This window comes from Chroicocephalus ridibundus, chromosome 5 (assembly GCF_963924245.1).
Source record: "Chroicocephalus ridibundus chromosome 5, bChrRid1.1, whole genome shotgun sequence".
In the NCBI taxonomy this organism is placed as follows: domain Eukaryota; kingdom Metazoa; phylum Chordata; class Aves; order Charadriiformes; family Laridae; genus Chroicocephalus; species Chroicocephalus ridibundus.
In genome coordinates this window covers 10,261,806-10,539,287 of record NC_086288.1, presented here as the reverse complement: position 1 = coordinate 10,539,287, position 277,482 = coordinate 10,261,806, and the positions used below count along the sequence as shown (strand labels likewise).

At 39.7% G+C, this 277,482-nt stretch overlaps 2 protein-coding genes across 2 annotated transcripts; one reads left to right on the top strand and one right to left on the bottom strand.

The window, feature by feature from the left end:
* The first annotated feature begins 16,072 nt into the window (after window positions 1–16,072).
* On the top strand, window positions 16,073–17,794 carry POU4F2 (POU class 4 homeobox 2). The gene is made up of 2 exons (XM_063336385.1): window positions 16,073–16,390; window positions 16,853–17,794. Exons 1-2 carry the CDS (start codon window positions 16,073–16,075, stop codon window positions 17,792–17,794), a joined length of 1,260 nt encoding a protein of 419 aa, XP_063192455.1.
* Window positions 17,795–34,830: 17,036 nt separating this feature from the next.
* On the bottom strand, window positions 34,831–170,804 carry TTC29 (tetratricopeptide repeat domain 29). The gene is made up of 12 exons (XM_063337074.1): window positions 170,701–170,804; window positions 167,739–167,835; window positions 163,862–163,945; window positions 149,349–149,572; window positions 137,085–137,270; window positions 117,997–118,209; window positions 113,243–113,328; window positions 97,748–97,839; window positions 90,441–90,564; window positions 87,431–87,662; window positions 39,129–39,202; window positions 34,831–38,752 (listed from the first exon to the last, which is right to left on the bottom strand). The coding sequence occupies exons 1-11, from the start codon at window positions 170,708–170,710 to the stop codon at window positions 39,165–39,167; spliced, it is 1,386 nt and encodes a 461-aa protein (XP_063193144.1). The 5' UTR covers window positions 170,711–170,804; the 3' UTR covers window positions 34,831–38,752; window positions 39,129–39,164.
* Between the last annotated feature and the right edge of the window lie 106,678 nt (window positions 170,805–277,482).

Sequence of the window (277,482 nt, the reverse complement as noted above, 5' to 3'; positions counted from 1 at the left end):
GCTGGTGAGGGGTCTGGAGAATAAATCTCATGAGGAGCAGCTGAGAGAGCTGGGGTTGTTCAGACTGCAGAAAAGGAGGTTGAGGGGAGAACTCATCGCTCTCTACAACTACCTGAAAGGAGGTTGTAACCAGGTAGGGGTCAGTCTCTTCTCCCAAGTAACAGGTGATAGGACAAGAGGAAATGGCCTCAAGTTGTGCCAGGGGAGGTTTAGACTGGATATTAGGAAAAAATTTTTAACTGAAAGGGTTATGAAGCATTGGAACAGGCTGCCCAGGGAAGTGGTTGAGTTACCATCCCTGGAAGTATTTAAAAGACAGGTAGACATAGTGCTTAGAGATTCTGTTTAGTGATGTGTTTTGTCAGAGTATGGTTGATGGTTGGACTCAATCTGAAAAGTCCCTTCCAACCTAGGCGATTCTATGATTCTAAATGGACAGATATTTCAGAGCCAGGAAGCCAGTGTCCAGAGTCATCTGTGTGCAGCCACTGCTGCTTAGATGACATCATTTACTGGTGGGAAAGGAGCAGGTCTCCAGCAATGCAACCTCGCCTTGCAATTGCTCTCAAAGGGAGGAAGAAAAGAGGGGAAGAAAAAAACCAACCAAACAAAAGAGTAGGAGCCTTACCATTTCATTACACAGTGAACATATGGTCACCAACAACCATCCTAAGCTTGAGTTCAATAAATATTCACTTTGTCCTACAGTATCCTGGTGCATCATTGTTTTTAAAAACAAAAGCCATGTCCTAGAGGCTGCACATACACATATTTACGCAGACACATTCAGAAAGCCAAATTTCAGCCCAGTATCCTTACTGAGTTTATGGATAAATATCTTAATTCAAGTAAATAGAATCTAGCATTAGTAAACTTATCACTAACCTGCTAAAAAATTCAGAAGGACAACAAAAATCAAAAGAGGTGCGACCATGTCATTGGCACTGGTTGCTGAAAGTAGTTATTCATTTAATGACAAAAGTAAGTATTCCCATTTTCTCAGATCAGTGTATAATTTGGGGGGCTGTCTATCTTGGGATACCTATTTTTACCCGTAACGGAGGAACATAAAAATTCTAATCAGTTTTCAAATCTCAGGAGTCAAAAGAGAATTTGCATTTCTGCATAAAGAAGGACCCGATACAGAAGAATAAAATGGGAACGATTTGGATTAGATGAACTTAGGCAGGATGCTGCTGTGGTCAGTTCCTCAACAGGATTTAGCACGGTTGGTAAGACCTACCTTCTTTACACCCTTCCTCTGGAATGATGCCAGCTGTAATTATACATTATAATGAGCAAGAATCTTGAATTCACAGTAGAGCTGTGAACTTGTTTCTCCTCACCTTCAGTAATGTATTTCTGCCCTCCTTCTTCATCTTTCCTGTGTTGTTTTGTAGTTTATGTCAAGCAAGTCTCATTCTTCTCATTACAGACAAAAATCTCTGCTCGTTGAAGTGCTGAGAGAGCTAATTCTTGTTGTTCTCACTTGTTACAGAAAACCTCCTGCCAAAGGAACCGTTTGGCTTAAAATATTGTAAACAACCTCTCCTCCTTTACCCGCCACCACGGCTTGCTTTTAAGAAGTCTGTTTTCATAAACAGTACGTCTTGTCTGTTCAAAACAACATAACTGGGAGTTGCCATATCAAATACATTTATGGAAGATAGCAATAAAGAAATTCCTTGACAGACTAATGATGACCTCCCGCAAGCCAGGCACTTAAAAGGCTCGCTTTCCTGCTTAGCAGATTAAAAAGTAAGAGCTGAGTGGCACAGTTTCCACTCACTTGTCAAGTGCAATACCTGCCCTATGGGCCACTGTGAAAATAAAAATCAGACACACCATAGAGATGGCTACCGAATAAGCCAGTCTGGCTCTGTGGGACATGACATAGCCCGGTTAGCGTCAGCTTCCGGTGGCCACCAGGAGAGACTGAGGTTAGACAAGAAAATACAGACGTTCTTTTTCCATTGCTTATCTTGCTGAAGCCTGTGGATTTCTCTAGCATTTCTTCCAGTTTAAAACCGGGGTGGAAAGAACCCGCTTTGTTAAGGAGGAGGGGCTGGCTTTGCATCTATCTGGGTATTTTGTCTGGTGCTTAAGCATTAGTCTCTTCCACACCGCTTCCCATTGGAATAGCAAAGGCAAGTTTAGATACAGAAATGTAAAGACGAAAGACTAGTACACTCTTAGCAAGAGTGGAAATTAAAATCTAAACAGTAAGAAAGGCTAATTTGGATAGCGCTTCGCAGAAGAGTAACACGCCGATGGGTGCAGAATTGCAGCTGGGACTTTGCCACCAAGTTCACTGGTTTTATGACAAACTGCCTGCGAGTCCTGCAGAGTTGTTTGGGTGGGCAAACACTGTCCTGATCGCACTGGTGCCTCTGGCAGGAGGGAGCAGCCGTACACGGACTGCCCGGCCGGAGTCATGAGCAGTGCCCGCAGGCACCCATCGGGCCGGTTTTGCCTCCTGGTATTTCTTTAGGAGCTCACGTGCTGCCAAGGGAAACCCAAGAAGATTAGGGGTGATGCTATCGCCTTCCACGTATCAGCTGTAACTTCTCATTTCACCGTATATTATATTCTGTCGAGATGCCATTGCATTTCACATCACATAACATGCAAATAGAGAACACCGTTCTTTAATAACGCAGCATACTCCTTTAAAATTATTTGACAAGCGTAATGAACAAATACAACTTAAAGCTAGCTAAGTACTAGCCTCTTAAAATACAAATGCACACAAGCATGAGCTTTATTAAAAAATATAACTGTAATCATTATTTAAACAGGTCTATGTAATTCCTAATATAAGTAGAAGGGGAGGAAAATGCCTCATGCCCATGACTTCGAAATTCACTGGCCTGTGGTCTTGCACTAAGATTACCATCACTCAGCCCAAAGATGGAAAGTGGAAGCAAAGTGAAGTTCACCCTTTGAATCTGATGTATTCTTGCAGACTTCAAAGCTGGGCAGAAAGCCTTGGTAGAAAAAGGTGAAGAGTGAAATCTTGATTCTGTTCAGATTAATAGAGAAAGCGCTCGTGAAGTCCTGACCTCGCTTGAAGTCCCATTAGCATTTCTGAAAGCAGCAGAGACCGATGCATTTCTGATAAAATAAACTCTGCATTTGAGCACATAGGTTTCTCATAGGGGTCCCACACTCACCGGCCGACACTGGGTTATATTGAAGGCAAAATTAATTCTTATTTGGCCAAAACTCATGCTGGCACTTACTGAGCTCCTCCTCCTGCAGGTGAGAATGAGCAAAGCCATCTACAACAGGTGGAGTTGGGGCTTTTCCCTAGGGACCAGGATTAGTGCTTGAAAATGGGAGAGAAGAAGTAGCCTTGCCCTAAAAAACAACCCATTTTACATAAACAGGAAAAAAAACACCCCAAACCAACTAGAATGATGCTAAGCTTGGTACCTAAGACAATTGTGACGCCATTAGCTTCCCAATACGTATATTTGGTTTGGAGGATTTGTGCTTGTTGTTTATTAGTAAGAACAAAGTTTTTATCACTTTTGAGTGAGACACATGGGTGTATCCTAGAGGGTATTTTTGTTGGTTTGTGTTTTTTCCCCCACTGGGGTGTTTTGAGAAGTTCACACCTTTGTTTTCTATTTTCCCTACATTTCCCTCCACCTTCTGAAGTTGCATGGGCTACTATTTATTCATCATTTTGCTTTATTAAGATGCAGTTCAGGTTTTCACCTGTGTTGCATGTTTTGCAACCGTGAAATATGGATCTAAGATTCAAAAGACACAAGAGTGTAAAGAACCTTTCAGACACTTTCTGCTTTCTGAAGAAATGGCAGCAGATAGAAGAGCAGTTCAGCAACACAGAGCTGTTACCTGTGACCTAAAATACCTTCTAATATACCGAATTGTTTCAGATTTCAACATTGTTACGCTGGCATAAATATAGAGCTCTTTCTACATTTTCATCATGTTCTGATAAAAATCCCAGGTCTGACAGCGTATCTTGACGAAAGAGTCCACATTAAATATGTTGCTAATTATTTATACACCTCTTCAAAGGCTCAGTGCTTCTACTTGTACTTCTCGCTACTCTTACCTACCCAGGCCCTAAAGCTGTTTTTCAATCACTGAACTGAAACCCCTTAGAGTAACAAGTTTATAATAGAGGTTCATAAACCTGGCAGTGATTAACAGCACGGGTTAATCAAATGAGTGTAGAACAGGCTTTTCCCCCCTTTTCTTTAAAGGAAACTGGCCCCAAGTGTTTTTCCCTTATTGCTACGTGGAAATAAATTTGCAATTAACTTTTACTTATTGGTGTCGTAGCAGCCTCTGAAGACCCCCGCCAGAAGGGAGCACCGTTGTGCTTTTCAGCACGTAAATGCACACCAGAAGACAAGCAGCCGCTCCGAAGAGCCAACAGCAGCCCTGCACCGTCCCGCGGCCGAGCCTCGGTGGTGCCCAGGGACCAGGCGCGGGCAGAGCCCGGCTCTGCCAGCACCCGCCCCCACCTGAAAAAGAGCGGGCAGCCTCATCCCACTTACTAAGCAAGCTGCTTGATGATTTACAATAATTAAGAGGAATTATCCTCCACCGACATCGGTTGGTCAGCTTCATGAGAACAAAACTGATGATGGAGTCCACCTACTGCCAAACCCACAATGTTTAATTTACTCCAAGACCAGGAGGACATCATTCATTGTCCAGCACACTCTACACAGGGGATTAGTATCCCATTTCAGCTGTTTGCAATCAAACTCTCCATGAACATGAAGTAATGACAGGAAAGGGGGTTCCGTGGCTGTTATGGCCACTGGGCCTACGCAGTCTGAACTTCCCAAAACTTGGAGCCAGCAAGAAGCTTCAAACAGAAAACAGCTTTCAGAGTCTGCTCTCTAAACCCTGAATACATTGCTTGTCACTCGCGAGCCACAGCCTTTTTGTTTAGAGTTCTCTGGAGCACAATCTTGAAATTAAAATCTTGATTTAATTTGATTCTCATGGGGAGAAAAAAGGAAGTTCCTGGATTGAGTTAGCTAAGTGCAGGGCTGAAGAGTAACTTTTTGAATAAGTACTGAAATGCATGATATTTGCTTCACCTCATTGAGTCAGTGCTTTGTTTTCTTGTGTGAATTGCTTCTGGAAATTACAAACCCAACCCCCCCCAATCACTGTAGCTAACAGACTGAGCCCCAACACCCAGCACCTTCCCTCGGGGCTCTCCCTTGCGGTTACGAACCCCCTGTGCTCGCTCAGGACTTCCTCTGTTATCAGCTGAGTTTATGATTAATAAAACCATCAAGTTAACCCAGAGTGAACTCATCCTCCTGCTTGACAGCTCACCTTCCTCGCCAGGTCCTGGCGACACTCACAGGCATCACGCACCCCTCGCCCTTGCCTGTATTCACGGCCCAGTGAGGACATCTCCTTTCTCCCCTGTCATCATACTGGTGCTGAGCACTGGAACATCCAAGTGCCGCTGTAGGGGGTACATTAAGCAGTGCACATAATGACTACTGTGGCTTTACTGTGCTCCTTTACCCTCATCCCAACCACTCAGTATGTATTTTTTTTTCCTCCTGCCTAGATTTTTTTTTTTTTTTTTAACTAAACAACTGCTATAACCTGAGATCTTTATATTCTCATGTGTGCCTGTATGGTATTTAAGGTCCAATTACACTAGTAACAAATTAGGGAAGTGCTAACATACAGAGGAATTTCTGCCTGCATAGCATTAAGAGGGATGATGATCTCAAAAGGTAATTGTGTGTATGCACTAAGCAACTAAGTTTTTATAATCTCTGGTTTGTCCATTATTTAACTAAAAAATTTTAAAAAAAATAAATAAAACCCCACACAATTACAAAACCACCAAAAAAAAAAAAACCAAACCAAGATTGCAAATTTTACTTGGCAGTTTTTCAGTTTTAGTGGTACTAGTATAGCCTAAGTGTCTCCTCTGGATTCAGAGGAAACTCGCATTTGATGGCAGGACATTTGCCGTAACGAAGAACGCACCAGCATTCACAGCCCAGCTTTCGTTTGCCATTTTCATGGCTTTTGCTTTGCAGATGCCTGTAGCACCTTAAGTGCACGAAGTCCCTGAGTTAGGAGAAAACCAGCCACTGTTCATACAGATACAGAGGTCTGTTGTTTTCCACCACTTTATGTGTAACAGCTTGATTTGCGTGAAAAAAAAAGAGTTACCATGATTACAAGGAAATAAACAGATATGGCAATACCACACAGAATCAAATAGTGAATGCAGCCTGTCTTAAAACCAGCTGTAACGTTGGACTGCCTCTTTAAAATAGGCAGTCTTGCCAAACAGCAGTACAGGAGGCGGCGTATCTCAGCTCTCAGAAGAAAGCTACCCAGCTATTCCCAGGTCTGGTTTAATTTTGTAAAAGCTTTGAAACATTCGGAGCATTCACACAAGTATTAATTCAGCAAAGATGCTTCCAATTCACTCGGTTATTTCTGGAATAAATAAAAGCAAAATCTAGCCATGTACATTTGCTGAATGAGTGTTTCTTCCCTCCCTCTTTGTCCAACTTGACTGCTTTGTGCACAGATAGTTGTCTTGACAAGGTCAGGGAGTTGACACAGCAGCTCCGACCGCTGCCCAATGCAGTGTCACCACCTCTCACGCCACTCTATCACACACCATTATGTGTAAAATCATTATCAAAATGTTACTGAAAGAGATATCATGTAGGTAGAAGAGTAAGTCTTCTATCCCCTCAAAGATTATCCATTTTTATTGTGCCACATTATAAATTCAATTTTTCATCATGTATCTTACACATAGAAAATGAATGCACCAGCCCTCTAAAAATAAGATCCCTCACTAAAACCCTCTATGGAAGCTACCGGTCCAGAGCACACATTTACAGTTCTATCATAAATCTTTGCTAAAAATGAGATTTATAAAGGCTGTGCTGACACAGCTTATCTACAAGACTGTGGAAACGACAGCCGTGTGTAGAGAGCTCACCCCTGCTAAAACACGACCACATGAATATTGAATGTCAAGCCCCACATAAGTCGCCCGGCTTTTGCGACGGGCCCCAAAACAGCAGGATTGCAAGCCAGCCCTGCCTCCTTCCCCTCGCCAGCCCGCGCTCACCCAGCCCACAGGGCACAGGCTCCCGCTCACAGCTGGAGCACCATTTTGAATCAAATAAAACAGAACCCTTTTCATCACCTTCTTCCCCTCACTTGCCTGCAAGAAGATGTTCCTCCTACCCACCTGGTTTGGTTTGTGGGTTTTCCCCCCCGCCCTACATTTTAGTATCTAAAGCAGCTGGGCCTTGCTAACTGATGAACTTAAGTTGCTTTGGCTTCCAAGCATGTAACCCCTATGTGTCAGGTTCTTCAGCTTTTTCTGGCCCTTCGGTTCATTTTTAAGTATTCTTAGCAATTGATGAGTACAGATTGAACCATCCTCTTTTTAGATTGACGCATTTCCTGCCTTTGGGGCATTTATTTTTTTTTTAATAAAATAACATGCCCATTATTACACACAAAACACAATATAGCACGCTGCAGCATACTATGACATGCCACGAGATGTCATACTGGGGACACAGAAGGACACTGGTGTAACAGGGAGACAAAGTAAGAATTCAACCATGTTTCATTCCAAGACGTACCTCTTAAAAGATCCTCGCCGTGGGTGGGTTGCAGAGCTCCGCTGGGAATCACAAACCCTGCTTTTGGCTCCGGTTGAGAGGAGAGAGGAATTTTCCTGATTCCCTGGAAACCGGCAGCAGGGAGACACCTGCCCCGGGACACCCCTGTCCTGCCTCCCGGGGTCATCCCTCCCGGAGCAACTTTCGGTGGCTCCGGAGGGTCTGACCCCAGCTTTACCTACGGAAAGACGGACAAGCTCCGTCTGCCGCCAGCCCCCGCCGCCCTAAAGCGTCAACCGGGGCCGCTGGGGACGGAGGAAGAGGGTGGAGGATGCTGGACCTGAGCCCATCTCCCCGGCGTCAGAGCTGCCCCAGCCGGGGAAAAAAAAAGAAAAGAAAAAAAAAAAAAAAAAAAAAGAGAGAGAGGTGAACATCCCCTCACAGCCCTTAGTTTCCTCTGATGTCCCCCCGGGGTGCCCCGGCTCTATTCATACGGGCGGGGGGGGCAGTAATTCAGCCCCCCGCCCGCGGACAGGCGGCCGGCAGGGCGCTCCCCGCCCCATCCCGCCGCCCCGAGCGCCGTCCCGCAGCTGGCAGCACTTAAAGCAGACGAGCTTTAACGCCCGTAAAAGCTTTGTCAGATCCAACCCCCTCCTTCGAAAATACCCACGAGCATTATTAAAAACGATAGCAAGCTCAAAAAAAAAAATTAAAAAAAAAAATAATTCCCCCAATAAAAACAACAACAAAACCACACAAAATTCCGCCCCCCCCCCACACACACACCATTTGGCCTGCTTCGGGCTACGGTGTACAGCCGGAACATTTCCAGAGGCAGGTGAGCGTGCTGGGAGCCCAAGTCTCTGGGAACGACAGGGATACTGGGACCTGTTAGAAAACGTTGCCTCAATTTCACTGGTGGGCAGCAACAAATTCCCTTACTCCAAGGAATTGTGCTGGCCTAAACAAGAAGAATAAACCGCATTTTACTCAAATAAGTTCACTATGTCAGGGTACCTCCCAGGCAACATAACTGCAAAGGGGTTAACAAGTAAAAATATAATTTGTTGCTACATTTACTATATCCGCATAGCAACAAACACACATGCAGACATATGCGGCTTGATGATGATATTTGAAAGTGTTAAAGTTGAGTTGTCCCAGGTCTCCGCCATGGAAACAAACCGTAAAGCAGTTAAGCACAAGTTTAATTCACCCCAATTCGGCAAAATATTTCAAGTGGGCTGTGTGGGTGAGAGTTCTTCTGAGTAAATGCCTCTACAGAAGTTTGTGTTACAGGCTATAAGTTGAGTTGTGTGCCTTTTAGACTCTGTATTGGGTTGGTTATATATGTCAGTCGATTACTAATCTCCTGCACTTTTTTTTTTTCTGGGTAGCATTTCTTCTGCATTTTTTCTTTATCTTCATAGTCCCCTTTTCTGATCTGTCCTTTTTTCCATATGCATATTTGCAGTTCTTAACACAGAACTATTTCATCAGGTTTGATGTGACGGGCAAAACTCCCATTGATCGACTTGATTGCCTTTGGTAAGAGTTTTCACTGGAATTCGATTGCCGTTTCAGGACTGCGAGAGATACGTGATAACATAGTCCTAACAGGCTGCTTCCAATAGGAAATGTTGATGTGAGCTGCAGAGGCATTTCACAATTTGATTTCATTATATTAACAGCCTTCAGAACGTACAATATTTCATTTATAAAAAGGGATAGGAGAACACAGGCAGATACCTGCCCATGCTCTGCGTGTGAGGGGAAGGGCTTTGATGTGTGCCCAGAGGTTGTAGGAAAGGTGGAATGCATTCCTACTGAATTTTAACCAAAAAAAAAAAAAAAAAAAAAAAAGAGGGGAAAAAAAAACCCACTTGAGGATTTGTGATTAGCTTTGAATAAAACGTAGACAGGCGTCTATGTCCACATACAAGGTGGACATATATATACACCTTCTCTTTGGAGAATTAAAGCCTGGTTTTCAAGGAGGATGAGCCTGTAGACTAGGTCTGAGCTCAGCCTGCCTGGTTCTGCAGGGACGGATCCTTCAGCACATATCTAATACTTCTGGGCAGATGCTGGTCCTAGTGGGCCTTCCTCACCAGCCAGGGCCGAGTCCCGTCACGCTCTGATTGCGTGGACACTGAATCAAAGAGAGAAAACAGAATAATTCACAGACTTTTTCCCCTACCCATTCACAAAGCAGGGTGAGTCCGTGCAAGACCTCACCAAAACTATGGAGGCTGTGGAAAGCACAGAACACACCACGGCGCACACCAAATACCACAGCGGCACATTATACACCTCTCACGTGGGGCCACAAGACTCTGTCTACCTAAATAAGTATTTTAGCACCAAGGGTCCAAGGGCCGACCCAGTGACACAAGTGTTAAACCATTTGTAAAATTGCGTCTATCCATTGGTGACAGCCTTCTCAGAAACATGAGGTTTTCATCACCTTATCATCTGTCATAGTTTTTGGGGACATATAAAGAGATCAGCCAACACCTCACATGGTGGAAGGGGGAGAAAAGGAACTCAGATTTACCTTGAAAAGACTGCAGAAGAAGATGGGGGACACTGAAAATTTGGAAAGGCTAAGAGCTCTGAGCTGAGAACGTGCCCGTGTTGACGAGCAAATGGAAAAATCAAAGTGTTTTCCCTGAGTTAGTGCGAGTCCCGAAAGAGAGCTGACATGCAAGCACTGTCTTTTGTCACACCAAGTGCCTGCCACCAGCCTCCGGGCACCGGGCTGGGCTCTGCCGCAGCGACGTGCTGAACACACGCGTTCTCATCGCTCCGTTTAAATGGCGTACGGACGTAGCGAGGAATTTTGCACTTAATTAGGGGATGTGTTCGGAATATGATTTGTGATAATACAGCTATAACAAGGGAAATTAATGAAAATAATTAATGGAGGATAATCTAAGATACCAGGGTTTTGTCTAAATCAACAAGAAGAGTCCCAAGGACAACCACAGTGTGATTTATAGGATTATTTTTTTTAATGATCCATGAGATCTTAATGTTTTCAGTGCAAGAAGCGGTTGGGGAAGTGGTTAGGAAGGGATCACACCTGTGAGGCTATTTGTAAGATAGGCTCCTGTGAGAGTTAAATCTGAATTTCATATCTGCTTTGTATTGTCCGATATTTCTTTTCCTGCAGAAGCCACTTTATGTCTGTGAATTTTGCTCTTTACAATTTTATCTTTACCTGTAAGGAAAAGCAGTGAAGTTTGCCTCATATCCAGCTGCTTTGATTTTACAGTGTTTGGACAGACGGTGTATCTCAGAAAAAAAAAACCCAAATGAACAGAAACACAGGCAAAATCACGGCCTTGCAGGATGCTCAAGACCCTTGAGCTATGAAGCATACAATGGAAACCTGAATTAAAATGGATGCATTAAAAATAACTTTTGTACAGCGCCATGGCGAGCCAAGCAGATGATGTATGGTACTTAAATCAGCTGTCGTTACATAGCACGGCACAGCATAGGACAGGAAAGTCACCGATGCCACTGTTGTCAACCAAGGCTATGGATGGAAAAGGCCCTTCCTGAGTCCTCCAAGGCTGGCAGACCTTCGTGAGAGCCCAAGGTGGCGTGAGGGAGTCCTTGGTCTCCCCTGCCAGAGTGGGCCCACCTCAAACAGCAGCTCCAGCGAGAAGGAGGGATTGAGATCTGTGCCCTACGCCTGCCAAAAAGCCCTGTACAAAGGCAGGACCTGCCCTCCTCTGGCCAGCTTTCACCCTCCCTCCTGGAAAAGTACTTTTTGGATGATGCCCTGGGTACCGTGCGGAACGTGCGACGTACAGGAGCAGAGGAGAGGTGGCACGAGCCGGACGGCTCCTGCTTAGCAGTCTGCTCACATCTTTCTCCCACCAAGAATATTCAGCTTTCTTTGTCTAAAATGTTGAGTGGTTATGAATAGTAAGGATAGACTATCTGTAATTATTTTTAAATTATTAATGGTTTTGTTAGATCCCTTCACTTTTACATTAGGTTTCTGTTAATGTAAGTTAAATCAAAATGTACTTCAGTTTCCAGGCAGCTCCCAAATGTATTTTTCATTCTTTCATAACATTACTTCAACTTCTCGATGAGGTGTCTATGATAAAGTTTGCTCCCGAGCCGGCAGACTCCCAGTCCTAATGAATTCAGCGAAAGGCTTGCCGAGTGGGCTCTCATCAGCCAGGCTAGATGGCAAACGAGGAGGCCATCGCTGCATTGCCAGTTAATATACTACCCCCAGCTAGCAGGTGTCATACCCTATTCATAAGAAAGGACTGCGGAGGCCACGGGGGTATCATCAAAGACAAGGGGAGAGTTTATCAGAATAACCGAGTTACTTTATTGGCACTTTCCATTACGCTTAGGAGACTCGGGTTGTTACGCCAGACACTCCTGATCAGAAAATATCTGCCGAGCGCCTCGCCCAGGGCTCAGCCCTGGCAGGCGGGGAGCAGGGGGTACCGCACGCCGCCCTGCCCGCATCCCTGCCCCAGGAGATGCTCTCAGACCGAGGGAGGGGGCGCTCAGCGCCGGGACACCCCGAGGCAGAAACGCGGTCTTCTCCGGAGACACCCCCCCCGCCTCCTCCCCTCGCCCCTCGGCCAGGCGGGGTCCGGGGGGTGCGGGGCTCCCGGGGGTCCGCCGGGACGAACCGGCCGCCGCTCGCCCGCCGGTTGCCCCGCGCCCGCCGAGGGGAGCGGCGTTGGGGAGAGGAGCGTGCGGAGCTAAACGCGGCGCGTTCAACACAAACGGCACGAAAAATGCCGGGATAAATTATGCAGAGGGATTTCTGGATTTCTTTTCAAGTAATTAAGTTTCGATTTCTTGCATTTATTTTAGTGCCAGGAAGCACGAGGCGCCACGGACGGCAAAAGTCTTCATTGATCGTTCCGGGCTCTAAGTTTGACTTCGTGACTTGACTCGGCTGGCGGCGGCGGCAGGCCAGGGGCCGGGGGGTTCCGGCGGAGCCGTCCCGCCCCGAAGGGTGCATCCAACACCCCCCCCCCCGCCCGCCCGGTGCCTGCCCAACACCACGCACCGGCCCCGAAACCAGGTCTGGGGGGAGCAGGAGCCGGTGCAGGCAGTGATGCCGGGGGGGCCGGGGGCTAGCGAGGGTGCTGGGGGTACGGAGGCACGGCCGGGGGGGGGTGGTGCGGAGTTGCCCCGACGGGGCGTCCCGGCCCGGGGGCTGCCCCGGCCACACGGGTTGCGGATGTCCGGACCCGCGGTGCCCCCGCGGCGGCGGGGCCAGGTCGCCCCCCGCTCCCGGAGCCCCGCAGGAGCGGCGCGGGGACCGGGGGGCGGTGTGGGGGGCACCGGGGCCGCCCCTAGGGCAGAGCCGGGTCCGGCGTTGTCCTGCGCTCAAAACAAAGGTAGAGTTTGCTCAAAGTGTAGCCCGCATCTTAATGGATTAAAAATTCATAGGGCGCATTAGGTTCGGTAAAATATGAATGCGCGGCTTTAAATTTTAATCGTAAATCAGAACGCGGATACATGAGAGGCGACAGTGATTTCTCCCCAGATGTCTGCGTGGGTCAGGGTGTGGGCGTGGGCGTGGGTAAGCGGGGATGGCGGGGGGGGGCGGCGGGGGGCTTTCCTTTTATTTAGGCGGCCCGCTGGTGCGCAGAGCCGGCTGCAGGGCCCGCGGCCCCGCAGGGCCGGCGAGCTGCCGGGGGGGCGGGCAGCGGGGGGCTCCGCGCCTGCTGCGGCTCCCCGCGGCGTCCCTCACGACATCGGGCGGGGGGGTAACGTGAGCTGGGCTCCATAAGAAGAAAAAAAAAAAAAAAAAAAAAAGGCAAACAAAAAAAATAACCCGCAAAAAAAAAGGAGGGGGGGAAGGGAATGTCATCGTGCGCCGGGCGGCGGTGCCGCGGGCAGGAGCTGCCGGCAGCGGGGTCCAGCAGCAGCGCGGAGCGGCAGCGCGGACAGCCCCCGGCGGGGGCGGCCTCCGCGGGGACCCCCGGGGCCAGCCCCGGGCCCGGCACCGAGGAAAGTTTGCCCAGGTGCTCCGCACCCCCCGCACCCCCGCGGCGGCCGTTCGGAGCGGCGATGAGCGCTCAGCGTTTTGGAGATCGGTTGTCAGTTGCTATTAAAATCAAGATTAATTCATATTAACGATATGCATTCTCAATTCTCCCGTGTGACAGCATACATTAGAACAACTATTGCGAGTAATTAAACTCAGTGCGGGAGGGGTTAAATGTATAGCGTGGAGAGGTGTTTTGTTTTTTTTTTTTTTTTCTCCTCGCCCTTCTCTCCGCCAAAGTTCAGCCGGGGAGGCGGGCGGGCAAAGCCCCTTCCACGGCTCGGCGGACGCGGCAGGCTGCCTCTGCCCTCGGACTTCCCAGCGCCAACGAGGTATTTTCCTCTTTTTTTTTTTTTTTAATTTTTTTTTTTTTTTTCCAGAAAGTGGGAGATTTCCCTCACTCGCCCGCACACCTCCCGGCACGCCCGCGCTGTTGAAGCGCGGAGGGCGGCGGTGGCGGCGGCTGTCGGGGAGGCGGGAGCGGCCGGGAGCGCTGCGGGGAGCCCGGAGGAGGGAGGCGGAGGGACCGACATCCGCCTCCCGGCCCGCCGCTGCCTCCCCGACACGGGCGGGCCGCGCCACGCGTGGGCTCTGCCCGGGGCTTACCGCAAACACGCAAAAAAATATAAAAAAATATTATCGATGGCTTTTTCTTGGGCGTTGGAGATGCTCGGTGCTTTAGACTAATTAGACAAGCCAAAAGCCTTTTGAAGATTAAGCAAATTGGACAACCCTTGTTAATTAGAACATAATTTAAAGTTTGAAATTATATCACTCACGAAGTAGCCTAATTAGTATGACGATATGTTAATAGCCTACTGAGACACGAAGCGCGGAGGTTTGGCATGAACTCCTTAAAGGCTTGCAAGAAAATCCTCTTTCCTATGTTGTCATTAATAAAAGATTTCTATAGACTTCAGCCTTTCAACGGTGACATACAATTTATAGTACACACAATGCATTAGCCCATAGTGCTGCTCAATTTTTTTACTATTATGAAAACTAATAAATTCGTCAAGCTGAATTAAGCATACAAATCAGATGAGGCATAACAGATTACATATTGAAGCGCTGTGTCTCCCGAGCCTAAATGAAATTTCAATCTAATAATTCCTTCCTGGCCCGGCCATAATTTGTTTAGAGATGTTGTTCTACTTCTTTCCAAGCGCTATTCGCACCATAATTAAATGATACTCAAGCTTTTAACTTTGATTTATTTCATTTCTCCGAGCTGGCGACAGTGAGAGCTGATACAATGTAATTTTTTTTTTTATTTCCCTTAAAATTACCAAGTCTGCTGTTTAGGTGAGAAATTAAACACCTAAGCATTTATTTTAACCTTCCTGCTGCAAAGTGAAATTCATGGAAATAAACCCGGCCACCTTCAGAAAAACTGACTTTCCCCGATTTCTTTTCTCTCTCTTTTTTTTTTTTTTTTCCCTTTTCTTCTTTTTCGAAGAGAGAGGCAGGTGGAAGTTGGCGGGACAGCGGTGCGCTTTTGCAGGAGGATCCCTCCGGCTCCCCGCCGACGGGGGACAGACCCGGAGGGGGGGGGGGACGGACAGACCCCGGCCTCCGCTCCCTGCAATGCCCTGCGCGGCCCCCCCGCCGGAGCTGCGAGCGGTGCCAGGGCAGCGCCCGGGACACTCTGGCTGTGGGCTCGTTGTAAGCCCGGACGGGACTTCTCTCTTCTTTCCTTTATTTTATTTAATTTTTTTAAATTTTTTTTTTTTTTTAATGGAGAGTAGATTTGGGGCCGCGGGGGGTCGCTTCCCCCCACCTTTTTTTATTATTATTTTTTGGCTCTTTTTGGCTTTTTCCCTCCCCTTTCCGAGAGGCGGCGGGGCGCGGCGGTGAGAGTGGGAGCACGCGTGGGCGTGGGCGCGGGGGCGGCGGGGGGCGGGCAGGGAGCGGCGGAGGAGGGGGGCCGGGGCCGAGGAGGCAGGCGCGGAGGGCCCTTCCCGAGGAGTTGGGCTGTAGTGACAGGCGAGAGGGGAGGGGAGGGAGGGGAGAGAGTAAAACCCACCGGCGCGGCGGCGGGGAGGGCACTTCGCGAGAGGCGAGGGCCGGCGCCGGAGCGGAGGCGGCGGCGGCGGACGGCGGCGAGCGCCCGGGCGGGCGGGCGGGAGGCAGCCCAGCCCGCGCATCCCCGGCTCGCCGGAGCCGCCTCTCCCGGCCGCGTCCTCCCCGGCGGGGCTCGGGCAGCCGGCTGGGGGGCGAGTGGGATTTTTTTTTTTTTTTTTTAAATTTTTTCAAATTTTTTTTTTTTTTAAATTTTTTATTTTTCGGGGGGTGGGGGCGCGGGGGTGGGGGGCCGGGGCTCCTGTGGCTTTTCCGGGGGGTCCGGGCCCCCGGCCCCGCGCCTCTGCCCTCCTCCGGCGGCGCGGCGGCGGCGAGCACCATGATGATGTCCCTGAGCAGCAAGCAGCCCTTCGGCCTCCCCCACGGCGGCGGCGGCGGCGGCCTCCACGAAACCAAGTACTCGGCCCTGCACACCGCCTCGCCCTGCCCCTCCGCCGCCGCCCCCGCCGCCAGCTCCCCCAGCAGCACCGGCACCGGCGGCTCCGCCGGACGCGGCTCCGGCTCCGGCCCCGGCTCCGGCTCCGGCTCCGGTCCCGGCAGCGGCGGCTCCGGCTCCGGCTCGGGCTCCGGCCCCGGCGGCGGCGGCGGCGGCGGCGGCGCGGAGGCGATGCGGCGGGCCTGCCTGCCCGCCCCTCCGGTAGGTGCCCGCCGCCCGCCGCCCCGCTTTAAGGGGAGCCCCTCGGCGGCCCCCCGGATCCGCCTGATGATTTTTTCATGGCCGCGCAGCAAATCACCCGGCGCCGCCGGGCGCTCGCCCAACTTATGCATGCGGCGGCTCTTGCCGCCCGTATTAATTTTTATGACCTGGGATGCTGCGTGCGGCTGGTGCGTGTGTCCGTCCGTCCCTCCGTCCGTCCGCCCGCCCGCCCGCCGCCGGCTGCCTCTGTGCGAGCGGCTGCGCGCCGCGCCCGCTCCCTCGCCCCGCTCGCTCCCTCTTCTCCTCTTCCCCCCCCCTCCCCGATCCCCCCCCCCTCTCCTCCTCCTCCTTCTCCAGGATTTCTCTTTTAACATGCTGGGAAGGTTTTAGTGGCACGGCGGAGTGCGCGGGGAGGCGAATTCCCTGCTGAGCGTTATGTGTGCCTTCTATTTGCAATTGCAGAGCAATATATTCGGCGGTCTGGACGAGAGCCTGCTGGCCCGCGCCGAAGCCCTGGCAGCGGTGGACATCGTCTCCCCGAGCAAGAGCCACCACCACCACCCGCCGCACCACAGCCCCTTCAAGCCGGACGCCACCTACCACACCATGAACACCATCCCCTGCACCTCGGCCGCCTCCTCCTCCTCGGTGCCCATCTCCCACCCGTCCGCCCTGTCGGGCACCCACCACCACCACCACCATCACCACCACCACCACCACCAGCCCCACCAGGCGCTGGAGGGGGAACTCTTGGAGCACCTGACGCCGGGGCTGGCGCTGGGGGCCATGGCCGCCCCCGACGGCGCCGTGGTCTCCACGCCGGGCCACGCTCCCCACATGGCCGGCATGAACGCCATGCACCCGGCGGCGCTGGGCATGGCCCACGCCCACGGGCTACCGGCCCACATGGGCTGCATGAGCGACGTGGACGCCGACCCCCGCGACTTGGAGGCCTTCGCCGAGCGCTTCAAGCAGCGCCGCATCAAGCTGGGGGTGACCCAGGCCGACGTGGGCTCGGCGCTGGCCAACCTGAAGATCCCCGGGGTGGGCTCCCTCAGCCAGAGCACCATCTGCCGCTTCGAGTCCCTCACCCTCTCCCACAACAACATGATCGCCCTCAAGCCCATCCTGCAGGCCTGGCTGGAGGAGGCCGAGAAGTCCCACCGCGAGAAGCTGGCCAAGCCCGAGCTCTTCAGCGGCGCGGAGAAGAAGCGCAAGCGGACCTCCATCGCCGCCCCCGAGAAGCGCTCGCTGGAGGCCTACTTCGCCCTCCAGCCCCGGCCCTCCTCCGAGAAGATCGCCGCCATCGCCGAGAAGCTGGACCTCAAGAAGAACGTGGTCCGCGTCTGGTTCTGCAACCAGCGCCAGAAGCAGAAGCGCATGAAGTACTCGGCCGGCATCTGAGCCGGCGGCGGCGGAGAGAACCCACGGCATCACCATCGTTAAAAAAAAAAAAAAAAAAAAAAAAAAATTAAATAAACGACGACAACAATTAAAAAAAAAAAAAGCGGAAAGGGAGAAAAAAAAACCCAAACAAACAAAAAAACCCCACTCCCACCGCCCCCAGCCCGCCCCACCGCCCGCCCCGCGCCCAACTTTCGGGGGAAACTTCCCCGCGGAGCCGCCCGGACCCGCCCCGGCAAGTACCGCTGGTTTTTATTCTTAACAGACCTGGCCCGGGTGCAAGCTGCCTCGCCGTGGCACCCAGCGCCGCCGCCGTGGCATGGGGTTGTTGTGGTTTTTGGTTTTTTTGTTTTTTTTTCTCGGGACCCAAACTTGAATCTAGAGTTGAGGCTCTGCGCCGCGAGAGACGTCTCAAAAGTATTTTGATTTAAATAATAATAATAATAATAATGATTTAAAAAAAAAAAAAAAACAGATGGCAGGCTTTTCTGCATTTACACTGCGTATTATAAATATATAAATATATATATATTTTTACTGTGGTTATTATCCTTTTCCTTCTCTGAAGTTATAACGCTTAGGGAAAGAGCTGATCCTGCTGTGTTCACTGGTCTTCAAAAGCTATTATTAGATTACTGCCAAACAACCCCTTGTAAATTATTAATTTATCTCTCTAGCAACTTCATTTTGTGCTCATTCTAATTAATTACACCTCTTTAATCTAAGTCTTGATAAAAGTGAAAAAAAAAAAAGGATAGTGAGAATCAAATATTTTGTGTTGGTAGGATTTATGAACGTGAGCTTTTCTCTTCTTCTTCTTCTGAACGTCCCTTTTGGCCATCTGTAAATTGTCACCTGAACCTAAGGTATTTCTCTGGCGAGTATTCTTATTCGTACGGCGTCGGCACCCTATAGTAGTTGTCCTACATTATTTGTGTAGCCTGATTCACTGTCCGAGGAATTTGTTTACGGCGTTACATATTTAATGGGGATTCCCATATTGTCCCCACCACACGCTGCTCCCGAAGCGAGAAAGGACGTGGCCGCGTAGGTGACAGCGTGGGGCGAGGGGGGGGGGGGGGGGGGGGGGAGATGGTTGTTGTTGGTGGGGGGTGTTGTCGCTTCGGGTTTCTTGCCAGCACAATATCCGTCTTTCTCGATTTCAAAGCTGTATCGCGACGGTGTTCGGACCGGCTCGGTTATCTATCTATCTATCTATCTATCTATCTATCTATCTATCTATCTATCCGATTGCTTATTTATTTATTTATTTATTTGGTCGGTCGGTTATTTATTACCTTTAATTGCGATACTTTTCCACGGAGGGAAGTCCCTTTTGGAGGTCTGTTTGTAGAAAAGCCAAATTCCAATTTTGTAGGAAAGGGAGCGAGCGAGCGAGCGAGGCTGCACTGCTTGTAAATTCACTAATGGTTTCGTACATTTCTTTTTTCTTTTTTTTTTTTTTTTTTTTTTTTGTTGGGAACAACAACAATAAAAGGAGGGTACTCGGTTGGGTACCTGTACCTGTATGGATTGTAAATATTTCATTGGCGTTGACGCACATATAGATATATTCTTACAGATTCCGCTGTATCGCTGTTCTATCCGAGACTGTTTGAAGTCTTTAAGTTCTGTACATCACTCGATTTCGTTGGTTGTTTTCTTTTTTTTTTTTTGTTGGCTTTTAATTTTGGGTTTGGGGTGGTTTTTTTTCTGGTTTTGGTTAATAGGAGGTTTACTTATTCTAGTAATGTACTAAGTTATTTTTAAATGTTGTTAAACCGTCTTTCATTAAAAAAAAAAAAAAGGAAAAAAAAAAAAAGGATTTTAACGTTTTATTGGCGAAGCGCGTTTACTGCTTCTTGGTATTTTTTTCCACGCCGGTTTTGCACCCCCTTTGCCCGCCCGCAGCGGCGGCTCCGAGCGGAGGGGGGGGGGGGTCCCGGCTGCGGGGATCCCCCCGCAGCCGGGACCCCCCCCCCTCCGCTCGGAGCCGCCGCTGCGGACGGCAGTACCGCGGACACCACACGCGCAAAAAAATACCCCCCCCCCCAAAAAAAAAAAAAAACAACCCAAAACAAAACAAAAAAAGGGAAGAAAAAAGTAATATCCCCGCTCACAAAAGCCGGGGAAACCCGACGGCGGCGGGCGGGGAGGTTGGGGGGGGGGGGGGGGGAGGGAAGGAGATCATACACGAACCGCTATTAAATATTCATATTTCCGCCAAGCCACCAGCTTCAGCTGCATCTTCAAAGCCGCCCGGGCGCTCCGAGGGTGCTCCGCGGGCGCGGAGGGGCGCGGAACCAGCGCCTCCTTTACCCCCCCCCGGCCCTGCCGCGCTTGTTGCTGCCGTTTGCCGTCAATTGCTGCCGCCGCGGTACTGTACGGTTCCGCGGGCGCGCAGGGGCTTCCGCGGGCGCGCAGGTCGGCTTCCCGTCTCCTTCCTTCAGCCGCCGCCGGGGCTGCAGGCGCAGGGATGGCTTTTTGGGAAGAGGTGGCGCTGTCCTTGCGCGGAACCTGCGCGCCCCGACGACCGGGCAACCGACGGGGCTCCCTCCCCTCCTCCCCCGACCACCGAGACCTCCCCCCGAGGGGAAATGCCTCCTTGTCGTCCCCCCTACCCCCTCCGTCTAGCGGAGACACCCCCCCCACCACCACCACCCCCCCCCAAAACCGTCAGCAGGCGCAGGCGGCGAAGAACCCCCGAACTGCCGCTTCGCCCTCTTAAATGAGCCATTCACTTAAAGGCTATTACGGGCGAATTAATAAATTACACAGCGAATTATTAAATCCAGATAATTACAAGGAATAAGTAAGTAATCATTAGTTATCTCAGCTAATTACTGTGGGTCAGAGCGAGCGAGAATGTGAAATCCTCCTCGGGAATTGAAATTAACTTTGCACAGTGAGTCTCTCTGCTTGACATCCCCAGTCTGTAGGCACATGGCAGCTCCCCTGTGAGCTCGGCTCTCTATTTAACTTGGAGAGAATGGAAATAAAATTAAGTGGCGATGTGATAATAGGAAGCTGCTTAGAAAGCAAACGCGGCGGGTTTTATTTTTCACCTTTTACCGCCTGCAGATAGGCTGCTCTCCAGCCTCCCAAATTAAAAATCCGGGGCAATTAGTCGGCTTCTCCCCGTCCCTGCCTGTCCCGCACATGCAGATTAACAAACGAAAAGGCACGAAAGAGCTGGGGGGGGGGGGGGGGGCAGAGGCTCCTGGGCTCCGGGGGACGCGGGGCGGGCACTGGCCACCCCTCTGCTGCCGCTCGCCACCGCCGCCCGGGCCGGCAAGGGCTGAGCCACCGGCGCGCTTTGTTTTGGGAGACAATAAGCTGCCGAGCCCTAATGAGGGTCCCTGTCTCTTCCGTTGATCTTTCGCCAGATCTCTCCGAGAGCTAATGTGTGTGTGTGTCCGTCCGCCCCCCCCCGCTGCCAAACACCCATCTCTAACACCACTTCCCGGCTTTCCTTCACGTGCATCTTTTGCAAACAGCGGATCTATAGGTGGAGATGTATAGATGGAGATGTACAGATGGAGATGTATAGGTGGAGACGCTCACGCTGCCCTCGCCGGGCTCTGCCCGCATTAAACAACAACAACAACAACCACCACCACCACCAACTGCTGTGCGCGCACGGCGAGGAAAAAGATCTAGGCTGCTTTGCCTTTATCAATTGCAATTAGGTGGACAGTCTTCCCCCTCTTCCCTTGCTCCAGTCTGGGATGATAATTAAAATTTAATGAAGCCTGGGAGTAGCAGAGCTCTGTCTGGGGACTGTGGAATAGAATATTTTAACTGTACATTTACACCAAGTGTCTGGCTTCAAAGACGTGACTGCTTTTAATCTCGAATTAGAAAACCACAGACCTGAAATTAAATATTAGCCACCCTCGGCTCCCCTTCCTTCCCGCCACACTGTCACGCCTGTGTTTGCCTGCCTGCCCCACGACACGCACACACCCACGTCTCGGGTCTCCAATTACACTCGCGTTAATAATAGATGGCTTTGAGAGGGTGCGGATTTTTCCCTTTCCACACACCCACCCCCCCCCATTTTTTTTTTTTTTTTAAATAGGGTTAATGCAATATTAATTGCTCGTAGCTGCTATAAGAACGCGCCGCGTTTTTCCAGGAACAAATCGATGGATCGGGGCAGCGAGCGCGGAGGAGGAGGCGCAGCCCCGGGGCCGCCCGGGTGAGTACGGCCCCTCCGCGCAACTCCCGCGCCCCGCCGGGGCCCGGCCCGCGCGTCGCTGCACGGGGAAAGATGGGGGGGGAATCGCCGTTTATTTCTCCCCAGATCCCCTCCCGGCGGGGGGGCTGATGGTCCAGGGCGGGAGGGGGGAAGCCCGGCCCCCCACCGGCGGGTCCCCCCTTATGGCGGCGGGGGCAGACCCCAGCAGCCGGTTGGTTTGTGGTCCCGGCGCGGTAACCGGGGGGGGTGGGGGGTGGTGGGGGTGAGGGTAGGGGGAAGTCACACAACACTCTCCTCCCTCCCCTCTTTATTGCTGTTGTTGTTTTGGCAGGTGAGACCCCCGGGGCCCTCCCGGAGGGGGGATCCCGGAGCCCGGGAGGGGGACCTGCCCCGCGGCTGCGGCTCGGCGCGCCCCGCAAAGGTAAATACCGGTTTTTGGAGGGAGGAGGAGAGGACACCCCGCAAGTCAGCGGGGCGGGGAGGGACAAAAAAATAATGCCAAGCCACCAGCCAAAAAATCCCCAAGAAAACTCCGCGGGTTCCCACAGGCAGCCGGGACCCTCTTCCCGCGGCGGGGGGGGTTGCTGACCTGCCCACAGGGATCCTCCGGGCCAGAGGCGCCCCGCAGCCGCGGTGCGGGGGCGGCTCACGCCTTCCCTCTCCCGGGGCCGGGCCCTCAGCTGGCACTTGGTGCCAAAAAAAAAAAAATCAAAAGCAAGAAAAAAAAAAAAAATCAAACCAAAAAACCCCAAACCGAAAACCTGCTCCCAAACTCAACACAACCCCCAAACCAAAACAACGGAGGAAGGAAAAAGGCGCTCGCAGGAGCGCCGGGCGGCAGCTGGGACAGCCCCGGGAGCGTCTGGGGGTGTGTGTGGTGTGGGGGGTGTGTGTGTGTGTGTAGGACTCGGCTTCGCAGCTGGGCCCCCGCCTCAGCCCTGCCCCAGCCTTTCCGCGTCCGCGGAGCCCGCGGGGCGCAGCGCTGCCCAGCCGGGGCGGGCTGGGCCGCCCCCTCCCCTCCGCAACCAGCCCTGGAGCGGGACGAGCCTCCGGCCTCCTCCTCCCCCCCCCCCCCCCGCACACCCGCTTGGGCGCCGGTGCCTCTGTACGCGGGCCCGAGGAGGGGGGCAGAAGCAGCCGGGGCGCTCCGCGCAGCCCCGCGGTGTTTCCGCGGCGGGCGGGGCCGGGAGCTGCGCGCCCCGTCCGGCTGCGGCAGCGCTCAGCAGCGCGGCGGGGCTGGGCTCGCCTCGCCTCCCCGTTTATACAGAACAGGATCATTTACATAAAGTCCTTAAGGCAAATAACTGTTGGGGCTCTAATTTATATCTGATCGAAAATTAGCCGTCATTATGCGCTCCATTAGCAGCGTCTTTAATGTGCTTCTAAGCACCATTTGTCAAGCGGCTTGTTAATATCCTTCAAGTCTTTAAAGTTGAGAGCTCATTAAAGAGTGCGCTCTGTTATTGATGTAATTTAGATGAGTTTGGAAGAGCAAGTGCGCGGCGGACAACCTGGAGGAGCGGGGAGAGGCTGGGGCTCCCCCCGGGGCTGTGGCAGCGGCACCCCGCCGCCACGGCCCCTCACCGTGGCGCCGGGCCCTGGCCGGGGGCGGCCCGGGGCTCGCCTCCCTGCTCGGGCTGGGGCGCGGGGGATCCCCCGGCAGCGGGGAGGGGGGGGGGAAGGGGGGGAACCTCTTTTGGCTGGGGCGGAGTAAACCCGCTGTAATGATGTGCAGCCGCGATTCCGGCGTCTCTTCCCCCGCTCCATCGGAAGAGCATAAAGGCCAATAAATTACCTCCGCTGCTTATCTGAAAATCCATCTATTCTGTCGTTGGTTTTTTTTGTTTTTTTTTTTTTTTTTTCCCCCCTCCGCTGGCGCAGATCGCGTTGGTGAAACCCGATGAAGCCGCCCCATGAGGGCGGGCTGCCGGGGACCCTCCGCCGAATCCCCCCCCCCGGAGCTCTCCCGGTCCTGCGCGCCGGAGGGTCCCGGCTGCCTCCGGAGCCCTCCTTTCTCCTCCTCCTCCTCCCCCCATCCCTGCCCGAAATCCTGCTGAAAACCGGGCGGGGAGGGGGAAGTCGCGGCTGAGCTGTGCGTGCGTGCCCCCCCCCCCTCCCCCGGGCGGTGCGGAGCGCGGCGGGGTCTTTGCGGGGAGGGTCCTCCCCTGCGCCGCCGTCCCCGGGCTTCCCCCGGGCGAAAGCAATAAAGCGGGTAATTAGACTGCTAAAGACGGATGTAAATAACGGGGAGGAGGCGGCGGTGACAGCCAGGCGGCGGGGCCGGCGCCCCCCCCCCCCCCCGCGGGAAAGGACACGCAGCCCCGCAGCGCCCGCCCCGAGGCCCCGGCGAGGGACGCCCGCTGCCCCCGCGGCGCTCGGGCTGCGGTGGGGAGGGCGCCGGCAATTCCCCCCTGCAGGAGGGGACTCTCACCAGGCATCGGAAAGGCCCCTCTGCCCCCGGAACCCCCCAGAGGTTCAGGGGCCAGGGCAGAGGGGGCTGCGGGGTGGTGGTGGGGGGGTACAGGTATCAGCAGCCTTTCAAACCCCACTGCAGCCCGGCACAGACACCCCCACAGGGGCTCTGACCGGCTTCCACACACAGGCCGGTGTCAAAGGCATATTTACCTCCTCGCACGGTCCCAGGGACACGCTGACACCCGTGGGAAGGTTTATCTCCTCTCCAGCCAAGAGCACCATGTGTAAGTGGCCACACGGCTGCATCCAGCCCTCCCCACCTCTTGGGCAACGAGGCCGGGGGGGGCCCTCCATCTGTGCAGGATGGGGTGCATGCAGCCCTGGCCCCCACACGAGAGACGGATGGTACTGAAGAGCTGGACGTGTCGGATTGCAGGGTCATCGCCAGCAATGTGAGCCCCTCCTAGAGCCACCGCCGCTACACTGGTCCCAGATGCTCCCTGGGCAGAGGAAAATACCTTCAGGACGACGAGCAAAAGCATCACCCCGGGTAGGCAAAAACACGAGACACAAAGAGCCACCAGAAGGCCTGAGGGTGACGCATTCAATTGTACTTGCAGAGGTGTTCATAGTTATTGCCACCAGGAACATACAGGAGATGTAGCACAGAGGCTCGTGGCTAGCGTATGTTTTCCTTGTCCGTTTACATGTGGCATTTTGGGGATCGAGTCCTCTCAGGGTGTGTGCGGGCGCACACACGTGGCCTGCTGGGTTTGAGAAGGGCTCATTGCATGGTGGAAAGCCCTTTCTTACCGATCCGCTCACTTGAAACCCTTGTGGCTTCTCCCTTGCGGGTGGCACCACATTATTTTGCAGGGAAAGCTGTGGAAGGGTGGGATAAACTTAACATGGAGAACATACATTTTTTTTGTGGGGGACATTTTACAGGGAGATAGCTTTGTCTGTATTTAACAAAGCCATTAAAAACATTGTGTCAGACGTAGCTGGGCAGGTCAGTCCATGCCAGGCTGGGAGGGAAAGCCATGGAAAAGTCTCGAGTTACAACGACGACAACATTTTATGGTAGCAGCAGTTGCAGCTTTTAAGCAAGTGAAGAGCAGTTCAGTTTCTTGCCCTATTTTGCGGGCAGAAGTGGTGGGTGTGCAGCAGCGAATGAGCCGCGTACAGGTCCCGTGCCACCCATGTAATGGCTGCGACTCTTGTGGGGGGGCTTCTGGCAGCAAGATGCGTGGCAGTGCCCACCGGGCAGCAACACGAAGCCAAAGAAGAATGTGACGAGGTGGGCTTGAGCAAACCTTAGCGTAATAAAAGCCTCCATCCCACAGGTGTACACACACACACTTAAACACAACAGATGCTATGCAAAAAAAGCAGGTGATGTCACATTTTGAAATCGTTCTTACATCCTGAGTTGTAAAATTTCTTTCTTGCTTGCTCTTCATTTTGGAAATTTTAAGAATACATTCTTAAAATGCAGCATCTTTAAAAATGGCTGTGGATGGACACGCCTGGTGCCTTGATACATGACCCTCCCAAGTTTCTTGTACTTAAATACCTTACACGAAGATGCCCACAAACCTTTCCTACTGGCCCTTCCTCACAGGGCATCGTCACGTTTCAGCTTCCACCGACAGGCAGACACGAGGTGGATGGCAGCAGCGGGCAGGGGGTGGTGGTGGGGTGATGTGTCCAGTCCCCGTCTCTCTGCCCAGGTTCATCCCTTGGCTGCTCAGGAAAACTGGGGAAACACCTCCCACGGCCGGAGTGGGGTCGCGTTCAGAGAGGGGTGATGGCTGACGCAGCCCAGGCTGTGCGATTGCTGCCCGCCCCGCTGAGGCCACTGTTAGAACCCAGCGCTGGGGTTTGTGGCAACACCGGCGCTACAAGAAGAGTATCATCGTCCTCCCAGTACAGCTGAGGAGGTGAGATCCTGGGAGGCCATCTAGTGCAGCCCCCCCAGAGCCCAGGCTAGCATCGCGGTCAGCACCTCCTGGCTGTGCCTGCACCAGGAGACGAAGCAGGATGGGGCCACCAGCCTGGCCACAGACGGCTCTGGCTCTGCCGTGCTGCCCGGAGCCGATAAACACCCTCCTGGGCAATCCTTGCCCGTGGGCTGGGGACAGTATCTGCTCCAAACAGGCAGTTCGGTTGTGCCCAGGCAGTTTTGGCGAGGGAGGGGAAGAGAGGAGGGGAATGAGCAGTCAGGCAGCGCCGCTTGGCCCCAGGGCTGGAGGACGGTTCCCAGCTGGTTCTGCAGACTGGCAGGGATGCAGCCACCAGAGACCACCCATCACTTACCCAAAGCTTTTTCTCTTCCATAAAGCCTCTTCCCCGCTGGGGAGGTCGGGCTGTGTTTGGCTTGGATGTGAAAACCAGCGGGTCTCCCCTCAACCTGCTGAGCCGCTTTGTCCCCCGGAATTAGCCAGCGTTACTTTTAACTCATTGAATAGTCTGGACTAGAGCCAGCCAGCCGATGGGCTTTTGCCCAGACGTGGGTTTGCGAGTCAATGGCACCAGGACTCAGTGAGGTCTGGACCTTGCCAAAGATTTTATAGCTTGTGGACCAGCCCCTGGCGCAGCCCTGTGTGCCCTGCGGCCCCCACACGCACGTCCATGAGCGGAGACGGGGCAAGCAGGGTCTGGAGCCCAGTGGCCGCTCTCTTGGGCAGCCCATGAGGATGGTGTACCAGGCAGCCCCGGGAAGATGGGGAGAGGGTTTTGCTTTTTTAGACAGCTGTTAAAATGTTTTCATTTAATCAGCCACGGTACGTACGCCTCAGTTAAACAGCTGGCATCCGAGCTGATACGCAGGGAGGTGTAATTTTGATTCCTACCTTTCTGTTTCAAAGCTGTCTCGTTTTGAGCACTTTGATCCAAAGACTAAACTTATCGTGGCATATTTATGTATATGACATTTTCATTCGCTCCCTTATTTATTTATTTTTGCAAAACACATCACTGACAAGTGCCGAGGCAGCAGTGCTCGGGGAAGGAAAACACGCGGTCCGAACTCCAACGCTTGCGTGTGCTGCGATAGTCCCGTTCCATACGCCTCGCAGGCTCAAATTGCAAGAGCAGTGGCAGTGCATGGAAGAGAGCACGCAGAAAAGGGAAAACCACGCTGGGGGTGAGTGACAGTGTATTTAACACTGTGCCCCAATGGGCTGGCTGGGTTTGGGGGGTTATTTTTTGGTGATTTTTTTTCTTTTTTTTTCCTAGAGTTTTACAGTTTTTTCTGTGTCTTTATGGCAATTCAGGTATTTAGTGTACTGATCCCCACAGCATCCCCAGGAGGCAGGGACGTGCTGCTACCCCACCTGGCAGCAGAGGAAAACAGAGAAGTTTGGGATGGATGAGGAGCTGCACAAGTCCTAGGAGAGCGCTCAGACCAGGGGACCGACCCAGCCCCATCTGACAGCACCTCCACAAACCTGAACCAGTAGCGTCCTTGAATATCTTCCTCCCAGGACGCTGGGAGTACGATATGCCCAACAAAACACCCATTCACCTCGAAATACAGGAAGAAGTGTTTTTTTTTTTCCCCAGCAGCAGCACAGCGGTCGTTTTTAAAGCTCAGCCTCAGGGGTACCACAGCAGAGTGGCAGTGGAACGGTGAAATTCGACTTCCCTCGGATTCGGGTCTTTTGGTGGGATTCTCTGGTGTCAAATAAGGCACAAACTCGGACTGACGCTTTTCCCGAGCCTGAAGCATTAATAAAACCTCTTGCCTGGGGCAGGCTTTCTGCTACACGTGTGATTTTCTGCCTTTTCCCTTGTGTGGGACACACGTGGGGTCTGTCCCCTCTGTCAGCTGCTTCACCGCACAAAACCTGTGGGGATATAGTCACAGTTAAGCCCTTTCTCTACCTGTTCCATTGGTTTGAAGTGGGTGAAGGGTTTTAAAGCCAGTCTGAGGCCGGGGGAGGCGCAGACAGAGGTACAGACAGGGACAGCCATGCGGCGCGTGGTCCCCCAGGCCCTCCCGAGGCAGCCAGGCTCCCATCTGTGACTGAGCCACCTGAAGAAGAGACGCTGCTTGGGCAAACGTGTCGGCGCCCGGGGTACCTCCTGTCCCCCAGACCACTCCTGTTGCAACAGCTCTCGCCCTCCCGGCGCCTGGATGCAGCTCTGCAGCCTGAGACCGGCTTTAATTAAGTGGGTCCTCCTCCACACAGGCACCCGCCAACACCAACAGCCCCGTTATCCACGTGGAAACGGACACTTCATGTCTGTAGTGACATTTTAAACATCTTCACCAATAGTTTTAGAAGGTCTTGGACTTCACGCTAGGAGGGATCTGAGTGATGTTAAGATTTAACTGAGAAAACTCAAAAGGTTAAATTGAAAACAAAGTTACTCCTTAAAAAGCGACAGGGGCATTGCCAGGGCTATTCAGTTCTCACCTTTAGAAAAGGCCCTTTAATTCATACGACTCCAAACCCCGAATCCCTGGGAAGGAAGCGCTGATGCCAGCCCTCCCTTCACTCCTCCAGATCCCCTCTTCCCTCCTTCGCCCTTCCAAGTATGCCTGTGGCTGTCTGTGAGCAAGTTTTCTGGCCCAGAGGAAGCCGGCAGCTGACCTGGCTGCCGGTGCCGGGCGGCTCCGTTACCTTTTGTGCCGGGTCTCACCCAGTGAGATCTCGACTGGGTGCATGTTTCAGGCATGACAATCTTTAAGCTGTCCTTGGTCAAGTAAAGAATAACCAGAAGCTGTTTACCACGTAATGGTAGCCTGTACATACGTCTGAATGAGGAAAAACACCTGCAAGTACCAGAAAAAGGATTAATATAACAATTGATGTGGTTAATTTTCAGCCCAGGCTTTCTAGGATGCTGCTCTACTTTTCCTCTCATTTCGAAATTACAAGCCTGTCCTTGATCCGGGAAAGCGCTGTGCGCCAGGTTAAGGCCAAATACGATGGACCAACATCCCAGAACATGTGTAGTTCTTTATTTTGAGGTATCTGCAGGCGTTTTTGCCTGGCATTTCATCACACCTCAATCTTCCTTCGACTGAGGCAGAATCACTCTCACACACTGTAAAACGACGCGGCTGCCTCACACTCTAGGCAGTAAGCTGTAACTAAAAAGCGCACAGGCAGCCGCGTCTTTTTTTGTGTCAAATAACTCTACAAAGCCAGCTGTATAACAGTGTCACACGCATCAGTCATCGTACTGCCCCGCTGACACCCCCAGGTTAGAAGTCCTCTGCTTTTCTGAAGCTGAAAATACAAAACTGACAGAAGAATATCAATTGCAATTACAAATCTAAACTAAATATGCAGTATTACGGCCTTTTCGATATTACATTTCTGTGGCAAGTTTTTTCCATCGTGCACCGTTCAGTCGTGTTGGGACAACTTGTTAAATAATATAGAGGCACTTCATCCCGGAACAACATTTGGGGTGATTTGCAGTTCAGTCTTTTAGCAGCACACCTGCAAATGGCTATAAATAACGCTAACCCCTATTCAGGAGACACCAGGCTGCTTCCAGGCCGAGAGAATTAAGGGGGAGACAGTCGCGGATGATACTGGGTACAAGCACGACCAGTTCACAACTGATGGGGTTGCTCTGATATGGAGGTCCGTGAGCACGTCCCACAGCCAGGCCTGAAGATGAGGGTTGGAGTTTGCGAAGGGCAGAGTTTGGCAGGCATTTAGCAGCCAAAATCTCTGGTGTACAGAGATCAGTGATACTCTAGGCTTAAGTACCTTCGTTTTTCTTGAGGGCGTAACGTAACTTCTACAAACCAGCTGTTTGCAGCGAAGCTTAATTAGAAACAGCTCATCATCTTTTACCTCTCACCTGTATCAAGTCTTCATTCGGCAGGCATACCTGGTTAACAACGAAGGAAGGCTACAAAGCAAAGGAGACAGACCAAAATCCCAGGCTATAGCAACACAGAGCAAATCCTGCTCTCAAAGGTTACCGACACCTGAAAACTGGGGAAAACAGTTGTGAAGTCAGGAATAAACACAGACAAACAGAATTCATCCATTTTTCAAAGGCGCAAAGCCCATGAGTTGACTCACTTTTAGGCAGCACGGAACAGTTTCACTTGTCCTAGCAATGTAACCAGCCACACAATCCTCTTGGAGACGTGACTTGCCTTTGCTTAGCGAGCGGTTTCAGAGAATCAGAGAGAAGAGATGGCGATTCCTTATAAAGAAGGAACTGCACGTGCCAACTTTTTGGCAGGTGATGTGCGGGGTGGGTGAACGAGCTTCTGCAGAACCCGATGTTAATCAAGATTGTGAAGACAGAGGGGAAACTTTAAATGAAGGGAAAGAAGGAAACAGATGAGTACAAGGAAAAGTGGGGAAGAAAGTGCAAATGGGAAAGGAATATAGCGGGCTCAAAATCTCAGTTTTATGGTCATTTGTATTTGGGTCTCGACCCAAAGCCTTTCTGCTGGGGAGTGAGATTCTGATCTAGTTCTGATGTGAATGTCCATCTGACCCCATCAACAGATTTTTTTTTAACACTGTAATGCTGCATGTGGAAAAAGGTGAGAAAAGAGGATCAAGCTCCTAACCAAGGAACCCGTCATGGTAAACCAGACGAAATCATGGAAAGTACTTTCCCCCAAATGGGTGGTCATTGTGCAGCGATGCAAAAGAACAGCTAAAGATGACAGGACCACTTTAAACTATGACATAAACTTTTTCAGCTCATAGAACCATTATGAACGCTCGTATTTCAAAGGTGTTGAAGATGATTTGCGGGTAGAAATTCAAAAGGCCTGAGCACAACCATTAGGAAGCAAAGATGTGAAGACACATAATTCAGGGCTATCAGCTTGCAATATGCGGGGAGGCTTTGAAGCCTTTGCTTCAGAAGTCAAGTGACGGCCTGAGAATTGCAGCTTCCATTGCAGGAAAGCTGTTGCAGGGCAGAACTTCAGCATACACCGTGAACAAAATTCAAAAGCTCAGAAACCAGAGGAAAAAGCAAAAGGACTTCAGCAAGTCTTCACTGAACCCAGGTCCCAGGAGGCCTTCTTGACCTACACAATGATTTGAGACAACGCACATGATGACCGTATTTAAAGCAGGCTATGGACATGCGCTGACCTCACAGAAGATGAGAGGAAACCCGAACTATTACATGAAACTTTTTGCCCATTCACGTGGCTCCGTGGAGCCGCTGTAGCACTACAAAAGGCAGAGGAAAGCTTTGCTGTGCTGCGGAGGATGAATTCAGGCAGAGGACAATGTCACGCAGCACAGCCTTGCAGCCGGAGTAGGCCTTCTCCTCTGCAGGGCAGTAGCTGTTACTCACCAGATGTGGCCACCTCCAGGCAGCTGCGTGCTGGGCCAAATGCTCCAAACTGCACATGGGATTTGGCTGAACCAAATTGGCTCTATTTTAGAGGTGTGAAAGCCTCTTCCTGGCTCACTTAGTCGGTACCACGACAGGCTCATCATGTGCAGCCCAGGAGTCTGGCCTTGGTTTCCCAAGCTCTTTCAGCTGATGGAGACCACTCTGTATTTCCAGCATCTTTTTCCTTTGAAAAAATAGTTAACTCCACTCTCACTCACAGTCCTGAAGATATTTCACTCGTGTCTGATATTAAGAAATGTACAACAGGGACTGCAGAAATGAATCACACCATCTGATGGTGAGATTAAACCCAGCAGCTTTCAAGGGAAACTGCTTTGTCTCACCGATGGAAATAGCGCAGCTCCCTACAGTGGCGTGTGGGATCTGGGAGAAACAGAGGGGGTGACTAAGGCAAGAACGCTTTTTGCAAATATATTAGTGTATTTTTTTTATTCTTTTACTTTGCTCACCTTCACAGCTTGCTTTTTATTTACTTTGCAGAAACGACCAAGTTTTCTGGCACAGATGGTCTCAGAAAGCAATTTTCCAGGCAGGTTCCACTATTCTGCAATTTTCTAATCAGGAAGAAGGAGAGGAAAAAACCTAGAACATGACTTATACGAGTGACCCCAACCGGCAACCCTGATTGAATGCGGCCCGCTCCGAGGCGGTTTGGCGTGTGTGCATGCACACGGCCTGTGCCAGCACGCCCCCTCCCCGACTACTGTGCCAAGCCCAGCACGCACAAGTTACCTCAAAGCTGGCTCTTAGTCCTAACATCTTACCGTCTAACTGGCTCCTACTGCACCTAAAACATTCACACTGATCCTGGACATCTTTCCTGCCCCTGCCAGAGTCACCTTTGCTGGCCCACAAGTTTGTGTTTCAGGAGATTGAGCTGGCTTGGTCCAGGCTGGTTTCACACAAGGGTTATCGGCTCTGGCTAACGAGAACTTCCCCTGCAGGCACATCAGTAAGACTGGTTCGTGGTGTCCCTCCTTAATTATACAAAGTACGCAGTGCCAACATGGATTGTATTGCTTTTGTAGAGCCCCGAGCCCCGGTGCCGTGGTAGGTACACAGCCACTTGGCTGACCTACAGCCAGCACTTGAAAAATACCAACGTTTGCACATAAGGGAGCTGCTGATTGCTGTTAGAGCCTCCGTACAACCAGCACAGGAGCAGCTACGTTTTACAAGCCTGTGTGGGTGCCCACTCACCACTGGCTCTGTGGATGTGATCTGCTCTGCTGCTGCTGGCAAGGCCAGATGCATCCCTCCCCAGCCGAACGGGGTACGCTTGCGCTGGGTTTCAGCAGGGCAGGAAGAACTCAAAGTGCCATAAATCCTCGTCCCTTTCTGCTTAACTGTCCCCATCTTGAGCAGTTTAGCCATTTCTGCCCAACGCACGGCAAAATGTGAATGCATCGGTGATGTTGCTCTCCCAGAACAGAGGTTTGCAGAGGCGAAGTAAAAGCAAAGGCTCTAATTCATCAAAATATTCTAATATCACAGAGCTCCTCTGAGAGTATCAGGGCTCAGCAGATGTGAAAGCTCATTGCAATTCAGAATGTAAAAGTTAAAGGGGCAGCTGAGAGAGAGTGGGGCCTGGAGACAGAAGTTAGGTAATCCTGAACTTCCCTTATCATAAATAAATTTTGTTTTAATCTGTACTGTGAGCCTGGCATGAGTGCAGTCTGCCCAGAAAGCAGACTGCAATGCCAGGGAAACTGATTTCCTGCAACTCACGTGGAAAGGGAGAATGTCTAATTTTCTCAGCCAACTGATGCTGAGGAGCCGGGAGGCAGACAAAAGTTATGAAAGAAAACAGGAGGAAATAACAGTGACCACCATGCTTAAGGGAGAGCTCTTTGAGGTGTTTTTAGAGGCACCGCTGTGGTTAAGTCCAGATTCAAGCCACTTGAATTACAAATGGTGAACGTGCGTCGGGATGGGGCAATGTCTTCTGAAACTGTCCAGGAAGACCAGGGAGCGATGTTGCCAGGCGCAGAATAACTTGGTGTAGGAGGCAGCAATCTTTCAAAGGTGATATACCTCTGTGTATGGATATGTATTGCCCAAATCAGGTGCCAGTTACGAAAGCTGGTGCTGAAGGAAGCTGCCTCCCAGAGACAAGGCTTACCTCTCATCAGTCTCTCTGGGGCGGGAGATCTTGGTCCCAGCTGGGTTCAGAGCTGAGTGGGGGCCAGGAGCTATTGCTGCTCCCAGATGCTCCTCCTAGGACGCTCAAGTTCCCAGCCCCTGGGTCTTCCATGTGCTACTGAAAATCTGCTCTCCACCGTTTTTCTGTCTACTCACTGCAGGTGGCCAAGCTGCAGAACTGAGCTGGAGAACGGGTAGCTGCTGGGACAGCTTCAGACTTTTCCTCCCCCTCTCCGTGATCCTACAAAGAGCTGAACAATTCTTCTGGGGCTGCAGACCCTCGGCTCCCAGAGACTTCAGGTAGGGCCAAGCACTTCAGATCTCACCCCGGTGAGCTGTGCTTGAAAGCCGCTCTTGCTGCAAAGTTGTCTGTCTGCCTTTCACGTGGTAATGAAACAAACAGGTAACTTCATCGTTAACCTCGGTGAAACAAACCTATTCATTCCGCAGGGACCAGGACAGGGGATTTTAGTTGCTAAATTGCTTTCTCACCCATTGAGATGGATTCCTCCAAGCCATCCTTGCAGCAAGCGGGTATGAATCTGGGACTGGCTTTGTCTCCTGCACAGACGAGCTAAGATTAAACGGCAGGCTTTCAATTAAAGGCACACTCACACCTTTTTATCTCTCTCTTCCTCTGCTAAATGGGCTTGAGAGCTCACTTGACCAACAGCCCTTCTGGACTTCTACTCTGTAGTTTTAAAAACCGAAACATTAAATGTTTAGAAAGAGAAGTTTATCTCCTAAGGTTAAACTGGCAGTGTGCTTTGCCATCATAGCTGCTGGGCTCCTTCACGCGCAGCGTCACTCTTCAGTGATATGTCTGTGTCAAAAGAAGACTCACACATGGAAATATTCATTAACATGTTTATTTGTTTATCTTCAAAGACAGCACATACATTCTATCTACTTGTAAGCATAAGTGTGTCAAATATAGAGATACTATGAAGTTACGCTGTCAAACAAGACACAGTTTTGAAAAAATAAAAATTAGTCCTCATTCTCTTCTTTTTAGTACCTGTCTTCAGAAATACCTGACTGAATCTCAGGACAAAGCCTTGATGTACACCACTTCCGAAGGCTGATGAGTTCTCACCTCGTGTAATAGCTGAATCTCACATAACTACTTCAGACTTTAACCCATTTCTAGCATTTTTACATGCATATTATTGTTTCTTCCAGTTATGTTCTATTTTTTCCTAGCAGGAAACTAAAGTGTGGCTTTAGTAATACCTATCATCAATCTTATTTATTCCATCTATTTCTAGGTAATTATATATAGTGTATTTCTTTGTCTATATTCGGATGGCCTATTTAGAGATGAATGGATTCCTTCCACAATGGCAATGACCTTTCTGTGACTCAAACATTAATTTTCTAAATGGCTTCACAGGTGAAATACCTTATATATCATCATAATTAACAAGATATACCCTATTAACAGTCAGAAAACATGCTTTTCATAATTATAAACAGAATCCTTTCTGAGGTACAACCTCCCCCTATGAATTGCTAGTCAATACCATCCACAGTGAAACCTACTAAAATCCTATTCAAAAAGCAGTCTTAATTGCCAGTCTCGCATACCTTCGGCACCCACAAGACGCAGGTTTTAGAGACATCAGTATTACACTTCAGAACTATTCAGGGTTTCATCCGCTATAATATGTCTGACAAGTCTTAGTTTTGAAACGGATACCTGGTGTTATATGCTAAATTGATTTACCTGCTTTCCTAACTTCATTAAAGTCAACTACGCCTATAATTTCTCAGAGCACAGAAAAACCTGTAACTGCAGTTCATACTCTCTCATGAGTCCTCCTTTCTGACTGAAAAGTCTTAAGGGTCAGGGTATTAGAGGCTTTCTGGAAAAACTTGGAGGAAGGATTGCAATGATAATGAGCCAGGCAGAGGGCAGAATAATTCTGTTCCATATGACGAGCTCCTTAAAGAAATGAGAGCATCTCTCATGTAAAGAGACAAAGGACAAAAGCTCCATTATAGCAATTTGAGCTCTGATCTCAGCAGATCTTATGAGCAGGATGATGTCCGACAAGGGATCACCACAGAAAAGTGGTGTTGGAGGAGGCATGGGTAACTCAGCAAGTGGCGATTTTTCTTCTAAAGAAATACCGAGTTGATAGTGCAGCCAAGTTCAGTGAGCACTGTGCTTTCAGCTGGATCACGCGAGGCGTTACACCGAGGCCTGCCCACGACCCACGGAGCTCTGACTGCTCCAACAGCCAAGAGGTGTATTCCAGGATCCCGTCCAAAGTATAACGTATGGAACAACATTCTGCCTAACCTCCTTCCCCTGTTAATTTGAAGGGCAAAGCGGAGCCTTCCTTTTCCTGCTGAAAAAGTCTGCGAGGAGCAGAACACCGCCTGCATTCTGCCAGACAGAGAGCTACCCATCAGACAAATCATTACTGGGATGGGAGGCAGGTACATTTAGCTCAATACACATGATTTTCTCCCAAAGCTTCCTGACTCTGAAGAACACAACTTGCATTTACATTACTACAGGATGATAAAAGTCCCCTTATTTTTATTAAAAGCTTTATGACTAAAAAGTATCGTTAAAAAGTATGGGAGAGCTAATGCTCTAGAGGATTAATTTGTGACCATCTTTTCACAAGCATACAAAAGTTATCGCTTGTTACTAAGTGCAGATTGTCAAAAAGTAGTGATGATCATGGATGCTATTTAATGTAACTGCATGATAGCTTCTGGAACACATACACAGAATGTTCAGCTGCTGCAGAAAGGTATGTGAGGTTCAAAACCCTTAAGAATTTAGAAACTTGCCCTGGAAAAATTGGTATTTTTCTTTTCTACAAAGTCTGCTTGGTTTATGTTATTTTAGATCTATTTTTTTACTATGAAGGATAAATTCAAATACACCATTTCTTTAAACCACACTCTGATAAAAGAAATTCCAAATATCTAAAAATAACAACTTCTTACAAGCAGTCATGCTATACTTATCAAGATTAGAAGAGTTTGCAGATTAATGTGATTTTCAGATATTATTTGCAAAATTGTGCTGGTTTTATAATGTAAAATATAAGGGGTAAACTGGATACTGTTATTGTTTATATTTAATTCACGTTCCTGTTTCTCTTCCTGGTTTTCATAAAATGTTCACCTCCTTTTTAACACTTAATAAAGAGATTTGTATGCTTATGTATGTGCATAATTGCACGTAGGAACATTCCTATGCAACTTTTCAGCCTTGTAAAAACATTCTAAATGAACATTGTTGTAATAAGTTTGGTGTTTAGACAATGAAGACCTCTAAGTAAAAGAATAAAATTACTGAGGTATTTGTATTTACATTGCGTGTACACAGCATCTTGATCAAAAATGGTCTAATAAGAGCTAGTTAATGATACATTTTTACTATACCTTAACAGGGAAAAATCCTATTGTCACATGTCAACCAGTTACTGAAATTGCAGTCCTGAAGAAAACCAGTGAATTGAGTTATTACTATGGCAAAAGCTATTGCTTGCTCAAAGACTGTCATAAAAACTGATTACAGGTCTAATGGACCTTGCTTCAAACTCTGAATCTGGAAACCTCCGTTTAAAGAAAAGAATGGTCGACTATTGGTATTCATAAAGCTTTGTTTATGTATTTTGAAAGAACAGGTTTTCTAATACATAAAATTAAGAAAGATTGCATCAGTTTTCCTAAATAAAATTCAAAGGCTCCAAATCTTGCTTTTACGTATATTTTGCAAAGTGATAAGCACCGTCTTCTGTCCTCTATCTCTTCTTCGGGCCAACACTGATGGTAGCTGGAAAATGCCCTCTTGAGGACTGTGAAGATCACAGGAGTCAGACTGTTGTGGGTAACGTGGGGAACCCACTGTCAAGAACTTAATCAGCTCAAAATGGGAGACAATTGTCCACACACACTCCAAAATCAGTGCTTCAGACTATTTATCGAAAAGAATCTAGGCAGAATTTTAGTTTACCTGATTGTGTGAATGAACAGAGCTTTTGCTAAAAGGGGGAATTTTGGGTTCAATTTTGAAAGTGTGACATACGGGTATTCTACCAAATACACTTTCATTGTTAAATATAGTTGTTTCAGCTGTGCCTGTAAGATTGATGTTGCTCTTGAGACAGTCAATGGCATTTCAAATGCTTTGATTGTACAGGCTTTCAGCAGTTTCATGAGTGCGCTCAACCAGATTTTAGACAAACTCAGTTGTGTTTTGGGTCCAACTTGTGTTATAGAGTAGATCAAAATTGCACCACAGTGTGCCACCCAGGCTGGATCTTTTCGATTCAAGTTACAGTTGAACCGCAACTGTTAAGCACAGAGGCTAAAAATCACTGATAGCCCTATAAATAAGGCATTGAGCTTGTAGTTTATTTTTTCTGAGAGGGACAATAATCTGGGATATAAAGAAAACTCTCTAGACACAGTTAGAACCTGATCTTACAAGGTATCAAGCATCTTGGATTCCCATTCAGTAGGCGCAGAGGATGTTTAGTATCTCAACAGGAGGATCTTGACACTTGGGAAGACAATAAGCATTAGGGGCACAAAGTGCAAACTTTCTATTCTATATTACTATTTTTCTTTTGTATTTATTTCAATGACACCAGCTATTTTTGATGAAAACGCGTAATACATATTGAAGCCACACTTCAGTCATAAAAGAACTTAGAGCTCGCAGATATTCATACTGCAACACTGTGCTCCCATTTAAATGACAAAATTCCTACCCAAATTCCTACTTTGTTGCATGACTCTTCAAGGATCTTCCTGTACTCATTATACATCTATCAGCTTCTCTGTAAGTAAGCAGGCATTCTCTATAATGAAAAAGAGGAAATAAAAATTAGCAAATGTTGTGAGTTTATATATACGCTTTGATATCTACATGTTCTATATTTGGGTTCAGCATCTGGTTAATAGATTTGTTTCTGTCTCAAAGGCTTATTTCTGTCAAGTAAAAGCAATTACACGATCAAAGGCAATTAAATCCTAAAACTGGGAAAACAAGTAAAAAATCTGAAGGAAGTGTGATTCGTTCATTTATGAGCAGGAAAGATATTGATATTTGAACAAAGCAGAACAGAGATGATGTGCAATTGCCTGTCAAAATCAGGTTAAATTTTGATACCAATGACATTTTGCAAAAATCAGCATATTGGTATAAAGACTATGGATTAAGAGCAAATACTGTACCAGGAAGGATCTAGAACTGGTGTCTTTGGAAGAGGCTCACAGGGGCTTTGAAGCACTTGTTTCTTTATCAAGTTCTGTTATTAAAAAAAAAAAAAAAAGGTGCCTTAGTCTTTAGACTTACAACATTCTTCATAGTAAAAAAGCCTAGAAGGTTTATTAGAAAAACACATAATAACAACAAAAAGTCACAGGAGAAGGCAATCTAAGACAACACAGAGGAGAGCCACTTAAGACATAATCGTAGAAATACAGAACTGACAGCGATTTCTGTTCTTATTTCTTGTACTCCTACGCAACAGTTCTCAAACAGGCCGGTTTTGCAGGATAGGTCCAGGTGGGACCAGCTGGGGAGTCTACAAGGAAGATGCATTTGGGAGAAGATGATGTCAAAGACAGCACTGAAAGATGGCAGGCAGCAAGAAGACTATCCAGGGGAAGACGTGAGCAGTGCAGAAAGCAAGAGCAGGGTGAGGAGGTTGGATAAGTAAGGATGCCACCTCTCAGTGAGGTCGCCCTAATGGGATGTGATCAAAGGAGCAGGTGCCTGGGAGGCAATGGCTTAACTCTGAGGCTTTTGGCAGCCGCAGACCTCTCTTGCTCCCGTGATCTGTGATGCTCAGCCTTGGTCTTTCATTGCTCCATTTTCACACCAAATTCCCACCTCCTAGCTGTACTTTCTGCTCTGTTCCCAGTGACTCTCCAGCATCATACCTCCATCTGCCTAGTTACAACCACACCATCCCTGGGGGATTCTTTCCTATTTTGGGAACTACTGATCTGGTTCGCCTCCTTAAATGAAGAAAGTGCGCATCCCTGACATCTCTGTCAAATCTATTCTCAAAGGCTTTGGATGAAGGCCGTTTCACAACATCCCTAATCTCTCTGTTCCAGTGCTTCATGATCTTACAGATCAGCTTCTTCCCTAATACTTAAGATAAATATTTATTGCAAATTAAGATGTTTTTTCTTGTTCTACCTTTGGTGGTGTTCTGGTTTCAGCTGGGATAGAGTTAATTTTCTTTCTAGTGGTTGCTGTGTTTTCAGATTTGGTAAGAAAGGAATGTCAATAATGCATATTGTTTTAGTTGCTAGGTGATGTTTATACTATTCAAGGACTTTTTTCAGCTTCCCACATAAGCGGAGAAGGAGCACAGACAGAACAATAGAATGGCCAATGGAATATTCTGTACCTTAGACACTATGCTCGGTATATAAATGGGGGTTGGCAGTAGTGTGGGAATCCGCGATCACTGCTCCAGATGAGCTGGGCAACCAATTCACCAGGTGATGAGATGGACTTGTATTGTATTACTTTATCTTGTATTTTTTTTTTTACTATTATTATTGTTGTTGTTATTTTCCTTCTTCTGATGTTGTTCTATGAAACAGTCTTTATCTCAACCCACAAGATTTTTTCCCTTTCCTTTCCTCTCCTTTTATTACTCTTCTCCCCACCCTTCTGAAGGGGAAAGGGGAGAACTGCGCAATTGGCTGCATGGTCCTAGCTGCCGGCTGGGGTTAAACCACCACAGGTAGACACAAAAAGCAAAGGAGACTATTTTCCTTCCTCTAATCTTCTCTGAGATAAAGCAAATGCAATCTCTAATATTTGAAAGGAGCTCATGTCTTCTGACCTCTGTATAATCCTTGGCTGGATCCTCCTCAATTTGTCACTACTTCTTTGCACTGTGATGCCCAAAACTGGACTCTGTGTCTTTCAGTCACTGTAATACCAATGGTGCTTATATGGTGTCCTAATTTAATTGATGTCCAAAATAAATACATTAATCCAGTTCTGGTGGAGATGAAAAATAATGTTCAAAGCAGTGTCTCTGCTAGTGAAATGTTTGGAACAGATGCAAACCACCGGACCATTCAAGACTCAATAAAATTTATGTTTTGTCGTATCATAGGCTTTTATTAAGTATAGTTACTAATTAGGACTTCATCCATAGTTGTGTGCAAGTAAGAATAGGGTAAGTAAATCTATGAAGAATATCTGAGAATTAGGCTAAGTTATCGTATGAAGTCTCATTTTGTACGAGGGCAACATGCACGTTAGTGCTTTGCTCTGTATGTAACAATATAGTTGTTTCAGGTAACATTTTCTGAAACTGGGGATAAAGTACATCAATGGAAATTCCTTTACTAGCAGACCATGTCTAAACAAAAAAATCTAATTAAACCTAATTGAATACAAGGGGCTCTGCCCACGGCTGCACAGTCTATAACTTCTCCGTTTGCCTTAGGAACTCAAACACCGTGAAGCAGCCAAGCGCCTCATGCAATTCAGAAGTGCTAACAAGGGGTCTGAACTATGTTGCTCCACGCCAGCTTTACACCCATGTAGCATTATTACTCCCTCCAGTGGAAGTTTATTGTTGAAAAAGTGATGCAAGACAGCTGGGGTGACTCAAGCCCAAAATGTGACTAGGTATGTATAGTAACATATGTATTTGCAAGCAAATAAACATAAAAGTGTGTCTCTGACAGCAATGTATCTTACAGACACTGACATATACGAAAAGTGGTGGGGATGTGTACGTGACAGATGGGGAATTATAGCTTAAATGGCTTTTCTCATGCACCTTTTGGCCTTTTGCCTTCACACACGGACACCAAGCTATTATTGTCTGATTAACAGTTCTATCCTCCCAGCAAATATGAAGCATATCAAGAATAACTGATGGAATACTGAGCCATAAATGTTTTCCTGGCATTTGTTTGGCCTGTGCTATTTGGGAACAATAAAAACATCTCATATTCATAATGATAATACATATACACCAATGCTTGATCACACCATCAAGCATTCTCCTTCTATGTTATTGTGTTGCACAAAATGCAGAGATAAACATTAATATGTATTAATAGTATGTAAATATAATTAATCATAATAGGATGTTCCTGACATATTATCACTGCTGTTGATAAAATATAATTAAAATTGTCTGGTCCAGTTTTCAGTGCAGCTAGAATTGACATCTCTGTTCTTGCTGTTTACATGTGTCTTTCTAAAGATCGTTACACTTGTAAAAATCTCGTTATTTCACTATGTTCCTGGGAGAAAGCTAAGCAGAGCTGCTAGTCCTCTACACAATATAATCAGTGAAAAGTCGTACAAAAGAATGAAAGTCACACCTACAAATACTGAAGCTAAAATGATCACTAATTCCAGAGAGAACATGAATTTTAGGCACCATTCTCTCCAAAGATTATAAAGAAAATGAAACAGGCAACACCTGTGTTCCTGAGCTTGCATGCCCATAAGACGAGAAAGCATTCAAATCCAAGTTTTGCATTGTTCAGAGACCGTTGGACTTTATTAAACAAGAGCTCTGCTGAAAAGCTCCATGAACCGATGAAGAATCATAAGAGGACTATTGGTTTGGGGAGCTGAAACTGCTTTGAAAAAATAAAAGAAAGGCAATATTTTCAGGAGACAACAAACGTAGGAATGAGAGTAGCATGCAGAAGGTGACCCTGAAACCATTTTTCACTGTCTCTTCCAATAAAAGAACGAAGTAGGATGTATTGAAAGTAGCAGGTGGTAGGCCTAGAGACAAAGGGAGGGGTTCTTTGTGCATTGACAACTCATCCTTGGAACTCCCAGCTGCAGGATGCTGAGGATGCCCTAATTTTCTGCAGGCTCAAGAAATGCCAAGGCAAACAAATAGAAGAAATGTCTGTACCCTCTCCTACTCTTCCACTACAGCTAACTTGCTCAAGTGGCATAAAATCCCATACTACAACACCTCAAACAAAAGACAGCAACAGTGCTCTTACGTTTTTACATGCATTTAGGTACATTTATGCAAACAAGACCATATTTGCAACTGCTGTCAATGTGAGTGAACTCGTACTATATTGTACATACAAAAGCAGCAATATAGAGCAATGCAGTGTTTTCGTTACCTCTCTTTTCCTTTAATACAATGAATTCCATGCATTCAGGCTCACTGTTAGCAAATACCGTACTTTTGTCACAAAAGGGAGAGAGAAAGCAAGACTATCTCACCGTATTCTTTATACCCTCCCCATGATTTGGCAGGATTGTATCAAGTTGGCGTAATGCAGCTGATGAGATATTACCCGTTATTGTAATTTAAAAATTGCATTTTTAAAGGTCATGCAGCTGTTTTCAGTTATATAATCTGCAGAATGATGTAACGGAGTAGGAATAAAGATAAAGCAGCAAATAATATGACTGCCAACAACAGGCACGTCCCACACTTGAAGATCTTCCTCCTTCTTTTCTCTCTTGATAAATGAAAATTGATGCAATGCTTTTTTAAAAGCAGATTGGGCCTACACGTTTAGCCATGTATCCTGACTAGGTCCACTTGGAATGGAGGCAGTTGTACTTGGAAGTTTTATGAATATAAAGATTAATGAATTTGTACAATTTGGGCATGCAAAGCATTTTTATCAGGCATATTCCATTTAGAATAAGCAGTAAACCATATATAAGGGTTGTGTCAAAGTTTACTGAATAGGGCCCTTGGTAGCTAATGTAACATTTCTCCAACAAATCAAAGGTATTGTTCTATGCTCACATGAATATACAGTAGCCATTACCTTAAATTTAAAACTCACTGTGAGCAGCAAACACACTGTGGGGATATGAAGGCCATATTGTATCAGTGGAGTCTGCAGAGATTTTCTTCATATGGCTTTGCCTGGTTGAAATATATGTTGCAGTTGAAAGCTAAAGGGATTATTTTTGAATAGTCATCACAAAGGTTGATTATATTCGTATATCATTTAGCTGGACCCTGCAGGCTATTATTCCATTAGCTGTGCTGGCCCTGCACTGTCAAAAAGTTGATCATATAATGTAAAAAGGTTACATGCTCTGTTAAGGTATGTGAAGTAACTTGAAACAGTAATCTTTTAAGAGCACTACAGCTTTGTACTTGAAGGTAGATTGCATTTAAAATAAATACCCGCAGAATGGAATAAATACAATAAATCTACCTCTGTTTCCTATTTTTCCTACTTTGAATAGGCAGTATATAATTTGAGTAAGTTAATTGTACCAGGTAAGATATTGGCTACGGAGTATTTTTTCAACCTGAAATCCAAAGAACTATACCTCAAAATAGCTGCGTCTTTATGTGAAATGCTTACTGAAATTATGTTTCTGGTGAAAAAGATTTGCTGATTATGTTTCCCTTGCACATACAAACACACACACATTTTCTTTCAGTGCTTAATAAAATGGATCTTCAGACGGTTCCATTATGTGGATGCCTTAATATTATTTTATGCTAAAACATGGACAGCGCATTAGATTGAAAGCATCTTACTGTTCCACAAGGCAGAGTAATCATGGACTATCCCTAGATAGCAAATGCTCCCATTGGGGAAACAATGCCAACAACACAGGCTAATGAATCACAGCGGTTATTAATCATGGGCATTTGTAAGAGCCACATATAATAGAGATGAACTCTCAAGATTAGAAAGGTTAGAAGGTGGGACCGAGAAAAGGACAGGAGATCATACGATGCATTTTAGAATAAGTTAACGGGCGAGTATTTGCGTCAGTGCAATTGTGTCCATGCTTCCTTCAGTCTTTCTAAGCAGGCAGAGAGAGAGAAACAATTTAGTCAGCTCGGTTCACTTAGCTTTCAGATCCTTGTAGAACAATTTGGCAAAAATAAATAAATAAATGCACACATACAAGACCCTTAGGGCTTATGGCCTAGTTAGAAATGAGACAGGGCTTCTTTTATTAGACAAAGTTGTTTAATTTAGGTTGTAAAAGAGAGAGTTGGTTCTCTTTTCAGTATACCATATATATTATTCAGGGCAATGAATGAGTCTTTATGAGTACAAATGGGAGCCTTTAATGAAGCAAGCATTTGAGCAGGTAGGTTTCTCTGAATAAAGGCTTCACAGATGGGTAAGTTTATGAATGAGAAGCAGAATTTATTTTATATGCTTTTAAAGAGCCTACTCAGACTATGGCACAATAAGGAAAGTGCAAGGTTTTTCTGGTTTGGATGAGAAAACCTAAGGAGAATACGAATTTTTCCCTGCCTAATAACTTCCGTTGTTTGCTTATTCATATTCAACAGTCCTCAGACAAGTTAATCTTCCTCTCTCACATAGTTTGGGCATGTGCCAGACATTTGCACAACAATGGAAATCTCTCTTGATCTTACAGTTTTCAGTTCTGTTCACTGTGAAAATTATACACTAGTCTGTGACAATGTAGTACAGCAGCACCTTCTGCAAAAACCATTTGTTGAGTATCAATTTTAAATAACGGCTCTGTCGGGTCAGATTGGTGACTGTAGGTAGAAAAAAGGGATTTTCTCAAGGCCAAAATATGACACCGTGTCTTTTGTGTATCTGGAAGTTGAGAGATACATCTCAAATACACAAAAAAATCAGCTTTGAAAAACAGTCATCAAGAAGATCACTTCAAACATGAAGAAACCTAAACAAAAGAGCAGCCAGTTTTTAGTTTATAGTTTTACCTTTACCGTCAACTAATTTTACATGAAATCCAAGCTATTAGTTTAAAGTTTCGATACAGCATCTCATCTCTGGCTCTACTCCAATCCAAGGTAGGGAGAAATTAAGGAAACAACATTTCAGACTCAGGATCTTGAAACTTTCTCAGTCAAAGGCAAAGTTGTCCAGCAACACGAAGCAGGCTGAGCATCTGCTCAGCTGGTTAATCAAGGTTTCCACAGTGCAAAGAATTCCCAGAAGTCCCAGAGAAGGATTTCTTTTCCTTCACCCCCCACCCAGATGCAGAATAAAGATCACAACTGGAACCTACTTGCTCTCTCCTAAGGACAGGACAAGCCCCAGCGGAACCTCCCGAGAAAGCAAAGTTCTTACTGCTCGCTCTTGTGGTAGAAGCCAAACTCACCCTTGGCTGCCCTGAGGAGCTGGTGAGGAGAGAACATAGAAGCAGTGTAAAAACACTTCCACTACCTCTATCTCTGCTGAGAACCATGAGCCACCACTAAAGATTGAGCCCAAAAGCTACTTAGAAATCCTTATAAAAGAAAATCCTTATATTGCTCACAGAACTGGTATTTTACAGTCCTGGAGAACTTTTGACAGCATTTTTAAAGATATTACTACAGGCTTTTGCAAAAATATCTATATCTTAATGATATATGCACAGAAATTTTTAACACACACCTTTAGAGTTATGTATGAAATCCAATCTCATTGCAAAGGGCAAAGAAGCAGTAAGTGGACTGATGTTTCAGACAGCATAATGATCACAACAGAAGCCGCACATTTGTTCCCATTTTGTGTGCAGAATTATCATCACCATATTAATTTTAAAGCAAAGCAAGATATATCAGGTGCTCAGTGAATAATTACAGTACAGTAGATGTGAAAACACAGATTTCAGGCACAGCAATGATTCTAAGGCCAATTCATACTCAAATTAGTACACTGAAAAATTCTTGCTCTCTTCCCCAAAATCACTACAGTCTTTGTCCTGTAAAAATTTTTAATACTCTGCTTGAGAGCCTACTTTATGCACTTACTATGCAACCTTGTTGCATGGCTACACATAAAACCTCACACCTTATCCTTTACTCATATAGACATACTGCGTTAAGTCTGTTAAGCACTTGTTATAAAGGCCCCGTTAAAAACTGCAAGACAGGATAGCAGGACAGTTCCTAACTGCATTTTGCAAACACCATCTTCTACCTATTGAACAAAATACGTCACTGAACAGAGGAGCTCAGTATTTAAATCACTGATAGTGTGTGATATTTATTTCTGAATATGCAGCTTGATGTGTCTTCAAAGGATCTGGCTGTCAGAGAGTGTTTAGCACCCCTTTCTCTGAAATTCAGGCCCCTCAAAAGGGTCCCAAAGGGAGGGAAAGCTGGAAAGCTCAGATTACTTAAACACTGCCTCTTGCTTAATTATATGCCATTAGCATACAGAGTTTCAAATACAGTATCTGACTGCTCTGATTAGAAGTATCTCTGATTTTAGTTCTTTTTGCTTTTATCTCTGTATTTTGATATGAGTGCTCTATGTAATTTTGTTGAGTTTCTTGTTCTGCAGATCTCATTCTTCATGTTCTGGTTTGGCTCTGCTGTTTGCTGGCCTCTAAAGGCTTACCTACTCTCCTATAATTATATCTAAGAGTACTTCTTCATGGTCGAGACTTCTTTATTTCAGCATCTCCAGTGACTACTCTGCCTGGTGGCTCACAAACTGTTTATCATCTGAGGCCTCTATAAAGTAGGGTTTTTTGCCTGGGAAACTGCCTTCCAAGAGCTTAACCAAAGGTATCTTCTGGGTACAGAAACTGAAGCCAGTGAAGCAGAGAAAATCCAGCAATGCATCTGCTACAAAAAACAGGATGCCAGGGAGATTTTTTTTTTTTCTCCTTATCTGACTTTAGTTTTACATCTTCTAATGCATCTTAGGCATGAGTGCACCCTCTTTGGCTAAGGAGATGTAGGGGAAGCATCTGGAAGATTATGTTCTTTAAAAAGAAGATACAGAATCCCTTATGGAAGTATCAGTTTCCTTGTGACTGAGGTTTTCTGGGGAGAATATCATTCTCTGTAGCAGTTAAAGTCCTCCTCTAAGATCGATGCAAAGTGCTCCAACTTCTCTCTTAAAAACCAAACCAAACCAAACCAACAAAACAGCTGCTGAAAATTAAGGTCCAGGTTTATGCAGGGTCCTTGCATTCACAGGTGGTGACATGGATATAATGCTATGTGAGATACCTCTCCCATTGACGCTTTGGAGAAACTTCTTCGTCTTAACTTTCCTAGCTGATTTTACCAAGAGTGGAATCAGACCTACTTCTCTTCACCAGGCATTGGGAACAACACTTTTCTTGGTCAATGCAACACTGAGTGTTGGGTTTCTCCCTCTTAGTTTTTGGATTTATGGACACGTTCTTTCAGACGACATGGGACAACTTGAAAGGGCCACTACTTCTATTCTTCCATCTTTACAGATAAGTAGAGAACTCCAGCTTTCAGGCCAGTCATCCGCTTCTTTTGATGAGAAATAGACTCACATGAAAAAAAGATTACACTGAAAAATGGAAATGGATTTTCTGTTTTATTAGCAGTCAGCATAAGACTTGTGAGCTACTGTAGAAAGTTACAGAACTACAGAGATTTTTAAGAACATACTAGTAGAAGCTAGAATTTAAAAATAAATGCTCTGGCTAGTCTGGGCCCAATCCTCAAGCTGCAACCAATGCAGCTTCACTGAAGTCAGCACGGTTATGTCAGCTTTGCCAAATTGCTTCAAAACAGGTCTTTTTAGAAAGAAATTGATTTAAGTGATTTTAAATTCACTTTGAATTATGCCACACCAATAACATTGTTTTGCTCTAGGAACAGCAGAGCTTAGAAACACACACTAGGCAAACAAACGTCTTCATAAAGTAAAAGATGTTACCCTGCCACTCCACTCCTCGACTGCAGTGACAAGGCTGAGATGAGAACCACCACCAGATACTCTCAGTGTAGCAGGGACTTAATGAGGCTGAAGGGAGGCATGGAATTCTAGGCCTGAGGGAAGGAGACCAGCGACAGGTGATCTGGTTTCTTTTGAACCTTTCCCCCGACCACAACGTAAGGGGAGAAAAGGGAACAAGGTTATTTCTGTGTTGCTGCCATAGGTTAGACTGTTAAGGGAAGGTTTGACTCTCGGTCCTGTCCCTCACAGAGGCGTCAGTGGAATGGAGGCAGGTACCATTTCAGTTACAGCTGCTGCCAGTTTGAAATGCCTTCCTAAGACGTGGTAAGTCATGTGGAGTCACCAGCTGAGAAACAAGGAAAGATTTTTTCCCCAGGGGACAAGTTTGAGAGGGATTCTGGCAGATATATTTTTTTTTTTTTCTTTTAAACTGTTCTCACAGTCCAGGAATCCTGTCTTGAAAATAACATAGGTTTGAAAACATCAGTTTCCCCAAATTCACAAAGTCAATGTGAAACTTCAGATGATTTCAGCTATCTGAATCTGCTACAGACCCGGGGACCCCTTGACTGTGCCATCATCCCCTAGATGGGAGGAAGTGAGAATCTCTTAGGAAGCTGGATAAATTCCAAGCATTAGGTAGAAGACTCTGTGTAACAGTAATTTGATAATTTAACACCAGACTGTACTCAGAAGAATGTTTAGTGCTTTGACAGGAAAGGAGGTCTTCCTGATAAAAACAATAAATGTGCGACTTTCCCCTTAAAATCCGTGCTCAAATCTGTACGTTCTGATCAAATCATGTTCTAAGCTCATCACAAAGCTCACAAGGTATAATAGACAAAATTTCCTGATATAAATCAGAATAAGACACCCCTGCTTGAAGGTCTAAGAGTCTTCAAGCAAAGCCTCTTCCAACAGAAGAAATATTTCACAGGCACAAATCTTGAAGTTTATTCTTCTTCCAACGGGAGAGCCCTAGTCTGATCCTGGTGTGCAAATTCATTTATCAGGCATAAAATAGAAACTGTACTTTGGCTTCTTCTGGGTTCTGTTTAGATTGTACCTATTACATTACAAACCAACTAAGCAGAATATTTGTGATATGTAAGAATAAAAAAGCCGACCTTTCGCAGAGGCTTTATTTGAGCTGAGCATTCGTTTGTGGTGAACATGACAGACTGTGCTAGAGCAGTGCCAGGCCAGTGCACTCAGTAATGGGAACAACCGCATCCTTTACGCGCGTCTTCAGCGATCACATAAACTCAGCGTGCACAACGGGAGCATGGCGGGCCACATGCAAGCCTGTCAGGCAGATGGCAGCGGGCTAACAGTCTTGGAAAGGTTTACTTGCCTGACTGCAAATCTCTCTGGCGAACTGCTTGCTGTGGCTCTATTTAATTCTTAATCTTTGCTTCTCTGTTTAATTCCTAGCTGCTTTAGAGACCTGTTGTAACACAGCAGTTAAAAAAATATTCACATGTACTGTGGGGCCTCCCCAAAGAGCACTAACTTGACACGTAGGCCATGACAGCTGGGCTTGGACTACTAAGAAATCTAATCCAGGGTTTCCATCATCTCAGTTGTTGCCTTTCTTTCATTAGAGTTTGACTCAGCCCCTAATGGATTCAGCTTTATAAAATCAGAAAAAGAGGAAAAGAAAGCAATTTATTCATGTTTCACTAGAGCTCACAGAAGACACGAAATTTCTCTAAAAATGCAAATTATTTTGTGCCACACAAGTGAGACTGGGCAGCTAAAGCTCTTAGAGGAAGGCTCTTTCCCAGGGCTAATGTTTTTATACCCAGTGATTGAATAAATCGATCCCTTTATTATCACATCTCTCTTACTCTCCTTTTTCTTCAGAAGAATGTAACCAAAGGTACCAAAGCACCCTTTTTAACTCTAAGAAAATTGATTATGCGTGTTAATTTTGTTTTTAATCCCAGACATATCAAAATAAACACCACAGACATGTGTAGCAGAAATCAATATCTCTTAAGCATCAAGTTGGTAAAAACAAGGATTTAGTAAGAATCCAAGATGTAAAAGACTAATGTACAAACTAAGCCCTTATTTATGTAATGTGCCTTTATACAAGCTCAATATAAACCTGAAAGAAACTATTTCAGAAGAGCAGAAATGGTTTACTTGCACTGCATCAAAAATGACCCCATAAGACCTCCTTTACTGAGATAGCCCAGATATTTAATGTGAACATATGTTTTTAAAGGATTTCTTGTCTCATGTCCAGTCATTCTTGTTAATTCATGGGACAGCATACTGCAGATGTGCTCTTTTTTACGTTACATAAAGCAAAAATTACATTTAACAAGTGTAAGGTTGGTCATAAAAAATAAATAAAAATAGACTCTTAAAAGCTGGGAAATCACAAAGTGAAGCTATCAGTCATTCTTATTGAGAAGGGTGAGGACAATGTGAAATAAAACTTGCACGTCTATGAACAGACGTTCCTAAAATGCCAGCACTCGGCTGTTATTTCACATTCTCTATAGGTTGCTTTTATCGGCCCAATATTTCTTCCTTTAGGGTAAGCTGCAATGCACATTTTCACTAGATGCCCTTCCTAGTCACTGACTTCAATTTTAATAGTAATTAAACTAAATATTTGCACTTATTTGCGCGTTTTTGTACTTGAAGGATAGAAAACAAAGTCAGTGTTAGTTTTTGTCTGTTCTACTTCTGGCTAAGAACTTTAAATACAGGTTTATTTTAACAGTAGTATTCTTCATTAATGGCATTGTTTAATATGCAAATAAAATAACTTTCACAATGATTAGTTTTCTAATACTAATCCAAATCTAAATACCAATTTGTGCACCTTATCGATATGTACACTAATCATAATTATTGGTATTTAATTCTGTATGATTTTACTGCTTCCTGAGTGCAGATGAGATAAGCAATACCTCTTCAAAAAAGGAATAGTCTTGCCTGCTTTTTACTAACACTAAAGATGTTCATCCTGCATACATCATTTGTAGCCAAGTACTATTCTCCTCAAAACCTCTCATAAATTGGCATTAAATGGCATATTCAAAGACTTACTACAAGGAATTTCTAATTAGAAGTTGCTCTTAGAGATTTGATCCAGTATAAATTCAAGCCAAGACATGGAATCAAAATGGCTTGTGAGGCAGCGAGGTCCTTTTATCAACACACAGGAGACAGACAGAAAAGTTGTTCCTTTGGACCACTCATCACCATTTGCCACTACCAAAAATTGCTGTCTCACCTCAACAGGATGGATGGAGTCCACACCACAGTAAGTCCACAATAAGTCAACAGAGAGACTTTAGCACAGTTTGAATCTTTCCCAAAAGTGGGCACTTCTGGAGTAACCCAATCCCAGCACGAGCCCTCTTACTTGGAAAGTTCCCCAGGCTTAAGTCTAAGTTTAGTTCTTTGTAACACCTGGGTACAGCCATGAAAGCGAAAGAGCAGATTAGACAGTACCAGATGCCTGCAGCACGCGAGTAACTTGCACAGACCAAGAGACTTTGATTTGAAGCACAACTGAATGTCTCTTTTTGATGTGTTATTTATGTTATTGATAATGTTACCTGATTCAGACCAGAACAACTACATCCGTGGAGGCGCATCTGCGCATTAGCTAAATCCTTTCTGAATTTTGGTCACTCCTTCCTACTATTCATTATTCCAGACAGCTAAGTGAAATTCAGGAAGGGGAATCATTCTGTGGTCTTCTAGAACATTGTTAGTTTAGAGATCGCTAAATAAATTCACCTATATTAAAAGTATAGACTTCTCAAGTACACATCTTTTTGATATATTTACATTCACATTATTGTTTGTTATGGCAAAAAAGCTTCACAATTAATAATTATATGAAAAGGCAAGTTTAATATGAAATTGGTTTTCCTATTTTATAGGAAAAACATGTCACAGGGAGCAATATTTACAACCCAGTTCCCTGGGAGCTTTAAGTAATGCTGTAACAAAACAAAGTGTTTTATTATAACTTATTCTGAAGTTTAATTACACGCACATACACACAAAGGATTTACAAATAAATAAAGACTACAGCTACTGGCATTTTAAAAGTAGTTTTAGCAGAGAAGCTTGAATAATGAAATGTGAGAGATTTATTTTGAAGAGTTCTAAATCTGTTTATGGACAACTATATGCTAAGGAAATACCTATTCACTGAAAGCAAGGGTAAACAAGCAACTTAGCATGAGCTGTATCACTGCGCCAAATTAGTGGTTCTGGACTGAACCCCGACTTCGTAAAACTTCACAAGTCTCTTCATTAACCACTGGGGGGATTGGTACTAAGTAATTTTAATAATTTGATCATTAATGGCAACTGAAATCCAGTGATTCTAATTAAACATTTTTTATACAGCTAGATATTTTCTGTAGAATGTTAGGTCAAGATTTTTAGCTCGCACTCAAGTCACCAAGGGAATTCAAAATCTTAAAACTATATTTGTATTCCATCTCTCCCCTGCTACACTAAGATTATGGTTGAACCTCACTTCTAAAGATGTTATATATAAAACAAAACCAAAACAATGGAAAAACAGGAGAAAACAAATTAAAAACACACTGACTAGATCCTCAGTAGTCTTAAAATAGACCATAAAAACCCTTGAATATCTTGAACAGATGGGACCTATGAAGGGAATTATAAACAACTCTTCCAAAACTGAATCCCTGAATCAGGCATCAAGGAGTGCCTGAGAATCTCGATTTTTCAGTTTTTCAGTTTACAAGCTTGAATCAATACCCTCTGAATTTTTAGGATCATAGTCCCACCATACCATTCACATAATATAATCTTGTTCATTGAAGTATTAAGTCCTACCTTAAGAGAAGTCCCTAATGCCTTATTTTTAGGGTTTCTTCAAAACTTCACTACTTTTAGCTCCTGACCTAAACCTACCAATAAGCAAGTTAATAAAAAAATACTCTGTTCTTGTGTCAACATTATCCTTTAATTTAAAAGGTATTCTAACTTGGTCTTTATTCATCTCAACTCTGCTGACTATGGTGGGATTTGGAACATGCGCTAAGTATTTAATTGTATGCAGAACTTATACCAGCAAGCTGAAAAAGATATCTGTCTGGATTTTTTCTTTTTAGTATTGCATTATGATGTTACTTAACTAACTTGAAAGCAAAGAGGCCTTACATTTGCAGACAAGGCCTTAATACAAAAAGGTTATATAATATCAATCTCAGGTTACATTTTTACCTACATGCTTTTATGCATTGTTCTTTTAAATGTAGGTCTTGACTATGTCAAGAAAGTAAATAGAAAAACCCAGCAAGCTTAGGACACCGTAAAGTAGAAAGATAAAAAGTTAAGCTGCTGAAAAAAGACATGATTTTTTGGGCATTTTTTGTTCTTTGGATTTTTTCCGAACATTTAAACAAATCATGGCATCTTAATTCAAGCATACATCATGCACTTGTGAGAAAATGTAATTAGGCAAAAATGTAATATGGCAGCTTTAAGGTAATTTTCAAAAGCTCACGCAACATACCACAGAGCACATGCCACATCTTCTGAAATTTTCAAGTTAGCAAGCCTAGAACCTTTCAGGATTCCTTTAAAAACAGATCACGAGGACAAAAAACCAAACCAAACCAAAACAACCCCCCAAAAAAGGAAAAGAGTAAAGGATCACTAACTGAATTTTTCATTTCTTTCAAATCCCTGCCCTCCTCTTGTTGGGTGACCAGGCAAAACTCTTGGAAGATACAAATCTTTCCTTCTTTGTGTGCTGATGCTTTCTATTGTTTCACTACATTTATATATTCCTAATTCCTTCTCTCTCTTCTCTCCCAAAGACTTCTAGGATAGGTTCACTGAACTATTCCCTCCATTTGTTTCTGCAAAGAGGTTCAAATTTTTCCTCCATTGACTGATGAATAACTAATGCAGTGGTATTTGCCTAGGTTGGCAGACAACTGAAAGCAACATCCCTGGAGGAGTAAGCTGTTTCTTCCACTCCCAATTCGGTTAGGATATTATCTATAAATCCAAATAACGACACTTTGCTATCAAGCCAAACTTCATCTCTGATTATCTAACTAGTGCTGTGAGAAAAGAACTAGGAGTGAAGACTGAATTCCCTGCGAGAAAAGAAATGCAGGGAAAAGATGGAAGAAAGCCTTGAAGATAGCAAAAATGTGAAAAGAAGGATGAAGGAAGAAAGAGAGGAAATGGTCATGAACAGTACAGCATTTTTTTTCATATAACTAATGAATAGGACAATACAGTGAAAAAAGAGTAAATCACTAAACGTTTAGTTACCACATGGGGTTGTATTCTGCCACTGGTTACTGTGGAAGCTTCCCCTGAACTTTTCAACATGGAAGAAGGAAGGTACGGATGTCTCTAACATATAGCTCTTAATTAAAAGCAGAATCAGGGCCTCTGTAGTTTGACGTGCCTGTCAGAAATTCCCTTGCAGAGCACGGGAGAACACAGCTGTTTTGCAATCACTCTGCATTCTGCTTATTTGCCACTGACACAGAAACTGCTCCCTGGTAAAACCCAAGAACAACAACTTGACACCCTCATGGCACCTACAAATAGCTGATGACTACCTGTTTTTAAACTGAACTCTGTTTTTAATGTTTCAAATTGCCAAGATATTGGAGACAATTTTATGAAATAGAAAAGCTGAAAGATTTCAGAGTATAAGCATAAAAATACAACTTATTCCACTGCTTTATTTTACGAGGACCGCACAAAGATAATAGAACACGGATTGCAGGTACCGCATCTCCACAGACTGCATTGTTTTCCTATTTCTATTTGTGTCCTTACAATAAAATAGTGGGGGAAAAGCATAATTGCATGCTTCTTTTCAATTTTTTTCCAGACACCCCTCCCCCCCCCCCAAAAAAAAGAAAAAAGTTAAAAGAGAACTCAAGGAATAAAAGATAACAGCAGAAAGGCACATCTCTTGGGATGGTGGTCACTAAGGAAGACCTCCAGCAGAGATCTATATCAGCATCTTTATTTTCTAGGTAAGAGTGACAGGAACAGTCCCTAATCGAAACAAAATTGGAGGAGGATTAGAACAAACTAGAGAGAAATGAATCAGGCAAGAAAGTGGTATTTGCTCAAGAGGTTTAATGGTTATTGCTATTTAAGCAATAGGTATTGCTTAAATAAGCCTCAATATGAGAATAATATGAAGTGCTAAACAGGACATTTATTAAGAAGACGACTGTTCCATGGGAGGTGAGACCAGTAAAAATCTGACTTCCATACTAGGCAAATTAGCTACAACTCTAATAAAGGATGTAACGACAGATAAGTGAACTAAAATGTTATAATGAGGAAATCAAGATAGCTTTCATAGAAGTCTCGTGAGATTATTGTTCTTTTGAGGAATGCATGAGGATCTGGATGAAAATTACCTGGTTGATTAGATTCACAGAATGCTTCTGGATTAATAACTAGTTAAAGGTAGGAAATAAAGGTAAGAATAGATGGATTGATTTTCACTATGAAGACAGATCAGTAGTGAATTCAACAGGGATCTAAGGCAGAGTTTGCACAGTTAAACATTTAAAAAAGAAAAGAACACAAAATGTTAGTGAACAGCAAAGCGACAGAATCTACTGATACAAAATTACACAAGATAATCAAAAGCAAAACTGTAAAGAACTTCAAAAAAATTTTGTGACTGGGCAATAAAGCATCAGATAAAATTCAGTGCTGATAAATGCAAATTAAGGCACATGTGGAAAACAGTCTTTTATGCATAGGGAGATTGCAAGCTTCAGCCTGATAGAAAGATGACTGATGGTCAGATATAAAGAGATATATGTATTTTCATGAGCACCATGAAGAAAAGGAGTGAGAAATGATAACTCACTGTTTCTCATGGAGCAAAAGTTGAGGGGCGACAACTGAAATTGCAAAACAACAGGTTAAGGACAGATTCAAGAAAGCCATTTTTTATCTGTGAAATTCAATGAGGTGTCTTGGCTGCCAGAGTCATGCAACAGTTAGAAATACACCGGACAAGTTCATGGACAAGTACAGGAAAACCTATTAAATATAGTGGGATCTACATTCAACTTCTTTTTCAGAGAGTCCCTAACTTGCAGGCTGCTGAAGATGTGGAGACAATACCAGACAGAAGTATTGCTTCCAAATGTTCTATTCTTCTATTTTTTCCTAAGCTATTAGCCACTGCTAGACAGATACCAGACAAGACAGACCGTAGATCTGGCTTACTACAGTCATTTTTTTCAATATATCATGTTACTATTAGAAAAGCATGATGTCTAATTGTGGAGATTAGAGAAGGTTTAACATAAAAAAAAGTATACATAGGGACTCTTACAATTGTTCACGGTGTGAAATCATAGTTACCTTACCTCTGCTAAACACTATGCCAGGGTTTTCATCACTCTCTAAATTTCATATTATTGGCCACTAAACTTCATTCAATTAAACTTGACATTTTCTGAGCATTAACACCTATTTGGCTTCCATTCAAAAGCACTGACAAATGATAGTTTATGACTGCTGATCTTGCCAATATATCAAATAACTAGTTTTACTTGCAAAAATAACAGGAATTCTACCTGTCATGCTGATGTAAAGGCGTCCTGTTTCCATGTTTTCCTACAGTTTTTATCAATAATAGACCTTAAGAGCATTGTCATAGAAAGACTGGACATTAAACTATTATCTCGACACTTTATCAAGAGCTAGATCCCTTGCTCTATAAGCTGAAATTGGGAGCACATTGCTAGTTACTAAAATTCCCAACCCAAGCACTGATATTTAAAGTCACAAGCACCATTTCCTAGAGCGACTGGAGTTTACAGGCTAGTCTTCGGCTTGCAGATCATCTGCAGCAGCCCTGTGGGAGGATGGTTTTTATAAATAAAATATTTGTGAACAGCAGTAGTCACAGCATTATTACAAAGTCCAAAAAAAGATATCAAAGGGCACTGTTGCATGTGTTGAGCAACAAGTCTGCATTTTTTTTCCCCTGAACAGTTGTATACTTCTATACCATGCCCAGAAAAAAAGAATTTTTAAGGTAGTTTAAAATAACAGTGCAGGACACATTTTTTACAAAACTAGTGACATTACTTTTGTGTACACATGGAATTAATTTTACCTACTGAATTGGTTATGGTTGTTACCATTTTTACATATTTTACATTTGACTGAGGATACATTCTGAAATCATTGCTTACGCCCTAACTCTCTTTTTTCAGTGGAAGAGTGAAAGGCTAGGGCAAAGGTTGAAAAAACCTTTCAAAAATGAGGAAAAGTTGCCCTACAACTTGGCAAACTCCTGTGCTGTCCAGTCCTTCACACACACACACAGGCTCTTGCTCAGGCTCCCTCATTCCTGGTAGAGTGATCGAAAGCAAGAGTGGCGATAGGTAAAGAAGTCCCCAGGAAAATGAATAAAGCTCTAGCCTCTATCGTCTTTTAACAGAGTCTCTGTCAATAGCTGGAAAGTTGACAATGTGCACCTATCTTCACGCTTTTGATCATTATATCTCTATTGTCCTCTTCTGGGAGGAAGCGTCGTTCTATGAGGCCATAGGAAATAATCCACCGAATAGTGTTTTTAATTGAAATGTTATGAAGACTGCACAGTAGTTTGCAATACGTCTTGAGGCTTGACAATGCTACACTGTTCAAATAACTCGGGAACCACCTTGACTGCCCATTTATGTGGGATAAGCACGATTCCTAAGTGTTTACCACGGCAGTGGGGAGGACTTAGGTAGGTACAGGCTTCAGGTTTTCTCTGTTAAGCAAAACGATAAGGACTTCAGGATTTGGGTTATAACACGGCAATGAAAACCCCTTCTTCCTATGCTATTCTTTCCAGTATTGAACAGGCTTAATTTATAGAAACTTGTGTTTGAATGGAAATGCTAAATAATTCTTGGATAATACGTTCATAATACATTTATCATTTACATTGAAAAAAATGTGATAGACTATAAACCTGCATAAATGTATGAAAACAAGTTCATCAAAATACATCACCCAGCACAAAGTATGTGCCAGCAACGAGTCTGCCAGTCACAGAGGCAGTAATGCAATGCGATATGCAATCTTAGCTCTTTGTAAACAGAGCATTACACTGAGTTGATTAATGTGAAGAGCATGGACGATCCAAGAGCACACATTGGGCTTAAATATTACTACCAGACCTGCACATCATTCAGTAAAACCTGGCAGGATTTTTAGTCCTTTAAAAGTCCCTTAGTCCTTTAGTCCCTTACCGTTACTGCATCACAGTCCAGACTTCCAGAGAGGTTATCAATACATATGCAAATATCTGTATTGATCTTGCTGTTTCCTCCCACACAATGTCCTTAGCTTCAATCAAAGACTGTAAAATATAGCTGAGCCTCAATTTTGCATGATCACCAAGCTTAAGTCTCATGGGTGGCAGTAATCTATGACAAAATTTTACGGCAATCTCTGGGATTTTTAGGGTATCGCACCACGCAAATAGAAATTATTTCAAACCAATAGATTTGCATGCAGATTTGGGTCAGATTTGTCAAAGAATCTCTGGATCTCATGAAGTTCTCAGTACCAGTATTTCAAAAAATTCTAATTTTCTTCTGCTGTACTAATGTAAAATTACTCAGTTTGGTTTCTAACAGTTATTGCCCACAACTGAGCATGACAGCATCAGTCACAAAAGACTGGACATTAATGTCTTAAAATGATGTAATTTTTATTTTGTTTATTCATAGTGAATGCCTACCACAAGCTCACAAAAAAGAATTGCCTCCTGTTCTTGTGATTAATGTGTATGCTGGTAAGGCAATCCTTGTGGCTTCAATGATGCGTTTTTGTAAAACATTATCAGAAGGCTATGTCCAGCCTTCTAGTAATCACAATATCTTTAGAACAAACCTATTCAAGCAAGCTTCCAATGCAGATTTTGTTTCCTGCATCTATTTTACTGTTGAAATAGGAACTATGCAGAACATTCCTGGATTATACTATCTGAGTTGAGGGTCAAAGCTGCCTTGTATTCCTTTGGGTAGGATGTGGAGTCGAAGAAGGCTTCAGCTGAGCATCATCCCTAAGCAGTTTGGTGGTTTTTTGTGGTGTTTTTCTTTTTTTTTTTTTTTTTTAAACAGACTTGTGCCTGTTGTTCCCCTTTCGCTTACTCCATCTTTGGTGTAGTATAGTATACATAATTTAAATAACCAGGGAATCTCTCTGGGCTCAAAACCACCTGCTGGCTTATATTAGCTAATTAATGGTGATTTATCCAAGTTACTAATTTGAGTGGAGCTGATTGCCTTTAGGAATTTTGAGAACGTTGTAAGAATTTTGATTATAATTATGCTTATTTGATGGGCAGTCTACTTAAAATACTTAAAAAAAAAATTTGCCTGCCAGCTGATTTTTAGCTGTGCCAAATGAATGACTTTGTGCTGTTTTCTACTTCAGATCATATATTCAGGTAGTTTGTTTACTCTGCTACTCAATTTCATCTTTGTCTGGCTCCCTATCATTTTCTCTTTAATATTAGGGTTTATTTGCCTAGCTTTGAAACAGTGACTGCTTGAAAAATAGTACTGATCTTGAACCTGCAGAGCTTAATCATTTTCACAAAAACTAATATAGCAGATTCATTTCAGCCAAACTTCTCTGTCATGCTGACCTGATTCCCAGGGCCTGAAAGTGTGAATTTAATGGTGGTACAATGTCTGAGGTAAGAATATAATAGAAACCTCTCAGCAGTATATCTATTGGATCAGTGTAATTTCTTTTTTCTCTACTGGTCTCAACGTCTCTTAAGGCAATCTAGTCTGCAGACAGCAAAGGAGGCTAGCCCTCTCTTTTACCGTGATCCCAATGCTACTTATACTAAACAAAGAATCAACTCCCTAGATAAGGTATACATTAGACATCTGTTAAATACATAATCCTAGAGGAAAATTTACTCTATTAAAGAAATTATTCTTTTGCTGTGAATTTAAGGGGATACTATGAGGTCTATCCTGTAGACCAGAAAATAAAGTTATTACTATTTGGCTGTGTCATTATTGCCTTTTAACTTTGGGTGTGAGGAATTTTTTCTCTTAATAATTTTCAGGTACTAAAAATGACAATTAGGTACTACATTCTCTAGAAAGTAACGAGAATGTGGTGGCAGATATGTTGGCTTCCAATACACATAGATGAAAATTTAACAGAACTGAAATAATTCACCAAACTGAAGAAACTGTTTCCAATGTAACTCATACATGACAATTCCACTCTTGCTTGATCTACTATTATGCAAACACTCACATTGTGCAAATTCCTTCTACAGAAACTTGTATGATAAAGGAAACTTAGGATATGACCCAGCATAAGCATGCTCTCACCATTCTTCTTTATTCAAAGCTTTCTGACAAAACCTTGTCTACTACTGATGAGATGGGGGAAGTTGTAGACAAGCTTCCTCAAAGTTTCAGTTAATTTTATATGAGAAAGTACATAAAAGCTATGATTTGTAGAAAGTGTCTTTAAAACCGGAGTACTACATTTAGGCATGTAATGCCACATCATTGACTGAAATCCAAGAAGCGCAAGATGATAAAAAAATGGTCCTGGAATAATACTTTTGATCAGAATCAACTGATCACTTCTCTAACCTACTCTTTCAAAACCTCCAAAAATACACAGATTGCATTCTGTCCCTAGGCTTCTTATAAATAAAGTGTATATTTCCATTGGGAGTTATGGGTAATCAACATCTCAAACTGCTTTAAATATTTAGGTATGGCTTTCACTGCCTAATTATAAATAGCCAATATTAAAGAGATCTGACCTTAGCTTTCAGTAAGCTCTTTTCTTGAATAATGAAAGATTAAAAGAAGAATTAATGCATAACTGTGCTTTCTGTGATTATTTGAGAAATAAGGAAAAAAAGCATATCAGAGAGGAAAAGTGTGTTTTCAACATTTAGAAAGCAAATTGGTAATAAAAAGGGAAATAAATTGCTATCTCATACTGCACGACCCTCAGTGCCTTATTCTCTCCAGATATTACCGCCCATGTGTTTTTCTGATAGTCCGAGTCCTTCCTGTGGTGTCAAATGTTGCTTAGGATGAAAATCAGACTCCATCATTTCTGTCCAAGTTAGGCTGCTCTTATTGTTAGGCTTTTCCTCTCTGAATAGTGTTCAGTGAAATAAAAAAGAGACATACGGACTAATTTTTTTTACTGTTCATTCATTAAAAATTATCTTATTGTTAAGTAAAAAGGGACAGAGGTGTTACAGTTCACTTCAGCAGCTGAACTTGTTCAGCTACAGCACAGTAAAAGCTACAGAGCTTTTGTTGTCTTCTACAGCAGAATAACTAACACTACTGTTAGTTTTTTCACTACAAAACCCACATCTTTTTTGGCAGAGAAGACAAAGCCAACTCTCCCTCCAGTTTCTCTACAATCTTTGATCTCTTAATTCCCCTTTCTCCTTACCCTTGATGTTCTGGTCTCTCTGATCTCTGTTCATCACTACCATATATGTCCGTATAATCTCCCACTCGTAATATCTTTAGGACAACCAGAACCTCATCCTTCATTTCTGGCAGACATGCATTTCTTTGGAAATAAAAAGCTAGGCAACCTTGCAGTCTCATTTTAGACCAGTTCGTCAATGACATTCAGCAGGACTTTTTGATTAAAACTGCTCAAATTCAGTAAGCAGGTCAGTGAATCATGCCTATGAACACCAGCTTGGTAACATTTTATAGTAATGAAATATATGCAAAAGAAAATACAAGGGACTCTTTGTCACATCATGTCATATTTGAAGTATTCTCTGATTTAGCTCACTCGATTGCTGGTCATGAACATGTGAGTTTTGCTCAATATGTCGATAACATATTGCTCAGTTTTAATTTTTGAGTAACTTTTGATGTGTGTACTCACAATGTGTCAAAAAAAAAAAGCAGCCTGTTCTTTCAGTAACTAATTGATGAAGAGCATAATAAGCTAAACTTGAAAAAACATGAGATATATCAAGTGCTTGTCATCACCAAATACTAGAGCAAGAAATGAAGGTATAAGTTGTATACAATAGCCTCGAAATCTGCTGCACTCCACATTCTGAAAAGCAATTTATTGCAACATATACGGCATCGTGGTATCTAGAAAAGGCATACTTATTAATAGTGGCTATTATTTTTTTCCTCCTCTCAATTCCTCTCCCACAAAAATGAATATGCTGACTAATCAAATGAAATAGTATTTAGCTGAAGAACCACTGTTGAATGGAAAGAAATGATCTTCATATCTCTAACTCCTTCACAACTAGTAAAAACAAATAGAGCTCAAATTCAAATCTCTGAGCAAGGGATGAGCCAAACTGCCCATCTGTAGAATGTATTTTATTTAGGCTGTATTCACATTTAAAACATCTAGGACTGTTTGGTATTTTGAGCACCCTATATTCTTCAAAAATTAGCTATGCAGCTTTGGACTTACTAATCGTTATTTTTAAAAATACTTTCTTGTGAGAAAATATGCTTTAACTCATGGGTACTGTCTTGTGCAATGTACTTATTAAAAACAGCACATCCCTGTAGCCCAGAGGGCTGACAGCTTCCTCCAAAGCTGTACTGCTGCTCTAAGCTAACCTCCAGGGGCTACTCCAGAGTGATGCAGCCTTCATCCCCTCCCACAGAGTCTGAAGATATCATACCTACAACAGTCTCAACCTCAGCTATCCTGAGAAATGCTATTCCTAAGGTGGCTACTGAACTTCACTTCAGGTAGAGAGGCAGTTTGGCTGAGCAAGAGAAAGAAAAAAAATAAAAATAAAAATCACCTATCGTTTTCAAAAAATTTCAAACAATTTTATGAAAGAATAAGAGCACAGATTCAGTGCAACCGAGGGCTTTTTTCCTCCTGCTCAGACACAGGTAACATTTGTTTCCATTATATCACTCATCTGTGACTTTTTATCTCACATGATGAAAATATAACAAAGAAATAAAACTGCCAAACTCCCAAGCCTTATGACTGAGACAGGGAATGCTTGCAGACAGCGCTGAAGAACAAAAAAGCACTGAACAAATTCAGTTCAAAAAGACTGATCATATCCTGAGGTACAGCTAGGGCTTTTTTGTTGTTGTCTGTTAAAAGTGGCATAAAATCTTTAGAGATTTTTTTCTCCAAAGATGATATTTCTCTAGTTTACTAGATACACTGTTTTACTTTGCATGAACACCCTCTTTGACATTAAGTTCAGCCTTCGGGCAAGCATCGCTTATGTCTGTTTCCAAAAATCCTCATATTTGATCGTCACATTTATTAAGTCAGGCTCTGAAACAACTTCCATCATTCTATAGCCCTTTTCTCTTTCTCTTTTTCCTCCAAAAGGTAAGCAATAAAATAGTTTAAACGCTTGCAGGAAATTATAGATACAGTTTAACCATCAAGTATTGTACTCAATTCGTTTTTCAAATAGTTGTCCGAATTTCAAATCTATGAATATTTGTAATTTCTAGAGGTCAAAAGACGTGGATGAATGCTCAAATATTTAATATTTTACAACATACACCGCCCTGACCCAATTTTTTATTTTCTTAGTTTACCTTCAAAAGCTTTAATTTCTTGGGTTATAGGTCCCTTAATATTGAGTAGATGGAGAAGACACTACAGACCGAGTAGAACTTCCTTTGAATTCATCTTACTTGTTAGTTACCTATGCCTAAAGTTGAATTAACATGGAAGCATTTTTAAATTGAAAAATATATGTTAATGAAAATCATACTATAGCAGAAGACTTGGCAGCAAGACAAAAAAATCTTGTGAGTGCATATAGAATGTTGAATGAGAAAATATATCTCTTGGTTTATATCAGCCAATGGAAACAAGCATTTCAGTTACGGCACGTGGTCATCTTCGGATGCTAATTACCAGAGGTTCTAGGACTCAAAAATGCATATACCAGAACATTTTACCTTGAAGTAGCTTTAAAATAGTAATTATATAGTGCATTATTTGGAAAACATATGAAGGCAAGATTGACTTGCCCTTGGAGAAGCAGGGAATTTTCATAAAACGGAGTAAGAACAAGAAAGTAGGAAATAACCTCCACCCCAAATTCTTACTTGCAAGCTACTCTTGATCCTAACACTACTACTTGTAAGCTGCTCTCAATACCTTTGAAACAAGATCTGTGCAGCACTCTCCAGAATGATCTGGACTGGAGCCTCTTCCTGACATATGTCTCAACTATACAGGGACACCCTATTTGAGTTTTCATAAATAACTCCTACGCAAAGGTTAGGAGCTTCAGTATTCCTCACAATACTAGGACTGAGCACAACAGTGTCTTAGAAAGCCTTCAGTAATTGCACCTCTCTTTCTCATATGGTGGAAGTTTTTCAGCATTTGCAGAAAAAAACATGTTCAGCAACGTATGCACACATACACACAAATACCTATAGCTCCTGTTTTGTTTACAGTCAAATCATTCATGTGAAAAAACCCTGAGGAATTTACTGAATCACTGCCAGACACTCTAGCCTCCCATCCTTTCTAGCCAAAGATGCCCATGTTAGCCCTTAGGTTCTACGCAGAAAGGATGTTGAAGGCACTGTGTGCTGCTGCTCCCTTAAGACAGGCTTGTCAGTTTTGGGGCATGCAGCCCCAGGAATAGCAAAAGGGGAGGCCGCAAACTTAGAATATATATGTTCTCTTCACTTGAATATTTGCATTTCAAAATGTCTGTACCTGAGGATAAAACCCAAACAAAACCAACAAAAAACTCATACTGTGTTGGCACATGAAAGTGCCATTAATAGCAACTTAATATGAGGTCATGTACGTGGCTTAAGCCCCAAGAGATGATGCTTTGGAAAGAAACACTGAGACAAAAGCTGAAAATGCAAAAGATTGCATTTACTACTTGAAGTCCTGGCAGCCCAGAGCCTGATAATGGGAAGAGATTAAATGGTCCGGGGCTGGAAAGTGGAGCAGGGACACATGGTAATGCCTGTTCAAGCAGGATGAAAAGGCTGGTTTGCTATTCTAGGCAGAGAGAGAAGAAGCAGGCAGTGGAAAGAGTATAGTCTGCAGCTGTGAACTTTGCTCCCAAGAGGCAAAAGTGGATTTAACTCTCAGACTCCGTAGCCTGCCCTTACGTTACACCTGAATATGAAGGCTTTCCTCAATAGGCAAAACTGAATATTGCTGCCCTAAGAATCTATGGGCTGACAAAATTAAAGATTTTGGTAGCCTTGAAATGGTTTCTGAGGAGGAGGAGAGCAGGGATAAGAGAAGAAAGAACTGGAGAGCTTCCAGGGAGGAAAGGATGAGGGGACGAATTGGCATAGGCAAGGAATCTCTCTCTCTTACTATCCTTAAGTCAAGAAGTATCTTGGAAAGCTATTTTATAAAAAATATCAATGTCTTAAAGCTGATTTCACAGATGAGCAAACTGAGGCACAAAGAAATTAAATGATTTACCCAACCTCTCTTAGCACATGAGTGTTTATTTTAAAATAAAATGCAAGTTTAATTATTCCCAGAAAATAATTTCTTTTTCTCTCTGCTAGGCCACAAGATCCTGTCACCAGCATTTCACAGCCTTATGTCCAGAATTACAGCGTGTTGAGAATGCTGCTGTCTGTATTCTCTGACATGAATGAAAAAATAGGTATAAAAATCACCCTCATCATAATGGCAACTCATAAACCATTGAAATGTGTCTACAATGGACATCACACAGTCTGCCTCTCAAATTCTTGTAAAGTTTTTCTCAGTGGCTAATCATAAGCATCCTTCTAGCATTTGCATTTTTCCGGCCCACTACTTTTAGTTCAGCCTATCACGGGCAAAGAGAAAAGATCATTATTTATTTTCTCCCCCTCTTCAAACTCTATGTATCTCAATTCTGTTATTGAATCTTCCCTGGGTCTCTTCTGGAGACACAGAAACTCAAAATCTACTATTAAATGAATCTTTTCCTTTGGTCATGATTTTTACTTCCTTTTCAACCTTTCTGAACTGCTATGATGCTAAGTTAAGACCTTATCAGTGTTGAATAGAGCAGAAGGATTACTTCACGAGTCATCATTTTTTAATACCCTAGTAAGATGTTTGCAGTTTTTACAACAGCTTAACACTGTTGATGCAGGTTCAGCTTGTGATTTACTGCAAATCTAGATTTTTTTTTTCCCCCCCTCTCTACAAAACTGGTACTTGCTCCCGTTTTGTAACTATGCACTTGATTATTCTTGATTATACATACTCACACATACACACACACACATGCTGAGAATGTTACAACATGTGTTTCTCAGTCTGTCAAGATCCTTTTGAATTGCAATACCATGAACAACAATACTTATGTTCCTTCCCTAGTTTGTGTTATCTACAAATGTAATAAGCATATTCCAGTCTCCAGATAAGGAATGAAAATACAGGACAGTACAGATTCAGAACCCTGTAGAAGCACATGCTAACCAGCCTTCCATTTCTAACAACAGCCACTGATAGCTTTTAATAGTCAGGGCTTTTTACAATCATTATTCACCCAGCTGATAGTAGATTCATGTATTCCATGCTTCCTTACTTTCTTATAATACTATGTCAAAAGCTTCCGACGGACTGTATCATACATATTCTCCTTATTTTAACTTCTTTACCTGGAAGTCCTGTTGCCCTGTTAATTATTTTGGCTTGACACAATTAGTTTTGGCAAATTCATTTTGTCTGTCACACATTTCCATGTTTTCTCCTAGGTATCTATTAAACATCTGATTGTATGTTCTGGTATTTTTCCAAGACAGGCTCTTAAGTTGATCTATCTGAAACTCTTTTACGGCTTCTCCTCTTTCCCTTTCTAAAAACAGGCATCAAGTTTGTCTTTTTCCACTACTCTGGAACCTGACTTGACCTCCATGAGTTTTCAAAAACGGCTAATGACCTCAAGATTGTTCCAGCCAGTTTTTTTAAGTGTTGTAGGACAAAGTTTCTGAGGCCAACTTGATTTGAAGATCTAACTCCTCTAAGTACTCTCTAGCCTACTTTCTCCTGCTCTAGCCTTGGATCTTCCTTTTTTGTGGCAGATATAAACTCTGTTTGCCACATGATCCCAGCTGACCTTTTCAGTGAAGATTAAAGCAAAAAAAGCATTAAAGCCTCCCCTAGGTCATCTATTAAGAGTTTCTCCCTTCTGTTGCATAGCAGACTAATACTCCCCTTGATCTTCCTCTGGCTAATAACATACTAATAGTTCGTTATCCTTGCTGTCCCTTACTAACTGTATCTCTACCACAGTTACTCTTATTTTATACTTTATCAGAACATGAATCTTTTCTCCTCTGCTATATGTTCTACTTTCTCCATCAGACTTCATTCTGTGTGATTAAAAAAATCAAACGCTGGTATATTGGTACATGAAAGGAGATGTTCTTTTTGTCTGCACCAACATATGCACTTCTGCCTGAAAAATGTCGTGGTGTTATGAATTTTTCAATATTAGCAGGAAGAGAGGTGCTATATAAACAATGCTTTAACCATTTATTGATTGGTGCCTTAACAACATCTGACTCGGCTAAAATCACAACTAGATGACTGGAAACTCATTGTTTAAACTCGATGTTGCACTGTTGCTGATATTGAGACTTGAGTTTAGGGATAAAAATTAGTGCTGACAAACACATTCATTGGAAAGAAAATAACATCAAAATTAAACACATCTCAGCACTGGACTTTTGGCATGTTTCTCAGAGCAGCTATTGAGAGGTGAGTATAACAAAAACAGTTCCCCCAGTGCCTGGCAAGAGTGAGGGCACCATCTGGGTTCTGTGGTCTCAGAAAGTGTAAGGAGAAGGGGAGGGAAAACTCAGAAAGGGGGGTGAGAGGGAAATGTTATGAAGGGAGATGACTGCCATGGCAAGTGAGAATAAGAGAGAGGGAGAGGACAAATATTTTGCTACCTTCGGGGCCTGAAAGAGCTCCTGCTATCTCTGTCCTTCAAATGTGAAATTTATTACTTAAATCCCAGAAATTATTTTTTTTTCTTCTCCAAAATATGTCTGAAAGAAAACAATAAGAGGAATGAAGCAAAAAGAAAAGCTTAGCCTTTTAAAGCATTAAATCTTTCAGTTGGACTATTTCTGGAATAAGGGTCCAATCCTGACCCTTATGACAGTGAAACTATTCACATGGGCAGGGATCACTCACATGAGTAAGAATCATGGATGTATTTACTAATACACTTACGCCAAAAAAAAAATGGGATCAATTTTTCTGCATGTTGCGTGGATGCAATATGAAACAATGAAGAAAAGGGTTCAAAAGTGATCTTATTACTGTTTATCTCAAGTTGGAAAGAAAACAAATTAATAATTTGCAAACCAACAAGAATTCAACCTTGAAATGCCTCTGGTCATCAATTGTTCCAAGAAAGGAAAAACAAAATGCGAAAGAAAACCGAGGATTACATTTTAAAAATCAAGAAAAGAACAGCTTCTATACAGAAGAAATGTTTGCTTTATACTCTGCACAGATGCTGTACAAGCAAAATTCTCAGTATATTAATATAAACTGTCTGAAAAAATTCGACCCGATTTCATAAGACCAGCAAAAACAAAACAAAGGGAAGCATGACGTTTATGGGCTTTTTTCTCTAGCACAACCATGCAAGCTGAGCTGTGAAACTGTGATGGAAATATTAGAGCTGTTGTGCCTGAAAAAACGCAGTGATCATTTCATTCTTCCTGTCTTTTAATGCTCCAGGGTTTTGGAGACGAATAGGAGCAATAAGTTCACTTTGCAGAATTAATGCTGTAATTCTTTATCATAAGAGCGGAGCATTACCTCAATCTGATTTTTCTACAAAATGGTTCAAAGTCTATTTTTAATGATGGCCCTAATTTGTTAACACCTTTTAAATTATTAATCCCCTTTATATTCAAGTAGTTATTGCATGTCATAACAATGTATCTATGCAGGGAAATTTAATAGTATTTTCTGCATGTCAAGAAAAGGCTTGTTCTGCAAAATGCTATTAAAACTGATAATGAGCTAAATATTTGCCATAGCAAACACTGAAATTACTATATCAATCAACTTTGGGTTCTCTTATTCAATAAACAAAATTTAACCTATTAACTTTGCCTAATTTTAGGCAGGAAAATGCTTGTTTTCAGGCATATCTTGCCCTTGACTTCATATCTTTATCATCTGATAACTACATTTTCCTGGCCAATTAAGCCATTGTTTTGAATCACATGTAGTAATATAAGCCTTTTATTCTGTCTTGAATGCAACTATATTACTAGATCCTGAATGCGGTTTTCTGTGAGCAAATTCAGACTACATTTAAAAGCACACATATATCACAGGAAAATGATAAGCTATCTTCCTGAAGACACCTTTCACATTAAAGAAAAAAAGAAAAGGATTTATAAGGAAGTCAAAGGGTAAAACAAAAGCTTATATTGCAAATCTCTTAACTCTTTAGATTTCAGTATCTCCACAGATTTTTCTATGTGGCAGGATGTTTGTGTTAATATTTTAAGAAAATAACTCCAAAAATACAAAATCTGCTTGCAAACATCACCACTGACAGGCACACGAAGGAAAGCGTCCTCTTTCATGAGCATCTAAAGCATAAATCTGAATGCTGATTGAATACCTAACATCCAATTCAGGGGAAAAAAGGGGCAGGTTCCACCTCTGAAGAGTATACATAAGCTGAAATGGTATATTGCATAAGATAAGAGCCTTGCCTCAACAGTCTCCGCTGGTGTGTGATGTTGCTGTTCATGCATAAGCGGCTATATTCGCCCGCTCGCTTGCTTTTGTCACAGCAAATTGTTGTGTGATCAAGAGGGATCAAAGCGCACCCTCTAGAGGCTAAACGCAACTCCTGGCAGGATTGCAAGCCACCCACTCACCTCGGCCCCCTACCCCAGGCCTGCATTTGGCCCTAGATCACCCCTTGCAAACAAAACGACCCTAGACGGTCACAGGAAGGGTATTACAAATATCAGTTTTGCACTGGTGTCTTGATGGAGTGTTCTTTTGCAAGTGCATCCTGCAGAGCATTGCTGTCCAAGATAGTAGGGCTGCACAAAAAAAATGAAGAATAAGATTTTCTTACCCCTGCCTGCAGTAAAGGCCATGTCTTGCTCATGCTGGACTCCACCGTGGAGCCCAAAATAACTTCAAAGGAAAACGTATCCTACACTTGTGTATCATAGGGGAAGCAAAGTGGAGTCGAAAGGCATGCTCCCCCAGTTTCGAGGAAAAGAGGTGTATATATGCTAGTTCGATAACCCATGGTTCTCACTCAAAGACAATTTCTTAATATAAAATATTTCCAATGAAACGATGCAGAGCCACTCCTGAATGGAAATTACCAGTGCTGTAATTGTTGTTTAGGTAAGACAAGGCTATTTGTAAAGGCTCACGCTCGTGGACTTTGTTCCTCAGCTTACAATTAAATTATTTCTTCTTTTCTCATATTTCACATCCTGCTATACCTCACTGCTGCTAAATAAAGCACCTGTGTGAAAGAATACCAATTTCATTTAATTAGAACAAGATACAAGAACAGTATTGAGCTATTTTTTCCAACTAAATTACATGAAGAGTTGACCTAGAAGTACCAAAATTCCCCTCAGAACAAGACTGTCATGTGTTACATCTCTTACACTTTGCTCTCCAAGACAGTACTCTGTTAATTAAGAAACAATTTTCTATTAAATATCTTATTTTTCACAATGATTAATAAAAATGGTGATTTTCAAAAGGATACTATGGATTGGTCATAAATACATGTAATGTCTTAAACTGTTTCATAGTTTTCTCTGATTATCAAGACAGATCCAGTTTTCAGGTACAAGTTTGCAATCATTCTCACATAAAACTGCACTTGATGTAATCGAGGCTGAGTTTGTACCAGGAATTTGTGCGTAAAAACAGTTAAATGATAACAGCAATTATCCCCTCAGTGAGCTTAATAAAGCCAGGAAATTCTGAATTACCTTAAGGTTATATTTAATAGAATCTCAAATTTACAGAAAGATTGCTGTTGAAGGTTCAGAAACATTCTCGGTTTCCTTGTAGTGACATGCAATACGTAAAAAATTACCATTAGTGGCTGTATTTCACTTAAAACTGATTTTAAAAACATGCTTTGCAGTTTCAAGTATTTCTGCTTACGATACCGCTAATCTGACAGGAAAATGGGGAAAAAAGAGTGACTTTGCAACAGGGGTGGGTTGCTCACTTCTATCTCACAGAGAGGTACCAGTACAGAGAGGTACACCGTGCAGAGACACCCACCAGCAGCCAGCTAAACCCAACCCTTCGAGGCAGCTCCTGAGACCGAGCCCCTGTGGCTTAATCTGAGATTGTTCTAAGGGCCATTTTTTTATTATTTGCTAATACTGATTTGTTAATCTTACTTTTAGCATATACAACATTGGCTACAATCTCAAACTAGAGAAATAAAATTGTGTATAGCAAAGCAAACATGAAAGAACCTGGTAAGTCTCAGGTAGGTATGAAAAACAGGAAGATTACCACCTAGGCAATTGCCAAACACACACATACGCACACATATATATACACACACACACACATATATTATTTTGCGCAGCCTGGAGGTACAGCCTGGAGAACTGCACCAAAATCAGCCAATGGAGACAACTTTGGAATAAGGAAAGAACTATAAAGAATCAGGATTAATCCAGAAACCAAACTGAATTTATTGGGGGGGGGAAGGAATGACTAATCAATTTTTAAATGAAAACTGTCATTAACAATGTTGAATAAAAAATAAAGTGTCAGCTAACTCTTGCAGCAACCAAACATATATTAACTGCTGACACCTCAGAATCACAATTAAAACAACACTGATGGAAGGAAACTTTTTTCATCTGTTTCCAGAAACCCGCAGAGCACAATCCTTCAGTCTTCTAAGTAATGATTACTTCAGAAGCTCTTAAGCCCTTGTTTTTTCCATGGAGACTGAGATTCTTGGGCTCATAGGAAACCTCAGTCTAGTCTAAATAAAATGCAACAGCCTTCTTAATATCTAGACCACAAAGTTCTGCGTACACAGAAATTACAAGGTCAGGAAAAAACCATTTTCCCCTTAACTAAACGTGACTAAACAGTTGTTGGGCATTAGCAGGTCCCACATATGCAACCTTAGAGACAAATATTGGAAAATGTTTACTACTCTAGAGGTACTGAAGACTCAATGATTATGAGGACTTGAACACAAAGCTGAAGTTTATGGAAATCAATAATGCACAACATATCTCATTTTAAGTCTGACAACAGGCGATGTTCATAGACAATTTTCTTTTTTCTTTCTATTAGGAACACCCATCTCTCAAACATCCCCAAACACAGTGGCATCTCACAATATAAAAACCAAACCAATATGTGTCTCTGCAGTGCTTGGTGTACACATAAGTAGGGGAAAGAAACACCCTTTTTCTTTAGAGAGGCTCCATCTATCAATCTGGGGGATTCACGGCATTCACAGCAGAATGAGATGACCGAAATTGGTAAAAGAAAATCAAACACACCTCTGTTTCACCTGGAGTGAAAGAACGTATGGAAGACCAACTAACTGCCTGGCCATAACTGCTTCCACAGGATACTCTTTCTGTTCAACTATGATGAAGCCATTTTCCTGAAGCAGTGTCTCCTTGAGCAGAATGCTTGCTGGATGGAATTTGAGTGGGTTTTATTGATCATTTGATTTATTTGAAGACGGATGCTTTTTGTACTCTCTTCCCTTAGTTATAACTTCTGCAGAACACAAATATAGCCTCAGACTTTTTTTCACGAATGAGTCCTATGCAAACAATAGCCTTACCAGCTTCTAGCTTAGGCAGAAGCTTCTCTGTAAGAAGCTCTTACTAACAGAGGCTAAATCTTAGTTATGACAGAAAGAGGAGTGATATTTAGAAAAGAACTTGACTTGAGAATCTGGAGCTAGGGAACTATTGCAGGTAAGACTATTAGAAGGGGCCACGAGATCAGAAAAAAAAAAGTGTTAATTAAGTTGCCATGGGAGGAAAAAAAAAGAATTGATGAAAAGGGAATAAAAGCATTAGATAAGGACTCAACAGATGAGCCATTTGGCTTGTAAGTATTTGGATTTCTCTTTACAGAAGACTGGCAAAACAGGACTCAGTACAGCTTTATGAGAATCTAGAGTTGTGAAGGCACACAGCAGTACTGTGATTTTATTTATTTGAGGATATGAATTCAATTGCTGAACTCTGAACCTGGAGAAAAATCAGAGTGTGGTTTTTGATGTATCAAAACATGCAGTCTAGAGTGGATAAAGAGACTGTTCATATCTCACATCTGGGTTTCTAGAAGAAACATCCTTAATCATAAATAAGGAGTTCAGTTGCATCTCTAGTAAGAGTTGAAGTATGAGTGGATTAACTCAGTAAGATGAATTCAGAAATCTAGCTGCCTTCCTGCTTTAGAAACTTATGTAAGGAGAAGAGTCCTGAATTATGTAAGAGACTTTGAATAACAAAGCTTCCCAGCACTTAGAGAGACCATTTAAGATTAAATAGCAAGTCTTCCCTCTGCATTGGTCTATTTATTGCTGGGGAAGCCCTTGTTCTTCCTGCCCTTTGGGAGTGGATACCAATCTACTGTGCTCAGTTGAGTGATATGGACTAGTCCTACTGGACAATATAACCGGAAAATAACTATTAAGGAGACAGGATCCTTGCATCTTCTTTCTATCTCCTTCCATCAGTCATGCTCATAAGGAGGAACTACATTCCAACACATCTAAGTAATACTTCGACTAAGTAATCTTTATAATCATTCTTTTAAAAAATCACTATAAAATTTTCTGCGAAATGCCAGCATGTGTCAGATAATTCCTTTCTCCATAGTTACTGCAAAGATGGAAGGAATGAATTTGAAGTCTTCATTGAGTAGAACAGATATAGAGTTTGAATTACAGACAACTTCAGACATAAAGGAAAAGATTCCTGGTTTTTTCATTTTTCTGCATCATTTTACCCTTTAGAACAGATTGTCCATGAACGTTGTGGATGGTCCATTGCCAGATATTTTTTAAGACGAGGCAACACAAACTTCTCTTAGAAATTACATAAATACAGTTGCTCCTACATTGTGGCTGGAGGAGACCACTTCTTAAAGTCCCTTCCGTAACTATTTTTCTAGGATCCTATGTTTATTGTCCTGGCTCATTAAATTCCAGTTCTGGAAAAGACTAGAGATGATGCTGCCAAGGTGATTTGGGTATCTTCAAATTAACCCCACAGGCTTTGGCACTGAGAAACAGAAAGACTGCCAACTGCTCTCCACATTTTCCCTAGCCTGCTTCTGATCCTTCTAACTGGCATCTAGTCAAAGTAAGACTGAACTTGTACACCTCTGTGTTTAAATGAATCGAAGTCCCATAGTTTACAGAAACAAATGTTAGAACCAGATTGTTTTAAAAGGCAGATTGTACCTATGTGAAATCTGAATGTAGCTTTGTTTGTCCTATCCAAGTATCTCTAAGTAATTAAAACCGCTGTCCCACTGCCTTATCATATTCAACTCCTATGTCCTGGGTACCTGCATCTTCACAGGTGGTGAAGGTTCCAGCTTTCTCCATCAGAAGATGATTCTTTCCTCTTTACAGACTGTACTGAGGACAAATCTTTTTTTAAGGCTGTCAATAACACATATCTAAAGAAACCCAGGGAGCATACATAAAAATGGTGGCTGAAAAGTGCTTTACAATATTGAGAAACAAATGAATTGAGTGAAAATTAATGCTAATTATACTAATAAGCTTAAAATATTATACTACAACTGGAAAGAGGCAACAAAGTAGCAGTTTGTTGTTATTTGGCTTACAATTTCAAAAGATGCTAAACGTTTGCTACTGTGTCAGCCTTATTGACTATACTCAGCTTTAACTGTTCTTACTCAGATAGAGATAAGCTGCTAAAACGTGAGTGCCCCAAGTAGTAGCTACCTTATTGCACATCCATAATGCCAAACTCAAGGGTTCAAGGCTCAGCTTGGCAAGTTAACAACACATTATACAATTATGTACGTAAGAAGTAGTTTAGCAAACAGCATCTGAAGAAATGCCATACTGCAAATGCCACAATATTATTATGCCACATATTATAATGACAATGAATAGCACACATGATGGTAGTCTCTTGCTGCAAATATCAGATGTCACAGTACACAATTTATCTGCATTGAAAAGATGGTTTCAGACTTGCACTGTAAGGAATCTAAGTTCCTGAATTGATACTCAATTCTCTTTGGAATTGAAAGGGATGGAGAGATGTCATGTGTTGCATTGGAATCTCCTTCCAGCACCTCCAGAAGACTTACACTGATGTCTTCCTCAGTCTAACCAAAGAGGGAGAGTAACAGTGTCCTGCTGTTTTGATTCTGTGGTGACAAAACCGGCGTGAAGAAGGAATTATACTGTGGTCTGCACAGTATCACTTTATGCTGCAGATTGTGCATAGTATTACCAACTCCAGATGGCTCGGGGAACAGGGGATTTAATTTGAAAAAAATGTTGCAAGAATCTAAACGTAGAACTTAAATGTAAGATCCTAATGATAGAAATGTAAGATCCTGGATTCGTTGCACAACGTACTATTGTGGACCAAACTGTACATTTTAAGGTAACCCCTAAAAATCATAGTAGGACTTAAAATGAAATTAAAAAATAGCTCCAGTATATGTAGCCTACAAAACAGAAAAAAAAAAAAAACCAAACCCAACCCACCAAAACCCAAGCAGCTGTAAATGCTCTTAAAAGGTTAGGGATACCTCAAAACATTCCAGAAAACAGGGAAGCCTGTGAGATGTATTGGTATAGAGATGTACTGTTACATGTACATAATGATGTGTATATATATACACTCTGTAGGTATAACCAAGGATCAGAGTTCAAAATGCCCTGGAAAATCTGAACATCTAGGTGTAAAAACCCTAGATCTCTTACTCAAATGGAAAAAAACACTCTGAAAATAAACACTTATTGTCTCTTCAATCAAAGGTTAAAATGGTTGATTGCTGACTTCGTCCATTTGCCAATTGCTGACAGCTGTCAATATAGGGATTTGATTTCTTTATCCAAGCATCACAAACACTGCATTAGTATCTTCAGAGAAAGATCTCGACTGCGAGCTGCAGTTTCACTGCCCCAACTCAATTACTGCATTCTTGAACTGCAATGTATTCATTTGTGGGCAGTGGGGCAGCCAGTGGGAGGGTATTGATTGGAGTATAATGTCATGTGTAGCAGCGAGAGTAAGATGAAAAGTGTTTTCTGCTTAATGGGTTGGTATTAAGTAGGTGGGAATGGCTTCTAATTAGCCAACAATTGCTGTGTTTCTCAGTTTCCCTCCTCTCCCTCCTCCTGTCGGTCACCAGCTGCCAATCTCTCTCTCCTTTCCCTTTTTGTGTGGAGTTCATTGCTCACTGCAGTGAAAGCCTTTGTTTAAAAAAGAGGGCTCCCAGGGTCTCATCTGCCAGGGTACAGCTTGCTGCCTGCGATGAGTAGCAACTGTCAGTTTATTTTATCTCAACCTTTTCATCATTCTGCTGAAACTGGTCGAGTGAAACCACCTGAGAGACCTGAGGATTCAGTACCTACAAGTCATTAGCCAGGACTGCTCAAGTCTCTCCCCACACAGCAAGTCAACTGAACACTGCTTAAAAAATAGTCCACTTTAACCCCGTATTTTCCTATTAAGGAAAAATATTAAGGAAGAGTATTAGAACTCTTCCTGCATCTTCCAGATTTTAGTTCTGTGGATCATTCCTTAAACATACTACAACTATGATTAGTGAGTAATATATTTTCCAGTGCTTCTCAACACCAATGCTGAAGCAACATGCTTTAGAAATACAAAATATAATATACTAAAATCTGTTTAGTTGAACACCTTTAATCGGAACCTCCCTTTTACCTAGGTTATGTTCCTCAGAATGAATACCAAACCTAGCAATTCCCCCCATTATTTGAACCTCTGCTTACCTAGAAGTTTTTGGTAACGCATCTCAGATAAAAGCGACAAATTCTGCTCAGTTACACTTGTGCAACCCCCCTCAAATCAACAAGATTTTATGAGCATAACAAAAAGCAGTATTCGGTCCATAATTTTTAGCACATTTGCAACATTTTCCTCTTTGCCATACAGTTTCTCTCTGTGTGTACATATACTCCACATGCACATCCACTTTCCAAGCAGCTAATATAATTGCAGTACAATCATTAAAAAGTATCCAAGTATGTGAGAAAAAGAAATGTTTTGAACTAAAACCAAATTAAATTTATCTAAATCAAATTTCAAAGTCATTAGCCTGAACAATCTTTTCCTGGCAATCACAGCTAACTTGTTGCTGTAATTACTAACAGTTCTAACACAGCAACTGAAATATTGCTTTCCCCTACATAAACTGTGAGCCATTTCAAGATATGTAAGAGATGACAAGAACAGAAACCCAGTTATCCTCTAATATATCAGTTGATATCAGTGAATGCTTAAAATCATCAATGTTTCACCTCAATTCTCTTCTTACTGTAGCATAAGTGTGCATACTTGTATGAATATCAACAAAATAAAACAAAATATAATTTGATTTAATATTATTCTCAAAACTGAGCTAGAGGTACCAGTGAGGATAAAGTCACTCTCAGGGAATAACACATCTCAAGACGTCGTTCAACAGATTGAAAGGTTCTGGAGTCAAAGGACAGGGCTCCACAGCACCCTGAAGTGACATTGTCCATCAGGAGAACACAAGTGTAAGGTAAACAGAGGGCTGCAAGTGCTGCACCCAGGATAAGAAATCAATGGATATGCCAGAACTATCAACACCACGTAGCATGCATCCCTCTCCCCTCCTTCTTCCTACCAACTATAACATTCCGATTTTCCTTGACACCAGCTACAGGGGCATGATCTGGAGTTCTAATGCCTCAAATTCCTTGGGTCCACAAGATGAGCTGAGCAAGACTACTATGTGCCATACTCATCCTCCATGTTACAGGTTCAATTTTATATCAGCAGTGAGTTGAATGCACAGTACTATCGCTTGGATGACCAGCTGCGATGCATAAACACAATCACTCTGTAATTGTCTGTAAATATCGGACAATATGAAATACACATTCACAAAAAAGACATGGTTTGAGTATTGGCTTTCACAGACGTTATGATTAGCATATGAATAAGCATAAGGTTTAGATATGAGAGGTACTGGGCACTTGCAGTTCCCATTTCAAAAACCACTGCAGAAGACTAATTCCCCACAGGAACTGACACCAGCTACGTTGTGTTTGACTAACATCCATTGCAGCTACATCTCAGAAATTAAAAAATATGCCAGATTTTTTAGGAAAAGGAATTGAATTAAAACACTGTAGCAACCGTGGAAAAAATATGAAAACAACTTTGACTCAGAACAATTTCAAATTAGCCTCCCCTGATCAATTACTCTATCTGATACTTATTAATGTCAGTATTATAGGATAGTAGCTGCACGTTCAATATGATGTACTCATATGACACACTACAAAAATACTGTATAATTACTTGGCTCTGTGGCAAGACTTGTACGAGCCTTTAAATGGGAATATTCTGTATTGCAGATAATATTGAATGCTTAACTGAGTAAGTAGAAACAAGTGGATGAGCCTGGGGGCATGGTCATCTACTTAAGCACGTTTGGATCTTCAAGCTAATTAATCACCTAGTTGTATACTTAAACTTAGTCAATCCATTCACATAGGTGATTAAGATCTCTTTAAAGGCTATTTTGATACTTCACAATTTTCTATTAACCAACTTACCAAGATACTCAATATGAAGTACAATTCTTTCCCGTGCATTCTCTGATCACAACATAATAAAACCATAGAGCATGAAGAACAGTGCCAAAATGGTAAGTATGAAAAAACTGAAACACCGCTCTTAAAAAACTCCCATTGATTCTACTACAAGCACGAACTATATACCTGATAAGGTATAGATTGAGATGCTAGCTACTGGGTATAGAGGTAACTGACTTACGCTCCTTGAACATTGACAGAAACATACATAAATTTGGGGGTTGGAATGAAGGTGTGGGGCCAAAAAGGGAGAGAGAATAATAAAGTGAAGAACAAGAGAGAAAACAAAAGAGAAGTAGACAGGGAAGGATGAGGAAAAAAACCAAAAGAACTGTTTCAGAAACTGTTCAAAAAAATCACAAATATTCCTGATGATTACAGAAAAGAATAAAAAGAGAAGTGGATTTTTGGACAAAAGAAATATGTTTTCATAAATACATTAATTGTGGAAGTATGACACTTCACTTTTTAAAACAGATGGACTCATTCTAAATAGTAAATAATTTAAATCTTGGCTACCTTCAGACCACAGCGTATTAATAAAAATAGCAATTTGTTACTTAAACATAAGAGGAACATAAAAAGACATGTCTAGGCAGGGGAAGGCATCTCAGAAAAAACACCCCTCAAAGATGCAGAAAAGAAAGCTGTCTTGGGAGACCAAGGAGAAGGAAGGTGTTTGATACATTGACTGTGACTCCTGAGATGACCTAAGGGTTCTGTTACAGAAAGTATGCACTGAATACAGTTTCTTTGTCTTGGCTTTGATTTTCCATGTCCAAGGATTGTTGGGGAGCTTTTGGTAAGGAAGGGTTTGCAGCAGAGAACTGTTTTCATGTTGGCCTGAGGTCAATCTCTCTCAGTTGGCATGTTTGCAGACAGCACCAATAAGGGGTTCTTTATGAAGCCTAAATGACAACAACCTTCTCAATATTAAACAAAAACATAAAAGTCTGCTCTTTGGTTCTTTCTGAAGATCAATTTTCTCTTTTGAGAACAAGAGTATAAAACCACCTGAGACATCTCTGCTCATGTATGCAGCAAAGGAAAGGGGCCGATGATGGGCACACGTGGAGAAGCCCTAGGGCCACTTCAAAGCATGCCAACTGGTTATTCCTTCTTTGGCCTTGCAACCATCAGGGGACTGCCAGAGCACAGCAGGAGCCAGCTGTTCTGCTTTATGACTCTTCTCCTTGACGCTGCATTTCTTATGCTCTGGACTGCAGGCAAACCTAAAACTTCTAGGTGCCTCCAAATCAAGGATTTCTCCAGAAGTTACCTAATGTGGTTGGGCAAAGCTTCAATTTCTTTTGCACCATTCAAGTATCCTGTAGAATCAGAGCAAGACTGAGCATTTGCCCTGAGAATTTTCACTTTTTAAACTGGTGAGGAACTCCACTGTTTGTAGAAGTACTGACAGTGCCTCGCACAAAGCTACACTAGTTCAGTGCATAAAGCTACACTAAAGGGTCTGACAATATACTGCAGTTTGAGCACCACTTCCAACATTTTTTTTCCACAAGAAAGAACATTTCACCTTATTTAGGGAACCATTTTCTGCTGATCTAGAGAGCTTGTCTGAGAAAACACAGCTGGATGCCAACAATGTTTAGCACAGGATGTGTCTAAAGCAAATGCATAGGGAGATTTAGATGTTTCCATTGAAAGCATCAGATGGAGGAAAAATCTAGATGAGATCCAAATTCTCCTCTGGTTAAGATGCAGATGAAAAGAACACTCACAATCACATTAGACAGGATGATAGTGAACTTTTTGAAGTTATAACACCACTTAGACATACAAGAACTGCCAACCTTTGGCAAAGACCATGAAGAAACCTCTAACACAGTATTCCATGGTTAAACATTAAAATATTGCGTGCAGCCTCCTCTCAAACCTGCTGCTGCCAACCCCCAGACTTGGCCTACATCTGATCCTGTCTAGCAATTCCCAATTATTTAAGGTAGTATTTAAGAAGAAATCACAGGAAAAAAAAAAACAAAACTGGATAGTGCATTTGTACAAAGTGTAAGAGCACTGAATACCAGCACTCCCCTGACATGTTTTTTTCAGACAAACTTCAGCCATCAGCAATAAACAGGACAAGCTACTGCACTCATGGCAAAACTGTCATAGATGTTTAAACGGTGTTTTCAGACTCTTCATCGAGAATGTAGTGCGCCTGGCCAATGATCACAGTGTGCCGAAAACCTTCCCTGTCACCCTCAGTTCTTCTCTTCACACTTGATTCTTTCTGTAGTCCAAGCAATAATCACTCTCACTTTCTACAAATATCAGAGTATATCACTAAGCAGACTTAAAAAATAAACACCAATTAATAATAAGATAATAATAATAATAAACATGAGAACCACATAAGCCAATTTTCTGAAACACACCTGTTCCATCTCATCAACATCTATATGTAAGTATGCTGTTTTTCAACATTTACTTAAGGTATTTTGCATTAATATCAAAGGTACAACAGGACAAAATAATGACTGAGATTTTTTAAAATTAAAAGCGAGATAAGGTAAAATTCAGCAACTGATGAATGCTAGGTGATATGAATAAGAAGAGCCAGTACAAGTTTAGAAAATTTTAAGGAAAAAGAAATAATGACAGAACCGCCTTTACCTTCATTTTTTTGCTAATAGTTTTCCTATATCTATATATTTTGGCATTTCTAACCACTGTATTTTTCCAGAAGTGAGCAAATTATTCTATTTGATAAACCCCACAAAAATGCAGAGAAGCCATCCTGTGAATTTCAGCAGGATGCATGAACCATTTGAGCTACTTTTGAAACATGGTTATTAAGACGTGAGCCTTTGTGCCTCTGGCACAGGGACAGCCTCGGAGTCTGTACTTGGTCACACGCTTCCTTTCCATGATTTAAAATCACGGTTCTTATTTAACAGCGGGAACAAGTGTATAATTCCCTTATTTCATGTTCAGTTGTATTTCCTAAGAAAACAACAAAATCTGCCTCTAAAATCCTTTCTGTTTCTCATTATTTTTGGTCATATTACCAATGTATTCAAACACTCGCTTTGTATAAGTCACTATTGACATAAATCATAAGCATATAGAGCTTGAAGCAGAGCCCGTTACAGATCCTATCTCCAGACTCTGGCACAGTGAACAGACCCTTGAGAGTGAGGAGGGGTCCAGCAGGTCATTGGGAGGCACAGGCGTTCTCTCTACCTCCCAAAATGAGGGTTTGAATCATTCCCATCTTCTTCACAGCAGTACTTGGGAAGAAAATCTGTTTGGCCTGTTCAAATTCTTTCTAGCTACTTTGTCAGTGACAGCATTTATATTTTAATTATCTTTACTCAACAAGTTAGTTACAAAACCCACTAATATACTATCAAGAAGAAACCTGTTAAAAGAAAATACTAAGACTGTATGCTAATTTCAGTCACCATGCAAGCATACAAGCCTTCTGTACATGCTAACTGCAGAATAGAACTTCTTAAATAATAAATGAGCCAAACAATCTGAAAGACACACCAACAGAGGCAGCGCATGCACGTGCACAACTCCAGTAGTCCCACATCAGTATCACGATATGCCCAAATCTATAACAGAGTTTTAGATATGAAATATACAGTGAAAAGAACCTGCTGACAGAAGCCTCTACCTTTCCACTGACATCATATAGGAACTATTTTAAGGATGTACAGCTGTGTAAGGTACAAAGACTGACTATTTTTGTAGTTTTGATTAGTGCACCCTACCTTTTCTTTCTCTTAAACGTTCTCAGATCAAAAAATCTGCTACCACTGATGAATGCTTACTAGGCAAATACAAAGTATAATTTATAATGCACATTCCTGATGAAGATTGGTTTTGATTTGCTAAAGCGCAGTCAAGCATTTTGGGTACAGTGCCATAGCATAACAGTTTTATTAGCATGCATTTGAGGTAACTGACGTAATTTATTAATGAGGGAAAGACAAGATTTGTAATGTTAGAATTTTTCCTGGAATTAGTGTAGTTCAGAAAGACGCGACAGTAAAAAAAGCAGTTTATCACATTATGAAGCAGACCGTTCTACTGTTGGACAGTATTACCAAAATGGCCCATAAATTACATGGCTGTGGTGAGTTACAGTAGAGAAATGTTAACAGAATTTTTTTAGTGTAATCTTTGATCTCATATCTCACTTCTGACTTTACCATTCTTTAGGGATAATCCTTCTATTAGCGAATGACAAAGTCCCACACAAGCTCAATCTAAAATGCACCTGGTAAAATCTCTATTCTTCAACACATTAACAATTTTGTGCTAGCAACACCCTTTACAGGAAAATGACTACGAAACATCTTAAAGAGCTTTTAAAAATGTGAATCGGTAGGTTGACAATTTAACTTTTTACACAACAAAAAAGGACACATTCACATTATGGAATGCACCATTTCATACATCTGCGCAAGGGAGCTGGATAAAGAATACTGAAGGACTACATATTTGGGAGTAAGAACAGAAGCTCATTGGATTGTATTTTCCAAGCTATAGTTTTAGCTGGTGCATGCATTTTAAATCACATTGAAGACTGCTTTGGTGTGGAATGCGAGAAATAGTCCTGATCATGCTGAAGTTGATGGTACAAGATAATTCCATTGATCCTAAGTCTTCACAATTGATGATACGGGTAAGACAACCGCTTATGCTGCATTTGTAACTATTATAAAAAAACACAACAAAACAAACACAGAAAACCTAGAGTAAAATGTGTCAATTTTGCAAACTTCTCCAAAGTCGAGAAATGCAAATCTAAATTGTGGTCAAAAGCACATAAAATTTCTCAAGAAAACAATCAAAGACTTTTTAGTATGAAGAAGACAATACATTTTAAGTCTACTCTTTAAGTGCTTAAATGATTTCAAGCATCCAAGGCCTCTTGCTGAGGCATAGCCTTGCCAGATGCAATGACCTGGACTGGGAGTTGCCAGGCTCACAGAAAACCACAATTTCTGGTCAGCATTTCATGTAATCAATATCTGAAATATGATCCAAAATTTTCCTGCCTTCAGCACCTTCAATTATTATTCTCCCTTCTAGAAGGTGGCAAGTCAGGAGTCTATTTATTGGAAGACCCGTGAAATATTTTCTCATCGGTCAATGTTAGTCATACTGTGGGTTCCTTTTTAGGCTTGAACGTGGAGTCGACAAGCCTGTTTGCCTACTGATTCTGCTGATAATTATTTTTTTATACGTTTAACTAAACATAAAAAGATCAATAAAAACATATTTGTTCTTGCAGTGGCATCTCACATTGGCATAAATAACTCTCTTGTAAGTGAAGTCAGGTAACTGAGTCAAATACAGCAGATAGAAATACATTTTCCTTTGCATTTACAAACACTGTTTTCTGACAATCCTATCCCTTTTGTCCATGACAACTTTGGTCAAAACATCCATTTTATTAATAAATGTTGAGGTAAATTGAGTAATTAATGGTTCTTCCTGCCAGGTTATTGAAATGATTGATTTAGAAAATAAGACTTGGTTGAAAGACATAAGGTGTACGGCAGTACTTGAATTTAAATGTCATTGTTCCTCCACCAGCCTAAGAATACAGAAACTACTCTTTTTTTTTTTTGTCACAAAAATTATTCAGTCAGAACGATTAGAAATAAAAACTTACTACCTTCCTTCTTCCTTTCATTAAATTCCCCTGAAGATTAAGAACTACCATTGTATCTTGTCTTTAGCTGTTTTATCCTCAAAAAGGCTGAGAAAAATCTAGTAGATTATCGATGTTGAGGTCTTTGAAAGAGCTAGAAATACTGTTCTATTATCACAGCAGGAATTTCCAAAGTGATGAGTCCATCATAGGATGCACAGACATTCTGCTGGAAGGTAGGATAAAGGCTGCACCTGAAACTCAAAGCCAGTGAATCCCAATACTGAATTGGTGCCAGGTCACATTTTGCCAGACAAAGATATTAAAAATGTAATGCCAGTACTAACGAGCGATTTGGCACACAAAACATGAAGAATGTTACAGATTGTGCTGACAGTGTGACACTATGTTTTCCTGGATGTAATCTGGGTATCATGAGAGTAAGCTTGGAGCACTAATGAGAAGAATGATATTGAACTGGAAGAGCTGCTAAATATGCAGTAGCCACAGGGTTCCTGGAGTTAACTGGAACTAAAATGAAAACTCTAACACTGAAAGCAACAGAGGGTAAACTAGGCAGAAATACTGAAGGAAGAGAATCTCAGCAGGCAGAACTTGTTTCTGGTACCATGCTTGCCAGGACATAAAGGGCTTTTCTAATCATACTCTTTTTATCCCTGAAGTCCTGTTAAAGAGGAGCATGAAGCTCAAGCTTAAAGGGGCACATACCATTTCAGGATATGTTTTGCAACTGGCTGAAGAAAGCAATGTATAAAAGCTGAACAGAAAACCTCTTTAGGTGCAAGAAGTGAAATACATGTTGAAGATACAAAGATCATCCTGTCTCTTTGGGGCTCCTCTTTTTTTTGCTGTTGCCATTGTTTATTTTTGTTGGCCTCCTATTTAATCAGCTGCAACTAATGATCCTCACATGAAATGCATATAAAAATACTTGACGTTGGATTTTTCTTTGACCATCTCTGTTGGAATTCTTGGCATCTGCACTACAGGTCTAGCAACTTACTATCCCTTGCAGGAGATATACACACCCAATTAACTCTGCCAGCCTAAAAAATCTGTTTGGGAGTATGCTGGATATTCAGTTACTGAGGCAAAAACCATAAATATATATATATAGTAATTGAAAAAGAAATGTGTTATCGTCGAGAAAGAATTGCCCTGTTACCATCACTGTAACTCTAAACAGCGCTATCTAATTTGTTATCACATCAGCATGCCAATGAATACCCTCCTTCCACAACTCTCAGTTGCTTCCGGTGTTGCCTCCGGTATCCTGGCTCCTCTTAAACCTTTAACATCTTCAATTACCAGGCTGTTAACCGCTTATTTCATATATAAAATTCACAACTGAAGTTATACGTAACTGTTCCAATTCTATGAAAGGAAAAGATACACAAGAAAACAGCAGACAAGCAGTTCTTTGTCCTTGAGAGTATGATAACCAAGGGAATTTGGGCACAGTAACTCTGAAGTTCCATATTATGACTTCGCCCCAGCTGCCATTTATTTCCACTCTACTCCAGATTCACACTCTCCACAGGAACGCAGAGAAGAAAGTTTTAAGGTGGAGAAGACTTATCCCTCTTCCTTCCCCAGTACAATTCAGTTTAATACTATCAATACTTGGAGATAATGCATAATTCAGTTTGTCTTGTATTAACATATAGTACAGAGGAAAAAAGTAAGGAAAATTTAACCCATGAAGAAAGAGGTCTACTCCACACAAAGTCCTCCTCTACTCTTTATCTGAGACAAGGAAACACAAAGAAGAAATCAGAGTTGCTTTTTTTTTTTCCTTCCCCTCCCATGTCAAGTATAAGGATGCCAAAAATAAAAAAGCATGTTCTTCTGAATTCAGAACTGTCCGCTATGTCAAGCAGAAATTAATTCTTACTTATAGTAACAGGGAATTTATTTTTGGATGCACTCGAAACACTGTCTGCAAATGAAGATTATTGTTATTTTTTTCATTGAAGATTAAAATAATGATATTTAACTAAACTAATACATCACTGTTTGCCTGTAACTACTATGTTTGTATAAAATAGCGCTGAAAAAAGTAACTTACCATCCTTAGCAACTACAACTATTTGTTTCCCCCTGCTATATTGTATTTAAACCTATTTAATTCAGCCTTTAAAATAAGCACACAAAGGAGTAAATTTAACCTCCACTCAGTAGGAGGATTAAACGCAGGAAATAATTCAATAAAACTCTACAAGAAAAATGACTTAACCGTTGAGGACAATACAGCACTAATGTGTTTCATAACCAATGTCTTACCGACTGTAAGAGGGTCAGTGCACATGTCACTTCTGTTCTCCTTCCATGCCAGCAGGTACTTGAGGCTGACGGGATCTTCTGCTTCTATATGGCTGTTAAATGCCACCATCAGTTTATGAGCCTTCGCAATGCCACAATAAGTCTTTGTTTCATCCACTAGGGGCAAATTATTTAAAGTTTTTGCAGCCTCAGAAGCCTGACTGAAATATTCAAATGCTTCATTATACTTCCCCTTGTAAAGAAGAGAAAAAAAAAGAAAAGAATTCTAAAAACTACTTGTAGTCACCTGTATTTTACCTTGACATTAGAGCCTGCTCCTCTGGCACCTCAGTGATGTCGCAGCTGAGAGGCCAGCCCACAAAATGACTCATGCCGTGCTACTAAGCAAATCACTCTCCCTTGCCGTTTCCTAATCTCTAAAATCCAGATAACACTGCTTATACCTTTCTCAGGAACCAAATTGGTTTTTGGTTGTCTGCGTAGTATTTTGAACATACAAATCTAAGTATACCAATGCTAAGTATTGATACTGTTTCTGGCCAGGCCATTTAGAAATTATCACTATAATTTCATTAAGTTTAACACATCTGTGGGAGGAAAGGTCCTAATTTACTATTGTGACACTAAATTTTAGAAAAGAAATCTTAAAAATGGAAAACAGAGGATAATGAAATGATGGACCTAAAGCTCAGAAAAGAGCAGAAATTTAAACCTACAGATTAGTGCGGGAAGAGGGGTATACCAAAAACCAGGGATATTCCTAATCACAAAAAGAGAAACAGTAGGAGAAATATAAGCCAACTGTCGCAAATAGAAAACTCACATAATTTATCTCTTTATCCTGCAGAATACAGAAATCCAACGGTCATGAATCCAGTAAAAAGGAGTATAAATTACAGCAGATAATACATTAAGAGGAATTAAAAAAAAAGTATAACAAAACCTATTTTTTATGTGAGATATATAAAGAAAAGTCCTCAACTACTTCTTTGCCATGAAGCTACTTTGAGTTGCCATCAGAGTCAAAAGAAGAGTTGCAGGAGCAAATCACTTTGGGAAGCACAGTTAAAGTTATATCCCTGGTTTACTAAAGGTCCCCAAGGACAGATCTGTATATAAATAGAGATATCTTTAATTCCTTGAGAAGGACAGTACTACTGCAAATTGTATCACCAGGGGAAGTACACAGTTGAATAAAAATACCCTAATAATGACTTAGAGAATACCAGCAATGACAGCTGACACCAAGCAGGCAGTGATCCAAGAGAGGAAATGTTTATTTGGAGTCAGTTTTGGTAAACATTGCCGACCTTGCAGAAAAAATGGTGTAGAAAATAGGGAATTGTAAAACTTTAAGAGATTTTTAAAAATATATTTAAATTATATATTTTATGTAAGTTAATAAGATTAAGTGACTGCATTTCTTCCCTTTTACACCACTACCCCCGTTCAAGGCAGCAAATTCCAAAATGAGAAAGAGAATTCAGAAAATAACCAAAAAGAGGTTAATTCTTAAAATATCACTTCTCATAGAATTATTATCAATGGTGGCAGAAACAGTTAAATAGAATTTAGTTAATTATTTTTCATATTTGGAGTAGAATAATTAAGCACAGCATCACATCACCGTACTCTCTTCTAAGTTTCAGATCCGTTTTAAAGTACTTCAGCAAGTTCTTAGAGACTTTAAAACTTAGTTTTCAATGGGAAATTCAGCATTTATGCTAAGAACATATGTAAATAGAAGGCTCGCAGGCTAATTTAGAGATTACAGAGTAAGAAACTTTTCTACTGCTTATGAAACAAAAAATGGGCCACAAACTTTGGTAGTGGGAGTGCTCTGTAAGAGGAATCAAGAAAAAAAACGGGGCGGGGGAATTTGGGGTATTGTAAGTGAAAAGAGGCAAGCATCCTAATTCAATACTTTACACACAGAAAAGAAATTCTGACAAAAAAAACAGGCAACGGAAGCTAGAAATGGTGATTTAGAAAGGATATTTCTATTTTTTTGTTCATAGTGAAGTGTTTCCTAATTTCCACATTGTCCAGTCTGCAGAGTGAATTCTTTTTATTACTTTTTATATCTAAATAGTTTCATGTAGCATTTCATCTCTAAAATAGGTGTTAAAGGGCTCAGCACGAATCTTTTACTTCTCTTGTAATGTTTTTAACCGTTTTGATTTCAAAACCCAATTTTTTTCAAAAAACAGGTTTTGCAGTGCAAGTGCTGCATCTCTAGATGGGGTAAGGGACCGAGCAAGCACAGAAACCACTACCCAGACAGGCAGCCAACAGAACTGCTGCCTTTGCTGGGTCCACCCCAGAGGCACAATTCAGAGACTGGCACATGGGTCAGAAAGACGTACCTCAAAAGACCTCAGAAACTACGATAAGGGGTGCTTCTTAATTACCTCTAGCTTAATATTGTCTGTCACTGCCTATCTTGGTTTAAACAGGCCGAATCAAAGCCATCAGGCTGGATGGAGGAATATAGAAGAGAAAGCCCTTCCACTACCAACACAGACCTTTGCCAAACTACTTGCTGCTAGCACCCATTTCATAAATTGAGCTGAGAGAACATGGAGAAGAAATCAAGCTAAGATTAAAAACTGCTTATTAATATGTAATGTAGCATATATTCATTTTAAAAAAGCACAAATTTCAATGTATAGTACAATAAAATTTCATTTGTGTTAACTGATGAATTTTTATGGGCACATGCAGCCCCAATAGTGATTTGGATGCGGATTTTTCACAACACAAAGTTTCTCATGATCTGAATTCAGAGTTTTTATTCACCCATTCTAGTACAAAATCCTGTGTGTTAAACACGGTGTGAAATTTTTAACTTTCCCCAAAACTTAAAGCTCATTTTAATTAGTCACACAGTATCTTCTCCTTTGGTAACTCTTATAAGATACAATACCTGAATCAAATTCATATGCAAACCCAGATTTTTACCAAGAATCAAATGCAATTGTTTGACATCATTACTACAACCAGTACTTACTCTTTCATTGTAAATATTCCCAAGTAATACACATGCATCCACCAGGCTTTGGCTTAGATGAGCGTTCTCAGCAGCCTTCATAAACTCTTCCAAGTACTCAATAGTTTCAGCCACCTTTTCCTGACTGAAGCAAAGGACAGGGACAAAATTAAATATTTACTGAGATGGCTTCACCAAATGCTGGAGATCTATCCCCCTGTTCTGAACTAACTTTACTTTGTTGTGACTCATCCATAACTGCACTTTATTTCCAAGATGGTTGTCTAGGCACTACCTGTGCTGAGACCAATGAGACTAGACACAGAACCTCTGAGAGCAGAACTGTATCCTTTGAGTGAAATAAAACAAAATTCTTCTTCAGGACATTTGTGCCATATTTTAAGGCCAAGAATGAAAACGCAGGTGATGATTTTACTGGGGTTTTGGAGTTTCCATTATTTTTTTTTCTGCTGAGCAGCTGACAACATTTTTAGTATAGCCAGACTTCACATCCTGACAAAATAGGGAAAAGCCATAAGAAAGCTAGTTTTCCAGCAAGAGTTTTTGTGCTCCTCTCTTTCAGAGCTACCATTTCTTGCTCCAGAACCCTGGTGGTGCAGCAGCGGCTCCACAATGTCCCTGTCTCTTAGTTCTGGGGATGACAGCCTTTCCCTGAGTGTAATGCTGCACTTTGACTGGGCAGATCAAAGGTTGCTGGAGTCACACAGGCAAACCTATAAAATGTGGATTGCAGGTGTCACCCCCAAATCCCAGTGTGATCAGAGCAACCTGAGGTCACAGCTGCATCTAAGTTGAAAATTGGCTAGCATACTTTGACAATAACATTTGCAGATTTCCTTTTTTTAATAAAGCCAGTCATATTAACAATATAAGATCTCTGCAGCATGATTACAAGATATAAGATAGACATCTGGGTTTGCTTGTGGGTAAGGCACTGCGCTCTTTTTCCCTTTAAGGCTGAAGTGTTACTGCAGCTGACCTCAATATTAGCCATGAACTTGAGTCACTAATGTAGGAGTGTTGCATGCTAAATGTCAAGCTGCCAAGCAAGACAGAAAACCCAGTCTTAATTAAGAAACTCACAGAAATAGAAGTTCCTGCAAGTGATGAAGAATTTTGATTTATTTTCTCACCAATTTAAAACACCTTCAAGTTATATTCCTGCAGCAAATGTCTGACTGGCATTTCTTTACGTTATGGTTTTTATTATAAACTATTAGGCATATGTGCTTTTAAAACCTGTCAGAAGTCTGCAATTCCCTGTCTTACGATATCAGAGTAATTATAACAGGGTGGCGCCTGCCACAGAACAGGAAACATAGCAAAGCATGGCTGCAAAATTTACAATATTGTAGCGATTATCTGTACGTGACTGAGATGAGCTAGACTGCTACAAAAGGATGCTAAAACACTGCAAACTAACATGCTCGAAATACGCTCCTGTAAAGCTTAGTTGTCAATGAGCAGAGTTGGATTTACCAAAGTTTCCTAATTTCCGTATTTTAATATCATGAGAATATTAAATATACTGTACTGTAAACATTTGCCAAATGTCAGAAGGCTTCTAAATTTTAGAAATAGAAACACATTTTTTTAAATCTATTTTTTTTTCCTAAGAAGAGAAAATCAAATGTTTCCCCACAGAAATACAGCATATGATTTATATAAGTTAAAGGACAAGGTTAAAGTGTTAGACAAATATTAATTCCAGTTTTTCTAGTTTTCTATATGCAGTGCACAGGTGCAACTTGAAGAGCATATTATATGGTATAATCATTAAATCCATTCAACCAGACCTTTGAGAGTTAAAAACATATATTCTGAGGAAAAGGACTCCTCGGTCCAAGGAATGAGAATGAAACAGTGCAGAATATTTGTGTATCAAGGTGATTCCAGTTTCCAATTGGGAAAACAGGACTGTTAACACCCACATCCCCTGACAACTGTCCAATTATGTATATCACACTTGGCCTACTGTTTGCAGTAGAAGTAATCAATAAAGGATGTGGTTGAGTGAACATAGATTTTGGTTGAACCAATGCATGAAAACTTAATCATTTACTCAGAGTGGAGAAATCAAATAGAGCAGAGATGAAACAGCCACTAAGGGGTTTGTTGATTGTGCCACCAAGTTTGTGGGCTAGAGGCTAAAAGTAATAAAGCAAATGGAATCAGTGACAGGAGAAAATGTAAAAAGGCTTTCTTAATTTCATGAATTAATAGAAATGTTTTGATGTATTTTTGGCCATTTTTTATATTTCACATAAAAAACTATGCCCCACGTATAGAAAATGTGAAAATTGCTAGGGCATATAACCTCTTTCAAGCAAACAGAAATCAATTTGATACATATCAGAAAGATATTTCTCACTGTTAGAACTTCACTTATACCAACTAGCAATTGGTTGGTATAGCTTAACAGTTTTTCAAAGGAAGTACCTTTAAAAGCACTAGAGCTTGAGATATTTAAAGTGTTAGAAGGATTACTGAAACACTTTATCCTGCACAAGACCTGATAACATGATAAACAGGGCTTTCCTACTCAAAGGGCTAATATTTTATAGTTCCTTCAAAAATCTACATGTTATTTTATACAGCCATATACTTTCTATCTCCTTAGACATCACCTTCCTAAATGTATAAAATGTAATTTCCTAAAGATATAGTCATTCATGATCCCACAGAACAGTTACGATGACTTCAGCAGAAGAGATTACATATCTACAGCAACTCATTTTCCAGTTTCATGCTAAAATGCCCTATGAGGTTTTTACCCCTATTAGACTTTTATGAAAATATGCACCTTTTATAGGATTGCTCATGTGATTGAATTGGATGTATAAATCATGTGTCCACAAGAAGTCATTACCATGGTGGACACTGGCAGAATAAGTCAAGAACATGATGCTATTATGTCAGGTTTTTCCCTGGAAAATGACATGCCTAAATGCACATGATAGAGAATTTCGGTTTCCCATGGTTTGTGGAAACATCTACAGCAAAGATTTCATGAAAAATTCCAAAGCCATAGACAAGTTCAAAGTGATTCAGGAGGACTCAGTCACTTTCTCCAACCTGTCACAAGGCAATCAGTGCAAATTCTCACAGACATTATGGTTATAATGCATTATTTTAGGGAAACAGTCATATTTTCTTTGTAAAGACATTATCCATTAAATTCAAAATGACTTGCACAAATCTAGCCTAGATAGGTAAAAATACAAGTAAAGAAAAAGTGATCAAGCGGAGTATGGAGATTCTGTCACCAACAGTAATTACTCATGCATTTATACAATATTTTCTGAACAGGCTTGCCAAAAATGTGCTTGTTTGCTATACATCAGAAAAGTAAATATCCAAAAGTTTGGATATTTACTGAGCGCCTTGCTCAGAGCAACTAGAGGAGGCCTGTGCCCAGGGGAGTTCTGAGTGACTTTTGAAGGACGGAGACTCCCCAGTCTGTTCCAGCATTCACCGTCACAGTAGGTTTTTTTCCTTCTTCTTGTGTTTAAATGGAATCTCACGTATTTTACTTTGTGCCCATTGCCTCTTGTCCTGTCACTGAACATCACTGAGAAGAGCCTGGCTCATCTTCTTTACTGCTGCCTAAGAGGTACCAGTAAGATCCCCCCTGAGCCTTCTCTTCTGTGGTCTGAACAGTCCCAGCTCCCTCAGCCTCTCCTCCCAGGACAGATGCTCCCAGTCCCTTAGTCGTCTCTGCAGCCCTTCGCTCCACTATGTCCCTCTCTCTCTTGTACTGGGGAGCCCAGAATGGGACACAGCACCCCTGGGGTGACCTCACCAGTGCTGAGCAGAGGCGATGGATCACCTCCCTTGACCTGCTCACGATGCTCTGCCTAATGCAGCCCAGGATCCCATTGGTCACCTTTGCCATGAGTGTGCCTCGCTGTCTCGTGGGCAACTTGTTGTCCACCAGGAAACCCGGGTCCTTCTCTGCCAAGCTCCTTTCCATCCAGTCAGCCCACAGCCTGGGCTGGTGCCTGGGGTTATCCGTCCCCACGTGCAGGACTTTGTGCTTCCCTTTCCTGAGCTTCATGAGGCTGCCATTGGCCCATTTCTCCAGCCTGCCGAGGTCCCTCTGCCTGGCAGTACAACCACCTACCTGGTATATCACCCATTCCTACCCAGTTTTGCATTGCCTGTGAACACGCTGAGGGTGAGCTTGGTCACACCGTCCAGGTCATTAATGAAGATGTTAATCAGCATTGGTGCCAGTATTGATCCCTGAGCACACCATTAGTGACCGGTCTCCCACTGGACTTCCTACTGCTGCTTACAACCCTCTGAAGGCTGGCAGCTCAGCTAGTTTTCAGTCTACCTCACTGTCTATTTTTCTAAGCCATACTTTATCAGCTTGTGTATGAAGATATTACGGGAGACGGTGTTAGAAGCCTCACTAAAATTGAGAGAAGCAACATCCACTGCTTTCCCTTCATCCACCATCATCTTTCTGCAGAAAGCTATTGAGTTGGTAAAACACAATTTCCCTGTCTTAAATCCAGTCTCCCTCTTGGCCTTAACATGTTTGGAAATTGTTTCTAGGATTATTCGCTCCACCACCTCAGGGACAGAGGCAAGGTTGACCAGCCTGAAGACCTTCTGTCTTCTTTTGAAGACAGAAGTGACATCTGCAGCCTTCCAGTTCTCAGGAGCCTCCCTTAGTTACCACAACTTTTCAAAGATAATCAAAAGCAGCCTCGCTGCAACACTTCAAATATTGCTTATGCTATATTCTCATGTCAGAGATACTGTACAGTCTACTCAGCTATTTTTGCTGCTTCTGATATAGTAAAAGTAATAATGCAAATTATCAATTTCTATTTAAAACAATGAATAAATGGGTTTTATGGAATGGTGGCTCCCCATCTGTGAGACCTCCTTGCAAAATTGCCCCATGAAGACAATGGATGAAAACTTCTCAAGTTCGAGCATTCAGGAAGAAGTAAGGGCCACGTACACAGATAGATTTATACATCTTAGCTGAGACTTTTTTAAGGTTTTAGAACATAAATCCAGAACTGTGATCCTTTCACTTTTTGGTCAACAGAATGTTGAAATTGTTCTGATTCAACTCTAGTTGCCATTACTGAAACCCAGTGGGACAAATTCCACGACTGGAGTGTGGCTATTGATGGCTACAGGCTGTTCAGAAAGGACAAGGAAGGAGTGGTGGAGGGGTTGCCTCTACATCAAAAAATGGACTGACTGTGAAGAGCTGTCTCTGAAGAACAGCCATGCGCAGGTTGAAAGCGTATGAGTAAGAATTAGAGACTGAGGCAAGAAAGGGAACCTTGTGGTTGATGTCTACCACAGGCTGCCTGATCAAGGGAAGCCTACTGACAAAGCCTTCTCGCTCCAGCTGTAGGAGGCATCGCACTCGCAGACTCTCAACCACCCTGACATCTGCTGGAAAAGTAGTATGGTGAGCTGTAGGCAATCCAGGAGACTCCTGGAATGCACTGAGGATAAATTCCTAAGCCAGGTAATAGACAGCCCTACCTGAGGTGACAAAATACTAGTCCTGATGGTCACCACCGCAAGTGAGCTAACCAGTGACATCAAGATTGGAGGCAGCCTGGGCTGCAGTGATCATGCACTGGTGGAGTTTGCAGTCCTGAGGGATATAAGTCAGGCAAAGGGTAAACTTAGGACCCTGAATTTTAAGAAAGCAAACTTCCAGTTGTTCAAGGAGTTAGTCAATAGGACCCTCTGGGAAACCACCCTCAGGGACAAGGGAGCAGAACAGAGCTGGCAGATCATTAAGGACTCTTTCCATAGAGCACAAGATCTCTTGATCCCCAGGTGTAAGAAATCAGGAAAGAAAGTCAAGAGACTGGCATGGCTGAGTCGAAACCTGCTGGTCAAACTAAAGGGGAAGACAGAAATGCACAGGCAGTGGAAGAAGCTAGAGAATGCTCTTAGAAGGTGTGGAGTACAGATTTGACGCCAAAGAAAATCACTAGCCACTCCTTGTTTAGCTCTGCTTTTAAGAAAAGAATTTGCACTGGCATGGTCTTTCAGAAGAAGGGTTTAGAAACCTGATTTCAGAAGGATCTCCAAATCTGTAATTTCTGAGTAAATAAACATATGTGCTCTCATTCCAGAATGCCTAAATCACAGAGAGAAGACATTTATTTACATGGTTTTCTAGGAACGTCCTCTTGGCTATCTTAGGCCACCCTGTACCCAGACTGCTGCTTTTTGTGCATACAAGGAACCCATGAACGCTACTGAGAGCTCAGACACCTTTGCACTCATTGCGAAGTCACTCACTGCAACAGCTGGTGTCCCAGCAATTAAATCTTTCTCAGTTAAGAAGTCTTAAGACAGTTTTGAAAATGGGACCCGGTATTCTAAGCCTGTTCTGAGGCTTTTTGAACATCTTATCCCATGCACTTATTTAGGATACTCAGAATATGAATAGCCATGAATTATGTATCAGAAAGCTGAAGAGAACTGTGATTGTGTCTGGTCCCTAAATGCTCAGAAAGGCCAGGAGGCAAGGCATCTAACTCAAACAGGAGAATTTGCTCCACACACTGAAATAAACCTGGTAACAAGTTCTCCTCCACAAACAATTTGCTAACCTGTATCATGCAACTTGTGCACTGAAGTTCCCAAATGTAGGATGAATCAAGGATAAGCTACAGCCTTCACTTTAACACCTTCTGTTCCAACTTCATATGATAATTGCATTAGAGTACTTTATGTCAAAATTATTTCTGTTAGAAGTTGACATAGTTTCAAACTAATTCACCCTGAAGATTTTAATGCCAGATGCTGAAACAAAACCATTGAAGACAAGCAATTTATCTGCAAGAAATTTTTATCTATATATGCCCAAACAAGAAATAGCTCCACAGAAGAAGTGAGTGCAATAAATGTAAAATTAGAGTTCAGAAAAGATTACCCTGAGACACCTAGTGAAGCTTGCAACATTCTTCAAGACATTCCGTCTTTTTTAACCTGGAAAATACACCACTCTTCTATTTTCCAGTAAGGTCCCTCCCAAACTTGTGGGAAAAAAAATAAATTAAAAAAGCCCCCAAAATGTGGGGAAAAAAGGACATACTATAGTTTACAGGTAAAGAAAAGCTTGGATCATACACTTTAAAAAATGTGTACCAGTTTAAAATAACTTTCAATGAAAGGGTCACTTACTGCAAGAAGGGCACTACTTAAAATTTAAGCAGTCAGTAATGGGAAGCGACAGACCTCTAACAATTTAAGTCTTTCACAGTTGAATGAATCTGCACTGACAGCCAGACAAGGATGTGCTAACCTACCTTACCAGGATCTTGGCTATAGCTGCATATGCTCTGCCTAGGCCAGCAGAATCACAAAGTGCTGTGAAGGTTTTCACAGAGGTGTTCAAAATCTGTGAAACAGGAAAATAAAATGCAATAAACACAATGCTAAGAACCTTTTTTTTGCAGTCTCTGTGTCCATATTAAACACAAAATTGAAGTTTTCCCACCACTGCAGTTCTTCTTTAATTAGCTGTAACGGGACTAGGATTTTGATCATTACTTATAGTTGTTTGAAACTACTCAATGATTGCAAATTCAAAAGCTACAACTTGCATTTAAATACCTATATTTTGACACTTTGCAAAAACCAAAGAGATATTACCCGATTCGCAATATAAATTTCCTTATCCATAATTTAAAAGATTTTAAGAGGCTGTGCTTTTATGATTTTCAGTTAATCAATACCTTAAGATGGTATCCTTTGCATTCATAGTGTTTTAGAATGATATGCTGAAATAAAACTTAACACCATTTTTCTTTCTTTAAACCGTCACTATGACAACTTTTCTTAGTACAATTCAGATGTTCAAAAAGTGAATAAATTATAGGTTATACATTTGAACTATGTTGGCTTAAAATACTGTAGATAATGTTGTTATTTTTTTGACTAATTATTCACGCACACAAGCAATTTTTTAACATTCATTTGGAATGTATTATCGTGTCCCTTGCCGGAACCGAAGGCTTACAGCTGCTGCATAAAAAAATATGATCTTTATTCAATTTAACACCGACTTCACCTGTATTGCATAATTTCTCTTTTCATCCATTTTTTTTTCCAATGGTGATGACAGGAGAGTGCATATAAAATTAAATCATATTCTTTTCTCCCTCCTTTTTGTTGCTTGACCCAACCTATTACACACATGAGAAAACAGGAAATCTCCAAAGACTATCTATGGAAATCCTTTTTGCACATTTCCAAGAAAGGAGTAGTGAATGTCATTTACCAGCTCTGAAGGGGGATGGGAGATGCCCAGGAACACACAGCAGTATCCTGCATGCCCCAAGATGCCTATTTATAGTGAGGTAAGAGATAAGGCATTTTCTATTAAGACTGCATCCCCTATCATGGGCAAAGTGCAGTGTTCAAAAGAAGACAACCTGTGTGTGCTAACGCTATGGATGTCACCATTTCTGTCACTGTTTCCACTACTCAGATTTTCTAGTTCTTAAAAGATGTTTACTACTTGCAGGAGTATCCCTGGACAAGGCTCTTATTTTTTAGTTATGTAAACTCTGTGTGAAAAAAAAGTAGCATTTATCAGTGTGCACTGCACTATTTATCATCCTTCAAGTACTTTCTTATCAGTTATGTTCTCATATACATCAGCATTACGTCCTACACTTGAAGGTCATCATCAATTGAGTTATCGGTGCATAAGATATGACAAAAAGAGAGTGCAGGCACCTCAGTTAGGAACTTGTCACATCAGTTCAGAACTCGCCCTAAACTGAATGTGTACTCAAAGTTGTCAAGGCCTGCAGTGCGTCCTTCTAATAATCCAGGCTGGTAACACAAACATACACAAGTGTCCGAGAAACAGTTCTTGGTTTCGCATTTAACTCAGAGGACCTACAGCATTTGTTGTAATAATCATGCCCACACCTGAAAACCTGCCATAAGAATGTCAGAAGGTTTGCAAAATTTTATGTGCTGGACTGAAAATCACTGCTACTTTAAACTGGCCTCTACAATATTAAACTAGGACACAGGGCCTCTAGTGGTTACCATCTAGCACAGAAAGGTTACTCAGGCACCTAAGGCTTAGGCTGATGTACTTTTTTCCCATCAAAGATATCACAAAGCCTAAAAAGTATAGATAAAACCAAGGAAAAACCATAGCCAGAGTAGCTAAAGTGAAAAGTTGGTTTGCTGCATCTCTGTAACAGCTGCTAGAAAGAAGTAAGTAAGTAAATACATAAAGCCACTCATTCATATTGATGAAAAGTGCTCATTTTGGGCCCAGGTTACTACTACTCTACACAAATCAGATGTTGCATTCTAAATAATGATAATTAAATCATCTATGTGAAAAGAAGGAAATCTTTATGAATTACAATAGATAATATATTCTTTATGTCTGTATTTCAAATAATTCCTCCAGCTTCAGATGCTATGTAGGGACACAGAAAGGGCCACATTCTTGCTGGAAAGGAGCTGTGTAGTGCCCCTGTATGACATCTTGGTAGTTTTCTTCGTTTTATAGAAATGCATATAAAACCATGTAACATTGTGTAAAGAGCTATTGAACGGGACTACATAAATACATAAAACCCATGCTGGTAATGTACATTAAAAAGAGTGGGTTTGGGTATTACGTGAATCTGGCTGAATTTGCTTCTCAAAACTCAGAAGAAGTTTTCAGAGATTTGGGGTTACTGAAGGGGCAAAAGTGGTTTGGTTTGGTCTTGGTTTGGGTTTTGTTTGTGTTTTTGTTTTGTTTGTTGTAGGGTTTTTTTTGTTGCTTTTTAATTTGCTGTGTACAAAGAGTTCTGTGGAAGGAAGCTGTGGCAATAGATTGATCCTGATCATGCTAGCTCCATTATAAAATCTCCATACTATTTCAAAGAGTTTGATACTCCTAGCAACTACCGGAAAAAGTCATTGTGCATGCAGTTGAACAGACTAGAAAAATGTACAGTTCCTTCTACCTCTAAAAAGAAAATGTAAGGTAAGTTTAAAAAAAAATAAAAATTATAAAATCAGCACTGGTTCTGGTCACGAGTTTGTTTTTGGCTCTAGGCAACCAAGCACACTGACTGTCTCAAACTTCCTACTTCTGTGGGTCCACAGTGGAAATACTGGTTAAAAAAAACGCAAAACAAACAAAAAACCAAAACCAAATAAAATGAAAATCAAAGTGTAATACAGAAATGAACAGTGAGTTTCAATAGGAAGGTGGCAGGGTGAAGACTTCAACTTCGTCTTCCACATTACAGATAACTGTCCCACATACCATCCACTATTATTTTTTTTGGGGGGGTGGGGGAGAAAAAAGAAAGTAGTTTTTATGGCTCCAAAATAGATATAAAAAAAAATAAATCAGGAAACATTGTACAATTTCCCTTGTTCTCTTACTTAGCACTAAAAGCTTCATGCAGGTGCGTCTGTAAGGAGGATAGCTACTGTGGGAGCATCTAAGTAAATTCTCTTCCTGGGTCTTTGTAAGTCTATTGTGGCTACAATTAGTTACAGTGTAAAAATAAAGTAAAGCAACAAGCTCTGCTTAAATCCTCAAACTAGAGACTATTTGTGGTATAGCTCTTGCACTAATTCTCTAGACAGTGGTGAATTTCACGTTTACCTCCTTTGCCAAGAAAAACATTAGTCAGAATTCAGGCCCAGATTTACTTCTCCATTATCTCGTCATTACGCCAGTGGGACCCTCCTGGGGTTATTCCGTTAATATAAAACGGATACACCAGCTCCGCCCCGAAGACTCCCCCTCCCCAAAATCCCACCCTTTATTTTTTATTGTTGTCATACCTGTACTTTTATACGTACATAAAAACAAGCACACACCTCATTGGCATACGCTGAGGACTCAGACAAAAGGACACAGGCTGCGCTAAACATTGATACATCTGGGGATAATGGACAAAAGAGTAAAAATCGAAGGTATGAATTTATGTTGAATAAAGAATGTCTATCCAACTCAACACGAGATTAATGCTACTACCAGCAGTTCATTATTTTGGTAAAATACATTACTCTGACAAAAACATGATGGGATGATATTGATTTATAATACTGTAACTTTAAAAAACACAAAAACATAGTTCTGCTCTCAGCTTTGCACTTGATATTGTTGTCAAACTTTATTGGAAACGCATTTATTTTGATTTTGGAAAATCTAGCTGTGTTTAGCCATTTCACAGCTGGTGAGCAGTAAAGATGCTTCTGCCTCATTTACAGATCTTGAACATGAATCAGACAATCAACTGGAACATTAGTCAAAGAGATCACTAGCTAATGATTTCTGACAGGCGCTGCAGTAACAGGCTAAGGCCCAGCCTGGATAGCAGCATCTGACAATATTTTTCTGGAGCCAACAATAGGTGTTAGTAGACAGACAATGCAATCGAGTGAGACTACTGGCCTCATACCACTTATACCTCTTAAATACGTTCAGAAAAAACACATAGCTCTGACAGTCACTAAATAATCACTTCCACGTTATTCCAGCAAAAATAAAAGACAATAGAACTGTATGCATAGGCATTTTGCAGTTCAGTGAACTCTCTCCCATAGCTCCCCAAGAAATGCATGTTTGAAAATGCCAAAAAAGTACAGCCTTTATTATCATAATTTGAGTGGTTACACGTCTGTGTAACCTGAGTAAAGTCAAAGGAAAGTTTCACAATACAAACCCAGATGTATTCTTATTTTGGCCAAAACACAGCGCGGGAGAGGTTGGACAGCAATAAGAAAATTGTATTGTTCGTGTAATGTATCGATTACAATAAGCAGAGCTCATTGATCCCAGGAAAATAATAAACCAATATCAACTGAATGGCAGGCCGTGCCTTGCTAAATGCTAAATATATTCAGGCATAGCGAGCACGCCGGGTAAAAGCAGTACAGCTTTCTGTCTGCACGCTCACAATTAAGGGATACTGAAAACTGTGTGCCATGCTGAGGAAAGAGGGAGTGGTCCCCGATTTGCCAGACATGTTAGTTCTCCCTCTCTTCCCACAGCTGAAATTCACCAACTCAAATTCTGTAAATGTGAATGCTAACTCCTTGCCCTTAGCCACATCCAATTACACTGGACTGCACTGTTTGGATAAATAAATGGGAAAGAATTAAACCAGAAATGTACCAACTTTGTCACTGTTCCCACAGAGACAGAATTTGTCTGGAATTGGCTGGTCTAGTCTGTTCCAGCACTGCTATTCCAGGGACTTTAATGTGGATATTTGGACAATGCATAGCATAAGCATGCACCTTGGAGCAAGGGAATCAGGGACAGAGGGATGTGGAGGGATTCCTCCAGAATCCAGCCAGAAGTCTGGCCAAGTCAAACATCAAAGCAGAGCACCCTTGTTCAAGACCTTCCACAGGCTCTTGGTAGGAAGTGGCTATCACTAAGGCATTGCTTGGTTGATACTGTCCCTGAGGGGTAACCGCTCCATCCAGTCCACACTCTTCCCCCCCCGTTATACTTGGAAATCAAGTGCAATATTTACCTTGGTGCTCTATAAACTTGCGTGGCAATACATGCTTTGGGACACCTGTGTCTGCATCTGTTTGAAGGATTAGAGAAGACAAACATTTCTCTCATTCCTTAACAGCCTATCAAGATAAGACTTAGGGTTCTTTGCCTGTATCAAGTCTTGCATGCTTTGCGTAATATATAGAGCACATAGTTTTGCTTTGATTCTGAATGAATACATAAATAGAAGTAACTAATTGAAGAAGTTCCTTTCCCCAGAGTAATTTCAAACTCTGTTGGCTCCACAAAGTCAGGAGTTACCCTGTATGCTTCATTTTGCTGCACAGGAAACTTAAAAGAGATGAAATGTACAGGTGGTTGAATAAAGATAAACAAGAGTTTATCTTTATTCAATCACATGTATATTTCACCCTTATTTCTTCTGTATTAGCTTCTCTATTACTTTTCTTAATCCTGGCCTTCTGGGCCACTAACAATTATATTAATTCTGATTCCCTACACCTACAACTTTGTAGGAAAGCAGTCACCAATTTATTATTTACTATACCTCATAGAGGGTTTTATTAAAATAAATAATTATTTAAAAAAAAAAAATCAGCCAGGTCCTACAAGGAAAAAAACCTATGCAAACATCAAACCCAGGAATACTACTTTGTTACTATTGTACAATTTGAAACCTTTACTGCAAGAGACATTACTCTAGTAAAGGTTGTTGTAATCTTTATTTGGTACGGGAATGTAATGTTTTCCAAACCAGCCATTGTTGACATATTTCTTCAAAATAAAGCATGGCTTAACAGTCTGGAGTGAAGAAGCTTCATCTGTTACCCTTTAACAGCAATATAAGAGGAAAAAACAGTTTATGTATCCTTTCCATCCTGACAGATGTGACAATAGCTGGAAACACTGTGCCTGCCAAGAGCTTTTATCAAGTATGTTATAACAACTAGTAATAAGTGTAAATAATAAATGGCTACGATCTTATGGGAAACGGTGGCAATACTAAACAATTTTTGGTGCTTGCTGATGGGAGTCTGCTAGTCTTGGAATTCCCTGGCTTCCCAGTAGAGTTTTGGCCTGACAATAAACAACAGTTTAATACTTTATCTAATCCCAGCCAGGAGGTAAGTTCAACAGCAAGCTTTTGCAGATGTTCACATCCAATAATCTATCCATAATTGATGAAACAGGGAGGTCAGATGTAATGGTTGCTACTATTCCAGCAACAAATAAATGGTTATTGACAAAACAAGGCAGTGTGGCGCTGAGTGCCGAGCAGTGACAAGCATGAAACAGTGCTGAGACAGAAGTAGTGATGTGAATACAGCCCTTCATCTTGAGAATTCCTCAATGTGATGTGTGGCACGAGGGCCACTCTGACACATAAGCAGATGGAGGTGACTTGTAAAGGAAAAATGAGATTCCGCAAGTACATAAAAGACAAAGGCAGAGGCGGAGAAAGAAACAAGGAGAAAGGGGTGGACGAGACTGGAAATTTGGGTAAGTGCAATAATGTGAATTGTTCAGAAATGTTTTTGTATCGCAGCACTGTGATCCAGATGTCTGGACTGCTTTTATCACACTGTTGTGTCTACATGAATGTACCTGGCTGTCAGATTGCTGTAGCCTCCTAAGACATTAATATCATACTATATGCATGTGCATGCTTAAATGCCCACTACTTCTTAGACAAAGCACCTATAAATATTCTGCTTCATGCTTATTAATATCTTTAGTCCACTCATGAACAGATATTTTTAATTGCATGAAGTTTTCCTAGCTAAAAGCAAACAAACCAACCCTTCAGTTTGCATAACACGATGGAAAAAACTGCAGAGATAAACTAGGAAGGTATACAAAAAATTTAAGTCAGTTAAAAAAAAAATATTTTTCTGCATAACTATATGGAAGTTAAGGACAAGTTCTCATTTGGCTGAAAACCTCATATTCTTTAAGTTTTAACCTGTGTAAGAAATGCAGTAAAAGGATTAATAGACTGTTTTTATTGACTGAATAAAACTTGAGTCATTTACATGCAAATAGACACTTGAAATCTTTTGCATCCATTTCAGTGCTAAAAGATAGTATTTTTACAATGTTTACTGTGTAATATTCTAATATGAAAAACAGCAGAATGAAATGGTGGCCATTATTGCTATATGTAGTCATAAAAAGATTTCTGTCTGAAATACTTTAAATATTAATATTACTAAAATCACTTAAAGCACCAAGGAATGTTAAATCGATTTATTTAGAAGTACAATTTATTTCACACTTTGCTACCAATTCTTTTGATCAGCTCTGAAATAATACATAAGCTGAAAGCAAAACAGCAAAACAAATTGCTTCTAGCAACGAAGCAGCAAGCTCTAGGTTTTAAACTGGCACGCTTCAGTGTTTTAACTTCTCAGGTTATTTATCTATCAAAGGATAAATTTTAAATTCCTTAAGACCTGATGCCTGAATCAAGACCTCTTATTCTCCAGTCTAGCCATTGATGGTTCTGATCTAGCAAAGCTGTTAGGCATTTGCTTACACCTGAATATATGAGTGGTTCCCTTGAAGTCAATGGGAATAACAGAATTGAAATTTAAACACATATTTAATAAGTAAATTGCTGCAGCTTGAACTACATCAATTTGAGAAAACAATCTAATTTTAAAAGCCTTACTTTATAGAAAATTTTTTAAAGCCTGTTCATTCGAACTAAACTATACAAAGAAAAACAAAACCTCCCAGATTATGAATGTATTTGCATTTAAGTACTGAAATTCCTGAGTTTGTATAGTGTGGGTACAAATGTTTAATTTCTCAAAACACATAAGTCTGACTTCCGTAACAGAATCTAACAGAATTAGAAAATTTCTTGTACAGTTTTTCAGCCATTTGCTACAGCCCTGGGTATAATATGTGCAGTTTCACTGTTGGACATACTACTGACTTCTTCAGATCTCTCATGCTGTTGTTTTTCAGATAATATAAGCTACGAGCTAAGACATGCTGTAACTATCTCTTTCCCTCAATTATATACAGCATTTAGGTTCCAAGGTTTAGCGCATCTAAGCTAGAAATCCAATATAGTCTAAAGTCCATGAAGTAAATAACCTCTATAACATACAGTTGTACTGCTCTGTCTTTTTTGTTCCTAGCCTGTGGGAATGAAATGAGTGGAAACTTCTATATCAGCAGTTGTTTTTGTTTTGTTTTTTAAAAAGTATATTTTATTAGCTGCTTTAAAAAAAAATTTCAATACAGTAAGTAGAAATCATCTGCCTAAATCACATCTTTTAACTGACAGAAGACAGTTATTAGTGTTTTAGAAACCTCAGTCAGGGCAAGTGGACTAATTGTAACCTTATATCCCATGAAACAGACACTGTATAGCCGTGGTCACCACCTGGCTCTTACCTTGCCTGGGAAAGCACGAGGAAGAGCCATCTCCACTGGCCATACCTAGCAGAGAATATGCAGAGAACAGCAGAGATTGTTCCATCCCATCAGCTATATCAAAAAGGTAGGACCAGAACAAAGGCTCCATGATTGCCAACTGCACTGCCCTCCATGCCTTGGTGAAAAATAGATGCAAGGATATTTTTACTTCCTTGCAGAGCAGTTTAAGGAGGTTTTTATGGCTTTGTCCTCAATGTTTCAACATATTAGAGCTAAGTAAGACTCCAGTAAGGGACAATTTGTTTCTTTTGAGTTCAAATATAACAGCTAGCAACAATTTCATGGAAATGATTCAGAGTCATACAAAGAATTCTCTTGATCTTAGGTTATCTATTATTATTATTAATGCAGAAGCATGTAAATATTCTTATTAATGTTGCACTAAAGCCCCCTCCAGTTCTTTTGCAAACTCATACAGAGACTCTGTGTGTGTGTGTGCGCACGCACAAGTGCATGTGCGTATAAGGTAATAATAAAACTTGTCATTTTGTAATAGATACCCTGAGTCAAAATCTTAACAAAAAATAGAGTCTGAAGCTTGGGAAACCACGTTTGGTATGTTAAACGGCATGCCTTCTAAATTCAGGGTGTTTTATATATATATTTTAAGTAAGGCTACATAAACCTTATAAATATATATAAACCCATCAACTTTCATACTGTTTGGAAATTAAAAACAAACACTTAAAAAACCCAACATCCTCCACTCATAGCCCTCAAAATTGGGGTTTAAAACTTTTTGTCACCAACTCGTATTCATATTCCTGAGAACACCAGTACTCAGATACTCCTAAAATTCTGAAAAGGTGGTATAGATTTATCTAATGGAACATGCAGTCAAATCTGCAGCTTGCTGCAGTTGTCTTGCTCTTTTGGGATGTATGAATGATTAAATTTAAAATTGTAATGGATGAGATGAAAGTCCACCCATTTATGTGTTTTGGTAGGAAGTCTTATGGACCATGAGACTCCTGAAGAGTAAGGGTGATATCGACAAGTTAATAGTGCATTTATTTTCATTGTTGCTATGGGAAAACATGGAAATCTCATGAGCTGATTTGCTTGTCATCAAGTAATAGATTTTTTTATGTATTTAATATTTATTTGTTTCTCATCCTCTGTAATTTTTGCATAACTTGACTACTGTAATTCTGCAGCAGCACTGCATTTAAGAGTGTTTTCTTACAAAGGGTATTCTTGTGGTATGTTTATATTGACAAAAATCCAGCTTACTGAGAGGAGTTATTCTGATGCCATTAACCAAGCAAAATGCAATTGGAACGACAGTCTCAAAAAGGAAAAGGATACCATGTTCCACAGGCAATTGTAGTGGACACTGTATCACCAAGGTGCAAAGCTATGTAGTACACAGAGAAGTACTGAAGGAAAATAGCATCATTACATGTCAGGACTACTCAGAACATTTTCCCTGTTTTTTTTTTTCAGGTTTTCAAGAAACTGGCTAAGATAAGAAAATTATTACCTAAATTAAAACAACAGAAGAAATCCTTCCTTCACTAGGAGACTGTTAACTTTCATATCCAAACAAAAAGTTAGATCTTTCTTTCCCTTTAAGAATTAAGTGCTAAATTTAAAACAAAAAAAAAATTGAATGATCAGAAATTCACCTTTTCCCTGAAATTTCAGGTCTTCTTTAAGATTCTCAATACAAGTAATTTCTAATCTCTTAGTTCCATCAGTATTTGAGTCAGTATATTTTATCAGGGCAAAGTTCGCTACCAGTACTAATTGTTCTCACATAATTTTGTTTGAACTGCCTTCACCAATGCCTAGCTGCAGTGGGACCTTTCAGAAACATGAAATTTAATCAGTTTCAGAATTGGCTTACTAATTCTACACCTCCAAGAACACCACCTTTGTACGTGATCTATTGTCAGTGGTCAATCCAGTGTCAGTGATCAATCAGAAGTGCCTACCTTCAAAGATGACTCAGAGTTTGCCTGGGTTTTTATTCCTCAGGTATGAAAAACACAAAATTACTTTGTGAGTACAGTTTTAAGAACAATTTAAAAATTGCTTCAATAAAAGTAAAGCCTCTAGGAATGATGAGACCTTTTCTTAACCTAGTATGCTAAAATGTTTTTTTTCTAGCATGTGACGCCATTTGCTAATCTGAAAATGTTACACGTCATTACTAATGGCTAAATATCACATATAGATCAATAAAGGTCAATCTGAGAGATTTAAAAGAAGGGAGTTTGAAATAATTTCCATTGAATAGTATCTTTTGATGTGTTTTGCGAGTGTCCATTTAAGTGTTTCTTTTTGTAGTAACAGTAAAGAAAGCTTAAACCTAAACTCAGCGGTCTACTCAGACACTGTTGGCAGAAGAGTCCCTTGAAGTTCAGCCTTCTAGAAAAGCACTAGAATCGTAAGCAAATCTCAAAGGAATGATGCTCATTCTTCTCAACTACCTTTCACAATGTTTGGGAGAAAAGAGGATAACATTCAGTCTACCTTTTGGAGTTCTGTTACTTGCTAAGATCCTCCTTGATTCACCAAATTCATAGATATGTATGGGCATCATCTATATATTTAAATATAACAGATATAATTAGATAAAATACACTGTGCATGCTAACTTCAGAATATCTGCATCCCAGATATATTTACTTATATTCCCTCTAGCTGCATAAGTTGAGACAAAATTTTCAGTTGTTTTGACATGGACTTTTTCAGAAATTAACTTTATGCTCGTAAATCACCTTTAATTACTTTAATAGGGTCATTTCGAATGTGATGATGTCTTTCTAAGTTCATAAATTTTCTTGATAATTTTATGCCTGTGGCTTGTATATCGTAATTCTGACAATTCATGCACACAGCATTATCCCATAAATTACCACATTTATTTTGGCATGGTCTCAGTACTCATGAACACTGCCTCTATTATTTAAATATGTAACATATCTGAAACACAGGCTTCAATGTCCAAAATAAAGGAACACTTAGGAAAAAACTAATGCTCAGACAAGGGATGAGGACTGTAATTCTCATGATGATTTAGGATGCAATTCTAATTAAAAGAGGAAAAAACCCTTGATGCCCAATGCTTTGAAGCATTCTTGAAAGCCCAGTTTAAAAAAATTCCCACATCAAGCATTAGATTACAATACCTTATGCAAGATTTCTAACGACACAGAAGTGTTTCACTTAACACTTAGCTTGTTATGCAAGTCTGAAGAAAAATAAACAGTAACTTTTACTTTAAAATTAGCCTAGAGGGAGAACCCTCCCTGACAAAATCTATAATGTTTAAGATAAAATCTATATAATGTGAACTACTAATATTTTGAGTCATATTTTGTGGAAAAGCCATTAGACTTGATTACAAACCAGATGATATGAAAAATATTATGAACATACCACACTGCTATTGAACGCAATTAGTTGTCGGGCTTTTAAAGTGGCACACACTTATGTTTTTACATCTGAGCAGGTCCACTGAAATCAATCATATATATCAAATAAAATTAAATCAAATCAATTTATACAGATTATACACCAAATCAAATTATGTTAGATTATACACCAAGTGCCTAGCAAATAAAAAACCTTCTCCAACAAAACTAGCCCATTTGATACAAAGTGACTGCATATTTTTGATATAATAGGCTGCAGCTTAATCATTTCAACCTTTAATTACTGCATCAGATAATGAATATTTTGAACATATGCTTCTCCACTCTGCTAGAAGACATGAATGAAAGAGAAACAAGTTTATATGCATGCTCCTGTGCGTGCGTGTTGGGGGAGGGAGCAGTGCGCCGAATGGCAAAAGGAACCAAGTGGCAACAATTGGAGGAAATGGTATCCGTAACAGCTGCTCCTTTCAGATTCCCCTAGAAGGAGACTGCCTGAGGTGGACCACGGCACAAAAGGATAAAGAAGATGAAAACTGATGCAAAGCAGGAAAATAACTGCTGAGACCCCTGAGTCTAAACCCGAATAGTCCCAAGCTGTGTGGCAAGACCTCTTTAGCATGCTACAGAAGCTGGTGATGAACTACATATTACCATGAGGCAAACTGGCTCCTAGCAGTATTGTCTGCATGTTATGTGTAATGATAACCAGTAGTCCCCCAGGAACAGGATGCAATGATTTCATCTCCGTAAGCATCTGAGCTCCCCTTGGATACAGAGACCATTAAACTGAGAACAGAAGGGTAAATTTTAGGCAATGATTTCTAATTGGAGAGTGAAGACAACTTGTGCTCAACAGTACTGTCAACCACTGGTATTTTACTGCTGTCTGTATTGATCACTGTTACGGACAAAAGGAACTAAAATTTTACCCCTTTTTCTCAGTCCCATAACACACACTATTTTCTGAACGGAAGTACTTCATGAGATTCTTCTGTCATATTATTGGAAATGCCATTATATTAAGAAATACCACTATATTATATTACAATATATTATTATTTACACAGAAAAGTATTGGTATTTTCATTACTGTTAAAACAACATTCTATACTATTAACATTTTATTTTATTTTGTACTACTGAGATTTTCTTTCCCTTTTAACAAAAATGCACATTGCTTTCCTTACCTGTCAGGTGTTTTTGTAAGACTAAAAACAATAGGCAAACTTATTACATATATGTTTTAAATTAATAGTGGTACATTACAAAATTCAAGGTTTCAGAATCTTCCTTAAAAAATAATTCTGCACATGACGAAAGAAATGGAACTTCCAAATGATTGCTGTAACTTTTTGGCAGGAGCCATGGGGGAGCAATGAAGGGAAAGGAGCAGCTATAAAATGTAAGCAAAATGGATCCTGAGGAAACAATGCCAGGACATCAATATTTTTGAGACTTTCACGGGTAGTTTGAGCCTTCGTATATCATGGAGACTGCGCAGTCTTGTTCATTAATTAATTTCTCCTGTGATGGAGAGATCAAATATGCATGCAGGGTTCTTTATTTAGCACATTTGCTTATCTTGCTGCACTTCATCATTCACGCAGCTTATTGTGACTCTCAGAAACTTAACGGAAAAGTTGATCAGGTAAGATCAGGTAAGAATCTTCTCATTGCTGTTGCAACTATTAGATATAATTTTATAAAATTATATAATTATAACATATTATTATATTTATATATTATTTATATAATATAGAATATGTTTATAATTTTATAACATTGTATCTAGCTTTTAAATTTTGAAACATTCTCACATTCAGCTACAGACTTTGCAATTGATGTGAGAACAGGCTCCCACTTCCCAGCATTCAGTTGATTTATACAGAAGATAGGCCTATCAGCATTGAGGAATTATAAATAAAGATGGTCAATAACTTTTGGAAAAACTGTATGACAAATTACTAAAAGCATATAAGAGGATATTTCAAGACAGAAATCTCGAACTGTTCCTACACTGCAGAAACCAAGCAAGCAATATTGAAACCCATGCTGAATTCACTCTGTGACTTCTATTGGTCTATTTCTGAAAAAAATAAACTACCACAACAAATAACCACAAAGAACGACTGCTATAAAATATGTTCATTAATAAAATACTGAGCCACCCTGCAGTTAAAGGAACAAACAGAAATAGTAATTATCCAGCTGATTAATTGCAATAATCATGAACAAAATATTCAAATAAATTAATTTTCTGGGCAACATTTTTAAGAGGATAATGGAGGACTGTGACTTCTTTGATGACTGCCACAGACAAGTCAAGTTGGTGCTTATCATTCCCCTCACACTATGATGAGCTCGCTCTCTACCATAGAATCGCCTAGGTTGGAAGGGACCTTACAGGTCATCTAGTTGAACCATCAACCTAACTGACAAAAACCATCACTAAACCATATCTCTAAGCACCATGTCTACCCATCTTTTAAATACCTCCAGGGATGGTGCCTCAAACACTTCCCCGGGCAGCCTGTTCCAATGCTTAATAACCCTTTCAGTGTAAAATTTTTTCCTAATATCCAGTCTAAACTTCCCCTGGCATAACTTGAGGTCCTTTCCTCTTGTCCTGTCGCCTGTTACTTGGAAGACAGACCCCCATCTACCTACAACCTCCTTTCAGGTAGTTGTAGAGAGCAATAAGGTCTCTCCTCAGCCTCCTTTTCTGCAGGCTAAACACCCCCAAGCTTCCTCAGCCGCTCCTCGTAAGTCTTGTTCTCCAGACCCCTCACCAGCTTTGTTGCCCTTCTCTGGACCTGCACCAGCACCTCAATGTCTTTTTTGTAGTGATGATGAACTAGAGGAACCCTCCTCCCAGACTAGAATTCCACATGTATAATTCTCATTGTCTTAGAATGATTATGTATAGGAGGCTCAAGGGAAACACAAGAAGAGGAGCTTGAACTCAAGTATCAACAGAAGGGATTACATCAGCACTACAGCTTTTCATACAAAAAGCAATTAATGTTTCTTCCAAATTCCTGATATTCTGAAAAGCTCAACATGTGCATTGATATATTTTTAATTGCTGCTCAGAAATACGCTGTATCAAACTAGTTTGCAAAACTAGTGTTTTATACAAAAATCTAACTAAATAAAAACTGTTTTATATATGTATGAATACAGGAAAACGAAAGCTAGTCACATATAACCTGAATATTATGATATAGTATTATTTCTACAGATCCAAGCATGGAAACCTGGACTCCATCAGTTCTGGAATTTACTGGAACCATAATTGCTTAAATGGATCCTTGTCTACAGGATCAGATACAGTTATAAAAGGTCCATGAGCCAAGTCTCTCCATGTCTTATCCACTCTCCAAAATGCCTAAGAAGATGCCAAGGAGGCAGACAAAGGCATCTGGAAAGCTAAAGCAACTTTAAAATAAACTTACTGATAACGCTGTCTGTTGTTCTCCAGCAAAATTATACGCTAAACTTAAGCAATACGCAGCTTCTCCTTCCATCTTCATATCACCTCCTAAAGAAAGGATTAAAGTTACAGTTACCAGTGTAATCTGAACAAAATTACATTAGTATAGATGGCTCTTGCAGGTTCTTAAATAACATGGAGATGTTTAAATACCGTAGTAAGTTTTTGCTTCTCCTTACCCTTGCCACTTATCTCTTTCTGAAAATATATACTGGTGATTAAAAATAGAGGCCATGGATCAAAAAGTTCAACAAGAAAGTTCAAAATGTCAGAGAAATTATCTTCCAGTAAGTAATGCAGCACAATCAATTTAACATGCTGTAATGGTCTCTGTCATTAATTGTTTAATAATACTCTCTCTATATATTCATATAATAAAAGTAGCTACAAATATATAACACACCCTAACATATAAATGTATAATATGTTGACCCATACACTTCACTAATATGAATCTTAGTGAAACACCAAGAGAGAATTACCAGTAGACCAGGATCATATTCCTTATTCTCATGGCGATCTTGCAAGCTACTGTAGGCTAGAATAGCTAAAAAAATAGGGATAACTTACACTTGCAAGCAGTAGTCACAGAAAATTCTTCATAGGTGGTTGCTAACACTTTTCCATACCAGGTTTTATTTCACTAATGCTGACCTAACAGACACTGCTTGCTGGTCGTTTTATATTGCTCCCTCAATGGAAAATCATCCATTCGATACTGAACTTTATATAAATTAATTATATAAGTGCTTACTGTATCACGCTATATTAAAAAATTTCCCTCCAGAACATCAGTATTCATAAAAATAAATAAATTGTAGATTAAATTATATTAAAAATAGCCCCAAATCCACTCTTTCTGTTGCTCAGTATCTATCTGCTCAAACACAATAAAGACTGGAAAAATCAACCTGACCCATAACTGCATATCAAGATATTTTGTAACATGCATAAATAAATATAGTTGCAATGAAAAGTGAGATTATCTAAGTACATTTGTCAGGCTAATAAATTCTTTACCTCCAAAAACACAGTAGGCTACATCTAGTTCTGGAACTCGCTGAATGTTGTAATTGCTGAGGCCATAGCAATGCTCTATCTATAGTACTTAATACGTTACACAAAGTTATGAAAAGCCTGTAATTCGAAAACCTGCCGGTCTTTTCCAGTATTCAATATCCCTTAAAAGGCTTAATGAAGCAAAAGGATACAGAAATACAGTTTCACAGAGGAATAATAAGCAAAAAGTTGCTAGGGATATAAAAAACTTCCTTCCTCACTTAAGAACAGTCTGAGAGTCTGAAGTGGGTAGTACCTAATCCTAATCCATAAAAGACATAAACATAGATGATGGTCCAGAAGGACAGAATGGCTATTACAGAAGGCAGCCAGAGCCAGTATGGGTTTAACCAAGTTGTTAAATATGGGCGTCATAAACAGAGGTTATGGTTTTGGAATGAGAACTGGAAAACTCATCTGAAACAAACTTTTATAGCTTAAATTTAAAGAACAATGCCAAAGTGCATAGTGATATTTACTATATGCCTCAGGAAGCTATGGAAAGCAATTGATTTGAAGTAAGGGCACTGGAACATCTGCTTGGTCAAAGTAAGTTTTGGAAAGGCATCATATCCATTTTGACAGTCTTCATTCCCAGCAGTTTTCACTAGCAACAGGAAGAAGTTGATGAGAAATTTCACCAGCAGTCCTTCCAGGTACTACAGTAAAGATCAGCAGCAGCAGTTTTACTGTACCTGTGACTTAAGCTATTACAGGCAACAGCTGCACAAAAAGCTAAAAGTTTGCATTTGATCAACAGATGCAGCTGGAAAAGACAGAAAAGTTTTTGGGTTTGGGTAAATGTGTCCTCCTTGAGCTGATTAATTGTATTGGCGTTCTCAACATTTGGGTACATACACCCAAGAGAAAAGATCTAAACAGGCAACTCATAAGACAGATCTACTAATGTGAATTGCAGATAAAAACAAAATAGGTTACTTAGTGGTTTAGTTAAAAGAAAAAATTAGCCAAAGACAATCATATGCCCTTAAAAATGAAACATTTATAATGGAAAGAACTGAATTCTTGCCCCCAAAGTCCTGTTTGGTTTATTCCCCAAAAATTTCCACATAAAAGCATTTAGGTTTCAAATGGTGCTTTAAATTATTCTTCATGAGATAAGGCAAGCTGAGAGATTTTGGTTCTCCACAATACAGTAAAAAACCTGAAATGGAAACAATTTACTGGCACTTTTAAAAACAATAATCAGCAAAGTTCACATGGGCTTAGATGCCTGCGATCTTGTTCATTTTTTCCAAGAGTATCTGCTGATCCAATAAAGATACTTCTTTTTAGGAACTTGACTTAGCTTCACTGAATACATTTTATACTCTTCTATAGATTGCTGTATTATACTATCTACCTGTATAGTCATATATTTATATGTGGCAAAACTTATTTTAAAATTTGGAAAATATTTTCTTTTTTTTGCCATTTTTGATAGCTTAATTCTATTGATCCCAAGTACTACTCAAAAACTAGCTAATAGATTCATGTTAGGCATACATTATTGAATTTAAAAACCTAATGTATCTGGTGATAAATATTGAATTAATATTACATATTAATTGTATGTGTAATTCATATGCAAAATATGCCCCTTAAGGAATACTAAGAAAGGCTCTTGAATTGCTGTGCATGTTAAACGATGATTATTTGAGACCTTCTATCCTACTTCTGAGAAGCACGCCAATAATCACCTAGGAAAAGTCAGTCTGTAGAAGTGGATATTTAACAGCATCATTTGAGAAAAAAGCATTATTAAGATTTCTGAAAAATTAGTATTTTTTCATAAGGTATATTTGTCTCTTTTCTGTTCCCTCTTGTGTAAGAAATGCTACAGAGCATAGTATTTCTAGCTGATCAACATCTCACATTATATATAACATTCAAACGCTATTCTAATATCCCCCAATTTTAAACCTATCTGCACATAGACAAAGCTTCATACAGTTGTTATCTAGAACAAGAAGGAAATCAAGAGTAGACAGCATAGATTTATGACAGGGAAATCATTCTTCACGAACCTGATAGCTTTCTGTGATAAGATGACTGGCTTGGTGGATGAAGGGAAAGCAGTGGATGTTGCTTCTCTCAATTTTAGTGAGGCTTCTAACACCGTCTCCCATAACATCTTTATTCACAGTGAGGTAGACTGAAAACTAGCTGAGCTGCCAGCCTTCAAAGGGTTGTAAGCAGCAGTAGGAAGTCCAGTGGGAGACCGGTCACTAATGGTGTGCTCAGGGATCAATACTGGCACCAATGCTGATTAACATCTTCATTAATGACCTGGACGGTGTGACCAAGCTCACCCTCAGCGTGTTTGCAGGCAATGCAAAGCTGGGTAGGAATGGGTGATATACCAGGTAGGTGGTTGTGCTGCCAGGCAGAGGGACCTCGGCAGGCTGGAGAAATGGGCCAATGGCAGCCTCATGAAGCTCAGGAAAGGGAAGCACAAAGTCCTGCACGTGGGGACGGATAACCCCAGGCACCAGCCCAGGCTGTGGGCTGACTGGATGGAAAGGAGCTTGGCAGAGAAGGACCCGGGTTTCCTGGTGGACAACAAGTTGCCCACGAGACAGCGAGGCACACTCATGGCAAAGCTGACCAATGGGATCCTGGGCTGCATTAGGCGGAGCATCGTGAGCAGGCCAAGGGAGGTGATCCATCGCCTCTGCTCAGCACTGGTGAGGTCACCCCAGGGGTGCTGTGTCCCATTCTGGGCTCCCCAGTACAAGAGAGATAGAGGGACATAGTGGAGCGAGTCCAGCAAAGGGCTGCAGAGACGACTAAGGGACTGGGAGCATCTGTCCTGGGAGGAGAGGCTGAGGGAGCTGGGACTGTTCAGACCACAGAAGAGAAGGCTCAGGGGGGATTTCATCAATGTGCACAAACTTCTGATGGGAGGGTGTAAAGAAGATGAGCCGGGCTCTTCTCAGTGATGCTCAGTGACAGGACAAGAGGCAATGAGCACAACTTGAAATTCCATCTGAACTCAACAAAATATTTCTTTATTGCGAGGGTGTTTGAGTAGTGGAAAACATCTTCCAGAATGGTTATGGAGTCTCCACTAGTGGAGACACTAAAAACTTGACTGGATGTAGTTCTAGGCAGCCTGCTCCAGCTGACTCTGATGAGCTCCAGAGGTCCCTCTTCTTACCTCAGTTATACTGCGATTCTGTAATTTTTCACTTTAGGTTTCAAAGTATAACAGAAGATACATACATACAGAAGAAGTTTTGTTTGCTTATGATAGAAAACTGGTTTTTGCAAGTACTAAATGACTGTGTAGAGTGAAAAGGTAGTGATACAGCAAATAATGTCACTGAAAAATTGCAAATCAGCAGTGACTCGCCAATCAAAATCAGTGAGCTGAGCTTCCATCAGTAACCTCACTTTATGATTATGGGAATAATAGTATGAAACACTGAACCCGCAAGCTTGGGTTTTTTGGAGATAAAGCTTTCAGGAATCTAAAAGATTCTTTGTTGTCAGCAAGAAGGCATTTCTGCCTTAGTGAGATCTGGAAGTGTATTGATAGCATTTGTCTTTGAATTTCATAAGAAATAATTACCCAGTCAAACACTTGACAATTTCTACTTTACTCTTGGGAAAATCATCAAATAAAGAAATGTGAAAGTGTTATTTTCCACCTACCTTCTTTTGCCATTTTTAAAGCTTTTATTAGCGTTTTGATGGCTTGTTGGTGTTCTTTATTTTCTAGCATTTTGTCTGCTAGTAACGTATAAATTCTCCAGAGATGCTCACATGCCAGTGAATTGTAAGTACGGCCTGTATCATCCTTCCATGTCAAACCCACCGTTAGCTGATAAAATGCTTCATAATGCTCAGCAGCTTTCATGACATGACCTGAAAAACATCATTCATAATTACAATCAGTGTAATCAACAATATTTTTAAAGTTCTTAGTCTATAATAGTTTTCTCATTAGAAAGTAAGTTGCAGCCAATCATTTCACAGATTTTTCAAGAATCTTCAATATATAACTTAGAGATCACTAGAAAATGCTACCAAATCTCACAGCTATCAGTAATACTGTAATTTGAACTTGCATTTTAAATTAGCTTTCCTTTGTAGATTCACAATGTTGTGAAGTGTGATACCAAGGATGCAAAGTCAGATTTTTCTAGAAAGTACACCTATTATAGATTCATTAACATAGCCTTTGTAGACCTTATAGCAGCCTTCCAGTACCTAAAGGGGGCCTGCAGGAGAGATGGAGAGGGACTCTTTATCAGGGAGTGTAATGATAGGACACGGGGTAACAGCCTCAAACTGAAAGAAGGGAGATTTAGATGACATCAGGAAGAAATTCTTTACTGTGAGAGTGGTGAGGCACTGGAACAGGTTGCCCAGAGAAGCTGTGGATGTCCCATCCCTGGAGGTGTTCAAGGCCAGGCTGGATGGGGCTTTGAGCAGCCTGGTCTAGTGGGAGGTGTCCCTGCCCAGGGCAGGGGGGTTGGAACCAGATGATCTTTAAGGTCCCTTCCAACTCTAACCATTCTGTCATTCTGTGTGATTCTGTGATCTCATATTTCAAAATCACATCTATGAATAAGGAATCAATTTGAACTGTTCCTCAAGTTTCTTTTTCCATAATAAAAAGCTGTGCTGAAAGATTCCAAATGTGGAGAATAGAGGTAAAAAATTTGGGGTGGCAGTGGTGGGGGAATGGGAATATCTTTATTCAAATAAGTGATGAACAAAAAATTATTATGCAAAGTTTATTATTATTTATTATTACAACTATTCAACATATATCAACAACTATTACTAGGCCAATTCTGGCGAGTTTATGTAGTAAATTTACTGGAAAAGCATTAACTACCAATAGATTAATTATTGAGCCTGAAGTAATACACTTTAAGGTTTTCAAATATAAGTTACTCAAACATCTTTAAGGCAAAGGAAAGTTTGAAGATAAAGTTCAATTCATTTTAACATGGAAGTAGATCCTCTCTCCTCTCTACCTTCAGCTAGGGTTATCTCAGTGTATACACGCAATCCAGAAGATTTCTATGCATTCTGGACAAAACAGAAAAGCTTTTCCTTATACATAATAGGCACAGAAAAACTAGTGGGAAGCAGGTACCAAAAAAAAAAAAAGTGCATTCTGGTCACAGTACCTTGTTTCAGAAAGAATATTCTATAACAGGGAGAACTGGGAATGTGACTCTTCCTTCATAAGTAAGCGTGCGTGTGTGTAATAAACCATAAACTAAGTTTGTTTAGATGTATTTGCAGTTTAACACCTCTTCTGAAACATGATTTATACGGAACAATTACTGTTTTGCAGATCGTTTTTGTGGTACTGCATTCAAATTATGAAAAGAACCAGGAAGGAGAAAAGGTGTTTCCCAAATGCAGGAAAGGAGGGAGAGAAGCTGAGAGAAGGACCTTTAAACGTTCTGAGAGAAAACAAGGCTAGTTCCCCAGGCCTCCAGCCAACCTAGAGGCAGCAGAACAGCTATGAAGAGCTTATTAACTTAATTTAGATTTGTCTTTTGCATACTTTATCCTTGTATAACCATGCTTTCAACTTTGCAATATAAAACTAACTCTAATCTTTATTAGAATTAAATGTTTTCATATTAAGCTTCACTGATGGTTAAAATGATTTCAACTAAACTTGGCAAGCACAAGAAACCTCTCTTTCAAAAACGCAACTAATTAAATGAGTTTCACAGACAAAGCATTTTAAGGCTCTACAACCTAGGATTCATGTAAGAGTCCCAGCGGACACAACACAAAGTGCTGAAGAGTGAAGTGTCAGGTGAAAGAGAAGACAACAAGCTTTATGCAGCTCCTCTCTAGCTAGGGACAGGTATCGGAGAGATGGCCCACAGCACTGGAAAAAAAAATAATCTTACTGTCAGAGTAGCTACCAGATCCCGTAAACAGACAGGAAAAGATCTATATGTACTTTCCAAAATATTACATACTTGACATCAGGCTGAACAAACAGCAGTGCAAAGTGAAATTATCATGACCAGTACAAGCTGTTTAATCTTTCACTGACAGTACATATATCAGGAAATAGAGATATAGACTTGCTAAACCCAGATGAAAACTTCCATCCATTCTAGAGGCCTCCAATTTGAACTTGGGTTTCTGCCTACCCAGTCCAGCTAACTTCTTAGGGAAAGTTCAACTCAGAAGTCAACAGAATTCCAGTTATCCAGGTTGCTAACTGCAGATTTAAGATATTAACTGAAGAAGCTGGTGTTGGCTTTGACACGAATGATGGAAAGTTGAGTTGAAATGTAATGTTAGTTGCCAGATCTCGCATTTTATCCAATTGGATGCTCATAAACACATACAAACTCCTCCTTGGAATTCTCCTCAAAGTTTATTAATCAACTGATTATCCTTCTGAAAGGGTATTGCCATACATTTAAATGATCTACTTTCACCACATGTGTAACAGAGTTTGATTCATGTGTAACTCAAAAACTTCTAGTGAGAATGGGAAGCAGCAAACAAAAGAACGGTATCACCTGGGTATGTAATCTGAGGCTGAACACATTATCTGAGTTTCTCCCAAGACTCTGTAACAATCTCTTAACGGGACACATCATTTAGGTAAATAATACATGTAACCTTCAGAACTAAACAATTGTTGAGATTGTTAGAACTATCAGGTATGGTAATTCTTACCCATGCTTCCTCACTTGCAGTATCCCCTGGAGAAAGTTTCTGTCAGACTAGAAATTGAACTCATATATTCCATGTACCCCATAGTTCTTAAGAGTTGACCTAACCATAAGAGCTGTGACCTGACATCCTTTTTGCCAGATCTCAGTGAAACCTCTTTAGAAACAATCCATCTACATCAAGCTTCAAAATACAACAGCAACAATCTTTTTCGTAGTATTCAAATGGAACTAAATTAGACTTCACTGAACTACCAAGAAAGAATATGAAGTAAGAAGTAATACAATCTGCTCACAGAAATATCAAAAAGAAGATGCCAAGGAAAAATAAATAAAATACCTGCTGGTTTCCTAAAGGAGGGAGAGATGTAATCCCTGACCTGGAAGCCCTTACATGGCTGGGAATTTGCCTATTGAAGACTTTCAAGTAATGCTGGCTATTTGAAGACCTCTCAAATTCATGGAAGGTAAAAGTGTTTTAGACTTTGAAATTCATTTTTCCATCAAAATAATCTGAAATCCCTTGTTCTCATTAGCAAATGACATATCAGCCTATTTCTTTAATCCATAATGTTTATGTGAACCTCAAACGTTGTAGAAAAATAATGTTTCCAGGGGTGGCAAGTTTATTCACTGTCATGAGTCAGTTCAGTTGGAATTGATCTGGTCAGTGCATTCCAATTTTTAAACATTGAACTACTGCAACTGTTAGGCACAGGTATTGGTAGATGCTGTCTGAAAATCTTGAAAAGCATTAAGAGAAAGTTATAAACTAATTACAGAACATTTCTGAGTAAGCATATTTTTATCTCACCTAAGCAGCGACAAGGCAGAGTTTTAAATTAGTTTTATCATCAACTGAAAGATAAGAAGGAAAAAAAAAAAGAGAAAAAGAAAGCAAAATGAGAGGAAAAACAATGAGTAGCAAAATCACTTAGAATAGTTTGTAGAAACGCATCTTTTATATCTCTAGCAATTCAAAGAGAAAATCCAGAAGGTGTTTCTAGGAAATCTATACTTGAAAAATCTATTTGCAAAATGTTACACAAAGCTGTATAGCTATTTTCAGTTGGCAACATTAACAGCAATTGCATATTTCTTTCCCGCTGCCATGCAGAAATTAGCCCAGTGTATACTAAGTGGAGTTTGAGAATCTCTGATATCTCTTCCCTGTTTATAAAGGAATCAAAAAACAGAAACGTAACTATTACGACATATAAACAACCACTACTAAAACATTATAGCTTAATGAAGCCCAGGGCATAACAAAAGAAACCTTATCAGCAAGAGTTTAATCTTAAATATGGGAGGCAAACATTACCCCAATATAATTTTAGGAGCAAAGAATCAGTTTTAAACAATTATATAAGACACTGCTCTGCCCCTAACAGTATCAAATATTAGAAATTACTCTTATTTTCATGGGAACTACATACATACGCACAAAGATTTGTGCTACAGCTTTCACTGAGTTGCTTAAAGTCAAAAAAATAAATCTATTCATTCAAGCAAAAGAATTCAATGTAATTTTGTAAATACTGAAAAGAAACGTTCTTACATTGTCTAAAACTTCCTTTATAATTCCCTTTCCTAAGACCCACTCCGAAAGTATACATTTGTTATATCAAAATAGATATCAAACCAAAAGGGGTATATATGGAGACTACTATTTTGCCCTTTTTTTTTTTTTTTAAGTAGAAAGATTGACTAGATATTAACACAAATGGGTTTAAATGTGAAGCTGCCATAAAAGCAGGCACATAAATGTAATTCTCCCAGCCGCTATTTTGATGCACATTTTTGATTCCATGAATATTTTATGAAATGGCCCAAACTAAAGCCATATAACATTCCTGCATTACTGATGCTTGCGCCCGTAAGCTACAAACATTAGAGGCATGATTGAGTGCATTAAAATGAACTCATTCAGCAGTGCATTGATTACTTGAAGGAGACAAAAAAAAAAAAAGAAGTTACTCCCACTTAAGAAAACAGCACACAAATCTGAAGTTTTCAATACTGAAATTAAGGATAGCAAATTTGAATAATGTGGTATTTAACAAATAAAGGCAGTGCAAAACTATCTAGAATTCTCTATATACAGACATGACATTAATTAGGTGAGATGTTAATTAGGTCCACAGATTGCTTCCAGTAGTATACAGGTAATTTAAAATGTCACAATCTGCAAAATGCAGTGACTGACCTGTTCTAGCTCCATGCCTCAGCAATACTGAGAGCACCTAATGATTTCCTTTTCTATCAGCTCATACATTTACCAATGAAAACAACGCCACAGAAACAATTGCACCAACCAAAAAGTGACAGGTCTGTTAGGTATATTACTTCAGCAGTACTAGTATAAGCAGAAAGCACATTTAATTCTAAATTGTAAACGGTTATTGAGGACTTTAGAAAATATTCCACTTTAGCTTAAAACAACAACCTAAAGGAACAGTAAAGCTTTATGTATATTACAGTATATTTTAATTTAGAACTAGGATATCTTTTGTTATTTCACTGTGCAACATGAACACAAAAATCTCTTGAAGCAAGTGTTAATGGTAGCAAAAAAAAGAAAATTGTTAATACTATTTTAAAAGATATAGGCTTACATTTCAGTTTAACTGCTTGAACTATTTGTATTATTTTTAGCTTCCTATATGTTCAATTATGATAATCATGGTAGAACTATTCACGCTGAAATAGTTAAGAATCTGTCACAGTTTCCAATGTGTGTCACTATCTACAGAGGTTGTTATAAGTCTTTAACAGAGATGTGTTGGGAGGTGGAACAAAAAGCTCACAAGAATCACAAAACAAGGTTCTCATTCAGCAAATATTTGAACCACCCTGGACTCCTGAGGTAAAATGAATTGTACAGAATCACATCACTGTGACTGATCTCAGATGCAAGAACCTGAGTTTACGTGCCGTCTGCAAAAGCAAGACAAATATTGTGGAAGAGATTTAAGATAAAACCATAACTCTACAAGATTCCTCTAAACCACAACCAATCATCAGACAACAATCAAGACAAGTATTTTTAAGTTAAAGGATAAAGAAATTACTTTCACTCACTCTACAAGAGCTGACGACATTTTTCATAAAGACTCCACCAGGAGTTTTAGCAAAATGACATAAAAAGTTCACAAGAATATTGTAATGAACATGCCGGCTCATCATAGGGTATTCTGACAATTTCCCGATTTGACAATACACCAGTAGATCTCTCCCTAGAGCCTAAGCTGCTCGAGGTCAACCGAAAGCATGCCTCAGAGGTAGAAGGCTTCCGGACATAAAGGAGAAAGATGGAGATAAAAAGGAAAGTTGAGCATCACACAACCTGAGATATGGCATTGGTGGACTGAAATTGCAGTGCAAAAAGATGGCATTTTACATTCCCTTGTCTAGGTCAAGAACTGCTAGGCTAATCCTTGGTATTGCAGTTTAGAGAATGATATATTATTTCTGCTGACATTAGTTAATCAAGTATCTGTTCTTCAAAAAGAAAGACATAACCGTAGGAATCCAGTAAGCATTAGATCATACGTAGTCTTGTCCTCCGAGGACCTAAATTACTTGCCTTAAAGCTCAAATACTCAAAATATACTTATACAAACCTAGAGGGCAGTGCATGTTTTAGTACCCACAGTTGGACCGTTCACAGTCTGTTACAGAGCATCATTAACACATTATGATAATAAAAACGCTCTAGAAGATGCTGCTTAATGGGTTCTTTGAAAGACACCTCACAAGCTAGGGATAATACTAGTTTCTCTGGTTGCTTGCCTGTCTGCTCTCTAATCCCTTCCCCTGCAGCTGCCAACACTTCTGAACAGCAAAGGAGGAAGGGTTTCTCATAGGCAGCTGAAGTGACAGCTGCTTTGGGGATAGCTTACTGTGGCCCAGCAAGAGGGAAAAAACCCTGTAATTAACTGAAGAGCACATTACCAGAAGAGGATCTACTTTGAAAAAAACTTCTTGTTCTTACAAGAAAGCACCAAGAATAAGTACAGGAGGAACAGGCACTGTTGTAGAGGAGACTGGAACAAATATCTTCCTCTTGCCTTTCTTCCAGCTGCTGCAGCAGCCCCTGTACCCTGAAAATTCTGGGTTAGCTCCACGCCTTCTTAACTTGCTTCTGCATAAGATCTCTCAGATTTTCTCTAAGGGACACACACCTACTCTAAATCGATTGCAACTACTCAGAGTAGCTCTACAAAGAGCATCTGGTGTCACTTAAACATGATTTTCCCAAAACTATATGCACGCAGACCTCACATATACTTTACAAAGAGTGGTACAAAACACAATGTATGGACATATAATTAATTAAACAGTGATTTCCTACTAAGTGTAACCCATAATTCTGAAACTTACAAACTTACCTGTAATTACTGTCTTGCTACCTGAACTACATTGTATCACCAATTTTTCCCTTTGCTTTATGCTTAACTGTGGAAAAAAGTGTTCATATTTCAGGCCTTTTCACAGTAGTTTAGGTCTGAGGTAGAATCTAGAATTTCTGAAGGCTCTGCAATACTGTAATTGTACAAACTGGTTTAGCACCCTTTGGCCCACATGCAAAATAGAATAAAAAAAATGTACTTTTCCTAGATCAGCGTCCAACTTCACAGAAAAAGCCTGACAACTGAACAGGTCCCATAAGAAAATGGCACTAACTTGTCTGTCCTACATTCATATTCAAATGAACTAACACAGAAAATTTTGGCTTAAAATTAAAATTCCATTATCTTTCTAGGTTAACATATTTTATGAAAGCAACCCTTGTCAGATGCCTTCTTCTGATTTGTTTGATTATATATAAACCAATACTTTTTGATACACGTCAATTTTAATCTAGAGGAGAGCATTGCAAACAATGTCAAACAGTAGCTGAATGACAACACACTCATTTTAAAGAGACTGGAATTCTTGCTTCACGGTAACATTCAAACCTTCTTCTTTCATGTTTGTAAAGCATCAAAGGGCTTTCTATATGCAAAGGCTACCTAAGATGCAAAATGTATTCAGGAAGCTCACAATGTAAGGCTCCAGGCTCTGAATAAGAGCAGGCCCACGCTCAGTGGGATGCTCACTCTTCAGGTTTCACAAACATTGCAGTGTTTACAGGCAGATATCCAAATGCAGAGAGGGGAGGGAGGTGAAAATGCACCGATGAATAGTGCAGAATGGCACATGCTTTGCAGTTCTGTTTTTCAGGGCTTGAGGGGTTTTTTTAGCTCAATAGAACCAAATGAAGACATGCTATATTATTATTTCATCTCAAAGAGTAATACGATCATTATATCTTTTAAATACAGAAAGTGACACTGAAGCAGATTAGTAAAAAAAAAAAGTAACTTAGTGAAAATAACTCACATCAAATGCTGGCCTCAGTTTAAATAATTTTTTTGTAGTTATTACATTTTATGCAGACTCTACCCCATTCCCCTTACTTTTCACAGCTTCCAACGATAAATTTAGTATCAGGTGCAATGCTCCAGCACTGTCTGTTGTACAGATAATCTACTTCAGAAGAATGCTTCGAGTAGCAGGTTGGACTAACGACCTGCTGAGGTCCCTTCCAACTTGAATTATCCTATGATCCTCAGAAGAGCAAGAAATATTTTTATTAGTAGCTTCATAATATTTGTTTTACCTATGACTTCTACACATTATTGATAATGGCTGAGGCCATGCAACCCCATCAGCTCTCAGTCCCACTGAGAGGGCACCTCTGGAAACAGTACCTCCTTTATCAATTACTAAAAGGAAACACTGCCTCCAGGAAAGTTTATGATGACAACTGCCGGTTCAGCTGAAGCAGTCCAAGACCTTGCAAAGCTTTGAATCAAAAAAAAAAAAAACCTGTTAGTGAGCAGGCAGCTTTGAATGAAGCTTCTTCTCCGTACTACTCATTAAGCAGTAAATAATTAAAATACTCAGAAAGAGACAGGTAAAATACAAGCAGCAATGTCAGTAATAGACATGAAAGAGAAGTGAGGGAAAAAGAATTTAAAAAAGCAAAGAAATAATTCATTTGAAGTTTTAATAAAGTTTCATTTGCAGTCTTGTTTAAAGATATATCAGACTTTAGGGATGTAACCTAATTACATTTTTATTCTAAGTTCCATTCAAAGACCTTGGACTTTGAATCTTTAACACAGATCAAACATAGTGTAATTTACTCATGGCTATCAATACTTTAAGAAGATCTCTTCATTAAATGTCATAATCTTATGAACACGTACATAAAGCAAACAGAGCAACATTTGATACCAAAAACATTAAGAATACAATTCTTACAGTTTGTATACAATCAATTCACTTGAGTGCTACACGTTATATTCAAGTGTACATGAAATGTTTTGTTTAAATATTTCTGATACAATACCTTTCATAGTTCAGTGTAAACAGCAGCAATACTGTTTCAGTAATTTTACAATGCATTTGAAAGTGAACTTTACAATCATCAAAAACCTAAGAACAGAAACTAATTTAAGATTTTTTCCCCCCCCTCCGCATAGGTCAAAAACTTTTAAAGAAAATGCAAATTTTCCTTGAAAATTTGTTTTAGAACAAAGTTTAGAATCAGCACTATTGCATTGCCATGAATACTTTGAAGAGCTTCTCCTTATAACAGAACTGAAAGATTCTCCATTTGAAGAATTAGGCTAGAAAAGTGGCAGTGAAGGTGAAGGGATTAAGGAGGCTTTTGGCAAGCCTGCTTACTTTTTCCTAGCGTAAAGAATATTATTACTTCCATGTGCTTAATAATAAACCTTGATTTAAATAAACTATAGGAAAAGCATGAAGAAAGTCTTTCATTTTCACAGTATTTATTTTCAGAAGTGAAAATAAGAGCCCTGCAGAATTCTCCCCGAGTTCTTTTATTCAAAACATCTTCATTGCCTACCAACATCTTTTAAAAAGTAAGAATAAAAAATTATTACACGAAGAATATTTTTCATGAACCTAACAGGTCCTTTTTGCTTTCATGTTGCATGCTCAGAAGCTTCTTTCAGAATTTCTTAAGAGTATACTAATTTGAGCTGAAAAACATACCTAATTTCTATAACATCAGTTCAAAACAGTACCTGATAGTTCAATAGTGGTAACAACCCTGTAATAATAAGGTGTAATTTATTGGAGAATCTCATTCTGCACTTGCATGAGGATGAGCTCAATTATTTAATAAACCTTTTAAATCTGTCCTCCCCAAGAATCTATCTGGCTTTATGGCTGCTTCTGTCTGCCACTGACTGACAGAGAAAAGCATCGTGCCTGAAGATTTTATCTCCTAACAATTTGCTGCTTAAACTTTTTAAACTATGCTTTACAATCAAGTTTTCCCCAGCTAACTTATGTATTCAATTCTTAAGCAACCACAGAAACCCCAATATAACCGCTTTGTGAAATAGTGTAACTGCAGAATAACAAGAGTTAGCCCAATGACTCCATCAATGACCAGAGTGTTTTAAATGGTCAAACTGGATATGCAGAATTGCATGTCCCATTAAGGAAAGGCTTCTTTCTGTCTCTAAAGTCCCTGATGTGGAAGCTCTTTTTAAGTATAGGTCTCTGGCATGACCTTAAAGACAAAATTTACCAACAGGTGTATGGAGACAAAGATATAGAATTTGGAGACACATAAGTAAGGTTTCAGGTCTGACCTATTCCTACACTCCTTTTTCTGAAAGAGTTGTTTGGAATAAATAACCACAGCTAGGTATAAGTCTTAGAAGTTCGCAATCTGGGATACACAGTGGGGGATATCATGATAAATCAATGATATTTGGTCACTACTAGATACCATCTGTTACATAAAGCAAAATTAAAATAATCATATGAAACACACTACATGTTTATTCCAAATGATGAACTGTACAAAAAGATATTTTTAGGTTAGTCTCCAAAGGAAACAAGCCTATGTGATCATCCTGTTCCCCCAACTACTTTTGGAGTGAACTTCAACCAAATTTGGTGGGAAGTGGCAAGAAGTCCATAGGACAATAAGTTCTCACCACTTTTAAGAACGTTAGTAGCTTGAGAATAGGCATTGATCAAAGCTCCAAACAGACAGAAAGACAGGCAGAATGCTGTACGTATTCTAGAGGGCAGCATGCTGCTCAGCCAGCCAGCAACTACACGCTGACCAGTCAGCAGCACGTTCACATATAGCTTTCAATTTATCACAGCACACACTGAACCTCACCACGCACAAGTCTTATAGACACATACAGGAAATGGTATTGTATAAACCCAGAATAAAACAGTGGGTCCTGCCTCAAAGGATACATATCCTCTAAATCTCTAGAACTGCAACTCCCCTTTAGATCACTGCCATATTTTGACTGGCACTCAGGCTTCCTATGAAAAATAATTACATAGGCATTTATGTCTTTAATTGTCTTTTCTCTTTTTGGCACACACTACGAAAAATCCCATTATAAAAATAAAGAGAAAGGAAATTATGAGGCTCACCTTTTATAAAAAGAAATAATCAGAAACTTATCTGGGTATCATTTTAAACCAAAAGAAGTTGCTTACAAAAGAAATCTCTAATACAGACACAAGGATGGATGAAACCAGAAAGGTAGGTATTAGCTAGTAATTTGAGTTGCTTTTGCTCCTGAAGGAGAAATGGGATCCAGTTTAGGTTGCTTTCTTCCAGTGTCTGACCTGCGCTTGTGAATACAACAATATGGAGACCTCTAGATGCCTTGTGTTAAAAATGTAACATTAAATAGGCAGGTTGGATAGTTCAAATGCAGCAATACTGTTATCAGTAACAGTTCTGCACTCTACGGGTAGTAGGAAAGAAATTTATCACTCTTCACAAATGTCCCACTGGTTTGTTTTATTTACCAGCTGTTTCTAATTTTTCAATTGGATTGTAAGGCAGCACTTTTCATTTCTACATTATACAGCACAATGAGAATTTCCCATTTAGGCAGACTTGGCAGACTTGCAACACAGATAACAATATAAAGTTTGTCAATGTAGAAGGTGTATGTGGGCCATCCATCCAATAGGTGAATGTTATTCTGGTTATACTTAGGAATCTCCTAGCAAAAGACACTGCATATTTATGTAATTTCGCAAAATGTGCACACACAAAAGCATAGGAAATTTCATAAGCAATTTTAACTTTTGCCTTTCTAAACCTTTTTAGTACTTCATTTTGCAATATTAACATTCTCTTTTTTTATATCTGAATATAAATTATTTCTGCCGGAAGGCAAACCAATTCTGGAAATTCTGCTTAAACGTGCATATTTCCTCTGCATAGATACTCAAGAATGTATGCTGAGTTTCCCTCAATTATTTATACATTACAGCTTTTAATTGAAAAACACTTGCCATAAACAGTTCAAAATACAAAATCACCAATTTCTTAGCAATGGATTAAATAGGAGCTGCTAAGAACAAGAACATAATCAGTTTAGACTTTATACGTTCCAGAACAAAAAGATGATATTGTGAACTGCCTTTAAGTTTTTGCTTACCAAATGGATCTAGTAATTAATAATTAAGCTTCAGAAGCTTGAATCAAATGCTCATCAGACTCAATAGGAATCTTTCCACCAACTTCTATATTCCCTTGATATAAAACTTTAATTTCAACGGTATGGTAAAACAATAAGTATAATCCTACTTCTCAGTCTTAATCCAGGTTTTCAAAATCTGTAAGAACTCTATAGGGTTTTTTTCCCCAGCAAATTAATTAAATTTATTTACAACTCCCTTGTGTTCAGTAGGCCTTTCATCCAGAAAAGTCTACATCAAGTTCTATGAAATACTGTATTTTACCCATGATTACAGATAGAATAATTACACCTTTCTCACAAATTAGGTCCAATTTACTAATATTTTTGCAGTAGGTGCAGAGGGATCAGAAGTGATCAACTCTGGGATAACGTTGCTCTGACTGAAAAGCAACAGGTGTTTAACATTGCTTATAATCAAGGCAGAACAGGATTAAGACTGAGTGCTTAAAAACCCTCCACTAATTTGCAGAATACAGCAGACTTTTTGAAAGGTCTAAGTTTATTTTAGAAAGAACTAAGGTGACCTTGATCAGGAATTCTTTAAGACTTGCAATCTAACAAACACATAAAGACACACAAACTTGAGTTTATGGATTAGCTGCATGTTATAGGAATCAGAACTGCTGTATCTAACATGGGTATTTGCTTTGCATTCTGTTCCTTTCTCTTACTAGTTCTGCCTGCCTTTAGTTTTTCTGGTCTGTAAGCATTTCAGAAAAAGTATTACCTCCACTTTTGTCGATCTTTACGTGCTAGCAGAATATAAATCTGATGACTAATTCAAAGTCACCACTGCATAGAGATTAATGGCATAATTTTCATACATCTCACAAATGTCATACCAGGGGATATGCAGTTTCTGGCATGCACTGATTTACATTTGGAATTTGTTGTGCAAGTTTTATTCATTGGACTCTACCGTGATACTTATATACTTTCTCAAAACTAGTTATTTAAACGTATCCAGAATGTTTCCAAGCACTGCAACCAACAAGTATGGAAACATGTGTTTAACATAGTAAACTCTGTTATCCTTCGGAACAGCGCAGCTGCTTGCAAACTGCCTGTTAGGAAAAGTCCCTGCAACACTCCTAATTAGCAAACTGTGCCCGTGAATAATTGCAGGGCAAGAAAGTCCAAATTAGCACAAGCCAAAAGCATGTGCAGTATTATTACCACCATTTTAGCACTAACCTGTTCTCCAATGCACATGGACATCCCCGTGCACCCCTTAATTTACTCATGTGGGAAAGCAACCATGGCCTGTGAATGTCTACCTTTGCTGCTAACATCCAAAAGGTAAGCTTTGAGATACTTGCACCGTTCAAGGGTGGGAGGACAGATATTTGTAGTAAGATTGTAGTGATGATGCTTTCATTGTTTCCTCCAGAGTTCTCCATATCACTCTTCCTGCTCCACTGTCCCCCACACAACGGGCCACTAACCTATCTTTTCGTAAGGGTGTGCCTTAAGGAAAGAACAGTCATGCATCTGCGTTAGAAAAACACCATCAAATATGTTAATTAGTCATCTTTAAGATTCTCTCACAAATGCAGAATTGCTTGACACTAAGATTGAAAGGTTGGTATCTGAAGTACTGGCTTTAAAGCACAGGCTATATTTGAGTGTGTGTGTACATATATATACGTTTGTATATAGATGCGTATGTATATACACACAGCTGTATTCCTTGCAATGGCCTTGATGGCTGCTCTTAGAACAGGTACACTTTCAGATATCTGGTTTTATTATGCTTTTGAATAATATAGAAATATATTGTACCTAATTTTCTTATTACCTACTTGAAGCAAATAGCTCCTACACATACAAATTCCTTGTTTCCTCTGTACTGTTTTTGTTACTGACATAAGTTATCTGAAACTTTGGAATGTATATAGTTAAGGTCTACATCATTTCATGCATGATAGATGTTAACCATTTAATACAAAACAGAAAGCACTCAAATATTGTTATGATAAGTGCTAGCAGTGTAAGAGCTTACACAAACTAGCACTAGCCATTATGCTTATTGGTACACTCACCGTGCTTCTTCTGCAAGATACAACAGTGTAAGTCTGAAGTTCACAATTAACTTCAGCAGAATTCACACTAATATAATAGAACTATCACAGACTATGATAGTCGTCTTAGTCTCTGATATGCAGAGAAATGCACACGTTTATAATGATTGACATTATTCCTGTGCTTTGAAGGTGTTTTTAGAAGCAAAAATATTTTTTAAATGACTTTTTCTTAACTGAGATTCCATCACAATGCCTGTGCTCACTTGGATGACAAGTAACACTGGGTTTAATGTGAGAAAAAATATTAAAATATGACACTGCTTTTCCACTGTGTACAAAGTGACATCGACATGTTTAATAGCTATATGAGAAAATGGCTAGTAACCAAACTAATAAAACAATTTAATATCAGCCCCTTCAGGAAAGACAAACTATGGGGTGAGTACAGCCAAATGAACAGGAACATAACCTGAACACTCTTACAATAATCAATGAGTAACATGTCATTTGGGTAACTTGTAAACAGAGACCTTATTTTACAAGCAGAGTTTTTTTAAAGAGGTGGTTAAAAATCTCATTCTGCAAAGAACTGCAACTAAAATCATGCCTGCTCCAAGTAGAATGTTCCATTTGTGTCTGTAGCAGGCTACTCTGTTATTTTTGTTTTCTTTCCCTTATGTACTGACAAGCACTATGTACTGACAGACACTAATAGCCTGCATCCAAATATCATGACTGAAGTCTACACTGCCAACACCGCAAATATTTAGCTTTGAAGATTAACAATGATTGGATTATATCCAGCCTTTAGGACAGGGACCAGGCTGAAAGTCAAAGAACTTTAAATTTGATTACACAAAAATTACCCAGCAAAGGTATTGATTTGCTTCCAAGGCAAACAACGATCTTTACAAGTATATGTTCAACTTTATACTCCCAAGCAATCAGTCCTAAGCATATAAATAGAAAGCATCCATGCACAAGTAATCAAAAATACACTATCGGGCGAGAGAACTGAAAAGAACTGGCACAAGGTATTTACATCTAAAAGGATACACACGAGTGTCTGTAAGGCTAAATTCTTCTTGTAAATTCTCCTGTCTTCCTGGCTACACTATTAATCAATGCAGTTAATATAGATATGATGATTTAAATCAAATGAAAGTATAATGTGTCAGGCATGATTACACATCCCTGTATTTATATAGGTACACATACATATTCCTATATATATATTAATGCACACATACATATCTATAAATGTGTACCTACTCCTGCATATATGTATACATCCCCATAGGAAGTGGGCATCTGACTCACTCAGTCCACAAACAAATTATATTACAGCATTATTAATAACTGAACAGAAAAAGACCATTTAATTTCAAGCCATATTTGTCAGCACATTTAGAATTTTACTTAAAACATCATTAATACTCATACAATGCCAACTAAACATCTGATCTTACACGTTTTGTGCAATCAGAACTTGTGATTTAATTTTTCACCTGCTGAAAATAAAAAGTGCATGGAATAAATTTGCTGCCTTTTTCTCAGCGGTTTCTCAAAGCAAATCCTACACTTACTCTCTCAGCTTCTTCATTTTTCCACCTCTCTCTATGGAAATAAAATATTTGAAAAAGATAGACCCTACAGATTCAGTAGAGCTTTACCCTGGGCAGTGAAAATACACCTTGCTTTATATCTCCTTACCAATATTAATAAGAAGCCTCTCTTATAGATGTTTCTAATATTTTACTGCAAGAAAATGAAATTTCCCCTCCTCAGAGCATCTCAAAGTGTATTTTGTAACTTTACTTATGTGCTTTTGTAATGGGCTTAAAGACACTTAAGTATTCAACAACTTCTGCTTAACACATCATAAAAGTAGGAACCGTTAAAATTGCTTTTAGGCAGTGGTTCAATAACAGCAGAGAGTCACACTCAGTATGAGCCTTTGAAGCTACAAATAGATAGGGATGCTCGCTTTTAGGCACCTTCTTATAGTTTTATTTTTTAGTAACTGAAGGACCAGGTTAAGGCTGCAAAAAAAGTATCCAGCAACTTCAATCATTTTATTCTGTTGAGCATCAGACAGATAACCTAATTAAGCATTTTTCACTCTAAATGAAAATTACTTGCTTGTGACTGGCTGGGCTTTAAGCAAGTGCTATCTTATTTACTGGGAAACTGGACTTAGCTTAACTTTAGTTCCTGGAAAAATACTGGAATAAATAGTCAGACACATTATTCCTAAGCATTTAGAGAAAACATGAAAATATTACAGCCAACACTAATACATCAAGAGTGAATATCATTAACCAATCTTCTATTTAAGTTAGTACGTTATTTCTCACTGTCATATAACTGTCTTGTAAAGCATTGGGGAAGCACAGTTCACCTGCAACTACTGTTAATTAAGTTCAAATTGGTTAGGAAGTCCTATATAGACATTGGTTCTCAGTAGTTCACTGACAGTATGGAAAAAGGTACTCAGTGAGGTTCCACAGATGCCTGTCACAGGTCCGGCTTACTACTTAGTATTGTCATTAAGGATCTGAATTACAGGATAGAAAAAGGCTTTTAAAATGTTCAAATGATACCAAACTAGGGAGAAGAGAAAGCATATTGAAGGACAGCTTCAGAATTCAAAACAACCTTGACAATTTCTAGTAAGTGCCACAAAACACAGGACGCTACTCAGTGCAAAGAGAAAGCAACATATTGCATTAGGCAGAACTAACTGGTGATCCCAGAATGGGGAACAGAATAGCTAGTTAACAGTTTTTCAGAAAAGAATTTAGAGATTACCGAAGACCATGAACTAAATATGAGTACGGAATTTATGGTGGAGAAAAAAAAAGTAGATGTTCTACCTGAAAACACAAATAAAAATACAACTTGTAAGAAAAGTAATCCTTCCATTTTATTGATCATTGTGATGAAGTCAAGTTTAGGCAAGAAAGATATGGCAACAGTTCAGAGGAAAACAGCGTGAATGTCCAGCAGTCTAGAAAAATATGAGGAAAGAGTGAAAAAGCTGTGATATTTCAGCTTTAAAAAAACATGGGGAAAACCAGGACAATAACCTTTCAATTAAAAAAAAAAACACCACAAAAAAAACCAGCTGCTGGTTTTATGACCAGATTTTTGCTGGGAAATTAGGTCATCTTTCAAAATACATCGATTCTGTCACACATTTACTGGAATTACACTATTTCCACAAAATATTTCAATTTCTGTGAATCTTCTTTTTTTCTGAGAGGAGCCATTCTGTTTGAGAAACCAGCCGCAAGCTGAGCTCAAAATTGGAATGGTTTCAACCCACAAAGTCAAACTTAAAACCAAAAACATCACGACTATTCGAATCGCACATATTTGAAGCAATGCTTAGGCATCCAGCACGCTTGGGAATTAGAACCGGAAGATAGGTTTTATTCAGTTACTTGAGGCTCACTCATTGCTTGTCTTCCCAAAACATGAAAGGATTTTATACAAACAGGAAAACACCTTTTTTATACACAGAATGCTACACGCACGCACAAACCCCTCCACCATGAGAGGTAACGTATGTTTTTAAATATAGAAATAAGGTTCATCTTGATATAAAGAAGTAATATCTTTTACAGTGAGAACAATTGTTCACTGGAAAATCCTCCCCAGGGATGCGGTAGAGTCCCCATCGTTGGAGGTTTTCAAGTTGCAATTGGACAAGGTGCTAAAATAATCTCATCTAGGCTCCCTTTCCCATTAGAGGTTGGGCCAAACGATCTTTCGAGGTCCCATCCAGCCTGGGCTGTTCTATAATTCTAGTTACTTCTATTAATATCTTTTCTAATTTCAGAGACTCACACTTTGACAATACAGATACATGAATGGAGAAATGGTGCTTGTGGTAAGGTATAAATCTGAAGACAAACGCCAATGTGGCAGTCACATACAAACAAACAGGGTGTCATTTTCAGGCAGGAGAACCAGAAGGTATTTTTTTTAAAAGAACACAAAAATACAGGCTGTTTTATCTGAGTGTAAACTGGAGGCAGGATTAAACTGAAGTACATGCCCATACCTCATTTAAATCGACCCAGTTTCGGCAACTACAACTGCCATCCTACTCAAACACCTGTGGCCTGAGGCAGCATTACCAGTGTCTTGTAAAAAAGAAGCAAAAGGAAATAAGGTCAAACCCAAAGAACCTTTGTGCTAAACAAATGCTTCCTTTAAACTTGTGTTTTGTTTTTCATCTGACTGAGTACTTTCAACTGCAGATGGAATGTCAAAAGAGGAAACAGGTCTGTGAATAATTACAGACTTTGTCTTTCTATTTGCTGCTCCAAAAATTAAAATTGCAACAGTTATAAAACTTCTTTCAGGTTATGGTTGCAAATTAATTTTACATTGAAATACCGTGCCTTGTGATGAAATACAAATTGCCAAATATGACTGTCTCAGTGCTGATACCATGTAGCTTTATGATCTCAGCGACTTACCTTGTTCTTCATGGATGAGGCCCATATTCGCATGCGCTTGTGCTTCTCTTTTCCCACCATCAATTTTTGCTAGTCGAGCGGTGTTAAAGCATTGCTCATAAAAGTAATTACTTAACCATTTTTCCTCAGGGTCATTGAAACAGTAGGCCAAGTTAAGTTGGTTATCGTACACCTCCTCATAGTGCCCTTTAAAAACAAAAATTACAACAAAAATATTAGATTATCATCAGCTTTCAGAAATCTTACATATTACAGCAATATACATCTACCTTACATATAAATAGTTCTTCATTTTCATTATATGGTTATTGCTGTATATTTCCACCACTCAAGTACCACCAAGTTTTCCTACATGTCCATTCAAAGGAATGCAATAAGGGGAAAATTATAGCCTCATAAATTAGGCAGAATCAAAAACTTACCCATGTTTTATTGAATGGAAATTTGGTTTTGCATACAGAAGTGAGAGCAATTTATTGTGGTTTTGCTAAAATAAGTTTTAAAACTGTTGCAATTTGCCTGAGCCACTGAGACCTTTCAAAACAGGTCTAAGATAGCAACTGCAGTGATGGAGATAAAGAACCAAACAAAACACTCAAACACAATCCATTAATTCATACCATTTTAGTAGTTCAAAAACAAAGGCTTTGAGTTTTCATGTACATTTCCATTTTTACTAACAGTCACTCTTAGAAATTAAGGACAAATTAATTGTCCAAGTCTCACATCTTGCCCTTAAAAAGACAGTTCACCAAGGTATTGCTCTCAGATCAAGGGTGGAAAGCAGGGGAGACTCGGAGAGCTCGTTTATGATCTGAAGAAAAAACACATTCAGTTCCCACTCTTTATCATAATCTCAGACAGCTAAATGAACACACACTATCCATAAAATTCATAAAAACACTGCAAGTCCCAAATCTAAGTTGCATTACAAAATTATCAACAAACATATTATTCACAATTTAAAATTACAGAATGAGAGCTTCTACAGAGTTATTTCACACAGAAAAGCGCCTTTTAAAAAGAAATCCACAAAAATCCTCTTTTGATTATTCCAAAACTGTATTAACTTGGAGTAAAGACCTAAAACTTACCTGACAACTCTTACCATACCGCTTCTCCCTAAGGGGGATTTGAAATATATATTCCCTACATGATGCTGAAGTATCTATGAGATAATAAAGTACAGTATGAACCTGTATGTTTCACCGCTAAATTCATTGCTGGCTAAACTAAATGAATTTTCTTGCCAAACTCTGCTCATATCAGATGCGAGCGGGAATAATAAGTTAAAATTCCATTGCAGTTTGGGTGAGCTCCTTACTGCGTTTGTGGCCGTTAAATGAATGTAAGATAAACAGCCAGTTCTTGAAAGAATTTTCACGTAGTTGGGTAAAGAAGGAGTTAAGAACCACAAGTCTTGCAGCAGGTAAGAGACTGTTTGGTTAAGCTAGATGTGTGCACAGAACTGCTTTGCTTTCGGCAGTTCTGCAATTTGTAAGCTTTGCTCAACAAAGAGAGAAAAGGGGCAAAAGAAAGAAGAAAAAAAAAAACCCAACCCTCTTACTCCTGGGTATGGAGCACCACACAGAAATCAACTGGGAAAAATACCCGATTTCAACACAGGTAAGATCTCTCTCAAAGCCCAGATCTTTTCTTGTTTCAAAACTGTGATATCATAGCAAAACACTCTGATCAAAAGATGCAGTTAAATTTTATTTATTTATTTTATTACTATTACCTGCAGGAAGAATTGGCGAAAATCAAACTTTCAAAGAGGACTAATTTCTAAACTGTAAATTCTATCACATATGTGAGCCACTTGCATTGTTTGGAACAAACAGCCGCAATTACCAAAGAAGTATGCTGAATGGATCACTAAACCACCCAAGAGAGAGTGTTTCCTCAGCCTTATCTCTAGTATGTTTTGTCTCAAAATTAAAAGTGACAAGTTAGGTATGGTCCAATAGGAAGTAATACAAATCTCTCATTCTGTCTGTTGTCATGACTAAGTTCTTTGACTTCCAAACATCTTGATAAAACTCTGCAGTGCGTTGCACAACACCATAAGAACTTTATTCTGTCTTCTGGACCAATCCTGCTATCACCTAATCACGTCTGCAGTTTTCAAAAGGTTTACCTAGTATTTGTTTCTTCTCCATTTTTATCTAATCTTGGCCATTTGAGAACACTGTCTGAATTTTCCCTGCTTAAAATTTTCTGAAATGTCTTTTCTTCATTCTTGAACGCTCTTTAGTTGTGTCTTTTGATTTGCAAGTTCATTCCTCTAATGGTCAGTGATACTTTTTTGTTGCTTTTGCTTTTTTATTTACTATTTTGCTTTCCTATTTATTTTCTCAGATGTTTTCCTCCATGAAATGGTACCTTATATTTCTACCGTTTTAATAATTCCCATTAAGATATATAAAATTATGATTTTTTTTGAACCAGTTTGTGTAATATACATTTCCATTTATAGTATTTTAAATAAGATAACACCCCTTCCAAGAATAAGAACGTTTCACAATCTCTTTAGCATCACCTAAATAGAAATACCCCAGAAATTACAACTAGATTATCATCTCATTTGCATATAAGGTTTGATGCCAAAACATCAGCTTAGGTTTAGAAATTTGGCTTTGAGAGGAATAATTATCAATATATAGACTTCATCTATTCCTAATGAAAACATTCTTCACGGCTGTGAGTTTTCATGCCTTTTGTTCCCCCTCAAGACTGCAAACGTACCTCCTAGGTACCTCTTCTTCAGAATATCTAGGAGTGTACATCATATAAAAAACTACTCATACATTAGAAATTAAGACTATTTTAGTAAAATAGCCTCATAAAATTCTCTGCAAATGATACTGGAATGGAAGTAAAAGAACTGATTTGGGCTTAATATACAACTATCTATCTATCTGTGTGCACACAGATATATATATATGCCCATCTATACTATGTACAGATAAAACAAGTCAAGACATAGTTGGGATTCATGCAAACTAACCAATTTAGATATAGGTATGGGTTACCCAGGGTCCCTTTACTCTCAATGGAAAAAAGTAGAAAATTCTTGGCTGCGATTTACCTCATCGCAACTTAAACATCTATTGCAGCACAAGGGAGTATTTTTAAAGATTATCTCTAAAGTAAAAAGGCAGAGGTTCCCATGACTATTGCAAGTACATAAACAAATAGCCACATGAACAGAGAAATACAAAACCTAATTATAACCACCAACATAAAGATAACAATACGCATTATACACAGATTACAGCTAAGTGAAAACTAACTTAGAAGATACCACAGGATACATACAGATGGTTACAATAACACAGCAAAGGGAAGGATAACCAGACTGTCATTGGGGTAGAACGCTAGATACAGATTTGCTGCCTTTGAAATCCTTGCTACAAAGTATCAAGGCGCGAACGCTACATAAAATTACGCAAATAACTTCAGGTAGTGCCCTACAAACCTCAAGAGATGGAACTGACCCGAGGCGGACTATTGCTACTGCCACAGCTTTGATTGAATGAACTTTAATGTGACCCTCTGATGACTATCCTGCTAGTGAATAACAATGAGGAGCGCACAAAGACAACCATTTCTCTGTAATTGTCTTGGACAGTGGCTGACCAGATACACTGGTCATAAAGTAAACCCCAAAAGATAGACTTTCAGAAGCCGTATTGTCTTCTGGATTCAAAGTCTGATTTACAAATCCAGAAATTATTTGGGATTATTCTGACAGTGGTAAAGCTTGTATGTCAGACTTAGCAAAAGTCAGCTTTTACCTCCCCAGGAGAAGAAAAATATTAGAATAGGTAAATATTATCTTCCATAAAATCTTCCATAGGTAGTTCAGGTGTTAAAGCTTTGACCTCTCGGCTTTTGTATAGTAAGTTCTCTACAACTGATAACGGAATGCATGTAGACAAGTGTCGTGGTTTGGGCTGGCCACTAAAATGAACAACAGATGCTCGCACCAACCTCTCCCTTCAGGGAGAAAAGAACGAGAGAGAAAGAGACTTATGAGTTGAAAAGAAACTAAACTACTTTAATGAAATACTAATAACAAAAAGAAAAGATGATAACATTAATAAGAAAATAATTAAATATATACAATATATACAAAACCATATCGAGCTCCCAGGATGACGATCATGTCACCGGCAGCCACTGGGAAAGTCCCAGACCAGACTCAGCAACAGACAGGAGTTGAACTCGGGAACACACGGATTGGGATCAAAGGCAGCCAAACAGACAGATGCCTCCTCAGACACTGAGCACTGAAGAGGAAGAGCTGACCCCTTTCATCCCTCAGCTTTTATCCTGAGCAGGATGCAGATGGGATGGAATACCCCATTGGTCGGTTTTGGGTCACCTGTCCTGTCCACTCCTCCCCGCAGGCTTTTCCACTTCCAACCCTCCAACGGGGCAAACAACGAAGTGAGCCGACCTTGGTTGTTACAGCAATTAAGTACAAACAGGAGCCTCTCTGCATACCATGCCTTGGTATTAGTTATAAACGTCAGGCCTTAACTCTGCTAGAAGTGGACCCTGTCTGAAAAACATGCTGTTAATTTCAGCGAGTTCAGTTAATTAGAAGAGGCTTAGCTGAAAAGTAAAGTTACTGAAAAGAAAATTGGTTCTGTTTTACCTCAAGCCAGGACAAAAAGTCATCTTTATCTATCTGTTGATACAAAAAAAAAATAATGATCTGCACTACTTATCAGTGGGGGAATGACGGCACTGGAATGTGACACCAAATCAACAGAAAGAGAAGTCTGAATCACACACGCAATTGTAAAACGGTTCCTGCAAGACAAATTCCTGTTTTTAAATAAGAAACAATGAAAAAAGCACATAGATAAAGACTGAAAGTCTGATCCCATTAATCTCTCAAAAATTACATTAATTTCATAAAACATTGGAAGCTAAATTCAGGTCTTCCAGAACATTTAAGTCACAGGATTGTGAGAATACTGTAAAGACAAACATTCACCCGAAACGGCAGCTACACAGAACGAACAGAAGTTGATGGCATAGATGGTGAGGCCAGATAGTTCAGAGTTTTGGACTTAATTGAAGATCTGAAGCAGGGCTAAGAACACATGCATTAATTATCCAACAGAACATTTCTTCCAATGCCAAATTGCAGGCAGTAAGATTTCACAAAAATTAAGCAGAAAACAAATTTAAAGTCATGCTATGTTGCAGTACTTGTTTTATAATATTTTAGTGGTTTTATGTTTTTGGTCACAGAATATAAGTAACAGAAAATGGACTTCTTTAACTTTGATCTGAACTTTTCAAAATATTTTGTCTTCATTGTCCTTTGCAATGGCAAACAACTTTGAAATTGGGTATCTATGTTCAAAAGGAAAATATCCCTATCAAACCTTGCTGAGATCTTTTTGTTAAACAGGGATTTTGAAAAAAATCCCTTTGACTCAAGCTTAAACATTAAGCCCCATATATTAAACACACATAGCATTGCCTGCTCTGCATCAGGACCTCTTCAGGTACATCTCAAGTGTAAAGTAGGGTCTCTCATTCTTATGCTCAAGCCATAGTCCCAACTGGCCCACTTTGTTCTTGCGCTCTTCTCAGCAACTCTTCACTTGACAAGCAAAGGTGTGCATGGAACAGAGGAACATTCAGATCCATGGTCTGCGTGTTTGTCATCTTCAGCTAGACAACTACTAAGTAGTGAACGTACAGGGATAGTGTGGCAGAGTTTGAGTATGAAAACCCCAACAGAGCTAAATGAGAGAAAAAGAAACATATAGAAGATCCCCAAACCATACTACTGTAATTTAATTACAACTGCTGCTACTTCTGTATGTCTCCTTCATGACAGGATGGATTGGAAGAAGGGAAGAAGTACAGAAATGGTCTTTAGAGAACAGATGAAGACAACAAAAGATTCTGGCTTGGTATTTTCCTTAATGGAGAAAAGAAAGAGGCTGCTGTTCTTGTTAATGGAAAATAGAACTTGTACTTATTTTTAAAATACAGGCATCAGAAAGAAATTTTTCAACATCCATTTATGTTTCAATATTTTCCACTCAAAAAAAATCACCAATCAGCCATTTGTTCCTGGCAGAAGGCGGCCATATGGAAACTTTTCAACAGCTGGTAACACTCACCTTCCCATTCAGTTAGCTGTTTTTAGCGAGTATGACTTGAATATAACTGACCATTCACCCTTGAAGACGTATAAAGGAGTGGTCTAAAGATCAACTAAGTCACTAGGATTCATTTTTTGATGTCACAATAAGACATCGATACTGGAAGTTTAATTTTTCTTTTGACAGAGATACCAATACCAGTGACTTAATACCAACATATCTGATGCTGTGAAGAATTCACACAGGATGGAGGCCATTGGGCCAAAAGGAAGAATGAACATTAACAGAATATGGTGCTGCCATCAATTTCCATCTGGACCCACACACAGCAAAGAACCAGTCCCATTTGCTCGCTCAGGACAATCATGCCTCCAGACCTACAGGTAGAGGACCACCCAATCATTCCTTTTTCCAGAAAGTTCATGCATAAGCTAAACTCACACACAAATGAAGAAAGGTTGCTGTGGCGTAGCATGGTGACACCATCAAGTTTCAGACAAAGCCTCTGTTTCCTAGATATCATGGGGCAGGGTGTACACTGAGCACACCCCTCCCAACACCACTAGGTACATAAAGACTGGTATATTCAGTGAACTGGAATATACTTTCATATATTCATACGAAAGTAGAATCTATACAAAGAAGCTAAGGAAACAGTCAGGACGTAATTTTGCCAAGTAAGGATAAAGCTATCTAATGATAACAATACAAGGCAATTAACTGGTAATCTGGGATACTAATGGAGAGCTCCAAGCCATTGCAACGAAAGCACACTGCTGAAATTTTCTAAGAAATGCTGCTTCTGTTGAAGCCAATTATAGTTCTACAGTTGTCTATATTTTGAGAAGGGTGACTTCTTTCCTGGGCAGAATCCCTTCACTCTTTGTAAGATAATTACAAAAATACTAAACTCCTCCATAGGTCTCTAGCAAATACTGCTGTTTTTTCCCTGTGATACAATGCTAAGTGGAGAAGAATAAACCTGCTTAGAAAATAAAACAGTGTTCCTTTCCCCATCCCCCCAAAACCAAACAAAACTACTCCTCCTCCAAGTGAATATTAAAAGAGGTTTTGGTATGTTTACCCTTTTTCTTTTTTAATGCATAATTGCTTTCCTTTTTTTTTTTTTCTCCAAAATAGCATGGGTAAAATTGTTATTGCAATGTTTCTAGCCCTGCCTAAGGCATAAGCGTGAAATCTTACGGAAAAGCTTTTCACTGTAAAACACTAAACTCTGTTTTCAACCTTAAATACCTCAGACAAAGAAAGATTTTTCCAGTGCAAGCACATCAAATACTCAAGCTTTCTTTACATACTTTATGAAAAGTCATCTTTTACAATAACAACAAATGATAACTCATACTGTCAGAAGTTTTCTCCACACTGAAGTGAGGAAAAAAAAGCCAAGTTAGCACTTCCTTCTAATTCTGTGTGTCTGATATTCTCTACAACAAGGGTCAGCAGCCTGCAGCACATGCACAGATTCAGCATTTAGCACAACACAAAGGTTGCATGGGGTCAGGAACCAGGAGCAGATGGAATCTAAGAAAGGCAACAGCTTCCAGGTCTTAGCTCCTACTCTCCACCAGCTGCCCCAATGATCAACTAATAAGTGGTGTCTTGCCCCTTGCTGTTAGAAGAGGCCTAACTGAAAAGTAAAATTACTGAACAGAAAATTGGTTCTGTCTTACCTCAAACCAGGACACCCCTTTGAAGGCATGTTCATACCCGAGTATAGGTTCCATGCTTTGGCATGGTAAACACAGTGATGTGCCACTATAGTTCTGACTGCTCAATACACCTTGCAGTCACTGGACTGTGGCATTTTCCCTGGTTTTGCTCCCCTGCTCTTGCAAAGTAGAGCCAATGGCAGACACGTCTCTGTTTAATTGTTCTCGAGCTACAACTTGCCTTGTATCACCTTCAACTTGTACAATATAAGCAAACCAGCTCACTCTAACAAGCACTGGTCTTAGGAGCTCTTCAAGGCCTCTGCTAGTCTTAGGGTTCAAGCCTACATTTAATATGTAACTCTGATGAAATAATATGTAATTCAACAAAGAGCAATGCTTTTTAAGCCCCTTCTGAAACAATACTGGGACAGGTGACCTGTCATTTGGCACGCTATCACTGAGAGGCTGGTCTCAGTCTAAAACACATGATTGATGTTTTACAGTATAATCTGCATACTATCAATCATTCTTCTGGCAGGTTCAGTGCTAACTAAACTAACTAAAAGTAGTTACACAATACTTTGATGAGATTATTTGAGAAGTGGTTTATCCTAACCAGCATACAGACCCAACAAGTAAATCAGCAATGCATTTTAAAACAATAAGACAGACTGTAGCAGCCAAGTAGTGATTTAAAGAATCAGCTAGATTCACATGGTAAAATCTGTGCAAATACTAGCTTAATTTAACTTTTAAATATTTTTGAGGAATAGCAGCATTACCTTTACAATGAATTGTTCTCTCAGGCACACGTTGCACTGGGCGCTGTTCAAAAATTTCAAAGTATAAGTAAAAGACTTCTTAGTTGTATATCCTTTGTTCCTACTTCTTCCCCATAACAGATATAGAAGTCAAATTTTGTCTGGTCTTAGACAAAATGGACAAAAAGAATTCTGTTCAGCTGGCACACCTCTGTAGAGTATGGCTATCACTTGTTCACAGGGTATGAGCAGCCAAAGGATATTTAGTTAGCAACCCTCACTGTCAGACAAGGATGGACTGTGGCTTCAAACTGTCCCTCCTGCTAACTCCCAGAACAGCACTGAGTAGGAGCTAGGCTCTTCAAAGGGATAGCAACAACAACCTGCCAGCACTGTATTATAGCTTTCAAGGACAATTATACCTTTTCTGAGCAGTACAATCAGGCAGGCAAGAAAGCAATCGGACAGGCCATTCCACGGCCCAAAATATAACTTTCTTTTTGGAAAAAAACCCAACATTTTCATACACGTGCCAAGAAACAACTGTATACATCAAATGCTGAGCTATGTAGATACATTGCTTTGGCATTTATCCTGCATTCTTCTGTAATAAACCCCTACAACAATACATATTTAAACAGCTACAACATCTCCTTTTTTTAATCTACTGAGACCAGAACTAGTAAAAATAGAGGTTAGTCCATGATAATGAAGGAAGATTAAGGAATAATTAGAAACAACTCAGTTTTGAAGTCAGAAGCATTTACATTACTTGCATCAAAAAAGGCCTAAAGGAATGCAGTCCAGTATTGCCAATATTCCTGCCAGGGTTTGGGGGGACAAAGCCATACCTAGGACAGTGTAACTGTGTCAGCTATTTTTCTGAGAAGCTGTAAGGATTAATGTTAGCTCTCTATTTTTAAGTACTTGAGAAGTATTCAAAAACAATGACAATGCAATTAAGTTGGACAGAAAAAAGATATTTTCTTTACACACAGTATAATATTAGTAATAGCCAATTAAAAAAAAAAAAAAGAAAAGACTCCTGTATGATTTGAAGTTCAACCAAAATGTTCCACTGAAAATGAAAATAGAGAGAACATTCATTGGCATATGTAAAGGTAAACAGTCTGTACAATGTAATGTGGGTAAACAAAGTGTTACTATTTTCCATCCCAACGGAAAGAAAAATAATTGGTCATTGATATCAACCTCCACATTGTGATGGATGGTGCTGATTCTATTAAAGCAAACAATTTATGTCCAGCATTACAGTGTCCTACAACTACAAGTTATCAAAAAAATGAAAACATTAACATATTCCACCAATGAATATGCAAAAAGAATGAATACCTAGCTTCCTCTGTCCGCTGTGGTAACAGCCATAAAACTCTATACTTAGGAGAAACAGCTCTAAGTTATATTCACAATTAACACAGCAACACTGTACAATACAAAAATATCAGGTGAGAAATATTAAATAACAAATAAGAAAATTACTTACTGACACAGTAAGCAAAGCTTTGTTTTCCACTTACCACTTCAGGTTCAAAAACAACCCCTTCATAAAGCTTAAATTCATCAAAAAACTTACAAGTCATGAAGGACTTTTTTTTTTTTTTTTTTTTTTGCATGATATACACCAGCTACTCTCTTCTTCAACACAACTCTTAGCTTAGGACAGCATACCTGAGACAGGTAAATTTTCAGCTAGCCCAATGTTAGCAACATCAATCACACTACAAACCTCCCTCCATTTGCAACCCCAAAGCTTACTTTCAGCCTTTTAAACTAGAACTATGGTGGCTGATGAGCAAATGCAGGTCAGCTGCTGCTGTGGCTGCTACATCATGGTAAGTTGCAGCTGAGGAGAACTGCTGAATGCTTCTTAAATGGTGTCAACTGGAGTTGTCAGGAGATCATAAGCCAGAGCCCCAAGCAATTTGATTAGAATCAGAGAGTAACTGGATTAGCGGAACTACTGAATGAGTATTTGATGAGACATATAATTCATACATTATCTTCACGGCACTACTATCTCTAACACCTGCAACATGAATTAGTGTCCACCCCTTCACGCGCCAGGTGACTCAAGCCTCATTTAAAACAAACACGAGATTTGTGCAAAGGCTTTCACTGAAACTCGTGAAAAAATCAAAACTAACTATACCTTGATCTAGCAGTTCAGTAAATGTGCTTGCCAGGTCTATTGGCACATTCTCATTGTTTTCTTTTATTTTAAACAACTTTAATGGGCAAAGTTGGGACATATTCTCTCCTAGAGGCAAGATACAATCAGTCAGACAAATGGTGGTGTCTTGTTTCTGTGAACTTATAGAGCCCATCACACAATGAATGCTGAATTCAGAGAGAGAAAGGGCCCCTGCCTTTCAGGGGCAGAAACAGCACTGTCAGCAGCACCCTGACTCTCTGGGAGCGTGTTTGCCAACTCTGTCGTCACACGTCAGTTTGTAACACTGAAAAATATCATGCACTGAAGAGAGGCAAAATGCTCTCCTCAAGCAGCTGCAGGAAACAGGCCCACCAAGATAAGACATATCTACTATTTTTCGAACATCCAAGTGTTGGCAATACGCTTCTGCCAGGGCAGGCTGAGCACAAGCTTCTCTCTTGCGTTCCTGCAAGCTACAGGGGTGCCTATTCAGGTTTTAGTCATGCTCCAGACAAATCTGAAGATTCCTTCCAATCACAGGCTGGCTAGACTTCCTGCCTAGAATCACAGTGAATTAAATAAAGAAACACAACCTTTGGCTTTCATAGTAAACATAAAATAAACATTTTAAATGAACATTTTTTAAGCGCTGAAAGGGGTTTTTTTGTTGTTCCTTTTTTAAATGAAATTGTCCGTTTCTAAATTTAAGTCAAAAAGCTTAGACTCCAGACTCATGAGCTTTATTGTAGATTTTCATATTTGTAATGATCAAAATGCAACTTGAAACAAGCCAACTATAGTGAAATCAGCTCAGACATGAAACAGCATTGCAGTTAGAGCTTTAGCTGCCTCCATCCCTACAATTATACCAAAGGAGAGAGACAGAGTAAGTTATGTTACTATTTATAGTAAAAGGAAACGATAAATATGAGTGCTTAGTAAATAGTAGGCAATAGAGAAAATCCAGTAATTTGGAGTTATGTCTTCACTAATATCTAATAATTCACAGGTGGCATGTTACATCTGTGTGCTGCATTTTATTTGACACGTTCACAATCCTTTTTAAGTCAGTCACAAATCCAAACACAGTTAGCAGACAGGGTATTTAATAAAATCAGATTTATAAAACTATTACTGTGTGAAACAGTGTTTCACCTATTAAATTTTTCTAATACAAAACCAGCTACTCAAATCAATAGAGAAAGAAAAACAATAAATAATGAAACTATGAGAAAATAATTGAGATGTTATCAAAGCTATAAACACATCAAACATTTCTGATGATATCATAATGCACTCTACATGCTTTTCCCTTTTTTTTTTTCCTTCACAAAACCTCTCCTGATATCTGCAGCTCCTAATCATTTATTCTATAAATACAGCTTAGTTGACTAAGGCTGAAATGTGCTAAGATGCAGTAACGTTTCAAATTCATACATGAAACAATTTGGAAGCTTCCCCCAGGCATTGGCGGCTGCAGCTCCCGCTGCTCTGCTACCCACAATCCCCCCATTTACCTGCTCGCTGGGCTGCCTCAGCCCTGGTCAGGAAGTGGTAAAGCTGATCCAGCTTATCAGGCTGCTCCTCCAGGGACTTCTGCTGCCATATGGCTGACCCAGGCCCTGCAGCCTCCCTCAAGGCATTCCACTTCTGTATCAGAGTGAAGAGCTCGGAGAAGGACTTGTGATAACCCTGTCGCAGCATGTCTATGCAGATGTTCTTCTTGTACGAATTCCTGTTACTGGGAATAAGAAAGATAGATTTTAAGCCTTTAAGCCTGTATTCTCTTCTCCACCTTGCCAAATAAGTACAGATAACTAAAACGGCTCTCAAGAAGAGACCTCTGCAGTTCAGCAGCGGGGAAAGGGTATTTTTTCCTCTGCTCACAAAGCATTCTGCTAAAATACGATTATGAATGTCATACCCTAGGGAAGTAAATGTGGCAACAATGAATAAATACCAATATATATATTGAAAACATGTTAAAAATATACTGGTATTCTTCAGCTGGTATTGGTAAAAAAGGCTGAATGATGGGGGAAACCCTCCATGTTTACACTACCTCATGAAAACGCAATGAACTCTTAGTTTGCTTTAAAACAGTGCACAGGGAAAAATGAGGCACATTCCACATGTCAAAACAATGTATATGTTAAATAGTTTTGCTGTAGGATATGATGGCTTGGTTTAAAACGTCAAACAAATGCTATGCCAGAAACATAATCATTAGATATTATTTTGCTGCTGTTTAGCATATAACTTCAGCTGGAACTGGTTCACTGATGCGGAAGTTTGATAATTTCTCCCTAATTCTAAAATCAAATGATGCAACGATGAATTTATATCAAAGTTATCTCACTCATAAACTCTGATAAGATACACATATCAAAAAGTTGTGTAATCAAATATTCTCAAGAGGTAATATATCTTTTGAGGTGTTATTTATGGAAATAATCAAAATATTTCTTTTATGTGGCATGAAACAATCATTGTGTCCTATCCCGGTGAAAACTATGAGTCCAATGGGACTGCCTGCAACACTAAAGTAGAGATGTAAAGGTTGGCGGGCGCAGGTATCTAGTGTGAGAAAACAAACCTTTGTCCCAGTAAAACGGCAAGGACCCAGATGTGTTCATTTTATTTTGTATATTCCATTAAGTTTCCAAAGGGTTCTCAAGACTGTCTTTTTAAATTAAAATCCACTTAACTTCAAATTCTCAGCAGCTTTAAAATAAATATAGAATTCTAAAACCTGAAATTTATAGCGTATGCAATAAATTCAGATGACCTCATGCTAAGCAATAGCTTAACGAGACTAATACTTCTAGCCTAAAAAGAGCTACTGCAGTTCTTAAACAACGCTAATAAGACGAAATGATGTAAAAAACTTCTTAGCTAGCTGTCAATGAAATAAACAGTAATGTGCAATGTCAGAAGTAAATAATCTATATTATTTCATATTTAATATGATTAAAATAAAATCTATTAATTACTACACAGAGGCACATTAGTCCTTCATATGTGTTTTTTTACATTTTAGTACCAGAACTGAACGCAAAAATATCACAAATTCCTGATATGATTTAGACTGGAGAGTACTGAATTTAACTTTAATATATAAGTAGGTGGGTTTTGAGACTGAAAAGCACACATTGTTCACACAGACAAGGGAAAATATCCAACTATTCTGTACCAGCAAACATTTGCAACATTGGAGAAGTAAATGAAAAATATCTTTAAACATTTAAATTTTAATTTGCCAGAATATGCTATATTTGTCATATATCAGATGGACAGTATATAGCTTAAAAATACTGTAAAGATACTATGTTAATACAGCAGAATGTATTCTCTACTCTGTATATAGAATGCCTTCTTTTTTCTGTTTTAAAATCCTAACTAAAAAAAAATATTGAAGAATATAGGTAAAAAAATTTTACTAATTTCCAAAGGCTTAGGACCGAATCCTACAGTAATATAACTCAGAGCAGTGGAATAAAAATCTGTAGAGCAGACACATTTATTTATATCATGCAATCCATAGATGTGTACATGTGTGTGTATGCATTAGATCATTAGATGTATTAGAAGTAAACAAGAAAGTACTGCCAAAAGATCTTAACAGTGACTAAACAAAGCGTCATTCAGTTAATTTTTGACACTCTCTGCATACTCACTGAACGCAGTACCAATATTCGTATAAATAGAAAACCTGGCTCCTGATGCATTTTACTTGAAGTCAAAGCACATTTTCCCCACAAGACAGCATTATTAGCAAATCAATACAGGGAAACAAAACATAGAGTAAAACAGGTCAGTTTTAAAAATTAGTGTCAATATTCTTTTAATAAATCCCATCCCAATTAATAAAGAAAATGAAATAGTGCTGAAGTAATCATACGGTACAGAGACCCTTTTTTTCTTAGGCAAAGATAACTGACCAATTCACAAGCAATGAAGCTATCTACTGTATAACCATTCAAATTTTAGAGGCATGAAGACGGAAGTTATCTCTCAGTTATACTTAAAAACAGAAAACACGCAAAGCGCAAAATAATAATACTATTGTTTCCTTAAGTTTCTGCAATATATAAGCCACAAGTGACTGATCACACACAAACAATAAAATAGGGCTAGAAATGAATGCTGTTATGGGGATGAATGGTATTCGTGACACCTACGAGAGCTTGACACTGCAACGATTTCTGAAATTGTTTCAGTTGAATGTTTTCAGTTATCAAAGTTCCAGATGAAAATGCCAGCCTCCTTATTTTCCAACAAACTGCGCTTTCAAACAGAGGAGTAAAGCCAGGGACAGAAGTAAACTTTCTGTGATATCTTGAGATAAACTATAAATTCTCTATCTTCAAAATCCTTCTCATACTGCTTTTTATGACGTCAAGCAGCAGGTACAATGAGAGGTTAAACAGAACATCTCGTGTTTTACATAACCGAAGATTACTTTATTTCTAATATTAACATCAAAACCTGATACCTAATTAAATGTACATGACTTATGTTATAAAACCCAACTGTTAACAGTATGTTCCTACTACATTAGTAAACTAGTTTACACTAAACCTTTTGAACCTTACCACCTAACAAATTATGATATATTATTAAACGAGTAAGTTTGTTTTTCTGCATTGCATCCACGCCGATTTTAGGCTTCCTTTGAACAATTACGTTACTTCAAGCAGCAAAATGAAAAAAGACTGGCCTTTCATTTGCTTGAAGCCGAAGACGTCCAAGAGGTTTAATGGTCTCTGGGGGCATCTACTGGAAATCTGGAAAACTGCAGCCAGGACACGTTAATCGTGCCGCTGCCGGGCAGGGCCGCAGAACAAAGAAGGGCAGCGGCACGGATCAAAGGCAGGGCGCGCATCGCTGCGAGCGGGGCGCGGAAGAAGCGCGGAAGAAGCGCGCCCTGCGCTGCCGCCGAGGCTGGCCGACCTGACCCGCTGCCCCAAAAGCGCCGTGCCAGAAACGCGCAAACGTCGCCTGCAAGCAACTAAACTCGCAGAATGCGAATGAGCACACCGCTTTGTCGTGCTAGCTGTGTTTAATTTTAAAATTGAACCTTGGTACGAATATAAACTTAAAGTCTTTTTTCCCCTTTGAATGATCCCACGGGCATGCTAGCAGAAAAAGATTTCAGATGGATTTTTTAAAAACAAATAATTTTTTAATGAAATCTGGAGGATATCTATGTATTTATGGGTAAACAAAGACACCAATTAATCCGTTTTAAATGTAGGGCAGCTTTATTTTTTTAAATCCATGAAATTAAACAGATGAAAACCGCAATACCTAGCACAAATGTAGACGATGCTGAGAACGCGCTGTTCCTTTGACCGTACACTCATCTCAGTCTTCACCAAAACCCTGTTGATGTTGCTGCATGTTTATTTACACAGATTGGGTAAAACAGTGAAATGAGGTCCACTGAGTGGGTCTGGCTGGGCATCACACGTTCGTCCTACACTGGCAGTTACTGTGATGCGGTATTTTATGCATGAGATGCTGAAAAATTCTGTGCGCTTCTGCGTGTGTGTCACGGGGGCCGAGGGTGGGGGGGTGTCAGAAGAATTTTTAGCACCAAATAAATAACCACCAAAAGTTCAAGTTGCTGTTTTAGTGGTACCATGTTATAGATGATGATTTCATGTAGTATGATATGACATGGGTGGAAGCAGCTATTTATTGAATGTATATCTGCAAGCTTGAAAAGGCACTGCTATTGTTAACACTGTGCTCTAAGTGTACCTGGAAATTGCTACAGGCATTTTACTTTTCTTAAACTATACAGCTACTTATATAATTTTCTTGCATGGATTTCTTTTATTATTATCATTGCTGGTCTAAAATGATCTAGAGTCATACTGAGGAATCACAGAAATCTGATTCTAATCTGCCTTTACCAGCGCAAAAATCATAAATACTAACCTTCAGTGAGGCTAATGAAATTACACTGTGGTTACTGTCTCAAGGACCTTCCTATGTTTTGGTATTGTACTTTTACAAGACTCTTAAGCAATGCTGGGAGATCAGGACAGTACCATACTGCATTCCCTTTAACTTAAAATCCTGCACAACAAGGCTATTTGCATTCTACCCTTTACACTGAAAGAGAGAAAAGAAGAAAAGAAATTAAGAGGCCAAGAGGCAGATACTGGTGTTAGAAAGAATCAGAATAGTAAAGCGTAACAAAATTATTTATCATAAGTTTAATTCTCCATGCCTGCTCTTTGGTGTGATCAATTACAGACATGCAAAATAAGTGCAAAAGGTTACTATTTTCCGACGGCAGATTTATTTTATTTATTTTTTTATATCACAGTTCATGTCTTTAGATTTTGTATGATTTAATTAGTACTATAGGTTAATGCCGGCTGCTGATTACAATACAAGTGTACTGTAGCAATCGCATTTTGTAAAGCACAAAATGGCATGGATTAAACAACGATAGTATATAAAATATTAAAGTGTACTTCCAGTGTAAAATAATTACTCTACCAATTATTGTAATGTTTAAAAACTGTATTCAAATAGGTTTCATCCACTTGGGGTTTCCTTCTGCAGTTGCAAGTCAATGACTGATAAAAATGCCTTAGCTAAGGATCACAAAATTATGAAAAAATTATCAAGACATTTTTGCTTAAGTTTATTTAAACAAATACATTTTACTTCCCCACCAACATTTCCTGTCTATAAATCTACAAGAAAGTTAAAATTACATCAAGTATATGAATACTTAGCTACTTTGTGTTTAACCTATATACAAACACACACAGCATAAGCAATGAGACACCGGAATGTCCTCACTAAAATTTTAAAAATATATGCATTAAGTAAAAACGAATATACTATATGAAACACTAAAAAGCCAAGCATGCTGTAAGAATTTATAATTTCAGGCTGCTCTGCCTAGGAATCAAAACAGGAATTATTGTTCAGTTATAGCTGGACAGCCAAAAAACATAACAGTTTTGCAACACCGTTAGTGACCCACATCTAAAATCTAGTTAAAACTTCTGTAGGGCATTGCTGAACACAAAAAGCACTTATGCAAATACTTGGTAATATGGAAGCTGAAGATTTGACTATCGCATTCAGCGATGCTACAATCCAGGTTACAGTGGTATAAAACCATGCACTCACAGTGTCGAAATCTACATTGTCATGTGTCTGGGCTGCAATCCACCAAAGTTAGGCACACAGCTAACTGGAAAATATATCCGAGCACCTGAGTTCAGTGTGAAAATTTATATACATAACAACTTTGGTGAGTCAAGCCCTCAGCTGATCAAGGTACTCACCACATTTTCACCACATACTGCTACTGATACAAAGCCTTTTAACTGAATCAGGGCACAGCCCTCTTTAGTCCTAGTTTAAAGACTGTCCGTTTAAATACTTTTCTTTTAATGAAATATTAACTGGATGGTAATATGTTAAATTGTAGGCTATAGTAATCTCGTTAAAGAAAGATATGAAAGTACAGTAAATGCCATTAAGTAGTAATAGACGGTTAGCTTACACATCACAATTTTTGATTAATAAGGCTGATAATTAAATTATATTGGGGTGGGGTGCATATTTTTTAATTCCAAATTATAAAGATGAAATAGCTAATGTCCTAATACAAAAAGCATAAAATCCACCAAACCCCCAAATGTTATAAAAAGAATTCCCTACTCCAAAGAGTAAATACAAAATACTGCATGACAATTTGTCCATATCATGAGAGGGAAGAACATCTACTTGAAACTGACTTTTGCAACAATTCAAATTTTCTTTAAATAAGAGCAGGTTTATGGAGCTATGTATTCAGAACTATTAATAGAAAAATGAAAATAAAGTATGTCAGAAAATAAATATATAGGTACTTTATACCACATAGGTACAATAATTTTTAGCATAAGAAATGCAGTATTTTTCATCTACTGCCTCACAGTCTCTGACTGTTGTCAAACCACACTTTAACCTAAATCATGCAATCAAAGGTGGATGCATAACCTGTCAGCAGGATCCTGCAAAGAACACATATATTGAACTCGCTTCCTTTTGTTCAAAGCTACGCTGCCACTTTAACACTACATAAAATGAAAAATTAATCAATTATAAACATCAAAGGATGACACAGAAAAAGTATTTTAAAATGAATGTAAGTACTGTAATAATTAAGAATCCTCATTAACCCAGAAAATGGAAATATAAATTTAGCAATGAACTTTTGGAACATTCTGTCTCTAAACACAAATGCAAAGAAAGCACTGAAAATAAAGATAAAAGTGCTACTGTTATAAAAATGTTCTTCATACAGAAGAACACACACCTCTGCACACATACCTGTGATTATTTCAAGCACAATCAGAAAAAAACATTACCTTCATTAATCTTTCTGCTTTTCTTTCTAAATTAATTATGTTCATTAACAAAAAGTAATTCCGACCATATTTTATGGACTATTATTTATCAAACTGAAGTATCTCTCAACTTTCCTCTTTTATTTCAGTGCTGACCTAATGGACTGAGAGCTGGAAACATCTGAGTTTGGAACCTTTTCCATTTGACTTGCATGATATCGCAAAAGTCATTAAATTCCTCTGCAAGTTTCTTTCACAGTGTGCAAAATTGTCTTTAGAAAAACATAATAATAACTATTTACTTTCTGTGTCATCTCAACCTGATGCTATTAATTATCATAAAACCCTATACAAGGCTATACATTTATTGTACTATTGCTACAAACTATGCCCACAGTATTTTTGCTTTTGCTTATGGTATCTCATTAAAGTCCCCAAAAGAACTTACTCAGTAGTCTAAGGACGAACAGACCACACAGAGATTAAGAAGAAAAGAAAAAAGAGGATTTTACACAATTCAGAATGATTCACTATGAGAATTATTAGGAAGTCATGATTGTATGAAGGCAAATTACGCTTTCTTTATTTCAGACTATTTTTGTAAGTTAGTGATGCTTCACCTTTATGGAGTGTTTTAAAAATAGAAGTCAGTTGTGTATTGCTTGTACATTATCTTCAGTACTAAATATTGTTGAACTATTGAGAAATGAAAGCACTAGAAAACTGTAAGACCAAACTTAGTAAAAACAACAAGTTACATAAAAAAAAGAAAAACTTCAGCTCACTGTGTTCTTCTTTATTAAAGTATGTCATGTATTTTATCTTTGCAAGAGTTTGATGAGTTTTTGCAAGTAAAATTCTGTTTCCTCTATACTTGCTAATAGTCATGAGAATCTGTAGTTTGCACCTTCCCATTAAAAATGTATTGTATTTTTTGAAATTATTCACCCCGCCTTTTATCCAGATCATGTCTTTGAAAGGAGGAAGTAGATAATAAATGGAATAATTCATGATTTCCCATTAAATATGAAACTTTCTTTTGCAGAGTTTAGAAAATGAAGTTCTACATAATGTACAGAAGTTGATTAGAACTTTTTTTAACCTTTTCAAGAAAAACCTTTCACATTACACAAAAGCACAGAGAAGTTTCTTTTGGAAAGGCAAACCATCCACTTCCCACAGAGTTCTGCTCCTTAGATCACTGCCTAATTACACTAAATAATATGTTTATCAGGCCCAAAATTCGCAGAGATCATTCATTTGACCAAAAAGAATGTGTGCCTCTAAGTGCTAAAAATCTCTTTTTGAAAGTTATTTAATAAACATTGAATCTTGGTCATGGCAAGCAAGATTGTTAGGAATTATTCAGACGAAAAAAAATACATATTTAAATAATATTGTGAAAGAAATTTAAAATTTATCATCTAGCTCACTAAGTGACTTGTGCCATCTCCCATTCCACAATCAGCAGGGAGTTTGGGACAGAGTGCCTTAATTTAAAATTTCTTTTACTATGAAAGGATACATTTCTTTGGTTCTGATTTACCCTTTTCCATAGTTTTAGTATTTAAAAGTGAAGAAATATCCTTACAAAATGTAAAAGAGTTGACACAACATTCCACCAGTCCAACCAGAGTCATGTGAACAAAGAGGGTCATAAGGTGCTCACAGGTCATATCCAAAGATCGACATCAGCAAGAACAGCATAATCTTGCTAGGACCTGAATATGAAAGGGAAAGAACAGTTTACTTCTCCTTTTGCTGCTATGTCCTTTTTTAGCTGCCTTGAGCTCTCCTCTCTCCCTCGTCTTCATAGTGTTATACAAAGAAGAAATGGAAGCAGCTCAAATCAGTGCATCACTACCACCAAGTACTGTGCAATGAAGGACTGAAATACAAGGGAAATGCAGAATCTGCACCTACACATTATCTGTCTGTGTCTGAAATTGCCTTTTGCAAGCTTTCTAGTAATAGCAGCTGCCCCTGCTCCTTCCTTCCCTTAAACCCACACCAACAAGATAACACTTATTCTTGGCAGTGCCCCTCCCCTGTCCCTTAAGAGACTCACTCCATAACACAGAAATGGTCAAATCCACCTTATAACACAAAATTCCCAACCCTAAAGTATGCATGTTCAAACTGGGAAGCCCCAGTAAAGATTTCAGGTTGTGAAAAAGAAAACATGGCAATACGATAAGCTGTCAATGAAAAAATGCTCTGCCCTATTTGTTGAGTAAGAGATTTCATAGGTCATCTATGAAGTCACCTTACTAATTTATTTGGTAGAGGTGACGGCTACTAAAAAGTCCGGATTAATCAAAACCCCAATCAGCTATTTGTGCTCGGTCCTTAAAGAACTGGTTCATCAACACAAAAGACTAGAATAAGGACAAATAGAAAAGCAAATAAATCTAAAACTGAGTACCAAAACTCTTGTAATTTAAATAACTTATAAACAGAGGACAAGATTAGAAGAAGCCCAGTCTAGCAGGGCTTCCTAGTCTTTCATGGCTATGATGAAAATAAAGAATAAAACACTCTTCAAGCCAGGCCTTCTCCTCTCCATCAGCCCACAAACCCCATTCTTCTCCCTCAGTGGACTCTCCAGATCATCCCGACCTCTAATCAGTTGAGGAAGTTTCTTCCTCTTTAGTCATGGAGGACAGATAGGGTTGAATATTCAGAGACCAACTGGTAGAAGAAGTAAGGAAGTAGGAAAGAAATATTTCATTTCCACAAACTTATCTTGAGCACTAAAACTTAATCCCTCATTAATTGTCTGACATATCTTTTCCTGAACCTACCTAGCTGGTACTGGCACTGAAAACAGCAGAAACTTGGCGAGGGGGAGGATAGTAAATGATTTGTCCCTTTTAATTCTCTCCCTGAAAAATGGAAAAATAATCTTCTATCAGATGGCACCAAGAGAAGATTTACAATTATGCCAGGTCACTTTTGTTCTGGACTTACAAGCTTCTTGCAGAAATGCTGCCTCAGGAATTAGTGAATGCAACTCTCTCAGATTTCTACCTGATCCTTTTGACAGCTTTCAAAATTCCCAGGGCTCTCCAGTGTGGGATTCAGCAATAAACGTACATGTCTACATCCAATCTGGTCACTCTAAGCTCTCTATATAAGCAATGGAGAGAAATAGGTGCCTCAAAAGTATAATTCACCTTACTTTAAAGCAGCTGTTTGAATCCTAAAAGGTGGAGCTCAACTAATCGAATTACTTATTCTTCATTATTTCTATACGGGGTGATTAACCTAGTTCTCTGGATCAGTTAAACTAAGGTGAAAACCCTTTTGGTCTTTTTTGCAGAGGACAAAGGTTTATGAAAGCAAAGCATTGCTACTACATTCACTCCTAGAGTAAAAATATTATATTCCAGTTTTCATTATAAAATCTGCAAAGTAGTTTAATGATGGATCAGTTAATCTCGATTGATCTCAGTATTAGCTGAGATAACTTGCAATTGCTTTGGGGGTCACAGCCCACCTGCAAATGAAAGCCTTTGCTTTTTTGTGTTCCAGTAACCTTGAAGTGGACCAGCCTTCTGGTGAATTCTAAGCAGAACAACATACTATATCTCAAACACATCTGATCGAATGCGTATAAGATAATCTTGTCTCCTGCCTGAAAAAGTCGTATCAGAGCATGTTTTTACTGACAAAAATTTATCAAGGCAAGCTTTCCGTAACATACTGATCCACCACTCACAAGACAGAAAACACAAACAGAAGTTTCCTGCATATCTAGGTCAGCCCCTACCATCTCTGTAAAACAATTTAGATGTCATCTGACTATCAATGAGTCTCAAGTGAGGACACTAGAACTCCATCATCCAATTCACAGAAATACATCTAGTATAATTGTTAATTACTACTAAAAAACCCCATTCCTCTCATCAAAAAGATTTTGAAGTCTCTCTTTCTAGTCTTTAACTCCTTTTTGATGATATGGTTGTCTGGACAGTTTTCATTTGTATGAAGAGGAGAGAACGGTTACTTGATCTTTCTGGCCCTGACAAAAAGATCAGGAAACAGGAATGACAGTATCAAATTCTGGTCCATTCTAGGCTCCAAACTCACTTGAAGATTCAACCCTGGAATCAATCTCTTGATGGAAAAAGCCTTACTTCACAGTTCATCAGGAACTTTTTGACTCTTAAATCAGTCATGAGGGCAATTTTTAATTTTTACTGCAACCCGATTTTGAGCCATTAATGATTTGGGGAGTCAAGATCAAGAACAGAAAGTATCAGGGAAAGCACACTGAAGGCCAGTGGAGTCAGCCAACCTCCTCATAAGCTTACAAAAGCCTAATTCTGTGGCAAGAAAGCAGTCACATTCTGTATTAATGGGAACTTTTACTTTTTTTCCTTTTCCAGCTTCTTACACCCCATTTACTTCTTATTTCAAGTTAAAGTCTTAGAGAAGGAAATAAAAGCAAAATCAATGAAAAAACCACAAAGCAATACCCTGTTTTAATATAATTAAAGTACTATCTTTCTTAAGCACTGTTTTTTCTTCGTCTTCTATCATATCACCCTGGGATAAAAAATTATTAGAAATAAAAAAATGAAAAACATCTCCACTTTTTTCCACAGAAAAATGAGATTATAACATAAACACACTTAACAGAATTCCTCTCATTTGCTGTCATTTCGAACAGAGTACAATACTGTATAATAGAAAGATAACTGCAACCTTTTTTTTTCCCTTCAACTATGAAGAAACTAGCTTATCTTAATTTTAAAGAATATTGTGAAGGATACAGTTTTAGGGAACAGCTTTAAAGAATGTTTTTTGTTTCCATAAACGTGATACTACCCATGCAGTCCTTTATTTAGGAGGTAATAGATTTGTTATCTGCCTAGCATACACCAAAAAAATAAAGAATGTTTAATATTAAGCAGGAGTGTGGCTACAAGAATTTGTCTTGGCAAAATGATGACTGGCTTATCAAGTTAACCTCCATATTAAACAAAAGTACAGATATTTAGGTGGCAAAAGAAAGATATTCTGTCCTTTTATAAAGAAGTGCAATAATTACTTCTGGAATGGAAACAATATTAAAAAAAACTACACAGCGTATTAGAAGCCATTTCTCACACTTTTAAAAATAAAAACATCTATTGTCTGCTGAGACATACAAAATACTCTAATTCAGTATGATCGTTTACAGATACAGCATTGCCTTATTTTATAAATCGGTTTAAAATTACAGTTGATTCATTTAGTCTCTTATAACTAGATTAGCCTAGTACTATTATAACTGTGTAGCTGCTAGTTTGTTACCATTTGTTTGCTCTCAAATGATTGTATCGTATTTATGGAACAGCATTAGTAAATCACATACTACAGAAATTTTGTAACTGCTGAGCTATTAGCAAAAGCTAAAATTCTGAGAATAATTAAATACACAGAACATGAACATAATCTTTTAAAAGATATACTTTAAATATCTCCATAGAAATAAACCAGAATACATATGATATTTCAGTTTAATCTTCTAAGAGGCTTTGATAACTTTGAAAAACAGCACATTACAAAACAGTAAGTAAACATCTTGCTTTATGTAGGTGTTGTGGAACAGATGATAAAATTCTCACTTCATTGTGGATTTGCTTGCTGGTTTCCTTTTCCACAACCTCCAGACTCACGGTTTGGATATAAAAAGAAAAATTGTACAGGAGGGTTTTCTGGGTTGGTATTTTTGTTGTTTTGTTCCCTTTGTTTGTGGGGCATTTTTTTTTTCAATAGCAGTAAAAGGCTGACCTGATCAAATCAGATCTGTAAAATGCACTTTGAAGCCCCAAGGCCTTCCTAAAATAGCAGTGACTTCCTGTGTAATCACAGAGAGAACACTTCTGTCCCTAGCATGGTGTGTGAAGTGTGGAAATCCACTGGGGCTAAAGACTGAAACAGCTCACTGGGAAGGCAAGTCAGGCTGTAACAATTGTTGTAGTGTAATGACTACAGCAGCACTGCATAGCTGGTATGGATCTAGGGTGACAATAAGCAAATGTATTTATTTCTGTGCTTCCTCCCTGAGGTCTGATACTTCTTCCCCACCCACAGGGCAACTACGCTACCCTTAATTCAGGGGACAGGACCTCTGTCAACACAGCATTTTCTCAGGGAGGATCTGTTCCTCATGTTGGTCTAGCTCATGCAGAATGTGACCGAGTCACAGACCAATCTTAGTTTCCTTCTCTTTAAGCAGGGAATATTTAAACCAGCTATGACACTTAGCACAATTAGTATGACAGCATGATCAAAGGTAACTGCCCCACGTCAATCATGTGTACTCACAGAGCAGCAATGTGGCACTTCCCACTGCCTCACCTAACTCACTTCCCTGTCACGCTGCTCTCTCCCACAGACTGTGACCACGATAACAGAGTCTCTCCTCCAGAGACAAAGGAACACGTTGACCTTTGCAAACCTTAGGATGACATACTGAGGAAGACCTGCCCAATCCCATCATTGAACGAATCTTTAGTCCATCATCTTTGAACCCAGTCTTAGTTCAAACAAAAGAAATGGGGTACGAGTTTGCTTTAAACAAATTGCTCTCCTAGATCATCAGGCCAAATACATTACAGTCTTTGTACTGACAGTCAGAACACTTATTAGCTTTATCATGTCACCATTGTAAAAATAAAGGTGAATTGGACATGTATCACAGGAAAAAAAAGTTTGTCTGCGGGCTGAGTATTTTATGGTATGGGTTTAGGACACTGCTAAAGTTATTATCCCTCAACTCAAATTGGGTAGTTTTCTAGATTTTAATTGGAAAGTTTTTAGGGAAGGTTTGCGGGTACATTCTTAGGCTAGGAAGCAGAAAAGAAGCATGTTTTGCAAGAAACTAGCTGGTCGAATTCCTGTCTGATCGATAGAAAGTTTTTATGCTGCAAGGGTGATCTTGTAATATTAATTGTTAGGGTGCCTAGAGTCCTTGTATATGCATCTTTTTATTATTTAAATATTGAAATAAATAAATCATTTCACTTAAGCAACCAGCAATTCAGATTTGTTAGAATTCTTTCATTAATTTTGATGGTGCTGAACCCCAGATCTGTTAAAAGACTCTAGAAGAAGAAGTCAGTCATAGTCTCTTGTAACTTCTAAATGTAAATACCTCAGCTGTAAGAAACCAAAAGTTATCTAGATTTCTTTCATTCACTGGGTTTTTAAATAACTAATGGTGTATTAAATGCTTCACCGCAGAAGTCAGCACTTGGGCTTGGCTAAATAATAATTCAGAATTACAAGAACGTGTATGTCGGTATACTAAGCTTCCACCCCAGAGGAGATATTTCACAGAGGCTCAGAAAAAAAAAAAACAAACCCCAAAAATGCAGCACAATTTCAAATATAATTACTGACACAATCTTAACAATAATGTTACAAATGTGCTGTAATACTTTGGTAAATATACAAATTAGTAAAACCAAGGAGTTAAATGCTTTGATATATTTAAGATCAGGAGAAATGAACCATCATTATTTAATATCAACTTCAATTTTTAAATGCCAAGTTCCACTAAAAAGGGTAGGGCCTAGGGAACTTTAAATTTAAATGATTATGATGACTAGAAACAAAGGAAACAATAAACTTATGGATGTTAAAATGCCTCAAAAAAGCCAACTTACGCAGCAGCTTCTTGTTTTGACAGCCCTTTGATATTCTTCGCCAAATAATCATCTATGCCATCTTTGTCTTTGATCAAATGAATCCTAAATTTAAATGAAAAAAATTAAAAGAAACCCTGTGAGGTGCTAACATAGACTTCTGCAGCATGTATAATATATTAGCATTGCCAAGTAGAGCTAAAAACTGAAATATTGACAAAGTAATATATCAGACATTCTATAAACACATACAAATATCTTTTTAATTTTTTCGTCTGTAGCTATTTCCAATCTTTATTTCTGAAAGAAAACAGAGTCGGTATTAGCTTTCAAGGACCTGGTTATCTGATAATTCTGTCTAAGCTAGAAGAAATTGTGTATTAGCTAAATCAATAATAATTGATTAAGCTATCCATATTTGAACTGTTTTCTAAACCAGAACCATTACTTTTTTGCATTATCAATATGGATCAGAGTGGTCCAATCTATTTTGTTTTTAACTTTTTCAAAATAAAAAAAAAAAACAACCAACAATCCCAAACCCAATACAAAATGTTTTCCTTAATGCAATGCAGACTTTTAACACTGCTCCCAGCTTTCCACAGTTTGAGCAGCATATTGCAAAAGTTGGACACTAAGGGGGTAATTCTAAGGGTATTAAAATAAACAGCAAATTTCAGGATGCATGGATCTAATTTTAAAATTTGAACTGTACATCATTTCACCTTTCACTTGAGCCATCATCTCTTTGCATCTCCACTCTGATACACAAGAGGTGCTTTGAATTTTAAAGGATAATATGCACTTACTGACCATAAAGTGTATTTAAATAGATTCTGATATCCCGACTGTAGAGGATATTATCTTTATAAAAGTAATGTGAATTTATTTTTATTCTTCTTTAAAAGAGCGTAAAGATTGTCTGGTTAATCACTCAAAGATAAAAGAGATTCAACATTAGTGTTCCACATAAATCTATTACTTTCCTCTTCCTCTGTTTGTATTGCACTGCTGTCTTTCATTACAGGGATGAGAGTAAATTCTTTTCATAATGTTAGCTAATATAAGCGTCATGCTTCTTATTGCTCTGAGAATACCAAAGACACTTCATGAAGTTCATTTAAATGAAAACAAAATAGCTAAGCAATGTAGAGATATTTTGACATGTCTGTATTTAAAGCAATGTAATAGTGAAAACTTCCGGCACAAATAGGGCATTTAAATTTGTTCCAGAATTTACTACTACCGAGCTGCACCAACAGAGGCTTGTGCTTTCCAGCTGCGCATACCACAATCCATATGAGTTGCTGCTGACTGTGCAAAATGTACACCTTATGGATACTGCCATAAAAATTCAGTTACAGTCGATACCAAAAATATAATCACTATCAAAATTTTCACACCAAAACAGTCACAATTTAGGAAGAGACACAATGTCATTAGGATACTGAAGATAAGGTAATTATTGTATATTTTAAACTGATGTAAAACATCAATATACAATAGGCTTACATGAGGTAATAGAAAAAATGAAAAATAGTATCTCTGGGTAATTAAACATAAAGTATTCAGTAGACAACACAAAACCCCCTGACCGACCTTTGTACTTTAAGACTGCAAAAACGAGCTTTCTGCAGATCAGTAGCACACAGAGAACACACCAGATATGGGGAGAGGGGGGAGCCCAAACCTCCAAACTGAAAAAAGCAAATTCCTAGGCATCACTATCAGTTTGCTGCAATTTAATCCACACTGCAGTTAAAAATCATCTTGAACTGTAACAAAGGGAAGCCTGATGCCTTCTCATTACCTTCTCAAAGTATTTTAATAAAAAACAATCAGGTGAAAAGCCCATAGAATCATTTACAATTTCAAATGTCACCTGCCTTATAGTTAAGGTATAGATTTCTGAGTTCTGATTGGTAACACCCTCTAAATTAAAGATAACTACAGCCAGGGGGAAAAAACCAAAAGCAACAACTTGCAAACCAATTACTGTTTATGTAAGTTCTGCAATGCCCTGCACTGGACTGATGCAACTACAAACACGGTCATACATCATAAAGAATTTAAGTTACCAAAATGACTTATCTTATTCTGGCTGTTATTATCAATGTTGTTAATGTAGCAATAACACAGAAAAGACAGGCGGATGATACATCAGAAAAAATACACAGTAGAAAATTCCATCAACTCAAATAATCATTATTTTTAAATGTCTTGATACATGCAATGAGAATTAAAAACAATAAAAGCAATTAATGTGAAGAACTGAGACTGTGACTTGGAATGGACATTGTTTCTTAATAAAGAAATGAGGTGAGGATGGCACTGGCTAAGAGGCATTGTTTCTTTTCTTCCAAAAGTTGTCACTTGCTTTTTGCAAACTGTTTTAGCCTTATTTCTCCAGTGTTTCCATGATGACTCACAATATTTCATAAATAGTTTATAAAAAAGTCTACTTCACCTGTAATTGGCTCCTATTTAATTTTAAATCACTCACTTCTTAAAGACAAACATATTTTAATCCAACGGACACCTATCCCAGAGTTAGCATTTTACACCATGCATTCCTGTAATTATTTCTGTTACCATACAGCAAAAAAATGGATACTGATATTTTTCCTAGAAATAAACTGCATGATAAATACACCTAGCTTTTCAATCAAAGAACAGAACAAAATTGCATAAATGATGAAACTGATTCTCACCTGATTTTCTATCCCCACTGCCTATTCTGTTAAGTCAGACTCCAGTTTTCTCAAAACTTCTTATCAAAGAAAATGGCAGAGCTTGTCTTGCTCTAACCACTAGGCATCTACAGCACCGTCTCGACCGTTACAGCATCACACATTTCTTTTCTGCAAATAGGCACAACTTCTATGGGACTGCTGCAGAATGATCTTTTTGAATATGAAACTCCCCAAGTAAAGGGAAAAATCAAGCCTCCTACCTCTGTGGTGAGTTCTCCAGCAACATAGTTACTGGAAAAAGTGATGGCTGCAGAACACGGCTCCAGCCATAAAAGATGGAAAAAAAAATAAAATTGTAAGACACCACTGTATGGCCTTATTCTATCAGTGTGTGAGAGGACACCCATCAGTATGAGCCCCTCAGAAAGACTGGGCCCAAGGGTACCATGTTTCTGGATTCTTAGTGCTTTTAGACATGGACACAGCTGCTGAACTCTGAGATGCCCCAAACCTTTCAGACAAAGGCTAAGGGGAATGCTAGGATTGGGGCGGGGGGGGGGGGCACGGGGAAGAAGAGGAGTAAGAAGACAATAAGCACAATTCTTTCAGAAATGGAAGGAATTCCAGCAAAAAGAGCATAGTGGAGAGACCAGTACTCACTGAGGGAGACAAAAATGTATGGATACAAGTAACTAGGAGGAGAAACAAGCGCAAGGGAATGGAAAGCCATGTAGGCATGTGCCTACATGAAGAGGGCTTGAAAGTATTATGGTGCTGTTGTTAACTCCCTCATTTATTAAGTATATGATAATGTTTTTCAAGCCAGTTTTATTCATTATATTTTGAGAAACGCTAAACTGTTTTGTGCCTGAAAAAAAAAAAAATCATGTTTTTTCATCCAAATAAGTACATTTTCAATGACCTACATTCATATCAATGCTAAATGGAAATAACTTCCTGTTGCTCTTGAAGGGGTTTTGAAAAATTAGGATGAAATATCTACCTTAAACAGAACACATCTCCTATTTTGTTTGGGGTTTTTTTTCCCCTTTTAATTACAAAATTTTCCTAAGAGAGAATTTCCTTGCCTCTGATTTTTACAGTTTTAAACACTGCAAAAAAGCAAACATAAGTTGTCACCTCAGCGTAGCTGATTGAAGCTATTCACAGTAAAAACGATACTCTGGAAGAAAAGAGGTACATACCTTGCAAAGTCTAACGAGGGGCAAACAGTCTGCTCTATGAACCTGGGATGCTCCCGTGGGCTTTGTAGGACTGCTTGAGGCAACACATTCATTTTAACTAAAACAAACAAACAAACCCAACTTTACTTGAAACAATGTCTTCGCAGTGATGCAGTTTTTTATCCTTCTTGTGCTGCTTCCCAGTCCACCCTCTTTTATTTCCAGTGCACCAAGTGTAAAACTGGACTCCAGTTCCACACAAATCTTTTCAGGCCTCAGATTACTTCAGTAGGACAAAATGCATAAGAATGGTCATGACCTTACTTTCAATGTTTTTCTCTCTTTCATTGGAGTGCTTTTGATTTGCACAGGAACAACCGATGCAGGAACCTTACTTGCATGTGATTCCCTGTGCTTTCTGAAGCTATCTAGGTCCAATTATTAATAATATTTTAAGTTAATACATAAGGTGGAGAAATGATTGAACATGCGGTGTGCAACGGAACAACAGGCACTGTATTAACTTTCAAAATAATACATAACCGTAATCGTAACAATCCTTTGAATAAAAAATGTAAGTAATGCTATACTTACAACACAGGGGTTTACTTAAAACAAAAGCCGAACGCCCCACAGTTAGGTAGAATCGTCTAACTCGTCATTTTGAAGTACATAAATGCTAATAGGACTTTTTTGTCATATAGAGCTACTGTGTTTTTTCCCCAAGTATTCAGTCTACACTTCCTACCATTAAAGTTTCAGCTGCCAGTTCCTTCATTTTGCATGTCTGTGATCTGAGGACGTTAGCAGCAGGAGCACCCTTACTTTTAAATTTGGTTTAATGTAGTATTGCATGCCCTGCTGGTAGGCCTCAAGGCACAAACTTTTAATAGGAATGGGAAAACAGAATATAATAGGAGGGGGGGAAGAATTTAACTATTTGCTACATTTAGTGAAAGGAAATTTATTTTACGGGAAATAAATGTTAGATATGAATCAACTTGATACTGAACGATCAGCATCAGACTAGGAGATATTTTTTATATTAGCCTTTTTGGGATAAAAAGCCATTTCATTAATCCAAGATTTTGCTACAGTTATAGTGAAGCAATTTTTTAAATTGTGTTAGAATGGAATAACAAAGGCAATTATAGGTTGAAAAGATGACAGGATACGATCTTTCCCCTAAGTCATTATTTTAGGGCTTAGTACTAACAATAACATTTGAAAGGAAAAAATAGTATTTATAAGTAAACTAATCTACAATCAGAGGCGGCAAAATTTTACACAAGTGTGTCATGGACAAAGAAATCAACAGAATGAAAACATATGGGTAATTCATCACTATAAAAAATTACACTTCTTACAGAGAATGACAGGTTTGTATCCAGAAGCAATATAGAAAGGAAAATCTCTTTTTAGGAAGATGCTATTCAGTGAGAAATAGTAATTAAACTTTGGAACAACAATATTGAAGCCCAGAGAAGACGCAAACCTTTCTACAAGCCTCTTAGTTTTGTGGTATTAGGTGAGAAAAAGCAAACAGACCACATTTTAATGGCAGCTGTTGAATTTGGCAAGGTAGGAGAGCTGACCATCTGCAGCTATGGGGCAAAAAAGGCAGGGTGGGTAAGCAGCTGAGAGGAGACCCTAAAAGCCCTGGTAGAGCCACTGCAACCGTGAAAAGCTATTGATGGCTAGGTGTACTTTGTAGCATGCTGCAGGTCTCAGGCTCCAGGTTGCACCCACACGGGACCTGGATGGAGCATACGTTATCTCCTCACTGGCTGACACGCTCCAGGTCCCCACCCCACAGAAATCAAGCATATGATAAGACAGGCTGGCATGCACACAGGTCTCACACTAACAGAAGGCACATACGCAGGCATTTTTCAGAGACCATTAGTGCCTCACAAGGATTAAAACTATTGCCCTGACTCCTATTTCAAGCTCAGAGCTTGGGAATGAAAAAAAAATACCTGCTTCATGATAATGTCAATTTAATTCTTATTTTAGAGGTGGGAGGTTGCTTTCACAGTGAAACGGATTGTGTTTTCCCCTCATTTCCAAGGTAACTAATCTTTACGGGTAAATTACCACAGAGACACGTGACAGAAGGTATAAGCCTTCTGAAACACATGCTTTTATATTAATTTAAAGACTGCTAACCCCTTTACTCCTTTATTATAAGGCCCAAGCCCCATCTCATTTACATAATCAAATGCCCACAGAATTCAGCAAAAGACAAGGCAGCGCAGTTTGTTTCTACGGAAGTGCTGTATTTAATGACATGATCAAGGGAATCTCCCCACACGCTGCAATCGCTCCAGCGTGCATTGAAACTAAAGGTAAAACCCCAACTGAGTGTAATGGCCTTTCTCTGCATCTTTTAGGAAACCTGTTTGCCCCATCTAGCTCTTCCCACGTGTTTTCTGAGGCGTGCGTAAGCCTACCTGGGGGCTGAGGGTTTCCCAGCACGGGAAGCAGCCTAGGGAGTGGACATGGCTACATCCACCTGCCTTTGCGGATGCATTTGCTGCTAACTGGCACCTCATAAAATAAAATGATGTGTGACAGGACAGACTTACAGTCATGCCGCTTTACGACACTGGAAGCGCTGATATGATTGATTAAAAACCAAAAACCAGTAAGTTTTTTAAATCTATGGCCAGTGTGATGGGTGTAATTTGTTCCAAGTAACCTGGAGGAGGCCACGGCCCCAGCCAGCGCTTGGTTTTGCAGCGCTTGACCCGTCCTCCGTCCCTCCTTGGTCCCTGTGGCTGTCCCACCCAGAGCTGCGGGAAGATGGCCGCCCTTCCCTGCCTCCTGGCCCTCACCCACCACCAGCCAGGTACACTTTTTTCCCCCCCTTCACCTATTAACCACCCCCATAAGCCACATACCCTCAACCCTTCCCTCTGGTACTGTCTCAGCCCTTAAAAAAACCTAATATATATTAGTTGAGCTTTCCAGGGGAACGGACCTCTGCTCATGGTGCGGCTGCAGGATGAGGCCTTCCCCCGGCGCTCAACGGCTCCGTTACTCGGGGCCTGGCGGGCGGGAAGGCGGAGGCGGCCCCCGCGGCTGGCAGCGTTCGCGGCCCGCGGCCCGGCGGCGGTTCGGCCCTCCTGCCGCCGCCCGCAGCCGGGGGGACGCCCGCGGCCTCGCCATAGCGACGGGGGCGGGCGGTGCCGAGGGCCGGGCCTCCCGCCCCGCCGCCTCCCCCAAGCCGGCTTCCTCAGGTCCCGCCGCCCGCTTGAGGCCGCCCCAGGGCGAGGCCGCTCTGCCCTCGGGCTCCGTGAGGCGGCCCGCCGCCGGAGCGTGAGGGGCAAGCCCAGAGGCCTGCGGGCCAGGCCAGCCGCCAAGACCCGCTTTCGACCACGAAAAATGTGGAAGCTGTGAGAAATCAGCACAGCTCGAGGTGTTTGGCGTGAACGGGGCCTCTAGCTAACGGGAGGTGTTGGCGCGCAGCTCAAATGGGCGCCAAACAAGCTTATCTCAAACGGGAGCAGCTCTCAAAGCTGAGTAAGTTTCTGCAGTTGGCAGGAGTCAGTGACAGTATCACATCGATATTTACAGGAAGGTCTGTGGGCAGTCTCTTAGATTATACATGAACACTTGGAGTGAGCAGGCTTTTTTTTGTCCTTCAGGATCTGTGATCTCCGACATCCTTCAGGACTTTTGAGTTGTGGAAAAGAGCAAGTAGGAAAGACTAGACTTAATCTCTAAGTAAGTGACATAACATGAAGGCTTTGGGTTTGTGGAAAATTATGTCACTTTCTGTTGGTGAGAGCATGCTGCTTAATTTTCTGTAACAAAGGAAGTGTTCTGAGGGATGGATCGGCTAGGGAGTCTGGGAGCTTAGAAGAAATGGAAATAGTGAGAAGGAACCAATGAGGTTTTGGTAAGTGCAAATGAAAATGGTAAGAGAAACCATAATTGGGATGCTACAGAATACAAAGAAAGAGCAGACATTTTTCAGTAGCCTCTTTTTTACTGTTGGAAAATTAAGACCAGCAGAAGAGGTCGTTTTTTAGCAGAGATTTGACCTAGTTTTTATTGCTAAAACTGTTTGGAAAACTGGAATGTCAAAATCAATTGTTGTAATCTACTTTGGAAGGATCAAGTGGACAGAAAGCACTCCAAAAATGGCATTACCCATTTCGGAGTTGATGGCAATCGGAAGCAAATGATCTTGAATGTTTATGGGTCAATGTTCTATCAGATAAGTCAGAAGTTGACAGGGTACTTAGCTGATATCAAATCACACTAGAGAACAGCATGACCTATGCCTTACCCACCTACAACATACAGGGAAAACACTGCTGTACTGCACTGAATTTCAATCCGAGTGACATACGCTGGAGGTCTCATGCTGCCAGTGTTAAAATGTACTTGGAATTTCAAAATATTTTAAATGTCAATTTCCTAACTCAAAAAGTGTTGCATCCAACACAGGGGAATTCTATATTAGACCTCATCTTGTCAGATGAAAAGGAATTGATCGCAGAACTAAAAATTAGCCATAACTTAGGTATAACTGATAATGATTTGATCAAATTTGTTATGTGCAAACACTATTAAGTCCAAACCAATAATATATATACTTAATGCTTTGAAAGGGCTAACTTTATAAAGGTGAATACTATTATAAGGTAAATCAATGGGAGAAGGAATTTAATCTGAAATGGGAGAATGATAATTGGAAACCGTTTAAGGATGTTAGCCTAGATACCCACAAATAATAATAATCCCGCAACTAAGGAAGACAAAAACATCTATGAAACAGAAGGAATGTGGTATCATACACGTACACTGGAAGCTAGGAATTGTAGAAAATTACTGTGGGAAGTAGAAGGTTATAAAGGAAATACACATATGGTTAACAGAGTTAAAATGAGGAAAATGAAATTTTTTTTCAAGTATAGAACATAGAAAATTACCTGAATAGTGAGAAGACCCTATTAAGGGATAAAGATGTCAGCTTTAACCGTAATTAATGACAAACTTGGAATGTTAAAGCATATACATATTTCTTCTGTGCATTTGGTAAGACGGCAGCTGATGTAGTTATGTCGTATGGTATTGAAGAGTTGTTTTCTATTCAAATGATAATACAGGACAGTTCAACTTCAGTTAGTAAAAGAAAACTGGCATAAGAGTTTTGAATGAACATGTCAAGAAGTAGGCACTATTAGTGTTCATATTCAGAAGGTCTTGGAACACTATGACATTTACATAAAGAGGGTAAAGCTAGTATTGTTCTAATACTTCAAAAGAATAAGTGGGATAATAGTAGTTTATTAATGTGACGTTCGTCACTGGCAAAAGACGGAATAGCCAATATAAAACTCAGTTAACAAAGAATTTAAAAGATGACCTATAATTCCAATTAACATGGGCTTCTGCTAAAAATATATATATATATATCCTGGCAGAAAACTAGAGCGTGGCAGACAGACTTTATTTCCTTAATGAAGCTGCAGGTTTCACATATTGATGTAATTTAATTAGACTTCAGTAAAGCATTTGACTTATTATCGTATAGCTTTTTGGATGAAGGACTTCAATGATGCAATTATTTATATCCTATATAAAGAAAACTTGTAATAATTGTGAAGATAAACCAGCAGATTTTAAATTACTGGTAATATTCTGGAATGATACCTGAAGTACTTCACAAGCAGCCATTTTACACGATGGCTACACCTTCCGTGTTAAGCATATATAATTCATTTGACTTGGAAGCAAAGTAAGAATTTTTTTTACGGAGATGTGTTCAAAGGATCCTGCATGCCAAACAATATGTAACTTAGAACACTCCTTAGCAAAGAATCAAAGGCAGTCTACTTCTGTATAGGAATATGGAGAGGCAGTAGCCTTTCTGTGGTTAAGGATGAAACCAACTCCTATTACAATACTGTGTTGCAGCACCAATGTAATTGGTCTAGAAATGTTTGGTCTGCAAGTCCTGAATGGAAAGGGTGTCTGTCCATGGAAAAAAAATAAAATTTCAATTGTTAACTCTCTTTGTTCCTGTCATTGGGGTAGGTCTTCTTCCAATTCTGTAAGCACTGATAATGTCCAAGGAAGGATAATATTTTATATCAGATCAACTTTGCAAAAGCTTGAGAAAAACTTGGTGTTCACATGTTGGCATATTTGAAACTGGAATCTAAAGGGGCAAAAAGTGCAATATATTGATCATTCTGAGTAGCTGGTACCCTTAGGAAATGTGTTTGTGCAGCTTTAATGGTTGCGTGAAAAAGGAACTGCTAACATACTGTCTGTGCTTAAATGCGGCAACATCAAAAACTTCCCAGAACTTATTTGGATACTCTTGAATACTGAATACTTGAATACTGCTCGTAAGACTAGTTAAGAACCTGTGCACTGTTACTTTAACTATATTTCAAAAAAAAAAGAAAAAAAGTTTTTCACTCCTGCCTAGCTTTCCGTCTTTGGTCCCTGGCAGTTTTGATTTTCCTGTTACTTGTTAACCTGACCACTGCAGAAAAACCCAAAACTTAAGTGTCCCCACTCCACCACTCTAAAAGAGGGGAAAGAGAGAGAGTTGGTGAAAAATAAAGTGATCATGGAGAAAAATATGAAAAAAAAAAAGAGAAAAAATGGAGAAAAGGTTGAAATGTCAAAAATACAAAACCAGGGACCTGGAGGGGGGCAACACCAAGCATGCTACCAGTCAGCAATCAGTGGACAAAGTACACAATGGACAATGCAGAAAGTATACAAAAAGTAAAAAAGCTAGTGCTGGCTGCTGTGGGCTGCAGGTGGGGAGACATGACAAGCTGGTGGAACAGAAATAATCTCTGAAGTTGCAGGATTTCTTTAGTCAAACTTCTTCCTCCACCAGGCCCATGGCCAGAGTCAAAAGGAGGTGACTGAGAAGATTCTGCAACTCCTTGAGACGTTGGGTGGCATATTGAGCTAGGTACTGATTTGGCACGATCTTTAACCAAAAGTTGACTGTGGCACTAATGTTGTTTTTCCCACCAAGTGAAATACACAAAAACTAAGACCACCAGAGAATTTCTGGAGACAGATCCTGTAAGGTTTTGCAGTCAATACTTCTAACCTCAATTTTCAATGTTTTGTGTGAATTTTCTTTAAAGCAAAATAACAGGAAACCTTTCATCTCTCAAAATGGATTATCTTTCCGTAAAATGATTCATTTTTCCTATGCATCTTTTCCTTATACATGTGAGAGGTAAAAAGCATTTCGACCTTTCTGATGTCCCTACGTTAGTGGAAAGTGTAATGTGCTATTCTAAGTATTATCATAGGCCAAGTACCACCAGAAATAGGTTTTCTCCTGCACACACATGAGACACATCCCCAGGTACATTATAATGTTTCTTTCACAGCAAACTCTTCAAAACCATATTTAGGTACCTTACTGATTATCACTCTGTACGTGATACCCCTCTGGTTTCTTTAGAGATGAGCATTAGGATTTTGTGGATCAATCAGCTAGTATGGAGCCCAGTTCTGCCATGTGTTGATCAGCTGTTTTGTTGGTAGGTACTGGTGATGCTGCAAAACTTGCTGGTCAGGTAGCAGCATGAAGCTAGCACTTGAAGAAGCAAGCAGGGTAAATACGGAGCCCTCATAAATAGGGGTCCTGGTGCAGGTAGTAATTAGCCAAGGAAGGCTGTGCCAGGCAAGACCTGGTACTGCTCTTTTTGACAGCAATAAAGTATTACTGAATATAAAAGTTACTTTTCCTACAAGAGCCATCTTTTTTAATTTTAGAGGCAGTTGGAATACACAACTAAATTGGAGGATTTTTCTCTGGTTTTTTCTTTATGGCAAGTACATATTTAGATCTGAATAAGTAGTATCACACTGACTGAAGATTTCCACTGTTCTACTGTGGCACTTGCATCCTGTTTAAGCAACCTCAGCAATGTACTCTACATCATGTGTCTCCTTTTTTAGCTTTCTATTTGAGTGATGAGATGGAAACAGCAGTGCTGATGAAGATCAAACAAACTTACAGTGTAAAAATTACTATAAGGATCTCTAGTCTTGTTATTCATTATATACATATTATGCATCGATATACTAGATCATTGTCAAGTTCCATTGCCGGCATAATAGGCCCAGGAAAGAGCCAAATATTTGACAGAAAACGCAAGTCTCCAAAATCTTTACTTCACGGTTCTTGTCATGTTTCATCTTGCTATAGCTTGCATCTGGTGTTTAGATGGAAGTGTTCCACAGTAGCATTAGAGCAAAAGGATTAGACACTATAAGCTTTTGTTTTATCAGGATTTCCATTTATCCTTGCTTATGTCACTTCAAACACTGTAATGGAAAACTAAGCGAAACAGGACTGTGTTAACACTACTCTAAGGTGCTGGTGAGCATTTATTTATATAAGTTGTTCCATTCTCTTCAAATGTAACCACTCATATGACTAAAAACTTGCTAATATAAGTAGCAACCCTTCCCAGTTTAGCTCTAAACAAATAGGTCTAAGGGCTGATACAGTTAAAAGGAGGATAAATACAATTACGGTTTACTAAAACAAGCTGTGGTTATTTCAGTAGCAATCTAGTCTGAATGTTTATGGAAGTATGGAATGTGGCTTGGCAGAAATAGGTACTAGGGAAGAGGAAATGCCACAAAAAATAAGAAAATATATTATTATTTTATTTTTTACAAACGCAGCATTTCCTCAGACATTGAAGTAAGGGCCACAATGGGCAAAAAATTCCCCTCTTCAGGCTTTATTGTTCTGCATGCCTAGAAATTTAAGTTTTGTGTTGTTAAAAAGAGTGTAGAAACATTCATTTGTAGTCCTGGAAGGTCAAGAGATACTGCACTTCAATTTTATGGCTATTACAAATGATAACTGGATTCGTGGTAACCTAACACATCTCAGAATTGTCTAAGTCAGTATTTCTTTAACCTGAGAGACATGTACAGGATAAACAAAGGTGGCATCATACAAAGGTTTTATTAGCATTTGCCTGAGATCACCTAATTAACTTATGAATGATAGAGTCGCAAGTAATACTGCTTTACAAAACTCATGCTGTTAAGTCTTTTATATCAAGCCGTTGCAGGCCCTGTATTCTACATGCATTACACAGAACACTGCCCCAGCGTGCACTTAATATATTTACTCCCGCTCCCTTTCCCACTCCCTCTCTTTATAATAAACTGAAATTTATCCCATTAATATCTCCTCCTGGTTCTGTGGTAATGTTTACTTATTTCAGGTATTTGTACTCATAGGTATACATCAGATAGATTTTCACCTATGGAAACATTTGTAACATAATCAATTTATTTGTTTTGCCTTCTTTTGAAAACTGTCGAGAAAGATTTACATAAAAAGTTAATCAAACTACATCACTGACTCGGCTCATCAGTACAACTTTTTCATCACTGTAACTATATCTATGTGACATCTAGCTTATCATCATGAATTATGGGGGAAAGGATAAACAACCCATTAAGAAATTAAAGGCCCACAAAGGTGCAGTTCGATAAAGGATAAAAAAACCCACGGGGTACGTATAATAAGATCTCTCTCCCCTGAAGAGTGATTGTTATCTTTCTTTCATGAGCGTCAAAGACCTGGAGCTTCTCAGTGCCTGAGGCAAGTGAGTTTGAAGGTCTCCTTCATGATTGAATGGGAAATAGTAATCAGAATTAGGTTAAGACTGTTTATCCTATAGAGCACTTTTTAGAAGATGTTTTATGTGTAGAACTGATAGTAGAAACCGATATAAACAGCCACTGTAATCACATTTAGAAAACCTTACTGTGTTTTGTGTATTCGGTGTATCTTTGTCTGTTTATTCTGGTATATGTTGGGACAAGCTTTGTTTCATGCAGAACTGAGCTAAAAATCTCTAATACATTAATTTGTATAGTTTTCATTCTGTAATAGGTGGAAGTCTGTGTAAAAGAGTAGTGACTTACAGATAAAGATGTCTTTACAACCCCAAGAGAAATAAGTTATTCTTAAATAAGTTTTCATTTTCCTGAGACAAAATATACAGCCACTATCCTTACTGTATTGTAACTGATTACGCCTTTCTTTACACTAATAGAAGACAGTAGTATTTACAATCTTTCAGATTCCTCTGAGTGAATCTCATGATTTTGTACATGGTATGACTTGTGGCTGAATTAGAATCTAAATAAATCAAAGGAGGTGCAATCAAAATTAATGACTTAAGTGATGACAGTAGAATTATCCTGTACAGATTTCTTCCTTGTCTGATAGATTTTGTTTAAATCGTGGAAAAAATCATTTGAGATAATCAGAAAGACTGCCAGCAAAAGGTGCTCATATTAAGTTGCACTGAAGGATAATATTTTTTCCCCAGTAAGTTGAAACTCTAAAGGTTTGCATTTGGACTCTGAAGATTGTTTATTCTTATTTGCAATTAAACTCTTCCATTATTGTTTTCTAGTTCTGGTCACACCCGTTGATTGCCTCTCATCTTAAACACTGATAAAGACAAGTAACTACATACTATTTACAGCTAACATTTCATGATGGGGCCTAGCCCCGAGACCTTTGTGCACTTCTGCAGTGTAAATGATAAATAGCAATATGGTAACTACATAGAACAGATGTCTTTTGAGGTCAGGAGATCTGAATTCTCTTTTTAGCTGGCTTCTGGAACACTGTCAGTGACAGCCAGCATTGCCTTTGGCCTGTGATTTATATAATGTATTCAGGTGGGAGAGTACCCAGCGGAAGCTCACCTGCATTTTAAATGCTTACCTATTGGTGTTTATAACTTAAAGTAGCACGAGTCAAAAAGGCATGGAAAGCCCATGTCGAGAAAAATAATGTGGTGGTGTTACATAGTCCTAAGACAACGTTTAGTGCATCATGCCAGAGATAGTTCAAATCCTTTGTGTCCAGTAGGTCTGGCAATTAATGGATGTTTTTGCTTCACTGTGTTAACTCTTTTGTATCCATAAAGCTAAGAAATGTTGCTCTTTTTAGGTATAGCAAATGTTTAAATTGAACTTTGGAAACTTTGGGAATGAAAAGCACTTTGTAGGCATACACTTCCACATGAAATACTTCTAGATACTTGCCTCCAAATTAAACTTAAAGTTACGCATTGTGATAAAAACATTGCATTATATTAATGTAATTTTGTCTTAGTGTCATTATCAAATTATTTTGTGGAAGTTTCTGATACATTAGATTGTTGTTACCAACCAGACACAAAAGTGATACTGAAATTCTAATGGAGGCCATTTTAACATTCCCTATCAGTGACATGAATATGGGCTTCATTTATTAATTGTAGCTGATTAGCCACAAGGCAAACATTTAATTAAACCTTGAGAGACAATAACATTGCACATAAATTATCCATTTAAGAGCACATAGGTCTTTATATTTCATTAAAAATTGTTTAACCAATAACCACACATCTTAAGCTCAATCTGTATTTGCACAGATTTGAAGTCAAAAAATCCCCTAGTGCATTGCTGTTTTTTTCAGACATTTATTTCTTGATGCATTTTGATTTGTATTTACTTACCACTTGTTCATGCTGCTTTCCCGATTAGTGAGACTGCCACTCAAATCATGGATTAACAATTGATTAAAAAAATCCTACCAAATTATTTACTTAAAAATTATTTCAGAATAATCTAAAAGGTTCATTAGGAGCTCATGCGATTCAGAAAAGCAAAAATCAGAACAAATACAATGTTATATTGCTATATATCAAAGGGTTCTGCTTTGAATTATTTTTGTCCCTATGCAGCTATTTTCTGTTCTTCTAGTACTGAGATTTATTTTTTTTCCTACACGAATATATGCTTATTTTTTTATATGTTTTTCTGAATACTGGCATGATATTAAATGCATGTTTGAGTATGAAATTCAGATGCAGGCAGCAAGATTACTGCTTAACAGAATACTGTGAGTCTTAATACCCAATTTTCCCTAAAAACCCCCATACTTTCCATGAGTTTGAACAGATTATTACCTTCTCTGTGAAGTAACTTTAATAATAAGAATTTGATACTAAATTCTATTTCACTATCCTGTGATACGGTATAAGGAACATAGGGAAGCATGGTGCGAGGTACACTTGATTTTCCTTCAGTGTATTTATGTAAACAAATTACACAAGCATCAAACACTTTTTTTGTGTATCGGACATCGCAAATATTTTCTGAAAATAAGTCAAAGGACATTCATATAAATGTCAATGCCAGTCCATATGCCTGCCACCTTCTTTACCTGACTTTTGTCTACGTAGGCAATAGTCTTAGAGCAGGCATCTTGCCGCTCTCTTTTCAGTGTCTTATTTTTAGGAGTACTGGGAAAAAAGCTTTTACTTAATTGTGGGATGAAAGCACTTCTGAAAATTAGTCTTGTGGGGTACTAGGAAAGTGTTGCAAATAATTACTACTACTACTAAGACATTAAAAATCTACTAGCTCCTCTTTCTTGTAATAGACATTTTTTTAAAGAAATTGCCAAGCTTAAGTACATGAGGTCCACAAGGGAACCCGTATGACTACACCTCTTAGGTCGGATGGGCACTCTAATATCCCAAGCGGCCTCTTTCCCTTCAGGTTTAGGGATAAGCTCTGTGGCTTCTTTCCTAACCTTTTTTGTTTTTTTCCCCTATCTTATTTTTGATTTGGAAAGCAGAGGAAAAAACAGCTAGAAATCAATTATCAAATAAAAGCAAGCAGACAAAAAAAACCCCAAAACACAACACCGAAAGCTGAAATACAGTAGATTTGCACAACTGTCTGTGAAGTTAAATGTAGGTTACTCCGTTCATGTACAAAGATATTTAGATGGCAAATGGAAACTAGCTGCTGTGAAGCACATCACATTCATATATAATTGAAGCACCCGAGAGTAAAATACTGAGGCACAATAGGTGACAACTGATAAAAACAAGAGAAGAAGTATAAAACAGGATACAAAACTCTGGGGAGTATAGAGAATATCTAACACAGGCTGAAGAACCTACAATAACTGTATCTAAATTACCAGATAATACAAAAATAGTAACTAAACTGATGAAGCTGGAGAATTCAGTGAAGTACTGCTGAGGCACAGAGCTTCTGTTGGAATGATTACATTACTGGAATCAGAAACACCTGCCTGATTTTCTTCACTAACATGCAAAAAGAGGGAAGATTTTTTAACTTGTTGCAAGACATCCGGAACAGGGAAGCAGGAGTTCCCCAGCATAAGCCACCGTCCCTGTGTCACTGGAAGAACAGCTTCACTCATTCTTTATGGATCTGCCTCAAAATAGAATTTGGAGATGCAGGTGACATTTATTGTCCCTCAGTCTGCAGGAACGTCTAAGTGTAACTCAAGGTAGTAGTGGTCCAGTCTAGCCTTACCCTTTTTCTGCTTGCTTATCTAGACGAACATCTTTTGAAGAGTGAAATTGAAAACAGCAGCTGGCAATGAAAGTTTAGGACCATAAATCCTGAAAAAGACATATTACTATGGTAATAGCTGAACTTGGATCTATGTGCAGTTCCAGTAGGCTTTGACGCAAATGCCTTTGTCTTGTGGTGGCCACATGGCCAAAACTGTTGAGTCACATTCTTTTCTAAATGTGAAACAGAAGTTTGTATCAGACAGTTTGTTATGAATTAGCCTTTGGGAGAGTACACTGTTTATTGAAAATGGATGTTCTTGGCATTGATTCTTCTGTGGACAAACTTCACACTATTGTAACTGTAGTACATATATACATAGCAGTTTTACACAACAGTTTCCTCAGATGCAGAGAATCCAGGCATATCATCTACCTTGCGCTGTCCTGATCATCATTTTTCTACAAATAGACAGGCTTTCTGAGTTTTAAATCTCTTAACCCCAGAAAGAAGAGAGGATCATGCCCCTTTTCGTGGGACTTGACTCTGAATTCAAAACTTTTATAATAGTTCTTACTGTTCTGTCATAACAACATCAGTCCTTAGCTTTGTCTTAAATGTTGGCAGATATATGTTCTTACAGGGTGATTAATGATAATTTCTTGGACAATGTTATTTAAACGGTTTCAGCTAAGTACATAGTATCTCTGTCTTGAAACAAGCTGAACTGAAATTGTAGTTTAATAACATGGCTCAGCTGAGAGATGGATTACGGCAGTATTGAAGATAATAATTTGAGTTTACCGCAAGAAAGATTAGAAACTAACATCCATAATGAAATTCAACATTATCTCCTGCTGGAGGACAAACTGTAATGCCAGCACCCATGTGCCTTTGATCTTGGCTTTGTTGAGAGGAATATATAGTCTCCAGAACCCAGTACAGAGGATTCAGCCAGGATGTGCCTGTGCCTCTGCTCATTGAACGTCAGTAGTTGCTGGTAAAACCATAGGACAACATCCCCAAAATGGAGTGTCTTATTGCTGGGGACAGAATGGGAAGAGCTAGCTAGAGCTGCTCAGTCTGATACAGGAAAGGGTTCAGATGCCTATTTGGAACTGGCAGCAGCCTGACTGCAGTGCTAAACCAAAGCTAACCAAAGAGGAGGAGAAAAATGGTAGAATTGGCTTGGGACAGTGGCGTTGGGTAAGAGTTTTGGAAATCAATAAATTTCCTCCTGTCTGCTTTGCAGAAACAGCCTTTTCTGCCTTAACACCTTAAAAAGGTCAGGGTTAAGAATCTTGCATAATGTAGATTCATAATCACCTACATTTTAATTTTATAATCACCTAATTTTGTAATTTTAACAGCCGCCTTCTTGTCTACACTGTAAACTGTCCTGGTTTGAGGTAAAACAGAACCAATTTTCTGATTTGTAATTCTACTTTTTAGCTGGGCCTCTTCTAACTGACTAAACTCTGAAACTAACAGCAAATATGCAGCATATGCAGCAGAATATGCAGCAAATATGTTCACTCTCAGAGTGATAAGACCTGATTATACCAAAGAACGGTATGCACAGAGGCTCTTGCTTAGACTTATTGCTGTAACAACCAAGGTCAGCTAACTTCGCTGTTTTGCCCCGTTAGAGGGCCGGAAGCGGAGAAGCGTAGAGGGGTCCCACCTGCAGGGAGGAGCAGACGGGACAGGTGACCCGAAACTGACCAACAGGGTATTCCATCCCATGTGCATCACGCTCAGTATAAAAGCTGAGGGATCAAAGGGGCAAGGGGGCTCCGGCTCGCTCTTTCTTCAGTGGCCGATGTCTGAGGAGGACCCTGTCTGTTCGTCTGCCTTTGATCCCAATCTGAGCATTCCTGACTCCAGTTCCAGAATTCAGCTCCTGTCCGCTACTGACTCCAGTCTGGGACTTTTCCTGTGTCTGCTGGTGACGTGATCGTCATCTTGGGAGCTGGATACAGTTTTGTATATATTGTAAACTTTTTTTTTTCCTTAATTTTTATTATTCTATTATTATTTACTATGTTCTTATTTATTATTATTTTCATTAGTTTAGTTTTTTTCTAAACTCGTCAATCTCCTTATCTCTTCCTCTCCTCTCTGAGGAGAGAGTGGGGGAAGGGCCATCTGTCGTTCTGATTGGCCAATCCGTCCAAAACCACAACATAAACTTTGCATCTGAACTCTCACTAAGGCTTCGTAGTGAATCCTTACCCTTTCCAACCCGAGCAGAGTTTAAGCTCTGCCTTTCTGTCTCCAGATATAGTCTTAGCATGGAGATTCCCTCTCTTGCACGCTCCTTTGAGAGCTGAGTCCCTGCTCTCCAACCAGGGAGGACTCATTACAAATTTCCCCAAGAGCCTTCAGGAATTTAGTATTTCTTTTCTCAGTTGCGAATTAATTGGCATAGGTTCTTAACAGAGAAATGTGACACTGAAGTATATGAAATACAGACATTGCAGAGATCCTACACTTGTTTGGTGTTAATTTTAACAATATGCAGAGCTGGACAAAAATGTGTGACACACAGATAGTTATCATCTGGCTTGTTTTCAAGCAGATGTTTCTGAAGAGCTAGTGATTCTCCTTCCTTGCACCTAGTGTTTTCCTTCAAGTACTGGTGTTTCTTTCTCTCATTTACAGCTAATTCTTGATTATTGCCTGAACTCAGAGCAAAATGAGCCTTCTTCCTATAAAAGCAGTCCCTTGTTTTTGCTGTCTTTATCTTAGTAAATTTTTCTCAGTATGTTTACATCATCTCTTGAAGAGGGACAAAATTCTGTATCCATACAGATAGGGAGTACGCAAGCAGGACTGGGACGTGCAGAAACACTGGAAACTTAACATACAGCCAGGCATGCCCAGAAAAGCAGATCATACTGCTTGTGGCATATCCATGTGGAAGTTAAATCAGGGTTACGTATTTCATTCTTTTTAGTCGAGGTCCATTCGTCTCAGATAACTTGTTTATCTACATGAGAACACATCAAGACACCACTTACAGTGTCTAGTACTGGTAGTGGCAAAGGTAGGGTATCAACATAAAAGTGTGGATGGCTTATAAAATAAAGTGAAGCAAAATTCATTAAATAACTAATGAAATAAAATGAAAATCATACGTATGTTCTTGTATAGCCACTGATTGCTTAATGGAACAATTTTGATTTAAACTTTTTAAGCCTTTGCAGAGTAGCTGCTTCATTTATAAGTGAAGAAGCTCTAATCAAACCTGCCATTCAGTCTTTAAAGATTCTGTTCGGTTAGGTAGTTTCTTACTCAAAAATCTTGTATTTACTTTAAAAGGTGGGATAATCTCTAATTATTATAAGGCCAGTAAGTGGCAGGTTAGAAAAGCCATGAACTAAGTCTTTAGAAAAATTCACTTTCTGTTTATATTTTTGATGCTGTCAGCTATATTTTCACTAATTGATGATAATGAATCATAGAATAAATAGAGGTGTTATACTTCTGTATGTTTGAATAGTTGAAGGAGAGGATAAATATAGCTGATAATTTTAGGTATGATTTGAAAGTTAAATTGGCTAACTATTGTTGACTTTCCTGCTGAGCATTAAAACAATTTTGGGAATGCAAATTATGTTTACCTGTACGAATCAAGCATTTTTCCTCCTTTTAAAAATATTACTACAGGACTTCTGTAGCAACGATTTAAGAAACCATAAGTAACAATAGCAATACTGCAGTTTGCAGTAATTACTGTAGAATACTGTATTTTCTAAAGGTGGCACTTCACGTCATATTTCACCCAGCAAAACTCTGTTTTTCATGTTTTAACATCAATGTGCTAAAAAGTGAACATGTAAATATTCAAGTGCACAGTTACAATTACGCAGATGGAGAAACAAGTGCAAAAACCTAGACTTTCATGTCTATGTTTATATGTAATATATAATCTGCATACAGTTGCAATTCAGCATGATGTTATTATAAAAGGCTGAGAAACCCTCGGTTTTTTTCTGGACATGCACCTTATTACTTAGGCAGAGAGTGGTAGCTAATAATGCTGAGAAATAGAAATGTATACAGGTAAAAATATGTAGATCTAAACTGCTATATACAAAGAGACTCACAGAGCAACACACAGAGTATTACAGAGTGGTTTTAATCCTTGATAGACATCTGAGTTATAATCTGTAATGAGTAATCATCAATCTAATTACTTTTGCCTGGCTCACAAAATCACTAGCATACACAGCTTTCTATGCTTCCCCTGTTATTTTTATTTGTTATTACAGCCATCGTTGCAGTATTAGTCGCGTTGGTAGCAGCCGAGTTACTTTATATGGGGATAATTTTTCAAATGCCATTCTGGCAATAAAATACTGACCCCACTGCATGTTTTTCCTACCAAGATTAGCTGGTGTTTGTTCAAATTCAAATCCAAAATGAGAAATACGTATTCTGGTTGTGAGTTGGACTTCGTCATAATCTTTACAGCAGATTGTTTGCATCTTCAGAGTAAATCATGTAGTAAAAACTGCGGCTGTGATTCACTCTTGAGTGCACGTGACACGATTTAAGTTATCATACCATCATAGTTAAGGTTATGGACAGTAAGTTAGTCTAAAATAGTGTCCTAGGTGTCTTTATATCTAAGAGCTCTATATCTATCAGCTTTGTATGCAGATAAGAGAATTCTTGAACACACATTACTTGCTTTTCCATACAATTTTTTTGTACTTTAAATCATTCTGCATCTTTCCTGCACATATATCCGTGGAATTTTAGTCCTTATTTTCTTTTCAAGCATTAGCGTCATAAGCAGAATAAAGAGCTGATGTCAGGTGTCAGTTTGCATATCCTTTTTTATTCCGGTCTTGTGCTCTGATTCAGGCATTCCCACTGCTTATTCCAGTTACATCTTTTGAACTTCCTGTTGCCTTATAGATAATTGGGTATCTTGCACAGTCTTTTTCTATACAGAGTAAACGTGGTCTTCTGAGTTACAAGTACAATCTATGGTCAGTTCTTATGCAGTATTTATGCATGTCTTTCCAGAAAGATTATTTTGTTGCTAATTGAGGCCACTGAAGAGCAGTGAGCCATCACTAGTAAATCAAAACCTGTAGACAAATCAGATCTGTTATTTCATATTTTTCAAAATGATGACAACAACTAAATGATGTGTGACTAACACATCTAGCCATCCCCCATCCCCCACTCCTTCAAGCCCTTCTCAAATCCTGTCAGTGACATAGAAGTTTGCAATTTTTATGGTTTCATTCCTGTGAACTTTCCCAGGGTTCTACTATTTATGAAGTGGCAGGTACTTCTGAAAAGTAGGGGTTGATGTAATATGTAAGAGAAAAGATCTTGAGACACATAACTTTTTCCACTTTGTTTGCCAGAAATTTGCAGACACAGCTGGTAGAAAATCTGAAACATTATTGATTAAATATATTATTTGGCAAAGACCATTGTGTATAATACTTCAAAATTGCTTCAGCATTATGGACCAAAATATAATTTAAAATCATCCCAGTGGAATAATCAGAAATTGTACATTATACTATTACTGCAGTACTAGTAAAAGGAAGCAAACTGTGGCCATGTAATAGAATTTTAAAGTTCTGGTTTTGTTTGTTTTCTAAGGACATCATTGATACAATAATGCAAATAACTACAGTAACGTGGCCTTGCAAACCTCTCAATTTGTTTTACTTTTTTTTATAGTTATGTATTATTCATGTTGCATTAGTATATGCACTGTTTATTTCCCTAATTGTAACAAGCACTTAATTAATTACACTATAACCTCTTGAATCTATAGGCCAACTGTTGCGTCTTTAGTTAATATTTTAAAGTCTCATCTTTTTCCATTTTTCCTTGTGTCTTTGATGTTTTGTTTCTTACCCTTCTTGTTTGGGTTCTCTGTGGAATAGTCTCAGAATAATCCTGCAGTTCTCTTTTATGACTGAAACTTTGCATTTTAACAGTTGTCTGGAGATAGTTTCTTCCTTGTGAAATATCAGTTTTAATAACAAGAAAAGAAAAATGCCATAAATCTGCACTAACTACATAAAGCTGAAGTCTCTGAGAGACTGATTAACATTGAGACTCTACACAGGTTTTTCAATAATTAGAGGATATGCTTGCATGGAGCCATGACTGCTCTGGCCTTGATGCCATTTCCCAGGGCAGACAGCAATTATTACAGCCCACAGTAAATTTCCTACATTCTCTGCCTCCAGCCACTGAAGATCTTTTTGGAGTAAAGGTCTCTTAATTTCCTACGCTCTTGTCATCAGCTTGGATTAGCGACATGTTCTACTTGTTTTCTTCAGTTTGTTTGGAAACAATTGACAGCTGCTTTTCTGCTGTAGTATTTTCTTTGCACCCGAGGTTGAAGAGATCGTGATCATAGCTTTCATTACATTAACGTAGTAGATAACAGTCTTGGCATTTTCAGCAGGGCAGCTAGAACCAAACTGTTTCCACTGTCTTTGAGCTCAAGTGAGTAGCCCCCACTCAGCACTCCCAAGCTTTATGGTGTAGATTATATTTATTGTTCTCAGATTTTTATCACCTCCGTGGTTCACAAATGAATTATTCATTGAGGTAGAGGGCTCTTTCTTCTATGTTACAGTATCTTCACCTTGTACATATATTATTTTGACTAGAATTTTATTACTGTATTATAAGAACACAAACTATAAAACTGACTCACGTAATTTAACATTAAAAAACAAATTATATACTCATGGCTAGTAAGTTAAATGTTAAGTGGTTAAATTTAAAGTAGTTATAGTGCTCTTTAATTATACAGGTGAGATCCTGCTAGTTATTAGTAGGGAGAAAATGTCCAGATTGTTTTTGTAACATGACATTAGACTGGGCTGTGTAAGATATGGAGCCATTGCTATATTCTGCAGAGCTCAGATCTGATGAGAAGAACGGGCAGATTCACATAGTATGCCTTTATGGGTAGGCAGTTTCAGCCCTCGTCATCTGGCATTTTTCATAATTTGCCTCTACATCTGATGTTGTCGGTTTGTGCTAAGCCTCTCCGCAATGTTATACAGTAAAGGTTCTTTTTAAACAAGAAGGGACTTCAGACACAAGATCCACTGCGACAGACCGCACTTTTAGTGCAAATTTGTGTATGTTCATCAATGTTTTGAGCTGACCTGAAACTTATCATGAGGTAGACCAAAAGATGTGGAAAGCGAGTCCTTAGCATCTCCAAGTTGTTTTTAATTCCCAGCTGAGTCACAGCATGTAAACATACATAAACAGCTGTGTAAAACAGAGCTCTAGCTCTCCCTGAGCATACTGGTGCAACTGCGGAACTAGAGCCCTGGCTGCTTTATGCCCATTAAACTACTTTAGCAAACATTCTGATGTTTTATGTGTGGATGCAAGGGATATTGGTGTTCTTAACCTGGATATCACATCAACATAGGCATAGGTTTGCCCTAAACCACTAACAGCTGCTGCACGTGTCCAGGTGGGCGGCTCGGTGCAAGCTGGGTGTAATGCAGACGGACAGTATGAAGAACTAAACAATGAAGAATAATCTCCAGAGAGAAGAAAGGAATGTAACTTTATGGATTAGCGAACTGATTAGAAATCCTTTGGAAAAGGAAGTATGTGGAAACTGAGAATGACTTTTCAGAAAAAGGTAAAGATTGAGATAAAGATTGAAAGGAGAGGAAGAATAAACTTCTAACATGGAACAGGTAATGCAAAGAAATATAAATGGTTAGCAAAGAAAGACCAGGAAGTGTGGAGGAGGATGAAAGAGTTAAAGGTAGTAGTTAGAATGTGAAGAAAAGAAGGCATAACTAATGTTAGTGGAAGAAGATAAGTTATTAAAAACCTGTTGAATAAACTTCTGGAGAAAAAACAGAGGAAAAACACTATGAGGCCAGGTACTGGCTGAGAAAAAAGAGTGAAAATGCATGGAAGTACAACTGGATGTCCAGTAGACTGATACCAGTGTTGCCAAGTAGAGCGCCTGGCAGTTCTGAAGAAAAGGTGAGATGTCCAGGTCAGATTTAACATGTAAACAAACTTTTCATTCTCAGCTAGTTTCAGAAGGATAAGCTTGAGTTACAAGGGGGGAATATCCTGATGAAGGGAGTACCTTCTTATTGCTGTATCTATGCCACATGTTAGTAAGATCTTCAGTCAGGCACCACTTAAACAGAGTAACAAGTTTATCTGGCATTTTTCTTAGGGGAAGGGAATATAAAGTATCCTTTTAGTATACCATCTCAGCTGCAAAAAACATTAATAATGGTGGCTTTGATTTATATATTTGGGTACTAGGGAAATTGTGCAGTGTTAGAAGCTGCTGATGTTTATGCTTCATCCTTTCTCTAAGTAAAAATGGAGGAAAGAAGCAGACTCCGAAATGGGGAAGAGTGATCTTCCTAAGCCACTTCAGAAAGAAGAGAAACTAGCACTTTTGCATCCAACAGAGATGAGAAAAGTTATCTACTACTAGGTAAACAGAAGGCCACAAAGTAGGGTTGCTTGGAGCTGACCTTTTCTATACAGCATTGCAAGAGCCGAGATAAAGGAGTGACTGATGCTAGAAGAAGAAATTATATGCAAGAAGGAAGTTCCAGCAGAGCAGGTAGACTTAAAGGAGAAGAGAGGATTTCTGTTTAAGAATCCCCATGTAAGATTTTGGTGTGACAAATATTTTTTATAAAAAACTTCATACCACTCTATGTTTCTAATAGGTTATTTGCTATAGAATATGTTCAGTTATGGCTGGTAGAGAAATTAAGCAGAAAATTTAAATTTATGACATGGATGAAGAACATTCCAGCAAACTCTCAAACCCAGGAGCCAGACTTGTAGCTACAGAGCAGTGGCTGCTCAGCCTGGTGCTTCAAACCTGTTTTGCCAGGGGTAAAGATAAGTCAAAGCAAGCCCTACAAATCTCGTGTCTTAGCATGGTATTAGCTGCCAGAGCATCAGAGGAAATCTGACAAGCTAGCAAATGCAGAGGTAGCCTGTTTCTTCCTGCCAGAGATGGGATTAGCTGAGCTGAAGGTGATTTAGAAAAGTGCAAATAATGTGACACTGATAAATCCCTTTTAGTCCAAGATCTCAAATGGGATTCCAGTCAGAACCCTGTTCCAAGTGGCAGGAGCCATATGCCCTGGAATTCATGCCTCCAAAGCTGTCACTAAAAGGTGTCATTGCCATACACTGCAACTTCTTTAGATATTTACATAACAATAATTCTGAAAATTGAACCCACTTAAGAGTTTAATTTGATCTTGCAGAAACATTCTCCACATTTAGTCCCTATTTGTGTTATTTTGCATTCTGTACGTCTAAATTTCATGCCATTGAAATCAGTCCAGCCTTCAGAGTTATTTTATTTGGATATTTGGATCCTTCTCTGTGTTTCAAACTTCATCGCGGCTTTGACTCATTTATTCCTAATTGCCAAGACCCTTTTTGAGTGTATTACATGTGATTTATCTCCTCACCACTACTTTCTCAATCCTATATATAGCCTCTTTTTAGCTTGGCTATTTCTCCTTCCAACATAGTATGTCACCATCGCCTCTTCAGTGAATTCCCTACATGCTTTCTTGTATAAATTCCCCTGTAAAAAGTTACTCCCATGTAGCATTGTAATAGGCTCCATTCTAAAGTGCAGGGAGGAAATCTTTTGCGTTTCTTTTGTCTAGAAGGAACATCAATTATCTTAGCAAAGAATAATATTAGGTATTAATCTGACATTCATTTCTGCAATTACAGGCCATATGCTTCACAGCATTCTGTGTATACATTCCAAATTCCATTGGAATTTAAATTAAAAGTATGTTTAAAAATAGTAAATGAGTAACGTTTAGAAACGTGGGGCTAGATTCTCAGCTAGCATAAAGCATTTCTCTGTTAGCTGTGCCATTTCTTGTCAGCTGAGAACATGGCCTGTGACCTGCTTTCACTTATTTTATCATGTGATGGAAATAGAAACAAATGAAATTAATGAGATTTTCAGATTTAGTCTCTAAATAAATAAAGTCAGGAAAACAGATGTTTCAGAGTTTATGCCTGTTAAAGAATATTTTTAGGAAATGCAGTATTTTTACTTTCAGAATGGTTCATAGTGGGTTGTTTTTTAGCTGTTTTGTAGTTATTGAGATTGTAATTAATAATGCATTTCCTAAATAAGGGGTGTTTAAATGGATTAGCATATATAAATATCTATGTGTTTTTATATGCACATAATAAGTCTAGCAGCTCATCACTGTACCGTGTTCCAGTTTTTAACAGAAATTTAAAAGGGAATAAACATTTTTACTTAGAGAGCAACAAAAAGTAAATCAGTATAATTAGTATATAATTGTGTAGTATAGCTTGGTATTCAACCATAGACATCTATCTGACTTTGAAAAGAGGTAGAGACTTCATATAACTATTTCAGAGCATAAACCAGGAGTCAGTGGAAGCGTGAGAAGGAAACAACCAAATGGGGAAAACTCTGTCATAATTCTGCACTGAGATGTCATATGCTTTTTTATAGGTCAGAGACATCACAAACTGAAGACATCTGTTTCTGCTTGATTTGGCAGGTGTTATGTTATGGTCTTATGAGGATAAATAAGTGGTATTACATAAACAGTGCAGAAAATGTTTTAGTAAAAAATTATGATACTGCCATGTGGTATTTTGGGATAAAAATAATTATTAACAAAGTATTTGACCATACTCACAGCTCCTGCTTTTGTTTCAGGATAGTGGGTAGGATCTGCAGCAGCAGAGACAGTGCAGGTATTAAATGCAATTAAGAAGAAAGAAGTTTTCAGACTAGAATACTGACTAAGGCCTTCATGAAAGAGTAGTTCCTTGATACTACGTGGTCAGATCAAGGGCTGTGCTGGCCTTCCACCACCAATGTTCCCAAGGATCCTGGGAAAAGGATCCTGTGGGCTCCTGCCTTGTAAAGCTTGTGCTGCACCGTTCTTTGTGGACTATTGTTTCCAGTGCCAGCTGGGTTTAGCTAACTGGGGATGCTGGCACATGATAATGAAGTTATGTCTTTATTTTACTAGGGAGACAGCTGCTCTGAAGTTAGGATGTTATGGGATTCCAGGGGGTTTATTTTTTTTTAAGGCAAAACAGGTAATGATAGAGTTTGATGTTAAAATTGATGAAACAGACTATCTAAATAGACTTGTTCAGAAATATGGGCAGGAAAGAAAACAATGCAGCGGGGTAAAGCAGTACTCAAGACAGATTGATCAGAGGGAGCAGAAAAAGATATAGTTAGAACTGAAGACTGAATAAATTCTCAAGCTGTTTAGCATTATTCTGGAAAAGTATGGCTGTGTGTGACATGAGCGTTCTGAAGACTTACAGAAGAAGGGGTGATCAAGGTCACATTTGAGACACTAGAAAAACATTACATTGAAAGCAGTTGGGTTTTTGTCAGCAGGAGAAACAGATAAAACGCCTAAAAAATAAAAGGGAGGGGCGGAGGTATATCACAGAAACAGGTTAGTTATATTTTTCGAATTTGAGTTAAATTTTGAATTTACCCAAAAATATACATAGACAATTAAAAAATTATAAATAAACTTGATCGGAAAGTATGTTAAATTTCTTCTACACTAAGACATTCACTCTCTCAAAAATTTAACATCTAAAAGTATAGTTTCTATAGATGTTTTCTCTTCAACTTCCATACCGTGTTTGCTCAGTTTACCAGCCAAAAGAAGTTTTTGAGCTTTTCAACATTGTAGATCCTATCTGACAGATGCAAAGCTATATTCTTTTGGTTTCAGAAATCATTTTTAACAATAGGAAACAAAATTCAGATCCAAGAATGCTTTTTTTTTTCTTAGTGATGCTGCCAAAAGCACAAAGAATGCAGTCAGACTCTTGAAAGCAAAGTAACTCCCAGGGCACCTCTAGTCAACACTCTTCATAGGATTCTCTTCTGTGGATTTTCAGGCATGTAGGACTGGCTGTCCGTTATTGAAATTCCTGCCATTGCTCTGGAGCACAGGAACCACTGGAGGTGTGCTTCACACACACTTGGACCTTTGCTAACTCCATTGAAGTAACTTGCAGTGTCTTCTACTTTATTGGGTTTTATGAGCAAAGTTGCCTTCAAAATCACAACCAGCACTTTTATTGCTCTTCTCAGCTGAGATCACTCTTTATATGTCAGACTCGCATAGACTTTTGAGGTACTTTTCTGAGCTTTCTGAAAAGGTCTGGGCATGTTACTCATGATTTGGTGCATGAGGGTTTTTCATTCCTAGTAACGCCAATTTGTGTGTTTTGAAATAAAATATTTCATTTTATAAATACCTGTAAGTAATTCCCAGCATTCTTTCTGCATGTCAATAAAATAACAAATGAAGAAGAAACAAATTACAATTTAATACAACTTGTAAAACACTCTCTCTAGAGTCCTTAATGTTAGGCTAGAATAAAAATACTCTTAGGATGGTGAAGAGCAAGAGGATGGAAAGAAATGGGTTGAAAATATAATCCCGCTTCTTTAAATGAACTATATCCTTACTTAGAATGCTAAAGTCAGATCCAACAAGCAAATCTGAGGAGGATACACAAGATAAAGAGGGACCCTTTGGAAGGCAGAGAAAATTGTGTCTTATTACTTGATTGTTTCCTACTGTAATATCTAAAACCTTTCAAATTATTTAAAATAAAGACTATTGCTCATCATCTGTAGCATGTTAGAGAAAGAGCATATTTTTTTTCCTTAGATATGCTCCCTGTTGCTAATTCTGTTGCTAATTCCCACAATTGTATTAAGTCTCATTTATGTTTACTTGTTAAATATACTAAGGATGAAATAGAAAATGATCTGAAGTTTAATTTTTATTATTATTGTTAACTTTAAAATAATATTATTTTAAAATTATTAGCTATATGAAAGGAGTTTCTCCAAGACTCCTTGGAGTTTTATGACCGTGTGAACTTTACAACATTACTTAAGGAAGGGCCTCCAACTTCATGCTTTCCAAAAGAAATCACAGTTGAAAATTTTGTTGCTAGCTTGCTAAAGAAACATCAAGGCAAATAGCAAGAGGCTGTAATGATGTATATGTGTTAATACGTTAATATGTGTTAATGTATAAGTATATATAATTATAGTTTTAACTAAATATTTCTCTACTTCTCAGAGTTATGATTTTGTATTTATGATAGACTTTTTCTAAAGAAACGCTCCAACAGAAAGAAGAGAGAATTTTACTAAATCCAGTGAGATTCAGTATTTACTTCTGTTGCTTGTGACATTAATTTCCTAACATATCTGTGTGTACGTAGTGGGGACTCAACCCTTTCTTTTGATTAAGTGCCCCATAATTTTAAGGGTAACAGTTATTGGTGTGATTATTATCATAGAAAAAAAGATATTTTTGTTAGCAGCTACAGCCATTCACATGAAGCTGAGTTCTTCTTCAGCATATCGCAGCCTCCACTATTTACATAAATTTCTTAATAATTTTTTGTCAATAGCTGCTGTGCAATTACTTTCTTTCTAGTTTCCAAACTATAAGGAGTCTTACCTCTAGCTGGCCATCCAAGTCACACATCTTTTTCTTCCCTGACTGGATGAGTGTAATCTCTTGAACTGGCTATCTTTGATTCTGTTCTCTGCTCTAAGCTTAAATTAGATTGTTTTTAAGACAGTTAAAAGAATGTTTTTTCTTGCCGTAGACTCTTATTTGATTTTGGTAGCAGGAACATTCCAAACCTTCCTTGTTAAAATAATATCTGAAGAAAAATCTCTTTAATAGATTACAGTAATTTGTCTTGCTAAAGAAAATTGCATGGAGTCTCTGTAATGGGTCATACAGTGCTTTAGCTTCTGGACCAACACATTTATGAAACTTCAGTTTTGTATTCCTAAGAGCAGGACGGACTGGACAGACGGACTGGGCATTCATCATTTTTCGGGGGACTGGTACTGTGTTATAGTCCTCCTGTTCTCTGTAACAGTCCCCCTGGAAGTCTGTCCTTGGAGCTGTGCGTAATCATCTAGACAACTGAGGGTGGGTAGGGAATAGTTTCTGTAAGAGAAAGGCTTACAAAAACTAGAGGGAGTTGACTAAATGGCTGGACGCCTGTATGATCGTTACTAGTATGAAGAAGGTGGTCAAGGAATGATTGCTCATTGTCTCTTTCAGAACAAAAATTTGGGAAAAAAAATTTCTTGCAAACATTAAATGTAATTTAATCTGCTAAGAAGAATAAGAAATCACCCTCATTAATTTTTAAAAATCTCATAAATTTGGGGATGTTTTTTGAACTTTCCTTTTTGGCCCTACTGCAGATCCCATATGGAAATTTATTTTGAAAGGACCCATAAAGATTACCCCTGGCAGATTCCGTTGTACTCATCACTGTGTGTTCCATACCACAGTATCACCTTAATTTCTTTTTTTTCCACATGATTTGAGCGATAAGAATTTAAAGTGTGCATAAAACCAGTACCCCATCTTTCTTAAGGGAATCATACATACATAAATATTGCGTGCATTTTTTCTCTGCTATTTCTGGAGCACCCCAACTTTATATGAGCTTAATTGCATTATTTTATGATTTGCATTCTATTTTCTTATTTAGTAAGCTCCTAGTTGGCATGAGAAATAATGAGAAGGCTTTCAGAATGCACATTAATGCAGGAGTTTTTTTCTCTGGCTGACATTTCCTATAGACCTACTGTACAAGTGTCATCTGGGGAAATAATATTTGTCACAAATGTATTAGCATGAGGAGTAAAGTAGAGAAGGATTTTAAACCCAAGTTGTTGTGTGTTTCTCTGTTTTTATTTTTTTTTTAATGGAAGAGCTATATTTCTCACAGCGTTGCTAATATTGCAGAAATCACGGTAGAGATCGCATCATTACTGACCACTTGGGCAGTACGCGGCCACTGACGGAACAGTCAGTGCAAAGGGTCACATAATACTATGCAATTCTGTTTGAGCCTGGAGATTTGAAAGGGGGATCAGCCATGAAATAGGTCTTTTCCCATGCTCCATCATCTCACTGAGATTTAAATAAAACATTGGGAAGTGAAACAAGTTGAGAGTTCTTTGGAGAATGTAAGGAACAAACTAAGGTAGCAAAGAAACAGCACCAGCAGGGCACTTGTTTGCCAGTCTTCCTGAGCAAACAACTTTCTGCAAAACAACTGGTAAGCAATACAGTCTTCCTTATGGCAAAATACTCTTAAGAAGTAACTTTAAAATGTTTATTTTTGTACCTGGCAGTGTGTATATTTCTGTAAATTGTCACAATGCTGTTAAACATGAAATCCACCAGCTACAATCTCTTCAAATTCCCAGCTCAGTCATCAGCTGTTGCTCTGTCATCAGTGGAAGAAAATTGTCTAGAAATCAAGTCGCTATCGCTAGTCCAGCTCTTTATACGGAGGCTATCAGAGGTAGGAACTTTTCCTATGTCAGATGTCTTTTGTGGTGAATCTCGCAGAAGTTGTCAGTTTAGAGTGAAACAAATACTGCTGCATCCAACGCCATAGCACGATTGGCATTTTACAATGATGAAGATTTCTACATCCAAAAGAAATGCCCCAGCTTCTGGGTGTCTTTCTATTCAAAGTGAACTAAATTGTTTTATTTTGAACAGAGATGATCTAAATCGCACACAAGTAATTCTGCTTTCAAAATATCCAAATCAGACACCACCGAGCCAGCTCTGTTGCCAAGAAAATACCTTTCTTCTCTCTCATCTCTTTCTCTTGCTTTTAGTCCACTCTCTTTTCCTTCCTCTGCTCAGCTTTTGTTCCGAGAAGTCCCTCAGCTGCAAGGAACTAGCCTTCAGTTTGATGTTTTGAAACCTTGCCTGGCCTCAGACAAGTGGGTGTCACAGCTCAGCCCCTTGTAGGGGTTAGAGATGAAACAACATCCGTGGAGCCCAGATTTCCTCCAATCCCCTTCTATCCAAACAGAGCGTTTAACCTATACAGTCACCTGAACAATGAGGCCCTTTATGTTTAGCACCTTCTCTGGATAGTTTAATATGAAGTAATTCCATTAATGTTTTATACTCTTGTTTCATTAATTTTTTGAAGGAAGAATGTATTATTAAATGTTCAGTCCCTTCTCTCTTATCAGTTCAATTAAGGTACAGGAGGTACATCCACAAAGATGTCCTCCAGCAAAGCCAGAATTAACAACTGATATTTTGAGCATTAAGAAGGCTGGGAAAACGACAAAACCAAAAGGTTTTAAAGCTCTTTTTGTATATAATACACAAAGGAAAAAAAGGTGCAGTTATTCTTCCCTTATTAAAGAAAAATGTTTCAGCTTGTTGTAATTGTAAATTGTAAATGTGACATAAAACCCCCTCTTTAAAATAAGTATCTTTCTTGATTAGGGCCTTTCCCACAGATATTCAGCCTTTGCTTCCCATGAAAAAATTTGTCTCTGCTCTCAAGGCATAAGCCCTTCTCTCCCCTTCTTGCTAGTTTTCTTTGTCCCCTTCACGTTTCCACCTAAGTATATTAAAATTCCAGTGTTGCTACCTAATTGTTCCATTTCGGTCATTTTTAATGCTGCTTTTTACCACTATTTATTTACATAAGACATCCTATGACTGTCTTAACTGCATGAATGGTGTGTTTCCAACAAACACCGCGTCTATTTATTTCTGAATTTTTGTGTGTGATATAGTTCATTCTACTCACCTTAATTCAGTTGAGTTTATAGTTAGATGATACAGTTAGAATGAACAGCCCACCTCAACACAAGAATGCAGTTTTAAAACATCGATGGTTCTGTAAAATGATAGTCTACTACATATGGCAGTTACGGTAGATCCAGAATTGCCGGGAATAAGATTCTCCATATGGTGGGGGGTAGAGAGACTTGAACTGGGACCTGACAGAAAAAGTGCTCCAATAGCACTTTAATAAAAGCAAGGTTCCTGAAATAGACAGTTTCACTAGGTCTTACTGCATATAACGCAGCTGGGTAGTGGTACCAACTGCTGGAGTGTCTCACGCAGGCTGTGCACGAACAGAATAATTCTGTCCCAACAAACCCTCACATCAGTTTCCTGCACAAAAGTAACTTCACTCGGGATTGTGCCATCTACCACCTTTCACCACAGCCGTAAGGCAGGTTGTCAGAGTTCCCCAGAACTGATTCCTTCTGTTCGTGCCAGGACTCCAGAAACCTCAAATTCTCTCCAGTCGCCCCCACTTCCCTACACATTATGTGTGGTTCTTTTCTCTATCATTCCTTCATCCTATATAGTGCAAGCAAAGATGTAGAGTATTTTGTTTTGGGGTTTTTTAATATGCTGTGCCTAATGAGAGCCTGTATTCCTGTGTGTATGTTACAGAGTGTTCTGTGTAATGCCAATCATTCCTTTGACTTTATTGCCATACTTGGGAAAAAGTTTCTGATTAATGAGTCTTTTTACCCATGTGAGCGAAAAATGAAGAGATACCATTTAAACCCAGTGAGTTGTGGAGGCAGGCAGAGGAATCAGCATAGTCTTGTTTATGTGTTTGACTGACTTATAGCTTGGTACACAACTAAAATAGTGAAGGCATATTCTTGCTTTACCTTTTAATAGAGCACTGCGCTGTACAATATTTTCATCTACTGAAAATGTTTTTTATAAAGTATGGATAAAGCATATATATTTCAAAAAAAAATCCCACCTGTGTAAGCCTGTACATCAATGACATAGTTGGAAGCACTTTATGAAACAGTGTATTAACTCAGTAAAATACAAATTAAAACTGTATATTAATTGTTTTATATGCCCTCCTGTACTCATGTTTTATTAACTTTTTAATATTACCATGTATCAGGCTAGCATGTGTTACTCTTCCAAATAAGGTACTTTTTTTACTTGGTTTATGAAAATAAATGAGCATTTCAGATTAGCATTTTGATTTTGCATGAAAGCACATAATGTTTTTTCTTGTATTCCCTGATTGTTTCAAGGGCGTTGTATCATATCATAAAACCAAAGACTCTCTCATCTTCTCTTCAGATAAAGTTGCTAATTACTTTTAATTTTACGTGCTATTTAAAGACTTTAAAATTTATTATTGCTATCAGTGCCAAATCCTAACATCATTCAGAGGAGTAAGACACTCAATAACTTTTTTTTCTTAATGTTTCTGTTACAAAGTACAGCGATGACATACTGCACCGCCGCCTCATTCCCTTCCCTGACTAGAATTTTATCAGAGTACAAATGTTAGGAATCTCAATGAAAATACAGTTTAATGCAGCCAGTTAAATTGCCTGAGAGGAAACAGTGAATACAGCTTTTTTAAAGCCTTTCCCCTCAGGCCATTAACTAAGAAACTGGTCACTAACTGCTGGTAACAAACCATTTTGGAGGGATTATTGCTATTACCAGTATTCAGTGGTTTATGGCTACATTTTGTTAAAGACATTAAGAACTGTAACATGGATGGGCCCACAGTATTGGAAAAATCATTCTTTTCCCTTGTGATTAACAACAGTTTTTCTTCCAGTCTAGATGTCTCAAAAAGTGGGTTCATTATTTGTCATACTTCTCCATGCTGTTAAAAAAGGCTTTTCATTATGGCCAGGATTCAAATGAAAAGAGTGAAACTATAATACTGACTTCTGGGAAAGTATGACTCATGTAGAAACCACCACGCGTAGACTAGATTTCAACTATTTCCAAGAATTTTAGCTGCCACTGAGAACTGTTTGACAGAACAATACACAGTAGCTTTCCCTTCCTGTGATCAGCTGTTTCTTGGTGAAGGCATCAGCACTGCTGAAGAAATAAACAAGGTTATATATTAATTTTATACAATGATGTAGTGTAGTTTAGGTGTAAGAGAGGGGGTTTCATCCGTATGTTTCTAGCACTCTACAGTTAATTCCATTTCCTAATTATTACAATTTACATAATCTATAGTATTAGCAAAGAAGGGTCAGCCTTAGTTGTAAACAGTAAGTGGAGAATTGTAGGAAGCCAAGCACTTATTTAGGAAAAGTTCTGTGGAGCTCCAAAAATCTTTCTTTTATTCTTTTTTTAAGAAACTCCATCTAAGAAGGTATTTTGACAGCTTAGTTGTATAAATGATATTGTTGAGTTAGAATACAGATTACAAACACATTATTTGCATGGGAAATGTGTTTTTCACTCTATTCTATCCCCTTCTATCTTTTAATTTTTTTTAAAAAACATAGATCAGAACATATCATTAGCTATGCTTCTTAGTGAACCTGACTTTTCTCGAGAAATTTACATCTTTCTCTCATTTTCTGTTAAGGTTTCTTACCCTGTTTTCTCACCTAAAGAATTATAATGAGGTAGAGTGAATGAGATCTATGGGGAAAGCAGTGGACCTAGAGACTAAAGGTAAAAGGATGATTGATGGTATGAAATTACCATAAAAGTACAATCAGGATCAGATTTTAAAATGAATTTTTAAGCAGCCTAAGAGATACTCTTTGATTTGTAGTCTGGTGGAATGGATAATGTCTCATTCAGTGGATAAAGTTTCTCACTGTGTGACTTGAGCTTTTTCTGATCTTTCTGACTGGGAGTAAAACGGAACCAAAGCATAAAGTGGTTTTTAATGCTGAAAATATCAAACACAATATTCTTAATGTCAAAACCTAGATGTAGCAGGTGAGAAAAGAAAAATAAATATCAGAAAATTATAGTGTTGGTATTATTGTATTAGATAAAGACACTATCTTCTTAAGCAGCCTTTTGATCTATAAAAATATTTTAAACATAGTAAGGAAAGGGTCAGATCTTCGTGTGATATGAAAAAACCACGAATCTTTAAACAGCTTAAGATTTAAGTATTTGTGAATTTGTTAAAAAAAAAATCAGTAAAGCCTACCAAAATATTAAAATACAAGACAAATACTGTAATCTATGTCTATTTGAGCAACGCATGATGTAAGTCTTGTGATCTCTATATAACTAACAACAATTTACAGTGCATTCAGTGGGTCAATTAAAACAGAGCTTAGTGGGTATTTAAGAGTGTAAACTATTCTTTGAAATTATTCCTATATAATTGCATGAAATATTAAAATAATTTTAGGAAAGTTTTAAGTGGAAATTAGGAATTTTTTATCTTTCTCATTTAGCACATTCACATGAAGCAACTAATTGGCTCTGTAGGATTGGTGTTAGAAATGATTACGTTGTCGACAGGCTTTTTCTTTTGACAAAATTCTTGCAACTGTGACTTCTTGTTTTTTCTCCCCCCCACTTTCTAGTTTTTATTTAATTTAGAGGATTTAAATATGATAGTAACGTTTTAACATAAGGGCTCTTCTTTTGTAAGCTAATTCACTCTTTTTCATGTAAAAGGAAATTTATGATTAATTTCCTTTCTACTATATACGTAATAAAGAAGGACGTGTGTATCATTTACAACACAACCTCAAAGGATTTATTTTATTATATGGATCCTTATTATATGGCTGGATATCGTGATATTAAAATTACAGCCAATATTTTAAAATAGTTTAGCATTATGAAAAAATCCTAAGATTTCCAACAGTTGCTTCTCATGACAGTTTTCATTTTTTTCCCTCCTACTGACAGTTCCCATAATGACTTTAATCATACAGTCTGGAAATGGAGCAGGTTACTGAACAGCAACAAACTCACTGGTCAATGTCGGTGTCACTTTTCTGGGAGCAGGACTTTTTGAGCATCAAGGAACTAATTTTAACAGCCTGCTGGAAAAGTGTTAAGTGCATTAACTCCCTGTCAATCACATTTTTAGCATGCTGGCCAAATAATTATTATTTGGCTCGAGACATTCCATTGAAACTTATTTGTATGGTATTCTTATCTGTGTACCTTATGTGACTAATGATGATTGTTTATGGAGAGGTGCCTGTCCAATTATTTTTGAAGGAACACAAGAATGCAGAATGACTGGAAGCATCAGGTTTTTGCCAGAGAATGCCTCAGGTAAGAGGAGAATGGCTAGAGGCTATAAGGAATCACAAGAGACAAGTCAGAGTCGTAAATTGGGAAACTGACATATCTCATCTAATATACTTGCTAACTAGGCCTTTAAAAACCTTGACATTTAACTAAGTTTGTGGAAAAGTTATAGATTTTGTCCTTTTCTATTGGCTATAACTCATTAATATGATGAACTGAGGTGTTTATAATCATTACCAGCATTAGCAGACTAGCATATGGGATCATTTAGAGATCCAGTTAAGCACTTAACAACTGCTCAGTTGTTTATGTAGGTTGTGCCTTTTTCAAAGTCAAGTCAGTCAAAAATGATATTGCAAGTTATTTACCCTTTTGGTACTTCAGTGTGTGAAATAGGATGAAAGAATGCTGGTATTCAGCTGAGGCATTTAAATAATGCTTTGGAAGTCCTGGCCTGCTTAGAACAGACTGCAATCTTTACTGTATAACGAAAATTTCTGATGGTTCCAAGGAAAAAAAAAAAGGAAGTATAAAAACAAACTTGCAGTGAATGCTGCCTATTAACTCAAATTGATTTAAATTCATGAGGGACTTAACTTTTTTTGGTGAAAATAAACTTTGTCTTTACCCATTAACATTTCAAGGATACGCCCATTGCACATATTGTGTAATTAAATACATACCCTGCCCTGATTCTAATCCTGTATATACAGATTTGTATAAGGGTGAAAAAAAATATTTTCTGCGTGAAAAATAAAGCCAACAAAAAATCAAGCCGTAGAATTCTGTGAAATGAACAACAAAAGGAACTCATTGCAGTATGAAAAGTGGAGATGATCGCAAAAAAAAAGCAGGAGGAGGCACTATAGCACAATAGCTAGAAAACAGTACATTTTAATTTCTGAATAGCTTTCCTGTCTGAAGAATTAATTTAAGACAATATCCTCTGCAAGCAAGCATTTTTATGCTTAGCAATTGCTATAATTATTCCAAAAAGCAGGGAAAATGTGAAGGGAGCTAGTCAATGGGGGCGGGGGGAAGCTATTAGGGATTGTTTTCCCAGGGCAGGAAACTGAAATTCAGTAGGAAATGGCATTTTGACAAGCACTTTGTATTTCCAGCTAAAATGGAATCTTGCTCATTTAGTGCAACTGCAAAACAGTTAATCGAGGCAAAAGTCTCACCTTAATCTTACACGTGAGAAACTGTATTGACTTTTATAGGATTTGAGTTAACTCTTCCAGCACTAAGAATTTATTACTTTTACTTAATGTACTTTGGAACATGAATAAATTATACTGTAACATATGACAGTAGGAGAGAAAATGACTACCACTGTTCAGGTTGGGTGACGTTTTCCATGCTACCCCCATTTTCAGCAGCTCATAACTTTCTGAAAACTTCTGGCTGCCAGGTGAAATTTTCATAGTTTAGGTCTCTGTTGGATGAAAATTATTTTTTGAAAGTTTGAGGGACTCATTCCATTATTTCTGGATACACGTGAATAAAGACACATAGCCCATCAGGCAAACATTCTTGTTTCTTCTGCACCATCCTGTCGTCCAAATGGAGAGTGAAAAAGGGATCATTTTATGTGAATTTGTGGACTGCAAATGAATAATTGCATCTCTGCATTTGAGTAGACTATTTAGTTTTGAAAATAATTAAAATCTTAGAGGAATTTTCATTTTTGTCCAGTGTGCTGCGGAATTCCCTAAGCTATTTGTGCCCAGGACATTTTTCATGTGCTAATCACACAAACTTGTTAAATCTGTGTTCTTTAACTGGTCACTTATGCTCAACAATCACTTGTCAGTATTTTGACTGGTCTGAGATTGCTGAAGACTGTACGTTGGGCTATACTCAAGTCAGACTTCAGACGTAGTGAAATGAAATGGCAATGTTTCAGTAGGTGTAGGCTCCTTGAAATGCTACATTCCATCATGAATGTAATCTTTCAGAGGAACATGTTCAGATGGCATGTTAATTTTCTTCCAATTACACTGGAAAGCATTATACAGTTAGTTATATGAATAAGTGTAAGCAACTTTGAAAAGACACTTATGCTTAAAAAAAATAAAATCTGACTGTTCCAACTGTTCAACCCACCCTTTTCATGTGTTCTGGTAGGAACTTTCACAGAGGTAGAAGACTCCTAAATATCAGTTTTTACACCAGAAACGTGGCTACAAATTATTCCCAGCCAGTGAAGAAACAATAAGCATATGGTCTCACTCAGTGTCCACAGAAAAACATTTTAACAAACTGCCTGCAGGTAATCTGCAGGACAAGAGTGATTGAAAAAATGATTCGGTATATAAATGCTTTAGGTAAGAAAGGAAAGGCGAATAATTCCTACCTCAGGAGGCTGCAAATTAGGCAAGCAGTCAAGGCAAAGACAAGTAAAACACATGTGAACATACATACAAGTGTTTGTGTGTGCTGCTGTTCCCTTCAAGGTTCCCTTATCTTTTTTGTGAACAGAACATGAGAAGTGTGTGAAACCTTCAGGCAATAGGTTCCCCAACAAACAGATATTGTTTTTAAAGAACAAGAATTTTACTATGAAGAGCAATGTATAGCAGTAAATACACAATATATAGGTCTCTCTTTTCTTCTGTACTGGTCTCTGTCACTGAATACTCTGAAAAGACCTTGGCAGATTTCAGAACTTGTTCCCACTTTCTTCTGTCACAGAATATTTTTCCTATTACTAGTAACTCAACTAGTAACTCAACATGAGGAACTTGTAGTTCTTGTTCAGTATGATTCCTCCATCTCATCTTCTCCTAAGTCATGTGGGCAAGAAAAGAAAGAAAATGACAGGTATCCCAGAAATACTTTGCTGTGCTGTTTCCATCATTATAATAACGTATTATCATTCTTCATAGAATGGATTAGATTCACCATGCTCATTCACTAATCTGAAAATCATCTTATTATTCTATTTTGGTGTCATTCAGATGGTGTTTAATTTATCCTTCCTGGTTAAGTTCTTCTGGTTTCACTTCCATATAAATCAGCAGGCATTATAAAGTATTGTTAGCATTGTCTTGGTAGATGTTCAGAATCAAAAGTCTCTCTGAAAGCAAAAGGTCTAAGCATTCTCACTCTACCTGCCACGATCTTTGGTTTCTCATCAGTAAAATAATTTTCTTTATCAGTAGAGGCATGACTGTCATAATCAGCCCATCCCTGAGAACCTTTAGGTCATGCAGATACCACCAATATTCTTGGAGGGGCTCTAACAGACAACTTGCAGCAAATTCGACTGTGATGGACTGCCCCTTCTTGTTCTTTTAGCTTTCTGCTTTTGCTTTAATACTTCAGCAAATGGGTAGCAGAATAGAACGTTCTGGTGGGCACCAGTTCACAGGTCAACATCTTAGCATAACCATTTTCACATCAGCCTTTTAAGATAATATGCTTGTCTGGGAAACTAGGCAGCAGAGAAACTGTCACAGAACCTCACCTGCTGCCACAGCAAAGCAGCAACGGAACAGAGGGATGAAATGCTGCAAATTGCACCAGAGCTTGTAGAACAAGTGACACACGTTTGGGTTTTCTTAGTTCCAAGTGCAGTGAGGCTGATTTATCCTACAAACTTAATGACACTTCTGTGATATTCAGCTCTGGAGATAGGGTCATTAATTTAAACAAAATGACAAAATAAAGGTGCATAAGGGAAATAGTGACTGCAATCACCAGAAATAGACCCTTCTGAAAATACAACCTGGAAGGCAGGACGTCTTCCCTCCAGAATGAAAAAAGGATGAGGAAGAGTTGCTTTCTTTCCTTCTTAGTAGAATTAAGCATCTTAACAGATGATGCTTAATTGATAAATTTGGACAAGAGATTGGGAAAATTGTTTCTTTTAAAATTCTGCATGTAATCTCCCTTTCTGCATTTACAAAGCAAATGTATAAACAGAAAAGAGGAAAAACAATATTCCAGTTCCTGTGAATTCTTTGCATTTGGATGAATTCCATGTAAAATGGATGTAAAACACATCTCCATAAATAAGACTCGATTGTAACATCTTTCCCTGGAAGTTATGTGAACCACACTATGCCAAGTTTTTGTGCTGTGTCTAGACTTGCAGTTATCCTTTTCTGTAATGCTGTGGACGAAAACCTCAGCCCCCAACTCAACCAGAATTCTAGCTCCAGCGCAGAGCTTCATTGCTTAAATAACATATCCTGGTTTAGTATTAATTTATAGCTCTTATATCCTGCTTTCTATTGGTTAATTGATAGGAATAAGTGAGTAGAAGTTAATTATTTGGAGTAATAGCAGCAGTAAATTAAAAGAGAGATACGAAATGTTATTGCTTCAGTATGTTATTATAACTGTCTGTTATTGTGAAGGTCAGCGAAGTTAGCAAAGAAAGTTAATACGAGATGCATACAGTGTATTACCTGTATTTGTAAGAGCATTTTTGGAAAGGTGTATGTATAAGTCTTCCAGTAGAAAGTATTGTTAATAAAACAGCAGCTCAGTACATTCAAACCCTACCAGTGTCTTAAGTACTCTAAATGCATGTGGCTGCCCATGTTGTTTTCAGATTGGCTGTTCCGTTCAGCATGCAGGCTTAGCACTGTGCATCTAACAGCTGCTGACTTCAGTGAGGCCCTTAATCCTACACATGAGTATACCTCTTTCTGCTTTACAATTCCAAAATTTGTTTAATCAGATCTGAGACATGTACATCTCTGGACATGAATGGAATAATTATAGAGAAGAGACTGGAAAAGTACATGAAACATTCTTATTTTTAGCAAAACAACACTTGTGGATACACTTTACAACTAGTACTTACATTTTCTTGTCTTACTGGGTGTATGAGAAGAGAATAACAGAGTGTAACCTGTTCTGTATAAGTCTTCCTTAATTCTGTCACATATGAACGTTTAAGAGTGAGGAATGGAGAATCAGCAGCCATGGCAGCCCTTGTGGCATTGTGACTGCCTCTCCAACCACCATGCATGGGTAGAGCTGTGGGTTGAGGTGGCATGGGAGAATGGAGACACAGTGCTGGAAGCTGGCTTTATCCCTCCCATCCCCTTTCCCAACAATGCCTCGTTTGTACCACTGTGCGGTGTCTTTCAGTATTTTGGGTAGGGAAAGAGGGAGAGTCCTGTGGAGCCTCAGAACTGTGAATCTGATTCAGGGAGAAGTGTATGAAAGCACAAATCGGAGGTTTAGGATGGAACCAGAGCTGAGGTGGAGGGTGAGAAGTGAAGGCACTGAGGAAGAGAAGACAAAGCCTTGGCACCTGCTAACAAATAGAAAAAAAAGGAACCTCTTCTGTAGTAGAGAGTCCTAACCAGGCAGGAGGCAACAGATAACCTAATATATCTTTCCCCATAGCAAATTTCTGTGATCCAAGGTTCCAGACAGTTTGTTCTGATATATGATACATCTTTTAGTTATTATTATATGGCTTGATCTTGACCCACTTGAGCCAGTGAGCACTTTTGCTCACGTTTGTTCTATATATTCCAAAACATAAACCAGTATTTGTTAAGCAGCTAATCCCATACATTTAAAAAAAATGTGGCATTTGACTTATCTCATATATGCAGTCCTTGCCTAAGGAGAATCAACATGACCCAGGGGCAACAGCATCAAATTTGCTTCCATTCCTAACTCCAGTGGACTCTGTCACTAGCTTGCAGGACAAGCTTATTCTAATCGCATAACATTCAGCGTCTCAGTTTCCTCATTGTCGAACTTGGATAATAACTTTCATTTTATTTGTAAATATATAAGAACACTTTAGAGAAATACATGTTATTATTTTTAATTGAATCAATTATGCCTAACTCCCAAGGTATTTAGTAAGTCTAGGCAACACCTTTCACTGGATGAATGAGGCCACCAGGCTAGACAGAACACATAAATCCACGTGAATAGAACCATTCATTTAATCTAGTTATTTTATCTTTTTTCTTCCTTTCTCCTATAATGGTGCACCTGGTACTGTTCTGGTTGAGAAATCTAGGCTTGGCCATTTAAAGTAACTATGTAGAACACAATTGTTTATAAATAACCCACAAGCATCTTTGCAATATCCAAAACAAGAAATGTCCAACTCCCCTTATTTTGTTCTGGTCAGTCCCTTATCTCAGTGCACTCTTAGCACGTGTGCAAGTAATCTGTCTTGTTTACGAGAGGGTACATCGTCCGAGTTTATTGGTGAAAACAGTTTTAATAGCCTTCCGTTCTGAAAATAACTCTGAAACTCTGACATCTCCATTAGATTCATGTCCATTTTACTGAACGGATGTTCTTCCAACAGCCTGTTATGTTTTCCCTCCTTTTGTTCATTTATCACTAATAAAGCAGCCCCAAGAGTCACTTTAGCTGTGTCCCAAGTTATCTTTAGTTGCATCAACAGTACTATTTAGATCAGAGTAATACTTAATTACGTGTGCAATTTTATTTTTATCAACACTTGAGTGATTCTTTAAAAGGCAGATGTTATATCTTCAAAACTTTCCATCAGTGTTTCTGTCTGCGGTCTTTGAGATACAATTGCCTGATACTCACTATACCTGGCTGTGGGAGGTAGCACTTATTTTCACTATTGATTAAGAGTAAACGATTTCTCAGAGAATAATTGCAAGGAGTGTACATCACTTTTTTCCCCTAGCAGGGGTTGCTTGCAGCAGTATCAAGGAAAGGGTACCATTTACTATCTTTAACAATTGCGTACCCATTGCAGGTTTAATTGCAACAATCCTCTGGTAATTGAAACCTCTTATAGCTAACCCAATCTGAATTCAGATAGGTTAGCGTGAACTGCTCAGACCAATGTCTCGTTGATATTGAAAAGCACAGATTAATTTTAGGAAAGCAGCTGGCCTCATTTTTCCTTTAAATGATTATATTTACCATTCACTCTTTAATAACTATTGTTTTCATAAGTCTTACTTGCAGCCTAGAATCTCCCCTGCCCCCAGTTTACTTTTTTCTAAAACTCTCTCAAACAGACAAAAAAAAAAGACATTCCCACCTCCATGCTGTCAAGAAACCATCTGTTACGCATTTCCCAGGATGATCAACACTAGCAAAGAAGGGAGACGGTTTTTAAAGCACATGCTTTTATCCTGTGAGTATCAGGTTTATCAGTAAATTTTCACCAACATCCATCTGTCGTGAAATGCACTGTTATTCCCATTTATCAATGGAGAACTGAAGTAGAAGAAAACAATTGGCTCCGTCTCACACTGAAGGGTTATGATAGAACTAGGACAGAGCCTGAATTCCCTGATCTTGGTAGAAGGCTTTTACAACACATCACACAAAATTGCTAAACAAAAAGATATAAATTTGGCAATTGAATTAATGATGCCTCCATCATTATATGAGGAGGAAAAGAACAATTTGTCTTATATTGCACTTCTTGTTTTACTTGTCTTTAAAAGTCTCTCTCAACTTGCGTATGTTTTGGGGTGTCTGATTGTATTGGGGTTGATTTTGGGGGGGACAGGCAATTTCTGGAATACTTAGGGACTGATGGGAGAGTGATTTCCAACTCAACAGCTTTAAGAGTGGCAGGTGCCAGTGTGTCTCTGCTTCCCATAGCCTGTTTGCAACTATCACTAAGGTTTTATTGATCTATTGAAAGGATGGAGCTGGAGATGTAGTGTCTGATGGCTGCTAAGCAATTTGTGTTGGATTGTTTGTGGATAAGACGAGGCTTCTCTTGTCTAGTGCTGCTAGTGCCCTTCGTTGGATTCTGGAGATTGCGACTAATTAAAATAAGAAACAGGTAGTCATTTTTCAAAACAAATGGTAAGTCTATAAATAAAACATAACCTGACTGCAAAGTCATTATTTTAGGGAATTACTATGTTGCCATATTCATTATGGCATATGATAATATCGACATGTTTTTAAATTTATCTTATTAGTTCATTGGCTTGGTTGTCCTCCCAGGCAAATTTGAAGACTTTCTAAGTACCATGTTTTTGTCCTAAACCTTCAAATTATAATCCAGGTTTTAATAATGACCATTAAACCGCTGATACATTGCCTATGGTAAATGAAAACAAACTTACTGGAAAATGAACACCAGTTTATTTGTTAAAGGGATCTGGCAGATTAACGGGATATCACTATTATTATCTTAGTGGAGGGCAGAACAATTAAGTCAATATTTTGTCAAGAGTTTTGGGCTGAATTCTCTTGTGTCGCTTTTGACAGGTAGATGAGCACTGTAGCACGCCTATGCTGACAACCAGCCTATCGTCTTCTGGTGGTCTAGACTTCATGCTGCATAATTTTTATATCATATGAGATGTTCTTATTGTTAGACAGGGTCACTTGGAGTAGACCTTTTGTCTGGTTCTTAGAAAGATGCAAACACCTCTCGCTGAAAGCATTTTTGGTGTCTGGGCTTAGCTTTTCTGTGTCTTTCTGATTGTTCTTATTGTGAGGCCTGTTTTTGAGGCTGGTTGAGAAAAGCCACTGACAACAGGAGGTTCTTTCATCATGTTGGTCTTTCTATCCTCTGACAAGGTTGACAGTCAGCAACTGAAAGTGCAATGGCTCTAAATCTTGTGAAATGATTAGCCAAAGGCTATCATAATTCATACACTCCTGAAGACTGAGAAGTGTTCTACCTAGCTCGGGCACCTTTCCAGATTTAATTCAAGTCTTGGAATTAGCCTAACTGAAATAGAACAGTCACTTTGCAAATTAAAAAAAAACCCTAATATGTGTGTCATTTCTTTATGTTTGTATGCCTATACCTACTGAAAGTTTAACTTTGAAGATCACAAAGGATCAGAATATATAAACATCACCTTTATAAAAAACGTTAATAAAAACATAGAAAAAAGTGAACTGCAACTCCTGTATTCCCTATTGCTTTCTGCTCAATCTAAATACTTTTTTGTTACTGTCTTCATAGAGCCAGGAGATGATTAAAAAGCTGCAGCAAGCTTCTTTTCTTTCCCACTAAAATGGAGCAGTTAGCAACAGGTAACTACTGTCAAATGACTGTAGTTTTCCTTAGCATGCACTTTACAGTTGGAAAGAAAGGCAATAAATAACTTTAAAAAGCCGCATGTAATGCTGTACAGCTTGGGTACTTTAACTCTTTGCTTTTTCTACCTGACTTCTAAGGTATTTAAAAGATTTTACTGGTGTTCATTTCCGCAAAACTAAGCACATTGAAAATTTCTATGCTGAACCAACACTTAGTGTTTCATTGTTACACAGCAACACAGTTAACACTTCTGCCTTCTGCATCCAAAAGCCATAATACCAAACAAGCGTAAATTAGGCACTTCAGAGCATATTTTTGTTTCCCTTGCGCGGGAGTAAAGCAATTTCATGAATTATTGTGTGAGAATTCTCCTGTGTTTTCTTCGTACATGTGGAGTAATTTGGGGAAAGCAAGGGAAGGCAACTGGAACTTCAGTTGAGCTAATCTGCAGCCACGCTATTGAATAGTTACGTTAACAACTGATGTGTTCACTGAAAATCTGGCAAATATCTTTCTGATGGCTATTTGGAGTGAGAAGGGCCTCTGACTGCCTCCTGTCCTGACCCCCCGTCGTGTCCCCCCCCCCCCCCCAAATGAAATATGTGCCAGACATTTATCTTGGGACAATATTTAAGAAATTGCGTGAAACTTTTTAATGAAAACACAGAAAATGGATTTATGATTTGAAGGTCATTTTTGCCTAGGCTATTTATCACCCTCACATCAATTTTCATCTGATGAATCCTTGGGGAAGGCAAAGAGATACAAACCCAGCACAGTGAGAGCTCTGATAGTCCTGTAGTCATGCAGCGCACTGCCCCGTGAGGCTGTTGTGACCTGACATCAGAAGTGTCACCTGAAATCATCAGGCACAGGTATGTGAGCGTCACCTGGCCTAATCCCTTTCAGGAATCATTTTACTGCAGCCAATGAACAGGCAAGGATGTTGATAATTAATTGTAGCTTACACTTCAATGCAATTAACACTGTTTCATGTGAGTGACTAACAATGTTTAATGTGAAGAGGTTACTGTGTAATCCCATTTTTATTTCATACTTATTGCCATATGCTGTAGATTTTGTTCTTTTAAATAGTGTTAATATTCTCTTTGAATGCATTATATACAATAGCGCATCTCCCTTTTGATTTATAAAATATGCTTATGAGACTAAAAGCATGTACGGTATTAAAATACATTAGACTAATAGAGCCACTGTCAATTAAAAGATTCCTCCAAAAATGCAGTTTACGGTCTCAACAAAGTCTCTTCAAAAAGATCAGCCCTTGAAGCTTCTGGGGGAACAATCTGGGGCTCTTTTAGTCAGCAGGGAGCTGAACTCTGAGCTCTCACGGCTCAGCACAATTCATAGCTGCCTAAATAGCTTTATAATTCAAGAATTTCATCTCATCGGAAGCGTCAAAGTAGAATACAAATAGAGAAGTGACCTTTAATCAGTAACTCAAACCATAAAACTCGTGTATTTGGAAACAATCTGGAAGCAACTGCAAGCTTCCCCGTGAGCAATCCCACCACAGCATGCAAGCAAGCACATCCTGTGCTGCATGAAGAGACATCAGATTTAGCTCGGCTTGAACGCGTTACACAGTGGAGACGAATCTCCGAAAGGAAAATTTGTGTTTTTCTTTGCCAAATAAATGTATGAAGAAAACACTCTTGGCTCCTGATATGATTATTTGTCCATCAAAAATAGCCAAAAACCCTAGTTTGCACATATTTCCAGCAAAACTATGTCTTTTCCACCAGGTCTGTTTTACCAGAAGCCATTTCCTAATAATAAAAAGCAAAAACTCTAGCAACCATTAGAACGTTTGTTATCTCTCTAAAACACACATAGCAGCAATAGCTTCAACATGGGTTCTATTGATTTTCATTTAAATGAAAGATTTTTTTACAAATAAAATTGTTGATGAAGAAAGCAAATTCTTTTAATGAAAAGATTGAAAAAGATTCCATTCAACTAATGTGATGCAAACTACTTCAAAATTATAAAAATAAGATAAAATTTTCTATTCATTTTTCAGACACAGTTCTCACCAACCAGATACACGCAAAATAATCCTTTGTAGCTGTTGCTTAAAGATACCCCTGGCTCCAAAAAATCTCTCCGTACTGGACCAAAGTATGCATGCAGTGTCTGGTAGCTTTATTATACTTAAAAAGAAAGAAAACTACAGAAGGATGTGCAGTGTAGTATGACTAGGAGAAAAGAGATTTTTAGTCTTTTCCGCGTTTTCTCTGTGAGGCTGTGTTGGCAGCGTTCTTATTAATTTCATTTTGTGACTATGTTTCTTCAGTAAATATTCAGTCCTGCTGTAGCGGATGATTTGGGATTGCGTTGGCAGAAGCAGCCTCAGCTTTCATTTTTACATTCCGCTGTTGGTCATTTCAGGCAGCGCTCAAGGAATGTGCATATTAAAAGAAAAGGCACTTCAAGCACATAGCTGCTCTTGCTTCTCGCTGCGGTATGAGGGGCGCCTTCATTTACATCACTGGAATGTAGAACTAGTTTCAGAAGAGTTAGATGAGGCCCATGAGGCCCGAGTCCTCACATGCTCATAGCTGCATCTAGTTATTCGTCGATGCCAACGGGCTCTGTATGCACAGAGAGGCTCAGAGAGGCCACGCTTCCACTGTACAGACCCCGGTAAAAGACAGCTAAACAGGAAGACTCATATCGTGCCAGTAAGCGTACAATAAATAAAAAGAGCTGATCTGTAACACATATTGCCATTTGGATATTTCTAAATGGGTACTGCGTTCATCAAGCATCTTTTGAGTAGCGGACACTTCTGTTTAAAGAAAGGAAGCCTGTATGCTGTAGGAGCAACTGCCGATTGCTGTAGATAAACAAATCCTCTCTCAAAGTATCAGAAATGCTTGCTGTCCACAAGATCCAGAGTCACAGAACTCTACTTGAGAAAGAATACACAGCCTGAGCAGAGGTTAACGTCAACATGCGCGTGAATTAGAAGTAGGATATTTGCCCAAGATAAAATTCTGGCATTTCTGAATTTTTGTCTTGAACCACAACAAGGCGGCAGCATTTCTAAATTTGCTACTAAATTCCCCCAAACTTTGGGGAGAAAAGATTTTGAACAATTCAACATAATATAACAATACAGAAGCAATCTATAAAAATAAAATATGATAATGCAATTCGTAAACTTTAACTATTTTTTAGGGTATCAACAATTTGAAGGTAATTACTGGAACTGTGAGTGTACTGACATCCAGAAGGGCTGTGCAAGGTAGTTCTGAGAAAAGGAAGATAAATCTGAGTAACACTCAAAACAAAGCCTCATCACCTACAGCTGTTCTCCTTCCACTGCAAGTAGTAACAAGGTAGAACTCATCTCTTCCTTATGACATTTATTTTAATGTCTGTTAAATGGAGGAGACTCCAAAGGTTCTCAATGGAGTTTCTTCTGCCAACACACACGCGCACGCACACCCCCCCCCCCGCCCCCCCCCCCCCAAATCCTCATAAAAATCAATATTAAAAAGTGAGGAACCAATCGTAAAAGACCCCTAAAAACACCACGGACGCCCAGTTTCACATTTTATTGCATGGTAAACTGCTGCTAGAGTTTCTCAGCAGGAATCATCAATATAGCCCCAAAGAGACCAAATGACATCTTTGTGACTGGCTATTTATCTCTATCTCACTTATGTCAGGAAAATTTGTACTAAAAGCATAACAAATGATTCTTGAATTTGTAATATCTAATTCATGTGATATAACTAACTGCTCAGTGATATATTAATGTCAATCTCAGTTAAACTGGTCCAATTTTGTTTCAGTTGCGACCAGAAATGAATGTCACCCTTATAAACTGTATTCATTTTGAATGCATTGAGTATAATGCAGTACAACGTTACCTTCCAAAACCAATTTACGATGGTTTTAGTATATATATGTATTAGTATGTTAACCCCTACCAGCCCTTTAGGCAGTGAGGAATTAAACCACTAAAATTATCAAAAGCAGATTTTAAAAGCTTTCTCTTCAGCTATGTCAGTGTAAGAACAGAGGATGAAGCTGTGAACCCTTTTTTAAGTGGGGGCAGTTGTTAATACAACGCAGTAACATAGAGAACACTCCAGTTTGAGAAAGAAAGGAGAGGAAAAATGGTCAAAGCAAGTTTTATTGAAGTAGAATAAGCAAGAAAAAGCCTGAAATGGCCGTATTCTTGCAGGCCCTTTTATGTCATTCTGGTTCATATGTGTTTACAGACTTCTGTCCTAAAACGAATAAAGAACACATACTTGGAAGAGTAAAGTTACTTTCTGAGGGGAGGGAGTGGGAAATGTATCCTGTGCAGGGGAAATGTATGTAGGCAAGGAAGGAGGAACACCTGTGGAGAAGAAAGTGGGAGCCATGAAGAAGAGCTCAAAGGCTTAGAAAGAGACTGTAAGACACATAGCATGAAAGAGGGGAAAAAGAAATCTTAGGGGGAACAGGCCAGGCCAAAGACTGAGAATGAAGGACAGGGTTTAGAAAAAGGAGAAACGAAGCATTGCCAAAGGCTATTTTGGTCATATGAAAAAGAGAATGAAAATAGGTGGCAAACAGGATGAATGAAATTTTTAAAAATATGAACATTCAAAGGATCCCATGATAGTTTCTTAATCAAGATTCTCATCTAGAGCATGGCTCTGACTGCAAGCGTAAACTGCGGGCTGTCTGCAGGATGCCCTGGTGCGTGTAACTGTCCCACCACACAGAGGTTCTCCTAAGCAGCCTGTGTGTGTTGTGGTTTAGAACTACAATTTCTAAATAAAAGAATTTCCCAGTCTTGAGGTTGGTACATTACAGGTGTAAATGAAGCAAAATATTATGTCTTTTATGAGATTTAAAAGCTGCAGGCCAATTTCTATAAGATTTTGGATTCACTCTAAAACTGTTAATCAGCAGTGCTAATTCTGAAAACAGAACTTAGACTTTTTTAAGCTTTTAAGCAAATCAAAATAATAATACTGATTTATATGCATCTTTCTTGCATGTCTTGGGCAGATACTACTTCTGAGCCTTATTTAGTGCTTCAAATGTATGCATGACATTTCAGAACTGACCTTTTAGCTGAAAGATCAAGCTAAACACACATATCCAGGACAGCGTGGCATAGCGACCGGTTTAGGACTGGATAAACCAAGGATTATTAAGTGCTGCCAAAATTTTCTGGAGAGTATAAAGAAAAATTCAGCTCTTCTTTAACCTTAAAATCATCTCTATCCCTTCCACAAAACAAGAGAGCTTTCCCAAGTAATTGCGTCCCAGTTTTCTAGGGCTTGTGGGGATTGCTGATACGTAGTAAGCTCACTGCAGCTTGTAGGACAAAAGGAACTGGCCACCTCTTAGAAGATCGGTCCCTGTTTCACTGTACGAAAGAAGAGAAATTGGTTGCAGGTAGAACACTGAGATGTGAAAAGCAAGTTTTAGAATCTTTGTCTTAACGTGAATATGTCCAAAAGCAACACCCAAGCTCTTGTCATGGTGATTTCAGGAATGGTGATAACACTTCATAAACGCTGTCTGCGTTCTGCAGCCTTAGTTTCCCTGCAGTTACCATCTCTACTGTCTTTTGAAACAATCTCCAAGGCTTTTTTGCATAACTCATTTGCATGGTTGCTGGTCCAATATGTTACCCGCTACCTGTGTGTGTTTCCCCAATATCTTAGATCGTGAACGATTACTTGCTGAACAGGGCTTCACAGGTTGTTGATCACAGTGTGCAAATGTTTACAATCAGGGAGGGCATAAAAATAGAAAGAACTGCCACAATTTCTTAAGTGAAATTTAAGTGACTTCTGGAATCAGATCAAGCACATTTTCCTCTATGAACGTGATGCAGCAATAAGCATCTCCCCCACCCCGCCAACTGCAGAGAAGCTACTTGTATTTTCCATTTTATATTACATTTCAGGGAGCATATAGCGACTAAATGTCTTTCATAGTTTGCGCTATGTGTTTATCTCGTGTTAAACTAACAGAGAGTAAGAGTCCATCAGCTATGTGGCTGCTCCGGCAAAAGTGTCAGGGTAAGCAAAGGAAACCTTCACTTTCCCCCAGTCAAACTTACATTTTTGCAGACGTGTCCCCCCAGACCGTAGGTTTGCCACCAAACTTTGTATGCCAGTCTTGGCCGTTTCCATTCTCAGTTCACATTCATGCAGCAGAATTATTTAGACAAGCTCCAATTTCCCCAATTTGGGTAGGGAGGGAAAAGTATATGGTGCTGCCAGGCAGAAGATTATATCTTCGTTTTGGTGGAGGTTTCAGGCTCTGTAGAGAGCTGTGGTTGTGGCTGTCACTCTCTGCCACACTCGGAGGCTTTTTTTATTGTCCCTGTCAGTTAGCAGCCCAAGGTTACTGCCAGCTCTCTGTCAGTGCTTTGATTTTTGTCAGCTATGGCCAGGTCCTTTTAGTTATCTGCTATCTTTTCAGCTTTGTTCAGCCTGAGCTCTACTTGTCTACTAATTAGCTCTTTGGAGATTTCCCTTTTAAAACTCACTATCACAGAGGACAGGAACCGTTCAAAAGTTTTGTGCTTCATAGAAATTCCATATTCATCCACATCCCATACAGCCATCTTTTTAAAATTAAAAGTGGCAGGTCAGGCCAATTTAAGGTATATAAGCAGCACAGCCTGTAAAAAGATACCTTTAGGTTCTTGATCAGGTATGTAGATGAATGACAGGAAAAGAAAAAAGGTTTCCACTGAAAGGACCAAGGTGTACAAATAAAAAAAGAAACTATCATTCTGTGTAACATATTCTCATTTTCTTTATCTTCTGGTGTGCAAATATTGTGCTAGCTGAATATAAAAGTAGCGCAACTTTAGGGTACAAAAAAAAAACCACACTGTAACAACATCAAGAGTGGTCTTACATCAAGGAGGGCCCTGAGGATGTCTTTGTTGTCAACTTCAGAAGAAAAGAGAGGAACAGAAGAGGAAACTGGCAGAAGGAATAGATGCCAAAGAGAACTCAAAGGATTAGGTCCGGGTGAGGTGATCGGTATTCGAAAACAGTCTGCCTTCTGGCTCTGATCTAAGGGAATAGGCTGGCAGCAAAGCCAGAGGGCATAACAGCACAAACACACCTTCAGCACACTGCTGGAGGCTTGCCTCAGTGCCTTAAAAATTGTGGTAGCAATTAGAAATAAAGGTATATAGGAGCAATAGGCAAAAGTGCTCTATTTATGAATAAAAGTCCTCTTTTTACATAATACTCAGTCTACTTGTATCTTTTTTTCCTTCTTTTTTGCCACTTAGTACGTTTTTCTCGTGGTATCTCATCGATGCTGTAAGTTGCGCCTACATTGCACTTACATAGTGTTAATGCCTGGAAGATGAAAGTAAAAACCTTTGAATATATTAATGCTATAACACAGATGTCTTACTTTTTATACTCTTTTTTTAGAAATATGGTGTGGTTAATAATGATGCAGATTGTGCTGGATGGATGAGCAGATGAAACAGGGGAATACAGATTAAATAAAAATTTCTTCAAAGCTTACGTTTGCTTCATAATTTAACTTCTGTACTTGTCATGATAGTAGTAGCTAGGTGCAACCATGCATAATCACATTGTTCTAAAATATCCTGGTGAAACAGAACAAACCTCATCTAAACAGCACTGCCACACTTGTTCAGATAACCCTGAAAAAAAAGTAATTAGGAAGTGTCAGCTCGGCTCCGTGCTTGATGATAATTACAAATCTAGAGTTACACTAGAAAGTACACAAACAGTTTTACAGTTGAGGACCAAACATTTCTTACTGAAGGCAAGGCTGCAAGGAGACCGTGGAATAATCTGTCCAGACCTCCTTTTGTGACACAATCATCTCATGCAATTTGTCCCTGGTGTCTTGTTTTTCTGCTCTCGTATTTGTCTTACGCATTGGACGCCGGAAAGAAATACAGATTTGGCAGCTTTTGCTTCGCTAATGGGAAAGCTCCTGTCTCAGGCCGCTGCTAACCCGGCTGATGTTTGGCCAGCATGTGGGAACTCTGACTCCTCCGAGCACTCGCGCTTCTTTCCCAGAGCTGTTCTCGTCCTTCAGAGCTCAGGTTTTCAATGACCCGGGTATTACAAGGAGTTACTAGTATAGAGGATCTTATTTTTCAACTCACCATGCCCGTGGGCTGCTTTGCTCCTGATGTCAGGCCAGACTGACAGAACGATGAACATTTAGTTGTTTCTTGTTGTTTACATCTTTGGAGGTTTTCAGCCTCTCTTAAAACTGCCTCGTAACTAGTCTGGATGATAGATTTGGAGGCTTTACTCACTTTTCCTATTTCTTACAGGTTGAAAATTTCAGACATATTTTATTACAATATTTTAATTCTGCTGTTCTCAAGGTTGGATATATACCGTCGTCTTTTCCCTGTCGGATTAATCTCAATTAGGGCGTACTATTGGCAAAAAATTACACAGATATTTTAGCCGCACGCATTGAAAGCATTTTGAAGCCACTCCTACCGGTTTTAAGAAAAGTTCTGGCTGGTCATGCTCATTTTCAAATTGATATGCAATCGTCAGATTGCAAAATTGAACTGGCCAAATCTTGCATTTGAAAAGCCAATTTTCATATTGACTTTCATAATTTGCATTCCATTGGTAACAGCAGACTTGATGCGAAAGCTACCTGGTGTCCTTTTTGGAAAAGCAACAGCCCATACACTTTCTCTTTGGCATCGCGTTACTTGTCCCTATTTTCTGAATCTAGCATTTGTACATTAAACAGTTGGTCACTTGCTCCTAGAGGTACATACTGGATACACCAAACTGAAGCAGTTGTGTCTGCGTTACATCTTTGTTCAACTGACACCTTAAATGCTTGGAAGCAATTTAGTTCAGAAAACTTACCGATATTAAGTCTTTTAGTCTCCCTTTCTTCCCTAGGAGGCAATAATGTTCTTTTACAGCAAATTTAATCCATATTGTCTCTCTCGGCCACCCATTTTTACTCCGTAGTGTGGAGATTAGGGTAAGTAATTGCTTGTTTAATACAAAATTGCCTGGTTGGGAGACAGTCTGTGCCTTTGCCAGCCAACTCAGATATTCTTTCCTCAATTGCAGGCATCTGTTATTGAGCTCATCTCGCTACCGTCTTGTACAAATGAACTGCTCTATGCAAATGTATTTTGTCAGTTTTTTCACCAGCTGTCATGCTGCCTACCCACCTCAAGGATTGTGTCTCTTCACTGAGTTTTTCCACTTGCTTATACTGAAAGCATTTAATGCAGCAGTTGAATCATTTCATCTAGTTCTAGTACTACATGTCTGACAGACATTACAGTCCTTGAAGTACCTCTCGGTAATCTTCTAATAGCTTTGTTCCAAGGTGCATATTTTGCTTTGACTGATTTTATTTCTCCTTCTGTGTTTATTTTATGGATTGTTTGTCCTATTATAATAACTGAGGCAACGCATACCCTGCAGTTGAGCAGCGATTCAGACGGTCAAAAACACGCTGAGGATTCATACAATATTGCAGTTACCAGTGCATCTGCAGCATGTTTGGGAATTTTCTGAGAAATGCCTCGTTGGCTGGGCACCGGCGGATTGGCTGCACTGGAGAGTAACACAAAGAAGAGGGGGCCCCAAAAGAAATAGTCGCTAGAAGCACATTACTGCCATCATCAAAACAATCAGTTCATGCTGAAACCTGCTCCTAGGAAAGAACACCAACAGCGAGGGAAGTTCTAGAGAGAACCTTATATCTCTGGCCTTAATGATTTAAAAAGGTACCTCCTCTCTTCCAAAAATCTCTTACTACTATCTTGAGACTGTCTAAACATCAAGACTAGGAAAAGCAAGACTACAACAGAAATTTAATTGACTGAAACTGGTGTCAGAAATTAGGTTTAACAAGTGGACAAAACAATGATGGGTGCACTGTGCTGCTCCTTTCCCATTTCCATCTTACCCTCCCTAAGCACAGAGAACAGCAGCTCCTGAGGATACCCCGTGTGTTGTGGCTATAGGAAGAACTACAGGCCTGTACCCCTCAGTCGAGGTTCATGAATTCCCTGAGTTCAGCAGAATCACACCGTTTGTTGAAATAAAATGCTTCTAACTCTCTTGGCCATAAAGAAAAATTCCAGAATATGATCTAAGTAAATGAAATCACTGACACCTGCCTAAGTTTGCAGAGAACTGTGTTAATATTTGTGCGTGAGAAAAACTGATTTATTAATCTCATTGCCGTTTTAAATGGCAAGCAAACCCCATCCCAGGAGGAGGAGAACCGAAATAGCCCTCAAGAGGAGAGGAGACTCAAACTACTACTCCTGTTACTCCTAAAGAACAAGGCCACTCTTTTAGGGGAGAGGAGGTCTCTGGTTATTGCTCCAAAAGCTCACCTTCACCCTGAATGTGTGCGTACTGAGGGCCACAGGGTCGGGCAGGGAAGAGAGCCACGTTGCAGAGCTGGAATGGGGGCCTTTCCCATGTCACAAGACAGGTATGGCTCCATCTTGCCTTACACCATCCTTGTTACTGTGAAGGCAACGGCACCAGAGCCCAGGTACCAACCCATTGGAGTTACCTAGAGAAGGGCAGATGGAAGCCGTGCCAAGGAGACGATGCTTTCTGTTGCAGTCACTTACTTGAGTGAAATGGCAACATTTTTTTATGGGCATGAAACCCACCTTTGAAAAAAAAAAAAAAGGTTAATTTAAAATATGAAGCAAAACACATCACTATTAATGTGTTTCTTTTCCTCTGCAGGCAAACATCTATTTTGCTGCAGAAGCCAGCAGAAAAAACAGCAAAACTCCCATAGGTAAAATTTCATGTTGTTGTTCTACCAGCCATATTTGAAGTGCAATACGGGCCATTTACTGGGGATGGGAATAGCCCTCTAGGGGAAGGAAAGGCAGACAGGATCATGTTAACACCAAACTCGCTTTCTTCCCAAGAACTTAATTAAAGAGAACTGACAGTATTTCTTCAGGGCTTTAACAAATACTGAAATCCCTAAAATCCGTTTTTGAGGGATGTAACTATTAACATCCTTACTTTACAGAGAGGCAAAACCAAGACAGACTTTTTCACTAAATATTTGTTAGTAGTTTTCATTTTAGATTCCTTGCATTTTGGATGTCCAAGTCTATATTTCCTCCTGCTCCTCCTCCTTCATCTAAAAGATGCCGAGCTCCCACAACTTCAGCTAAGAACAATTGTGTCAACACTCAGCGTCAGAGAAAATTAAACTCAAATGATTTCAGGTGGAAGCCCAAGTGTTAAAAGTTTCAGTGCAAGAAACTGGACTCTCAGCACCTTACCCAGGTCTTTGAGTTTTGATTTCCTCTAGCTCAGCACTCCTGCACCAGAAATTCACAGTGCTGCCGCCACGTATCTATGTGAGCGCAAGAAATCTTTTATAGAAAAGGCCAAAGGCCAAACAGCCGCTGCATAAATACTTTGAAAGTCAGTCTCTGAAGCGATGAATGGTTATGGGGACATCTACAGTCTTTCAAATAGACAACAGCCTACTTTGCTCATTCTCTGAACTTATCAAGCATGGATCACTCCAAACTGAAATTCTGCAGCCATGGCTAGTGCTTTGATGAACCCAGGGTTAACACTCCCTGCAGTCAGGATCAGCATGCAGTAACGTTATGATTTGGCTTCAGCCTCTTTTCATCCTATTGCAGACTTCATAGACATCCAACACAATGGCTGTTGCATTACTCTCTTGGAAATAAGGAAATACAATGCTACAGAAGTCTCATCTTCCTCCTCTCATGCTTGGTTTCACACATTTTTGCTCTATACCAAATCATTTTTATGTCCTTTTTTTCTCTCTAAAAATTAATATTTTATTTTTTCAAAGAGTGAAGCTGCTCTGCAAGGTTGTGGAGAGAAGGCACAGCAGGAGTTTAGGAAGCTTGGGAGTTTTCCACGTCACCATTTTTTTCCTGGCTGTGAGTGCAGCAAAATAATTAAGATCCTTATAATTAATAAAATATGAAATCTGCGTAACTTCTGACTCTGTACATGCAACGATATGTTAAAAATGGCGATTCACCTGGTTTGTACTGCAAAGATGAAGTGACATGCTTTTTTGAGCAGTTAAAAGAAGGCCCTCAGTAAATAAAGTACATATACTTGACTGGGTTTTTTATTTCCTAAGTCGTCCAAACCTCATTCACATGGCACTACACAGCAAGTAATACTTTCACGATTTTGCCTTGGCTGGTTTGGTAAATAAGGAAGGGAGCCTCTCTGTATTTTTGGAATAGCAGCAAAAATTAAAAAGCTTTAACAGTGGCCTTGAGCAGCCCCTGTGTCAGACTAAATGGTACAACATAACTTGAAGCTGAGGTCCCCACATTTTTTTTCTTCGAGACCTGCTTTAAAAGTCATTTGTGCCGTAACGTTTACAGAAAGCCCCAAAGGTAACGGTAAGGTTACTGGGGACTTGCAGTTACATTTAGCAGTTGTCTACATCTGCACACGGGTGCTCCACAGATTTTATTGTCCCATGCACCATTAGCAAGTTTGTTGATGGTACCAAACTAGGAGGTGCTATTGGCTCTTGAGGGACAAGAGGCCTTGCAGAGGGATCTAGACAGATTGGAGCACTGGGATGGAATTTAGCAGGTCAGAGCAGCCCTGCAGAAAGGGATCTGGGGGTGCTGGTCGACAGCAGGCTCACTATGGGTCAGCAGCGTGCCCTGGCAGCCAAGAGGGCAAAGCCCATCCTGGGGTGCATCAAACACAGTATAACCAGCCGGTCAAGAGAGGTGATTATCCCACTTGCATTCAGTGTTGGTGCCACCTCACCATAGAGTACAGCGTGCAGTTCTGGGCCCCACAATTCAAGAAGGATGTTAAGGTCCTTGAAGGTGTCCAGAGGAGGGCAACAAAGCTGGTGAATGGACTGGAAGGAATGTCCTATGAGGAGTGGCTGAGGACTTTGGGCTTGTCTAGTTTGGAGAAAAGGAAGCTGAGGGGTGACCTCATTGCTCTCTACAGCTTCCTGAGGAGGGGAAGTGGAGAGGGAGGTGCTGATCTCTCCCTGGGATCCAGTGACAGGACATGTGGGAATGGTTCAAAGCTCTGCCAGGGAAGGTTTAGACTGGACATTAGGAAGCATTTCTTTACTGAGAGGGCGGTCAAACACTGGAACAGGCTTCCTAGAGAGGTGGTCAATGCCCCAAGTCTGTCACTGTTTAAGAGGCATTTGGGCAATGTCCCTAGTAACATGCTTTAACTTTTGGTCAGCCCTGAAGTGGTCAGGCAGTTGGACTAGATGATCAATGTAGGTCCCTTCCACCTGAAATAGTCTAGTCTAGTCTAATCTAAGTCTAGTCTAATCTATCCTTGCCATCTTGGTCTCTTCTCCTTTCTGTATTTTATGTCTTGTTTCACAGATCCCAGTAAAGTTGGGGAGAAGCCCAACTCTTCCAGCAGGGCCCAGTGATCTCGTAAGGATTTTGCTTGAGCAGGGAAGTCCACCTCTGTCAAAGTGTAAGATACAACATAAACCTCCTCAATGCTGTTGCTCTCTCTCTTTTACTCCAGCAATGCAGAAACCATTAAAATAAAGGCAAATATTTGTAATGAAACTCCTGTGCCTGTGGTATTTGTAATACCAATTTGTAATACTAATTTGATATTAGAACTTCTAGTTGCAGTTGTAGTTTTCTGTTTTAAGTCTTCTAGCAACGCTTGTGTCTTATAGAAGATCCAGCAGGTCTCTAACAAATACTTCCCCATTTTATAACAACTGAACTATAGTTTAACTTTTGTCCTGACAGGATAAAAATCCTAGTGATATCTGGCAAAGCCAGGGAGGATCATATAGATGGCTACAGATGGTTATACAGAAGGGTTTGAATTCCAGAGAAAATGAAGAGAGGAAAACAAGGAAACAGGAGATAATCCCAAACTAAACGCGAATAATCAATGGAAGTTGCTAGGAGAGAAAAGAAAGGGGAAAGTGAACAAGCGAAACATAAGAACATCCATCTGCTTTAATTTAGGCATGTTATACACATTATACTATTGCTCTAAAAAAGAATGAGCTTGTTCTCAGTCCCGCGGGGCTGGTGCGTTTGCCTGTCAGCTTGCCGTAGGGGAGCAGAAGGGCTGCGGGTGGTCAGGGCTGTTGCCAGTGGGTGATGGCGTTCCACCTCCAACCTCTGCGTGTGCCGTGTGAAGAAACACCCCGAGCCTGACATGTACCACTTAGGTGACATTTTACACCCTGACACACAAGCGGTCGCAAAAAAAACATTTACACCATTCTGAAAGTCATTCTTATTCCAGGAACGACAAACTAATTGTCAGTGGTGTTCTGCATGGCAGCAGACAGCAGAGAGTAATATGTTCTTCTAATATTTCTAGGAAAAATGTGCCAAGCCCTCACGATACAGAGCACAACGAGTTGTTGCAACAGCCTGCAGATCAGAACGGAATGGGAAGGGATCTCCAAAACGCAGGGCTGAAAAGTACTGCGTCACAACCAGAGGTGTCATTTGAGATGTGCACAATAAACCACCAATCACTAGAGTCAACACTCTGCAAACTCCCATTTGAGTAGGCAATCAATCAACTACCGTCTGGCAATCACCGAATATTGTAAGGCCAGTAAGACTCGGGGTCACCACAATTATTACCTAGCCAGGCATTACCTTCAGCTCACGTGCAGAAACCAACCTGACACAACAACTCGTTGTTGTTAGAAATATATTGATTATGGACCATCTCTAGAACTGAGCCATAGCAAGACATTTTTTTGGTTCCTGGGCAGGTGGGTCGTCCAGACATTTCCCCTCTTGCCTCATCCCTGAGCGGATCTGCATTACAGCCTTCTGCCAGCACAGGTGTGTCAGGGAGCAGTGTGGTGAGGTGCAAGCTTTGACTAAAGCAGGTGAGGCTTTGGCAGCAGAGGTCATTTGTGTAGTCACAATCTATTCTAACAAAAATCTGCTTTTCCAGCCAGGAATACAGTACTATAAAACAAAGGGGTGATTTTTGGTTTGCCTTTTTTTTTTTTTTTCATAGTTTTGTAGAAATTGAATCCTTACTTTGAATACTTTCAATGTAGCCTTGACTTTTTTCCTAGCATAGAAGCAGCCTGGAAGAGAGTATGAGGAAGCAGCTCCTTTTTTTTTGGTGTGCGTTCCTTCTGTACAAAGCACCCCTTGTGCTATTCTGAGCTGCCTTGAAGGAGGCAATTCCCACTGCCGAAACCTAATCAGCAAGTTGAGGAGCTCTCAGCGTGGAGGGTAGGCAAGCACCCGAGTTAGGCACCCCTCTGATGAATGGACCATTTGACCTGTAGTCATCTAAAGCACTTCTGTACTTCAAAATCTCTTTCGCCCAGCTGTTGTCACATGCTAGCGAGCCTTGTACACGCATTAGTGCACTCCTGGAGAAGAGGAACACGTCTACATTGACAAACACTAGACACCACAGTCCAACGTCATGCGGTGCTTCCCTTTCCAAATCCCAGAACACATATACAGGTGCAGTGTCCAAAGCCACATTTTCGGGATCTCGTTATGATTTATTCCCAGCTTTGTGAAGGACTGCAGATTTTTAATGGCACTAGAAATACTCGATTTCCTACTGTGTTCGTGATTTAATCTACCTACCTCCTGCTTCCAGACCAACAGATAAATGGGCTGTAATACGCTCAGCCTAACACTAATTCAGAATTAAACACTGTCCATTGTATTGCTCTACCAGAGGACTTTTACATGCATTTTATAAGAGGAAGAGGACATACCTTTTCTGGCAATTAGAAAAGCATGCAGGGATTTACATGTATGGGCACATCAGATAATTAACCCCTTCAGGAGTAGGAAAGTCGGGCATAATCAAACTATGCATAGTTTTACCAATGTTCAAGGAATATACAAACTAATAATCAACACGACATTTCATTGTTCTTGTACCAAGTCTCGGTAGTTCTTTAATCCTCACCCTACTCAGGAAGAAAGGGATTTTTGAAAGAGGAAAGAGTCAAATTGTTTTCCAAATTAGTAAGAAAGAGAACCCAAACACTTTCAAAATAATCTAGAAAATGGATCACCTTACATGGATTCCATCTGCATGTCCTTCTGGTGACACAGGTGTATCTTCCTGGGCACAACAGCAACGTGCTCAAGAAAGTAGAGGAGCTCTCATGACTCAAATTCATAGAATACAGAGACCTCATATCTTCCATAATCAGTTCTGGTGGATTACAACTTTACAAGCATTTTTGTCTCCCAAACAATCTAGTGGAATATGAGAAGGGTGAAAAGTATAATTAATACCAAGTAGGATATGTAAAAACGCAACTTCCCTGTGCCAGAGAAGCAATGAGTTTCCACCTGGTCCCTTTTGGGCTAAGCTGTTTGATCAGCTTCCCTCAGTCTCTGTGGATGTCCTTATACGAGTCTAATTGAAGGACCCCTGTTCTCTTTTTATTTTTGCTCTATGAAAAATGCATTGGAGATGTCTTATAATGAACTTTGATATGGTGAAATGATAATAATGTCCTAATTATATATAAAAATGTAATTACACTTGCTACTATTATAGAAAAACTCCCTTTATAATGAAGTGTTATGTTAGAAAAAAAGATTTCATTATAGGCGGATTCCTTTACTTGTTAATTTGGCCTGTGATTCATCGCTTTAATATTAAAAAAAAAATTCTCTCTAAGTTACTTTTGATGTTTCTCATTTATGGTTCATTTCTCTGCTCTGGCACCTTAAGATGCCAAAAATTACAAACTTATTTAAGATATACTTAAAAATGCACTAGTTCTTTAAAAGGAAGATGGGAAAAAAGGAGTAAGAGTCATTTTTCTGGTAAAAATACTTTCTAATGGAACACGGAACCAGGTTAAATACCAGGGCTGTGTTCTCACTGACCAATTGCCTTGCTATTAAAACTTTTTTCCTCAACATATTATTAAAGAAATGTAGTATCAATTACCTAAAATTGCTAATGAAAGGAAGGACAGCATTAAAAATAGGCCATTTAGAAAGAACAGTTTAATGAAAGACGCATCCAGACACTTCTGAAAGTTGCAATAAAGTGACAGTCCTGAGCAAAATCTGAACAACAAAAAAAAAAAAAAAAGAAAAAAGAGGAGCAAGAATGAACATAAAGTGGTCTCAGATCTAATATATCAAAACTGATATGAGTTCAGAATAGGAATATTTTCCCTCTTGTACCATGAAAAAAAGTACTTCAAGTGTTTTTATGAGCCAGCAAGTTTCCCTCTGCATTATACCGTAGCTTGCAGCTAATACCCTGTTTAAAAGCCAGAGAGGGAAGGTGATGGTAAGGCAGTGATTTGCTAATAATTGAAAAAGATAACAGTAATTTTTTGGAACAGGAAATAGCATTTCCCAGCCCAAACCATAAAATGGTTATGAGGTGATAGAATGTCTAACCAATTCCACTAAACTACACGGTCACTGTAAAGAGACATCTCCTAAGATCTTTTAAATTGAAAAAAAAGGATTTTTAATAAAGCATACATCCCAGCCTAGATCATATTTCCAAGTACAGAGCTTTGGTTTCCTTTTGTGTGGAAATCCCCTGCCCTGTCCATTCTCTCTTTCCTCCTCATTGTTCTATGCAAGGTGGCCTCTCGAAAGAGGATCTTCCCCACCAGCCAACAGCTCTCGGGTCTCCAGTGCTCGGTAATGGATCTGCCCTGTTACAGTGCATTAGAGAAGCAAACAAAGTATGAGGAAGAGGTCCGTACACCTGAAAGCTTCTCTGTATTTTCAAACTGTACCAGAGACCTAATGGAAGATGCTACTTTTTCCTACAAGCCTTGCCCCGTTTCTGTCTTTAGACCATCACAGCTGTAACACCACTGATGACAATATTTATTTATCTATGGATAGAGCTGATGTTTGCTGTATGATGCTTACACTGCATCATGCTCTCCACTCTTGCTCCCTTGCCAGATACTTGTGTGAAAACAGCTTTCTGCTCTCTTCATCGTTCACATCCGTATATGCTTTCTAGCCTGCGTGTAAAGATAGAAAGACTCCGAAGGTCCATCTGTGTGGGCTCAGTAGTGTCCTGCATGTTTTCCTCATTTTGCACTCCTGTAAAGCTGCTCAAGGCAGGGCCCTCAATCCTGTGCAGGTTCTCACAGACAACATCTAGGTATCAAGAATTTTTGTCCATATAATTTTCCTTATCTGAATAAAGAGATACCCAGGAGCGCTTACTGTTAAATATGAAAAAAAAAAATTAATTTGAACATAAATATTCTAACTTAATTGAGACTGCATCTACCTGGTTTTATCTGCATTGGTCAGGAATTCCGAATGTTATTTTCCTGGCCCACAATATAGGCAGTGTCTATTAAAGTCATATCCAGTTACCTGTATCTTGTGGTCGGGTCTGACATTTTGTTCTTGGGCACTGTATAGCCTAGATCTGGCTAGTCCAAATAATTAGGACAAAATTTCAGTATTTTATCCTTTATTATATATTTTATACTTCAGAAGTTCTTCAAGCTGTTTCACCCTGCCACATTTGAGGGGCTCCCATCAAAAAAAAGGATACTGGGAAAAGCTCCAATAAAAAGACATTCTTGTCCTAAGTGAAGTTAGTGTGGAACAGGCAGTTGTTAAAACAATATCCCTGGGGATGGGACCACTCTGTGCAACACCACTATCTCACATTCCAAAGGATGCTGTACCACACTGTTATGCTGTTGTATCACTAGACTATTCTTTCCTAGTTAGAAAATTGACATTTTAAAAATTATTCCCACATGCAACCTGAAATAATATATTATATAGAAAAAGAAAAGCATTCTGATAGATACTAAGCATGAGTGGTTGGTGTAGATTCAGATGTATGATATTGCACTTCTGTCTATAAGGCATAATAAGTCCTGACCATGATACAAGAATATTTAGCTCCTCTAGAGCATCCTTTCAAAACATCCTTCTGATGAGTTCTTACAGCAGCCCCGTGTAACACACTTAGCGATTCATTTCTTCAAAGTCAACAAGTCGGATGCTCATCTTCTTGTGCATTTAAGCTTACATAATTCATTCCATGAAAATAACTTAAACGAGACCCTACATCTGGAAGCCTGACAGAGGAAAGGACGTGTCCATGGCCATAGAACAAGTCGGCTGTAGGACCAGAAAGAGATGGACAACATCAGGACAAGAGGCAATGGGCACAAACTGGAACATAGGAAGTTCCACCTAAACATGAGGAGGAACTTCTTTACCCTGAGGGTGGCAGAGCACTGGAACAGGCTGCCCAGAGAGGTGGTGGAGTCTCCAACTCTGGAGACATTCAAAACCCACCTGGACGCGTTCCTGTGCCACCTGCTCTAGGTGACCCTGCTCTGGCAGGGGGGTTGGACTAGATGATCTCCAGAGGTCCCTTCCAACCCTATGATTCTATGATTCTATGATCAGCAGGGTGGACTGTCCTTCCAGCTGGACTGTCTTTCCAGTGGACTGAGCCTAATGGTTCCTTTTCCTGTTAAAAAACCCCAAACCTGTTAGTCAACCTACTTGCAAAATCAGCGCAAGCATTTGCATGGCTGATGGCCTAAGTTTTGAGGATATTTCTGGTTTTGCAGTTGGAGGGTCTAGATGTACAATTAAAGAAAAATGAGATCAGCTTGAGAGGTGGTACGGAATAGATGCATTCCTAATCTATTGCATTTTATAGCACTATTCTCTCTTCAGAGGGAAAAAAAAAATAAAATCAGCGGGGATGCGAGGAAGGGCGGAAGAGAGACTTAGAACACAGAGCGACAGATGCAGTCTGCATTAGAGCAGCAAGCGTTGCTGGAGGAGGTGCAATCTCATGCACTACCACAATGCAGAATTCCCCCCAGTTTTCTTCTCCTTCCTTAAAGAGGGACTCACATAAGTAACTGCAGATGAAGCAAAACTGGTTTTATAGGGGAAAGCTAGTCACAATTTTAATCACAGAAAATGTCTGAATTAATAAAAAGGCATACTTCATTCTGTTCCCTCTCAGCACCGCGACAAGTGTGTTGGGGTTCCTCTGATGTTTTGATAGAGATGAGATTTTTGGAGTGTTATTTCTGATCATATTCAAGTTATTGGAAAACGAGGGCTTTATTTTCTGCTTGGTTAAAAACGCAGTGAAACACATTAAGAAGTGGGTTTTTTTCAGCCTTAATTACGTCCCGGCTACTCCTGGCTATGCAATTTCTGACTCCGAACAGCTACCCAGTGGTGGGGGGAGGCCTCTCTGCCAGCTGTGCTTACTTCCAGACCCTTCCAGCATCTACCTCGACATACTTGCCCCGTAGCTGCACTGATGGGGCCTCGGCAGGTCTGCTAGGCCAATGGCTATAAAGATCAGATCAATGGACATTTAAAACTAATTTACTGATAGTACTTCTAGCATTCAGAGATGCTAATGTTGACGTACAAGGCAAGTATTTCTTCTGTTAGCAAAGTCTCACATAGCAGAGCAATCACAGTGATTTTTGACAGAAAGCACACCTTTGAAGGCTTTAAGATCCTTGCAGCCTTTAAAAATTTCATTCTAAGCTAGCCAGTTGCAAGATATTTCAAAAGCTTAAGCTTCCCATGATCAAAGGCGCTCTTGAATAACACTATTATGTTCTCCTCCTTAAAGCCTGTCTACTTGGCAGTGTTGGTGAGGAATTCGGCAATTGATTGCTTCTACTGGTGAAGCATACTGAAACATGCAAACTGCATGCATATAACTCCTCAACAGTGCCACATATTCTGTTGACATCTCAGGATCTGACAACACAGAGCAATATTTTGAGAAAAGCAGATTGCTGTTTATCCCACCATGTAATTTAGAAAGCAGAAAAGTGATCAATGTTTAGCAATACTATTGTAGGCAAGACAAACACGTAGTTGCCACTTTGTAAGTCACATACTTTGAAAGTAACATCTATTTGAAAATAACATAGGGGATCAAATTTTCAGTCTCTGACTTAAAAATTTCCTACCCCACTTTGCTTGCTGTCTTGTCTGCAAAGGCAGGGTGTATTCAGACCGCTGTTTGCAGGTGCCAGGTCCTGGACCGTATCTTCTCATTAGTGTATACAAAGATAAGTTGTGCATTATGAAAACCAGATGTCCATTCTCGTTTCTCACGTACCCAGTTTTGCCAGTAATGAATGCTGTTAGCGATGAGTTTGTGATAGACCACACAGGTCCTCGCCTATATTTTATCCATACGCATACTTAGCATAAAGTAAAAACATTCAGTGGGACGACTCAACTGGACAACTTGTGCCAACAGAGAGTCTTCCATCTCAGGAAGGCTGGTCCAAGGCTGTAATCACTAGGTGCTTTTAGTTCAGAGAGTCTCCTCTGGGGGGCACTTCTCTCTCACTGTCAGAATATCTCGGGCAGGAAATCTTTGCCTTGGTCTCCCACGCTTTTATTTGATATATATTATTTTATCTATCGTTTTTATAACACAGTTAAACATGACTAAATGTGCAATTCGTCCCTGGAACCTACATGATTATTCACCCTTGCCATTATGAAAAACACAACTTCTCTTCTTGCCAGGAGGGGAGAAAGAGGGTGGCACAAAAAAAATCGGTGTATTGCAGCCTACTGCTGGGCTATGATTCCTACCTGTGGGCTCCAGTTTGAGGAACAGTGAGAACAGGGAGGCAGGAGCTGTTTCCACTAAGAAAATAAGCTACTGGGAAAGCTACTCAACTCGTTTTCCTACACAGGTCTGTGACCTACTGCTACCTATTTGTATTATTTTATAGTCTAGGCCCTGATCTTGGCTTTTAATTCCTTGGTTTCTTCCAATGTAAAATCAATAATTTTAAAATTTCATCTGTGGTCACCCCAAAAGATTTGAATCAGACCCCCTGCATGCAAAATGAACATAATACATAAACATACGTATTATCATTTGCTAGTATCCACAAGTTTTACAGCTATCTACGTAATCCAAATACATATCTGGGTCTTTTTTTACACATATCTACTCATTAGAAGTTTTGACATTTTTAATCTTTATCTTATCTGAAGTCATACTGGGCAACATGCACCATTTTTGGAAGTACCAGCAATCTCCACCAGCAAAATGGAGAAAGAAACATTTAGGACCCTCTGGCAGGCCGATGCTCTGCCATTTCAAGTTTATCCCAGAACTAATTTGTATGAAAGTGCAATATGGGATGTAAGTCTGTTCTTTAACAGTTTGGAAAGCATATGGAAGGGCAAGTTCAGTTGAGACAAACATCCCAGTTCAGCCATTAAGACTTCTCTTCATTTACCAACACAGGCGGCTTCTTACACTACTACAGGTATGATCATGTTCATCCTTGAAATCATCCCTATACTTTTGTGCATACAGCAAAACCACTCACTAGAGGGAAAGACTGCATAATCTAGGGTCATCGACCTCTTTGCTTTTCCTCACCACAAAACATTAAGCACTGGCCTAAGCCCCTTGTAGCCAACAAATCAGAATCTATGAGGAAATGCTAATGGGTTATCTTCTGACAATCAGGATAAACATATTTTTAAGCCGCAGAAGAAATTATTACTCTCTAGCAATAACGTCTGACCAGCAACCGATCTACCATAAACCAAGGTTTTGTCTAAGCAAGAAAAATAATACTTCAATATAAGCTCATATTGCTTCTACCCTGAATACAAAGAGCAGCAATTCCGCGTAGCAGAAGCAAGTGTATTTTGGGGCAAGCAGAAAGGGTAATACTTGCCTCAGTGTTGCAATGACAGCTGCATATATGGCAGTAAGGACAACAGAGAAGCACTGCTAACGCTGATGTCCCCATTCAGGGAGAGATGCTGAGCAAGTCAGGGAAACCAGTGCTGTAACTGTTAAAGAGCTGGAGATGAGACAGACTCAATCAGTGGGACTGAGCGCACCCTCAGCAATTCTGCCGATGACACCAAGCTGTGTGGTACGGTCGACGTGCTGGAGGGAAGGGATGCCATCCAGAGGGACCTGGACAGGCTTGAGAGGTGGCCTGTGCAAACCTCATGAAATTCAATAAGGCCAAGTGCAAGGTCCTGCATGTGGGCCAGGGCAATCCCAACCACAAATACAGGCTGGGTGGAGAATGGAGTGAGAGCAGCCCTGAGGAGAAGGACTTGGGGTTGTTGGTTGATGAGAAGCTCAATATGAGCCAGCAATATGCACTCGCAGCCCAGAGAGCCAACTGCATCCTGGGCTGCATCAAAAGAAGCGTGGCCAGCAGGTCGAGGGAGGTGATTCTGCCCCTCCACTGTGCTCTGGTGAGATCCCACCTGGAGTACTGTGTCCAGCTCTGGAGCCCCCAACATCAGAAGGGCATAGACCTGTTGGAGTGGGTCCAGAGGAGGGCCATGAAGATGATCAGAGGGCTGGAGCACCTCTCTATGAAGACAAGCTGAGAGAGTTGGGATTGTTCAACTGGGAGAAGGGAAGGCGTCAGGGAGATCTTATAGTGGCCTTCCAGTACTTCAAGGGGGCCTACGGAAAAGATAAGGAGGGACTCTTTATCAGGGAGTGTAGTGACAGGATGAGGGCTAACAGTTTTAAATGGAAAGAGGGGAGATTCAGATTATATATTAGGAAGAAACTCTTTACTGGAGGGTGGTGAGGCACTGGAACAGGTTGCCCAGAAAAGCTGTGGATGTCCCATCCCTGGAGGTGTCCAAGGCCAGGCTGGATGGGGCTTTGAGCAGCCTGGTCTAGTGGGAGGTGTCCCTGCCCAGGGCAGGGGGGTTGGAACCAGATGATCTTTAAGGTCCCTTCCAACCCGAAGCATTCTATAATTCTATAAGTATTTGCCAGCTGTGACTGGATCAGTTGTGCTGAAGGTGCCTATCTATTCACCATCTCAAAAGAGAGGTGGGGACAACAGAGCCTTGCCACAATCTCTAGCTGTTTTGGCAAATTTACTTTTGCAGAGTAGATTTCTCTCATCTCCCTATATCATTTATGATGCATGGACAGTTATTTCTGCAACAGCTGCAGCTGAGCAGTGGAAAAGAGAATCTAAAAGAATGATACAATTGATGCAAACAGAAATAAACTACTACAGCCACAATACAAAAGAGTGTCCTAGGCAAAGGAAAGAAGAGTGCATCTCTTTCCCAGATAGCTGTTAGTTCTACTTGAAATAAACCCCACATACACTCATGCTACAAAGAAATCAGAAGATATTTTCTATCCTACTGACCTTCTCAAAAAAACCCAAACAATACCTGGGGAAAAACTACAGTTTGCAGTTTTAAATTCCTGGGTTTTCTTTACAGAGTGATTTCATGCACACATCACTTCCAGCTGGTCCAGTAAGGACCAGCCACCACTGAACAACCAGTATAGATTGCTAAAATGTTCTAACAACACAAACAAGAGAAAAAAGCATAAAGTCTGTGGAGGTGTGCGGGCAACTTCAATTAGCTCAGTAAGGGAGCCCAGGTCATTTTCCAAGTCCTGACAAACGCAAAGACTATCAATGCATACAGATGATCAAAAACTTGGAAGGCTGTTAGCAGAAGCTCAACAGTGCAGCAGGGAAAGTCACACACACTCGTGGCTCTTTCAAATAAAGCTTTTTGCTCAGTGCTGGGAAGTCACAAGACACTTTCACTCACCGTGGCATGAAGAAGCACCGTCTTCATAGCAACATTAATGAATCTGCTGTGATTTTAAGTTCCTCAGTATAGAGAATCACTTGCTTTATGGACAGTCTACTAAATTTGGAATTATTAAAACTGTTCACAGAGTGAAGCCTAGTCAGCTTCATTAAGTGCAACAAAATAGCCTGTGAAGTTTGCAAAGAAGTCAGGGAGGTGAGAGATAACGTAACTGTTTGCCAGCTGGGAAAATCATGCAAACAAGAAACATCTCATAATAGAATATTACTTTATCATTCCAAAATAAATGAGAAATTATATATTCGGGGAAGAAAAATATCTTAAATCAAAAAAATAGGGAATGAATGGGAAGGTTCTGTTAAGGTTGCATCTTGAAAGAGAAGCCACAGCAACAATCACCAGGATATGGACAGCTGACAAAGGAGCTCCTGCATTTCCTCATAGAGCTGCAGTGTTCAAGTAGGGCAAACTGCTGTTGTCGGTAGTAAACCAAGTCAATAAAGTAAACCAAGTCCATAAACCCTGCATAGAAACTTTGCAAACTTTTGAAGGGTTATTCATTGCCAATGGATATTCAGTTGAAATTATTTCAATTGCAGAGTATTCATTTGCAAATGATGATTTAACATCCATGATGAAGGCAGGAATTGGGGAGGGTCCCAAACACACACTAATCACAAAACCAAAATCCTTTTTAGGAAGTATTAATAGAGAATTCTAGTTGCAAGTAATCTTTTGGAGTTTTCACAGAGCTCTTTTTTTCTTGTCGCAAATAAAACTATCAATACACCTGTAATAAACTGGAATGTCAATTATTTTTAGACAGAGAAGTGTCATAAAAGACAGGCATTCTGCTCCAGGAGCTGTACAAAGCGCAGACTGAGTCACTGCACAGCAATGTGTAGCAAACAGCAATATTTAGCTAAAGTACTGATCCTGCCATTTTTAAAATTCACTTGATTTTGTGTACCGCCGCCAACTTCTTGTTCAGAATTACGGCAGCTTCAGTCCTAGTCTTTGGGGAATATCTGAGAGACATTTCGGTGTCTGATTCTTCAAGTAGCTCATTAGGGTGATGAAAAGCCACATGATGAAGGGGCAGTGCCATGCTTGAAGAGCTAGGGGTTCCTCTTGTCTTGAATTATTAACAAGTCAATATTTAGTGGACTGCTCCCGCCTGCCTGCCTACAGCAGGTGGTACCCCACTGCCTTTCACTTGGAAAGCATCTGCTTGCTCTGCGCCTCCCCAGAGCTTGCTATAGTCATTTGTTCGATTTAAGACAGACACTGTCATTATTCCGTGCAGCACTTCACAGAAATACTTCCTACTAAATGCTTGAACCATCTGAGCAGCACTAGGCAGGCTGCAGGCTTCATTAATAATGCATCCCTGCTTATCAATAGATTTAGACAACTGGTATTTAGAAGCTTCTTCAGAAGGAGTGGGTTTTTTTCACACCAGTTAGCTTCATTCTGTCAGTTCCTTGATGTAGACATTACATCCAACTGAGTTCTGAAAGGCAGAGGTGCTAAAACTGTATTTGAGCTGCTCCCTTGCTTTGGAGCACCATTTGACTGATGTAACTCTTAAGATCAGCCCCTCTGTTGCATTATTCTTTGCTGGTTCCAGGGTTTGGGGGGAGGGGTGGTTACTTTTACATTAAAACAGAAATTTGCCTTTATCTTACTTAAAATATCTGGAAGCATTGGCATTCTCAACAAATTCAGCTTCCACTAAATGTTCTCTGGACTCATCTCACAAATGAGGGAAGAAGATTCTGTATTAGTGACCTTGTGATTTGCAGAGGAGCGGCAACCACTTTTGGCAAAGCATTCACAATGCTAAAACCAGTTAAAAATATCAGACTGCTGCCCGGGTCAAACAGCAGTGTGGACAAAGTAGCTATTGCCCAATTTAATATAAGGGCAGGGAAAAACAAAGATATAATTCCATTTTGGGAAAAAAAAAGAAAAAAAAAAGCAGCCTTGAATAGCTGTGTCATGCTTATAGGGAAGAAATGCTTGGATCCGTTTTGGTTGTGCTAGTAAGCCTTCCTTCTGGATCAGGTTTCCCCTCCGCCTGCCCCTTGGTGAATCCCACAGTCTTCAGGTGGATTTCTGCAGCGCAGTTTTCTTCTTGGGCTGCTTCTATTTGCTATTCACAAACCTTTTTTTTTTTTTTTTTAATCAAGCACGCGAGCAAAGGGTTAGAAAAGATATGTACAGATCTTACCTAGCCTGTCACCCTTACTAAAAGTTTAGAGAAGTCTCTCTCAGCCCTGTTACCTCGTCCCTGCATGAGAAGAAGCCGCTCTTTGCTGCAGTTTCTGCCCATCCATCTCTAGAGATACTCATCTCTAGCTGATGTGAACAAGCCGCTCAGCAACTTCACATTTTTTGGTAGAACTGAAATCCTTCAGCGGTTTCATATCCCCTTTGTTCCTGGCTCACACAAGGAAGCCAGGCTACACAGTTTTCTTTCTTTCATTTGTTTGCTAGTTGCTTGACGTAATTCCTTGATCCTTCATGATAGGAAATTTTGTAAGGTTTTGTGGGGTTTTTTGTTTGTTTTTGTTTTTTTTTTTCCTTCAACTACAGGAATTAATTAAATGAGAAGACTTTAGCAGAAAGTATGGAAATATTAACGCACAATGGCATTGGACAAAGTTTGCTGTCGGGCTAATTGCAGACTGCTTTTAGTATAGATTGGTTTCAGTGTAGAATTGCTGGTTGCTAATGAAATAATTACATACCACTTTTTTTGTCTTAGCCAGTAAGAGTCACTGTGCATACACAGATTAATCACACACGCACATTAGATTTAATACCTCTTGGACCTATCAGAGATAATGTGTGCATCAAGGAAAACTCTGTGTGAGCAGCTATCCGATCTGCTCTCCAAGGCATACTTCATTTAAATGCCCTGGTTTCTGGCAAATCGAGGGCCCAACCCTGTACCCATCCATTCGAGAAATAGTCAACCAGCACCAGAAGAACTGGATGCTGTTTGTACAACGTAGTTTGTGAATAAACAAACACTTATTAAATTGTTGACACTGGCACACGTACACAGTCTAAGCATTTGCTGAAGTTCACGGGAAGCTGAAGTTTGTCCAAAAAGGGCAGAATTTGGCTGTAATGAATAGGATGACATTCACGCTATAAACAAGGGAAGCTGAGCTGTAGCTGCAGCTGCTGCTGTGCTTACCACAGAAGTGCACCTTTCAAATATCTGTCAAGAATTGAACATGAAACCCAATTCTGCGATGCCTCAAGGACAGAGTTCTGATAGGAGGAATAAAGCTGCAGTTTAAAAAAAATAATATTTTGTTCTAATAGTTTTATGCAGACATATGAGAAACGAAATTATTTCCATCACAACTCTTCTTACTCCTTTGAATTACACAATGGATGAAGCTTTTCATAATGACACTTATTACAGGGGATTGAACATCCATGCTGAAGGGACCTCTTTGGAAGGAGTTTGCATCCTATCCCTGTCCACAGCAACTAGGTCACACATGATTTCTCCAAAGATGTAAGAGCATATTTCAGAAGGATGACTTGTGAATCAAAAGGCAGTTCAGTCTCTTTGCCTCTTAATTCCTCAGCCTAGCTAAGAGGTGCCAGTGGTAACTAATTTGCAGCTGTGTCCACCAGTAACTATGCTGTTGTCAAAGCCTTGTTTAATAAATTAAGAATGATTATTTAAGCAAAGGTACTGTAAGGTACAGGGAGGCAACGTATTTATTATGTTCTTCTTTATTAACTTTGAAGGAATAAAATCCCTTATGCCATCATTATATCCCTCTAACAGGGTAAAATACACCTGTCATGTAGAAAGTAAGCACAAGATCTTCAGCCCTATCTATATAAATCTTGCTACATAGATCTTCACATCGTCAGTGGACAGATAAAATGCAGCAGACAATATACACGTGCAAAAGCCACAAAGGAACAAAGAAGCCGCCGAAAAGCAAGAAATTGTGCATGGGCCTCTGTTTCTGCAGTTTCAGTGCCTCTAAACTGTCAGGAAGAGCAGCAGCTCTTCCTGAAGCTGAAGCAGTAGGAACCTAGGAACCAGAGCACTGAGCTTCACACTTTGGCTTGGAGCTGGAGAACACCCTCTAAATCAGCCTGTTCTTCATCAGGACCGTGCGATTTCTCCGTCCCACCACGGAAAATTATTTCACCCTCAGGCTACTCTGATTTTTCGACTGCCACCGAATCAGAATAAAAATTCTAATTTTTTTTACAGACTCTTATTTTCTTGCCTCATGCACAGTTAAAAAAAAAAAAAAGGAAAGAAACTAATAAAATGAAGCTGGTTTAATAATTTTTAAAGAGATTTTAAATGATACTCACTTTATCAAGGCTGATGAAAATGACAGTGGTGTCAGAGGGTAACAGGTTGCTAATAAATACAATAGTTTAGGAAAGTGCTATTCTTGTCATGGAAAAATATATTCTGAGAAAAATAATACCACTGTAATTCATTTTTGAAAGCTATAGAGACTTCTTGGATGAGGAATGCAGTTATTAAAGGCAAAAGTACACAATATGTTGTAATGAAATGGTTGCGCTACGCACTTCATTAAACGTTTTGTGAGCCAGCTGGGAAATTCCAGCTCTCCCCCCTTCAGAAGGAAATGTTTTCCGTGGTCGGATCACTAGAGGGAGCACAGAGAGCAAGAGCGACAAACAAAAACGTACCGCCTGGGTGACCCCAGCCTGCGAGCAGAGCTGAACGGGGGGAAAGACTAACCAAGGGGCTACCATAATTTGTGTTTATGCTTCCAGCGCAAGAAACTGGATTACAGGATTCATTGAGAAAGACCTGACCACTTCCAGCTATCAAAAATAAGTTGATGCAGCAATGCTGAAGTTCTTTCTGAGCGACCGAGTTGGGAAAAAGCTGACAGACTGTGCATTGCACACGTCCATTGGAAGAAAACACACTTGTCATATGAGATGCTGAAAAGCTTAAAAATTCAGAGAGCACAGTAGGGAGTCTTCCAGAAGGATTCAAAGAACTGATATGTTTTGGATGTGTTGACTGTTTGATTTACAATATTTAAAGGTAGAAAATAAAGGGAAAGGAATCAGTCAGATTTTATATAAACCTCAGAGGAACAGCAGCTAAGGAAGGGCTGAACTGCAGATGTAGTGGAATATCTATGATATTTACACGATCATTTCAAAAGCTCATCATTTGTGTAAAAAAAAGAAAAAGAAACAAAGAAAACCGAGCACCTAAGTCTGTGCTTTAACATTATTAGCAGTATTGCTGGAATAATACTGTTTACAGAGCACATTTTACATTTTTAGCTCACTTTAATCCACTATTCCTTATAGATTAGCAACAAAGCCTACATTACAGACAAAAGAACCAGTGTAGAAGAAACTGCACTTACATCACAGAAGCCAGTGGGCTGCTGAAGTGCAGTGCCTTCCTTAAAAGAATTTACAATCAATGCTGTAAACTTGAGGTATGCGCCCAGCAGAGTGTATAAGGCAAACATGAAGATATCATTGTACAAGGTTATAGAAATAATATGTAATATAAATAGTGGAAACTTCTCTTTTTGCTCATTGTTTATTGAATCCTTCGGCCTGTAAACTTTACTGTTTTCCCTCACCTGGAATTACAGCATGCTCATTTGAATACCACAGCATAAAATAAAGATTGAAATTTTAAATGAGTACTTTCATTGGCAAAATTTTTTTTAGTGTCTTAGATGAATTGCAATAACAATTATCTCTGCCGATATCCATAGACTGGCACTCGGAAGGCCCCTGTGGATATGAATACCGCCCAGCCCCAGAGTGTACCATCTGGCACCCCAAGGCTTCACTTAGACAATTTTACATCGAGTCCAGTGAAACCTTAAGTAAAGACTGACTTTAGTTTGAGTGACTCTTGCTCCCCAGTCCTTGGTGGAAGGCACGGTCCTGTCGCACGCTGACACAGTGCACTGAGTGATATGCATGCATGTAACCCAGAGAATTTCAGTCTTAAGCTTCTCTTCTTGAAACAGCAATTAGGGATTTTAGCAGCGAAATGCTATTAACGGTGAACAACCAAGTCTACCTGTCAGCCTCCCTCCTGCACCCCTTCACAAACGTGTTTGTGTACGAACAAGTAAGTGTCGGGGTGGGGACGCATTTCCACACGCAGCAATATCGTCTCCCTGTGCACTCTTGCTGGGTGGTCCCGCAGGATTTTGTGGCAGGAGATGAACCCAAGCCCTAAACTGTCAGTAACCTGTCGATCCCAGTAGCATTCATTTCTAGGACATTCATGACTTTCGATGGTCCGTGCATAATTTTCTTCCTTTAGGCACAAAGTTAATCTCAGCCTACGAACGGTTTCTTCGACTGCTTACTCGTGATTATTTTGCTGGCAGAGAGCTCCCTGGTTGAGCCATACCTGTTTGGGTAAGAGGCGGTAACACAAGGCTATTCCTGTCCTAACAGTAATAAATGTTTTCTGGTATATACATACATAATACAACTCTATGGCTCTCCATATGTGCATATATATGGATATGATACACTAAAATAAGCCTGATGTTATATAAAGATTGCCAAGCCAATCAATCACAAGCTGACAAAAATACTTAAAAAGAAGCCAAAGGAAACACTGGTCTTAAGGATATTCATCCAACCCTCAGTTTCTCCCTGAATCACCAGTGTAGTACAATCTTAAACTTCATTATCACTTCTCTTTTTTTCTCCCTACAAAATCACTGCCTTATTCAACAAACATTTACATATTAAATACTGTTCAGGGAATGGATCATTCCAAAAACTTATTCTCACGCACTTCCCATTTCTGCACTGAGAATAAAATTATTGATTTCTGTGTCACCAGTTTCATTGTGCTTTACAGCAAGAACGCATGTGTTTTCACATACACAGCCTCGACCAGCAGAAAAATTATTCTTATTCCCATTTTATAGATGGAGGACTAAAAGCTAGAGAGATTGAAGACAAAATGTCAATGGACCACTAATTTTCTTAACAACACTGAGACTGAAATGGGTGCTACGGAAGTAAACTCATCTTTGTTGACTCTGAGACTATTTTTTGTGCGTGTGTGTCCTGTAACTTCCTCCTGAATTTATTACATACCTTCCAAATGGGACAGTAAAAGAGGCAGGAGTCCTATACACGTGAGCCTCCTCTTGTCTTGCCTCTCTCTGAGAGACCTTTCCACTCTGCCGTGGCACTAAGAGCAGTGCCACATTCAGGTCCCATTTAGCCTGCCTCTCTGAACGGCGAGCCGGAGGGCTTATGTTAGGCTTTGTTTATTGATATTCTATTAGCAAATAAAACGAGTCCCCCGAACAGCTTCTTACAAAATATACTATGGTGAGGGTTTTGGCAGAGGGAGAAAACACGAGGAAGTCTTGGGACAACAGCCCTTCTTTCAGCACTTGTCAGTAACAAGGAACGTGCTCTCAGGTGTATGAGGTGGGTTTTCCTGATCAGTTGTTTAAAGCCATCACACAGCCCTCTGCTTAGTGTGTGCATGCTCCTTGGAAAAGATATAGGATGAAAATTTTTCCTCCTTGTTCAATATTTGTTTGCCAAGCTCTGCAGAAAACTGAAATGAATAGTCAAGTGTGGTTTTACACAGCTTTTGGCCATTCTGCCTTCTGTTCTGTATCTTTTAACCTCCAGGGTATAATTCTTCCTCCTAATCAATCCCCTTTTGCATTCCTTATGGATTCTCTTCTTACTTTTAACACACAGTTTAAGAGGACTATCATTCCAGGGAGATCTATACTCCTTTCTACTAGTGTCATCTTGCTTGCTGCTAAAACTTTTTTGATTCAAAGTTGTTATATGCCTCCTCCAGGTTCAAATATGTAAGCTTCCTATTACTCACTAAATATCCCCATTTTTTCAGTTTGCCTTTCTAGGGCCCCAGAAGTACAGATTTATCTTTCACTTTTCTCAGAAAAAGAATTGGACAAAATTGAATCTGCTCTAAGTTGTTTTTATGTCCAGCCCCTTTAGATCTTGCTGTTCAGTGAAACTAAGCATAACACATCATTGTGTTTTGCTGGTTCACTGATTGTTTGGTAAAAAAATCTACCTTCATTCACTTTCAAGAATATCTGAGACCTGACTTTATTGGAAAATAAATTTGTGAAGTCGCAGTGTTCAAATGTCCAGTTTTTCAATAGACATTTTTTTGTGTCTTAGTCTGGGAAAGAGAAAATCTCTCATGATCACATAAATTCCATTACTAGTTTCTGCCCCACCTCACAAAATGGATATCACTATCCAGTTCCGAACCTTAGATATTTCTCAACATCCCTCTTCCCGGTGGCCCCATTTTTTATTTCACTAACAGACAATCCTGTCTCACTGCCTAGGCGTATATTTCTCACTTTCCTAATCAATTTTCAATTCTTTAATCCAGAGTATGTCATGGCTGCCATAGTTCTATCACTACTGCAAGTTTTGGGTTTGTATCCAGTACGAAGAGTTTTAATTCCTTCATCCTATTGTTCAGGCTTCCAGCAGTAGGAGGAACAGCCAGTTCCAGTGTACTTGATGTACCCTTTCATTTGCCACTGATAATCATCACTTCTTTCTTCATTTCATCCTACTGCAACTATGCCTCTTTCCCTTATACTGCCTGTAGAAGGCTTAAACAGTTAATGCTACTTCCCCATTCTTCCCCAGTTTCCTAGTTTAGAGCTTTTTTTTACCGGTCATGTCTGCCATCAACTTAGGAAGCTCTTTCCTGTACATTAACTGGAGTCCCTCATTTGAGGAAAGAAACATAATTCCTACATCCATCACACAGGTCAAACACTGTCATACCTTCGTAAAAGCATCACACCCCGCTTTCTCAGGATTTAGGTCAAAAGGCCTGAATTTCCCTTCTCCAAAGGGCCAAGTCAGGTTCTCAGGAGCTTCAAATGAACTGAACAGAAATGAGGGTTGATTTTATGGGAACGCCATATAAAAGCAAGTAATGTTTGCAAACATTATACTTTATCACGTGTGCAGCATAGGGATTACATCTACCGTTAAGGGAAAGCCAAACAGTAATCCACCCCCAGTCCTTGCAACGGGCCCTCATCCTCCATGACCATGCTTCTCTACGTACCTATTTGGCCACTACAGTCCCATCGGCCTCTGTCTATTACCATTTCATTTAGGTGCAAAAGAGAGGAGCGAGGGGCCAGGGAGAATCTATTCTTCTTCTCAGTCTGTTCAGAAGCTTTAAGTGCTCTGACAGCAATTAAATGCAATTAATACAAATATACTGTGCCTGGTAGCACAATACATTAAGAAGGTAAAATCTCAGCCAACATAGCACTAATCTCCTGGCTCCCACATCTATCCCTAACCTTCTACTCTTCCCAGGAGAGAGATACTTCCCAGGAGTATCTTTTAATAGGATTTGGAAAATAATATAAATTAATTTCATGCTTAAAGAGTTGAGGATTAAATCCAAATGTAAAAGGAAATAAATGTTGCTTCAAACTAAGGAACAGTAGCGCACCTTTTTGATTTTTAAACATTAATAAGGCGGCAACATCCTACAGGACAAAGCCTCTTGCCATATGAAATCCACATTTTTAACTGCTCAGATAAGAAAATGTCTGCAGTTCCATGAAACCTTAAAGCTGTCTGTGGTATTTCCAGCATCGTTGCTCTTGTCCTAAAAGCATTTGCCTTGACATCCCTTACTGCCGGTGCCACCACACGCTCACAGGCAATAGGGCACAGTCTGGGCCTTCTTATGCTGAGATGTGAAAAATCAATTGAATCCCCAGCAGATGGAATCACTGGTGCAGAAAGTGACTAAACACTAACAGTTATTCTGTGATACCAAACTCTTGAAAGAGGATACTGCAAATACATACACTACAAGAAAAAAAAAAGGTGATTTAATTTACAATAACTCTCTGGATGGTATTGTTATTTTGGGGCTCTGTTCTTCTACAGAGATGTTGCTATTCACCGGTAAATTAAGAATTTATCTCCAAATATTTTCTATTCACTGATAACACACAGGTATATGATACAATATGGTATGATACACACTGATATATGACATTATCACATCACAATAGTGAAACACGCAGAATATTTCTATTCCCTTAGCATCATGCATTAAAAACAGACAAGACTGACAAGCAGAGTCTTTACATACTGGGACAGGAAACACAATTTTTATTTCTATTCCATACTTGTATGATTCTAGGTTCTATATGCTTGTTTTACTAAATAATGTCTAATTATTACATCCTGTGCATAGCATCTATAATATACAGTTCAGTCCTCGGTATGAATAAATCCAGCCTGATTCTTCTTTTTTCCCCTATTTATTCTTCCTTCTTTTTTTTCTGTCATTCTCTATATTTTCTGCTGATTTCATCAGCATCTTCTCACCTCTCTCTCCGATTCTTTGTTTCTCTCTTTCACTTCGCATATTGCCTTGTATATCTGTGCTAACATCCAGCTGAGCTGCAGGGAGGATTTTTTTTTAGTGTACTCTCTGTTTTTGTCAGTCCTATTATAACATACTCAGGATGATATACTACACTTGAAAGCTTCTAGTATAAACGTAAAGAAGTCCTATTATCTATTCCCAAAAGAATGTTAATCATAATGCTTTAATCATAATGATAATCATATATGTATTTGTAAAAAAACCACATTGCATAGTTGAGCATAGGAATAAATGTCACAAGATACACGTTCTCGCCCTGGCTTTTGCACAAACAATCTTGTGGTTGCAAGGAAACTATCTGATTTTGTTTTCTAGTTTAGTTTACCTGTCAAAATATATGAATAATACTGGCCTACTTGATTGGGGGATGCTTGGTTCAGCTAATGCTTATGAAGGCTTTGAAAACATCGACTATGCCAGGCTAAAGAGGTACAAATTATTATTAGCTGTCAATTATGTTTTATAGAAAACACTGTGGCTGAACGCTCATCAAACTTGCAAATTGGTAGAAAGAAGAAAAAGAGAGAAAAGAAAGAGGGAGAACAGTAAAGACTGCTTTGAAACAGTATATATTTGAGCCCAAGTGTGATCCGAGGCAACAAAACTTTCGTGTGAAATCTTCATAATCTGCACAGCTACACCTCACTTGAAGTGTGAAACTGCGGCGTACACACACAGACCAGTCAAAATGAAACTTTCCAGCTTTAAATTCTCCAGTTTTCTGTATAGACTCTGTGCTGTAACTATACTGATGCTAATGGTATGAGGTCAATTAACTTTGATCTATAATGACAAGAGCACTAGCTCCCTAATTTAGTGGAAAAAATAAACTTTCAGCAACCTTGAACGCTCCCTGTGCACCACTATGTGTGCTTCCTATCAAACTTATAATTGAGCACACTCTAGCGGTCTGCAGCATGCTAAGAAAACTGTGCACACAAAAGTACAGTCAGACGGAATAAATGGGTTCATACATTTAACTGTGCAATATGACACTGTCCAGCTGTACAATATGTTCAGCTGTGGACAACTCACCCGTCGTCTTCCAGCGGTTTGAGAACCTCTGGCTTAAAGACCGATGATGTTCGACGTTTGCAATTTCCACGTTCTGTAGCTTGCTCCTCAATGACATTATATAATGCTTTATAAACTGGCTATGGCAATTTATGGGAAAAAACATGCACGTCACTAGATTAACCGGTTTGAGATCATAATTCATCTCTAATGGCCTTTCTTTGACAACAAGAAAACAAAAGAAAACTAAAGCTGATAGGGCTGTTCTAGTAATGTCAAAAGTTGGCATTCTTTATCAGTCTTTAACTTAAAAGCAATCCTTGTCAGAATAATGATAAAGGCATCATAGGGATTTTGCTTTTCATGTGTCTGACATATAAATCAATGATCCAAAAAACAAATCATTATATATGTATTTTTTTTTAAAGTGAATATAAAACAAGCCAGCTTGTCTACATTTTATATTCCTCTTTGACAGAGTCAGTTATACCGTTTCTCTGAGCGCTCACTCACGGCTGAAACTGCTCCCTCCTCCCAGTTATAACACTGACCCCGTTTAGAGAGCACATCACAAGTAGATGCACTGAAATCAGTAGCCTTTTCCAGGGTGTGAGCTGACATAATGGGTGGCTTTGCTTTCTCTTGGGAGCAAGCACTCTCTTTATCACTAGGACAGATGACCTGCAGGAGAGGTACCCAAGGCCAGGCACTCTATTTCCTTATAAATGCCAGATCAGATCATAACACATTACTGTGACTCGCTGTGTTAATGACCAAGCACTTCGATTTGCAGGGAAAGCATGAAGACGTATCAGACTGAAGCTAAGCCCCGTGTATGTCAGAGTAGACTTTCTAAGCAGGCACGCTGCTTTTAAAACTTCACTTTCCCTTTCGGTACACAGCTTTGAAATTCATAGTTACAAACAGACCAAACCACTTACATTATCAGAAGCAAGGCTTACCTTACAGCAATTGCCATCTGTTAGAAACGGGGTAAATGACGTGTTTTTCATGTCAGGGAAGGGTGGTTTTTCAGCTCTCAAGGGGTTCTTCACTTTGCATGTTATTATTATTAGTAAATTTTTTTTAAGTGCAGGTCCTTCTTCCTCAGAGTGGGCAGATGCCAGCAACTATAAAGCCTTTCTCAGAAGTACATGGCTCCACCTCATGCCTCTATAATCCTGAGAGCGAACAAGGATTACTGAGCCTAAAAAATAAAAATAAAAAAATATTATTTTTTCAGGTTTGAATGAATCAGAAAAAGAAAAATAGAACTATTCCATATTTTGGAGGAAGAAAAAAAAAACCCCAACCGTACTATGGGAACAATTAAAGGTAAATTAATAAAGAGGAGAAGTAGAAAAGGAAAATAAAGGTTAGATGATAGAATATCAGACAGAGAGAAAAGAAGATGTAACCAATAGTAAAGGATTAGAAATAAAAAAAAAGAGGAGAGCAGTTTAGTAATAAAAAGGAAGTACTAGAAATAAAAATATTTACTCTCCCTTTTTTGCATCTATTAAGATTAACAGAAACCTGAGAAAAAAAGGAAAATATGAAATATCCACAGTGAATAGAAAAGCTTCCTGAAAAAAAAAAAAACCCAACAGAAGAAACCTAGGAAATTAGAAAGAGAATACATGTGGAGGGAAGGAAAAATATAAAGGCATAACATAAGGACATAGGCCTTCACACTGGTCGCCAGTCCAACCACCCTGTAACCATAGACAGCCATAGTAGGGAAGGCTGGCTCAGAATTGCCCACCAGGTACTCAGTTCATGTCAGGCCATGAAACACTTAACCCAGCATTGAAGTAAACAAAACATTTACTGCGTCAAAATAACATGTCAGAGGCAGAGAGCAAAGTACAACGTGGTATCTTAGATCCCCCAAAAAGATATTTTTCGTTAAAATTCTCAGGAGAATCTCAGAAACTGTACCCCCATGCTCTACAGGAAAGCTAGGACAATGTTTATTACTGGGAGCTTTTCTAACACCCTGACTTTCCACATAAAGCCAACAAGATACATGAAAGCAGAGGCTAACAGTGACTCCAACTCAAGTTCCTTTGATAACACAACTCTTCGGATGCATCGTTCTTCTCAATGAAGGTATTCACAAGCTTATATGTATTCCTCAATATACACATCCTTAGATGTAGGGAAATACGCAGATGTGTTGCCAAATTAGGAGCATAAGCGTAACAGCGTTCATTTCCGTTCATGTCAGATGGACTATGGTTACTTCCAAGTTTGAGAAATCTGTGAGAAAAGGTCTTCATTCTTTGAACTCTTACTCCTAGACTATTTTCAGAAACTCTTACTAACTGAACTATTCTAAAAAACAGTATGCAAACTTGAATACCTATTGCACTGAAGAGCTGCTGGGGCAATGGGCCATGCAGATTCTCTGTCGCCTTCCTCTGCCAAGGATATTAGTCTCCTGCTTACTGTGCTTTTATCTGTGTTTATCCTCTAAACTAAATTAATTGAAATCACGTCCTTATCTTCTACTACTTGGAAGTCCTTCCTATCGTTTCCATCTTAAGGCAATTCCTTAGTGGAGCCCATTTTCTTTTCCATGAAAGTGGCATAAATAATAGTGGACAGAGAAACAGAACAGGTTTGGTAAAGCAGGTTATAGTCAGTACATTTTAGCTGGCTAAGGCTTAGATTTCTTGGCACAGAAATCAGGAATCAAACTTTGAGACATTACTTTTTTAAGCAGCAACTTAAACAAAACCAGTTATTTTGCTTTAAAAGTCGGTGATGTTTTCTCCATACATATTGCATTATGTTAAAGGTAAAGGAAGACCAAGTTCTAAAAAGAAATTTTTATCTGATGTAAAACTTTTTAAAGAAAGTCTCACAAAAGCATTCAAAAATGATACACACCACTACTAGATAAGAAAATAGCAAAGCCTTGTGGTTTATAGTCTCGTTTTGTTGTGAAGACGATAAAGAGTTGCGCTTGCTTGCTTTTCTTCCTTTTGCCTTCATACAGCCACGTGGAAATTCCTCTTAATCATATTTATACAGAATGAAAGGTTGTCTTCCATTTTTAGAAAGCTGAATTATCCTTTCTAGGTAGCTACTGAAAAAACACAGTCACGGGAGTTTTGGAGACAGCAAACAAGAGAGAGGGCATCAGAGCTACAGTGAATTTAATGTAAAAATAGAAAATATTTAGAATTATTATTTCTGCTTTACCATTTATGTTTACTTAAAAATGAATGTTCCTTTCTTTCCTTAACATGTTCTTGGTGTTTAAAAGGGTACGTGTATTAGAAATCAGTTTGTATCTCTCAGAGAAAGATCATAGCATTTATATGCCTGTATGTCTGTCTCAGAAGAGTTAGAAGTAAGAGTTTTATATACAGATGTACTCAGAGATATACTTATATATATATAGGCTTCTGGGTCCCACAAACAAAACTCAGGTATAGGCAAATACATGTTTTCTTTTTCTACCCCATATGAACCACGTGGCTGGTTTTGAGCAACACAATTACTCTTCCCTAGAGTCAGCTCGAAATAGATTCCATAACAACATCTGAAGAGTACAGAATATAGATCAGTCCTTGTTAAGTTTATATTTGATATGAGTGTCATGTTAGAGAAAATGCACGAGCATAAACTCTCCAGACAGTAGATTGCCATTGTTAGCTTTTTGCCAAGCAACTCCGTGACACCTGTTTTCAGGCCTCCCGATGAATCAGAAGTACCTTCAAACACATTAAACAATGAGACGGAAGCAGGCAGGTCAGAGGAAGAGAAAGATCTATAGGTTGGATCCTTCATCCCTAAGAAAAGAAAAAAAACCACCCTATACTTACTCTTACCCTTGGTGAATTACCAGGTTTCGTTCAGTTTTGCAGGGCTTTGTTTTATTCTAAATTACTGCATTTATTGTGCTTTCCTCGATACCTCTGTATAAAGGCTATTACCATTTACCATCTTACAGTGATCTGTTACATCTGACTGAGCAAAACTTCTGTCATTTGTATTGGTAACAATATTTTGCAAGAATTGTTTAGCTTAAATTGTTTATTACTTTTTTTAAAAAGAAAAGGTTAATGAAAGTGCTTTATTTGAACTTCACAAACATTCCTGTTAATAGCATTTACCAAAAATATGAAAAATAGCTAATAACAAAATACAGTAGTTAAAACAGGATTTTTTCCAAGCCAAAACATTATTTGCTAAGCTTGGTATATGGATATTTTAAACATCTGTGCTCATTGTGCCTGTCTTTTTAAAAATAAGCCTTTGACTTTTTGGAAGGGATATTTATGCAGGGTAGCTGTGATAAATAAGGTAAGTGCTGGAATTTCTAGCCCTATGGATGATTTGCACATGCAAACTGAGTACAAATGGATTTCAATCGCGTTTTTTTCTACTGGTTCTGTACACATTTGATAGTGTGCAAACGTTCATACTAGTGATTTGCACGTGTAAGGCTGCGTATACATACACACAGTGCCCAGAGTGAATTATGTCAGAAAATTAGACTTTCAAAGTTTCCTTTTGAGTAGTAACAGAGAGCGCCCTGCATTACATAGGCTGGAGACCCATTATACTGAGCTGTATCTAAAACGACAGTTTCTCAACTAATGAAATCATATATCTTTTGTTCACTCTACAACACGATATAAAGGTGATCCTTTGAATTAAACATACATCAAGCAGCAGCGATAGTGGCTAAGCTGAGTTAGGCTAAGGATCCACAAGAACCTATGGAAATGCACATTTCATAGCTGTGGACAAAGATAATGGCATGCAAGGAACTGCTATTCCAGAAAATGATGTAGCCTTTCATCCTTAATAACCAAATAAAAAATGGGAAGTCAGTACTTGGGAGCTACTCCAGCAAGCAGATCTCCAGGAAACAAGGTTCCCCACAGACTATTCCTTGATCTTAAAGCTTAACGTGAAACATTTATATGCACGTAGCACCTGGCCAGAAGACGTGGGAAGGCACTTTTATCACACTGGCTGTATTTCTTTCTTAAATAATAGATTTCCTCTTTTTTTCCCCCTCTCCTAGAAATGGAATACATGCTCAATAATGTTTCTGTGCTTTTTTTTTTCCCAACAGTTTAAGAACAACCAGACAATCTTGAAAACCTCAATATCACACAATCTTGAAAATCATTAACACCCCTCAAACCGTCTGGTGCTGAATTGTATACCAGTTTTTGAAAGCAAAAATATGTAGCCCAAATAAGTTAAGCATTATTTGGATGAAGAAGTGTTTGGTTTTGCTTGTTGTTTTTTGTTTTTTTTTTTTTAATGCATTAAGGTTAATTGAATGCAAATCTTCCCCCCACATTTCTTTAGCATCCAGGCACACAGACTAACTAGGTCCAACTGAAACTACACGAGTCAGTTGAATTATGTACAATATTTTCCCAAAGGCTTTCCACAGGAGTCAAGAACAACAGTATGTGCACCTTAAATCACTGCTCCAAGCCCTTGCCGGCTTCGCAATGGTTGACTCACTTGTGTCTTAAGCAGGAGTCAATGTGTCAAATATATATGAATATATGTAAACCTGTACATACTGCAGCTATATCTTTGTATTCTTCAAATTATTCTTGGTTTTATTTACATCCTTAATGTAGAATGAAATCAGTTATACATGCAAATCTCCATGATAACATCTATGCAACCTCTATGTGCATGCTTCCACTGAAGCAAATAGGAAAACACGCTTTGAATCAAATGACAAGTAGCTTAGTACAATGCTTAGTCACCTCTGACTGCGTGAAAAATGAAAGGGGATTTCCACATGGATTTTAATTTTTTTTTCGGTATTAATATTTTCTTTACAAATAATAAATCCCAAAATATGTTACCCATTAAGACCAGCATCTGTTGAGTGCGCAGGCTGAGAAAGTAAAGCCTTTTTTTTTTTCTTGTGCAAAACAACTCTTCACATCTTTATCGAACAAGAAGCACTGATTTTGCTTCAGCTTTGCAAAGAAGTCCTGCATGTCAGCTGAGAGCAAAGCAGAAAAAAAAAAAATCCAAACCGAGATTAGTCAAAATTGCAAATTGGGGCATTCGCTTATTTGAGTTTCTACTCTGGCTCCACTGCTACTGTGATACGAAGAGATTTTACTTTGGTTTGAATGTGAGAACATGCATTTTAAGAGAAACTGTGAAAGAAGTTTTTTCCCTGGTTACTTCTGTGGTCTGGGACATGCAGAATTTCAACACCATATTTCATCTTTAAGGCACCTTTTGCTAACTGCATCTCAGCTCTTGTCCTTTTTCCAGAATTTGCAGGGATTTGAGAAATAAATGTTAAAAAGATCACAAGTACACAGGAGGAAAAGCAGCTTTAGAGACTGCATACAACTCAGGCAGTAACAGATGCAATTAGGTCCAGGCAAAGCAAATGAGGAAATATTGGGAAATTTCACTGTCATTTTCACTTCTCACTACATCAGAAATCTTTGCTGTAAAGCGTGAATTAGACTTGCATGACATAAGATTAGGATTTGAAATGAGAAAAAAGCAGCAGCTCTCTTCCTCTGCAGCAGGAACAGAATGCGAAATACCTGAAAACATTTGGGGTTAGCACAGCTATTACAACAGCATTCATCTCTCCAGATGATTTTTCTAGATTTGCATATGTGTAGAAGAATAACAAATATTCCTCTTTTGTGCTTTCCCTCGTGTAGGGGTGTATTGTTTCCAGTTAACATTTTGGAACCCGAGGCACGGGAAATTCTCTGCACAAGCCAGTGGGAAATCAGCGCTCCCCTCTGTGCTCTCTCTTACGCTTTGAAAATCTTTAAGAGCGCTCACCGGTTTCTCTCCACCGCTCAGGAAGGAAACTTTGTAAAAATCAGCAAAAGTGAGGTCACTAGTTTTCAGTTAGACAGTTTTGAATTCGGGCAGGTTAAGCTACTGATAGGAGTTTAGCAATAGGGAGCAAGCCATTGCGACTGCAGGTACTGGGGCACTTGGTCATCCCTGTGAAATGCTGCCGTGTTCCTTATGCTGGTACGTGGAGGAATGAGATTCAAAAAAAGTCCAGCATAATAAGCAGGAAACCCACTGTATTTTGTGGCAAATAAAGGGAAGCGAGCATGGCCTCAAGCCAGACAGCTATAGCTTAGTGACTAGAGCATTCTTCTGGGACACAGCTCTAAACCCATTTAGTCAGACCAAACTCCAGCTTTCCTGGGCAAATATTGCAACCACTGAGCAGCTGAACAGAAAGCAGCATTTGCTTCCCTCTGTCATGTATTTTGCAGAGCCTGCTCTAAGAACAACAGAAGGCAGAGCACAGGATCTGGGACAGGCAGGGAAACCCCGACTTTATGAACAGTGAGAATCCTTAGAGATGTGCCTTTCCAGTACTGTCTCATTTGAGGCAGTTCAGATCATAATCCGAATCAGTTTTAGAAGTCTAGGGCTTCTAATGTAAATGAATGCAGGCAGACGTAGAAACTGGGAAAGTCCAGTGTCCATCTGAGTAGCAACTTGTGAAGATTTAAAATTTGGACACAGGTGGTCCAAAGGGCAGGCACCTAGGTGAACCGTTAAGTCCCCGACATGAATTTACACCTAAAACATCCTGCTAAAGTTCGCTTATTTGGCTTGCTAAATGCGCTTATGACTCCATCTTCTTTGCAGTGAAAATAGTTGCTCAGCATGAGATTATTTCCTGTCCTCATTAAGCATGCTGAGAAGGAACTGCAAAGTCCTGCTCCAGAACTTTTACAGTCAGTCCAACGGCTGGGTCTCGGTACATCCTTTTCAAGTGAAGATTGCGAAGATTGCTTCATAGCAGTATTCCTTTCCCAAAAGGAACTAAAGAGGAGCTAGCAATAGTATCCAGCCTCTGCACCGATCACTCTGTTAACTGCTAGAGATTGCAAAAGAAAGGCCAGGCTTGTGGCCAAGCCATTTATTTGGTGCTCAATCTAATTCTTGGTACTAACTCAACTTTCTCTGTGACCCCGGGCAAGTTGCCTCTCAGTTTCTCAGTTATCCAGCTATAAAGTGGGAATTCAGAGTATCTCCATGTTTCCTTACCATCTGCCAAGTCTATTTTCATTGTAAACATTGGGCAGCAAATGTCTTCTATTATTCATAGACTAAGGCCAGACGGGACTAGAACACCTTCTCGTCTGACCTCCTGCATACCAGAGGCTATTATGTGTATGTGCAATACACAGTAGGGAGCTGGTCACAAATGGGGTCTCCAGGTGCTCTTTCAAAAGAAGAGAAATAATAATACTAACTCAAACACAGCCATCACCTTCCTCTATACATCCAAAACACTGGGCCTGTTTAGATTTTTGAAGTAATTTTTGTTATTTTTACAAAGCTAGCAAACTTCTGTGTGTTTCTTCCTTATTTTGGAAGTTGTTTCTGAAGATGATTTTTTTAAAATAGAATTTACTGAAAGAGTTCATAAACATTAGGATATTTCAAAGACAAAATACTTGAACAGCACAGCTCCTGAACTGATAACAGTGTGTGCTAGTGCACTTAGCATTAGTGAAATTGTTTCTAAACTAAACACGATAAGCTTTAAGAGAAAATAAATTCTGGAAATCAGTTAGACTGTCTGGGCACGATGCATAAAACCATATAAATCAGGCCTTCTTAGATTAACTTACTCCACTCTTCAGTGTCTAACTATTGTAAGGCTTTTCCACGTAAAATACCCATATTCTCATTGTTGATTTAAGTCAACAAACAATGAGTAACTCAAGTTTAGCCAAATCACAATCCTTAGCTTTTATGCATTTTCAGGTAATATCTGTAGGTTTATAATGGAGTATTTAAATGGCACTCAACTCTGTTTAGGAGAGGATCAAATAAAATTCAGCGTAACGAGAATTAAGTTTACTCCTCATTTCTGCTGGTATAAAAAAGAAAACTGTGTAACTACTCAAAGTAGTAGTAGAATTTTCATATCTTACGTCTCAATGGACTGGAAGAAAATAGTGCAAAAGAAAGTACTGCAGCAAGAAATGTGACAGCAAGTGTCATATACATACTATAACATCACCTGTTTATTCAGTTTATAATTGTATTACACACTGCCATCATGTCAGCTCTCAGAAACACACCATCATATTGACAAAGGCAGTAATTCACGTTGTTTCCCATCTGAGTGTGCGTGCGTGTGTGTTTTTCCTCAGGCTTTCCAATCCTTGTTTAAGGAGCCGTGATCATCTCAGTGTCAAAATTCAATTTATCAGATCCAATATATATTAAGGGAGTGAAATAAGGGCTCGCAGCATGTGAGAGTTCAAAGAAGATGATTTGATTATCCCCTCTGGACTTAAACCCCGTGATTCTGTGACATCTAGCACTGAAGTGAATGAGCTGGAAGACAGGCTGTCCACTTTCTGCCTCCTTATAATACAACCAAGATGATTTAACTATAAATTTTGAAGCGGAACGTAAGACAGTCCTCGACTGCACTCCCTTCTCATTCAACAGCTATGTAGGGACCTTCTCCGAGAACTTCTTTCCTGAGAGTACACTGGAAGAAAGCAGGTAAAGTTCATCAGATCTGAAGATAAAACCAACCTAACTTAAATACAGGCAGGACAATAACTCGGTTTGCAGGGAGGTTATGTTCAGGAAAATACCCTATGGCCAAGGGCTCCACGACTTCGAATGGACCCTGTTATGCAGGACGTGATGAGGGAAGCTGGTACGGGAAGTGGAGAAAATGAAAACTGCGAGCAGAGGGGCAGGTAAGAGCCTGCCATCAGGAGTAATCAGGAGGTAACAGGAGACTCGTCGGTTTTGAAGTGATACCAGCTCATCTAATCTAACCCTGGAGAGTGCTGGGCTCAGAAGACAGCAAACCAGAGAGAACTGAACCAGGGGGGAGCCAGGGAATTGGAGAGAGTGCTGAGGCAGCTACGAACAACAAAGAAAGGAGATGAAGGATTCAAGGAAGAAGAATATTGGGACCAAATGGAGTGGCAGGGAGGAGGATGAGGTGGAAGACTAAAGCAGGGAAATGAGGAATAGTCACACAAGGACAGAAAGGTTCGGTCTTTGAGGAGCCGGTCAATCGGCCAAGACTTTCTTCCCAGGGATTTGGATGGCATGGGAAAATTTCTCGACTCCCAGCAAGAGGTCAGGGACTGGACAGGATGCACACCCTTTCTTCCTTTCGACTGACAGTCAGTATAAAAGCCAACTCTCTGCTACTGCCGTCGGTGACACAGTCAGCTCAGGTAGCAGACAGTTGTCAGATGTATCCAAAGATTGCCATCTTGCTGATGACCCCTGTGGGTGTTGTTATGATTCAAAAAAATCTAGTTTGGTGTTTTCAGTTAGCTTTGGTAAAAACCTAGGGAATTACACAAAATATTAAAAAGAATATTATGCTTGCGAGTAAAGAAATTCATAAGATAAGCAGTAACAAAATTACAAATCCCTGTTCCGTCATAATGTGCTCTCTTCCGTGCGTACTCCTTGTGATGTACATTTCTCTACAGTGATCACAGCTGCACAGCCAAGACCGCTATGGTCCTTATAATTTTGTCTCATTTCTTTTTCTGTTGTTTTCGCTATTGGTGCTTGTTTTTTTAAATAACGCAGAAGATGGATGGCAGATTAAGGAGATCACTGTATGGAGAAAAAAAAAGTGTATTCTTAGGGCCAAGACGGTTGAATGCTACCTGAAGAATGAGATCCTGTGTCTGCCTCTGTACATAACACAAGGCAGGACTCCAAATGGAAACCTTAACTAACGCGACGATCACTAATTCTCTCACTTCTTACATGTCCCATGTGAAACATCTGGCCAAGTTTGCGGAGTACTCACAGTTTCAGCCAAAGTTTAATGTAGTATAATGAATACCTAATAGGGTATAAAAATGCAGAGTGCTTCGAAAAGCATTTTTGAGACATCTCACTGTGACCACCAAAATTAATATCAGTTTGGCAATGTTAAACTTCATCTCACAACACTGCCCAGGTTGCCCAGTAACACTGCTTGATTTTATGTGGCTATTCTAAAGTATTGCAAAAGTATCCACAAAGAAATTACTAATTCAGTCATCATCACAGAATATGAATATAGTATCTCATCTTTTTCAATGAAGATAAAACGGAGCATTGAATGCTGATGAAGTAAAGACCATCCCAGCTGAAGAAGAAAGAACATGCTTACATGGCAAAAATAAGGCGGTGTGCGTTTGTATACATAAACACTATTTCTACTTCTGTAGGAAGGAGAAAGCACAGGATGCACAGGCAATGTTAAATTAACATGTGTGCTTGATTTTGCAGCCTTAATAACGCTTTGTCAATCCAGATTTTTGAACGCAATATGTTATAGATAAACTAATCTATGTAGTTTTCAAGCACTTATAGGGAAGAGACAAACCCTCAAAAAGCTGAATCGAAGTATAACCCATTTTGTACCAGTTTGGGAACCGTAACCTGACATGTTACTTTAGAGGTGGTGGCAGCACAAAGTTCTGTCAAAGATTTGGGCTGGACTAACAAGAAATGCAAGATTAACCTCGTTAAACAGTAATGACTAATTTTCCCCGCATTGAAATCATCATACTTCATTCCGGTAAGAGGAGAATCAAGTGCATGATTTCCATTTGTGGTCTTCAGACATAGTGAGCTCAGCGGAGGGCACAGACTGGAGAGGCTTTGTCCACAGGCGGGAGCTCTCCCTCCAAACCACTCCAGTTCCAGATAAAACCAGCTGCAACAACGCTTCTGGGAACAACTTCCACTTGGTGACACCCTGCATGGCGGGGGGGGGGGGGTGGTGTCGGTATTTTTGTCGGAGGCTCCAGCAGCCTGCGTGTGACCTTAGTTCCGCGGGTGCGCTCTGAAAGGCCTCCCTCCCTGGAAATTCGGCCCGCGAATTGCTTCCACGTGCGCGGCCATCGAGCGGCTCCTTGCTCGCCCCCAGGAGGCCGGGGGTTGCCCGGGGGTGGGAGCTCCGTGCTCCGCTGACCGCCCGCCTGCCCCCGGCGGAGGCGGCGCGGAGCAAGGGCGCCATCTAGTGGGGGACGGGGGCGCCGCCACACAGCGGGAAGGGAACGCTCCGGCTGCCGGCGGCCCCCATCCCCACCGCCGGGACCGGCAAACGCTCCCTCGGCCCCAGAGAAGGCTCCCTTTCTTATGGAGGCTATGATGCGTGCTCTGAGGATGCCACTGAAAAGCATTTTAGATAAACGAGTGGCCCCAGGTACCCCAGGGGAGATGGGGATGGACACACAGACGTTCGATTTCAAAGCATCCTCTGTTTTGCCCGTAAGATCCCAATTCAAGATGACAAATGCTCATAAGTCACTAGTCAGCATACTTTTTTTTCCCCCCCTCAAATCAGAAATAAGGGAAATCCTTCACACCACAACTCCTGTATCCAATTAATTATTTAATTATTTTTTTTTTTTTCCTGAAATCAAGAACTGCTTGCTGAAGAGGCTACGAAGTATTTTCTGGACACAGGCAAAATATATTTTTCCCCTTCCTATCTTAGAGAGCTGAATCATTTTTGCCATTTCTGGAAAGCTTGATTCAGCCCAATACTGACACTTGCTGGGGAAACGTGTCATGAAAATGCCAAGACCAAATGGTTAAAATCTAACAAGTAATAATGAGTTGAAAGCAGAGCCTTACAAGTGGGAGTGCTGAGCAAACACACAGGTATAACGCTGTCACTTTGTGTTGTAGCCCTCCAAAATTTACATTGGCTACATAGGGAGATCAAATTAAATATGTTCTATTTTGCAGCCTGGATGTTTCATTACATTCATACAAATCAACCCAAAATTTCTAAAAAGAAACAACGTTTCACTAAAATGTAGTCTTCCTTGAAGTATCCTTGAAAAATAGGAAATAGTGTGTACAGGCCAAGAACCTTTTAAGGATTTGTTCAATGTAATGCATCCATTAAGACGTGAGATCAAGCCCTTGGGAAGTGTGACACGGCAATTTTCTTTAGCCGAAACCAAACTCCTCTTTTGTGAGTACACAAGCCCTGTGTTTATTTGTCATCCATACAGCCAGTGAGGCTTCTGCTTCTTTTCGGTTTTGTTGCAGAACAAAGTTCAGGAGGCTTATACTGTCACAGGTTTTAGTAAAAAGCAAATATGGCTGTGGTGGTTTTAAGCCCTACCCTACTAGCCCTGGTTACATCTTTCCAAACCTATTACTGACAAATTTGATTTATGAGAAGGGGGCACACACTATTTCATCAGTGTTTAAAGCTGAAATACTGGGATTTGTCTTACAATGGCTGAGGCTCAAGCGCTTCAGAGGCAGACACATCCAGCAGAGAGGCAGCGCAGAGAGCTGCAGGTTAGGGAGAGGGTTTAAAGCGCCACATCAAGATTCACTAGAAGTTGGCTGTTAAATCCCCAAGTCAGAAAAACTCTGAGATTTTTACAGACGCACACCTGGCTTGCTCTGTCTTGCAAGATGGCAGGGAGGGAGGAGGAGGAGTTTCAGAAAACTATGTAAAATGTATTTGGGAAAAATAAAAAAAAAAATCCGATGTAAAACATATTGCAAGGCCTATGCACAACTAACTCCATTTGGTCAGGCTTAGCATCTACATCACAGCAAGTAGTACCATTTTCTGACTCTACGACTGCATTTCTTAAAAGCAGTACCCATGTTCTTTATATACAGCCAAAAACTCTTGCACTCAAGAAGGCCCAGACGAAATATTTTCAAATACTTGCTGAGTCCCTCTGACTGAAAAGATTCTTACTCGACTCAACTAGCAGGTTTCTTTTACGCAGAATACGGGGAGGCTTCTTATACACACATCACAGAGCTGTGCATACGTGGGGACAGAAGCTGTGAAAAGAGCACAGCCACGTGAAAACCAGAAATAACCGTAACAGTGAAACTTTTCCTTTTCCTCCTGAAAACTAGTAATACCACTAAAGCGCATACTGGGTAGCAGCAGTTCGTCCATGTGCCAGAGGAAAACAAATAAAATAAAACTAAAAAAAAAATAAATTAAGAAATGTTTGAAGAGTTACACAAGCCAAGCCCTTTGAGAGAAAAAACAGCCCTCTGAATAACCAAACGCTGGGTCCTGGCATTAGTTTTTAGAGTTGTTATTCTTCTCCTATATGACTGCAGTAATCTTGAATATCTACTTACCCTTCTGAAGTCCATGCAAGAATCTATTTATAATTGTGGGATACCAGTGCTAGTGCATCATGGCACATGGCCTCTGTTACTGGAAATGATCCTGGCTGATTTACTAGCAACAGAATGAGTAGCTGACATATTCTATGCGTACAAGAAGTACAATTCTTAGAGAGGAAGAAGTAAGAAGAAAAGAGAAGCCTTGAGCTGTATTCAAAGGTAATCAAAACAAAACAAAAAAACCCAAGAAGGAAAAATCCTCCCTTTTGAATGCAACTACCCTCATTTATGGATGAGGAACAGAGTAAAGAACAAGCCAAAGAGCACAGTATCTATCAATTCTGTTACATCAGCTCTTAGATGGCCTAATTAAGATAACAAGGGTATACTTTTTTGAAGGTGAAAAGTATCCATAACCACAAAAATAAAAGCCAAGGGAACCAGACCTGGCGTGCACTTTACAAAAGCTTTGCTCACGGCAACTCCACAAAACTACTAGAATAAAACTCCTAAAACTCATTTTGCCATAAGTTTGAGAGTTATTCTTCTCTGCAATCTGTCAGAAGGATATCTTCACAGAACCAGAAAAAAAAGAAGTCCTACTGGGATATCAGCTGATACATTTTTGCATCTTACACAACTTTCTCTTTTCCATTCCCTTGAGTGCTGGTATCAGTCAACACTTCACAATGTCCACATTCTCTTATCAACAATCAGACACCAGTGTTCATGGCATCCCTTTGCCAATGGATAGGCAAGTTGGACACATGCTTTATTTATTTTGGAGATTTGATAAACTGTGATTCTTGGCTCTCGGTATGTCTAAGTTTGGGAACAGCTTTATTTATCACCAGCTCTGAATTAAGGCTATAAAACTTCTATGAAAATGCGTAGATGGTCCCTTAGAGGAGAGCTGTGCAACACTGCTAACGAAACAGTGAAGGACGATGTCTGTTTAATAATAAAAACAAGTTGAGCTAGCGTGCTAAGGAGTAAGCCACACCAGTACTGATATGACTGGAGTGTTTGCCACGCTTTCCGATAACAGGCGTCTATTTATACACTTTGGTGTATAAATCAGACACTCTGTACTAAGCACAGGTGAGAGTGAGTAAGAATACACAGCTCTGAGCTGCCTTACCCTTTTAAAACTATATTCTCAGGTTACACAAATTAATCACTTTCAAGCTGTTTTTCTTAGAGTTTAAGCGAGTCAAGGGAAATCCGCAGTGTTCCTGCAGTTGCGAATGCTTCTGGGTATTCAAATGTCACCCGGTGGGAAAGCTACTTTGCACTGTTAGTGTCAGCAGGAAGCTCTTCCCAGGGTTTTCAAAGGGCATCCCCGTGTCACAGTGACTACGTGGACAAAGAAGGGTCTTCCTTCACTTATGGCCTTCCCTCCTGCCTCATCTCAGTACGGTTTGTCTATAGCAATTGGAGCGGTGTGTTCAATGGAAGCTGCTATTTCAGACAGTAGCAACGAGTCAACTGCTTTTGCAGAGGTCAGTGTTTCGTGATAAAGGAGGCTGTTGTTTGGACAGAGCAGAGTATCACTATAAATATCAGCCTCTTACAGTTATTTCTCTTCTTGGTAGTGGCTGATATCTGGAGTGCCAAATTAAAGAACAAATGCGGTAACTACACCCGATATTGTAAAATCAATAAGTCGACAAGTCTCCTTGGGTCCTTTAGTCTAATGCAAAGTCTGTATTTCCTTGCCTCCAGTAGAAGATATTTAAGCAGGCAGTCCATACTGCAGGAGTCAACAATAGTCTGGAAAGTGCTTTGCCTCAGTTTGAAGATGACATATTCATCAAAGAGCCATTCCTCTACGGAAAACTAAAAGAACTTCTGGTTAAGTCAATGTAGACAGCCCTAAAGACAGAACTGATGGTTTTTAGCAAGCAAGATATTTAGGTTATACAGCACCATCCTACAGGAGATTCAGGATTTTTCAGGCTAAGGAAAATTTGCAGCTTAAGTAGATCGTTAAATGATACATTTTATCACGGGGGATTAGCTGCATTGGTTATTTGGTGTGTGTTTGGGTTCTGCTAGTTTCTTCCACTGTTGTGCAAGCTGTCAAATTTGTGTCAACAATAAGAAACTTCTTGCCCGCAATGTTTCCTTCCCCCAGGTCAATTTGATACCCGTTACTTTGGGATATGACTGCACCTCTGTTTCCATTATGGGTTTTGATCAGATGCAGATTTGGTCTAGAAGGTGTAATTACAGTAGATGCATATCCACATTGACAGAAGGTCAGGCAGAAAACATTTAGGTCTTTTCTGCATTAATTCTGCCTGCGCCTTCCAAGAACTGTTAGTAAGAAAGTAGTTTCAAACAGGCATGGGAAGACTAATGTCAGGAAAAGTTTTGTAAAGACAGAATCTTTCAGGACATAGTGGTAGGATTCAGAATAGCTGATGCTATCCTGGAGGATCAGTACTCTACAGCTACCTATAAGTTAGAGGCTGGTGGATCTCAGGCCTGAGAGGGGAGATGGGCCAGAAGCTAGCGATGATACCGGGGATTCTTCCTTCTCTCCCCAGGCCAGCATGCCAGTCTCGGCACTTCTGACTATGGGTATGTGCACATATCTCTATACACATTCTCTCGATAATTAAGTTGTGGCTTTTCTTTTAACATGTGCTTTCTGGTGTTAACAGTAATTCACAGATGGCTCTCCAGGTATTAGAGCCGCTATTTCCCCGTCAACAAGGCATTATTATTATTATTTCTGGATTTTTAAATACTGATGTGATTAATGTTTCCAGTCTGATTTTAAGCCAGGTGCTGCTTTCTAGGCACCTTCTTCCTCTGCGGAGAAGATGGTAATTTGCAGGCCACATACCAGATAGTTACTGAACATGAGAGAATTACCTCAGGACATCCCCGACGAGCACCATACACTGCTTCCACATGCAGAACCCATACAGGGAGGCAGTTTCCCCATTTGCCTATTAAGCACTTGCATAATCTACACCACAGGCCAGACAGAATCACTTTATCAGCTCTGCTCTCAGCTCACGCATTGAACTACTCAGCTCCAGCACATTCCCTGACTCCCAACAGCTGTGATCCCCGGCACATCTGTTGGGAGCAGAACAGCCGTTCTGAGGGCCCTCAACTTTGTTGGTTCTAAGTCTCATTTCCCAGCCTCTGTAAAATCCATGACAACTGAACAGTGTTCTGCAGCTGCTGCAACTTCAGCCAAATATATTTTTGGCACTCTACAGGGTGCCTCTTGAGGAACTCAAGCCAATTGTCCTTTGTGCTGCTAAAAAACCTGAAACCTCCACCTACAGACCCTTCTGTCTCCCTTGTGTGTACTGCCAACTATAATGAGAATGGTTTCATCTCTTTTTTCACACAAATATCTTACTGACTTCTTCCTAGTTCTATAATGCTGAAGTTACTCTGCCATCACTTATTTGATGATTTACCACCTTCATATCATTCATAGAAGATTCAATGGAATCCAGAAACACCTGACGCTTTTTAAAAGAAAGGTACAGGGTATGATGGTGAACTTATAGGGACATTACAACACTTGTTGTCCTAGAAGGCAGCACACTTTGCACTTTCCTAAATCTATGCTGCTCTGGAGGCTGAAAATTCCCCATTTCAGTATGTGATTGAAGTATAGGGCCCTTTGTGGAATACCCCCAGGGTGTGCTCTGTTCAAGTCATATTCCTCACTCACACCTCTTACTTCCAGTCCAATCCATGTTAGAGCAGGGCCTAAGAAAGCAACCTTAAAGGGAATTATTTTGAAAGTTCTCACAGGGCTTCGCCCGTCCATGTGAAAAACTTTTAAGTGTGCCTTGATTTTCTTTCATCTGGTTTAATGAGACCCAGCTTCCAGGGAATTTTTTCTTTCTTTTTTTTTTTTCCCTCCTTCTTTTTTTAATTTCTGATTGCCCACAGGTTAATCATCATGACTAAATAGACAAATTTTAAATACCACTATTACTGTTAACCAATATGATGCATTCCTATTTATCCAGAAACAAAGTAGGTAACTGTCACTGTCAACAGAATTTCTGAGTGGGTCACAGCAGCATATTTTTCCCCAAATTGACCCAGAGAACACACTAAACATCCGTCCTCAACAGTTTTAAACTGTCCTCTGGCATGAGTTTGGCTTTCTCTACATGCTATTCTTTTTTTAACTCAGAACAACTTTTTCCAGTCATCCAGAGGAATCTCCAGTAAAAACAGACAAGTCATGAGTTGATGTTCTTGATATTTTTGAGGTTAAATAAACATTTTTATTTTTATTTAGAGTAAAACAACATAGTTCCTACAGATTGCAGTGGAGACTTCTGATTGAACTGAAACTTTGTCTCACGTGCTTTATGAGGCTGTATATACATCTCAGTAAAGAGGAAAAGGAGGGCATAAGACTTATTTTTATTTAAATTACAGAAATAGTTTCATTTTAGCCAGCTATGTTTTCCTTTGCAGTCAATAATACTCCTTCAATACCACAGTTTATCCTAGGATTTACACCCCCATGTATAAAGATCCCATACTTTCACAGATTCATGTAAGTTTTCAACATACACATGGGAACAGACACAGTGCCAGTGAACATGGACATTACCAAGAAAGGGCTCATGTATGAAGAAGCAATGGCCAACAGCAGCTTAATGGATGACCACGTGGCCAATGGAATTAAATTCACAGTAAGAATTCCTTCTCCAGCTGGGCTCACTTACTATTGAATGCGGCAGGTTTAATGTTGTCTACTGCAAGAATTAATTTTTTACTTCACAGTTTTTTCTAGCATTCTGTTATGGAAACTGTTCCTTCCTCTAGCTGTCTAATCAGTTAGGGTCCTAGATAATACACTTCCAAAAAATAATTTTACTTAAATATTGAAAGACTTGAATTGGGCTGCTGTGTTTCTGACTTCTGGTGGTCTAAGAATAGCTCCAAATACATGAGAGAAGTCTGAAACAAGAATTCCTGGAAATGAAAACGTTAATTTTCCCCCGATGAGCATAAGAATCTATGGAGAAAGAAAAGGTAGTCTAATTAAAAATACCACTTCTTTCACTATTCCTCCCACAATAGGAGGAACTTCTTAGCAGCTGCAAGAATTTACCATTGGCTTCAAAATTGCCCATTTTGAAGGCCAATTTATTTTTTTTGTAAACTGATGCTTTATTCCTCTCCAATAAATTCTCAGAGAGCATGAATCAATATAGCTCCACGGAAGTCAAGTGTGTTGTACAAATTTATTATGTAGTCAAGGATATTTTTTCCCCTAGCATCAAGCTGCCTGCCAGTTATATTGTCAATGAACACACTGGATTTCAAAGTGTGGAACACCCCAAGATGCATTTGGTGCTTCGTTTTAGAAATAGTGTTGTTATGTGGCAATGGAGTGTTTCTGCACAAGTCAGTCTTTGATCACTGACCTAATAATCCCACTTCATCCATACTACCAACGTGAGCATAATGAGGGAGATGCAAATAATTTGTTTATCCTAATAAAATGGAACCTGGATGACAGAACATAAATTCTAGTAAGTTATAGGAACAGAGAAGAACTACATGTGCTAAAGGAATAGAGTGGCACAAGAACAGACAGACACAAGTTACCAAAAAAAAAAGATGCAAAGTTGGAAATCGAAAAAAAAGTTTGTAATAATGAAAGCAACGATGAACTGAAACAAAAATCCCTAACCACTCTAAGGGAAAAACATGGGCGGGGGGATAATGGAAAATAAAGTGACAATGTCAGATGAAGAATACGTGCAAGCAAGGGAAGGCTAAGACAGTTTTCTGTGGGTATTTTTCAATACTCTGAAAGGAGCATGAAGGCAGGACAAAACAGCCAAGATCAAGTGATGACTCAAGGACTGGTGTTAAAATGTTAAACAGTGCCGGTCCCAATACTGACCCCTGAGGATCACCACTCATCACTTGGACATTGAGCCATTGACTGCAATTCTTTGAGTGTGGCTGTTCAGCCAATGCCTTATCCATCTAGTGGTCCACCCTGCAAATCCACGTCTCTCCAATTTAGAGACAAGGATGTTGTGCGGGACAGTATCAAATGCTTTGCACAAGGCCAGGTAGATGACGTCAGTTGCTTTTCCTTTATCCACCAACACTGGATATGTCTGAGCTCTAGCAATGACAAATTCAAGCTTTCTCTGTAGAGGGCCTTACAGCTGGTCTGCATCACATCCACAGTTCTACTAATAGAACCACGGTGCATGGTGGTTGAAGCTAGTTTGGGATATGTTTAAACATCTTTCTTTCGTCAGCCCTAGCATCCTTGTTACTAGCCTACTGTTGTCAACTGAATGTTGACAAACATTGCAAGCAATGTTACCTTCTCTCAACTTACAATCTCACCAGGGAAAAAGACAAAGTTAGTTTTGATGGGATTGATTTCCCCTGCATTGATGGCTGTTGACCTTCACTACTTTTTTTGCATAATAGTTTATTAATTTGTGGTCATGTTTTCCTCACATGGTTCTCAAACACCAGGGTGAACATTGGAACAACACAATCTCTTCCAGCCTGTTGATACCATGCCATAGCTGAAAAGCAATTGCTAGCAGCTGGCTCATCAGGCATTGTTTTTAAAACTCTCAGATGCACGTTTTCCAGATCTGCATATTTAAAAATATTTTATTTGATGTCTAAATACACACAATGGGTTAAAGATAATGGAAACAACAGAGGTAGTGCTCACAGACCAGGCTGGCAAGGTTTAGGTAAGAGGCGAGTGATATGATCTGTATTGTTTTTCCCTTGTGACTGAATAGAAAACTAGAAGCTGGGTTTACTGATTGGACATGTGGCAGAGTCAGAAATAGGCAGAAATAAGAAAGACCAAGAGGAAGAAGAGTTTGAAAAGACTACCCATACAGCACTGGTAACCGACTACTGGAGGAAAGACTGTTTTTTGCATTGAAGGCTGTTAAGAATGAGACTTGAAAGTAAGAGCAATTTTCCAAAAAACTTATCTTTCTCTATAAAGAAGATATGGAATTGTATTAAAAAAAAAAAGGTTAGTGGCTTTTTTATCATTTTTTCTTCCTAAGAAGAAACCTGCTAGGCTTTTCTGTTTGGTTTGGTTTTTTTTCTGTTGCAGTGGTGGTTTTTTTTGTTGTTGTTGGTTGTTTGCTTTTTTTAAACAAAACAAAGCCGAACAGTATCTAGACCATAAATAGTTCTACTGACTTCAGCTGGACTAGGCACAAGGTTGAAATTACGCATACGCTTCAGTATCTTGCCAGATCAGTAAGAGAACACTTACTATCTTGAAGGATTTAAGATTATGTACTAAAAAGTCATACAATAGCAACTGGAGGTAGCCATTTTAGCTACAGCATGCTTGCATGCACATGCCCTTGCCTGCTAAGAGAGTTTTGCCAAAAATTTCAGGGCCCAGCATTAGTTCACATGTTTTGAGTCCCCTTTACTACATGGAAAAAACATGCTCAGCCTAATTTTTCTATTATATGGTTTATTTATTTTCTAAAATAAGTAGCCGTAATTGATGAAGCTTTACAAGATTTTGCATACGATTTAATTCTGTTTAACTGTCATTGGTTACATAGAACTTATTTTTGCTCTCTTAAGTCTCCTCAGTGGTCAGCTGGCATCTAATCCTAGGGTTAGGACCTGGAATTCATTCCCTGGCATAACTGGCTGCCAGCTGGCTGGCTGGCATACCTAACAGTTTGTATGGCAGATGTCTTCTTAGATTGCTCTGTTCTCATATTGAAAGTACTTTTTGATCCATTTCCTGCATTTACTTGTTTGGAAGAAGGCCATCATCCTTCCTGAAGGATCAAAGATAGAAGTTAAGAGGAGACTGTACAACTCTGGAAACTGCTGAAAATAGCGCCTGGAAAAATCTTTGAATATTGAGTGTGGGTTTTAGCAAGGACAAGATAACAATCTTCAACCACAGACAAGCTGCTGCGATGAAGAAAAAGATTTATTTGTTCACTGTGCCCATGGCAGACTGAAAAGAAATAGTGGAATTACACAGGCATACAAAAAAGAAAAAAAAAAAAACAAAAAACACTTCCTTGTTAATAGTATGATTAGTGAAGCTCTGGAACAGATTACCTAAAAATTTGTAGAGTTTCTGACATGAGAAGTCTTCAAGAACAGACGAGAGAAGTGTTGTCAGGATTGATGCAGGTACAGCACAGCCTGCCTTGACTGTGATCTCATGAGGTCTACTCCTAGCCTGTATTTCAGTAAATACTCCCTTTATTTTTCGCTATATCTGTAGGTGACTGGAGGGTCTTAATAAAATAAAATTGGCTGCCTGCCTGACCAAACACAGCATGAGGTTTATATCAAAATTCATATAACCTGCAATTCAACAAGTTTTCAGGAAAATGTTTAAGTATGTTCCTAGTGTTACACACACATTCTTGCCTGAGACTTTGATGACTGAGGAAGAATTGATTTAGATGTGTGTTTCCTACAGAGGCAATATTTCATACCTTGTTTTCTGGGAAAAAAAGCTCAAACCCTAAAACTTTAACATAAAATCCCAACAAATGACGCATAATATTTTTTATTTCTTGCAGTCTCTGCCTCCACATTGGGAAAGGAAATGAAAGCTGTAGCAAGTAAAGGAAATTATGGCTTTTTCTTCATTCCTCCTACACATGCATTAAAAAGAAGGGGTGCGTGGGAGGAACATAAACATGTTAACGCATTTACATTCCCTTTGCTCCATTTTCTCCATCCAAAAATCAAACAGAGTTCAAATGAAACATGAGAAGCTTTAGCCCAAAAGCAGAAAATCTTAGAAAGTGTCGGAGGTTGTTATGGGAATGAGGACAGAGTGAGTTTAAAAGGCCTTCCAGAGTCCATCAGTTACATTAACACCCACAAATTAATTACCTTACCTGCCCTGAACTTTAACTACATACATATGTTATATCACTAGTAATCAAAACTTACTGATATATCCTTGTAAACAGTATGTGTCTTCTGAGCACATGTATCAGTAATTTTAATCCACACCACTTAAGACAGAAAAGGTTGCACGCTCTAAATTTCAGTTTTGTCACTACTTACACATGACATTGAGGCACTCCGATATTTGTTGATAGAAAAAAATATTTTACCTAACAGTGAAAAATATGTAAAAGTGACTGATCCAGCACATCTCTGACAACATATTTCACGTATGCCCAGTTTTCATGCACTTATTTTCCTATAATGCCATTGGGTGTCAGAATTATTCCCTGCAGTCACAACAGATATGGAGCTTATCCAGGGAAACTATCTTGGACTGCAGTCCGCTGAAAAGTTAAATCTAGCAGAGAACTTTGATGTTTACATGACCACCATAATAATTACTATAAAAACAAGGCATTTTTTTAAGTTCATCTTCCGCTATTTGCTATGAAATTGAAGACTACATTATGCTTATTGCACAGTATAAATAAACTATTTTTATTAGACTTATTTTTTTAGAACATCAGAATAAATTGAATTTCCCTTTCTGAGTTAATTTTTCCAGGTTCTTTTTAAAATAAAATGTTCATTTTGGACTATGACAGCTAAAACAGAAAACATGGACACAAACTTAGCTTTCTAGCCTGCAAGCAAAATATAAAATTTTTGTTAAATTGGAGTTGACCAGAAAATGGATGGTGAAACTCATGTGTGAAACTTTTGTTAATAACAAATATTTGTCCCGTGACGTGGATTGTAAGTACAGCACATGACAAGGTATGCGTTACAGTGTTATGGCAGCAGGATTCAGGAGCATTTTGCTGAGCCGGTCTGAAGACCAAATACTTCTGGTACCAACATATGTAGACATTACACCATGAAATACCTCACTTTGTTATATATATTATCAGCATACTTTCCATGTGATGAGTAAAACTCAAAGTTTTGTAAGCTTCTTAATATTCATTTAATTAGTGTTTTCTGTCTTCGCTCAAATGTGACTGATTGAACATCCCCTTTAACGTTCATACTATTTGCCTCAAATATCACAGAATGGTTTGGGTTGGAAGGGACCTTTAAAGATCATCTAGTCCAAGGCCCCTGCAATGAGCAGGGACATCTTCATAGACCAGGTTGCTCAGAGCCCTGTCCAACCCGACCTGGAATGTTTCCAGGGATGGCACATCTACCACCTCTCTGGGCAACCTTTTCCAGCATCTCACCATCCTCATCGCAACAAAATTCTTCCTTCTGTCTAGTCTAAATCTACTCTCTTTTAGTTTAAAACCATTACGCTTTGTCCTGTCACAACAGGCCCTGCTAAAAAGCTTGTCCCCATCTTTCCTGTAGGCCCCCTTCAAGTACTGAAAGGCTGCAGTAAAGGTTTCCCTGGAGCCTTCTCTTCTCCAGGCTGAACAACCCCAACTCTCTCAGCCTGCCCTCATAGCAGTGTTAGGACTTTGTATTCCCTGTGCAAAATATAAAGGAATGGGTCCCTAACATTCCAGTTTCATAAGAGATTGAGTTGAACACAAGCCATCTCAAATATTATCCTGAAATGTGAACTAAACATGAACTTTTTTGAAGTTCAAAAAGTTAACAAATCCCCACGCTTCTTGATTTTAATATGACATTACGTCCTTCTCATGTGGAAAAGGTAGTGTATTTCTAATTAAAGAGAGATTGTTAGAGATTTCCAGTGATTTCCAGAGCACAGAGGATCAATCAATTTATAAAATTACCATACTGAAAGTAAAGCCAGGATAGGGATGCTACTAAATGTGGACTATACTCCAAGGATAGATATTTAAGTATGATGGACTAATTTCAGGTTTCATTTAAAAGGAAGGAACTAGCGACTCCTGCTCTTGTAAGGAGTCAAATTTCTTCCTCAATAGGAAAAATAGCAGCCAGTTAAAAGCTTGCAGTTACTTATGCTACTACATACTATGTAAATTCATTGCACAAATATCAGAACGCTCCTCTGAAGATCAGATATTGAGCAGTCTTCATTGCCCTTGGTTGTCCTCAAGCACTAAATATTGCACGATTTTTTTTTTTTTTTTGTTTAGAGATGAATCATCTAAAATACAAGTACCATTACAGCTGTGATGGCCAGAAGAATAGTATCTTTGCAGTAGTGAAATTAATACAGTTTGGAAAAAGCTTTGGGCACTGAAACCCTTTCTCCAATAACTTTTTTTTTCCCCCAAGTGATACTGGTTGTTGTAATTAAAGATTTTATTTGCGCTCAAAAGCCTTGACTCAGCTTTTCTGGAAATTACTCTAAGAAACTCTGGTGCTGACTGTGACCTAGCCATTCAGAGACAGGATAATGAGGGGGGGCCGGGTGGGAACAAAACAAAACAAAAAAAATTGAATTCATCAGTAGTTCAAAATCACTGGACCATTTTTCAGAACGAAGTATTTTGCTTTGGGCCATGACATCTTCTAGGCTCCAAGAAGGAACTCATGTTCTACAGTGTTAGAATCAGAAATCTTGTTATAGGGAAAAGCTTTTGCTTCAATTTTTTCATGATGATTTATGTAGCTGAGTTTTAAGGAATATCACTGTGCAGTTAGTGGATTCATCATTTTGCTCCTTTTTCCAGTGCACAGTTTCGACAGAAATAACAGACACCATATTCTGCCTACCGCTGACCACCACCATGATATCTAGACATGTTTGAAGTCAAACAATGCATTTATGATTACTGCTCATCTTTGTCTGAGATGTGGCAGCCAGTTCACACAGAATATTTAAAAGCATCATGACCAATAGCTGTTCCTTGAACTGTTTACTCAGCACGGTTGAAGAGTTTTCTTCAGCTTTGGCTCAATGTGGTTTCAGCCTTGAGCCAGAAACACTGTGATCTTTGGGGGCTTACAAAGCATGAGTAGCCTTACAAAATCTAGGCAGTTTGCCAAAGGTTTTTTGGTTTTGTTTGTTGGGTTTTTTTTAAATTTTGTTGAACTGTGGTGGAAGGTTAAACAATTCACACAGTTTTGATTCTCCCTACCCCCAATTTGCTTTGCACTTAATGTCTTCTTGTCAAGAAATAAAGTAACTCCATAACGGGATGGATGGAACCATTTCAGCTATTACACAGCAATGATGGTATTGATGGAAATCTGAAACAAATGTTGACCTCAATCCTTCTCAGCTTGAAAGAAATAAGTATATTTAACATGCTGAAAAGTCTTTACATCACATGGTATCAATTTTATTATGGCTTACTTGAAAAAAAAATAAATTAAAAAACCAAACCCAGCTTTATGCCCTCTGAGAATTGGAGGGGCTCATGCCAAGGGGCAAGACTTGCAAGTTTGACTCGAGCGAAAGGATGTCTTGTTTCCAAAAAACACTAATGTGCACATCATACAGTACAAGCATATTTCTACTCGTGCATTTTAATTTATGCATGCTTTGTGGCAGAAAAGGTCTATCACTTAACAACAGATATGAAGGGGGGAAAAAAAAAGGAACCTATTGAAAATTAATGTTTGAAAGCCCTGGGCCATATTAGGCCATTGATTTTTAAGATTAAAACCAGATGTCTCCTTTCTAAAGCACTCTGAATGATATATTGCTTCAGAGAACTAACTGGACGTAGAGATTTTAAGTCCGATTGTGAGCCGCAGAAATTCTGTAAATCAACCCTTAAGTGAGCAGATACATTAGGAAAAAACCAACAGACTAGTATGTAACAAAACATGGTTTTGTTCTTTTGACAAATGTTACTTTATTCCCGATTGCACTTTGAAATGATCCCGTGAACGCACTCTGGTGTGTTTAGGGGCAGGGGGAGGACGGTCTTGATGAGACGCCTGTAGCTGGGTGCCTCTGCTAAGGAACCTTTGTCAGGAGCTATGAAGCATGGGCCCTGTTTGTTCAAAATATAGAATTCCTGAATTAGCCAAACATTATTTAATGAGGTCCCTTTATAGACTATAAAAAGCTCAGCTAGTAAATTGCTAGATAGATTTAGGCTGAAATTTTCAATATGCAAATTATATCCTCACTGGTAACAAAATAAATGTACCTATTCTTGCTTAGAAATGCATACGCTGAAAGGGAACCTGACACATCTCTCCTTAAAGCAAGAACAAACCAAAAGGTAAGGTCAGCAACATGTTTTCCATCTTATACCTCCACATTTAGAAGGTATCACTCCCATTTGCCCTTTCAGACCTAATTATAGCCTGTGGCAGAGCTGTAAACAGTTGCATTAGTGGGCATTCACTTTTCTGTTTTTTAACGTAAGAATAAATAGTAGCAGTAACGTTACGCAGATTGCAGCCGTCATCGTTTCCAGTGTAAGCCAAGACGAGAACGTGCCCTACTAACTTCTGCTGCTAGAAAAACACTGTCTAAAATGGAGGCCTGCGTTCTTGCCAGGATTTCAGTGGAACAGCGGCGGGTGGGTGCTCGCTGGCAACGTTAGGGAATGCCTGTGAAGGCAATCACCCAGCTGCAGAGAGACTGCAGCTCAACCTGCCCTGAACTGACGTGCCCAAATCTCAGTCAGCCATGCTCTGCACGCTAGTGGTGCTCTCTCTTCCTCAGCCTTATGCCTTTTCGCTTTCCCTTCTATGAATGCACAGCAAAAAGCAACACGTGCTTCTTTTCCGGGGTGAGAGCCCAACCACTACATTAATATTTTTACCTCTGTGAGCAACCCCTCTAAGGTCCCATATGGTATATTTTCCAAATGGTTGCCAAATTTCAAGCCACATAGCTAAAAATTCACCCAGAAATGTTTTTATTTCTTTATTTCATTTTTCAATTTTCCTTTCAACAGCATCTTTCCATGAAATGTTCAGTAAGTGAGGGCATGCTTTGGCATTTATTTTTTTCCTCAAAGGGAGCATTTTCATTTATGTCAGCAGGAGGTTATAGGACTGCACGTGGCACGTTTACTGTGAACTGTTAGCTCCAAGTGGTGGACATCAGAGGCAAAAACATTTCTACTGAGGAAGTGATTTAAGGGTTGCCATGGTTTGGGCCAAACTGACCACTGAAGCGCGCAACAGATGCTCTCCCCCAACTCTGTCTCCAAAGAGAGGAGAGATAGGTAGGTAAAGAGATTTATCTCAAACCAGGGCAGGGGTCTAACGGGCTCTGACTTCGATGGAGTTATGTGACATTCCCTAATACACGTTACCGCCTTCTACAGTATTATTTCTAACACCACATTTCTTTCCATCCATTCACGCTTTATCCCGGTTTGCAATGTTTCTGAAAGTGCTCGTCTTTCATTGACTATGTATAGTATAGTGCAATAATTGTTCTGCATTCTAGTTTCAACACTAATCTTCAACACAAAGGCACGGATCGGCACCATACCCTCTCGTACAGCCACTATCGAATTGATTATTCAAGCGTGTGTCACAAAAAGCTTATGTCTCTCTCAGGCTAGTCTGCAGACAGGATGCAAAACTCCATGAAACATACTCAAATACTCTGGGGATGGCCTATACCTTGGACAGATTAAATGTGTCACTACAATACTTACCTTTGACTATTCCTTACAAACATCTTTCAGTTTAGTTGTTTAATATTGACAAATAACACTGAAGTACACTGTGATGTCATCACTTATTTATACTGTAATCCTCACTTTACCTATTTGCATTATTTACCTATATTACCATGATTTACATATTGCATAATCTGGTCACATTTTAGTATCGTGCTCCTGATGGAGCATCCCATGTGATTGCATACCTATATTACCAGGAATAATAATCATAAATAATTTACAGCTTAGACTTTGAAAACAACGATTTGAAGCAAATGTATTGTTTATGCCAACAGAAAGCCTTATGGTAGTTATAGAAAATGAAATAAAATATGTAAAATAGAAATTGTACACTGTTCCCCTCACTCAATCCCTAACATTATTTATATGAATAGGTACATTTAGCTTTAAGAAAACAGTAGGGCAGCTTTCAACTCTACAGGAATAAAAACTGATTTTCTGAGTTCCTTGAGGCTCACTTCTTCAGCTTTATCACAGAGAAAATGCATATAATTGCAGCATTTCAAAAATTAAAGATATTGATGGAGAGAATCAGAGCAAGCAAGCACATAGAGCAATTGCAATAAAATATTCTCATTTAACAGTATATTGGAGAGGTGGGAAAAGGGAATAAGCCATTTACGTGAAAGGTTGAGCTACCATGTAAGCTGTCTCAAAGTGGTTTGAGGTTCTCTGACACAAATGTAAAAAGCTGAGCAATTATGCTAGTGAAAACCACTTAATCACTTGACAGTTATTAGACATGAAAAATCTAACTGCATTATAGTCAGTTAATACCATTGGGTAAGCTAATAAATTCATAACATACACAAGCAATTTACCTGAATAGTTTGCGCTGTATACTTAGGACCAAACTCAACCTTTGTTTACTCCAGACATCCCCTGCTGAGGTGGCAATCATTGCATAGGCATGATGTACAATCCCAGTAATATCCAACAAAATAAGTTTAGTGCACGCAGCAGGCAACTGCAGTGGATAAAAATCTTTCTAAGTATTGCTGCTAACAAGGATCATGGATACAACAGATAGCGCCGAGACATAGAACTTAGGCAAATGCTGGACACCAGACTCCATTCCCCTGCTCAGGGCTGTTCTGTGCTGACTACGCACTTGTCCTCTTTGACCTGGGAGCTCCTAGGGTGCCATGCAAGCGCTTTCTGTATGTGTCCAGAAGCGATCAGATGCAGAGATCAGGCAGAACAGCACTTAAATCCCCAAAGGTCCTGCACCACTCATTGTGCACAGAAGACAACTAAAATATACATCAACACGATCACATTAATCTCGTGAGGGGCCAGATCATCACACAGAGAACAGACAAGCACTGAGAAATTTTCCCCCAAAAAGTTGGAAATGCAAAGCCAGCGTTGCCTTTTGGCCACGGGGGTTCCAACCCACTTTCTAGAAACTGCATTTGAAGATGAGACACAGAGTATAGCAGGCATGCAGTGCACCTTAGTCTTGCACTCTTTCTGGTGTGGATGTTAGGCAGGCATCACACCACAGTGCCTATAATGGTGACCTTAACCTGATGAGCAAGGAGAATCCTCAGTTCTCCCTCTGGCCATCCTAGATTCAGTCCAGTTTGTAGCTGATCTTACCTCCCATCACATCTGCTATCAAAGACTCTTATTTACTTTAACAAGTGAAAGACTGTTTCTGAAAAGAAACCTAACCAGAGAAATGAGTAAAGGTAG

What these genes read in the sequence shown, in the direction of transcription:
- POU4F2 (XM_063336385.1), top strand. Translation starts at nt 16,073, where the DNA reads ATGATGATGTCCCTGAGCAGCAAGCAGCCCTTCGGCCTCCCCCACGGC. An exon ending in CCTGCCTGCCCGCCCCTCCG is followed by an intron (nt 16,391 to 16,852) that starts GTAGGTGCCCGC and finishes TTGCAATTGCAG; the next exon opens with AGCAATATATTCGGCGGTCT.
- TTC29 (XM_063337074.1), bottom strand. An exon ending in CCTCATCCATGAAGAACAAG is followed by an intron (nt 118,210 to 137,084) that starts GTAAGTCGCTGA and finishes GATGTTTTTCAG; the next exon opens with GTCATGTCATGAAAGCTGCT. An exon ending in AACAACAGACAGCGTTATCA is followed by an intron (nt 97,840 to 113,242) that starts GTAAGTTTATTT and finishes CCTGTTTCACAG; the next exon opens with ATTTTGAACACCTCTGTGAA.